The sequence below is a fragment of the Mobula hypostoma genome, unplaced genomic scaffold (genome assembly GCF_963921235.1).
Source record: "Mobula hypostoma unplaced genomic scaffold, sMobHyp1.1 scaffold_36, whole genome shotgun sequence".
Taxonomy (NCBI): Eukaryota; Metazoa; Chordata; class Chondrichthyes; order Myliobatiformes; family Myliobatidae; genus Mobula; species Mobula hypostoma.
Window position 1 is genome coordinate 2,432,235 of NW_026948187.1, and position 288,358 is coordinate 2,720,592.

Genomic DNA, 288,358 nt, shown 5'->3' on the forward strand with positions numbered 1-288,358 from the left:
GAGGCACGGTCAGTAGGATCTTTATCCTTTTTAAGAATTAAAGAAATAGAAGCCTCATAGGAAGTAGAGGGTAAATCACCTTTCAAAACAGAATCCTTAAACATTTCCAACATATATCCGGAAAAAGCAATTTTCCAATTTTTTTTATAAAATTCTACAGGACAGCCATCAAGTCCAGGGGCCTTACCAGATTGCATTGAAAAAATAGCTTTATGAATTTCGGCTTCAGTAATTTGGGCATCAAGAGTCTGTACAGACAGAGCAGTCCCTGGCTTCGTATGCTATCCTAGGTTGCTTGCCTTTTTTTTTGGGCTTTCAGGGAGGTGGGTGGGGTTAGAACTAGGAGTTTTTTCCTCTTGGGTGGTTCTGGATCATGGGTGTTTTCTATGTGGTTGTATTCTTCATCACCACCATTTTTGATCATCCCGTATTGGTACGTGCTCTGTGCAGGTATAAAGTAGAATAAAATTATAATATGGTATTTAAACGGATTAATGTAATAAGTTGGAATGTATGTATTTGGAATCATCCTATTAAACGAAAAATAGACAAAACTATTAACCGATTCCAACCTGATATAATTTTTGCTCAAGAGACACATATCAGGGCAGGAGATCTAAATAGATTTTTTTTGGATGGTGCAGAGGTTTGCAGTTCCACTCTACTTCTCAGAGTAAAACTAAAGGCATGTCCATCTTTATTAAATCTAATATATTTATTCAAGAGGATATTGAGTCAGATTCGAATGGTAGATTTTCAATTGTCAAAGGAGTGATCTGTAACAGAAAAGTTGTTTTGGTCAATCTGTCTGGTCCTTACTTAGATGATCCTTCTTTTTTAGAAAAGATATTTGCTTTACTGCCTGATTCAAATGAATATATGTGATAATGGGCCGGGATTTTAACTGTTGTTTAAATCCTATGACTGCCAAGAGCTCAACCAATCAGCGACTTCCACTCACTCTGTGTCACTTATTAACTCCTTTTTGATCGATTTTGGATTGATCGAATTATGGAGATATCTGCACCCCGATAACAGAGAATATTCTTTCTTTTCACATGTTTAAAAAAAATATTCGAGGATTGATTATATTATAATCAATCCCCGCTTCCTGCCTAGTGTTAAAAATTGTGAAAATGACGCTATTGGTATATCTGATCATGCACCTTTGAGTTTGTGTTTTGAATTTGATTATGTCATTCTTGCCCGCCCAACATAGCACATGGCACATGTCTCAGACATTATTTCAAAACTCTGACTTTGTTGGTTTTATTAAAACGCAGATAAAAGAATTCTTTCATTTTAATGATATAGTGGGTACGTCCAAATTAATTATATGGGATACATTTAAAGCATTTTTGCGTGGTCAGATCATTTCTTATTCAGCTAAGCTTAAAAAACAGACTAAAGTAGAATTAGATAAGATTGGGCTGGGGGGCTATCACCACCTATATTAAGCTGCTAGCCTTAAGCGAGAGTTACATATCTCCAGACGACTGAGTGAATTGCTTCCCACATTCAGAGCAGGTGAACAGCCTCATTCCAGCTCAATGAACTCAATGATGCACATATGGTTGATATGGCTGAGAGAATCTCTTCCCAAAGTCTGAGCAGGTGAACAGCCTCTCCCCAGTGTGAACTGACTGATGTCTCTGTAGGGAGGATGATTCAGAGAATCCCTTCCCACAGACTGAGCAGGTGAATGGCCACGGACACTCCCCGATGTGAACTGACTGGTGTCTCAGTAGGGAGGATGATTCAGTGAATCCCTTCCCACAGACTGAGCAGGTGAATGGCCACTCCCCGGTGTGAAGTGACTGGTGTTTCAGTAGATGAGAAGACAAAGTGAATCCCTTCCCACAGTCTGAGCAGGTGAATGGCCTCACTCTGTTGTGAACTCGCTCATGTACCTTCAGTTTAGATGACAAAGTGAATCCCTTCCCACAGATTGAGCAGGTGAACGGCCTCTCTCCGGTATGTACTCGCTGATGTACCTTTAGTTCGGATGACTGCATGAATCCCTTCCCACAGTCTGAGCAGGTGAACGGCCTCTCCCCAGTGTGAACTCTCTGATGCACCTTCAGTTGGGATGATGAATTGAATCCTTTCCCACAGTCTGAGCAGGTGAATGGCCTCTCCCCAGTGTGAACTCTGTGATGTACCTTCAGTTGGGATAAGCAAGTGAATCCCTTCCCACAGTCCAAGCAGGTGAACGGCCGCTCCCCAGTGTGAATTCTCTGGTGCTCTTGCAGGTTTGATGCCTGACTGAATCCCTTCCCACAGACTGAGCATGTGAACGGCCTCTCCCCAGTGTGAACTCTCTGGTGTACCTTCAGATTAATCTGTAACCTTCACCAATCTGTGACCTGGCTTAGTTTGACTCTCTCCATTGGTATTATTCCCTGTTCCCACTGAGCCACATGGGTTCCTGGCCCCACAGTAAGTGAAAGACTCTCACACAAATAGCCTATGTTGACATGCAGCTGGGATTTTCTTTTATCTACTGTCAATTTACAGTGCCACAGTTTTAACGCCATGTAAACATTTCCTGCCCAGATGAATGGTTGGTCTTCACAGCTGTTAAAAGGAATTAAATGAACATTAGTATTATTTCTTGTGATTGTCACAGAGTCATAGAAAAGTACAACACAGAAACAGGCCCTTTGGCCCATCTAGTTTGTGTTGAACTATTTAACCTATCTACACTCATTCCCCTACCATCCAGATACCAATACAAACCTCTTAAATGTTGAAATTGTGCTCACATGCACCAGTTGGGCTGTCTGCTCATTCCACACCTGGATGACTGTCTGTGTGAAGACGTTTACCTGCATGTTCCCCTTAATATTTCATCTTTCACCCTCAACCCATGGCCTCTGTTTGGAGTCCCACACCATCTCAGTGGAAAAGGCCAGCTTGCGCTTACCCCATTTATAACCCTCACAATTTTGATACACTTCCATTAAATCTTGCCTCAATCTTCTACATTCCAAGGAATAAAGTCCAGACCTGTTCAATCTCTCCTCATAACCCAGGTCCTCCAGACCTGGCAACATCCTTGCGAATTTTCTCTGAACTCTTTCAACCTCTTTTACATCTTCCTGTAGGTTTGTGACCAAACTGCACACAATACTCCAAGTTAGTCCTCACCAATGTCTTGTACAACATCAACATAACATCCATCTCCTGTACTCAGTACTTTGGTTTATGAAGGCCAATGTGCCAAAATCTTTCTTTTCATCCCTATCAAACTGTGACACCACTTTCAGTGAAATATAGACCTGTATTCCCAGACCCCTTTCTTCCACAACACTTCTCGGTGCCCTACCAGTCACTGTGCAATTCTAGGTCCTACCAAGGTGGAACACTTCACACTTGTGAGCATTAAATTCCATTTTCTGTTTCTCAACCCATTTTCCCAGCTGGTCCAGATCGCACTGCAAGCCATGATAGTCTTCCTCTCTGTCCACTACACCACCAATCTTGGTGTCAGCCACAACTTTGCTGATCCAGTTAACCACACTATCATCCAGATTACTGATATAGATGACAAACAACAACAGATCCAACACTGATCCCTGTGGCACACCACTAGTCACAGGCCTCCAGTCAGAGAGGCAACCATCTGCTACCACAGTCTGGCTTCTCCCAAAGACAGTGTCTCATCCAGTTTACTATCTCATCTTGAATGCTGAGTGACTGAACCTTCTTGACCAACCGCCCATATGAGACTCTGTCAAGTGCCTTGCTAAAGTCCATGTAGACAACATCCACTGCCTTGCCTTCATCCACTTTCCTGATAACATCCTCGAGAGTCTCTATAAGATTGGTTAGACATGACCTACCGTGCACAAAACCATGCTGCCTATCTCTAATCAGAACACATCTATCCAAATACTTATATATCCAGTTGCTGCACATATGTTCCAATAACTCTCCCACTACTGATGTCAAGCTCACTAACATAAAATTTTCTTGTTTATCTTTAGAGCCTTTCTTGAACAGCAGAACAACACTGGCTGTCCTCCAATCCTCCAGTACCTCACCTGTCACTAAGGATGATTTAAATATTTGTGCTTGGGCACCGAGAATTTTTGCACTTGTCTTCTGCAGCGTCCCAGTGAACAACTTGTCAGGCCCTGGGGATTTATCCATGGTAATTTGCCTTAAGACAACAAACACCTCCACATCTGTAATCTGTACAGGGTCCTTTCTAACTCTCACCCAGTTTCGTGTGTCCTGCACCTTGGGTGCAATGCACCTCTCTTCATGACATATCTATCACTCCCTTCAACTCCTGGATGATCTGGAATTCATCCATTTCCAGCTCCAACTCCCGAACGTGCAGGGTTACAAGCTGCAGCTGGATGCACATCTTATAGGTGAGGGTGTCAAGGACACTGGAAGTCTCTCCAGCTTCCCACCAATGTCCCGTCTAATTTGTAATGACCGGTGTGCCAAAAAATCTTGCCTGTGCAATTTTTACCCATTGACAACAACATGTGCAAACTGAACTTTAAATAGAGAGGTATTTATTTTAACAGCTAGCAAATGAGAACTCTGATGCCCTCTGGGTTTGATTGAGTTCATCTGCACTGTCACACAACCTATATAGCAGGCCTGTAGAGGGTTATGAAGGATTTTCTCGCCAGACCTTTTGCACACCGTCCATATCTGATTTGCTCGCTAAATGATGCTTTAAAAAGTCAGATTTCCAAAATCACTCCACTTCCTCGCACTTGCAAATTCTCCAGCAACTTTTGCATTGCCACAATACACACAGGTAACACCGGTTTCTGTATTGTACATAAATATTTCCCCTGAATCCTCCCCCAGGGGACTGATGACCAATGAATATGAACGGAAGGGTAGGTCTCATTGGAGAATGGCACATTTGTGATGTGAAAGCTACTTGTTGATCAGGACAAAGGCGTTTGATATCATTATGTACCCAGAGAGAATGGGTCAAAACATGTTCCCACGGGTACAAAGGTCCAGAACAAGAGGAGGTAGAACAAGCAACACACACAAAATGCTGGAGGAAATCAGCAAGCCAGGCAGCATTTATGGAAAAGAGTACTAATGCTGAGTTCCTCCAGCATTTTGTGTGACACACATCAAAGTTGCTGGTGAACGCAGCAGGGGGTCTCGGCCTGAAACGTCGACTGCGCCTCTTCCTATAGATGCTGCTTGGCCTGCTGCGTTCACCAGCAACTTTGATGTGTGTTGCTTGAATTTCCAGCATCTGCAGAATTCCTGTTGTTAGCATTTTGTGTGTGTTGCTTGGATTTTCAATATCTGCAGGTTTTCTCGTTTGTGATTGAAGGCAGAACAGAGGTGTTTTTTTTTATCAGCTGGTGATGTAAAAGATTTTGTTCCCTTTCTCCGAGTTCCCAATCCTTGCATTTAGATAGCTGGAGCTCAGCTCTGTCTGAGAGATCCATCGGTTCCCATTCCCTCATCAGCCGGAAGCTCCCCGGGGCCCGGTGTACGGGTCGTGGGGCTGAGAGAGAGGGAAGAGAACAGGACTGTCCCGGGATTGCGGGCCACGGTGTCCGGAGCTCACAGTAACTGTCCCGAATTCGGTGTTGAAAATCCCCTCCCGCAGCCGGGGAAAATCTCTTACCTGGTGCCGATTTCTCGCGGCCTTTGTGTACTGCGCGCATGCGCGATATTCGGGAACAGCCTGTATTCGATTGGTGTTTCAGCGACAGTGAACATTGTTGCGCAGAGCCTTCTGGGTAATCACAGTGCCATTAAAAGTTTCTGCAAGCATCGGTTCCATGTCCATACCTCAGGTTTGTTTGTGTGTAGAAAACTCAGCAGCTCTTTTAATGCAGAAAGCAGCTCCCATAAGCAATGCATAAACTATCAGCAAACTTTCCGCGTGTCTAATGCCAAAGTAGAACCTTGTTAGAAATGCAGATATAAAACACAAGAGATTCTACTGTTGCTGGAAATGTAAATACACACACACATAATGCTGGAAGAACTCCGCAGTTCAGGCAGCAACTAAGCAGAGGAGTACACAATCTAGGCATGCTGAAGGGACTCGGCCTAAACGTTGCCTATTTACTGCTCTCCACATTTGCGGCCTGATCTGTTGATTTCCTCCAGTATTTTGCTGAAATTAACCACCTTTTTTTTCAATCAAACAGTTTCAAAATGTTTCTGATCTTTCATTTGTTGCCATATTCTGCTGGTTGGATTCCTCTTCCTCCTCGTCCTTGTAAATTCTTAATTCCCATCTCTTCCTGGAGCCCCAACGCCCTGATTCAAGCTGGTAACTCTTTGGTTTCTGACTCTACACAATCGAAGATTCACTTGCTCATCTGCTGTCAGACTTTAGAGGCGCATTTAAGCAACCCAGCTGTCTGAGGCACAGACATTTGAAATGAGTGAAAATGACACAAAACTTTGAAAAGAGCAGGGAAGAAGGAGCTTAACCACCTTAGACCAGAGCTCTGAAGAACGTTAAAACCACAGTGAGCTCATTGTGTTATTCAGCCTGGACAGAAGCATACAGGAAATTCATGCAGGTGTATAGGATGATAGAAACATAGAAAATAGGAGCAGGCGTAGGCCATTCGGCCCTTCGAGCCTGCACCGCCATTTATTATGATCATGGCTGATCATCCAACTCAGAACCCCGCCCCAGCCTTCCCTCCATACCTCCTGATCCCCGTAGCCACAAGGGCCATATCTAACTCCCTCTTAAATATAGCCAATGAACTGGCCTCAACTGTTTGCTGTGGCAGAGAATTCCACAGATTCACCACCCTCTGTGTGAAGAAATTTTTCCTAATCTCGGTGCTAAAAGGCTTTCCCTTTATCCTCAAACGGTGACCCATTGTTCTGGACTTCCCCAACATCGGGAACAATCTTCCTGCATCTAGCCTGTCCAATCACTTTAGGATTTTATACGTTTCAATCAGATTCCCCCTCAATCTTTTAAATTCCAACGAGTACAAGCCCAGTTCATCCAGTTTTTCTTCATATGAAAGTCCTGCCATCCCAGGAATCAATCTGGTGAACCTTCTTTGTACTCCCTTTATGGCAAGGATGTCTTTCCTCAGATTAGGGGACCAAAACTGCCCACAATACTCCAGGTGTGGTCTCACCAAGGCCTTGTACAACTGCAGTAGTACCTCCCTGCTCCTGTACTCGAATCCTCTCGCTATCAATGCCAGCATACCATTCACCTTTTTCACCGCCTGCTGTACTTGCATGCCCACTTTCAATGACTGGTGTATAATGACACCCAGGTCTCGTTGCACCTCCCCTTTTCCTAATCAGCCACCATTCAGATAATAATCTGTTTTCCTATTTTTGCCACCAAAGTGGATAACTTCACATTTATCCACATTAAATTGCATCTGCCATGAATTTGCCCACTCACCCAACCTATCCAAGTCACTCTGCATACTCTTAGCATCCTCCTCAGAGCTAACACTGCCACCCAGCTTCGTGTCATCCGCAAACTTGGAGATGCTGCATTTAATTCCCTCATCCAAGTCATTAATATATATTGTAAACAACTGGGGTCCCAGCACTGAGCCTTGCGGTACTCCACTAGTCACCGCCTGCCATTCTGAAAAGGTCCCGTTTATTCCCACTCTTTGCTTCGTGTCTGCTAACCAGTTCTCCATCCACATCAATACCTTACCCCCAATACCGTGTGCTTTAAGTTTGCACACTAATCTCCTGTGTGGGACCTTGTCAAAAGCCTTTTGAAAATCCAAATATACCACATCCACTGGTTCTCCCCTATCCACTCTACTAGTTACATCCTCAAAAAATTCTATGAGATTCGTCAGACATAATTTTCCTTTCACAAATCCATGCTGACTTTGTCCGATGATTTCACCGCTTTCCAAATGTGCTGTTATCACATCTTTGGTAACTGACTTCAGCAGTTTCCCCACCACCGACGTTAGGCTAACTGGTCTATAATTCCTCGGTTTCTCTCTCCCTCCTTTTTTAAAAAGTGGGGTTACATTAGCCACCCTCCAATCCTCAGGAACTAGTCCAGAATCTAACGAGTTTTGAAAAATTATCACTAATGCATCCACTATTTCTTGGGCTACTTCCTTAAGCACTCTAGGATGCAGACCATCTGGCCCTGGGGATTTATCTGCCTTCAATCCGTTCAATTTACCTAACACCACTTCCCTACTAACATGTATTTCGCTCAGTTCCTCCATCTCACTGGAACCTCTGTCCCCTACTATTTCTGGAAGATTATTTATGTCCTCCTTCGTGAAGACAGAACCAAAGTAATTATTCAATTGGTCTGCCATGTCCTTGCTCCCCATAATCAATTCACCTGTTTCTGTCTGTAGGGAACCTACCTTTGTCTTTGCCAGTCTTTTCCATTTTACATATCTATAAAAATCTTTTACAGTCAGTTTTTATGTTCCCTGCCAGTTTTCTCTCATAATCTTTTTTTCCCCTTCCTAATTAAGCCCTTTGTCCTCCTCTGCTGAACTCTGAATTTCTCCCAGTCCTCAGGTGAGCCACTTTCTCTGACTAATTTGTATGCTTCTTCTTTGGAATTGATACTATCCCTAATTTCTCCTGTCAGCCACGGGTGCACTACCTTCCTTGATTTATTCTTTTGCCAAACTGGGATGAGAGGCATTGGTCCTGTCGATAGCCAGAGGCTTTTTCCTAGGGCTGAAACGGCTAACACGAGGGGGGCATAGGCTTAAGGTGCTTGGAGGTAGGTACAGTGGAGATGTCAGAGCTACGTTTTTTAAACAAAGTGTGATGTGTGTGTGTGTGTGTGTGTGTGTGTGTGTGAATGCACTGCCAGCGACGGTGGTAGAGGCAGATACAATAGGGTCTTTTAAGAGACTCTTAGATAGGTAGAAGGAGATTAGGAAAATAGAGGGTTATGCGGTAGGGTAATTCTCGGCGGGTTCTGGAGTAAGTTACATGGTCGGCACATCATTTTGAGCCAAAGGGTCTGTAATGTGCTGTATATTTCTATGATTCTCTGAAATTCATGGAAAATCTCCTGTCCCACGGAGTGGTGACTAGTTGCAACCTGTCATCACAGGGAGAGTGAGAGGGGGACAGCAGGGATAGATTTTGATATACTGATATGGAACAGAAACATGGGCAGGGACCAGATGGGCCGAGAGGACTCTCTAGTGTACATTGTGAGTGTGGTAGAGACAGTAAGTACCTGAGACACGGGATTTGTTACAGAACTGATTGATCTTTCACAGATCCACAATATTAAATCCCAGTCTAGTTTAAGGCTAACATCAGCAGAACAGACTCTTCCAATGCTCAGTGACCAGGGTTCAGTCCTGGGTGCGATGAGCAGCCACAAGAACTGCAGAATCTGACAGTAACAGTCCCTCATGAACCTGCAGCTGCCTTCAGTCACCATATTGGTGAAACATTTAACACAAAGCCATGCATTTGAGAATTTAGACATTTCTATTTTTCTGAGCTTCTCATAAATGTGTACAGTTTAGTTAAGCTTTGCTCCAGAATTTCCACACAATTAAAAGAGTTTATTACATTTTTTAAATTTTTAGTTTTGCACCACTTACTTGCTGGATCCTGGGCATCCTGTCAGATCGCCGGCAGGTGGTAAGAGTGGGCTCCCTCACCTCTGTCTCTCTGACCCTCAGCACTCATACCCCACAGGGTTGTCTCCTTGGCCCCCTCCTTTATTTTCTGTGCACCCATGACTGTGTCGCCATCCACAGCTCCAATCTGCTAATCAAATTTGCTGACGACACCACATTGATTGGCCTAATCTCAAATAATAAGGAGAAGTCATCACCCCGACACAGTGGTGTCAAGAAAACAATCTCTCCCTCATGGTGACAAAAAAAAAGGAGCTGGTTGTGGACTACAGGAGGAATGGAGACAGGGACCAAATTCAACATTTCCAAGTCTGTTATTGACACAAAATGCACATTTTAATATTGATCACGACACAATGTATTTTACATATTGTTAATGACATAAAACGTATTTATAGATTGTTACTGACAGAGAATCGTATAATTTGTGTTCCGTGTGTTATCTGAATGTACTTGCCTGTGATGCTGCCACAAGTCAGTGTTTCTCTGCACCTGTACCTTCCCGTACTTGTGCACTTGGGAATAAATTCAACAGCACCTGAGAAATCTCAGTGAGATTTGATTAGTGATGATCATCTTGGCAGCTCGGTAGGTCAAATGTATGAGACAGTACACTGTTAAATGTAAAACCCTGAACAGTGTTGATGATCAGAGGGATCTTAGACTCCAAGTTCAATGCTCCCTGAAAGAGACTGCACAGATTGATCGGGTGGTTAAGAAGGCAAATGGCGTGGTTGTCTTTATTAGTTGAAGCACTGAGTTGAAAAGTCGGGAAGTTGTGTTGCGGCTGTTGCGAGCCTGCGGTCGGACTGTGACTGTGTCTTTAAGAGCGCCGGAGTGAGGAGGCGGGACTATGACGTCAGTCACAGGCTGACGGCGCTGACTGTGGATTTAACCATCAGAGAGAGAGAGCGATCTGCAGACAGGCAGTCGGCAGGTGAGAGGACGTGAAAAGTCAGAGAGGAAGAGAGGGAGTGGGAGGGAGAGGTGAGGTGGAGATTTGTTCACGGGAAGGAGAAATCGATATTCTTGCCATCAGGTTGGAGGGTACTCAGACGGAATATGAGGTGCTGATCCTAGACCCCGAGGGTGGCCACATCTTGGCACAAGAGGAGGCGATGGGTTGACACGTCGGAGCGGGAATGGGAATCGGAGTGAAAATGTTTGGACACCGGGAAGTTCCGCTCTGGACGGATAGTTCAAAGGTTAATTTATTATCAAAGCAGATATCCATAAACAACTGAGTATTTTTTCTTCTCCTCCAGAGAGCCACGAAACAAAGAAAGAACATGAAAGTCGTTCAGAGAGAAAAACATCAAACTCCCACCCCAACCCCGTATAAAAATGAACGGCATCCCGATCATCAACCCCCAAAACCCACCCCTCCCACAAAAGGGAATAATAACATCGATCCCCCCGAAAAAACAACCCGACCCCGCACAACTGCGGAGGAGCCGGTGTCACCGGTGTAGAGGAGCCGCATCGGGAGCAGCGGACACAACGGGCGACCCCGGAAGATTCACAGGTGAAGGGTCGCCTCACCTGGAAGGATGTTTGGACAACGGGGAGAGTTCGGCCGTCCGGCCCTTTCACTGTGACCCCCGAACTCCACATCAAATCCGTCCAAACGAATCTGGGTGAACTTTAATGACCAATAAATATAATTCCTCTCTTTGATCACTGTCTGAATGATTCCCTGACTCTGAGAGGAAGGGGTATCTATGATCCACATTGTCAGGGTGTTGAGTTTACCAGGAGACAGAGACTGCAGGGACGGGAGGTTTTCTGTTGACTAATACACTGTGTGTGGACCCCGATGGCAATTCTGGTGTTGTGACCCGAATCGAGACAAACACCACGCTGCCCACTCCACCAATAACACGGCACAGCCGGACACATAACAGGGGACTTTACATCTCACAACACTGGATTCAGTGATGAAACCCGTGATTAATGTTGTTGTCCCACTGAAATCATAAGAAACGTCCATTCAGGTGTTTTTAAATACGAGCGGACCCGCACCCCCTGGAGCCTGACGTCACACATGGTTTCCCTTCTCGCGTATCTGACGTCAAACACGCGCTGCTCTGCTCGCGCTGGAACAGTTTAACGGCTGAGCTGCCGACCACGAGACCCCTCCACCCTGCACCTCCGCTGCGCTGTAGTCATTAGCCCGAGGCGATGTCAATCACTGTTTCCGCCCAATAGCGGAAGCGGACCAGCCGAGAGGGCGTTACCCCGCTGACATCTCTTCTCAAAGAGGAACAAATCCCAAAGTAAATGTCCGCTTTCTGATTTATTTCCATTTCCCTCCGAGGGAAGTTGGGGCGTTTGTGAAGCGTCTCCTGCGGCCGGAGTCTGATGTGTCGCTGAGAGGTAGGAGGAGACCGCTCGGCCCGTCGGTTTGATGCCGGTTCCCCGGGGAGGGAGAGGGGGATTTTATTGAAAGGATGAAGACGGTGAGAGAGGGGGCGGACAGGATGTTTGTCCCGGTGGGGACAGGAGGGGCTCATCTGTGGAAATGTCTGAGCCCACGGTGGTGGCGATTCACCACATTGGGGGGCAAACACCGGCAGACTGTTGCCCTGCGAGCGGGGACAGGAGTGGTGTTGGGAGGGTGGGTGAGGAGAGGACATTTTGTATAATGGGGGTAAGATCTCGATAACTAGGATATAATATCCCTGACGAACCTCGAAAGATCATTGCTAATGCCTCCACATCTCTTCAGCCACCTCTTTCAGATCTCTGGGGTGTTCACCATCTGGTCCAGGTGATCTATTTACCTTCAGACCATCTCTGTTTCCCAAGAACCTTCTCCCGAGTAAAGTAACTTTACACATTCTGACCACTGACATCTGGGACTTCCATATTCCTGCCAGTGTCTTCGACAGATAAGAGTGATGTACAATACTTATTCAGTTCATCTGCCATCACCTTGCACCCCCACCCCATCACTACCTCTCCAGCATCATTTTCCAGTAGTTTCCACCTCTCTTTTACACGCTATGTACCCGAAGAAAAAATTGGTATCCTCTTTAATATTACTGGTTAACTCACCTATGTATTCCATCTTTTCCTTCTTAATTACTTTAGTTGCATTCTGTTGGTTTTTAAAAGCTTCCCAATCCTCTAACTTCCTAGAAATTTTTGCACTATGGTCTGTGTTTGTTTTTTATGTTGTCTTTGGTTTCTCAAATTCCAACTATTGCTGCTCTGTTTTCATCCCTGCACATGTTCTTTTCAAATCAATATTGACCAATTTTTCTCTCATGCCTCTCCAATTGTCTTTATTCCACATCTGACTTTAGCTTCTCCTTCTCTAATGTCAGGGTGAATTTGATCATATAAAGATCACTGCCCCTAAGGGTTCTTTGAACTTCAGTGACCTAATTAATTCCGGTTCATTACAACACCCAATCCAGAATAGCTGATCCCCAAGTGGGCTCAATCACGAGCTGCTCTAAAAAAGCATCTTGTAGGAACTCTACGAATTTCTCCTCTTGAGACCAACACCATCCTAATTTTCCTAATCACCTGCATGACAATCCCCCATGACTATTGTAACATTGCCCTTTTGGCACACATTTTCTATCTCCTATTTTATTTTGTGGACCACATACTTACTACTGTTTAGGGGTCTCCATACAATTCCCATCAAGGAATTTTTTTTTTTTTTTTACATTTGCTGTTCCTTAATTCTACCCACAGATTCTGTACCTTCCAACCCTATGTCACCTCTTTCTAATGATTTTGTTTAATATTTTACCAACAGAGCCACGCAACCCCACTACCAGCTTGCTCTTTTAAGAAACATGTAAGTATCTGGGAAACAAGAGGACCTGCAGATGCTAGAAATCTAGAGAACTACACCCAAAGTGTTGGAGGAGTTCAGCATGTCAGGCAGCATCTATGGATGGGAATCAACATTTTGGGCCAAGACCCTTCACTGGGACTCTTGACACCCACGTATCTGGAATATCAACAAGCAAAGAAAATAGAAAGTAGTGCAAAATAGGGAAAACCTTTAACAAAATTTAGTTCACAGTTTTTTAAAAAAACTGCCAAACAGAGCTCAATAGTTAACAAATTCAACAAGGGCAATAAACATCTTCATCAATTGACTTTTTTTTTAAATAAAAAAAATATCTTGGTCCCATTTCAATCAGTCAAATTTACAAAGATAAATAAGAACTTTAGAAAAGTTTAGAAAAGACTATTTACACTCAGACCCACTTAGATTAACATTACCTTGGACAGGAGGAAGAGAAATAACACACATGAAAAAAGAATCACACAACAGTCAGATACAACTTCTAAGTATATACTTTCATCAAAAATGAACACGATTCAGCACTCCATGTGTGCATATGCAATCATGATAAGAAATACAGACCGGAAAACTTAAATGAGAGGCCAACTCAGAAAAAGGAATCATCACTATGGAAGAAAACATTAACCAGTGGAATAAGTACGACCCTTCATGGGAGACATCCCAACCATCTGAGCAGACAAGATAGTGACAAGGAAGCGTGGAGCACCTGACTGAGAGTTGGAGAACTCTTCCCAGTGTCACGTACATGCAACCCAGTAAAAGTATCAGCAACAACAGAACAGACCTTACGTGGTATCTTACGATGTTGTTTCACTAAGTACCGGAGACAGAGTTTAAAACAGAACTGATTTATTTGTCACAGATCCAAAATATTAAACTCCAGTCCCATTAAAGGTGAATATGCAGCAGAAGAAACTTCTCCCATGCCCAGTGACCAGGGTGCAGAACTAGGTGTGGTGAGCAGCAGCAATAATTGCAGAGTTCATAAACTTAAAACTTTTCTGACTACAGTAGTGTGTCATAAAGTTACATACGTGACTGAACACCTTCCACAGTCACAGCAGGTGAACAGCATCTCCACTGTGTGAACTTACTGGTATCCCTTAGACCAAATAGATGGGTGAATCCCTTCCTTCAGTCTGAGCAGGTGAACGGCCTCTTTCCAATGTGTACTGCCTGGTGTGCCAATAGGTCAGATGACCGAGTGAATCCCTTCCCACACTCTGAGCAGATGAATGGCCTCTCCCCAGTGTGAACTCGCTGATGTAGCTTCAGGTGGCATGATTGAGTGAATCCTTTCCCACAGTCTAAGCAGGTAAATGGCTTCTCCCCAGTGTGAACTGACTGGTGTGCTTGTAGGCTAGCTAACTGTGTGAATCCCTTCCCACACAATGAACAGGTGAATGGCCTCTCCCCAGTGTGAACTCTCTGATGTACCTTCAGTTGAAATGACCGAGTGAATCCCTTCCCACAGTCTGAGCATGTGAATGGCCATACTCCAGAGTGGACTGACTGGTGTCTCTGGAGGGTGGATGGGTGATTGAATCCTTTCCCACAGTCTGGGCAGTTGAACAGCCATTTCCCTGTGTGGGATGCCAGGTGTGTCTGCAGGCTGGATAACTGAGTGAATCTCTTCCCACAATCTGAGCAGGTGAACAGCCTCTCCCCAGTGTGAACTGACTGATGTGTCAGTAGGTGAGATGACAAAGTGAATCCCTTCCCACAGTCTGAGCAGGTGAACAGCCTCTCCCCAGTGTGAACTTGCTGATGTACCTTCAGTTGAGATGACTGAGTGAATCTCTTCCCACAGTCCGAGCAGGTAAATGGCTTCTCCCCAGAGTGAACTGACTGGTGTGCTTGTAGGCTAGCTAACTGTGTGAATCCCTTCCCACAGTCTAAGCAGGTGAATGGCCTCTCCCCAGTGTGAACTCTTCGATGAACCTTTAGTTGAAATCTCCCAATGAATCCCTTCCCACAGTCTGAGCAGGTGAACGGCCACTCCCCTGTGTGAACTGACTGGTGTCTCTGTAGGGTGGATGACTGAGTGAATCCTCTTCCACAGTCTGAGCAGGTGAATGGCTTCTTTCCAGTGTGGGCTGTCTGGTGTGTCTGTAGGCTGGAGAACTGAGTGAATGTCTTCCCACAATCCGAGCAGGTGAACGGCCTCTCCCCCGTGTGAACTGACTGGTGTCTCAGTAGGTGAGATGACGAAGTAAATCCCATCCCACAGTCTGAGCAGGTAAATGGCCTCTCCCTGGTGTGAACTGACTGGTGAGCCAGAAGGTTGGATGATTGAGAGAATCCCTTCCCACATTCTGAGCAGGTGAATGGCCACACTCCAGTGTGAACTGATTGGTGTGTTTTTAGGCCAGATGACCTAGTGAATCCTTTCCCACAGTCTGAGCAGGTGTACGGCCATTTCCCAGTGTGAACTGACTGGTGTGCCTGTAGGTGGGATGACTGAGTGAATCCTTTCCCACACTCTGAGCAGGTGAAAGGCTTCTCCCCAGTGTGAATGCGCTGATGTACCTTCAGTTGACATAACCGAGTGAATCCCTTCCCACAGTCTGAACAGGTGAATGGCCTCTCCCCAGTGTGAATTTGCCGATGTACCTTCAGTTGAGATGACAGAATGAATCCCTTCCCACAGTCTGAGCAGGTGAATGGCCTCTCCCCAGTGTGAACTCGCTGATGTACCTTCAGTTGAGATGACAGAATAAATCCTTTCCCACAGTCTGAGCAGGTAAACGGCTTCTCCCCTGTGTGAACTGCCTGGTGTGCCTGCAGATTGGATGAGCGAGCGAATCCCTTCCCACATTCTGAGCAGGTGAACGGCCTCTCCCCAGTGTGAACTGTTTGGTGTGCTAGTAGGTTTGATGAGCGAGTGAATCCCTTCCCACAGTCCAAGCAGGTGAATGGCCGTTCCCCGGTGTGAATTCGCTGGTGAGCCATTAGGTCAGATGATCGAGTGAATCCTTCCCCACAGATTCAGCAGGTGGCCAGCCTCTGCCCAGTGTGAACTGACTGATGTGTCCGCAGGTAGGATGACTGACTAATTCCCTTCCCACATACAGATCAGTGAGTGGCCTTGTCCCAGTGTGGAAATGCTGATGGACTTTCAGTTCACATGACTGAGTGAATCCATTCCAACAGTGTGAGCAGGAAGGATGACTGAGTGAATCCCTCGATCCACTTCTTAATGGACAAGAAGGGCAACACTGGCGTGTTGTCTCTGAGATTCTGGGAGACAAATTCCTTGCCGTTCTTAACCTGTGAAAAGATTTACAAAATACATCAGTGGGTGAAGGACAACATTTCAGATGAGATCACTTTAGTCACCAAGATGTGATCTGACATCACACTGTGCTTGGGCCCTGACGATTTCTGCACTTGTCTTCTGCAGGGTCCCAGGGAACAACTTGTCAAGCCCTGGGAATTTATCCACGCTAATTTGCCTTAAGACGGGAAACACCTCCACCTCTGTAATCTGTACAGGGTCCATGAAGTTGATGCTGCTTTGCCTCACTTCTATAGACTCTGTGTCCAACTCCTGAAAAATAGAGATGCAAAAAAAAAATTTTAAATCTCCCCCATCTATTTTGTCTCCTCATATAGATTCCCGTTCTGATCGTCCATAGTGGGCATGGTTCTGTATTGACATTCTCCATGTTTCTGTGGCAGAGAAGCTGGCCAAACTTGATGGAAGGGAAACTGGTAGGAATGACAACGGAGCAGCAATGGCTGGAGTTTCTGGGAGCAATTCAGGAGCTGAGTGATTGATACATCCCAAAGAAGTGGAAGCATTGTAAAGGCAGGAGGACACAACTGAGGCTAAAATGAGAAGCCTAAGCCAACATAAGAACCAAAGAGAGGCCAAACAAAAGAGCAAAAACTGTTAGGAAGCTTTTAGAAAGCAACAGAAGATGACGAAAAAAAATGTCAGATGATCTCAGGGCATGGAATTATGATTATTGTAGTCATTAATGAGTCTTTGTAGCACCCAACAGTCTGAGGCATTTAGAGGAACAAAATATCTGGGGCCTCGATATCTCTTGAAAACCAAGGTTCCCTGCACCAGTTACCTTTCAACTTTTACTTTGACAGGCACATACAAACCCTACACCCTCAAAACTTCACTTCTGAAGGCTTCCCACTTACCAAGTACTCCTTTGCCAGAAAACAGCCTGTCCCAAACCACACTTGTCAGATCCTTTCTGATACCATCAAAATCGACCTTTCTCCAATTGAAAATTGAACCCATGGTTCAGTCCTCACTTTTTCTATATTAACTTGGAATCTCATGACATTATGATCACTACATACAAAGTGTTCCAATACACTAATTTCTGTTACCAGCCCTGGATTATTTTCTGATAGCTTATTGCACACTTCTATGTCGGGAATTCTACGTGCTGACTTTGGGCACATTTGACAAACTCTACCCATCCAGTCCTTTTATATATGGGAGCCCCAGTAATCTTTGGGAATTCAAAATCACTCACTATATGAAGCATTCTTTCTTGGCATAGTCTGTGATCTCTCCACAAATTTATTTCTCTGAATTCCTCAGATTGTTGGGTGCAAACAAGTCCCTGTAATGGCTACAATATCACATTCCATGCCCTGAGGTCTCTGGTGTCAAGAAAACAAACTCTCCCTCATTGTCACAGAAACAATGGAGCTGATTGTGGACTACAGGAAGAATGGAGACAGGCTAAGACCTATTTGCACCAGTGGATCTGGGGTTGAGAGGGTGAACAGCTTTAAGTTCCTCGTCAGACACATCACAGAGGATCTCATGTGGTCTGTACAACACCGCCTCTTTCACCTCAGACGGTTGTAAGAAGTTTGAAATGCAGCCCCAAATCCGAAGAACTTTCTGCAGGAACACAACTGAGAGCATCCTGACTGGCTGCATCACTGCCTGGCATGGGAACTGTACTTCCCTCAATCACAGACTTTGCAGAGTGGTGCGTACAGCCCAGCACATCTGCAGTTGTGAACTTCCCATGATTCAGGACATTTACAAAGACAGGAGTGTAAAAAGGGCCGGAAGGATCATTGGGGACCCGAGTCACCCCAACTACAAACTGCTCCAGCTGCTACCATCTGGGAAACAGTACTGCAGCAATAAAGCCAGAACCAACAGGCTCCGGGACAGCTTCTTCCACCAGGCCATCAAACTGCTTAATTCATGCTGATACAACTGTATTTCTAAGTTATATTGACTGTCCTGTTCTACTATAAATTACACATTGCACATTCAGACCGAGATGTAACATAAGGATTTCCACTCCTCATGTATGTGAAGGATGTCAGTAATAAAGTCAATTCAATTCAATTCACCCTCTCCACTATCTGTTCTGTCATTCTGGCTCCCATTCCCACTACAACTTCAGTTTAACCCAGCCTGTCTCCACCACACTAGCACCAGCAAGCCTTACCACTGGGACATTAGTCCCCTTCTAGTTCTGGTACCCTAACTAACGAACCCACATCACCCCTTTGACTTTCCTCTGCCAGGTAATCCACCCCCCAACAGTCTCTAAAGTGGTAGAATACATAGAACACAGAAAACCTACAGCACAGTACAGGCTCTTCTGCCCACAAAGCTGTGCCGAACATGACCCTGCCTTGGAACTACCTAGGCTTACCCATAGCCCTCTATTTTTCTAAGCTCCATGTACCTATCCAGGAGTCTCTTAAAAGACCCTATTGTTTCTGCCTCCACCCCACCGCCAGCAGCCCATTCCATGCACTCACCACTCTCTGCATAAAAAAAAACTTACCCCTGACGTCTCCTCTGTACCCACTTCCAAGCACCTTAGAACTATGCCCTCTCGTGACAGCCATTTCAGCACTGGAAAAAAGCCTCTGACTATCCACATGATCAATGCCTCTCATTATCTCGTACACCTCTATCAGGTCACCTCTCATCCTCCGTCGCTCCAAGGATAAAAGGCCGAGATCACTCAACTTATTCTCATAAGGCATGCTCCCTAATCGACACAAAGTCCTTGTAAATTTCCTCTGCACCCTTTCTATGGTCTACCTGTTGCTGTGGGGGATGGCCACAAGAGTACTGTACTCTGCGATGGCTATTTAACCTCATTCCCCTTCTTGACTCTCACCCAGTTTCATGTGTCCTGCACCTTGGGTGTAACTCACCTCTCTTCATGTCATATCAATCACCACTCCGACTCCCGATTAATCCAGAATTCATTCATTTCCAGCTCCAACTCCTTAAACTGGTGACACAACATGTGTACACTGAATTTTATATATGGAGGTTCTCATTTTAACAGCAAGCAAATCACTGTCAATAATAATTTTTATCTGCTCTGGGTTTGATTGACTTCATTTGCACTCTCACACAACCTATTCAGGCCTGTAGTGGGTAATGAAGGATTTTCTCGGCAGAGCATTTGCACACCGTCCATAGGTGATTTGTTTGCTAACTGATGCTATAAAAAGTCAGATTTTCAAATATCACTCCACTTCTTCCCACTTGCAAATTCTCCAGCAACTTTTGCATCACCACAATACACACAGGTAACACCAGTTTCTGTATTGTACATAAATATTTCCCCTGAACCCTCCCCCAGGTGACTGACGGTGGTGAACTCATTGATGGCAAATGCAATTAATATGAAGGGAAGGGCAGTAGTCTGTCTCATAGGAGTCTGGCACATTTGTGATGTGAAAGCTACTTGTTGCCCAGTGCAAAGGTGTTTGATATCATTATGTACCCAGACAGAGTGGGTCAAACATGTTCTCACGGGTAGAAAAGTCCAGAACAAGAGGAGGTAGAACAAGCAACACACACAAAATGCTGGATGAACTCAGCAGGGCAGGCAGCACCTGTGGAAAACAGTACTAATGCTGAATTCCTCCAGCAATTTGTGTGTAGTTGCTTGGATTTCCAGCATTTGCAGATTTTCTCGTTTGTGATTGGAGGCAGAGCAAAGGTGATTTTCTCAACTGGTGATGTAAAATATTTTGTTCCCTTTCTCCGAGTTCCCAATCCTTGCATTTAGATAGTTGGAGCTCAGCTCTGTCTGAGAGATCCATCGGTTCCCATTCCCTCAGCAGCCGAAAGCTCCCCGGGGCCCGTGTACGGATCGTGGGGCTGAGAGATAGGGACGACAGCAGGACTGTCCCGGGATTGCGGGCCACGGTATCCGCATCTCACAACAATTGTCCCAAAGTCGGTGTTAAAATCACGATTGTCTCTCACCTCTTGCCGATCCTCCGGAGGCCTTTGTATATCGCGCGCATGCGTGATATTCAGGAAAATCTGCAACCCTGACGCCTGCGCATTTGATCGGTGCTTCAGCGACGGCTAAATTTCCAACACCGGGCTTTATGGGTAATCAGGGCACCATTAAAAGTTTCCGCAAGCACCGCTTCCATGTCCATATCTCAGTATTTTTTGGGTGTATAGAAAACTCAGCAGCTATGTTAACGCAGAAAACGGCTCCCATAAACAATATACCCAATAGCAACTGGTATTCCGTGTATCTAATACCAAAGTACAACCCTCTTACAAAAGCAGAGTGGCGGGCAACGGGAATCTCTGCCTGCGGTGGGAGACCCCACCGGTCACGTGATCCAGTTTGCCCCTCCCATTTGACCGCTGATGGGCAGCATCTGCGCGTCTGTTTCAGAGGTCCCGCCCTCCGGATGATGTAACACTGACGTCATGCATGCTCACTATATCCAGATGGGCGGTGTTTTCCTTTCCGCTCGGCGTTGAAGCCGGTTCATCTGCGGCAGCGGGATCGGGAAAGGTCGGGATCGCTGTTTGCGGGCCGAAGTTTTCACTTTCCGATCGGTGAGTACTGAGACCGATCCCGAGCGGGGAGATCTGATGTGGGCCGTGATCCCTGAATTGAGGGCCAGTTACTTATTTAGTACCCAGTTATCTGGGCTCGTCAGAAATGTGTAGACTTCACTTAATCTGCGTTGAACGATCCAAACCAGGATCCCAGGCTGTCTATTTCCGCAGAATTGAAATGGGAGTCCCGTCAGCAGGTCACGTGAGGCTGTTTACCGCAGATCTGCCCCGCCCTCCGCTTTGTGACGTAGGATCACGTGGTGTGCCAGCCGTGGGGATGGTGTGTGAGTGGCAGATTCAGCTGCGTGACTCGGTGAGGCTGGGTCCCGGGATATCACAGTTTTTGATCCAAGTAAAATGGACCCGGAGTTCGAGCTGCCCGAGTTTATGAGGCGCTGAGTTCTGGGATCAGATCTTTGTTTCTTCGGTTCCTTTGGAAACAATAACTGCTGATCTGAAGAGAGACTCGAGGAAATCTGCAGATGCTGGAATTTCAAGCAACACACATAAAAGTTGCTGGTGAACACAGCAGGTCAGGCAGCATCTCTAGAAAGAGGTACAGTTAGGACAAGGGTCTCGGCCTGAAACGTCGACTGTACCTCTTCCTAGAGATGCTGCCTGACCTGTTGCGTTCACCAGCAACTTTTATGTGTGTTGCTTGTAATCTGAGGAGAGGATGCGTTCCCATTCCATCCTCACAGGTAGTGGCTGCTCTGTGTTTGCATCAGTAGAAATAGACCAGTGTTCAAATTGTGTTTGGAAATTCCCCCTCACTGTCACCTGTCTATCAGGCAGTGGAAATAAAACATAAACCCAAGATGCAGGAGATCGGCACTAAAAACTGAAAATGTGTGAGACCATTCTGATAAAACGTTATTAACCTGAATCGTTAAATTTGTTCCTCTCCCTACAGCTGTTCCTTACCTGCTGAGTGTTTCTGGTAATTCCAGTTTTTTTTTAATGTCACTCACCCTGGTCTGGTTTATATTTCCTGAAATGAACCTGTTTTAACCTGGGAATGCAATTGGCTCATTCTGTGATAGTAGAACATGAAAGAAAGCACAACTTTTCTCTGGTACCAATTTGTCTGTTATTCCTGGAAATGTGTTCTGTACATTTGTTGCTAACAAGGTTTACAAGAATAATCTCAGGAATGATCGGCTTTATGTATTGTCACGTACCCCGTGACGGGTAAAAGAACCAGCAGAAATTGAAAACAGTTTGGAGTCCTGTATTGCTATTAACTAATATTATTTATTAGTAACTATGCAATACAGTAATATAAATGCAGATATATCAAACAGGTTAGCAATGAATATCGAAATCAAGCTTCTTCAAGTCAAGGGGTAAATAGATAGTCTTATGATGATGAGTAAAGTTCAGTTCAGTTTGTGGTATTGAGTTGAGTAGTGATGGAGAGATTTGAGTCTTCAGGTGAGCTGACGCTGTCGATCTTCCCGTTGTCCTCCGAAATCCATTAGAAGTCACCTACTGTGACCACAACCAAGGGGACCGTTCTTCTGTGGTAGAATTATCAACCCAGGCCAGGGTTGGACATACAAATAACTCCCCACAGGTCACACCCTTTTCACACTTCAAGAGCCACGAATCAATTCTCCAAAACCCACCTTTCCTGTGGGCACAACAAAGCTCATTCAGTGTCCAAAACCATTGTGTCTGTAGGTCTATCATCTGACCTTCTATTTATCTCACCGCACTGAATACCAACTGCCTATCAAGTCGCTCATCCCTTCTCTCTGTAAGAGTACAGAAGCTGAGATTATCCTTGCAAAAGTGTAAACATGCTGCCGAAAAACCATAACATCATCTCAAAGCAGTCTTCGCCTCTCTCTCTCTCCTTCTTTCTCTCTCTTTTAACAAGGTGTCTGGTGTTGAACACCTCTCTCTCTCTTTTCAAAAGCACAGTTCATAGGGGTAATTCACGACCCCTGTCACACCCCCTTCCTTCAAAAAAATTTTGACACAGGCAAAACTTTTAGTTTAAATAGAAATTACAGAGTTTAAAACAATATGTGTATAATCATCAGATAACAGAGCAAAAACGTGTACAATTTCTAACTTAACATCTGGATAAATAATCAAGTATAATATTGTCAGTACCTTCCACGTGTTTGATTTTCAGGTCATATTCTTGCAATATCAGACTCCAATTTAAGAACCATTTATTTTTATCCTTCATCTCAGTTAGAAACACCAACGGATTGTGATCCAAGTAAACCGCAAGTTGTCTCTGGGCGGGGCAAACATAGACTTCAAGATGTCGTAAAGCCAGAATAAGTGCTAGTAATCCCTTTTCAACAGTAGAATAGTTTTTCTGGTGCCCATTAAATTTCTTGGAGAAATAAGCTACTGGGTGTTCAATGTCATCCACACCCTTCTGCAACAGTACTGCATCAGCAGGTTCGTCACTAGCGTCTGTTGCTATAGAAAATGGTTTGGAAAAATCAGATGCTTTGAGCACATGGTGATAACACAGGATGGTTTTTAGTTGTTCAAATGCTTCCTGGCAAAGGTCACTCCATACAAATCTTTCACTCTTCCCTAGGAGTTTTGTTAGGGGGAGAGCAATGTCAGCAAAGTTATTACAAAACTTATGATAATACCCAACCATTCCTAAAAATCTCCTCAAAGCTTTCTTGCCGGTCGGAACAGGAACCTCAGCAATAGCTTGAACCTTGGCCTGTACAGGAGTCAGTTGGCCGTGGCCTTCTACAGAGCCTAGATATGTAACTGTGGCATAGCCAGATTCACTCTTATCCAGGTTCACAGTAAGATTGGCCTTGGAAAGTCTTTCAAACAGTTTTTCTAGACCTGCAATATGCTCTTCCCACGTGTCATTCCAGACCACTAAATCATCAATATAAGCCCCTGTGTTTTCTAAACCTCTAATCACAGAATTGATCATTCTTTGAAATATCCCTGGAGCACTGTTCATCCCGAAGAGTAAAATATTATACTCATACAGTCCAGATGATGCCAAAAATGCTGATATTTCTTTAGCCCTCTCTGTTAAAGGAACACCCCAGTATCCTTTTAACAGGTCAATTTTTGTAAGGTATTTAGCCTTTCCCACTCTATCAATATAATCATCCACTCTCTTTTCTTGTTCCTTCTTGTTTCCAGTTTCTTGTTCAACCATTTTACTTTTCTCTAAATTCATTCCGTAAGGATGCTCTTTGATCGGCTGGGCTGAATTTACAATGGTGTCATGCCCTGCAGAGGTACACTGTCTTAGAATGTCAGGAAATAAATCTTAATGCTTGCTAATTAATTCTTGCAATTGTTTTTGCAGTGTAGTTTCCAACTGATGGACCTTATCAGTAATATTTTTCAAAACAGTGGAATTCTTAAATCTTGTTGATACTAGATTCAGTAGGTTAAAATGATTTTGCATCTCTTCCCCAGCCATCATGACTCCATTTGTTACCCTATCAAACAAGTGTTTTATTTTAATTTGAACATTCTGCAAACTTTCCTTTGCAAGGTCGCAAACCTTGTTAAGTCTCTTGCGCACATTGACCCATATTTCAGACCATAGTTCTCTGAGTAGGGTCAAAGGTCCTTTTGGCCTGTGACCACACACAGGTTCAAATAGACTACACTCCAATGATTTTTTCATCGAATCTCCAACAGCAAATAAGAGTAGGGGAACCCCCTCATGCTGTTTTTTTCCCCCATTTTCCACACAATATGTTTTAATCATGGCCTTAATAGTGGAGTTGAACCATTCCAAGGCTCCCTTGGACTCTGTGTGATATGCAGATGACCCAATGTACCTAGCTCCCAATTCTCCAACTATCCCCTGGAATGTTCTCGAAGTAAAGTTACTACCCTGGTCAAATTGAATTTCTTTGGAGAGATCTACCAGTGTGAAAAACCTACTGAGTGCTTTTACCACAGTCTTGGCCTTGATGTTTCCAAGAGGCACGGCTTCAGGGAACCTAGACACAGCACACATAATTGTTAACACATACTGATGACCAGCTGCAGTCTTTGGCAATGGGCCTACACAATCCACTATGTCCCTCGATAAAGGCTCACCAAAGGCAGGTATTGGTCTAAGTGGTGCTACTTGAATAACCTGGTTAGATTTCCCCTCAATCTGACAGGTATGGCAAGTTCTGCAAAAATTCACAACATCCTTTCTTAAATTAGGCCAGTAAAATTCCTTCATAATCCTGCTTCCCCCGGCATTTTTAAAGTATGACTATTCACTGTCTTTCTCACTCCATGATGTCCACCAAAAGGCATACTGTGAGCCATGTTTAAAATTTCAGCCCTGTAAACTTTTGGAAGCACTATCTGATGCACAATAGCCCAATCCTCACTTGCAGGCACAGTGGCTTCCTCAACACCCCATCTTTAAGATAATATCCTGCTGACTCTCTCTGAACCTCCTGTTCTGTGACAGCTGTCTCCTTTAAAGCCATCATTTCAGAATCTCACTTCTGTTCCTTTATAAATTCCTCCCTCAATAAGGACAAACCTTTCCCATACACCTTACTCTCATCACCTTTACTACCCTCCAAGTCCTGCTGGAATGTGGAAGGTAGAAAAGTCTATCACACATCATCATCTTGGAGAGGTGTCAATCTCCCCCCATTGTTTACTAAACTTAGCATGATCACCAGACTTATAAAAACCATGTGTACATTGTGGAAGATCCACGTATCCAAACAATCCACTTATCTGATTTCTACAACCTCTTTTCTGACTTGTTTCCATAGCAACTCCTACAGATGGCTTTTTCTCAAAACCATAACAAACTTCCTTCTTCTCCACAACATCATCATGAACAACATCATAACCTTGGAAGTATTTACCTCCAAATGTTAAAACAAAATTCAACAGAGTGGCACATACTTCCTCAGCAGGCCTTTGTCCTGCAAGCAGGGTCAAAGGTCGCGCAACCAAACCAACCTTCAGAAGTACTTTATACAAAAGTCCAGGAACGACACTTTTCCCAATATTTTCAGTAACACTTACCTCAGGAATTTTTATCTCATCACTAACTTTTAGAACACTGTCTAACACAAGTGACTGAGAATCCTCAATTTTCCCTGGTACCAAGGTTAACCGCTTATTCACTGAACCAAAGCCATCTGACACAAAAAACTGCATTCCTTTCCAACCAAGTCAGACACCTCAGACCTTAACTGAGCTTCAACACAAGGTTCAGTACCCTGTGAATCCACAGGTACTTCAACAACCTGAACACAGGCAATTGGGACAGCTGCCTCTTCTGGGCTGTCAGCTCTCATCCCAGTTTCAAATTCAAGGTCACCCAGAACCTCCCAGCTACTCTTTGGCAAACTCTCATCTGGAGTAAACTCAACCTCATGGGTTAATCAACTTCGTCTGCTTCCTTAACAGACCCCCGCAGGGTGGCGGCATCCTCTTCATCTAGATATGCCCTTACATCATCAGAAACACAACTTGTAAATTTTTCAATCACCGCAAGCTCTTTTCAGCTGTAAAAATAATGAGGGTCCGACACTGAACCTCCCAGCTGCCACATCTCCCTTTCAAACCGTTTCTGTTTTTCTGCCTCTCTGGCCTCATGGATCCTCCGCCTTTCTGCATCATCAGCCTCAAGTTGTTTTAATTTCAATTGCAATTTCAACTGAACCTCAGCCTCAGTAGTTTCCCTTCCAATGAACATATCCCACACATCCTCTTCAAACATTCCTATGGATATCTGATGTTGTGCTATTAGCCGTCTCTACTCCCTGAGGAGACTGAGGTCCTTTAACATCTGTCGGGCAATGCTGAGGATGTTCTACGAGTCTGTGGTGGCCAGTGGTATCATGTTTGCTGTTGTGTGCTGGGGCAGCCGGCTGAGGATAGCAGACACCAAGAAAATCAACAAACTCATTCGTAAGGCCAGTGATGTTGTGGGGATGGAACTGGACTCTCTGATGGTGATGTCTGAAAAGAGGATGCTGTCCAAGTTGCATGCCATCTTGGGCAATGTCTCCCATCCACTACATAATGCACTGGGTGGGCACAGGAGTACATTCAGCCAGAGACTCATTCCACCAAGATGCAACACAGAGCGTCATAGGAAGTCATTCCTGCCTGTGGCCATTAAACTTTACAACTCCTCCCTTGGAGGGTCAGACAACCTGAGCCAATAGGCTGGTCCTGGACTTATTTCCTGGCACAATTTACATATTGCTATTTAACTATTTATGGTTTTATTACTATTTATTATTTATGGTGCAACTGTAATGAAAACCAATTTCCCCCCGGATCAATAAAGTATGACTATGACTATTAACACCTCTATTAACACCCTCCTCATTCTAGTGATCACCTTAACTTTTAACATTTGAGCAATTCCCAACAGCACACCCCTCTTAGCATCATCCAACGCTTCAGGGGTTGGCTCCAACAGAAACCTCTCAACACTAACGTCCATTTCTGCTGTTATTCCACACAAGCAAATCAAAAAGGATTTTCCCCAATCAACTCATACAAACCAAACATGCTGCCAAAAAACCATAACATCATCTCAAAGCAGTCCTCGCCCCTCTCTCTCTCTTTTAACAAGGTGTCTGGTGTTGAACACCCCTCTCTCTCTCTTTTCAAAAGCACAGTTCATAGGGGTGATTCACGACCCCCGTCACAGTATGAGGAACATTTGATGGTTCTGGACCTGTGCACAATGTAGTTCAGAGGGACGGTGGGGGTGATGGGGGGATGTATGATTAAGTAAACCTACCAAATGCTGAAAAGCCTGGAGACAGTGGACATGGAGAGGATGTTTCCATTAGACGGAGAGTCTGTGATCTGACAGCACAGTCTCAGAATAAAGAAGCTTCCCTTTAAAACTGAGATGAGAGATTTTTTTTGGCGAAAAGATGTCTGATGTGTGTGCAGGGTTCAGGTTACCAACCTTTCCCTCCTTTCCCAGGTGTGTACAATTACGTTTAATCCACCAATATTGGTAAAAACTGTGCAGGAACACAAACCTGCCCCGTTGGGCTGATCCAAAAACCTAGATCGGGGTCTTTCTGGCCCCCCATCTGGGACCACAGTTTGTGCTCCTCCTCAGAGGCGTCCCCCTGAAAAGTATGCACCAGTAGTGGAGTTGGCCCGTGGCCAAGTCTTGCCGTTCTCCTTCTGAGCTGGAGGCTTGTTTCGTCAGGGTGTAGGCAAGGAACCCTAGGCTCTTTGGCTTGAACCTAGGGCAAACCCTGACGGTGGTATGGGGAACCACCAGTCCCGTCTGTCGCCAAAGGAAATCCGGAACTTCGGCCAGTAATGCTGGCGGTGACTGTAAATGAAACCTCACACTGGCTCCCCTGGAATTCAACCTGCAGTGGCTGGGTACGTGAATATGTGCGTTCTGTGCCTTCAAACCCAGACAGATTGATTGTAGCGTCTGATAGCTGGAATCCATTTTCTGATACTATTTCCTGATAGAGTGGGGTTGTGGTTGCCCCTATATCAATCATAAACGAAATTGGAATTCCAGCAACTTGCAATATTAAATGAGGCTTTTTCTGAGGGGTGGTACTCACGGTTGGAAGCATCCTTGCTTGTCAATTTCTAAATGGGTTGTTGTCCCCATCTGTCCCTTGGTAGGTTTTTGTTCCCATTTCTGATCCCCAGATATAGCCCGCTTGCATCCTTTACCCTGCTGAAGATATTCACCTTTAATATTAGTTCCCTTCAGGATTGATTGGGATTTGAAAGTCCTGTCCCAGTAATATGTCAAAGCTCGTCGCATTCGATTTCGGTCATTGTCAGGCCAATCCATATTGTCAGTAAGGCATTAAACTGGGGGGGGGGGGGACGGATTCCCATTAAAGGCTTGGTCTCTTGCGAAAGTGCTGTAGCAGGCCACAAATCACTCCCAATAGTCTGGTCCCAATTCCCCAGGCTTAGGTTTGCATTAAAGTACCTTAGTGATGTTTACAGGTTGCCAGAGAGCCCTTTCCAATGCTTGAATTATCTGGTTTGTCTGTTCATTTTCATTATGGTTTCTCGCCTGTAAATCCTGATAGGTTTGGTATCTCAATTCTGCCTTCTATTTCCACCCCTCATCAGCTGAGAGAATCATGCAGCAGAGACCGAATAAATCTTGCGGCGTCACATTAAACATTTGTGTAGTACTGCGGACATACTGAGCAAACTGTGCTGGTTGTTCTTTTCTATCTGGGGCCTGATTCATGATCATTATCATTTCCTGAGGCTTCCAGGGTGCATACACAGGAATCACTGAGGGCTGTCCCTCCTCCTGCTCATGGATTGGGCAGCATTTGGGTGGGCAATTGTCTTTGTGCAGCCATTAACTCTGGGGTTTTATTGGATTCTTCCCTCCCTGTCTCGGAATAATCCTTGGTATTCCCTTTCTGGATCTCAGGGTATAGGGACCTCCCCTCCCCTGTCGCCGCTGTCTTACCCGAGCGGCCACTATATCTGAGTACCCCGAGGATTGGGGTTCAGGGGCACTGGGTGCACTTGGCCCCTGGTAAGGTGTGGGTGTATGATGGGTGCCCACTCCTCATCACGGTGACTGCCCTCAAACAGGGTCGGTCTGCCAGACATGGGTTCGGGATCTATTGTTTCCCTATCAGTTCAAACTTTAGACTGACATTCCTGCCCTTCTCTCCTATCTAGGCCAGCCTTGGTTTGCTTACGTTGTTTTTCCAGCTCTCGTTTTCAGCGCCCATCCACCCATTCACGCTCCGCTTTTAGCGTCTCCCAACTTTGGCGTTCCTTCTGCAGTACATTCCTCTATCCCTTTCTCACATGCAGTTTTCCTCCAACTTGCTTATAATATACTGTTCCACTTTACATCTGCCTTTTCCTTCCATTCCCTTTTCAACAATTTCCACTTCTTTCCACAGTTCTTCTTGCATATCAAATTTACTGCTTGTTCTCATGAGGTAATATCCCAGGATCCCCCCCCCCCCCCCAGTGGCCACATTTTGATCCCCAATTTCTTATTCAGCGCTGCACTCAACATTGGTAAATCTTTTTCCTTCTCTGGAAAACTCTCACACATACTGTGTAGGGCTACTCCTCACTCACTCGTATCAATCGACTGCAATTGACCCATGATCTCTAATTTATCAGGCACAAAGCCTCCTGCTCAATTAACAATCAGATAAATTTACCCGGCTGGCGCCTCCTGCTCAATTGATAAATTTACCCGGTACGTCTGCCTCCTGCCCACTTAGTAAAATTTACCTGGTACTGCCTCCTGCCTACTTAGTAAAATTTACCTGGTACCATCTCCTGCCCACTTAGTAAAATTTACCTTGTACTGCCTCCTGCCCACTTAGTAAAATTTACCTGGTACCACCTCCTGCCCACTTAGTAAAATTTTGCCTACCTTATACGAGTCTCCTGACAGATTCTGTCCCAATCCCGTCAAGGTATGCAATCAGCCTTGGGCGGGGGACCGTACCTCCAAAGGAACTAACGGAGAGCGACAAAAGGTAAAATACCTGTTGGGCGCCCGGTCGGTCTCTGCAGTTCCCAGAGTGGTCCAATCGCTTACTCAGTCCGTCTGCTTGGCACTTCCTAATTTGGGATCCTGTTCATGACGCCAAATGTTAAAGTTGAATCTGAATAAAACTCGGGAGACCAGGTTCTTATCGTCACCACAGTTTATTGTGCATTCTCCTGCAGGTGTTTGAGATCCAGTTGTCAAAGGGAAGGCACGTAAGCACTGCCACCATCTGACAAGTGGACTGACTTAGTCAGGATACAGGTATATATATATACACACACACTAACCCCAGACATTACTATTGGAAGATGTTATTTGAACTGGTACACCCATCAAGTCTGTTGGTGCAAAACTTAATTACTTAGATAAGAGAGTTCGCTAAATCAAGGTTTTAATTACAGATGGATGTACTGTCCAATCCTTATCAGTTATTCCCTTTGCAAGGCCCTGACTAAATTACAGACAGATATTCATTCCTGTGATTATTCCTATCACTTCGCTATCCAGCCCGATTAAAATTAGTTCCCAAAGATTCAACTCCTCCTATTTTTCTGGACTCCAAAGTGGCATTGGACTATGTTAGCTGTAGTTCGGTTGCAGCCGAGGTTTGAATCGTTTTAGGTCTGGTGAATTATTGTTATTTCAGAAAGAAAAGAAGCTTTCAAGATTTCTGATTTACTTCAGATGTCCTTTGATCGATGGACCATTTAAAGAAGATGTGACTGATGAATGACATTTCTGAAATCTGTTTGGTTTACTGAACGAATTAACACAGCGGACAGATTATTAACCAGTTTGATTATTTGTGTCTATCCTCTTTTTTCCATTAATTAAGTTATAGTGTTCATAGTTCATAAGGACTTTTTCTTATATATACGTAGTTGGGAGTGCTTAGCAGATAGATACTTAGTTTTCTCTTCTAAAAACAGATTTTCATTGGGTGTGTAAGTTAAATGGAAAATGGTGCTGATTTTTCTTCCTTAGAGATTACAGAGACATTCTTCTTTTTGTTTAATTTTATGGTTTTGGCATTTTTGGAGATTGTTTCTGCATTCCCCAGCTTATTTTTAAGGATTAAGTATAAACATTTTTTTTCCCCTCTGCAAGGCTTTCCTATTTTAGGGCTGTGTGTGTGTTTTTTTTCCTGTAACTAGGGGGAGGAATTAAGGAAAGATTTAAAAACACCATTATAAAATGGGCAGCTCGCGGAGTGTCTCTCTTTTTTTACTTCTATGGGAACGCATTTTGGCTTTTTTTGTCCGAATTTCGGGCTTTTCAGGGTGATGGGAGGACTGGGGTTAGTTTTGAGTTATAAGATTAATTGTAGGATTAATTTTAGTTTTCTTTATTGTATTTTTTTCCCATTACGGAGTTCCGGAGCGCGCGTGTTTTGTATATGGTTATACTTATCACCGCCAGTTTTGATTAGCTCGCACTGCTATGCATATAATTATGTGTTAAATAATTTTTTTTTGTGGTAGCTTGACAGATAAACATTGTAAGTTGGAACGTACGTGGTTGGAATCATCCTATTAAGTGAAAGAAGACTTTTAAAATCATTAATCGATTCCAACCCAATATAATTTTTGTTCAACAAACGCACATCAAAATGGGCGATCAAAATAGATTTTTTTTAAATGTGGAAGGGCCTTCAATTTCACGCTACTTGGCAAAATAAAACAAAGGGAGTATCTAATTTTATAAAATCTAATATTTTATTTATCCAAGAAGACATTGTGTCAGATATTAATGGTAGATTTTTACTTGTTAAAGGAACAATTTGTAATAGAAAAGTTGTCCTGGTTAATCTGTGTGGACTGAATGTAGATGATCCTCCTTGTTTTTAAAAATGTATTTACTTTATTGCCAGATTTAAATAAATATAGGTTGTTAATGTTTGGTGATTTCAACTGTTGTTTAAGTCCTTTGATTAACAAGAGTTCAACCAATCAGTGGCTTCCGAGTTGTTCTGCATCGCTTATTAACTCTTTTTTAATTGATTATTGCCTGGTTGAGGTTTGGAGACATTGCATCCAAATGATAGAGATTATTCTTTTGTTTCACATGTTCATAAAAAAAATTGAGAATCGATTATTTTATAGCTGATCTCTGATTTCTGTCCAAAGTCCAGAAATGTGAATATGATGCTATCGTTTTCTCGGATAATGCGCCTTTAAACTTAGCTTTTGAATTGAATTATGTCGTTATTGCATATTTGCCTTGGCGTTTTCCAGAAAATTGATTACAAAGTTTGGACTTTGTCAAATTTATTGAGACTCAGGTATTTTTTTTTTCTTTTTAATAATACGGGAGATGTGTCAAAATTGATTATATGGGATATATTTAAAGTATACAGTGTTATGCGCAGTCAGATAATCTCCTATTTAGCTAAGCTTAAGAAACAGACAAAAACAGAGTTAGATAACATTTCAAAACAAATTAAAGACTCGGGTAATAATTATGCAATCTCTCCTAACAGTGACTTATTCAAACAAAGGGTTGAACTACCATCACAATATAATTTATGATCAACTTATTCTGATGATAGAAATTTGCTTAAATTGAAAAGTCAATTTTATGTGTTTGGAGATAAAAAAATAATAGGCTTTCTTTTTAAATCTTTCTATTGGACAGAATGCAACTTGGACAGAAATTTTCAAGTTCTGTCGAAGTTGCATGCCATCTTGTACAATGTCTCCCATCCACTACATAATGTACTGGTTGGGCACAGGAGTACATTCAGCCAGAGACTCATTCCACCGAGATGCAACACAGAGCATCATAGGAAGTCATTCCTGCCTGTGGCCATCAAACTTTACAACTCCTCCCTTGGAGGATCGGACACCCTGAGCCAGTAGGCTGGTCCTGGACTTATTTCCTGGCACAATTTACATATTACTATTTAACTATTTATGGTTTTATTACTATTTATTATTTGTGGTGCAACTGTAATGAAAACCAATTTTCCCCAGGATGAATAAAGTATGACTATGACTATGACTACCAAGTTCATAAACATAATAACAACAGTGATATGAAGAGATTGGAATTACCTTATTGTTAATAAACATATGCAAAATACTACAAATAGTACAAGTGTAATATACTTCCAAACTCTCGATAATGTTAATCATGAAGAAAAAAAATAAATAAAAAGAAAAGGATATTGCAAAAAGAACCCCAAAAAACAAAAGAAAGCTAAAAAATAGAACTAATTGCTAACCCCCCAAAAAAGCAAACAGAACAAAACAAGGCTGAACCAATATATTAGATTGAATACATTCATTAATGTCGTCAGGTCAGCTCCTCTATTCATATATTCTAAGTTAGTAAAAAGGATTCGGAAAAGGTCAAACTACATCATATGAAAATGTTGAATAAATAGCTTACAAGTCTCTTCAAATTTAACCGAAGGATCAAAAATGACACTTCTGATTTTTTCTAAATTGAAACATGATATAGTTTGGGAAAACCATTGAAATGTAGTCGGGGGGTTGGTCTCTTTCCAATTCAATAAAATGGACCTTCTGGCCATTAATGTAACAAAGGCAACCATCTGACAGGCTGAAGAGGATAAAGGTCTACGTTCCGTCATTGGCCAACAAAAAATTGCTGTAATAGGATGGGGTTGTAAATAAAAATGCAAAACTTTTGAAATAATATCAAAAATAGCTTTCCAGAATTTTTCCAAGCGAGGGCAGGACCATAACATATGAGTCAAAGTAGCCACCTCAAAGTGACATCTGTCACAAATAGGATTTATATGGGAGTGAAAACGAGCTAGATTAACTTTAGAGATGTGGGCCCTATGCACTACCTTAAATTGTATCATTATATAGTTAGCCGATATAGAGGAAGATATATAGGTAAGTGAAGGTGAAGTTCCCTTTCCCATTCATTTTTAAATTTATCAGATATACCTGGCTGTATTTTCATAATTATGTCATAAATAGTTGCTATTAATCCCTTCTGATAAGGATTTAAACCGAAAATTTTGTCCGTGATATCAGTAGAGTGTGAAATCGGAAAGGTAGGCAGCATTGCTAATAATAGTAATAATGAGATGCTAATAATAAGCTATTAGCATCTCAAATAAAAGCAGCTAGAGCCAAAAGACACACTTTAAAAATTCGTAAGAGAGATGGTGGTTTATCATGTAATTATGAAGACATTAATAAAAATTTTCAAGACTTTTACATTGACGTTTATAAATCTCAGTTTTCAGTTGATCCTTCTAAAATGAGTGCCTATTTACAAAAGATCAATTTTTCTTGAATTTCTGTTGATGATCAACAAACTCTTGATGCTCCTATTACTGAAAATGAAATTCAGAAAGCTTTTTTTTCAATGCAATCTGGTAAAGCTCCTGGACTGGATGGTTATTCTGTTGGATATTATATAAAGGAATGAAAAATTGCTTTTTCCATATTTGTTGGAAATGTTTAAAGATTCTTTTTTGATAGGAGAGTTACCTCCCACATTTTATGAAGCTTCTATTTCTTTAATTCTTAAGAAAGATAAAGACCCTACACACTGTGCTTCATATAGACCTATTTCATTATTAAATAAGGATGCTAAAGTTCTTTCAAATATAATGGCTAATAGGCTGGAGAATATACCAGTTAAAATTATCTCTCAGGACCAAACAGGTTTTGTAAAGGGCCGTTATTCCTTCTCTAACACTTGGAGACTGTTAAATGTTATATATTCATCCTTTTCTAAGTCTCCCCAAATGCATTGTCTCTCTCGATGTTGAAAAGGCATTTGACAGAGTTGAATGGAAATACTTATTTAACGTTTTGGAGAAATTCGGCTTTGGTATTAATTTTAATAAGTGGATCAGAATGATATATGAAAGCCGTATTGCTACACTTATTACCAATAATTGCAGATCTCCTTTTTCTCGGCATTCGCAGGGTACGAGACAAGGATGTCTGCTAAGTCCCCTGTTATTTAATTTGGTGCTGGAACCCTTGGCTATTGCACTTTGTGAAGCTAAAGATATCCATGGGATTTTCATAAATAGGACTATTCATAAGATCTCCCTTTATGCTGACAATCTCTTAGTTTATATGTCGAATCCTGAAGAATACATTCCTAGTTTATTGAAACTATTAAACGAATTTGGAAAGTTTTCGGGATATAAACTAAACCTTCATAAAAGTGAATTATTTCCTCTAAATGATTCTGCTTCTATATCTGATGACATTCCTTTTAAAGTTTGTAGATGGAATCCACTTACACTTTTGTTAGCCAGCTGAATTCATGCAGTTAAAATGATGATTTTATGAAAATTTTTGTATGTATTTCAAAATATCCCTTTTTTTAACTAAGAAGCTTTTTGATCAGGTTAACTCTATTATTTCATCTTTTGTTTGGAATTGTCATAAGGTGGTGGCTGGGAATGGACCCAAGTGCAAGACACAGACACTGAAGTACTAGGGACTGGACTAGGATACAGGACAATGGCTAGGACATTGACACAAAAACCAGGAACCCAGAACAGGACTGGACAAGAGAGCTAGTAGCCCGTGCTTGGACTCCGAGCCAGAGACTGGACAAGGATCCAGAACCTGGGTCTCGCCTCTGGCTCAGACCCCAGAAGTAGGCAAGGACGTGACTTGGCTGGCAGGCAGGACGAGGCGGGTGTCTTCCAGCGAGGCGAGGCAAGGCTTGAGGCTGGAGTCTTGAGGCGAGGCTGGAGGCTGGAGTCTTGAGGCGAGGCTGGAGTCTTGAGGCGAGGCTGGAGGCTGGAGTCTTGAGGCGAGGCTGGAGGCTGGAGTCTTGAGGCGAGGCTGGAGGCTGGAGACTTGAGGCAAGGCTGGAGGCTGGAGACTTGAGGCGAGGCTGGAGGCTGAAGACTTGAGGTGAGGCTGGAGACTTGAGGCGAGGCTGGAGGCAGGCTTAGCTGGAGACTGGAGGCTTGGGGTCTTGAAGCTTGACTTGTGGCGTGGCTCGAGGCTTGGGGTCTTGAAGCGCCTGGGCAGGGCGCGGATCACCACCCACCAGAGGCAAGGGACAGGAAGGGACAGAACTAACCGTAGGGTAATGGCAATATGACCTGGCTTACCCGACGGAGGCAATGGACAGAAAAGGATAGAACCAACCATAGGGTAACGACAATACAGCCTGGCTTACCCAACAGAGGCAAGGGACAGGAAGGGACAGAACCAACCGCAGGGTAATGGCAAGACGGCCTGACTTACCCAGCGGAGGCAAGGGACAGTAAGGGAGCTAGGTGCAGGGTGGCTCCAAGACTACAGGCGAGGCGATGCGAGAGTTACCGGCAAGACAAGGCAGGGCTTCAGGTGTGGAAACAGAAGGCAGGGGAAAAGGTACAAGGAGTAAGGACAAGAATATCTAGCAGCCATGCCCTGGTCTCTGGAGGTATTAATGTAGCCAGCCCCAACCAGAGTTAGCTGACTCAATTAGTGCTCAACAGGAACAGAAACAGGGTAGACAGGAAAACCTGGAGCAAGGGTTGATGGACCGGACCATGAACCGGAATACAGACTTCACGGTCTGGACCATGACAGGAATAATAAAAGACTAAGAATTGGTATATATCATTTACAAAAATTAAAAGAGGGTGGAGGTCTTGCTCTGCCTAATTTAAGAATGTATTATTGGGCTGTTAATATACATTATATGTGTTTTTGGTTAAATTGGACTTATAAAAATGAATGACCACCTTGGGTTGATTTGGAATTGAAAGCTGTGAAACAGTTTCATTTAACCTCATTATTAGGACCTTCTATACCTGTACAATTGGCCAAAATTGCTGAATTAAATTTATATCCTGTGATTAAGCAGTCATTACGAATTTGGTTTCAGTTTCGTAACTTTTTTAATCTCAAAAAATTTAAACTTTTTAGTTTATTGAAATTATTTATTTAAACCTTCATTAAGTGATCCTACCTTTCTTCTTTGCAGGAATAAAGGAGCTTATTGCTTCATTCATCTGTTCCAAGATGGCCAATTGATGTCTTTTGAGAGTTTAGCAACTAAATACCCTCTCTTGTATTCACATTTCCTGCAATATCTTTAGGTCTGTCTCTTTTACAAGAATATTTAAGTAATTTTCCATATATACAGGATTCTGTCCTGTTAGATTTTATTTTAAAAATGAGCCCTTTCGTGAAAGGTTTTATTGGGAAAATTTATAATTTATTGTTACAACAGCATAATTACCCTTCACTTTAGATTAAGCAAGATTGGAAGACAGAGCTTAACATGACCTTGATAACAGAGGATTGATTGCGGATTTTGAAGTTGGTTAACTCTTCTTCGATCTGTGCCAGTCACTCTTTAATTCAATTTAAAATTGTACATCATTACTATTTGACAAAGGAGAGACTGTCAAAAATGTTTCCGAATGTTGCTAGTCAGTGTGATAGATGTAAAACTGAGACAGCTATATTGACACACATGTTTTGGTCGTGTTCTGTATTGAAACATTTTTGGAAATCTATTTTCTTGACAATTTCTAAAGTTTTAAAAATTAATTTACAACCTCATAAATTGACAGTATTGTTTGGTATAATCCCTCAATGTATTCATGGTATTTCTCTATCAGACCAACATGTAATTGCATTTGTGACATGATTGGCCAGAAGGGCTATTTTGTTGAAATGGAAAGATGCTTCTGCTCCTACTTTGATACAACGGTTCTCTCAGGTGATGCTATGCCTTAGTTTGGAGAAAATCAGAAGTCGAACTTTTGATCCTCGATCTTTAATAATAATTTTGTTGATCTTTAATAATAATTAATAAAAAAGATTTTAAAAATGAAAATCAGTTATTCCCTTTGCAAGGCCCTGACTTAATTACAGGCAGATGTTCATTCCTGTCCTTATCGGCGAGTAGTCCTCTCTGTAGTCAAACAAGGGTACAATATATAATGTTATGAACTAATGAGGGGACAATGTATAATCTATTATCAGCTCTCAGTGTGTCTCTCTGCAAGCCGCAGAGAACTGGTAATGAGCCTGTCTCAGCTAACCGCTGAAGACAGAGTTTACTTCAGTTCAAAAATTCCTATTCAGTCCCAATTATTCTTTTAACCAGAGGTCACATAGGTTCAAAATGATTTTTTATATATATCCTCAATTGCTCAGGAGGGTTCAGGAGAAATGTTTATGTCCAATATAGAAACTTGTGTTACCTGTGTGTATTGTGGCGATGCAGAAGTTGCTGGATAATTTGCAAGTGGGAAGAAGTGGAGTGATATTTGGAAATTTGACTTATAGAAGCGCAATTTAGCAAGCAGACTACATATAGAAAATGTGCAAAAGCTCTGGAGAGAAAATCCTTCATTACCCGTTACAGGCATGCTGCATAGGTTGTGTGAGAGTGCAGATGAACTCGATTGATCCCAGAGAAGATCAAAGTTCTTATCGACAGTTATTTGCTAGCTGTTAAGATTTATACCTCTCTATATAAAATTCACTGTGCACATGTTATCGCTGGGTATAAAAATGTACAGTACAAGATTTATGTGCACACTTGTCATTACAAATTAGAGGGGACATTGGTGGGAAGGTGGGGAGACCTCCAGTGTCCCTGATGCCCTCACAAGCAGGATGTGCATCCAGCTGCAGCTTGTAACCCTGCACTTTAAGGAGTTGCAACATGAAATGGATGAATTCCGGATCATCCAGGAGTTGGAGGGGTTGATAGATATGACATGAAGAGAGGTGAGTTACACCTAAGGTGCAGGACACTGGAAACTGGGTGAGAGTCAGGAAGGAGAAAGAGTTTAAATAGCCATCACAGAGCACTCTTGTTGCCATCCCGCACAACAGCAGGTGGACCACTTAGGAAACTGTTGGGGGGATTACCTGGCAGAGGGAAGTCAAAGAGATGATAGGGGATTTGTTCGTTAGGGGAACAGAACAAAAGGGGAGTAATATCCTAGTGGTAAGGATTGCTAGTGTTAGTGTGGGGGGAAGGGTGATGTGGTTAAAATAAGTTGAAGGGGGAATGGCAGAACAGATAGTGGAGAGGGTGAATTGAATTGACTTTATTACATACATCCTTCACATGCACAAGGAGTAGAAATCTTTATGTTACGTCTCCGTCTAAATGTGCATTATGTAATTTATACTACAAACCCCATTTCCAGAAAAGTTGGGATATTTTCCAAAATACAATAGAATCCCAACTTTTGTTGAGTGTTTTGCAGCCATCAAATTCTAAATTTGTGTATATTTACAAAATACAATTAAGTTGGTCAGTAAAACTATTGAAAATCTTTTCTTTATACTTTTGTCAGTTAAATAAAGGTTCACATGAATTAACATATCACAGATTTTTGTTTTTATTGCATTTTGGAAAATATCCCAACTTTTCTGGAAATGGGGTTTGTAATTTATAATAAATTGTTTGTACATAGGACAGTCAATATAACACAGAAATGCAATTGTATCAGCATGGATTAATCAGTCTGATGGCCTGGTAGAAGATGATGTCCCAGAGCCTGTTGGTCCTTTTGCTGTGGTACCGTTTCCTGGATGGTAGCAGCAGGAACAGTTCGTGGTTGTGGTGAATTGGGTCCCTAATAACCTTCAGGCCCTTTTAACACACCTGTCTCTGAAAATGTCCTGAATAGTGGGAAGTTCAAATCTACAGATGCGCTGGGCTGTCTGCACCACTCTCTGCCAGGTCCTGAGATTAAGAGAAGTACAGTTCCCATAAAAGGCAGTGATGCAGCCAGTCAGGATGCTCTCAATTGTGTTCCTGTAGAAAGTTCTTAGGATTTGGGGCACCATCCCAAACTTCAACTGTCTGAGGTGAAAGAGGTGCTGTTGTGTTTCTTTCACAACTCAGCTGGTATGTACAGACCATGTGAGATCCTTGTTGATGTTTATGCCGAGGAACTTAAAGCTGTTCATACTCTCAACCCCAGTTCCATTGATGTCAATAGGGGTTAGCCTGTCTCCAGTCCTCCGTCCACAATCAGCTTCTTTGTTTTTGTGACAATGAGGGAGATTTTGTTTTCTTGACACCAGTCAGATGTTGTTCAGACCTCAGATAGAGTCAGCAATCAAATGTTTGAGCATGGTGCGATGAATGTGCTGAGCTGTGTATATCACAATGCAAGAAGCATCGTAGAAAAGCCAGGTGAGCTCAGGACAGGGAATTATGATATTGTAGCCATTATTGGAACTTGATTGCACCCAACAATCTGAGAGATGTCGAGGAACAAATTTGTAGAGAGATCGCAGACCATGCCAAGAATAAAGGTTGATTCAGTAAGTGATTTTAACTTTCCATATATTGACTGAGACTCCCATTCTGTAAAATGACTAGATGGGGTAGAGTTTGTCAAGTGTGCCCTTAATCAATACGTAGAATTCCTGATGTAGAAGTGTGCAATAAGCTATTAGGGAATGATCCAGGACTGGTGACAGAACTTAGTGATAATAATGTCATGAGATTCAAAGTAAATAAGGAAAAAGAGAAGTTTGGTCCATGGGGTGAGATTCTAAATCGGAGAAAGGTCAATTTTGATGGTATCAGATTGTTTGGGACAGGCTGTTTTCCGCAAAGAAGCACTTGGTAAGTGGGGTGCCTTCACAAGAGAAATTTTGAGGGTGTAGAGTTTGTATGTGCCTGCCAAAATAAAAGTTGAAAGGTGACTGGTGCAGGGGACCTTGGTTTTCAAGAGATAATGAGGCCTGGGACATTTCTTTCCCAATGCCTCAGACTTTTGGGTACCCAGACTCATTAATGACTACAATATCATAATTCCACATCCTGAGCTCATATGACTTTTTTTTAGTCATCTTCTGTTGGTTTCTAAAAACTTCCCAATAGTTTTTGCTCTTTTGTTTCCCCTCTCTTTGGCTTTTATGTTGACGTTGGCTTCTCATTTCAGCCACGGTTGTGTCCTCCTGCCTTTCCAATGCTTCCATTTCTTTGGGATGTATTGATCACTCAGCCCCGAATTGCTCCTAGAAACTCCAGCCACTGCTACTCCTTTGTCACTCCTACCGTATCCCTTCCAAACAAGTTTGACCAGCTTCTCCATCATAGAAACATGGAGTAGTTCAGTACGGAAACAGCCTATTTGGCCCATCTAGTCAATGCCAAAAAACATTTAAGCTGTCTAATGCAACCACCTGCACCTGGACCATTGCCCTCCATTCACCTACCATCCAAACTTCTTCTAAATGGAGAAACCGAGCTCATATTCACCTCCTGTGCTGTCATCTCATTCCACACTCTCACGACAATTTCAGTAAAGAGCTTTTCCAAATGTTCCCGTTAAATTTTCCCCTTCCCCACTTACTCATGACTTCTGGTTGTCATCCCACCCAAACTCAGTGGAAAAAGCTGCTTGCATTTACCCTATCTATACCCTCATAATTTTGTAGACTTCTAACAAATCCACAAAATAATGTGTAATTTCCTTTTTTAGGTGTATAAGATGATGAGGGGCATTGATGGTGTGGATAGCAAGAGTTTATTTTTTTCCCCAGGGCTGAAATGGCTAACACGAGGGGGCATAGTTTTAAGGTGTTTGGAAATAGATACTGAGGGGATGTCAAGGGTAAGTTTTTTACCCAGAGAGTGTTGGGTACATGCAATATACTGCCGGCTATTTGTGTGTGTGTGTTTCAGTAACTGTGGGGCCAGGCACCCATGCAGCTCAGTGGGAACAGGGAATAATACCAATGGAGAGAGTCAAACTGAGCTTGGTCACAGATTGAAGATGGCAGAGATGCCCCATTCCTAATGAGACAGAGACACTATCAGAGAATTTGATGGTCATCCAGATACCAGCACTGTGCCCAGTTAGAAGATGATTTCTCTTTCCAACTTGGGTTGAACTTCACTGTAACAGTGTGATGTCAGATCACACCTTGGCAAATCAAATGATCTCTTCTGAAATGTCCTTCACCCATTGATGGATTTTGTAAATCTTTTTATAGGTTAAAAATGACAAAGAATGACGGTAATCTTGAGAACAACACGCCAGTTTTGCTGTCTCAGCCCAGATAATTAAGAAGTGGAGCAAGGGATTCACTCGATCATCCTTCCTGCTCAGACTGTGGGGAGGGATTCACTCGATCATCTGACCGACTGGCACGCCCATCATTTTACACAGGGGGGAACCCATTCATCTACTCAGACAGTGGGAATGGATTCACTTGGTCATCTCAACTGAACGTACATCAGCAAGTTCACACTGGGACAAGGCCATTCCTCTGTTCTGTGTGTGAGAAGGGATTCAGTCAGTCTTCCCGCCCATGGACACACCAGTCAGTTCACACTGGGCAAAGGCTGGTCATCTGCTGAATTTGTGGGGAATGATTCACTCGGTCACCTGACCTAATGGCTCACCAGCAAGTTCACACCGGGGAGCGGCCTTTCACCTGTTCAGACTGTGGTAAAGGATTCACTCGGTCATCCACCCTATTGGCACACCAGCGAGTTCACACCGGGGAGCGGCCATTCACCTGCTCAGACTGTGGGAAGGGATTCACTCGGTCATCTGACCTAATGGCACACCAGTGAGTTCACACCGGGGAGCGGCCGTTCACCTGCTCAGACTGTGGGAAGGGATTCACTCAGTCATCTACACTGAAGGAACATCAGCGAGTTCACACTGGAGAGAGGCCGTTCACTTGTTCAGACTGTGGGAAGGGATTCACCAGGTCATCTAAACTGAAGGTACATCAGAGACTTCACACTGGAGAGAGGCCGTTCACCTGCTCAGACTGCGGGAAGGGATTCACTCAGTCATCCGACGTACTGGTACACCAGTCAGTTCACACTGAGGAGAGGCCGTTCACCTGCTCAGAATGTGGGAAGGGATTCACTCGGTCATCCGACCTACTGGTACACCAGTCAGTTCACACTGGGGAGAAGCCGTTCAACTGCTCAGTTTGTGGGAAGAGATTCAGTCGGTCATCCACTCTTCAGAGACACCAGCGAGTTCACACTGGGGAGAAGCCATTCAACTGCTCAGTCTGTGGGAAGAGATTCACTCAGTCATCCCATCTACTGAGTCATCAGCGAGTTCACACTGGGGAGAAGCCATTCACCTGCTCAGAATGTGGGAAGGGGTTCACTCGGTCATCCCAACTACTGGCACACCAGTCACTTCACACGGGAGCAGCCATTCACCTGCTGTGAATGTGGGAAAGGATTCATGTGGTCATCTCATCTGCAGAGACACCAGTGAGTTCACACCAGGTAGAGGCCATTCACCTGCTCAGACACTGGGAAGAGTTTCTCTCAGCCTTCTCAATCAAACGTGCATCATTGAGTTCACACTGGGAGAGACGGTTCACCTGCTGTGAATGTGGGAAGGGATTCACTCAGTAATCTAACCTTGTGACACACCACCAGGTTCACACTGGGGAGAAAGTTTCAATAAGCTGCATGCTGGATATTTATCCATCACCGTTGCTGAATGCAATTTCGAGAGTGTCGGTGCTGAACTCTGCAATTATTGCTGCTGCTCACCACACCCAGTTCTGCACCCTGGTCACTGGGTATGGGAGGAATTTCTTCTGCTGCACATTCACCTTTAATGGGACTGGAATTTAATATTCTGGATCTGAGACAAATAAATCAGTTCTATTTTGAACTCTGTCTCCGGTACTTATTGAATTTATATCACACCTAGTGTACAGTAGAGAGTCAACTCAGGCCGGCTGGACCCTGCCAGTGATTCTGTTCCATGACAGTCCTTTTGAATCCTCCCCTGTTGTTCACCTCTCACTCTCCCTGTGGTGATGGGTTCCAAATAGTCTCCACTCTGTGGGTGAAGAGGTTTCCCTTGAATTCTCTGCAGTCTGAAGAAGTCAAGTTGACTGCAATTCTATCTGACATGCTCTTCTCCCCTCAAATCTCTGGGCTGAGGAAGAATGACATTGGTAGTTAACCTCCTCATTCATGACTGATTTCCACATTATGGGTCATGTTCCCTGCTTCTGAAGAGTTAACATAGAAGCATAGAAAACCTACAGCAGAATATAGGCCCTTCGGCCCATAAAGTTCTGCTGAACATGTCCCTACCTCAGAAATTACTCGGGTTACCCATAGCCCTCTATTTTTCTGAGCTCCATGTACCGATCCAAAAGTCTCTTAAATTATCCTGCCCCACTGTTGCCGGCAGCCAATTCCACCAGCTCACCACTCTCTGTGGAAAACACTTACCCCTGACATCTCTGCTGCACCTTCTCTTAAACCTGTGCCCTGTTGTGGCAGCCATTTCAGCCCTGGGAAAAAGCCTCTGACTATCTACGTGATCAATGCCTCTCATCATTTTATACACCTCCATCAGGTCACCTCTCATCCTCCGTCTCTCCAAGGAGAAAAGGTCAAGTTCACTCAATCTGTTTTCATAGGCATGCTCCCCAAACCAGACAACATCCTTGTAAATCTCCTCTGCAATCTTTCTATGGTTTCCACACCCTTCCTGTAGTGAGGCGATCAGAACTGAGCACAGTACTCCAAGTGGGTTCTGAATAGGGTCCTATATATCTGCAACATTCCCTCCCGGCTCCTAACTTCAATTCCACAATTGATGATGGTCAATACACCGTACGCCTTCTTAACCACAGAGTCAACCTGTGCAGCTGCTTTGAGTGTTCTATGGACTCAGACCCCAAGATCCCTCTGATCCTCCACACTGCCAGGAGTCTTACATTAATACTACATTCTGCCATCATATTTGACCTACCAAAAGGAACCACTTCACATTTATCTGGGCTGAATTCCATCTGCCACTTCTCAGCCCAGTTTTGCATCCTATCAATGTCCTGCTGTAACCTCTGACAGCCGTCCACACTATCCACAACACCCCCAACCTTTGTGTAATCAGCAAACTTACTAACCCATCCCTCTACTTCCTCATCTAGGAAATTTATTTTAAAAAATCAGAAAGAGTAGGGGTCCCAAAACAGATCCCTGTGGCCCACCACTGGTCACCAACCTCCTGGTTGTGCCCAGCTGGGAATCAGCTATTCTGGATTTGGTGTTGTGCAATGAACCCATTTAGAGCACTTAAGGTAAAAGAACTCTGAGGGGCAAGCGATCTTAATATAATTGAATTCACCCTGAAATTTGAGAAGGAGAAGCTAAAGTGAGACGTATCAGTATAACCATGGAATAAGGACAACTGCAGAGGCACGAGAGAGCAATTGGCCAAATTTGATAGGGGAAAAAAAACACTGGCAGGGATGATGGCTAAGCATCAGTGGCTGTAATTACGGGAAGCAATTCTGAAGACACGGGATATATACGTTCTGAAAAGGAAGAACTATTCTAAAGACAACATCATAAAACCTTGGCTAATGAGAAGGCAAAGCCAACATAAAAGCCAAAGAGAGGGCAGATCACAGAGCAAAAATTGATGGGAAGGTAGATGATTGGGAAACTTTTCTGAACAAATGAGGCAACTAAAAAAATAATTAAGAAAGAAAAGATGGAATATGAAGTTAGCTAATTACATTAAGGATGATACCAAATGTTTCTTCAGATACTTAAAGTGTAAAAGAGAGGCAACAGTGATATTGGACCAGAGGAAAACGATGCCTGGTGAGAGTGGGGTGGGGAGCAATGGCGAACAAGGAGATGGCGGGTGAACTGATTTAGTATTTTGTTTCAGTCTTCATTATGGAAGCAACCAACGGGATGTTGGAAGTCTAGATGTCAGTGTCAGAAGTGTGTGAGGTTGCCGATACTCGAGAGAAATTTCCTGTGAAACAGAAGGGTCTGAAGGTAAATAGATCACCTGGACCAGATGGTGTACAGCCCAGAGTTCTGGAAGAGGTGGCCGAAGAGGTTGTAGAGATATTAGTAATGATGTTTCAAGAATCAGTGAAGTCTGATATGGTTGCGGAAGACTCCAAATTTAGAAATGTCACTCTGCTATTCAAGAAGGGAGAGAAATAGAAGAACAGAAGTTTTAGGACAGTTAGTCTGACCTCATTGGTTGGGTAGGTATTAGTGTCGGTTGTTCAGGATGTGTTCTCAGGGCACTTTGAGGCACATAATAAAATCGGCCTTCAGCATGTTTGCCTCAAGGGAAAATCTTGCCTGAACAGTGTGTTGAAATTCTTTGAATTTATTGAAGTGGTAATAGCAAGATAGACAAAGGAGAATCGGTTGATGATGTGCACCTGCACTTTCAGAGGGTGTTTCACAAGGTGCCACACATGACGCTGGTTAACAAGTTATGAGCCCATGATATAACAGGTGTTACATACCTCATGGGTATCTTGTGACTGTCTTATGACTATGATGTAATTAAGCATGTGATGAGCATGATGTAATCGTCTTGTGGAGGTCACATGATGTAATTTTCCCACCGATGTGAGGTCACGTGAATATATGTTCGCACCAGGTATATAAAGGGAGACCTCTGGTGCAATGTAGTTAGTTTTTCCAGTTGAGTTTTAAGTTTAGTTTTGTTATTTAATTCGTCAGATACTCCGTTATGCTGCATATTCGTTTAGTTTCCCTCTAAAGTGGAGTTCTACTTTCTATTGTAAGTAGTATTGGAGAGTTAAGACCTTACTAAAGTACAGGAACTCGCAGAGTCAAGTAAAGCTGATGTCGTTCAGCTGTATTGGAGAGGATCGACATTTATTGAATCTTCGTTCAAGAAATAGTGACCTGCGTCTGACATATCCTCTGCTAAAGCGGGAAGGATTGTGGAGTATCTATTTTCCAGAGGAAAAGGTCAGTTCCTTTAAACCATTTTATTTCAGTTGTCGTGAATCCTGTGGACAAGGCAGGTTCCGGCTGGGATCAGCAGTAATGTCACGTCTTCGAGGAATTCATTACTTTAGGAAAGTCTCTCCTAATTGGCTGTATCAATCTCTTGGACTTTCGAATTTACCATTCTAAGAACTCTGTTCGAATTTACCACTTTAAGAAGAGTTTTCGCATTTACCCTTTTAAGAACTGTTTCAGAGTTGCCATAGAGCAGTTAACTTCCGGTTAAGTTAGTCGTTAAAATACATTTCACTACTTTTGAGTAGAGTTTAATAAATGTTTGTTTGTTTTTATAAAACTTGACTCAATTCTATATTCATTGTTACCGGTCACTTGACATGGGAAAGATTATTGCATGGATAAAACAGTGGCTGATTGGCAAGACACAAAGGATAGTAATAAAGGGGATGTTTTCTGGTTGGCTGCCGGTGACTAGCAATGTTCCACAGGACTTGGATGACAGAATTAATAGCTTTATTGCAAAGTTTGCCGATCATATCAAGAGAGCTGAAGGGCCAGGTAGTTTTGAGGAAGCAGAGAGGCTATAAAAGGACTTTGGCGATTAGAGGAAAGGGAGTAAATGAAGCAGATGGAATACCGTGTCGAGAAGTGTATAGTCATGCACATTGGGAAAAGAAATACCGAATACACTATTTTCCAAATAGTCTAAACTTGGCAGCACTTGTGCAGGATTCCTTAAAGGATAATTGTAGGTTGAGTCGGCGGTGAGGAAGACACCGAGTCCCAGCCCAGACCCTGAGTCCCAGCCTAGTCCAAGGCCTGAGTCCTTGTGTTGTCATGGTCCGGTCCGTGAAGTCCGCATTCCGGTTCAGGGTCCGGTCCGTGGACTCAGGACTCCGGGTCTTCCAGCTGGCCCTCGTTTGGTTGAGTTAATCATAGGCACCTGATTCCTATCTTTAGGCTTGGAATATAGATAGCCTTGCGGTTGAGTGTGGTCTGATGGTTTGTCTCGTCAGTCCCCCTTGGAGCAACCTGCTGATGGAAGGCAAGTGAAACCATTCATGATCTCTAGGCCTGGTTGGAGGACCACCGCTTCATGGAGCCTTGTTGCCACTGGTCAGAGCAGTCATCGTGGTATGGATTTGGCCGTTTCTGTAGCCAGCCAAGGTTGCTGGCTGCCACGAGATCAGAGCCACCCCGGATTGAGCTCCTTTCCTGACCTTGCCTCTGTTGGGTAAGCCAGGCCGTAATTGCCGTTACCCTGCAGTTTGGTCTGTCCCTCCCTGTCCTTGCCTCCGTGGGGTGATGTTCCACGTCCTGCCCAGGAGTTCCGCATCCTGCTCAGGAGAAGCTCCAAGAATCCAAGCCTCAAAGATCCCAAGCCAAGCTCCAAGAACCTAAGCCTCAAAGATCCCAACCCAAGCTCCAAGAATGCAAGCCTCGAAGATCCCAGGCCAAGCTCCAAGAACACAAGTCTTGAAGATCCCAACCCACGCTCCAAGAACCCAAGCCTCGAAGATCCCAACCCAAGCTCCAAGAACACAAGTCTCGAAGATCCCAAGCCAAGCTCCAAGAACACAAGCCTCGAAGATCCCAAGCCAAGCTCCTGGAACACAAGCCTCGAAGATCCCAAGCTAAGCTCCTAGAACACAAGCCTCGAAGATCCCAGGCCAAGCTCCAAGAACACAAGCCTCGAAGATCCCAACCCAAGCTCCAAGAACTCAAGCCTCGAAGACCCAAGACCCCAGCCTGCAGCCAAGCTCAAGACCCCAGCCTGCAGCCAAGCTCAAGACCCCAGTCTGCATCCAAGCTCAGGACCCAGGACCCCAGCCTGCATCCAAGCTCAGGACCCAGGACCCCAGCCTGCAGCCAAGCTCAAGGCCCAGGACCCCAGCCTGCAGCCAAGCTCAAGGCCCAGGACCCCAGCCTGCAGCCAAGCTCAAGGCCCAAGACCCCATCCTGCAGCCAAGCTCAAGGCCCAGGACCCCATCCTGCAGCCAAGCTCAAGGCCCAGGACCCCAGCCTGCAGCCAAGCTCAAGGCCCAGGACCCTAACCTGCAGCCACGCTCAAGGCCCAGGACCCCAGCCTGCAGCCAAGCTCAAGGCCCAGGACCCCAGGCTGTCTCCAAGCTCAGGCCTCTGGACCCCAGCTTTGTCCTGCTCTGAAGCCATGTCATGTCCTTGCCTGGTTCTGGAGTCCGAGCCCGAGGCAAGACCCAGGTTCTGAGTTTTTGTCCAGTCTCGGTCTTGGAGTCGAAGCCTTGTCCCCTGCTCCATGGTTTCTAGACCTGGTCCTGCTTTCCTTAGCCCAAGTCTGCATTCTTGTCCCTGCTTCTTGCCTGTATCCTGTAATGTCCCTACTCTAATCAAGTCCTGTTCCTTGTACTTCAGTGTCTGTGTCTTCCATTTACGTCCGTTCCCAACGGCCCCTTTGTGACATGTCCATTACGCTTATTCTTGCTTCCGTTTTGCTCTTCCTATAACGAATAATAAAATCAATTTAGTTAACCCTACAAAACGTGTTTGTGACCTGTATTTGGGTCCGCCCCAGCTCCTCCATTATGACAGAAGGCAGGCAAGTCTCCCGGACAAATGGTGTACATTCAAGGGTTTAGAAACAGTTAGCTGAAGAGTTTGTGCAGACATTTTGGTCATAGAGCACTACAGCACAGAGTAATGCCATACGGACAATCTAGTCTGTGTCAACCCGTCAATCTGCCTCATTCCAGCAACCTCCACCGTGACCATATTCCCCCATACCCCTCTCATCCATGAACCCATCCAAACTTCTCTTAAATGTTGAAATCCAACCGGTCACTTGCTCTTGCAGCCCATTCCACAATATCACCACCTCTGAGTGAAGAAGCTCCCCTTCATTTTTCTCTTAAAGAATGAGCCATGATCTTTGAAGAATCACTAGATTTGGGAATGGTTATGGCGGACTAAAAAGTTGCAAATGTCACTCCATTCTTTAAGAGGGGAGGGAGGCATAAGAAATGATATTATAGGACAGTTAGTCTGACCTCAGTAGTTGGGAAGATGCTGGAGTCCATTAACGATGAGGTTTCAGGGTACTTGGAGCGGATGATAAAGTACGGCCAAAGTCGTCATGGTTTTCCTCGGGAGAAATATTCCCAGATAAATCTGCTGGAATTCTTTGGTGAAATAAGAACGGCGGCAAATGTTGTTTGTTTGGATTTTCAGATGGTCTTTAACAAACAAGGTGCTGCACATGAGACTGATTAACAAGACCACAGTTCATGGTATTTGGTGTTTTTGTGCCTGTTCCCGCTGGAGTTTAGAAGGGGAAGTTCCCGAATACTGAAAAGCCGGGATAGAGAGGATGTGGACAGGGTGTTTCCCTTAAGGCAGAACCCAGGACCGGGGGCACACCCCCAGACTACAGGGAAATCAATTCAGAAGGGAGATGAGGAGGAAGTCTTGTGGTAATATGTTTATTCAACACGGCCGTGTCTGATCTATGCTTCTGTGCCCATTCCCTTCTATCTCCACCTCAAATGTACCCAGCCACCCGCCTTCACAACCTCGGGGCAGCGAATCTAAACAAAAAATGTACACTCAACTGACCTAGATAGATAGATAGACACTTCACTGATGCTAAAATAAATTACAAGGAAGATTTAGAATTCCAATAATTTCCATATGTCTCAATTTAAAATGAATGGCCCTTTCGATCCCTCTTCGTTTCTCTCCTACTGATCCACAGAGATATCTAATAGTCCGTCTCTTACCCTCGTTTATCTCCCACCATCTCAATCTCTAGTTTCCATCCCCGTTTAACTCCCACTGCCCATCTCTCTTCCCTCCCATATTCCCTCCAATCTCTCTCCTCTGTCATTCCCTCCAACGCCACTCTCTGCCCCCTTACTCGCTCCCGATTTATTTCTCACCCACGTCCATCTCACTTCCCGCCATTCTCTCCCCTCACTGGTTGTCGCCGCCATCTCTCTCCCCTCTGTTTCTCGCCTCGGACACTTCCCTCCCATCTCTCCTCAGTCTGTCCCGCTCACTCTCCCTCAACCAGTCTCCCTCTTCCTCTTGGTTCTCTCTCCCTCAGTGTCTGCTTCATCCGACTCCGAATGTCAGTGAGTTCCGATGTCCAGACAGAACACCAAGGCTGGTTGCCTTGTCGACAATTGTGTCTCTGTCACCATCGCACATTGTGACGTGGGACGGGGTGCTATCCTGGTGTGAACACGGGCCGAGATTCAGTGTCGGTCTGTCATGGTTGGGAGGGGTGAGGAGCGGGTGAGGACGGTGGTGGTTTGTAGACAGAAAGGGGAGAAGAGAAGTGAGAGTGACAGAAAGTTGAGGTGAGCAGAGTAAGAGAGGGAGGTGAGGGAGACGGAACGGGTGTAAAAGTGTGAGCGGAGAGGAGGAGAGGAGGAAGGGAAGAGTAAGAGAAGATGGAGGAGAGAAACAGGATGGTGTGCTGAGGAGTGTGAGGAGGGTGGAGGGTAGGGAGGAAAGGAGTGACAGATAAAGTGAGTGCACTATGGAGAGAGGAGGGAGCAAGATGTTGAGGGAGCTGCATACTCAGTGTTGAGGGAGTTCTATTCCCTCTGTCCCACTCACAGTACCTCTTCAAAGGATGTATTTTCATCAGTGAAAGCAGGATCTAACACGGTGCGAGCATGTGCTATTCTGAACTGAAATGAAAGGCCAACCTAGAAATATAAGGAAATTATCACTGTAGAGCAGTGATTCCCTCTGGGGGCAGTTACATGTCCTAAGACGGCTTTAGGAGCAAATAACACTTGCCAGGGGGGCATTCAAGATTCTTGGTGGGGCAGTAATCTACTCTAACTTGAGACACCAGACCTGACCGACCGTTAGTAGAACAGGCACTTCCAAAAAAGGATGTGGCGCTGGGACACAGGACGAAGCCTAGCACTGCAGGCCTTGAGCATTCGTCATCACAACGCGTCTGACACTCGGCAATCTCGTCCGACCATACCAACGTAACAAACGTTGTTGAGGATGCATAAATTAGCAACGAGGGTGCTCGACAGTTCGCCTTGACCCACGGCACTCCAGGTGAAATATAGAAACATAGAAATATAGAAAATAGGTGCAGGAGTAGGCCATTTGGCCCTTCGAGCCTGCACCGCCATTTATTATGATCATGGCTGATCCTCCAACTCAGAACCCCGCCCCAGCCTTCCCTCCATACCGACTGACCCCCGTAGCCACAAGGGCCATATCTAACTCCCTCTTAAATATAGCCAATGAACTGTTTTCTGTGGCAGAGAATTCCACAGATTCACCACTCTCTGTGTGAAGAAGTTTTTCCTAATCTCGGTCCTAAAAGGCTTCCCCTTTATCCTCAAACTGTGACCCCTCGTTCTGGACTTCCCCAACATCGGGAACAATCTTCCTGCATCTAGCCTGTCCAATCCCCTTAGCATCTTATACGTTTCAATCAGATCCCCCCTCAATCTCCTAAATTCCAACGAGTACAAGCCCAGTTCATCCAGTCTTTCTTCATATGAAAGTCCTGCCATCCCAGGAATCAATCTGGTGAACCTTCTTTGTATTCCCTCTATGGCAAGGATGTCTTTCCTCAGATTAGGGGACCAAAACTGCACACAATACTCCAGGTGTGGTCTCACCAAGGTCTTATACAACTGCAGTAGTACTTCCCTGCTCCTGTACTCGAATCCTCTCGCTATAAATGCCAGCATACCGTTCGCCTTTTTCACCACCTGCTGTACCTGCATGCCCACTTTCAATGACTGGTGTATAAGGTGTTACGAGAATACACATAAAATTAAGATGTTTGCTGGCCTGGGCTAGCATCAGTGGCATCAGCAGTTGGTCTGCCACCTGCCCTCAGGGGAAGGAGAGATAAGGAACAATGGAGCAGCGTCTAGGGATGTGGGAGGGAGAGCTGTCTGGAGCGGCTCCCCCCTTTGAACCCTGAACTGTTTGAAGTGATGGACAGGCGATACCCCAGCAGGGGGATAAAAAGGGACAGGTTCGCTAAGACAGGGACACACGCCACCCGAGGTAACGAGACCCTGGAAGCGGTACGCTTCTCACGAGTGGGTGAGAAGTACCAGACAACGACCAGGGTGGAAAGGTACGATCAGCGGGAACCCGGTGTGTGTCCGCCCTTGCCTGGGTGCCGGGTTCACTGCAGAGGATCGACCGCATCTGGAGGAGGGGTCACAGTCGGTGACCTCAGGTGACATCACCAAGGACCCGCCCAAATGCTGTTTGTGAGCCATCCCGCTGGTCTGTGAGTGAAGCTGTGCTGAATGATCAGTTGTTCTTATTCTGTCTCTCTTCCCCCACCTTGTCCATCGCCATGGCAACGATTACTGCGAACTGAACTACAAACTGGACTGAACTTTGAGTCATTTTGAAATTGGTCATTTACCCCTAGACAACGATAGAGCTTGATTGATGCTGTTATCTTAATTCTGTGCACATGTGTGGTTATCATTGTTGAATTGTTGCATTTATTATCCTTTCGATTACTGTGTTGCTTGTTTCTTTAATAAAACTTTCTTAGTTCTAGTACTCCAGACTCCAACTGAGTGATCCATTTCTGCTGGTTTGGCAACCCAGTTACGGGGTACGTAACATAAGTGGGGTTCTCGTCCGCGATTTTGAACGCTAAATTTGGGACGGAGTAAATTGATTGGGTTAAAATTCCCGAAAGAAAGAAAAGACAAACAGCAGAAATGGAGGTTGAGGAATTTATAAAGGCGCCGACCTTGGAGGCATTAGAGGATGCCAGGAAATCGGAATTGATAGCTGTGGCCAAACGGGTGAATCTTGCTAAGGTGAAGTCGACAATGAGGAGAGAGGAGATACACAGAGCTATTGTAGAGCACTATGTATCTAAAGGTGTGTTTCCCCAAGGTGAGCTGGGGGTGGTGTCTATTGAAAAACCTGCTGGAGACGCGGTACAGGTACAGCTTGAAAAACTGAGACTCGAGCACGAGTTCCGGGTACGGCAGTTAGAACACGAAGAGAAGCAGTTAGAAAGGCAGGAGAGAGAGTTAGAAAGGCGGGAGAAAGAGAGAGAGTTAGAAAGGCGGGAGAAAGAGAGAGAGTTAGAAAGGCGGGAGAAAGAGAGAGAGTTAGAAAGGCGAGAGAGAGAGAAAGAGGTAGAAAGGCAAGAGAGAGAAAGACAGTTGGAGAGAGAGGAGAAACAGAGGGAAAGGGAATTTGAGCTGGAGAAGTTAAAGATAAGGGCCGAGCAGGGGCTCGTGCCGAACCAAGGTGGAGGGTTCCGGGCGACCCAGGAGGTTAGGCTGGTTCCCCCATTTGACGATACCGATGTGGATCGGTACTTTCTCCACTTCGAAAAGGTGGCTATAAGTCAGGAATGGCCGAGGGATAAGTGGGTTGTTTTACTTCAGAGTGTACTGAAAGGGAAGGCCCAACAAGCTTACTCCGCTTTATCCGCGGAAGATGCCCAGAAGTATGAGGTGGTGAAGGAGGCCATCCTCAGGATTTATGAGTTGGTCCCGGAGGCATACCGGCAGAGGTTCCGGAATGCGAGGAAGCGGTGGGACCGCACGTATTTGGAGTTTGCTCGTGAGATGCAAACATATTGTGAGCGTTGGTGCGCCTCGAAAGGGGTAGAGGGGGATTATGACAGACTGCTGCAACTGATTCTGATTGAGCAGTTTAAAGGTTGTGTCCCTGAGGGTATGAGACCCTACCTCGATGAGAAAGAGGCAGCCACGTTAGCCGCAACTGCTAAGTTAGCGGATGAGTATGCGTTGACGCATAAAATGAAGGTTGCCCCGAGTAAAGGCTACCAGAAGGGTAGTCAGGACGGCGGGGAGAGTCCACCGGAAAAGTCAGAAAGTAAGCCGGGGACTAGTGAAAAGGATAAGGTAGACCGGGAGCAGTCTGGTAGGAAGTCTCCTGGGGTCGTCTGTTATAATTGTGGGAAAGTCGGACACTTTGCGTCCAGGTGCTTTGCCCCAAGGAAGGAGACGGGGAAAGGAAAAGCGGAAATTTTGAATGGCTGTATCGAGCTGTTAAGCGAACCGCTAAGGAAGGACAGGTCTGAAAAAGTCCAGGAAGGGCGCGAGAGGTTTATCTCGGCCGGACTGGTGTCAGTGAAGGAGAGGTTAAAACCAGTTCCAGTGCGGATCTGGAGAGACACGGGAGCGTGTCAGTCACTAATACTGAAGAGTGTATTAGAGTTTAGCTCAGAGACCCAGACTGGGGAGGTAGAGGTCAAAGGTGTTGGGGAAGGGACAGAGTCAGTCCCTTTGCACCAGATACACTTACAGAGCAACCTGGTCTCTGGACTAGTCACGATCGGGGTGAGGTCCGAATTACCGATGAAAGACGTGGAAGTCTTGCTCGGTAATGACATCGCCGGAGGAATCGTGTTCCCAGTCGTGAGATTGACGGGTCAGCCTGCCAGCATGGAGGCCCCGCCCGCGATGGTGAATTTGGCTGAAACATTTCTGCCAACCTTGTATGAGACAGGGTGTAGTTTTGAAAAGATAAGTGGTAGTGAGGGAGCTGGGACGGACGTAGCAGTAGCCGGGAAAGAATTTGTGCAGACGCAGGAGCGAGACGAGGGGCTGATGGTTTTTGCAGAGACAGCTCTCTCTGACACAGCCTTGACAAGGGAACTAGTAGGCTATTGTGCGGATGAGGAAGTGCTAAGGAAGAAAGGGAAATCAAGGACAGTATCCGCAGATGAGGAGTGGGGGGTGGTGCAAAAGAGTTATGGGGATGAGGTTTTTAACATGGCCCACGAGGTACCCCCCCGGTGGACATTTTGCGGTGCTGGAGGAAACAGTTGGTGGAATCATGAAAGAGATTTACCGGCTGCCCAGGGGGAAAAATGTTATTGATCATGACCGACGCGAACTGAGACGGTCACCGGCTTTTGATATGCTAACAAACCTAGTCGGTGTTAGCGTGGAAATCAATGAAGCTAGGGGCCCCCTGCTAAGAGAAAAAAAACCATTTTGAAAAGATTAGGATGGGATCGGTCAGATGGGAGAAGGCTATTGTTTTGGCCAGGTCTACTGATAAGGTCTCTCCCTTAATCCCCGAAGGAGTAATTAAACGACTCGCACCTATGTGTTTGATTGTCCCGAGGAAATGCAAAGAACTGGGACGTTGGGTTATGTCTGTTACAATAGGGCGGCCAAGTAAACAACACCCATATTTTTCGAGTAATTCAGTGACTAAAGGGCTGATGAACACAGAGGTGTGTATTGGCAATTTAATACGGCTGTCTGCAGCCAGCTTGATAGTGAACCTTGAAAAAAATGAATTCGGCCACACGAAGGTCACTTACCTGGGAATTGTGGTGACACAGGGGCAGCTGGCAGTGATGCAAGCTACAGTGCAGGCTATCGCTGACCTCCCAACCCCGACAGACAAGAGGGCCCTCAGAAGGCTCTTGGAGATGGTGGGGTACTGCAGGAAGTTTTGCAATAACTCTGCGGTCAATACCCGTCCCCCTCCTACTAAGCCCTTGCGAGAGAAAATTGAGTCGGAATGGGACGACCCTTGTTGTTGTGGTCCGGGACAAAACCAAATGAGAGGTTACATTGGTCGCAATTCATCAGTGTTTTTGGCCACTATGAAGTTTGCTGAGTTGGAGCCTGGTCTAAGGGATTATTAATAACACGTGTAAAAGGAACAGAAAATGTGATGACTGTCTGTCAAGGTGTTGACAGCTTCAAATTCTCTGTATTAGCTAAATAACTGTTAAAGATGTATATTGTGTATGTATCAGATAATGTAGTCATGTTTGTAATTTTTACCTCCCGGTAAAAATCCTTAAAGGGGGGAAGTGTTACGAGAATACACATAAAATTAAGATGTTTGCTGGCCTGGGCTAGCATCAGTGGCATCAGCAGTTGGTCTGCCACCTGCCCTCAGGGGAAGGAGAGATAAGGAACAATGGAGCAGCGTCTGGAGATGTGTAATGAAGGGATGTGGGAGGGAGAGCTGTCTGGAGCGGCTCCCCCCTTTGAACCCTGAACTGTTTGAAGTGATGGACAGGCGATACCCCAGCAGGGGGATAAAAAGGGACAGGTTCGCTAAGACAGGGACACACGCCACCCGAGGTAACGAGACCCTGGAAGCGGTACGCTTCTCACGAGTGGGTGAGAAGTACCAGACAACGACCAGGGTGGAAAAGTACGATCAGCGGGAACCCGGTGTGTGTCCGCCCTTGCCTGGGTGCCGGGTTCACTGCAGAGGATCGACCGCATCTGGAGGAGGGGTCACAGTCGGTGACCTCAGGTGACATCACCAAGGACCCGCCCAAATGCTGTTTGTGAGCCATCCCGCTGGTCTGTGAGTGAAGCTGTGCTGAATGATCAGTTGTTCCTATTCTGTCTCTCTTCCCCCACCTTGTCCATCGCCATGGCAACGATTACTGCGAACTGAACTACAAACTGGACTGAACTTTGAGTCATTTTGAAATTGGTCATTTACCCCTAGACAACGATAGAGCTTGATTGATGCTGTTATCTTAATTCTGTGCACATGTGTGGTTATCATTGTTGAATTGTTGCATTTATTATCCTTTCGATTACTGTGTTGCTTGTTTCTTTAATAAAACTTTCTTAGTTCTAGTACTCCAGACTCCAACTGAGTGATCCATTTCTGCTGGTTTGGCAACCCAGTTACGGGGTACGTAACAAAGGACACCCAGGTCTCGTTGCATCTCCCCTTTTCCTAATCGGCCACCATTCAGATAATAATCTGTTTTCCTATTTTTGCCACCAAAGTGGATAACTTCACATTTATCCACATTAAATTGTATCTGCCATGAATTTACCCACTCACCCAACCCATCCAAGTCACCCTGCATCCTCTTAGCCTCCTCCTCACAGCTAACACTGCCGCCCAGCTTCGTGTCATCCGCAAACTTGGAGGAAATAGGCTGGGAAACACTGCTATTGAAAAAAAAATAGTTCGCCAATAGATGAGTGTAATTGTCCATGGATGAGATCCCCACGGTGTGAGTAAATGAGGAAAGCGTCCAACATCAGGCTCAAAGCTGGAGAACTTTTCCCATTAACTGAGTGGTTCCTTGTGTCAATACAGGACCAGGCAGTTGACACAAAAATAACAAAAATGCACATTAACAGACTGACAAGTTCAAGACGAAGTGTGTTGTGCCTCTCTCGGGCTCCAAAGCAGAATCTGCCAATTGAAACGAGAAACATTAGAGTCTCCAACAACAAATAATTTCAATCTAGTTACTTACACAGGCGCCATCAAGTGGCAAGCATCATTCACCAAAATCTTGCTTTAAGACACTACAGATTACTATAAACACACGCCTGATCCCGTTTTAGAGTCAGTCTGACAATTATATTACGACCGATCCATTACACTGGATAACGAAGATTTTGCTTCCTGAATACCTTTAGGTGTATCTTTTGAATTCTGGGCTACTGATCAAGAAAATCACCATGAAATTTCCCTATCACACACCATTTTTTAATAAGCTTATGTCTATTATTTCAAATCATAATTCAACTCAATTAAAATGTTGCCTACAACGTAAGCTGGAAAGTTTCTTATCTTCTCCAGGCATGCTTGTGCATACTTAGGCGGCGTGGCTGCTGCATGACAGGACAGGTTTCAGTAATAATTATTGGGCTCAGGACTGTAAGGATGGATTTTGCTGTCACCAGGCACAAAAACTTCTATGAAGGATTTTGAAATTTGAGACAGATGCTTCCCAGAATAACTGATGCCAAGATTAAGGAAAGCCTTTTTGTTGGTCCACAAATCAAACAGGTCATCAATGACAGGCAATTTGAAGAACTTCGACTGGGTCCGGAGAAAATCACATGGATGTTGTTGAAATTTTTTTCGGCATCTACAGACCACCAAGCTACATGCAGCTGTTTGAAACATAGAAACATAGAAACATAGAAAATAGGTGCAGGAGTAGGCCATTCGGCCCTTCGAGCCTGCACCGCCATTTATTATGATCATGGCTGATCATCCAACTCAGAACTCAGCCTTCCCTCCATACCCCGTGACCCCTGTAGCCACAAGGGCCATATCTAACTTCCTTTTAAACATAGCTAATGAACTGGCCTCAACAGTTTGCTGTGGCAGAGAATTCCACAGATTCACCACTCTCTGTGTGAAGAAGTTTTTCCTAACCTCGGTCCTAAAAGGCTTCCCCTCTATCCTCAAACTGTGACCCCTTGTTCTAGACCTCCCCAACATCGGGAACAATCTTCCCGCATCTAGCCTGTCCAATCCCTTTAGGATCTTATACGTTTCAATCAGATCCCCCCTCAATCTTCTAAATTCCAACGAGTACAAGCCCAGTTCATCCAGTCTTTCTTCATATGAAAGACCTGCCATCCCAGGAATCAATCTGGTGAACCTTCTTTGTACTCCCTCTATGGCAAGGATGTCTTTCCTCAGATTAGGGGACCAAAACTGCACACAATACTCCAGGTGTGGTCTCACCAAGGCCTTGTACAACTGCAGTAGTACCTCCCTGCTCCTGTACTCGAATCCTCTCGCTATAAATGCCAGCATACCGTTCGCCTTTTTCACCGCCTGCTGTACCTGCATGCCCACTTTCAATGACTGGTGTATAATGACACCCAGGTCTCGTTGCACCTCCCCTTTTCCTAATCGGCCACCATTCAGATAATAATCTGTTTTCCTATTTTTGCCACCAAAGTGGATAACTTCACATTTATCCACATTAAATTGCATCTGCCATGAGTTTGCCCACTCACCCAACCTATCCAAGTCACCCTGCATCCTCTTAGCATCCTCCTCACTGCTAACACTGCCACCCAGCTTCGTGTCATCCGCAAACTTGGAGATGCTGCATTTAATTCCCTCATCCAAGTCATTAATATATATTGTAAACAACTGGGGTCCCAGCACTGAGCCTTGCGGTACCCCACTAGTCACCGCCTGCCATTCTGAAAAGGTCCCGTTTATTCCCACTCTTTGCTTCCTGTCTGCTAACCAATTCTCCACCCACACCAATACCTTACCCCCAATACCATGTGCTTTAAGTTTGCACACTAATCTCCTGTGTGGGACCTTGTCAAAAGCCTTTCGAAAATCCAAATATACCACATCCACTGGTTCTCCCCTATCCACTCTACTAGTTACATCCTCAAAAAATTCTATGAGATTCGTCAGACATGATTTTCCTTTCACAAATCCATGCTGACTTTGTCCGATCATTTCACCGCTTTCCAAATGTGCTGTTATCACATCCTTGATAACTGACTCCAGCAGTTTCCCCACCACCGACGTTAGGCTAACCGGCCTATAATTCCCCGGTTTCTCTCTCCCTCCTTTTTTAAAAAGTGGGGTTACATTAGCCACCCTCCAATCCTCAGGAACTAGTCCAGAATCTAACGAGTTTTGAAAAATTATCACTAATGCATCCACTATTTCTTGGGCCACTTCCTTAAGCACTCTGGGATGCAGACCATCTGGCCCTGGGGATTTATCTGCCTTCAATCCCTTCAATTTACCTAACACCACTTCCCTACTAACATGTATTTCGCTCAGTTCCTCCATCTCACTGGACCCTCTGTCCCTTACTATTTCTGGAAGATTATTTATGTCCTCCTTAGTGAAGACAGAACCAAAGTAATTATTCAATTGGTCTGCCATGTCCTTGCTCCCCATAATCAATTCACCTGTTTCTGTTTGCAGGGGACCTACATTTGTCTTTATCAGTCTTTTCCTTTTTACATATCTATAAAAGCTTTTACAGTCCGTTTTTATGTTCTCTGCCAGTTTTCTCTCATAATCTTTTTTCCCCTTCCTAATTAAGCCCTTTGTCCTCCTCTGCTGAACTCTGAATTTCTCCCAGTCCTCAGGTGAGCCACTTTCTCTGGCTAATTTGTATGCTACTTCTTTGGAATTGATACTATCCCTAATTTCTCTTGTCAGCCACGGGTGCACTACCTTCCTTGATTTATTCTTTTGCCAAACTGGGATGAACAATTGTTGTAGTTCATCCATGCAACCTTTAAATGCCTGCCATTGCATATCCACCGTCAATCCTTGAAGTGTCATTTGCCAGTCTATCTTAGCTAATTCATGTCTCATACCTTCAAAGTTACCCCTCTTTAAGTTCAGAACCTTTGTTTCTGAATTAACTACGTCACTCTCCATGTTAATGAAGAATTCCACCATATTATGGTCACTCTTACCCAAGGGGCCTCTCACGACAAGATCGCTAATTAACCCTTCCTCATTGCTCAAAACCCAGTCCAGAATAGCCTGCTCTCTAGTCGGTTCCTCGACATGTTGGTTCAAAAAACCATCCCGCATACATTCCAAGAAATCCTCTTCCTCAGCACCTTTACCAATTTGGTTCACCCAGTCTACATGTAGATTGAAGTCACCCATTATAACTGCTGTTCCTTTATTGCACACATTTCTAATTTCCTGTTTAATACCATCTCCGACCTCACTACTACTGTTAGGTGGCCTGTACACAACTCCCAGCAGCGTCTTCTGCCCCTTAGTGTTACGCAGCTCTACCCATATCGATTCCACATCTTCCCGGCTTATGTCCTTCCTTTCTATTGCGTTAATCACTTTTTTAACCAGCAACGCCACCCCACCTCCCCTTCCTTCGTGTCTATCCCTCCTGAATATTGAATATCCCTGAACGTTGAGCTCCCATCCCTGGTCACCCTGGAGCCATGTCTCTGTGATCCCAACTATATCATAATCATTAATAACAATCTGCACTTTCAATTCATCCACCTTATTACGAATGCTCCTTGCATTGACACATAAAGCCTTCAGGCGCTCTTTTACAACTCTCTTAGCCCTTTTTAATGCTTGCCCTGGATTTGTCGGCCTGCCACTTTTACTTTTCCCCTTTGTACTTTTTGCTTCTACGCTCACTTTACACTCCTCTGTCTCTCTGCACTGGTTCCCATCCCTCTGTTGTGAACTAACCTCCTCACACCTAGCCGCTTTAATTTGATTCCCACCCCCCAACCATTCTAGTTTAAAGTCACCTCAGTAGCCCCCGCTAATCTCCCTGCCAGGATATTGGTCCCCCTAGGATTTAAGTGTAACCCGTCCTTTTTGTACAGGTCACACCTACGCCAAAAGAGGTCCCAATGATCCAAAAACTTGAATCCCTGCCCCCTGCTCCAATCCCTCAGCCACGCATTTATCCTCCACCTCATCGCATTCCTACTCTCACTGTCGCGTGGCACAGGCAGTAATCCCGAGATTACTACCTTTGCGGTCCTTTTTCTCAACTCCCTTCCTAGCTCCCTATATTCTTCTTTCAGGACCTCATCCCTTTTCCTACCTATGTCATTGGTACCTATATGTACCAGGACCTCTGCCTCTTCACCCTCCCACTTCAGGATATCTTGGACACGATCAGAAATATCCCGGACCCTGGCACCGGTATGCTTCAAGCATATAAAACCATGAAATGCAACATGTCACTAAAGATTCATTTTCTGCATTCCGATTTAGACTTTTTCCCTGCAAGTCTTGGTGCTGTTAGTGATGAACATGGTGAAAGGTTTCACCAGGACATCACGGTCATGGAGAAAAGTTGCCAGGGCAACTGGAATCCATCAATGCTGGCGAATTATTGTGGGACACTTAAGTGAGAATCCTCAAACACTGAGTACAAATGAAAATCATAAACAAAATATGTTTATCTTAGTTGAAGCATCAGCTCCATTAAGCAATTGAACACATTATATTCAATAAAGGTTAATTTGTTGTTTCTTCAAATCCCGACGTGAGACAAGCAGTCTGAATTTATATTTCTGTTCATCTTCAAGCAGTCTATCATAAACAAAAAAAAATCTGAGGAAGCAACACTTTTGAAAAGATTTGTTGTCCAGATGGGGCGATACCTGATCCCCGTCCGGATATCACAGGGTAAACATGCAAAGACAATTTACTTGATAGGTACAGCAACTCCGACACACAACATGCAGAAATCAGTTTGAGAAAATCACCAGGAATATGCTGACTTGAAAGAGGAAAATGAAAGTCTGCGATACATGAGCAGGGTAAACATTGTCCCAATTGTAGTGTATGCATTGATCGTGTGGAAATTCAGAGGCTTTTTCCCAGGGCTGAAATGGTTGCCACAAGAGGACACAGGTTTAAGGTGCTGGGGAGAAGGTACAGAGGAGATGTCAGGGGTAGTTTTTTTTTTACGCAGAGCAGTGAGTGGGTGGAATGGGCTGCCGGCAACGGTGGTGGAGGTGGATACGATAGGGTCTTTTAAGAGACTTTTGGATAGGTACATGGAGCTTAGAAAAATAGAAGGCTATGGGTAAGCCTAGTAATTTCTAAGGCAGGGACATGTTCAGCACAACTTTGTGGGCTGAAGTGCCTGTATTGTGCTGTAGGTTTTCTATGTTTCTAGGTTTCTATGTTTCTATACGACTGATATCATCCCAAAATCACGACACAACAACATTAAACAATTGGACCTACAGGACAATAATAAGCACTGCTATAAAAGGCTGAAAATTCATGGCAATTGGGAAATGAGTTCTTTGTCTATGTCCATACCTCATGTTTTACCAGTTTTAACTGTGAAAAAAATAAAAATAACGTTAAACATGCGATTGTACTGCAGTGAATACAGGGGAGATTCAACGTGCAGTTTGCACGGATGGAAATTTATGAAAAAATCAGGAAACCAGGTGACTTTTTTCCTTGAAGCAGAGCAAGCATTTAGTTGCTCCATGGAAATTTGCCCAATTATGAACCAAATCCAGGAGTTCAGTAGTGTTAATCATTTCTCCTTGACATGTTTATCTGATATGAAGGACGAGTACTGTAAGTTCGTGCAGACTGTTGACTTTCTTTTTCTTTTTTTTTGGGGTGGGGAAGATGCAAAATCAGGGTAAGGAATGTGGGGGGGGGCAGGGGAGGAAGGAGTACAAGGTGGGAAGTCATGGGTGAAACTGAAGATGGGGAGTGGTGAAGTAAAATATCTCCTCAGGATATATTTTCCACAACAAAACCAGGATTCAGCACTCCAAGAAGAAGATAATAAGAAGTACACGCCATTAAAGTTAAATGAAAACACGATCCAGAAACATGAAGAAATGATCACCATGGAAGATCAAGTTCACCACTCATGTCCCTCCATAGGACACATCCCGGGATCTGAGCAGCCAAGTTCCTCGTAAACTGAAAAATGAGTATGCCTTGCTGGAGGTGAGAAACAATAATTATTATAGGGTGACAAACTCTCGATAGACGGACGATCACTGGGCCTGAAGTCTTGGCCTTCAGAACTGCCCGTGGCAACGAATTCCACGGATTCACCACCCTCTGTCTAATCTCATCTTCGTTCCAAAAGGACGACCCTCTGTTCTGAAACTGTTTCCTCTGGTCCTCGACTCACCCACCGTGGGACGCATCAGTTTATTGAGGTTTTCAACATTGGATAGGTTTCAATTATATCACCCTTCATTTTTTGAATTCCAGTGACACAGGCCCAGAGTCATCAAACACTCCTCATATGGCAATAATTCAATCCTGGAGTTATTTTCGTAAATTCACTCCAGTGTCAGCCCATCCTTTCTAAAGGGTCAAAAACTGCTTACAATACTCTAAGTGAGGTCTCACCAATGCTCTACAAAGCCTCAGCATTAAATTCCTGTTTTATATTCTCGTCCTCTTGAAATGAATGCTAAAATCGCATTTGTCTTCCTCACTGCTGACTCAACCTACAAATTATCCTTTAGGCAATCCTGCACAAGTGCTCCCAAATTTAGAATATTTGGAAAATAGCGTACCCTGGTATTTATTTTTCCCAATGTGCATGACTATACACTTCCCGACATGGTATTCCATCTGTTCATTTACACCTACTCCTGTAATCGTCGAAGTCCTTTTTTAGCCTCTGTGCTTCTTCAAAACTACCTGGACCTCCAGCTGTCTTGATATCATCAGCAAACTTTGCAATAAAGCTACCAATTCTGCCATCCAAGTCCTGTAGACATCACTAGTCACCGGCAGTCAACCAGAAAACGTCCCCTTTATTACTATCCTTTGCGTCCTGCCAAACAGTCACTGCTTTATCCATGCAATAATCTTTCCTGTAATATCATGGGCTCATAACTTGTTAACCAGCCTCATGTGTGGCACCTTGTCAAAGACCTTCTGAAAGTCCAGGTGCACATCATGAACCGATTCTCATTTGTCTATCTTGGTTATTACCACTTCAATAAATCCAAAGAATTTCAACACACTTTTCAGGCAAGATTTTCCCTTGAGGCAAACATGCTGAAGGCCGATTTTATCATGTGCCTCGAAGTGCCCAGCAAACACATCCCCAACAACCGTCTCTGATGTCTACCCAAACAGTGAGGTCAGACTAACTATCCTAAAATTTCTGTTCTTCTCTCTCCCTTCTTGAATAGTGCAGTGACATTTCCAAGTTTGCAGTCTTCCAGAACCATACCAGACTTCACTGATTCTTAAATCATCTTTACTAATATCTCCATAATCTCTTCAGGCACCTCTTCCAGAACTCTGGGATGTATACCGTCTGGTCCAGGTGATCTATTTACCTTCAGACTGTTCTGTTTCCCAGGAGCCTTCTCTCAAGTAATGGCAACCTCACACACTTCTGACCACAGACATCTGGACTTCCACTATCCCTCTGGTTGCTTCCACAATGAAGACTGATACAAAGTACTTATTCAGTTCACACACCAGCTCCTTGTCCCCCATTACTACACACCCCACACTCCCCACGCCTCTTTTCCCCTGGTCCGATACCCACTCTTGCCTCTGTTTTACACTTTATGTATCTGAAGAAACATTTGGTATCAGCTTTAATGTAACTAGCTTGCTTCATATTCCATCTTTTCTTTCGTAATTACTTTTTAAGTTGCCTCTTGTTGGTATAGAAAAGCTTCCCAATCATCTAACTTCCCACCAATTTTTGTTCTGTTTTCTGCCCTCCTTTTGGCTTTTATTTTGGCTTTGCCTTCTCATTAGATGAGGTTGTATGATGTTGTCTTAAGAATAGTTCTTCCTTTTTGGAATGTATATATCCTGTGTCTTCCGAATTGCTTCCAAAAATTACAGCCATTAATGGTTTGTCGTCATCCCTGCCAGTGTATTTTTTTTTTTCCGATGAAATTTGGCCAATTCTTCTCTCATGTCTCTGTAATTGTCCTTATTCCACGGTTGTACTGATACATCTCACTTTCAAATTTCAGGATGAATTCAATTATATTAAGATCGCTTTCCCCTCAGGATTCTTTTACCTTAAGTGATCTCATTCCGGTCATTGCACAACACCAAATCCAGAAATGCTGATCCCCAGCTGGGTGCAACTAGGAGTCGGTGACGAGTGGAGTGCCTCAGTTATCTGTTCGGACCCTTACTCTTCGTGATATTTAGAAGTAACCTGGATGAGGAATTGAAGGGATGGCTTAGTAAGTTTGCTGATGACACAAAGGTTGGAGATGTTGAGGATAGTGTGTAGGGCTGTCAGAGGTTACAGCGAGACATTGATAGGATGCAAAACTGGGCTGAGAAGTGGCAGATGGAGTTCAACCCAGATAAGTGTGAAGTGGTTCATTTTGGTTGGTCAAATATGATGGCAGAATGTAGCATTAATGGTAAGACTCTTGGCAGTGTGGAGGTTCAGAAGGATATTGGGGTCCAAGTCCATAGAATGCTCAAAGCTGCTACGCAGGTTGACTCTGTTACGGTGTAATGGCCTTCATCAATCGTGGGATTGAATTTAGGAGCTGGGAGGTAATGTTGCAGATATATAGGACCCAGGTCAGAACCCACTTGGAGTACTGTGCTCAGTTCCAGTTGCCTCACTGCAGGAAGGATATGGAAACCATAGAAAGGGTGCAGATGAGATTTACAAGGATGTTGCATGGATTGGGGGAGCATGCCTTATGAAAACAGGTTGATTGAACTCGGCCTTTTCTCCTAGCAGAGACGGAGGATGAGAGGTAAGCAGATAGAGGTGTAGAAGATGATGAGAGGCATTGATCATGCAGATAGTCAGAGGCTTTTTCCCAGGGCTGAAATGGTTGCCACAAGAGGACACATGTTTAAGATGCTGGGGAGTAGGTACAGAGGAGATGTCAGGGGTAAGTTTTTACTCAGAGAGTGGTGTGTGAGTGGAATGGGCTGCGAACGACAGTGGTGGAGGCGGATACGATAGGGTCTTCTGAGAGACTTTTAGATAGTTACATGGAGCTTAGAAAAATAGAGGGCTATGGGTAACCCTAGTAATTTCTAAGGTAGGAACATGTTCGGCACAACTTTGTGGGCTGAAGGGCCTGTATTGTGCTGCAGGTTTTCAATGTTTCTATGTTAACCCTTTAGAAGCAGGGAAAATCACCCATAATATGGAAATGAGCCATGAATAAGGAGGTTAATTACCAATTTTATTCACCCTCAGCCCAAAGATTTGATGGGAGAAGAACACGTCAGAGAGACTTGCAGTCAACTTGACTTCTTTAGTCTTCAGAACATTCAAGGGGAACCCACAGGTTGATGACTGTTTGGAACGCATCACCACAGGGAGAGCAAGAGGTGAACAACAGGGGAGGATTGAAGAGGACTGTCATGGAACAGAATCACTGGCAGGGTCCAGCCAGCCTGAGATGACTCTCTACTGTACACGAGTTTTGCTATAAATTCACTAAGTACCGGAGACAGAGTTTTAAATAGAACTGATTTATTTGTCTCAGATCCGGATTATTAAACTCCAGTCCCATTAAAGGTGAATATGCAGCAGAAGAAACTCTTCCCATGCCCAGTGACCAGGGTGCAGAACTGGGTGTGGTGAGCAGCAGCAATAATTGCAGAGTTCAGCACCGACAGTCACTCTCGAAATTGCATTCAGCAATGGTGATGGACAAATATCCAGCATGCAGTTAATTGAAACTTTCTCCCCAGTGTGAACCCGGTAGTATGTCACAAGGTTAGATTACTGAGTGAATCCCTTCCCAAATTCACAGCAGGTGAATGGCCTCTCCCCAGTGTGAACTCAATGATGCACATTTGATTGAGAAGGCTGAGAGAAGCTCTTGCCAATGTCTGAACTAGTGAATGGCCTCGACCCAGTGTGAACTCGCTGGTGTCTCTGTGGATGAGATGACCATATGAATCATTTTCCACATTCACAGCAGGTGAACGGCCTCTCCTGTGTAGACTGACTGGTGCGCCAGTAGTTGGGATCAGTGAGTGAATCCCTCCCCACATTCTGAGCAGGTGAATGGCTTCTCCCCAGTGTGAACTCGCTGATGACTCAGTAGGTTGGATGACTGAGTGAATCTCTTCCCACAGTCTGAGCAGGTGAATGGCCATTCTCCACTGTGAACTGACTGGTGTGCCAGTCGTTTGGATGACTAAGTGAATCCTTTCCCTCATTCTGAGCAGGTGAATGGCTTCTCCCCAGTGTGAACTCGCTGATGACTCTGTAGGTGGGATGACTGAGTGAATCTCTTCCCACAGACTGAGCAGGTGAATGGCTTCTCCCCAGTGTGAACTCGCTGGTGACTCTGTAGGTGGGATAACTGTGTGAATCCTTTCCCACATTCTAAGCAGGTGAATGGCTTCTCCCCAGTGTGAGCTCGCTGATGACTCAGTAGGTTGGATGACTGAGTGAATCCCTTCCCACAGACTGAGCAGGTGAACGGCTTCTCCCCAGTGTGAAAACGCTGGTGTCTCTGTAGGGTGGATAACTGAGTAAATCCCTTCCCACATTCTGAGCAGGTGAACGGCTTCTCCCCAGTGTGAACACGCTGGTGTCTCTGTAGGGTGGACGACTGAGTGAATCTCTTCCCGCAGTCTGAGCAGGTGAATGGCCTCTCCCCAGTGTGAACTCGCTGGTGTGCAAGTAGGTCAGATGACTGAATGAATCCCTTCCGACAGTCTGAGCAGGTGAATGGCCTCTCCCCAGTGTGAACTCGCTGATGTTCCTTCAGGTTAGATGAGCAAGTGAATCCCTTCCCACACACTGAGCAGATGAACGGCCGCTCTCCGGTGTGAAATCGCTGATGTACCTTCAGTTTAGATGAGTAAGTGAATCCCTTCCCACAGTCTGAGCAGGTGAACGGCCGCTCCCCGGTGTGAACTCGCTGGTGAGCCATTAGGTCAGATGACCGAGTGAATCCTTCCCCACAAATTCAGCAAATGACCAGCCTCCGTCTAGTGTGGACTCACTGGTGTGTCCACAGGTGGGATGTCCAACTGAATCCTTTCTCACACACAGAACGGGTGCATGGCCTTGTCCAGTGTGAACTTGCTGATGTACCTTCACTTGAGATGACCGAGTGAATCCCTCCCCACAGTCTGAGCAGGAAGGATGATCGAGTGAATCCCTTGCTCCACTTCTTAAATATCTGGACAGAGACAGCAAAACTGGCGTGTTGTTCTCAAGATTCCCATAGACAAATTCCTTGCCGTTTTTAACCTGTAAAAAGATTTACAAAATCCATCAATGGGTGAAGGACAGCATTTCAGGTGAGGTCACTTGAGTTGTCAAGGTGTGATCCGACATCACACTGTTACAGTGAAGTTCAACCCAAGTTGGAGAGAGAAATCATCTTCTAACCGGGCACAGTGCTGGTATCTGGAATGACCATCAAATTCTCTGATGCTCTTCCTGTCTCTATAAGAATGGGGCATTTCTACAGTCTCCAGTCTGTTACCTGGCTCAGTTTCTCTCTCCATTGGTATTATTCCCTGTTCCTGCTGAGCTGCATGGGTGCCTGGCCCCACAGTAACTGAAACACTCTCACGCAAATAGCTGGCAGTGTATTCCACACACCCACTACTCTCTGTGTAAAAAAAAACTTACCCCTGACATCCACTCGGTATCTATTTCCAAGCACCTTAAAACTATGCCCCCTTGTGTTACCCATTTCAGCCCTGGAGGAAAAAACTTCTGACTATTCACATGATCAATACCCCTCATCATCTTATACATCTAAAAAAGGAAATTACATATTACTTTGGGATTTGTTAGACGTACATAACAGTATGAGGGTATAGATAGGGTAAATGCAAGCAGCTTTTCCCACTGAGGTTGGGTGGGATGACAACCAGAGGTCATGGGGAAGTGGGGAAGGTGAAAATTTAATGGGAACATGTGGAAAAGCTCTTTACTGAAATGTTCATAAGAGTGTGGAATGAGATGCCAGCACAAGTGGTGAATATAAGCTCGGTTTCACCATTTAAAAAAAGTTTGGATGGGAGCCTGGATGGTGGGGGTATGGAGGGCGATGGTCCCAGTGCAGGTAGTTGCATTAGACAGCTTAAATGTTTTTTACGCATTGACCAGATCAGCTAAATAGCCTGTTTGCATACTGAACTTCTCCATGTTTCTATGACAGAGAAGCTGGACAAACTTGTTTGGAAGGGAAAGATAGGAGTGACAACGGAGCAGCAATGGCTGGAGTTTCTGGGAGCAATTCGGGAGCTGAGTGATCGATACATCCCAAAGAAGTGGAAGCATTGGAAAGGCAGGAAGACACAACCGTGGCTGAAATGAGAAGCTAAAGCCAATATAAAAGACAAAGAGAGGGCAAACAAAAGAGCAAACATTAACAGGGAAGCTTTTAGAAACTAACAGAAGACGACTAAAAAAAAGTCAGATGAGCTCAGGGTGTGGAATTATGATATTGTAGTCATTAATGAGTCTTGGAAGCACCCAACAGTCTGAGGCATTTTAGAGGAACAAAATATCCCAGGCCTGAATATCTCATGAAAACCAAGGTTCCCTGCACCAGTTACCTTTCACCTTTTATTTTGACAGGCTCATACAAACTCTACTCACTCAAAATTCCACTTCTGAAGGCCTCCCACTTACCAAGTACTTCTTTGCCAGAAAACAGCCTGCCCCAAACCACACTTGTCAGATCCTTTCTGATACCATCAAGATTGACCTTTCTCCAACTTCTACATCAGGAATTCTACGTACTGATTAAGGGCACATTTGACAAACTATCCCATCTAGTCCTTTTACAATATGGGAGTCCCAGTCAATATATGGAAAGTTAAGATCACTTACTGAATCAACTTTTGTTCTTGGCATGTTTTGTGATCTCTCTACAAATTTGTTCCTCTAAATCCCTCAGACTGTTGGGTGCAACCGAGTTCTAATAATGGCTACAATATCATAATTCCCTGTCCTGAGCTCATCTGGCTTTTCTATGATGCTTCTTGCATTGTGATATACTCAGCTCAGCACATTCATCACACCATGCTCAACCAGTTGATTACTTATTCTATCTGGGGTCTGAACAACATCTGACTGGTGTCAAGAAAACAACCTCTCCCTCATTGTCACAAAAACAAATGAGCTGATTGTGGATGACAGGAGGAATGGAGACAGGCTAACCCCTATTGACATCAATGGATCTGGGGCTGAGAGGGTGAACAGCTTTAAGTTCCTTGGCATAAACATCACCAAGGATCTCACATGGTCTGTACATACCGGCTGTGTTGTGAAAAAAAAAACAGCACCTCTTTCAACTCAGACAGTTGAAGAAGTTTTGGATGGGCCCCAAATCCTAAGAACTTTCTACAGGGACACAATTGAGAGCATCCTGACTGGCTGCATCACTGCCTGGTATGGGAACTGTACTTCCCTTAATCGCAGGAACCCGCAGAGAGTGGTGCGGACAGCCCAGATCATCTGTAGATGTGAACTTCCCACGATTCAGGACATCTACAGAGACAGGGGTGTAAAAAGGGCCCAAATGATACTGGGTACCCAATTCACCACAATGACAAACTGTTCCTGCTGCTACCATCCAGGAAATGGTACCACAGCAAAAGGACCAAGAGGCTCCAGGACATCATCTTCTACCAGGCTGCAGACTGATTAATTGATTTCTCTGTTATATAGACTGTCCTATGTACAAACTATTTATTATAAATTACTATAAATTACAAATTGCACATTTATACGGAGACATAACATAAAGATTTCTGCTGCTCATGTATTTGAAGGATGTATGTAATAAAATCAATTCATTTCAATTCACCCTCTCCACTGTCTGATCTGTCATTCTAGCTCCCATTCTCCTGCAACTTATTTTAACCACATCACTCCCCCACACTAGCTCTAGCAAGCCTTACCACTAGGATATTAGTCCTCTCTTGTTCTGTTCCCCTAATTAACGAATCCCCTATCACCCCTTTGACTTTTCTCTGCCAGGTAACCCCCCAACAGTTTCTAAAGTGGTCCACCATTGTTCTGCGGGATGAACACAAGAGAACTCTGTGATGGTTATTTCACCTCATTCCTCTTCCTGACTCTCATCCAGTTTCCTGTGTCCTGCACCTTGGGTGTAACTCACCTCTCTTCATGTCATATCTATCACCCCCTCCAACTCCTGGATGATCCGGAATTCATCCATTTCAAGTTCCAACTCCTCAAAGTGCAGGGTTACAAGCTGCAGCTGGATGCACATCTTGTAGGAGAGGGCATCAGGTACACTGGAGTTCTCCCCACCTTCCCACCAATGTCCCCTCTAATTTGTAACAACCAGCGTGCACAAAAATCTTGTACTGTGCATTTTTCCACCCAGTGACAACATGTGCACACTGAATTTTATATAGAGAGGTATTCATTTTAACAGCTAGCAAATCACTGTCGAAAGAAACTTTAATCTCCTCTTGGTTTGATCGAGTTCATCTGCACTCTCACACAACATATGTAGCAGGCCTGTAACGGGTAATGAAGTATTTTCTTACCAGAGCTTTTGCACATTGTCCATATGTGGTTTGCTTGCTAAATTACACTTAAAAAAGTCAAATTTCCAAATATCACTCCACCTCTTCCCAGCTGCAAATTCTCCAGCAACTTTTGCATCACCACAATACACACAGGTAACACCAGTTTCTGTATTGTACATAAATATTTCCCCTGAACCCTCCCCCAGGTGACTGACGGTGGTGAACTCATTGATGGCAATGCCGATGAATATAAAGGGAAACACAGTAGTCTGTCTCACTGGAGTCTGGCACATTTGTGATGTAAAAGCTATTTCTTGACCAGGGCAAAGGTGTTTGATATCATTATGTACCCAGAGTGAATGGGTCAAAACATGTTCTCAGGGGTAGAAAGGTCCAGAACAAGAGGAGATAGAACAAGCAACACACACAAAATGCTGGAGGAACTCAGCAGGCCAGGCAGCATCTATGGAAAAGTGTACAAATGCTGAATTCCGGCATTTTGTGTGTGTTGCTTGCATTTCCAGCATCCGCAGATTTTCTCTTGTCTGTGACTGGAGGTAGAACAAAGGTGATTTTCTCAACTGGTGATGTAAAAGATTTTGTTCCCTGTCTCCGAGTTCCTAATCCTTGCATTTAGATAGCTGGAGCTCAGCTCTGTCTGAGAGATCCATCGGTTCCCATTCCCTCATCAGCCGGAAGCTCCCCGGGGTCCGTGCAGGGATCGTGGGGCTGAGAGAGAGGGACGAGAGCAGGACTGTCCCGGGATTACGGGTCACAGTTTCCGGGGTCACAGCAATTGCCCCTCAGTCGGTAGTGAAAACGGTCTCACGGAGAAACACTCACCGGCAGCGATATCCGAGGCCTCATGTGTACTGCGCATGCGTGATATTCGGGACCATCCGCAACCCTGACGCCTGCGCATTCGATCGGTGCTTCAGCGACGGTGAGAATTGTAACGCAGAGCTTTCAGGTTTATCACGGTGCTACTGAAAGTTTCCGCAAGCACCGCTTCAATTACATACTTCAGTTTTTGTGTGTAGAAAACTTTTCACCACTTTTAACGCAGAAAGCAGCTCCAATAAAACAATACACTTAATATCAGCAAACGTTCCGCGTGTTTAATGCCAAAGTAGAACGTTCTTACAAATGCAGATATAAAACACAGGAGATTCTGCTGTTGCTGGAAGTGTAGACACATTCACACAAAATGCTGGAAGAACTCTGCAGTTCAGGCAGCAACTAAGCAGAGTACACAGTCTAGGCGTGCTGTAGGGGCTCGGCCTAAACGTTGTTTATTTGTTCCTCTCCACATTGGCTGCCTGATCTGTTGATTTCCACCAGTATTTTGCAGAAATTAACCATTTTTTTTATCAACCAGTTTCCAGATGTTTTTGATCTTTCATTTGTAGGCACATCCTGCTGGTCTGATTCCTCTTCTTCCTCCTTCTTGTAAACTCTAGGCCGCATCTCTTTCCGGAGCCCCAAAGCCCTGACTCAGGCTGGCAACTCTTTGGTTTCTGACTCTGCTCCATCGAAGATTCACTCGCTAGTCTGCTGTCAGACTTTAGCAGTACATTGAAACAACCCAGCTGTCGACGGCACAGTCGTTTGAAATTAGTGAAAATGACCCCAAAAAGTTGAAAAGAGCAGGGAAGAAGAAGCTTAACCAACTTAGTCCAGAGCCCTGAAGAACGTCAAAACCACAGTGAGCTCATCGTCTTATTCAGCCTGGAGAAAATCATGCAGGAAATTCATGCAGGTGTATAAGAGGATGAGAGGCATTGGCCGTGTGGATAGCCAGAGGCTTTTTCCCAGGGCTGAAAAGGCTAACACGAGGGGGAATAGGTTTAAGCTGCTTGGAAGTAGGTATAGAGGAGATGTCAGAGCTAAGTTTATTAAACAAAGTGTGGTGTGTGTGTGAAATGCACTGCCAGCAACGGTGGTAGAGGCAGATACAATAGGGTCTTTTAAGAGATTCTTAGATAGGTACATGGAGATTAGGAAAATAGAAGAGCTATGTGATAGGATAATTCTAGACAGTTTCTAGAGTAAGTTACATGGTCGGCACAACATTGTGGGCCAAAGGGTCTGTAATGTGCTGTAGGTTTCTATGATTCTATGAAATTCAAGGGGAATCTCCAATCCCACGGAATGGTGACTGGTTGCAACCTGTCATCACAGAGAGAGTGAGGGGGTACGGCAGGGATAGATATTGATATACTGATATGGAACATAAACATAGGCACGGACCAGATGGGCCGAGTGGCCTCTCTAGTGTACATCGTGAGTGTGGTAGATACAGCAAGTACCTGAGACACGGGATTTGATACAGAACTGATTTATCTTTCACAGACCCTCAATATTAAACACCAGTCTAGTTTAAGGCTAACATCAGCAGAACAGACTCCTCCAATGCTCAGTGACCAGGGTTCAGTCCTGGGTGCGATGAGCAGCCGCAAGAACTGCAGAATCTGACAGTAACAGTCCCTCATGAACCTGCAGCCTCCTTCAGTCACCGTGATGGTTAAACATTTGACACAGAGCTGATTTGAACTTCCTCCCTGATGTGAAGTTGCTGGTGTTGCAGCAGTTGGGCTGATTCAGTAAAACTCTTTGCTCACTCCGGACAGAAATGTGGCCTCTATTTATTGTGAACTCACCGGAGCATCACAAGGTGGGTTAACTGAATGAGTCTCTTCACACACACGGATCAGGTGAACGGCCGCTTCCCAGTGAGAAGCTGTTGGTGTATCTGCGATGGCGACTGGATCCCTTCCAAAATGAGAGCCAGTGAATGACATCACACTGCTACCAACGTCATGGCGATGTATCCAATCAGATCACGGACATGGACACGTGATCGGGCTCTCCTTGTAGCGAGTGGGACGCTGTCTTCTCCAGCATCTCCACCTCCACATTCAAGGATCGGCGGCATTCAAGCGCTGGTGAACTGACAGATACAGCGGAACGAACGGGCTGCTGTGTTTGTGATTCCCATACACAAATCCTTTGATTTTTCTACACTGTTAAAAGTTTACAAAGCCCGTCAGTGGGTGAAGGACAACATTTCAACTTAGAAAATTTCAGTCTCCATGGTTATTTCTGATAAAAACAATTTCACAGCTGAAAACATTTCGGAGGAACAAGAAACACACACAAAAAACGCTGGTGGAACGCAGCAGGCCAGGCAGCATCTATAGAAAGAGCTACAGTCGACGTTTCGGGCCGAGACCCTTCGTCAGGACTAACTGAAAGAAGAAATATTAAGAGATTTGAAAGTAGGAGGGAGAGAGGGAAGATCCAAAATGACAGGAGAAGACAGGAGGGGGAGGGGTGAATCAAAGAGCTGGAAAGTTGATTGGCAAAAGGGATACGAGGCTGGAGAAGGGAGAGGATCTTGGGAGGGGAAGCCTGGGGAGAGAGAAGGCGGGAGGGGATCCCGGAGGGTGGAGAGCAGGCAAGGAGTTATAGTGAGAGAGACAGAGGGAGAAAAACGAGAGGGAGAACAATGTGGGAAAATAACAAATATATTTTAAAAGATAAATAAGGGATGGGGTGTGAAGGGGAGGAGGAGTATTAACGGAAGTTAGAGAGGTCAATATTCATGCCATAGGATTGGAGGCTACCCAGACGGAATATAACGTGTTGTTCCTCCAACCTGAGTGTAACTTCATCTTGACAGTCCAGGAGGCCGTGGACAGACATATCAGAATGGGAATGGGACGTGGAATTAAAATGTGTGGCCACTGGAATAACAAGATTCTTCTTGGGCCTGCAGGATGTCCCAGTCGGTGTTGTAGGGGGCGGTGCTTGGAGCCCAGTTGTTCCCAAACTGTGTCAACAATTTGGCTGAGGGACCATGTCAACATTCCCCAGTCTGTTATTGACACAAAATGTACATTTATATCCGGAAAATGACACCAACTGTATATTAGATCCCGAGAGTTTCGGGAGTTTGGAAAAATTAAATAAGGGTGTCTGTGGGTTTTTGTTTCCCGGGGTTTGTTTCCACGCCCTGATATCGATGGAGTGAAGCGGGAGTTCAGAGCCGACACAGCCGGGTCCGATACAGGTCAGACGGGGTAAGTTACAGGCGACACTCCGCTCCGGGACCATCAGCACCGGAGCATTTAGATTAACGCCGCAGTAATTCAGAGCAGGTCAGGGAGAATATTAAATAAAACCAACAGGGGAACTTTCTGATCCGATCCCCTGACAGAGTGTGAAGGATCCGCGACGAAGACTAGTTGTGGAATTTAAAATAAGCGAGCCGAGCCGAGCCCGTGTGGGCGGAAGCCGAGGAGGAGATCGATGCCTGTGAACGGGGGAAGTAAATCTGCAACGAGCTTTGGAAACTGTCCGTGGACAAAGTCGGAGACGGCGGGGCTGAGCGGTACCGGACAGTGTGAACAAATGTGGCCGGATCGCGGGAATCACTGTCGCTGAGAAAATTGCCGAGACTTTCTCGGCTTTACATATCAGGTCAGAAACCTGATGGACAGAGATTGACACTGATTTTCCAAAGCGTTCCCGGCCTCCTTCCCGATCCCTGCTCTCCGTGCAGCGCCCCGGACCGTAACGTTTCTCCCGGCATCGGCACCTTTGAGGCTGCGGCGATCCCCGCCTTCCGCGTTTTAAACCTCCGGGAATGAGCTGCTCTCCATTTCCAGCATCTCCCTGCCCCGGGACCCACGGAGCGGACAGACTAACTCACTCGCTCTCTCTGTTGTTTTCCAGTGAATTTAGTGGCGATGGTGATCCTGTCCCGGGGAAAGTGCGGCCTCTCCACCCGCACCACTCGCTACCTGGTGGGCACGGCAGCGGCGGATCGACTGACCATCGTGTTTGCGGTGATATTGTGGCGGGTCGGTTATTATTACTTCCTCGGGACTTTCCTGGACATCACCCCCGTGTGTAGTGTGTTACGTACCCCGTAACTGGGTTGCCAATCCAGCAGAAATGGATCACTCAGTTGGAGTCTGGATTACTAGAACTAAGAAAGTTTTATTAAAGAAACAAGCAACACAGTAATCGAAAGGATAATAAATGCAACAGTTCAGCAATGATAACCACACATGTGCACAGAATTAAGATAACAGCATCAATCAAGCTCTATCGTTGTCTAGGGGTAAATGACCAAATTTCAAAGTGACTCAAAGTTCAGTCCAGTTTAGTAGTTCAGTTCGCAGTAATCGTTGCCATGGCGATGGACAACGTGGGGGAAGAGAGAGAGAGATAGAACAGGAACAACTGATCATTCAGACACGGCTTCACTCACAGACCGGCGAGGTGGCTCACGAGCAACTTTTTGGGCGGGTCCTTGGTGATGTCACCTGAGGTCACCGACTGTGACCCCTCCTCCAGATGCGGTCGATCCTCTGCAGTGAACCCGGCACCCAGGCAAGGGGGGACACACACCGGGTTCACGCTGATCGTACCTTTCCACCCTGGCCGTTGTCTGGTACCTCTCACCGACTCGTGAGAAGCGTACCGCTTCCAGGGTCTCGTTACCTCGGGTGGCGTGTGTGTGTCCTGCCTTAGCGAACCTGTCCCTTTTTATCCCCCTGCTGGGGTATCGCCTGTCCATCACTTCAAACAGTTCAGGGTTCAAAGGTGGGAGCCGCTCCAGACAGCTCTCTCTCCCTCGTCCCTTCATTACACATCTCCAGACGCTGCTCCATTGTTCCTTATCTCTCCTTCCCCTGAGGGCAGGTGGCAGACCAACTGCTGATGCCACTGATGCTAGCCCAGGCCAGCAAACATCTTAATTTTATGTGTATTCTCGTCACACTTCCCCTCTTTTAAGGATTTTTACCGGGAGGTAAAAATTACAAACATGAATACATTATTTGATACATACACAAATATACATCTTTAACAGCTATTTGGCTAACACAGCGAGTTTGAAGCTGTCAACACCTTGACAGACAGTCATCACGTTTTCTGTTCCTTTTACACGTGTTATTAATAATCCCTTAGACCAGGCTCCAACTCAGCAAACTTCATAGTGGCCAAAAACAGTGATGAATTGCGACCAATGTAACCTCTCATTTGGTTTTGTCCCGGACCACAATAACATGGGTCGTCCCATTCCGACTCAGTTTTCTCTCGCAAGGGCTTAGTAGGAGGGGGACGGGTATTGACCGCAGAGTTATTGCAAAACTTCCTGCAGTACCCCACCATCTCCAAGAGCCTTCTGAGGGCCCTCTTGTCTGTCGGGGTTGGGAGGTCAGCGATAGCCTGCACTGTAGCTTGCATCGCTGCCAGCTGCCCCTGTGTCACCACAATTCCCAGGTAAGTGACCCTCGTGTGGCCGAATTCATTTTTTTCAAGGTTCACTATCAAGCTGGCTTCAGACAGCCGTATTAAATTGCCAATACACACCTCTGTGTTCATCAGCCCTTTAGTCACTGAATTACTCATTATATATCGGTGTTGTTTACTCGGCTGCCCTATTGTAACAGACATCACCCAACGTCCCAGTTCTTTGCATTTCCTCGGGACAATCAAACACACGGGTGCGAGTCGTCTAATTACTTCTTCTAAAGATTCGCTTTGTTCGGGGATTAAGGGAGAGACCTTATCAGTAGACCTGGCCAAAACAATAGCCTTCTCCCATCTGATCGATCCCATACTAATCTGTTCAAAATGGTTTTTTCCTCTTATCAGGGGGCCCCTAGCTTCTTTGATTTCCACGCTAACACCGACTAGGTTTGTTAGCATATCAAAAGACGGTGACCGTCTCAGTTCGCGTCGGTCATGATCAATAACATCCTTCCCCCTGGGCAGCCGGTAAATCTCTTTCATGATTCCACCAACTGTTTCCTCCAGCACCGCAAAATGTCCACCGGGGGGTACCTCGTGGGCCATGTTAAAAACCTCATCCCCATAACTCTTTTGCACCACCCCCCATTCCTCATCTGCGGGTACTGTCCTTGATTTCCCTTTCTCACTACACCCTGTCTCATACAAGGTTGGCAGAAATGTTTCAGCTAAATTCACCATCGCGGTCCTGTGATGAACCTGTGAGTCCATGGGCGGGGCCTCAATGCTGGCAGGCTGACCCGTCAATCTCACGACTGGGAACACGATTCCTCCGGCGATGTCATTACCGAGCAAGACTTCCACGTCTTTCATCGGTAATTCGGACCTCACCCCGATCGTGACTAGTCCAGAGACCAGGTTGCTCTGTAAGTGTATCTGGTGCAAAGGGACTGACTCTGTCCCTTCCCCAACACCTTTGACCTCTACCTCCCCAGTCTGGGTCTCTGAGCTAAACTCTAATACACTCTTCAGTATTAGTGACTGACACGCTCCCGTGTCTCTCGAGATCCGCACTGGAACTGGTTTTAACCTCTCCTTCACTGACACCAATCCAGCCGAGATAAACCTCTCGCGCCCTTCCTGAACTTTGGCAGACCTGTCCTTCCCTAGCGGTTCGCTTACCAGCTCGATATAGCCAGTCAAAATCGCTGTCTTCCCTTTTCCCGTCTCCTTCTTTGGGGCAAAGCACCTGGACGCAAAGTGTCCGACTTTCCCGCAATTATAACAGACGACCCCAGAAGACTTCCTGCCAGACTGCTCCCGGTCTACCTTATCCTTCTCACTAGACCCCGGCTTACTTTCTGACTTTTCCGGCGGACTCTCCCCGCCGTCCTGACAACCCTTCTGGTAGCCTTTACTCGGGGCAAACTTCATTTTATGCGTCAGCGCATACTCATCCGCTAACTTAGCAGTTGCGGCTAACGTGGCTGCCTCTTTCTCATCTAGGTAGGGTCTCATACCCTCAGGGACACAACCTTTAAACTGCTCAATCAGGATCAGCTGTAGCAGTCTGTCATAATCCCCCTCTACCCCCTTTGAGGCGCACCAACGCTCACAATATGTCTGCATCTCACAGGCAAACTCCAAATACGTGCGGTCCCACTGTTTCCTCGCATTCCGGAACCTCTGCCGGTATGCCTCCGGGACCAACTCATAAATCCTGAGGATGGCCTCTTTCTCCACCTCATACCTCTGGGCATCTTCCGCGGACAAAGCTGAGTAAGCTTCTTGGGGTTTCCCTTTCAGTACACTCTGAAGTAAAACAGCCCACTTATCCCTCGGCCAGTCCTGACTTATAGCCACTTTTTCGAAATGGAGGAAGTACCGATCCACGTCGGTATCATCAAATGGGGGAACTAGCCTATCCTCCTGGGTCGCCCGGACCCCTCCACCTTGGTTCGGCACGAGCCCCTGCTCTGCCCTTAACCTTAACTTCTCCAGCTCAAATTTCCTTTCCCTCTGTTTCTCCAACTGCCTCTCTTCTCGCTCCAACTGCCTCTCTCTCTCTTTCCTTTCTAACTCTCTCTCCTTCTCTTCTCGCTGCAACAGCCTCTCTCTCACCTGCTATTCTCGCTGTAACTGTCTGTCCCTCTCTTTCTCTTCTCGCCCCAACTGCCGTACCCGGAACTCGTGCTCAAGTCTCAGTTTTTCAAGCTGCACCTGTACCGCGTCTCCAGCAGGTTTTTCAATAGACACCACCCCCAGCTCGCCTTGGGGAAACACACCTTTAGATACATAGTGCTCTACGATAGCTCTGTGTATCTCCTCTCTCCTCATTGTCGACTTCCCCTTAGCAAGATTCAACCGTTTGGCCACAGCTACCAATTCCGATTTCATGGCATCCTCTAATGCCTCCAAGGTCGGCGCCTTTATAAGTTCCTCAGCCTCCATTTCTGCTGTTTGTCTTTTCTTTCTTTCGGGAATTTTAACCCAATCAATTTACTCCGTCCCAAATTTAGCGTTCAAAATCCCGGACGAGCCCCCACTTATGTTACGTACCCCGTAACTGGGTTGCCAAACCAGCAGAAATGGATCACTCAGTTGGAGTCTGGATTACTAGAACTAAAAAAGTTTTATTAAAGAAACAAGCAACACAGTAATCGAAAGGATAATAAATGCAACAGTTCAGCAATGATAAATACACATGTGCACAGATTAAGATAACAGGATCAATCAAGCTCTATCGTTGTCAAGGGGTAAATGACCAATTTCAAAGTGACACCAAGTCCAGTTCAATTTAGTTCAGTTCGCAGTAATCGTTGCCATGGCGATGGACAACGTGGGGGGAGGAGAGAGAGAACGGGAACGACTGATCATTCAGACACGGCTCCACTCACAGACCGGCGATATGGCTCACAAGCAGCTTTCGGGCGGGTCCTTTGTGATGTCACCTGAGGTCACCGACTGTGACCCCTCCTCCAGATGCGGTCGATCCTCTGCAGTGAACCCGGCACCCAAGCGAGGGTGGACACACACCGGGTTCCCGCTGATCGTATCTTTCCACCCTGTGCGTTTAAGGCTTGGTTCCGCCACCAGCCTTCCAAAACGACTCCCGCTGACTTGCGGGGGGGGGGGGGGGGCGGGGGCACCGCTTCTAGGGCCTCGTTACCTCGTGGTGTCGTGTGTGTCCTGCCTTAGCGAACCTGTCCCTTTTTATCCCCCTGCTCGGGTATCGCCTGTCCATCACTTGAAACAGTTCAGGGTTCAAAGGCGGAGCCGCTCTAAACAGCTCTCTCTCCCGTCCCTTCATTACACATCTCCAGATCGCCTGTCCATCACTTCAAACAGTTCAGGGTTCAAAGGGGGAGCCGATCTTGACAATACCCAGACGGATGGTTCCTTCATTAACATCTCCAAATGCTGCTTCATTGTGTTCCTTATCTCTCCCTCCCCTGAGGATAGGTGGCAGACCAACTGCTGATGCCACTGGTGCAAGCCCAGGCCAGCAAACATCTTAATTTATGTGTATTCTCTTCACAGAAGAAATACCAATGTACATCACTTTTAAATGACCACACAACTTGTTACCATATCCTCCTTATTTGAGTCATACCCACTCCTGGAAACTTCTCAGCATCTACACTATTATCTCCCTCTGGACCTTCCAAATCTCAATAAGATCATCCCTCATTACTCTAAATTCCAAACTGTACAGGTCTAAAGATTTTGGCTCCTCAGGGAAGGACAACCTTCTTATACCAGGAATCAGCTGAGTGAATCTCTTCTCATCTACCTTCAATGCTAGTCTCTACTTTTGTTTAAATAAGGGTACCTTATTTAATAAGGGACATAATATTCCAGGTGACGTCACACGCCCTCCTTTGTGTAACAGTAGTCCTCTAAACTCTAACCCCTCACAATGATGACAAAATGTCCTTTACCTTCATGATTGTTTGCTTCAGCTTCATGTTCACTTGATATTATTTCATTCGCAATAACAGTTCAATCTCTCTGTAATATGTTCATCTCAAATTTTCTCCATTTAGATCTTTTTCTAAAATTTGACATGCAAAATTTATTCACAAAAATATACAGTACATTGTATTCCTCACATTTGTAATGTTGTTCAAACAATATGCTCGTAGTGTCCTGTTTTTTCACATATTCATTTGCCACTTTATTAGGTAGACCTGTACATCCGCTTGTTAATGCAAATATTTAAACAGCAAATTTTGTGTCAGCAACTCAATGCAAAAGTGCCTGGAAGCATGGTCAAAAGGTTCAGACCGAACATCAGAATGGGGAAGAAAGTGATCAAAGAGTATGACGGTGAAATAATTGTTGGTGCCACATGGGGCAGTCTGAGCATCTCCGAAACTGCTGACGTGCTGGGATTTTCATGCACGACAATCGCTTGAGTTGAGAGAGAATGGTCCAAAAATAAAGTTGTACAAGGCAGTATGAATGTTCAGGAATGTAAGGAGCTGTGGAGAGTGGATGACTCAGACCAATACACTACAGACACACCCCTCCCCACTGTTACTAGTTTCTACATGAGGTGCTACTCAAGAAGGCAACGTCTATCATCAAACATCAAGACCATGCCATCTTCTCACAGATACTATCAGGCAGAAGGTATGTAACCCTGAAGTCCTCACAAGGGTAGGTTTCACACAGTGAACAATAGGGCACTAGAGATTGTGGTAGAACAAAGCAATCTGGGAATACAACGGCAGATGGGCCTTCATAATTCAAAGTATTGTTATGTTGAATTTGTGTAAGCCTGGCTTATAGTATTGTGTGCAACTTAGATCTACTGACCTGTAGGAGAGATGTAAGTACGGGTGAAAGTGTACAGAGACAATCTACAGGGTTGTTGCTGGATCTGGGGGATCTAAATTAGAAAGAAAGATTGACTAGGTTAGGACTTTATTCTTTGGAACGTAGAAGATTTGGAGGAGATCTGATACAGGTATACAACATTATGAGAAGTATAGATAGCATAAATACTGGCAGGCTTTTTTCACTGAGGCTGGGTGAGATTACAATTGAGGTCTTAGGTTAATGGTGAGTGGTGAAAATGTTCAGGGGAACATGAGGGAAACCTTCTTCACTCAGAGGGTTGTGTGCGTGTGGAATAAGCTGCCAGCACAAGTGGTGCATATGAACCCGATTCAACGTTTAAGAGAAGTTCGAATCAATACACGGATGGTATGTGTATGGAGGGCTATGGTCCCAGTACAGGTTGATGGCAGTGGGCACTTTAAGTGGTTCAGCATGGACTCAATGGGGGGAACAGCCTGTTTCTGTGTTATACTTGTTTGTGACTATGTCCTATCTATCGCCTCCTCAGCCTCCTGGAAGTCCTATTCTCAATTATTGACAAAATGAAATAACATGTACTAATCTGAATTATACTCCATCTGCCATTCGCTTGATCACATCAAGAGATGATCAAGATCTCTCTGCAAATCCCGATACCACGTTCAGTGTTTTCCACATCACCTATTTTCGTGATGCGTACATCTCAGCCAGTTCTTTCCCATTTCACTCCATTCCAACAGTGCTTTTGGCCTGGAGATTTCTCAATACATTTTGAGATATTTAGCACCTCCTCTGCTATAATGTAGACTATCACAAAACCATTTGCATTGACTATTTTAAGTTTTGCATTATGCTCTACAATGAAAAAAAAAGCAGGATAAATATTGATTTACAATCTTGCCCATCTGCTGAGGCTCAATATAAAGAAGTTTACTTCCAGAAGTGATCAATTTTTGATCTCTTTTTGATAGATCACGTGGATGCTCTTCAACACTCGTTGTGCATTAAAGTTTAATTTGTCAGAGCCCAGAGCCTTACTAATGTCCGGTGTGTTAGAGGAAGCTGATAGACTGTGATTGATCGACTCCCTGTATCAGAGACAGAGACAACATCAGGTGAGAAGCCACGCGAGAGCTTTGAGTAATAGTGACAAACAAGACTGAGGTGACAGAGGGAGTTGGGACTCGGGCGAGTGTATGTATTTCCTGTGCCCTTAGCCCCCACAGAGATAACAATGACTATAGCAGCCGTATTTGTCACATGTGCATTGACACATATAGAGAAATACGTTGTTTGCGTTGGAGAGGTGCCGTGACAGTTCGCAAGTGTTGCCATGCGTTCGGCGCCAACACAGCATATCCACAACTCAGTAACCCTACCTGTGTGTCTTTGGAATGTGGGAGGAAACCGGGGCAGCCAGAGGAAGCTCCCACAGGGAAAGCGTGCAGGCTCCTTTCGGACAGTGTCCGAAATTGAAACACAATCTTAAAGCTTATCCTAACCACTATTCCACCATGTCATTCTGTTGTCCTTAACTTAAATACTCCAACACTGGCCACTAATATCTCCCACTCGTGAATGACCTCCAAAGCCCTCTCCAGTTATTTACACTCTAACTGCTGTGCTCAGTGATTCTAACCAGACATTGAGAGCGTCCGTGAGAGTTTGAGGGAACAGGCATGGTGTTTGCCAAGTTACACTGTTTCATTTACTGATTCACGAAAATGATTTCGGAATGGAAAGGCTTGTCATAGGAGGAGGTTTTGATGCTTTGGGAAGCTAATCACTGGAATTTAAAAGAATGATTGGGATCCTCATTGAAACCTATCGAATGTTGAACTGCTTTGATAGAGTGGATGCAGAGAGGATGTTTCTCATGATATGGAGGTGGATAGAAACATAGAAACATAGAAAATAGGTGCAGGAGTAGGCCATTCGGCCCTTCGAGCCTGCACCGCCATTTATTATGATCATGGCTGATCATCCAACTCAGAACCCAGCCTTCCCTCCATACCCCCTGACCCCTGTAGCCACAAGGGCCATATCTAACTTCCTTTTAAACATAGCTAATGAACTGGCCTCAACAGTTTGCTGTGGCAGAGAATTCCACAGATTCACCACTCTCTGTGTGAAGAAGTTTTTCCTAACCTCGGTCCTAAAAGGCTTCCCCTCTATCCTCAAACTGTGACCCCTCGTTCTAGACCTCCCCAACATCGGGAACAATCTTCCCGCATCTAGTCTGTCCAATCCCTTTAGGATCTTATACGTTTCAATCAGATCCCCCCTCAATCTTCTAAATTCCAACGAGTACAAGCCCAGTTCATCCAGTCTTTCTTCATATGAAAGACCTGCCATCCCAGGAATCAATCTGGTGAACCTTCTTTGTACTCCCTCTATGGCAAGGATGTCTTTCCTCAGATTAGGGGACCAAAACTGCACACAATACTCCAGGTGTGGTCTCACCAAGGCCCTGTACAACTGCAGTAGTACCTCCCTGCTCCTGTACTCGAATCCTCTCGCTATAAATGCCAGCATACCGTTCGCCTTTTTCACCGCCTGCTGTACCTGCATGCCCACTTTCAATGACTGGTGTATAATGACACCCAGGTCTCGTTGCACCTCCCCTTTTCCTAATCGGCCACCATTCAGATAATAATCTGTTTTCCTATTTTTGCCACCAAAGTGGATAACTTCACATTTATCCACATTAAATTGCATCTGCCATGAGTTTGCCCACTCACCCAACCTATCCAAGTCACCCTGCATCCTCTTAGCATCCTCCTCACTGCTAACACTGCCACCCAGCTTCGTGTCATCCGCAAACTTGGAGATGCTGCATTTAATTCCCTCATCCAAGTCATTAATATATATTGTAAACAACTGGGGTCCCAGCACTGAGCCTTGCGGTACCCCACTAGTCACCGCCTGCCATTCTGAAAAGGTCCCGTTTATTCCCACTCTTTGCTTCCTGTCTGCTAACCAATTCTCCACCCACACCAATACCTTACCCCCAATACCGTGTGCTTTTGGAAGAGGTCTGAGACCAGAAAACACAGCCTCCTAATAGAGGGGGCTGGGATAGAGTGGATGCAGACAGGATGTTTCTCATGATAGGGAGGTGGGGATGGAAGAGGTCTGAGACCAGAAAACACAGCCTCCTAATAGAGGGGGCTGGGATAGAGTGGATGCAGAGAGGATGTTTCTCATGATATGGAGGTGGATGGAAGAGGTCTGAGACCAGAAAACACAGCCTCCTAATAGAGGGGGCTGGGATAGAGTGGATGCAGAGAGGATGTTTCTCATGATATGGAGGTGAATGGAAGAGGTCTGAGAGCAGAAAACACAGCCTCCTAATAGAGGGGGCTGGAGGAAGTCAACCTAGAACGATGAGGAGGAATGTATTTACTCAGAGCGTGGAGAATATGTGAAATACTTTGCCACAGATGGCTAAGGAGGACAGGTTATCCGTTATATTTAAGGCAGAGGTTGATAGAATCTTGATTAGTCAGAGCATGAAAGGATACGGAGATAAGACAGGAGATTGTGGTTGGGAGGGAAATCTCTCTTTCCTGATGCAGTTTTTGAGGAAATAACAGCAAATACAGACAAAGGAGAGTTAGTGGTTATTGTTTATTTGGATTTTCAGACATTTGATAAGGTGCGGCACATAAGGCTGCTTAATAAGGTAAGTGCTCATGGTATTACAAGAAAGGTGGAGAGCTTAACAAAGTGTGGTCGCACCCGGAGTAATGCATTTACTCTGGTGGCCCCACTAGAGGAAGGATGTCGAGTCTTTGTAGAGGATACTGAAAACATTAACCAGGATGCTACCTGGATTAGAGGGCATGCGCGATGACGGGAGTTTAGACAAACTGCGACTGTTTTTTCTAGAGCGGAGGAGGCTGAGAGTAGATCTGACTGATGTTTCTGAGTTTATGAGCGGCACAGATATACAAGACAGACAGTATCTTTTCTTCAGGGTTGAAATTTCAAGTAGAACGGGCCATGAATTTAAGATCAGATGGGGATAATTCTAAAGGACATGTGAGGTACGGTTTGTTTTTCAATTTGAGGTTGCGGGTATTTGTCAATTTAACATTATTATTTCGGCCACACTGCGGAATGTACCGTCCTCAGCAAAGTGAGCAAAAGGATTCACTCCCCGGATTACCCCATCCCGGGACTGGTGTCCCATGAGCACTGCCTCCGGGCTCTTACTGTCTGTGTAATTACCCAGGGCATCGCTTGGGGGAGCTCTCCGAACTGAACATACATCGGAGGCTGTTCCGCTGATCCGGAGGTGGAATTACGTCCTCTGGAACTGACTCTGACGTCACAGAGCGCGCTGCTGGAGACGGGATCCGTTAGAAACTGGGAATTAAATCTGTCACGCGGCCATTAAAGGCGCGGGGGAGGGGGTGGGCGGAGAGTCTGTCAAACTGTGGGTGGGGATGTGCACACATTCAGATGTTCACAGTATCAGACTCAGTCCGGATCTGAGCTCCTGCAGAGACTTCAGTTCCTCTTCCCCGGTCCAACTGATCCGATTGTTCCACAGCCTGAAACAGATGGAAGAATGAAGAGGAAATAACAGATTACACAACAGTGTCAGCAACAGAGGACTAGGGTTAATGTTTCAACAACATTCACAGACAAACACAAGCGGACACCCGGCGGATCCGCGGATATTTTATGACATTGAATATGAACGCAATCACTCACCAGATCCGCTCCAGACTCGGGAGGGCCAGTATGAGGCGGCGAAGAGCGGGGACAGATTGATCTGTGAGCGAGTTTGATCCTAGATCCAGCTCTGCCAGTGAATGGGTTGCACTGAGAGCGGAGACGAGATCATCGACACCAGCATCAGTGAGACCGACCTTGTACAACCTGGAGATGAGAGAGAGTGAGGGTGAAGGACACCGAGAGACAGTGGACGCTATGAATCTCGAATGTTTACCAATAAAGAATTACTGATCACATTAATCTTCAGCGTCAGACACCCAGTGACTGTAAACACAATCTCCCACAGTCTTACACTTACCACAGTTTCTGCATTTTACACTCCGAGTTCGTCAGAGCCTCAGACACCAGTTTCACTCCTGAATCTCCTAGTTCATTTTCATTCAGGTTCAGCTCCGTCAGTGAAGGGTTTGTACTGAGAGCGGAGGCAAGATGCTCGGCACCAGAATCTGTGAGACCGACATTGCTCAGCCTGTGGATGAAAGGGAGAGTGTGGGTAAAGGCCACAGAGAGACAGGAGACGGTAGAAATTCCCAGTGTTTATCAGTAATACAATTACTGATCACCTTAATGTTCAGTGTCAGATACCCAGTGACTATAACCGCAATATCCCAGTCTTGCACTTACCATAGTGTCTGTATTTTACACTCTCGATTCCTCAGAGCTGCAGACAGCAGTTTCACTCCTGAATCTCCCAGTTTATTCATCCCAAGTCTAAACACAAATAGACAAATTGATGAACAAATTGATTCAGACAGTGGTTCTGAGGGAATTCCTCTCACCCGGTATTTCAGGAAACATTAAACCCTTCAGAAAATCACTGACCAATTCACATGACTGTCAATGTCCCTCACTGCCCAGCTCCGAATGTTAGTAATTTGGCCTGTCGGTGTGACTCTGTAGACTTTCTATATTCTGTCTCATTCCCCGACGTTTGGAAAAAAGAATCCTGACTAGATGGTAGAAAACTGCAGCGTTGAAGGGCTGGAAAAAGTCCCACAGGGAGGAAGAGTTGTGGATGAGAACGTGTCCATGGGAGATGGCGGAAGAAAAGCCCGCCAGGGGAAAAGGGATAGGCAGAGTAATCCCACAGGAGGAAGGGAGATGGGGAATAGAGATACCACGGGAGGGAAGGGGAATAGAGAAGAAAGATGCCACAGAAGGAAGGGAGATGGCAAAGAGATATCCCCACAGGACAACGGGGGTGGAGAAGAGGGATTCCATGGGAGGACGGGGAATGGAGAAAAGAAATCCCACAGGAGGAAGGGGGATGTGGAATAGAGATACCACGGGAGGGAAGAGGAATAGAGAAGAAAGATGCCACAGAAGGAAGGGAGATGGGAAAGAGATATCCCCGCAGGACGACGGGGGTGGAGAAGAGGGATTCCATGGGAGGACGGGGAATGGAGAAAAGAAATCCCACAGGAGGAAGGGGGATGTGGAAGACAGATGCCACAGGAGGAAGGCGGATGGAGTGGATAATTACCACAGGAGGAAGGAGAATGGAGAAGAAAGATCCCACAGGAGGAAAAATGTATGCAGAGGATAGATCCCAGAGGAGGAAGTGGGATAGGGAAGCGAGATCCCACAATGAAGGAAGATAGGTAAAGAGCCATCCCACAAGATGAAGAGGATATGGCAAAGACAGATCCCATAGGAGGAAAGGGAATGGGGAAGAGAAATCCCATAGGAGGAAAGGGGGATGAAGAAGAGAGATCCCATAGGAGGAAGACAGATGGGGAAGCGAGATTCCACAAGGGGATGTGATGCAGACGTAGATCGCACGGGGAGGGTTGGTCAGAATTGAACCCCACAATTGGAAGAGGTGATAGCCACATGAGTGTTGGGTATCTAGCAGTGAACAAAGTCACACTGTTGGAGTGATCATGATAGTCATACGCGGGGAGAGGGGTTGGGAAGGATAATCTCAGGGGTATTTCTCTCCCTCTCACTGGGACATTCCTCTGACCCTCTCTTGTACTTCATCGGGAAGAGGGTGCGCAGATCCGTCACACCTGCTGCAGTCAGTGTCGGTGTCGATGTCAGTGAGAAGGAACATTGTCAATGGACCTGTCACAGGGAGCGAGAAACACGGCCATTCGTGTGATTTACTACCATTAAACCAACGGCCATTGTTCGCTCATCTGAAGTCTCCAACATCTCTATACATGAAACCACAGGGCACTCCCGTTCTTGATTTACTGACCGATCGCCTATTAATTTGTCACAAAAACTCAATCTGCTTTACCTTTACGTTAAAACAAAATAATGAAATACTTTCACAGATCAGACTGAGAAATAAGTGAAGTTACCCCAACTCCTGGCATTTGTGCAGCCCAGGTACCAGCCGCTGGATTCCTTCACACTGAATGTGGCAGCCAATTAGGTCGATATGTTTTATTGTATCACAGAGTCCGATGACATGAGACAGGACCGCGCAGTCAATCGGGGTCAGTGTCATTCTACTGAATGAAAGTGTTTCCACAGATTCCAGTGCGGCCTGAGCCAGCCCACGATTCTGAGACTCAAACAGGTAGTGCAGTGTGTTCAGGAGGCTCCTTTTACCAGCTTCACTCCTCGTGTTTCCACTCTGGTGTTTAACCTCCTCCCTCACCCAGTCAATCACCCAGCAGGTTGTTTGACGGGGAAATGGTCCCAGAAACTCCTCCAGGCCCCGAGCTGTCATTGGAGAGGAGAGGCCAGCAAAAAACGGAGAAACACCTCAAATCGGCCATCTGTAGTGTTGTGGGCTTCAGTGAGGAATTTCAGGATATCCCCGGGATGCGGATTCAGGAACTGTGCGACTGCCGCTACAAACTCCTGGATGGTGAGGTGTGGGAATGTGTACACCACACATCGGGGAGCATCCTCTCTCTCCAAAAGCTCCATCAAGAACCCAGACAAGAATTGGGAAGGCTTCAGATTGTAGTTGATTAAATCTCCATTTGTAAATACAATCTTCTTGTCAAACACACCTCTGAAGGCCATCTGACCAACCCTGAGTAACACGGCACGGGGGTTCTCGATCTCACGGCCGTGGTTTTTCAGGATGTTGTAAATATAGTAGGAATAGAGTTGGGTTATGGTCTTGGGAACTCGCTGTGGGTCCCTGTCACTTTTTGCGAAGAAGGGTCCCAGTGCCAGAGCGAGGATCCAGCAGTAGGAGGGGTTGTAGCTCATGGTGTACAGGATCTTGTTCTCCTCCACGTGCTTGAAAACAGCTTCTGCTACCGTCTTATCTTCAAAATGCCTGATGAAATATCCCTTCCGTTCTTCATCGACAAATCCCAGGATTTCAGCCCAGACATTGATTTCTGCCTTTTCTAATAAATGTAATGCTGTGGGGCGGGTGGTCACCAGCACTGAACACCCTGGGAGCAGCTTGTGCTGGATTAAACTGTACACAATATCCGACACTTCACACCACCACTCGGGATCTGGGCACTTGTGCTGAGGTTCTGTATCTCTCCGACTGTCAGCAAAATCGATTTTATGTTTGAATTCATCCAAGCCATCGAATATAAACAGCAATCCCTTTGGGTTTTTCCAAACCTCTCTCAGGAAATTCCCAAAGTAAGGATACTGATCCAAAATAAGTTCCCTCAGGTTTATTCTGCAGTTAATGGAGTTTAAATCCCTGAATTTGAAACTGAAGACAAACTGGAATTGTTGGTATATTTTCCCCGTGGCCCAGTCATAAACAATCTTTTGCACCATTGTTGTTTTCCCGATCCCCGGGACTCCAGCCAATGCTGCCGAACTCCCAGATTTGCATTTACTTTGGGAAAAGCTGCTCTGGAACAACTGATCAGTCCGGAGTTTTTCCAGCTCTCTGTGGAGATGTTGTTTTCTCCACTCCTCGTGGTCTCTGCCTCTCGCCAGCAGCTCGTGTTCCACCAGTCTCCGATCACGAATAGTAGAAATGACCGTGAGCTCAGCGTATCGATCAACCAGCTGGAAAACATTCACCTTCTCCGTCATCAGGATCGTGTTCACTCTCAGTGTTTCAGTTTGTAACCGCAGAGTCTCCTTGTGTTTCTGTTGAACATCTTCCATGGGAACAAAGAAAGAGTCAAAATGTTAGACGCCTGAACTCAGAACTTAGTAAACAACAAATAGTGCAGCACAAAGCTCTTGTATCAATTTAATTTATCAGAATATGTTCATACACTAACGTAAATTTGGTTGCAGTGAATCAGAATTGTGACGAAAAACCAAGTTATCAGAAGATTGATGCTGATGAGAGAGATAAGGGGAACAATGGAGAAACATTCAAAATGCTAATAAGAGAGAAGAGCGAGATTAACGAGAAAGAAACACATTTCAGATATTGACAGACCGATTGCTTTGAACCTGAACTGTTTGAAGTTTGATGGACAGGCGATATCCCAGCAGGGGGATAAAAAGAACAGGTTCGCTAAGGCACGACCCACACCACGAGATCACGAGATAACGAGACTCTGGAAGAGTGGTGTGCCTCCACAAGTTGGTTAAAGTTGGAGGTCTGGTTCGAGGGAACCGACCATAGACTGACAGGGTGAAAAGGAACGATCGGCGGGAACCTGGTGCGTGTGTCCGCCCTTGCCTGGGTGCCCGGTTCACCGCGGAAGAACAGTCGTATCCGGAACGGAGGGATCACAGTCGGTGACCACAGAAGACATAAAAGGGTTCGCCCGAAAGCTAACTGCGAAGAACATCAAAGGTCTGTTTGAATCAAAATTTGCATTCTCTCTCTCTCTCCAACGGCACAACAGCGATTACTGCAAACTGTACTCAGCTGAACTGAACTCTGCGTCACTTGAGACTGATCATTTTACCCCTAGACTGCGATAGAGCTTGGCTGATTCCTGTTACCCTAGTTCTGTGTACACGTGTGTATTATCATTGCTAACCTGTTTCATTTGCATCCTTACGATTAGAGTACTGTGTTAGTTATTTCTTTAATAAAACTTTATTAATTTCTGTTAAACCAGACTCCAACTAAGTGGTCCATTTCTGCTGGTTTGGCAGGTTACGGGGTACGTAACAGAATAAAACAAAAGAAACCTACTGCATGTCGATCAGCAACGTTGTAGGGGTGGTGGGGGTCAGTTATCAAGGTCTCGCAAAGCTGACTCAGACAATCAGAGTTTCTAATCAAACATAAATAATTTATTCACCCTACTATACCACGGATGCTGGACAACTCACTGAGATCATCCAGAAGAATGTCTGGGCCTGCAGATCTGCAGTCTCATGTCCACTAAACAGTATACATGGGAAATACTCAGCAGGACAGGGAGAATAAAAACATAGAAACATAGAAACATAGAAAACCTAGAGAACAATACAGACTCTTCAGGAAACAATGCTGTGCCGAACATGTCACTACCTTAGAATTACCTAGGCTTTATCCATAGCCCTCTACTTTTCTCAGCTCCATGTAGCCATCCAGGAGTGTCTTAGAAGACCCTACCGTTTCTGCTTCCACTAACGTCGCCGGCAGTCCACTCCACGCACTCACCACTCTCTGCGAAAGAAAACTTACCCCTGACATCTCCTCTGTACCTACTTCCAAGCACCTTAAAACTATGTGCTCTCGTGCTAGCCATTTCAGCCCTGGGGAAAAGCCTTTGACTATCCACTCGATCAATGCCTCTCATTATCTTGTACACCTCTATCAGGTCACTTCTCATCCTCCGTCGCTCCAAGGAAACAAGTCCGAGCACACTCATACTGTAAGTCATTCTACCCAATCTAGGAAACATCTTTGTAAATCTCCTCTGCACCTTTTCTATGGTTTCCACGTCCTTCCTGTACTGAGGCGACCAGAATTGAGTACAGTACTCCAAGTGGGCTCTTACCACTGTCCTGTATAGCTGTAATATTACATCTTGGTTCTTAAACTCAATCCCACAACTGATGAAGGCCAACGCACCATATGCCTTCTTAACCACAGAGTCAACTTGCGTTGCAGCTTTGAGTGTCCTATGAACTCGGACCCCAAGATCCCTCTGATCCTCCACACTTCCAAGAATCTTACCATTAATGCTATATTCTGCCATCATATTTGCCCTAAGAAAATAAACCATCTCACACTTATCTGGGTTAAACTCCATTTGCCACTTCTCAGCCCAGCTTTGCATCCCATCAATGTCTCGTTGTAACCTCTGACAGCCCTTCACACTATTCACTACACCCTCAAGCTTCGTGTCGTCAGCAAATTTCCTAACCCATCCCTCCACTTCCTCATCCAGATCATTTATAAAAATCACGAACAGTAGGGATCCCACAACAGATCCCCAAGGCACACCACTGCTCTGGAGAAAGGGAGAGAGTGGATGCTACAGATCTATTATTCAAATCAAACTAAAATTTTGAAAAGCAGGATTATTTCCAATCCCGGTAGCATCTGGTAAAACTCTCCTGCGCCCTCTCCGAGTTCTCCAGATTCTTCCTGTAATGGACTGACAGAATTGAACCAATTCTCCAAGTGCAGCCAAACCAAAGTTTCATACATCTGTAACCTAAAGCTTCGATAGACTTAGTGCTCCGTACAATGAAGTGAACAATGTGATGGTATCTTCTTCATGTACCTGTGTTGTCACACCCAGCGAGCTACAGACATTGACAACAAACTCCCTCTGCACCTCAATGATGTTAGCGTCTGCCAGCTACTTTAAACATCCCCCATACCCTCACACTTTTCTGGATTAAACTCCATCTGCTATTTGCCCACCCGCCCCTGCAACTGATCTATACCCCACTCAACAGGTGTGAAGGCGGATGAAGGCTGAAACAAATCCACCAGCTCCAATCGTCGTGGTTTCCACGCCATTGGAATCAGTTGTTTGATTTGTGAAGTATCGTGTGCTTCTTGGAGTGCAACATCAAGTATTCGTTAAACAAATTCACACACAAGCGTCTTCGCTCTGGGGGCCACTTCTTCAGAATGAAGACCATCATCCTCGACCTCGAGGGATAGCCACGACGATACCCCACTGGACTCTTTGAGACTCTTTTTCGCTCTCCATTACTCATTGTCACACCTCAGCTTCAGAAACCATATATTTCATTTGCAGACTAAATTTACAACATTTCCCGTCACGGTCACGGGACGGTGACAAACTCGGTTCTAATCCTCTTTGGAACATGCCGGTTCGAAATTCTGATCAGCTGATATATATCGACTCTCACCAGATGGAGATTTGCCCTGTAACAGTTGCTCCTCACCTGACTTCTACCATTTAATCTGCCTTCCCCAATTTAACATCCCCACCCTGTGTATCACCTAAATTGCAGACCTCTCCTTATTCATAACCATCTCAGAACTTGAGTTGTCTTCATTGATCCCGAAACCTCTCCCACTGAATCCCGAGCCCGTCCTGAAATAAGAGATAGCCGATGTCAATGTAGGACCGGGTCTGGATGAGGTGTGGGAAAGTTACTTGCAGTGAAAGTACACCTGAAGAATGTGAAACCTGACGGTACGTCAGGATCCTGACAGGTGTGTGCCAGAGCCTTGTAAAGTAGGTAAAGGGTTTCACATTGTGTGACGGCTCTGGCAGGAGTGTATGGCATCTCGCAGCGTGTAGGTAGACGGCAAGAGGCTTGTGGAGTCTCGCAGCGTGTCAGCCCCTGCCAGGGGTGTGTGGTGTCCAGCGGTGTGTCAGTACCCTGCCAGAGATGTGCAGGGTTTCACAGCGCATTAGGATCCTGCCAGGGGTGTGTGGGGTTTCCAAATAACAGGTATACTGTACATAGGGGTTTATTGTGTAAAGGATCTTGAAAATGACATTTTAGTCTTCACCATGTATCCGGGGCCAGCAAATACCGCTTATATCATCTTCTTAGAGAGTTGAGAGTTCTGAGGAAAACAGCGGTGATCTGGCGCTAAACGATGCAGGCATGTTTTCTCAGTAGTCATTCATTCAACGTATTCGAGTGAGACAGGGAACGTAGGAAAGCATGGATTGTATAAACAGTTAGATTACAGAATGGCAAACTAGTAGAGAAGTTGTTCTTCAAAGATCCAGGGGAGTATCTATTGCATGACATCTATTACAGTCACTGAAAGTGGGCATGCAGGTACAGCAGGCGGTGAAAAAGGCGAATGGTATGCTGGCATTTATAGCGAGAGGATTCGAGTACAGGAGCAGGGAGGTACTACTGCAATTGTACAAGGCCTTGGTGAGACCACACCTGGAGTATTGTGTTCAGTTTTGGTCCCCTAATCTGAGGAAAGACATCCTTGCCATAGAGGGAGTACAAAGAAGGTTCACCAGATTGATTCCTGGGATGGCAGGACTTTCATATGAAGAAAGACTGGATGAACTGGGCTTGTACTCGTTGGAATTTAGAAGATTGAGGGGGGATCTGATTGAAACGTATAAAATCCTAAAGGGATTGGACAGGCTAAATGCAGGAAGATTGTTCCTGATGTTGCGGAAGTCCAGAACAAGGGGTCACAGTTTGAGGATAAAGGGGAAGCCTTTTAGGACTGAGATTAGGAAAAACTTCTTCACACAGAGAGTGGTGAATCTGTGGAATTCTCTGCCACAGGAAACTGTTGAGGCCAGTTCATTGGCTATATTTAAGAGGGAGCCAGGTATGGCCCTTGTGGCTACGGGGCAGGGGGTATGGAGGGAAGGCTGGGGCGGGGTTCTGAGTTGGATGATCAGCCATGATCATAATAAATGGCGGTGCAGGCTCGAAGAGCCGAATGGCCTACTCCTGCACCTATCTTCTATGTTCAAAAGTGGTTACCTAGAGTGCCAGGATTTAGGTGTTTCAGAAAGAACAGGGAGGAAGACAAAAGGGGTGGGCGTGGCACTGCTGATCAAAGGTAATGTCACGGTTGCAGGAAAGGAGGAAGTTATGCAGGGATTGCCTACTGATTCTCTGTGGGTGGAAGTTATAAACAGGAAGAGGTCAATAACTCTACTGGGCGTTTTTTTTTTATCGACCACCCAATAGTAATATGGACATCGAGCAGCAGATGGGGAAACAGATTCTGGAAAGATGCAAGAATAACCGGGTTGGCGTGGCGGGAGATTTTAATTTCCAAAATATTGATTGGAATCACCCTGGAGCAAGGGCTTCAGATGAGGTGGAGTTTGCTAGGTGTATTCAGGAAGGTTTCCTGATATAATATGTAGATAAGCCTACAAGAGGAGAAGCTGTACTTGATCTGGTATTGGGAAATGAACCTGGTCAAGTGTCAGATCTCTCAGTGGAATAGCATTTTGGAGATAGTTATCACAATTCTGTCTCCTTTACTATAGCATTAGAGCGGGGTAGGAACAGACACGTTAGGAGTGAGGAGAAATATGAAGTAATTGGGCAGGAACTTGGAATCATAAATTGGGAACAGATGTTCTCAGGGAAATGTATGGCAGAAATATGGCAAACGTTCAGGGGATATTTGCGTGGCATTCTGCATAGGTGCGCAGGGTACAGGAACCGTGGTGTACAAAAGCTGTTGAAAATCTTGTCAAGAGGAAAAGAAAAGCTTACGGAAGGTTCAAACATCTAGGCAATGATAGAGACCTAGAAGATTATAAGGCTACCAGGAAGGCGCTTAAGGATGAAATTAGGAGAGCCAGAAGGGGCCATGAGAAGGCCTTGGCAGGCAAGATTAAGGAAACCACCCAAGGCATTCTACAAGTATGTGAAGAGCAAGATGATAAGAGAGCATAGGACCAATCAAGTGTGACAGTGGAAAAGTGAGTATGGAACCGGAAGAGATAGCAGAGGTTCCTAGTAAATACTTTGCTTCAGTATTCACTACGGAAAAAGATCTTGGCGAGCATACAGACATGAAGAAAGAGGATGTGCTGGAGCTTTTGGAAAGCATCAATTTGGATAAGTCTCCGGGACCAGACGAGATGCACCCCAGGTTACTACGGGAGGCGACGGAGGAGATTGATGAGCCTCTGGCAACTATCAATGCATCATCAATGGTGACAGGAGAGGTTCCAGTGGATTGTAGGTTTGTAGATGTTGTTCCCTTATTCAAGAAAGGGAGTAGAGATTGCACCGGAAATTATAGACCAGTGAATCTTACTTCAGGAATTGGTAGGCTGATGGAAAAGACACTGAGAGACAGGATTTATGAACATTCGGAGAGGCATAATATGATTACGAATAGTGAGCATTGTTTTATCAAAGGCATGTCGTGCCTTACGAGCCTGATTGATTTTTTTTTGAGGATGTGACTAAACACATTGATGAAGGTAGAGCAGCAGATGTACAGTATAATGGATTTTAGCAAGGCTTTTGACATGGTACCCTATGCAAGGCTTATTGAGAAAGTGTGAAGTTATACGACCCAAGGGGACATTGCTTTGTGAATCTAGAACTGGCTTGCCCACAGAAGGCAAATTGTGGTTGTAGGTGGTTCATATTCTGCATGGAGGTCGATGACTCAGGGATCTGTTCGGGGTTCCCTTCAGTTCATGAATTTTATAATTGACATGGACGAGGAAGTGGAGTAATGGATTAATAAATTTGCTGATGACACAAAGCTTGGGAGAGTTGTGGATAGTGTGGAGGGCTGTCAGAGATTACAGCGGGACATCGATAGGATGCAAAATTGGGCGGAGGGTGACAGATGGAGTTTAATCCAGATAAGCGTGAGGTGGTTTATATTGGTAGGTCAAATATGATGGCAAAATATAATATCAATGGTAAGACTTTTGGCAGTGTGGAGGATCGGAAGGATTATGGGAACCGAGTCCATAGTACACTCAAAGCTGCTGCGCAGGTTGACTCTGTAATTAAGAAGGTAAACGGTGCATTGGCCTTCATCAACCGTGGGACTGAGTTTAAGAATCGAGATGTAATGTTACGGCTACATAGGACTCTGGTCAGACCCCACCTAGAATACTGTGCTCAGTTCTGGTCACCTCAGTACAGGAAGGATATGGAAAATATAGAAAGGGTGCAGAGGGGATTTACAAGGATGTTGCCTGGATTAGGGAGCATGCATTTTGAGAACAGGTTGAGTGAACTCGGCCTTTTCTCCCTGGAGGATGAGAGGTGACCTGATAGAGGTGTAAAATAATGAGAGGCACTGATCCTGTGGATAGTCAGAGGCTTTTTCCCAGGGTTGAAATGGATAGCATGACAGGGCACAGTTTTAAGGTGCTTGGAAGTAGGTAAAAAGGAGATGTCAGGGGTAAGTTTTTTACGCAGAGAGTGGTGAGTGCTTGGAATGATCTGCCGGTGGTGGAGACGGATACGATAGCGTCTTTTAACAGACTCCTGAATAGAGCTTCGAAAAATAGAGGGCTATGCGTAAACATAGGTAATTTCTGAAGTAACTGACATTACTCAATGTTAGGCGCAGCATTGAGGGCCGATGGGCCTGCATTGTGCTGCAGGTTTTCTATGTATCTATGTTTCTAAGTCGGTGTGAGAATTCTACAGCTGTATCTGTTCCCTTGGCAAGCAGCATGAAGAACATTGAAGAATAATTTTGCAGGCAATTTGTAGAGATATACTAAGTCAGTGGTGCAAGGAAACTGAAGGGTTTTGGTGGCAGAATATGGACCAAAACAATAATTACGGAAGTGTGAGGTCTTTCTAAAATTCCTAATTAGCCTATCTCAGGTCCTATAAGAACAATAACATATTTGGAATTTGTTCTTGGACATGAGAGATGCTGAACCAGGACACTGGCGGGGATTCCATATGTTTCTGATGAAGACTTTCGAATACTGAGATACAACATTGGCTACTGTAAGATTAACAACTGTTGCAATATCTGTCTTTCCTTCGCCCTCTCCTCTGTTAGATGTGCAGTTGGGTGATACAACACTGTCTGTGAATATGAACCTTTTCGGACTCAGAGCACTTGCACTGCCCAAGGCTCCATTTTCACAGATGCAATGTGCTTATGGATGAAGTGAGCTTCTCATCACTCTGGTACAATTTAATTTATCTCATTTTTTTTAATCGATTTCCTCAGTTCCTCTCACCTTTCTCGTCGCATTAACACAACACTGGGTTTCTCTGACCTAATTGACAGCTCTTAGCCGTCCACAGTTTCCATTGCACACCACAGGCAGACATGAATTTCAGTTCTGTGGATTTTGCAACCCCCACTGCCCCCCGCCCCACACTCCCCTCACCTCCACTGTCTCCTGATGGACTTCCCATTGTTTCGGGGGCGGGATTGGACAGGTTAGTTGGAGTATGACCTGTTTTTTTATTTAAAGGGAAGCTGTTACTGGTATTCTGTGGCTAGAACTTCAATCGATGTCCAACTCGAAGAACTGATGATCTGTGGGGACTGACGGAGTTTAGAGAAATGATTTAGGATGAGGGATGTTCGGCAGTGGGGAAGGGGGAGAGAGGCAGGTAGGGTGAGGTTTTGACCTTTTGGGGTGCCGAGGTTTCCCAGATTTCCCCTCCACCGGATTGCTCCTTTGCCTGCTCTGACCCCGGTGGAAGCAGCTGTAGTTCCAGGCACCAGAGAGGAGCCACCCCTTTCCTCAAGTCCCGACTCTCAGCCTCGTTCCTCATTATGTCCTTTGAAAACTCTTCCTCCAGGAGACAATGTCTCTATGTGCCTTAATTTGTACTGTGTCACAGTGACAACATTTACCTGGTCAAACTTCCGTGGCTCATCAACATAACCGTTCTGCACAAGTATCAGCGGTTGGTGGAAACAGCATTTTCTTCACCTACCTTTCAGCTCACTGGGGATCTCCCGTAAACCTTGAGCGGGATCTGATCGCTCGTACGGTGCACAACCTGTTTAATTTTAAACAATTTGGTGAAATCAGATGTGTTGAATTATAAAGTGTGCATTGTTTGAATCCGAATTGAGATTAATCTCTACCATTTCTTACCATATTCCTGTATTTCTTTAAGTATTTTGTCCAACTTTGGGACGCCATTCCGCATTTTCACAAACGATTCCCACATCACCCTCCGGGCGCGGGAGCCTCTCTCAATCACCAGGCTCAAGAGGAGTTTAGAACCATCCGCCAACTCTCCCTTATCAGCGAGATCAGAGAATTTCTGTGAGGTGTAGAAATGAACATATTGGGGACTGCCAGATTCACAGAGAATGCGAAGTAAACGATGTGCCCTTTATTGGGATCACACGGCCGGATGCCGATCCTCTCTGGAGATGGGCTGTACATTCAGAGCAGAGCACAGAGAGGGGACTGGCCCACCAGTCAATGAGATCCTGGTTGGTCTGTGACAGCTTTGTTACAATGATTCCAACACATAAATAATTCCTCATCAGATTTGACAAGAAGAAATCATAAAATATGATTTATCATAAAGCAGATGAACAAAGAAGTCAAGAAGCTTTTTTTTATAACACGTGTTCAGTCTCAGAGAAGTTACAGAAAAGATGATGCAATTAATCTTCTAAGTCTGCCAGTGTCCAGAATGACGGCGGCTGGCACCTACTGTATTTCCATTGCCTTTTTTGGTGGCGTTTTTTCAGTGCTTACATCACAACATCGCAACATGGTAGTATACCGCGAATGACACAGTTTGCAGTTACAAATTATAACACAAGCACCTCCACCCAAAAGAGAACACTGTCGAGCTCCTGTGACACCCACAGATGATGCCCAGGTTTTCACTGAAATCCTACGGTCACGCTCTGCGATCATCCTAAACCGAAATATCGTATCATATTTCTATTTAATGTCCATTATGTTAAGCCTATACAACAGTTACCCGCTTCCCTCGCTGTGAAAATGAGCAATCACCCACCAGTCCGGGGGATATTTTCACCCCTCTTCTGTCATTGGTGCAGGTTCATAATTTTGTGATTGTACAGGGCATGCAAAATTTGGGCACCCCTGTTCAAAATTTCTGTTATTGTGAATCGTTAAGTGAGTACAAAATGAGATGATCTCCAAAAGACATGAAGTAAAGATGAAAACAACAGGAATTCTGCAGATGCTGGAAATTCAAGCAACATACATCAAAGTTGCTGGTGAACGCAGCAGGCCAAGCAGCATCTATAGGAAGAGGCGCAGTCGACGTTTCAGGCCGAGACCCTTCGTCAGGACTAACTGAAGGAAGAGTGAGTAAGGGATTTGAAAGCTGGAGGTGGAGGGGGAGATGCAAAATGATAGGAGAAGACAGGAGGGGGAGGGATAGAGCCGAGAGCTGGACAGGTGATAGGTAAAAGGGGATACGAGAGGATCATGGGACAGGAGGCCTAGGGAGAAAGACAAGGGGGGGGTGACCCAGAGGATGGGCAAGAGGTATATTCAGAGGGACAGAGGGAGAAAAAGGAGAGTGAGAGAAAGAATGTGTGCATAAAAATGAGTAACAGATGGGGTACAAGGGGGAGGTGGGGCCTTAGCGGAAGTTAGAGAAGTCGATGTTCATGCCATCAGGTTGGAGGCTACCCAGACGGAATATAAGGTGTTGTTCCTCCAACCTGAGTGTGGCTTCATCTTTACCGTAGAGGAGGCCGTGGATAGACATGTCAGAATGGGAATGGGATGTGGAATTAAATGTGTGGCCACTGGGAGATCCTGCTTTCTCTGGCGGACAGAGCGTAGATGTTCAGCAAAGCGGTCTCCCAGTCTGCGTCGGGTCTCACCAATATATAAAAGGCCACATCGGGAGCACCGGACGCAGTATATCACCCCAGTCGACTCACAGGTGAAGTGATGCCTCACCTGGAAGGACTGTTTGGGGCCCTGAATGGTGAATAGAAAAGATGAAACATTCTTTTCAACATTTTAAACAAGATTAGTGTATTATTTTTGTTTTGTACAATTTTAGTGTGAAAAAAAAAGGAAGGGAGCATCATGTAAAAATTTGGGCACTCCAAGAGATTTGAGCTCTCAGATAACGTCTCAGACCTTAATTAGCTTGCTAGGGCTATGGATTGTTCACAATCATCGTTGGGAAAGGCCAGGTGATGCAAATTTCAAAGCTTTATAAATACCCGGAATCTTCAAACCTTGTCCCAACAATCAGCAGACATGGGCTCCTCAAAGCAGCTGCCTAGCGCTCTGAAAATTAAAATAAATGATGCACACAAAGCAGGAGAAGGCTATAAGAAGATAGCAAAGAGTTTTCAGGTAGCCGTTTCCTCAGTTCATAATGTAATTAAGAAATGGCAGTTAACAGGAACGGTGGAGGTCAAGTTGAGGTCTGGAAGACGAAGAAAGCTTTCGAGAGAACTGCTCGTAGGATTGTTAGAAAGGCAAATCAAAACCCAGTTTGACTGGAAAAGACCTTGAGAAAAGTTTTGCAGACTCTGGAGTGGTGGTGTACTGTTTTACTGTGCAGCGACACCTGCACAAATATGACCTTCATGGAAGAGTCATCAGAACAAAACCTTTTCTGCGTCGACAAAATTCAGCGTCAGAAGTTTGCAAAGGAACACCTAAACAAGCCTAGTGTATTTTGGAAACATGAAGTTGAAATAGAACTTTTTGGCCGCAATGAGCAAAGGTATGTTTGGAGAAAAAAGGGTGCAGAGTTTCATGAAAAGAACACCTCTCCAACTGTTAAGCACAGGGGTGGATCGATCATGCTTTGGGCTTGTGTTGCAGCCAGTGGCACGGGAAACGTTTCACTGGTACAGGGAAGAATGAATTCAATTAAATACCGGCAAAATTCTGGAAGCAAACATCACACCGTCTGTCTTCTACAACAGGATAATGATCCTGGAAAACATCCTCAAAAATACAAAATGGACTACCTGAAGAGGCGCAAGCTGAAGGTTTTGTCATGGCCCTCTCAGTCCCCCGACCTGATTGTCATCGAAAATCTGTCAATAGAATTCAGAAGAGCAGGGCACGCAAGGCGGACCAAGAATATCAGAAAACTAGAAGCCTTTTGCAAGGACGAATGGGCGAAAATCCCCCAAACAAGAGTTAAAAGACCCTTAGCTGGCTACAGAAAGCGTTTACATTATGTGATATTTGCCAAAAGGGGTGTTACTGAGTACTGACCATGCAGGGTGCCCAAACATTTGCTTCGGGCCCTTTTCCTTTTTTGTCATTTTAAAACTGTAAAAGATGGAAATTAAAAAAAAAGACTTGCTTAAAATATTAAAGAAATGTGTTATCTTTAACTTTATGCCTTTTGGAAATCAGGTCACCTTTTACTCGTTTAACTATTCACAGTAACAGAAATTTTGACCAAGGGTGCACAAACTTTTGCATGCCACTGAATATTCAGTATTTATTTCCCAGTTGTACATTTATCTACTTTAATATCTGATGAGTCAGATTTCGGACACCTATGATGTGTGAACATTCAAACCCGTTCTCTCGCTCACTTACCCGATGTTCCTCTTCAGTTAACTGATTCTCGAACGTTAACGCCAGGCTCATTCCGTGCACCACTCCTTCCATCGCCTGCTCCAGCCTGTCCCGGTAGAAGTCAATCATCTGCAGAAGCTTGAAATCGCTCCAGGTTGCCAGGAGCTCGGTGATTACTGAGCTCGGACCTGTGAATCGAAGCGAAGGAAGCTAAAGACATTATCGAACCTTTATTGCTCAACACATTTCTATCTAGAACCTAAGGTCGGTGCACCATGTTACCAAACAAAATCAGAAATAGACACACACAGGTGTGACCATTTTGAAGCACAAATCAGGGAAGGACTTACACAGCGAAAGACATGGCACTGAGAAATATAGATCCAACTCCAAGGAATTTAATTAATTGATAGTGGCGTCACGCGGAGACAGGGTATTAAAGAGAGCCCTGGAACATTGAATTTTATTAACCTAGCTACTGAGTAGAGAGATTGGAGCTGTATGAGTCGTTCGTGAGGTCTTGTTTGGAGTATTGCGTGCAGTTACACCTTAGATCGGCTTCAAAATATTTCAATTCTCATTAACCCCACCTGCATTTCCCACTTCTTGAGCTGAATGGTTTGAGGTAGTTAACATTAAACAGGTTTGTGAAAGTAAAAGTTAAAACGAAGATTAGGAACAGTATTCTGCTTAGTCTGACATCAGTGATGTGAACAATTCTCGGCCATTGTAGAAGCTGTATCAGGGGAAAATTCAAAAGACCTAACAAATTCAACAATGCTTTGTGAAACATAAGTCACACTGGCTGAAACCCTTGGAATACTTTTGCTGATGCAACTAGCAGAATATATAAGGCGAGACCAGCGAATGTAGAATATTAGGATTTTCAGTAAAATCACACATTACAGATTATCAGGCAAGCGTAAACCACGAGGGGTTGCGGATAAAGTAATGATACGGACACGAATTTGTTGGTCGAATTACATAGACTAGGCATAAATTGATTGTTTTCCGAATGGCAATGAGTGAGGAGTGGTACCACCGGAATCAATGCCAGGACCCGAGCTATTCAGAACGGCTATTTCCACGAGGGAAATAAATGAAACATCTCCATGTTTCTGTATGACGTAAATCTGGATGGAAGGCGAGAATCGAAGAGACAGGCTGCGACAGATTTAAATTTGTCTGGGAAGTTGAGAAATACCTAGCAGATACAGTACGAATAACAAATATACGATTGGCCACTTTGGTGGAAATGACAGGACGGCTGCGTACCCGGGTGTTTTTCTGATGTTGACGCCACTGAGTCTCGTCCCTCGTCGGCTCCATCAGCCATTGTGAAGACGGATGTTAACAGATTCCGGTTCTCTGCAAGAAACAAAATCAAGAGTAGGGTCAGGTATTAATTTAGGTATAAAGGAAATAGCTGATATTTGTATAGAACAACATACTGCCAAAAATATAGTCCTTCCCAATGAAATCATGATATGGCTTGATCCTGCACACACCCAGACAACTCCTGGAATATACTTTATGGCCGGATTACTGGATGAGATGCCCGTGCTTTTCCAGGCAATCCCGTGGCATGGAGCAAGAGTGAGATGTCACACCGGCTTGTCAAGTCAACTGAACGTCAATGCGGGTTGGAGGTCCTGAGCAGGGAGCACATACAGCTTGTGCCCTCCGACCACTAGTGGCGCTATGGTGATCAATGGACATCTAGTACAACAGCGAGTGCTCAAACACCTCTGCTGACCTTGGCACATCTATTCCTCACTTCGCCAAATTGTACACGTTTCTCCATCGCACCTGATTCTCAGAGTCTCCTTCCATTTTTTTTTAAATTACGAAGTATTGACGTCACTGGCAAGACTACATATCTTGTTTCAGGCAATATGGAAAGGCCCAGTCCCGTGTACAGCATCGCGACGTCTTGCCTTAAACCACTATATTTTCACCGGCAGGGGTCAGCGCCTAAATTGCTGTCAGCATTTATTGGAGCATATCATCTGGTGACCACTGGATCGTTACATCCAATACAGCAAGTTTTACAAAAAATCTTCAAAATAATTTTAAATGCGGCAATTATTCAACAAGACAGGCATTGTATATATTGTTTTCAGGTCGAGGGACCATAATCAGAATTGAGCCTGTCCACAGCTGTTCCCCAATCTGCTGAACATTTCCAGTATACTCTGTTTACGTTTCACATTTCCCTCATCGAAGATTTATTTTAATTATTTAATGGATAAGAATTTCGTCAATTGACTGTAAAAAAAATCCTGCAAAATTAAGCAAGACTATTGGAATACCATTCTATTTCCCTAATGCGACAATTTTCAATGTTTTATTAGATAGAGTACGAAAATAACAGCATGGAGCATAACCTCGATGCGTCCCTTATCTCGTTTCATTGGGTCTGCACCCGAGATGACACTTTGACTGCCGAGTGGCAGTCACCAGACCTTGATAAAATCACAGACCTGGGGATCAGGACGACACGCGGTCTGGGGATAGGGGTGCCGTGCGGACTTGGTATGGTTGTGGTGGTGTTGCTTACTGTGAATAACTCTCCTTGTAGCTCGCAGACAATGAAACCGAACAGAGAAATAATACATTTAAGGCCACGTGTTTCTTAGTTATCCGGACAACAATTGGGCAATATCTGAAGCTTATTGAACAGTTGCGTGCATCTGTGAAATGACTGTATTTCATAGGAATACCTTCACCGAAAGTAAGAGAGCAGCACACACAAACTTCTGGAAGAATTGAGCAGATAAGGCAGCTTCTATGGAGAGGAATATTACGGTCGACGTTTCAGATCCGAGACGTTTGATCCGGACGTCGATTACTTATTCTTCTCCCGAGGTGCTGCTTGACCTGCTCAGTTTTGTGTGTGTTGCGCTGGATTTCCAACATTCTCAGATCGCTTGTTTTGTGACTGAAATATATATTTCTCAGTAACCTACCTTGTACTGGTTCTCCCGATTCGGATCTCTTTGAGTTCGTTATTGTTTTAGTGGGTAAATGTGCTCTGCGGAGTAAATATTACTTCCACTTGATAATCAGAAACAATAAGACGGCTTTATCAGTCGACACGCTTCTCCGCCCACCATCCCGCCCCCACCCTGTACCCCAAGCATTTACTGTATTCGGTTATGATCGGATTAATGCGCTCAGATTAATTCACCGGGACGTCAGCAGTACACCGGACATTCAAGAGTGTCAGGGAAGTGAGGTTTGTGCAGTGAAATTTACGACTGAGACGGTACTCAGGAGACTTAATGGTCTGAGGGTGGATAAATCTCCTGGACCCGATGGAGTGCACCCACGGGTTCTGAAGAAAGTAGCTCCAGCGATTGTGGTGGCGTTTACGATGATCTTTCAAGAATCGATAGATTCTGGCATTGTACCGGATGACTGGAAAATTGCAAATGTTACTCCGCTAACTAACAAGGGTGAGAGGCAGCAGAAAAGAAAAAAATGGACCTGTTAGCCTGATATCAGTGGTTGGGCAGTTGTTGGAATCGATTGTTAGTGATGAGATTACGGCGTACCTGGAGCCACATGACAAGATAGGCCAACGCCAGCATCGTTTCCTGAAAGGAATATCCTGCCTGACAAACGTACTGCAATTCTTTGAAGAATTTATAAGCAGTGTATACAAAGGAGATGCAGTAGAAATGGTGTACTTGGATTTTCAGCAGGCCTTTGATAAGGTGCCGCACATGAGGCTGCTTAGCAAGATAAAAGCCCATGGGATTACAGGGAAATTACTAGTATGGATGGAGCACTGGCTGGTCGGCAGAAAGCAAAGAGTGGGAATAAAGGGAACCATTTCTGGCTGGCTGCTGGTTACCGATGGAGTTCACAGGGTCGGTTTTGGGACCGTTACTTTATACGATGTATGTCAATGATTTAGACGATGGTATTAAGAGATTTAGATTAGATTAGATTATGAGGACACGCAGTCCTCTTTTATTGTCATTTGTGGCTAAATTTGCCGATGGTACAAAGATAGATGGAGGAGTGGGTTATGTTGAGGAAACAGAGAGCATGCAGAGAGACTTAGATAGTTTAGGGGAATAGGCAAAGAATTGGCAAATGAAATACAATGTTGGAAGGTGTATGATCATGCACTTTGGTGGAAGAAATAAACGGGCAGACTGTTATTTAGATGGGGAAAGCATTAAAATGCAGAGATGCCAAGAACTTGGGAGTCCTTGTGCTGCAAGATGCCAGAAAGGTTAACCTGAAGGTTGAGTCGGTTGTGAAGAAGGCGAATGCAATGCTGGCATTCATTTCTAGAGGTATAGAATATAAGAGCCGGGATGTGATGTTGAGGCTCTATAAGGCAATCGTAAGACCACACTTGGAGTATTGTGCAATTCTGGGCTTCTTATTATAGAGAGGATATACTGACATTGAACAGGGTTCAGAAAAGATTCACTAGAATGATTCGAGGAATGAGAGGGTTACTGTAGGAGGAACGTCTGACATCTCTTGGGCTGTATTCCCTGGAGTTCAGGAGAATGAGGAGGGATCTCATAGAAACATTCCAAATGTTAAAAGGACTGAAAAGATTAGATATGACAAAGTTATTTCCCATTGTGGGGGATGCTAGGACAAGAGGGCACGACTTCAGGATTAAAGGACGTCCTTTTAGAACTGAAATGCAGAGACATTACTTTAATCAGAGGGTGGTAAATCTGTGGAAATCCACAAGCGGCTGTGGAGGCCAAGTCACTGGGTGTATTTAAGGCAGAGATAGACAGGTTCCTGATTAGCCAGGGCATTAAAGGGTTTGGGGTGAAAGCGGGGGAGTGGGCGTGAGTGGATGAAGTGGAGAAGCGCACGATTGAATGGCGGAGCAGAATCGAGGGGCCGAATGACCTACTTCTTCTCCTATATCTTATGGTTTAATGCCGCGACGCCTCGCACAGAATTGGACCGTTAACTGGCTATGTTTTTGAAAACAGGGGCATCGGGAATAATTAGGTCCAGATCTCATAAATGTTCATATTCGGGATAGGGGAGGGCTGTCTGAATAGGAAATACAACCATTAGCCACTCTGTTCGGTGGATATGTATACCAGCTTGTCAATGCGATCCATGTGGCAGCAGCTCAAAACATAAAAACATGCAGGCATGGTCAATACGTAAGAAGGGTGTTCAGGGGAAACTTCAAGATGGGGAACAAAAGTGATCCAAGCGTCTTTGACCGTGGGAGGATTGTTGGTGCCAATATCTCAGAAACTATTCAGCTCCTGGGACATTCACGCACAAATTGTTCCGTTTACAGAGAATCGTGCAAAAAACAAAAGCCAAAAAAAAACAACGTGAGAGAACATCGCCCTAATGAGAGAGATCAGGGAGACCGGCCAGGCGGAAACCGGCAGTTCTGTGGGCGAGAACCCGCTCTAATGAGAGAGATCAAGGGAACTGCCCTGACTGATTCAGTCTGATAGGAAACCGGCAGTTATCTGGGCGAGAACCCACTCTAATGAGAGAGATCAAGGGGATTGGCCAGACTGATTCAGTCTGATAGGAAACCGGCAGTTATCTGGGCGAGAACATGGCTCTAATGAGAGAGATCAAGGGGATTGGCCAGACTGATTCAGTCTGATAGGAAAGCAGCAGTTATCTGGGCGAGAACCCACTCTAATGAGAGAGATCAAGGGGATTGGCCAGACTGATTCAGTCTGATAGGAAACCGGCAGTTATCTGGGCGAGAACCCGCTCTAATGAGAGAGATCGAGCGGATTGGCCAGACTGGTTCCGTCTGATAGGAAAGCAGCAGCAAATCAAATATGCACACGTTATAAAAGTAGTGTGCAGTGCAGCATCACTGAACGGGTAACATACCGAGCATTGAACTGGACGAGCAACAGTAGCAGAAGGTCCCGAACATACACTCAGTTTCCACTTCATTAGGTACAGAACGAACATAATAAAGCGCCCACTGTGTCTGCACTTCGGTATGTTTTTATCAACAGCCAGTGAATTCACTTGGAGAAAATTTATATTAACCATTACCTGCTGTATCCTGTCATTGCTAAAAAAAAATTACGCATACAAAAAAAAACAGATCCATAAAGCCATGCAATTTTAGAGACCGTATTGATCTGGTAGTAACACTAGACGGATTGCCGTGACGAGTGGGCGCATTGAAACACCGTGATTTTTCCTCGTATAGTCTCTGTTCTTACCTTGTACTCAACTCCCGAGTCTGGTCCCAGCGTATCGAAGCAGCTGAATTTTATTTTGGAACTTTTTGGATCTCCCCCTCCCCCTCCCACTTTCAAATCTCTTACTAGCTCCTTCTTCAGTTAGTCCTGACGAAGGGTCCCGGCCTGAAACGTCGACTGTACCTCTTCCTAGAGATGCTGCTTGGCTGCTGCGTTCAGCAGAAACTTCGATGTGTGTTGCTTGAATTTTCAGCATCTGCAGATTTCCTCGTGTTTGAGCTGAATTTTATGTGCTCTAAGTGTAAGGGAACACACCCTGAGCAAGGATCAGTTGATAACACGCTCATAAACCTAAACAGCACACTTTTCAGCACGTAACGCCACATACGGTTTCACAACGCTTATGTTAAAGCATTTTTATCGCTTGAATGCGTATTTCTAACATATGGTTCCAACCCGAGCTACAACGACAGTGCACAATTTCAATGAGTACCTTTCACTGGAAAATTTGATCTGCTCCAGAGAGGAATCACAACCCACATCCCGGTTCCATTCGGTTGGTGTCGGCGCTCTGATTTATTATTCACCCTGGACCCAGTTTATTGCCAGACTATAAACTCCAGTGACAGCTCAGGGCAAAGACCGCTGCGTGTTTACTGCACAGGCACCGCAGAAGGAAGAACTCTGTTCGGTGTGATCATATATTTTGCCTTTGGAATATATATATTTTTATGAAAACTGGATCCTTCCTTTCTCCAGTCTTAACTGCTCTCCCATCGCGTAGACTTGCGCTGATCTTAAAGTTAGCCCGTTTATAAAGCCAGCTTTAGCAGTTGTCTGATGGTGGTCTATTGGAATAATGGGCCAGTTGGGGAGAAACATGCCGAGATTACCATCTCTCCCAGATAGCTACGGGTCAAAGTCGACAGCAGATTAAGAAACCCCTTCTCCTTCACTTTACTACTCACACACTGGAAACACGTTACCATATCACAGCAGCAATCATATCAAATTACGACCATTCTCGCCTGTGAATTTGCCTGATGTCTAATTTATATTATGCATACACTTACCGTTCTGCGTCAGTGGTCGATAGAAAACTCTTGAACATAAAATTAGCTGGATCTTTCATCTGTCAATGTGTTCTGTGGTATCAGCGGCCTTAGACCTGCTTCTGCGAATAAACTCGTTAAAATTTTATGGACCCTAACAGTAGGTAAACACACCTTCAGATAATAACACACTCATAACCTGAACTTCACCCTTTACGATACACCCTGTTTCATCACGCTTTTCTGCAAACACGGAAATACTCATTTTACATCAATGAGTGTTTGTAACATGTGTTCCGAGTCAAAAATTATTAATTCAGAGCACCATAGCAGTGGCCACGTTTTCTCTAGAAAAATTGGTCTACTGCAGAGAGGAATCGCAACCTGCAGTTGGTTCGATTCGGTTGGTGTCGGCGCTTCGAATTATTCTTCAGCTTGGGACCAGTTTGTTGTCACTCTATAAACTCCAGTCACAGCTCAGGGCGAAGTCCGCTGTGGAGGTATTACACAGAGGCAGCAGAAGGAAGGACGCTGTGAAATATCATGAACTATTATACATTTTTCATTTTTTCCCCTTTTGAACACGAGACATTTTCCCTCTCCTGGTTTTAACTTTGGCCCAGTTGCCTGGAGCCGCACTGGTCTCAGAGTCAGCCCGATAATAAAACTGTCTTCAACAGTTGCACCCAGTTGTACCATTACAGTAATCGGCAAAGTAGCACCTGTGCCGAGATTACACTTCCCAGAGATAACTACCGGTCAAAGGCGACAGCAACATAGGCGCGCCCTTCCCCTTCAGATGACCGTTCTTACTGGAAACAGTAGGTAACCAAATCACAGCACCAATCATATGACATCACGGCCATTTCCCGCGGATGAATTTGCATCCATCATATTTAACTGATAGATACATCTCTTCAGTAAGTGATGGAAAGACTAGGGACATTAAATTCACTGGGTCACTTATTTCTCAGGTCTGGCTGCTGTTTTATTGAATTCAGAGCAGGGCGTTTGACTCTCAGTCACTTTCCGCAGCTGAACTATGACCTCAGCGCGCCCTCTCCTGTGCCTGCCTGCAGCGGTTCCTTCCCTTGTCCATCGAGGGTCTGTGGAGTGCGGAACGAAACATATTGAGAGATAAATTGGAGCAGAATAAACAAAGGGGAGTCACTGAATGTTGTTTACTTGGATTTTCAGAAGGTCATTGACAAAGTGATGCACATCAGTCTGCTAAAAAAGATAAACGTTCCTCATAATACAGTAAAGATACCGCCATAGATAGACGAATGGCTGACTGGGTGGAGGCAGACAGTGAGAATAAAGGGGAATTTTTTTTCTGGTCGGCTGCCAGTGACTAGTCGGAATTAGGGCATCATATGTCAATGAATCCGGTTGATGAAACTGGTGCTTTTGCGTCCAAATTTGCAGACAATCCAAACGTAGATTTTAAAAACGCAAACAACAGGAATTCTGCTGATGCTGGAAATTCAAGCAACACACATAAAAGTTGCTGGTGAACGCAGCAGGCCAGGCAGCATCTCTAGGAAGATGTGCAGTCGATGTTTCAGGCCGAGACCCTTCGTCAGGACTAACTGAAGGAAGAGTGAGTAAGGGATTTGAAAGTCAGAGGGGGAGGGGGAGATCCAAAATGATGGGAGAAGACAGGAGGGGGAGGGATGGAGCCAAGAGCTGGACAGGTGATAGGCAAAAGGGATACAACCCCGCCCCCCTTGTCTTTCTTCCCGGACATCCTGTCCCATGATCCTCTCGTATCCCTTTTTTTCTGATTATGACTATTTTCTGATCGGGACAAATCAGAAAAGAAGAGGTGTAACAGGAGTTCAGAGGCCTAGTGCGGGATTCTCTAGAGGTTAATTGCCAGTTTGAGACAGATATAAGAAAGGTAAATGCAGTGTCAGCATTTATTTTGAGAGAACTAGAAAATAAAAACGGATATGTAATGCTGAGCCTTTATAAGGTTTCGGTGGGGCCGCAGTTGGAATATGGTGAACGGTTCGGGTCCTTATCTAAAACGGATGTGCCGGCATTGGACAGAGTCCAGAGGGCGGTCACGATAATGATGCCCGGAATAAAAGAGTTATGTACGAGGAATATTTTAGGACCGTGGGCTTTGGTCGCTGGAATTTGGAAGAATGAGTCGGGGATCTCATTGAAATCTATCGAATATTGACAGGTCGAGTTAGAATGGACCTGGAGAGGCTTTTGATGTAGTGCTAGAGTCGAGGGCCAGAAGGCACAACCTCAGATAAGGACGTCCCTTTAGAGAAGCAGATTCTGTAGCTTAAAGTTATGGGTTTGTGGAATTTATTGCCACGGGTAGCCGTGAATGACAAGTAATTGGGCATACTTAAAGCCGCAGTTGAGGAGGTGGACAGGTAATAAGGTTGTCAAATGTGACGAGGAGAAGGCAAGGGAAACGGGTTGAGACTGATAATATGTATGACCACAGGACTATAAGACATAGAAGCAGAATTAGGCCATCTGGCCCATCGACTCTGCTCCGCCATTCAATCATGGCTGATCCTTTTTTTTCCTCTCCTCATGAACTCCAGTCCCCATCCTTCTCCCCGTATCCTTTGATGCCATGTCCAGTCAGAAACCTACCAACCTCTGCCTTAAGTACACCCATCGACCTGGCCTCCACAGCTGGATGTGGCAATAAATTCCACAAATTCACCACCCTTTGGCTGAAGAAATCTCTACGCATCTCTGTTTTGAAAGGGCGCTCCTCTATCCTGACGCTGTGCCCTCTTGTCCTAGACTCCCCCACCATGGGAATCATCTTTTCCACATCTACTCTGTCTAGGCCTTTCAACATTCGAATAGTTTCAATTAGATCTCCCTCCCATCCTTCTAAATTCTAGCGAGTACAGTCCTGGAGCCATCAAATGTTTCTCGTATGATAACCCTTTCATTCCTGGAATCATCCTCGTGAATTTCCTCTTGATTCTCTCCAAAGCTAGTACATATTTTCTGAGATGGGGGACCAAAAACTGTTCACAATACTCATGGTGAGGCCTCAGCCGTGATGCAATAGCGGAGAAACATCGATGAGATGAATAGCCTAATCCTGCTCCTACAGTATATCTTGTGGCATTGAGGCCAAATTTGGCGGTAAACTAATGATGAATATTGTTTTTCATGACTTATATAACAAACCGTCTGGCGTCCCTGTGACAGAAGTTGAAGCTTGGATGTTTTAAAGTGACAGATTCAACAAAGAGTCTCCCAGATAAACATGTCGCGACGAGGATGGGATTCGAGCCCACGCGTGCAGAGCACAACGGATTAGCAGTCCATCGCCTTAACCTCTCGGCCACCTCGTCTGCTCTACTATCTCTTGTTTCTAAGTTCTGAATTTCTTCAGAGCACTTACAGACTCTACTTATCGTCAAAACATTTGTGTTCAGATTCTATGTCAATTAACTTTGCTCGCCGTGCTTACCAGAATTCATGGACGTGGATAAGAAAAGTTTAGAGAAATTTGTGCCAAGCACGGGAAACATGGAAATAACTAATGCAGGCACCTTAAACGCTATTGACTTGCTGTGGCATAAGTATGGAATCCGTGCTCTGTAACTCGGAGAAACTGTGAATGATTTGAGTTGTAAAATGAGATAAATTTATGTTGTATTAAATAAAATTTCAATAGCTTTGTTATCATATTGCTCGATTTCGTAAACAGATATTATAAGAATTTGCCATCTGGTTCGAGAATGACGATTTTCCGTGTTTTGGGCAAATGCAATAACGCGATAGCTACCACATTATGACGCGCTGAAGGGCACGCCCGCTTGTGCGCAGCCGCAGATCCGAACATCCTAACGCTTACCCGACACATTCACATGGCAAACAACAGGAATTCTGCAGATGCTGGAAATTCAAGCAACACGCATAAAAGTTGCTGGTGAACGCAGCAGGCCAGGCAGCATCTCTAGGAAGAGGTGCAGTCGACGTTTCAGGCCGAGACCCTTTGTCAGGTCCTATAGAGCTGCAAAATGATCCGATAGCGCTAAATGTCAGTCAGCGAAGAATCCCCATTAAAAATACAACAACTTGAGCAAAAGATCTGTCAGTGGTAATGGAGACCCACTCAATAGTTTTATCCGCAGGGGTAGTATTTGGAATTAGGGAGTGTTAGTGTGCTGCCAATACATGTAAACCAATTCCATTATACAGTTTTCGCAGATTAAAACGGACAGAAGTTGAGCAAACCTGGAGAATGTATAACAGTCATTATTACCAATGGAACTCCTGCGGCACTGAAGACAGATGAAACGAATTAAATCCAGATTTTCCGGAGTCGGTCGCTCTCCTGCAGTCATGTTTCCGGTGCCTTGTTCTACAATCGCCATTGTTCAACCTCTCAATCCGTTTCCTCCTTTTACTTGGTGCGGATCGCCGACACGGGCGGCAACGATATCAAATCCCAATGATAAATGAAGTGAACGGTTCACTTGTAAACATCAGTTGGCAGTGAAAGCCGTTATGTTGTTGTTGGACCGGAGCAGACCGGCCTATAGGTTTGCACAGCTGAGATTTCCCAAAGTCCAAAATGAAATGTACCTGTCAATAGACAATAGACAATAGGTGCAGGAGTAGGCCATTCGGCCCCTCGAGCCAGCACCGCCATTCACTGTGATCATGGCTGATCATCCACTATCAGTACCCAGTTCCTGCCCTATCCCCTGTCGTCGTGGAACTAACTTTCCAGACCAAGTGGGCGGGAGATATTGTTTCATTGGATTCATATTTCCAGAACCTTTGTTTGGTTGTTCATGTGTGCTAAATAAATGACGTAAAAAAGCATTTCCACCTTATTTCCTGAATAGGACGATATGAAAGTTTCAGAAGGAAGTTCGTGCAGCTGATCCACTTCTGGTACAATTGCAGTCTTGGCCGGTCTGAGGACTGATATGAAAAGAAATGAGAGAGACCTGTCAGCTCATTGAACGAATAGAACAAGCGGCAATCTAACTATTCCGGAAGGCGGTAGTCATCTGTCACTTATTGATATAAAGGTGATTGTTTTCCGTATTGGTCATTGTCTTTAGTACAGCTACGTGTCCCTTTTAACTTCATTTTTGCAAACTAAATCAATGTTAAGCTTTAATATTAATGCTAATATTTTTTTCTTGCCAATGAAAGGAGAAACATCAAAATTGAATGCTCAGAGATTCTACGGAAAAGAGTACAGCCGAGGTTTAGGTCCTGCCGAAACGTCGACTGTACTTTTTTTCCAGAGATGCTGCCTGGCCTGCTGAGTTCCGTCAGCATTTTGTGTGTGTTGCTCAGATTTCCAGCATCTGCACATTTTCGCTTGTTTGTGATTGAATGCCAAGAACATTACATTTCGGTGATATGGAAAGATTGGACCGAGGGTTAGATTATCCCTGGAAGATGAAAAACTGTGAAGGAATTTGCCAGGGTTTTATGAAAATTTGAGGGGCAGAGACAAAGTAGATGGAGCGGGAAAAGTTTGGAGGAACATAACTGTGATATTTAGGAAGGTTATCGGACTAACGGAGAATATGACAGATGAAATTGTGACTAGTAGTGTCCCCATTGTGACTAGTGGTCTCCCACAAGGATCTGTTCTGGGACCTCTACTTTTCATGATTTGTATTAACGACCTGGATGTGGGGGTAGAAGGGTGGGTTGGCAAGTTTGCAGACGACACAAAGGTTGGTTGTGTTGTAGATAGTGTAGAGGATTGCCAAAGATTGCAGAGAGACATTGATAGGATGCAGAAGTGGGCTGAGAAGTGGCAGATGGAGTTCAACCCGGAGAAGTGTGAGGTGGTACACTTTGGAAGGACAAACTCCAAGACAGAGTACAAAGTAAATGGCAGGATACTTGGTAGTGTGGAGGAGCAGAGGGATCTGGGGGTACATGTCCACAGATCCCTGAAAGTTGCCTCACAGGTGGATAGGGTAGTTAAGAAAGCTTATGGGGTGTTAGCTTTCATAAGTCGAGGGATAGAGTTTAAGAGCCGTGATCTAATGATGCAGCTCTATAAAACTCTGGTCAGGCCACACTTGGAGTACTGTGTCCAGTTCTGGTGACCTCACTATAGGAAGGATGTGGAAGCATTGGAAAGGGTACAGAGGAGATTTACCAGGATGCTGCCTGGTTTAGAAAGTATGCATTATGATCAGAGATTAGGGGAGCTAGGGCTTTACTCTTTGTAGAGAAGGAGAATGAGAGGAGACATGATAGAGGTGTACAAGATAATAAGAGGAATAGATGGAGTGGATAACCAGCGCCTCTTCCCCAGGGCACTACTGCTCAATACCAGAGGACATAGCTTTAAGGTAAGGGGTGGGAAGTTCAAGGGGGATATTAGAGGAAGGTTTTTCACTCAGAGCGTGGTTGGTGCGTGGAATGCACTGCCTGAGTCAGTGGTGGAGGCAGATACACTAGTGAAGTTTAAGAGACTACTAGACAGGTATATGGAGGAATCTAATGTGGGGGCTTATATGGGAGGCAGGGTTTGAGGGTCGACACAATATTGTGGGCCGAAGGGCCTGTACTGTGCTGAACTATTCTATGTTCTATGTTAAATTCAGCGCTGATGATAGCTCCCTGTTATATTTTGACTCCTCATAATAAAACAGACCTCGTGCACCACACTGTCCAACTGACTTCGCATGGTTCCAAGTGGCCATACTGACTGACCGCGCCTTCGGCATCATATAGGCCTCCAGAGACAGATTAGCTCCTCCATTAGCCTCATCAATTTACCTACCGATTTAGCACTAGCTGTACCCATTGAAAAGGGTCTCTTCACAAATCTCCACCGCTGACTATACCCCCTCACCATGCTCTATAATTGAACCCACCCTTTCTCATTACCTCGCGTCTTCCCAACAGCCCATCCTGCTGTGCCGAAATCTCCCACACAAATCCTAGTGAGCTCATTCCATCATGACAGCGCCTTCGCATTGAAATCAGGGATATCCCACACGTTTTACACATACCCAAAGATCACACACTACATCACTGAACCCTGCTCCTAAATCCACTTCTTCCCGATCAACGTATGATAATGAAGCTGATCATTTCTATCAGCTTTCCCCAGTGTTCTCATCAGATCCAGCAGCATGCACCCCTGCAGCCACGGCCCCCCATTAACCCTGATTGCGCAGTCCCTCCATTGACCAGCTCTCTCAGCAGTTCGTCTGCTAAACACACACATCAGGATACATTTCCCACTGACCCCAACGTGCGCCTACCGGTTCCCACTAAATCCACCTCCCCACCGGCCTCCACGGATTCACTTACCCACCTTGCCTCCACGACCTCCACTTTCGACCAGCCTCCACCTCCCACCAGCCTCCACGGCCGCCACCTCCCTGCCAGCTTCCTCTGGCCCAAAACAATTGGAACAGCTCCATTGTAACCACTCCTCCCCAGCGGAACACAGTCCCAACACTTCCCTATTAATGCCCACTCATAACCACAATTCCCAATGACCCCACAATTCTACACCAACCTCGAGTGGTCACACAACTTCCCATATGTTATCTCTGACAACATAATTCCTCCACCTTCTAACACCCCACTAGTTCCTGCTGACGCCACACTTTTCCCACATTACAACTAGCGCCACACCACATCCTCGAACCCCCCCAATGACGTCACATATTTCCACGTCCTCAGTAATCACACACCATCACTGCAGTTTATACAGAGTAATGGCCACACAACCTGTCGATTATTTCTCACTGACCCCCAGCTCTCCACTTTCCCAATAACGACACACCTCGCATATTCTCTCTGAGTACCCTCTTCCACATCAGTTCACACTGTGCCCATACCACCCCAACAGACTCCACAGTTCCTGGGCCTCTGACATTGACCACACACCACTCTCGTACACCACATTCGCCCACACACTCAGCCCGGATCTCACCCGCCAGACCTGAAACGGTTCCCATACCTCTCCACCAACACCACACCAGCACCTCCAGCGAAACAGGGCCTATCGATTCTCTGGCCCCATAACTCCACATAAGCCGCTCCCTCAGACCCCATCAGATCCCTGTAAACCCCGTCGTTCAGCAACCCAGACCCACTCTCCCACTAGCACCTTTTATACATGCAGCAACGCAGATTACTAACAACACCCCCCCCACCACACACACACACACACACACACACACACACACACACACACACACACACACACACACACACACACACACACACACACACACAGTTATCTAACTGACCGCACACCCCCTCCGGACTGGATAAATGTCAATGCTTGAGACGCTGCCTCTCGTGCGACATTTCACGGGTCTCCTGTCGGCAGTAGAACTCTACAATAAACTAAACCCGCTATTACCAAGACGATAAAGTGAAATTGTCCTGATTTGAATGGAGAAACGAGTCTAAAAAGAGAAAGGGTCAGGTTTTGGGAAGTGACTAATCACTGATCGCGACTGAATTATGGTCACTTGCCCTACCTTCTATGCGCTGACAACTCTATGAGCAGACTGGATATCCCGGCCACGGCCAAGTTTTCCACAGCAGCACACAATCACGTCGAGGACTCGGATAGAGCAGCATCCGTAGAGGGAAAAAGGAACGTCGGCGTTTCAGATCGAAACTCGGTTTCAGGACTGGCGATTCATCGGGATTTCCGTGTTTCGCATGTGTTCACTAATCCTATTCCTTTGTGAAGTATCACAGTTTCTTGCATTCTGTGTCAGGCGGATACGGAAGGAACTGAGATAGACCGAGTTTCTGTTCACTATATTTATCGGTTACCACCCATTTCTCTGGAAGCCTGATTGTTGCGCCTCAGGAAGGAAAGTTTAAAATTTGATGTTTACACGCAATAGATTATATGGCCTATTGACGAGGATGAAACAAGGCCTGTGGAGTGGATCAACCACGGCCGCGAGAGGATGGGGAGACACGCAGACGGGGAGGCAAGGACCTAGCAATCCACACTCGGCATAAATCGCGGATTAAATTACAGTTCATAACTTACTGTTATACATTTTCTTCCATGAAGAAGCATCGAAAATCACAAAGAGCTATCTATAGAAACTGAGCGGACAAACTGAGTGATCGTTTCCCTATCAGCAATAGGTAGCTCACGGGTCGCCCGACTGATCAATGTTTGGCGTCTGATCTTGCCAATCAATATCGAAAATTCTGCTCTGCGTTCAATCTCAGATTTTTAATTAACATAATAAATTGCAAATTCACGAATGGACTCCATTCTGAAACTCAGTGGAGTATTGCATAGAATTCCCCCTGGATATGTTGTAAATTTGGAGCACTAGCAGATGGAATTTAATTCGAACAAATTAGCGGTAATGAATTTTGGAGCTTCCAGTAACGTAAGCAGTAAATACACAGAGTAAATTGTTTGCACCGAGGAATGCCAATACTGTAGTTCCACGAAGGTTGCCCTTTCTATGAGAGATGATTAACTGCGCGATGAAGAAGATTGGCGACATGATTGTGTCTGTAATTCTGGGCCTAGAACTGAAATGTTGAGTCGTTATATTGCAACGTCACGGTGCAATGCTAAACGGTACTGCAATCTAGCTCACCGCATTATGGTGATGACAGAATCATTTCAAGTGAGTGCAGATGATATCTTCTAGGATTTTTTCTTACATTGCATAAATCAATACATTGATTTATGAAACCGAATTTGCAAAACAAAACTGTATTTACGATCCTAACTACTTTGCCTTCACTTTCAACGAATTATAGATCTGTATACCCAGATCACTTTGTCCTACCACACTCCTCAGTACTGGACCGTTCACTTTAAAAGACCTTCCTTGGATGGTGCTACCAAAGTGCAATACTTCGCACATGTCTGCATTACATTCCATCTGCCATTTTCAGCCATTTTTTCCCAGATCTGTATACCCAGATCACTTTGTGAGCTATGATAACCTTCCTCGCTGTGGCCACACTATCATCCAGATCATTGATATAGATGACAAATAAGAACGGACCTAGCACTGATCCCTAGTCAGAACTTGGACAGACATGGACTGATTATACATGGTTATACCTTACCTACCACGAACGAAGTCCATGCCTATTCAAATACTTATATATCCAGTCCCTCAGAATACCTTCCAATAACTTTCCGACAACTGATAACAGACCTAGAACGTTCTGGTTTATGTTTAGATTATTTCTTAGATTGTGGAACAATATTGGTTATCCTCCAATCCGCGGGCATCTCTCTTGTCGCTAAGGATGATTTAAATATCTCTGCAAGGGCCCCCAGCAACTTCTGCAATGAACTTGCCCTTAATAGTGTATCGTCTCCTTGCACTTTCTAAAGAAGGTGCAACATTTCACACTCAGCACACACTGAATGCTGGAGACACCCACTATTGGTTTCCACAGATGGTACTATAGATGCTCCAGCATTCAGTGTGTGCTGAGGCCCTTCGGCAGGACGGAATTTAATCAGTTCAATTATGACCATTTGCACCTTCCGACACAAAATACAAAGAGGCAGCATAATGTTCGTGTCGAGACATTGAACAATGTTTACACGAAGACCCATATTGGTATCGAAGTTCATACTGCCATGAAAATGTCTACACATGTAGACAGGGTAGTAAAGAAGGCATGTGGGATATTTGTCATTGTTAGTGAAAGAATTGACTTTGACAAAGATTGGGAGTTTATGATGTGTCTTTATAAAGTTCCAGTGAGGTGGCAGTTGAGTATTGCATTTAGGTCTGGTCGCTCCATCTCAGTAAGTATGTGGAGGCTCTCATAATGAAGCAGATGATGCCTGAATTAGAAGGCATGTGCTATCGAGGAGTTTGGATAAAATCAGTTGCTATGTTTGGTACTGCGAAAACTGAGTGGATATTTGAGAAAGATTCATGAGATTATGAGAGGCATAGGTAGAACTGTGAGTCAGTATTAATTTGGCAGCGTTGAACTGCGTATCATCAGAGATCATGTATTTTAGAGGAGGTAATTTCAAAGGTCTATTAAGAGATACTGGTTATTACCGAGTATGGCTGGTGATGGCAGAGGCGAATGCGAAGTAGGCGTTCAAGAAGTTCTTGAGCACATTGTTGGGCAGGGTTGCGACTCTGCTATGACCTCAGAATAAGCGAGAGACGTGTTCCCTGAAGCAGAAGGACAGTGTTCAAATCAACAGAGCAGACCAGGAAACAGCCGTAGGGTGATCGATATTGTATTCAGGTAGAAAAGTATGTGGTCATTAACTTTGGCAGAGATTTACAGAGATCAACTGAAAGCAGAGAAGGACAACACATCTGCGGCGCAGGGGACGAAGAAGTGTGTGATCATCATGGGATGGAAATAGGATCGGCAACCAGAACAGAGAACCCATGGGAACCTTCCCCTTAATAACAAGTGTATCACATCGGATACTGTGAGGAGTGACGTCCTAGCAAAACAAAGCCGCCGGGTCTGACTCACCGACACAGAACAGAATGGAAACAGACAGATAGTAAAGACAGGGGATTCAATGTTTATAGGGACAGACGGGTTCTGTGAACGAGAACGATATTCGAAGATCATAAACCTCCAGACTTACCAGTGTGGGAGAAATCTTGGATAATGTCCATAGCATTCTTAAGTGGGAACGGGAGTGGGCGAGCAGCATGAGGTCGTGGTCCCTGGGGGTATCAATGCTACGGGCAGAGAGTGTGACCATGTCCTGCAAAGTGAGTTTAGGTTGTTAGGTGATATATTGGGGGACCAGACCTCAAGGTTGATTATCTCGGGATCTGTAACCATGCCAAATGCCCCAGACGCTCGGAATATGAACATAACACAGTTTAGCACGTGGCTCGAGAGATAGTGCAGGAGAGAGAACTACAGAGGTTTGGATCATTGGAGTCTCCTCCAATGAAGCTAGGACATTTCCAACGGAGACAGATTGCACATCCACTGCATTGGGACCATTATCCTTGCAGTAAAGGTTTCCGGTCCTACTCATGGACATTTGAACGAAAGCTGCAGAAATATGGAAACCCGTGTGCCAGGATAGCTGGTGAATTAGTTGTGGGGAAAGTAGGGTTTAGGCCTACATGCAAAGACATGACCGAAGATTTGCGCATTGTGGGACAAATATTCTGAGTTGCCTCTATTTCAGTACAATGAGTACTGTTGATAAGGCAGTGATATTATATGTTGGATCAGCACGTGGATTCTGATGTGCGATCATTAGTGACAATTACATGCAAGAGGGCAGAGCTCGAAGTTCACTGTTCCGAGGTTCTATTGTTTCATAACGAATGGAGGTGGATATTTATGAGGGAAATGGTGCCGTTACTCGTCATGGAATATGCCATAACAGTGCTCATGCAGGACCACTTCGAGGGCTTCTATAACGAGTCTATATGAGAAGGACAGAATACAAACTAACTCATGATCATGTTTTTTTCAGATTGTATCAAAGATCAGCGGGATTTAGAGGAAAAAAAATTGCAGAAATTTCCGATAGTTGAAAGGGAAATAAGGTTGTGATTGAAGATAATTTTAATTTTCCACGTGATGAATGCGTCTCGGATACTGTAAATTGTTGGAAGGGGTAAACTTTGCATAATATGTTCAAGTAAGTTTTCTAAAAAAATATATAGCAGTCCCAACTAGAGAGAGCGAGATACCGGCCCCCCTCTTAGGGAATGAGACAGGGCAGGTGGCAGAAGTGTGTGTACGAGAAAACATGTGCCCGATGATCTTACTGTCATTAGCTTGAAGAACGACTGGATTGGTGCTCAGTTCGAGATCCGAAAATTGGAGAACGACCAGGTTCCATTGCATCGTAAAGGATCTGTAGCAGGTGTGATGTCGATTAGGATGGGTTCCTTATATCAAAGGGATGCTTGGTGTCACGAACCCCGTGACGGGAATAAAGAACCAGCAGAGATGGAAAACACTTTGGAGTCTAGTATTGCTATAAACTAGTAATATTTATTAGTAACTATTCAATACAGTAATATAAATGTAGATAAATCAAACAGGTTAGCAATGATTCTATATGTAAGTATATCAGTAGGTGTGGAAATATATGTATGAAAAAACAAACTTCTTTAAGTTAAAAAAGATACAGTCTTACGATGATGGGTAAAGTTCAGCTCAGTGCAGTTCAGTTCGTGGTATTGAGTTGAATAGCGATGGAGAGAGAGAGGGAGAGATCTGAGTCTTCAGGTGAGCTGATGCCGTCGATCTTCTTGCTGTGCTTCGAAATCCTTTAAAAGTCACCGACTGTGACTTCAACAAAGGGGATCAGTTTTCTGTGGTGGAGCTATCCCCCAGGTGACGGTGGGCACATGGACAACTCCCCACCAGTCAACCCTTTTCCTCCTTCCATTGCAAGACCGATGGATGGATCCGCCTGATCGATCCTCCAAAACCCACTTTTCTTGCGGGCACAACAATGCTCATTCAATGTCCAGAACATGTGTCTGAGGTCTATCATCTGACCTCCTATTTTATGTTCCCGGGCTGAGCATCAACTGTCATTCAAATAACTCCTCCTTCCTATGTCTGTGAAGAAATGCACAAGCAGGCGAACTGTCCTTGAGAAGTGCCAACAACCTGCCGAAAATCGTAACATCGAGTGTCCATTAAATAACGCGGCCTTTGGTCACCATAGCAACTTACTAACTGCTCGGCGCTGTCTCCGACTCAGCAGAAATCCAAAAGTTAACCAGTTCTTAAAGTGGCAGTCCAACAGTTAGTCATCGTCTCTCTCTCTCTTTCTCTCTCTTTCCAAAGCAACATGTCGGTGTTAAATAACTGTCTCGCTCTCTTTTCAAAAGCACAGTTCATAGGGATGCTTCAGGATTCCGTCACGCTCCCCTTCCTCGGAGAAAAAGATGACGAAGACGATTTTTTGACTAAATGTAAATTACAGAGTTTGCAACAATACAGGTTAAATTATCAGATAACACAGCAAAAATGTGCATAATTTGCAACTTAATATCTGGATAACTAATCAGTTATAATATTGTCAGTACCTTTCACATGTTTGATTTTTAAGTCACCTTCCTACAATATCAGTCTCCAATTTAACAACCCTCTATTCTTATCTTTCATCTTAATTAGAAACACCCACAGATTATAACCCATGTAAACAACAAGTGGTCTCTGGGCAACAGATAGATTTCAAGGCCTCTGCACATAGACCGCAAAATGTTGTCAGATCAGAATAAGTGCTAATAATTCATTTTCAAGAGTTGAATAATTTTTCTGCTGTACATTAAGTGTCTTTGTGAAATAAACTACTGGATGTTCAATGTCATCCACACCCTTCTGTAACAGTACTGCCCCAGCAGCTTCATCACTAGCGTCCGTTGCTATAGAAAATTGCTTTGAGAAAACAGGTGTTTTGAGCACAGGATGATTACACAGGATGGTGTTCAGACGTTCAAATGTCTCCTGGCAAAGGTCATTCTATACAAATCTTTCACTCTTCCCTAAGGGTTTTGTTAGGGGGAGGACGATGTCAGCAAAGTTCTTACATAACTTACAATAATACCTAACCATTCCTAAAAACCTTCTCAAAGCCAGAACAGGAACTTCAGCAATAGCTTGCCCTTGGCCTGTACAGGAGCCAGTTGGCCTTGGCCTACTACGTAGCCAAGATAAATAACAGTAGCATGACTAACCTCACTCTCATCAAGGTTCATGGTAAGATTGGTTTTGGAAAGTCTCTCAAACAGTTTCTCTACAGCTGCAATATGCTTTTCCCATGTGTCATTCCAGACCATTAAATCATTGATATAAACCCCTATGCTTTCTAACCCCCCAATCACAGAATTGATCATTCTTTGAAATGTCCTTGGAGCATTTTTCATCCCGAAGTGTAAAAGATTGTATTCATACAGTGTAGATAGTGTCACAAATGCTGATATCTCTTTAGCCTTCTCTGTTAAAGGAACACCCCAGCATCCTTTTAACAAGTCAATCATTATAAGGTATTTAGCCTTCCCCTCTCTATCAATACAGTCATCCATTCTCTTTCCTTCTTCTTTCCTGTTTCTAATTTCTTCTTCAACCATTTTACTTTTCTCAAAGTTCTCACTGTGAAGATGCCGTTTCAAAGGCTGGGCTGAATTTATAATGATGTGATGCACTGCACCTGCGCATCATTTCAAAATACCAATCAGTGCTTTTACTTGTTTTTGCGGTTTTGGGTCCAACTGATGGACCTTATCAGTAATATTTTCCAAAACAATGGAATTCTGACATTTTGGTGAGACTAGATTTAGTGGATAAACATGTTTTTCCACTCCATTATCAGATTCCATGACTGCATTTTGTTCCATAACAATTCTCCCAGCTGCAATTCTAGCAAACAGATGTCTTATTTTGTTTCGACCATTTTGTAAACTTTCCTTTGCAAGGACACAAAGCTTACTAAATCTCTTCCAGAGTTTGAAAACATACTTGAACACACTGACACATTTTTCTAAATCAGACCATAGTTCTCTGAGTAGGGTCAAAGGTCTTAAGGGTTGAGTTGAGTCGTTCCAAGGCTCCCTTGGACACTGTGTGATATGTAAATGACACCATGTGCTTAGCTTCCAATTCTCTAACTATCCCCTGGAATGTTCTCAAAGTAAAGTCACTGCCCTGGTCAAGTTGAATTTCTTTGGGCAAACCTACCAGTGTGTAAAACTTACTGAATGCTTTTACCACAGACTTGGCCTCCGTGTTTTCAAAAGGCACTGCTACAGGGGACCTAGACACAGCACACACAATTGTTAACCCATATTGATAACCAGCTGCAGTCTTTGACAATGGGCCTACACAATCCACTATGACCCTAGGAAAAAGTTCACTAAAAGCAGATATCAGTTTAAGTAGTGTTACCTGAATAACCTGATTAGATTTCTCCTCAACTTGACAGCTATGGTCAGTCCTGTTAAAATTCACAACATCCTTTATTAAACTAGACCAGTAAAGTTCCTTCATAATCCTGTTCACTTTCTCTCTCACTCCACGAGGTCCACCTAAAGGCATACTGTAAGCCATGTTTAAAATTTCAGCCCTATAAACTTTCAAAACCACCACGTGACTTGCAGGCACTGTGGCTGGTCTCCACCTCCTCATCAACACCCCATCTTTAAGGTAATATCCTATTGACTTTCTCTGAACCTCCTCTCCTGTGAGAGCTATCTCCCTTAAAGCCAATATTCCAGAATCTCGCTTCTGTTCCTCTGTAAATTCCTTCCTCAATAAAGACAAACCTTTCTCATACACCTTACTCTTCTCAGCCTTACTACCCTCTAAGTCCTGCTGAAATATGGATGGTAGAAAAGTCTGTGTCACATTATCATACTTTAAACCTGTGGTTTTGCTATCATAGGCTCCAACAGCAGCTCTGCTCGTCAGCTGAACAGCCATATCAACCTTACCTTGGAGAGGTGCCAACATGCCTCCATTGTTTACTAAACTCAGCACCATCATCAGGCTTATGAGAACCATGTATACATTACGGAAGAGACCAAACAATCCACCCATCTGATTACGACCTTCCCTTCGACTTGATTACATTACATCACCCTGAATAACAGCATGACCTAGCAGGTGTTCAAATGTTCAAACAAAATTCAACAGAGTAGCACATCCTTTCTCAGCAGGCCTTTGACCTGCAAACAGGGTCAAAGGTCGCGCAACTAATCCAACATTTTCCAGCACTTTATCCAGAAGTCCAGGAACAGCACTTTTGCCATTATTCCCAGTAACACTGACCTCATCAATTTCTACCTCTTCACCAACTTTTAAAACACGGTCTGATACAAGTGACTGAAAATCCTCACATTCCACTGGTATCAAGGTTAACCCCTTATTCACTGAACCAAGATCATCTGACACACAGAAACTGCATTCCTTTCCAACCAAGTCAGACACCTCCGACTTCAACTGAGCTTTAACACAAGTTTAAGACTCCTGTGAACTCACAGGTACCTCCACAATCTGAACACATTCAATCAGAACAGCTGCCTCTTCTGGGCTGTCACCACTTGTCCCAGTTTCAAATTCAAGGTCACCCGAACCTCACAGCTGTTCTCTGGCAATCACTTTCCTGAAGTAAACTCAACCTCGTGGGTTAAAACTTCCTTGTCTGCTCTCTTATCAAACCCCTGCAGGGTAGCAGGGTAATCAAGGAACGACCCACCCAGCCAACACACTTTTCATCCCTAGTCCCTCCTGGAGAAGGCTCAGGAGCTTTAAGACTGGTACGGCCAGATTTGGGAACAGCTTCTTTCCAACTGTGATAAGACTGCTGAACGGATCCTTACACAGATCTGGGCCGTACCCTCCAAATATCCGGACCTGCACCTCGGTTTTTTTGCACTACCTTACATTTCATTTTTATATTTTCTATTTATTATTTATAATTTGAATTTTTAATATTAACTATCGATTTGTAATCCAGGGAGCGGGAAGCGCAGAATCAAATATCGCTCTGATGATCGTACGTTCAGGTATCAATTGTTTGGAGATAATAAAGTATAAAGTAAAAGTAGCGGCATCCTCTGCATCTGGGTATGCCCTCACACAAAACAAGCCCTTCCGAGCTGTAAAAATTATCAGGGTCCGACACTAAACCTCTTTGCTGCAACCTCTCTATCCTTTCCAGCTCGAACCGCTTCTGCATCTGGGTATGCCCTCACACAAAACAAGCCCTTCCGAGCTGTAAAAATTATCAGGGTCCGACACTAAACCTCTTTGCTGCAACCTCTCTATCCTTTCCAGCTCGAACCTCTTCTGCATCTGGGTATGCCCTCACACAAAACAAGCCCTTCCGAGCTGTAAAAATTATCAGGGTCCGACACTAAACCTCTTTGCTGCCACCTCTCTATCCTTTCCAGCTCGAACCGCTTCTGCATCTGGGTATGCCCTCACACAAAACAAGCCCTTCCGAGCTGTAAAAAATATCAGGGTCCGACACTGAACCTCTTTGCTGCAACCTCTCTATCCCTTCCAGCTGGAACCGCCTCTGCTTGTCTGCCACGTGATCTTCTTGTTGCCATTTCTCCCTCTCGAGCTGTCTCTGTCTTTCTGCCTCTCTCTTGAACTGTTTTAATTTCAATTCATGCTCCATTCTTAATATTTCCAACAGAAGCTGAAGCTCATCCTCAGCAGATTCACCTTCCACGAACAACTCTAACGCCACCTCATCAAACGTTCCCTTATCTATATAATGCTGGGCTATTACCGTCCGCATCTGAGGTCTCCTCATCTTAGTGGTCAGCTTTAGTTTTAACTTTAGAGCAATTCCCAACAGCACGGCCCTCGTAGCATCATCCAACCCTTCCGGGATTGGTTCCAACAGAAACTTCTCAACACTAACATCCATTTCTGCTGCTTTTCCACACAGCAAAATCAAAAGGGATTTCCCCCAATCAATTCAAACCAGCCTCTCGACCAATTTGTTCATATCGCGGATGCAGGCGCCAATTTCTGTCACGTACTCTGTGATGGGATAAACAACCAGCAGAGGTGGAAAACACTGAGGAGTCCAGTATTGCTATTAATGAATACTATTTATTGCTAACTACGCAACACAGTAATATAAAGGTAAATAAATCAAACACGTTTGCAATGATTATATATTATATAAGTAAGTAAATCAGTAAGTATGGAAATATAGAGACATAAAAACATAGAAAATAGGTGCAGAAGTAGGCCATTCGGCCCCTCGAGCCTGCACTGCCATCCACTATGATCATGGCTGATCATCCAACTCAGAACCCTGTACCTGCCTTTCCTCCATACCCCCTGATCCCTTTAGCCACAAGGGCCATATCTAACTCCCACTTAAATATAGCCAATGAACTGTCCTCAACTGTTTCCTATGGCAGAGAATTCCACAGATTCACCACTCTCTGTGTGAAGAAGTTTTTCCTCATTTCGGTCCTAAATGGCTTCCCCTTTAACCTCAAACTGTGACCCCTCGTTCTGGACTTCCCCTAAATCGGGAACAATCTTCCTATATCTAGCCTGTCCAATCCCTTTCGGATTTTGTAGGTTTCAATAAGATCCCCCCTCAATCTTCTAAATTGCAACGAGTATAAGCCTAGTCGATACAGTCTTTCATCATATGAAAGTCCTGCCATCCCAAGAATCAATCTGGTCAACCTTCCTTGTACTCCCTCTATGGCAAGAATGCCTTTCCTCAGATTAGGGGACCAAAACTGCACACAATACTCCAGGTGTGGTCTCACCAAGGCCTTGTACAACTGCAGTAGTACCTCCCTGCTCCTGTACTCGAATCCTCTTGCTATGAATGCCAGCATACCATTCGCCTTTTTCACTGCCTGCTGTACCTGCATGCCCACTTTCAATGACTGGTGTACAATGACACCCAGGTCTCGTTGCACCTCCCCTTTTCCTAATCGGCCACCATTCAGATAATAATCTGTTTTCCTATGCTTGCCACCAAAGTGGATAACCTCACATTTATCCACATTAAATTGAATCTGCCATGAATTTTCCCATTCACCTAACCTATCCAAGTCACCCTGTATGAAAAACGCAGCTTCTTTAAGTCTAGGGTTAAAAGATGCAGCCTTACAATGATGAGTAAAGTTCAGTTCAATTCAGTTTCAGTTTGTGGTATTGAGTTGAGTAATGACAGAGAGAGTGGGAGAGATTTGAGTCTTCAAGTGAGCTGACGCCGTCGATCTTCTAGCTTTCCTTTGAAATCCTTTAAAAGTCACCGACTGTGAATTTAACAAAGGGGACCTGTTTTCTGTGGTGGAGCTATCCCCCAGGTGAGGGTGGACACATGGATAACTCCCCACCAGTCATCCCCTTTCCTCTTTTCACTGCAAGAACGAAAGATCAATCCTCCAAAATCTACTTTTCATGCGGGCACAACAATGCTCATTCAGTGTCCAGAACCTGTGTCTCAAGTCTATCATCTGACATCTATTTTATCTTCCCGTGCTGAGCATCAACTGTCATTCAAATAATCCCTCCTTCCTCTCTCTGTGAAAGAAATGAAAACAGGCAAAAATCCTTGAAGAAAGTATCAGCAACCTGCCTAAAATCATAACATCGGGTGTCCATTAAATAGCGCTGCCTTCGGTCACAATGGCAACTTACGAGCTGCTTGATGCTGTCTCCAACTCCAACTCAGTAGAAATCCAAAGTTACTTTCATTGCCTTAAGGTGACAGTCCAACCGTTCGTCTTCGTTTCTCTCTCTTTTACAAACAAGCTGTTGGTGTTAAATAACTCTCTCTCTCTCTCTCTCTCTCTTTTCGAAATACAGTTCATAGGGGTAATTCAGGAACCTGTCACATTGGAAACTGGTTGATCGAAAAAAAAGTGGTTAATTTCTTCAAACTACTGGTGGAAATCAACAGATCAGGCAGCAAATGTGGAGAGGAGACAACATTTAGGCCGAGCCCCTTCAGCATATCTAGACTGTGCACTCCTCTGCTTACTTGCTGCCTGATCTGCCGAGTTCCTGCAGCATTTTGTGTGAATGTGTCTACATTTCCAGCAACAGCAGAATCTCTTGTGTTTTATATCTGCATTTTTAAGAAGGTTCTACTGTGGCATTAAACACACGGAAAGTTTGCTGTTATTAATTGCATTATTTTATGGGAGCTGCTTTCTGCGTTAAAAGAGCTGCTGAGTTTGCTACACATAAAAGAAAACGTGTATGGACATGGAATAGGTGCTTGCAGAAACTTTAAATGGCACCGTGATTACCCAAAAAGCGCTGCGTAACAATTCTCGCTGTCGCTGAAACATCGATCGAATGCGCAGGCGTCAGGGCTGCGGACGGTCCCGAATATCACGCATGCGCACAGTATTCAAAAGGCCTCGGCGAAATTGGACGGAGGTAAGAGAGAATCTCGGGGCGAGCCTTTTTAACACCGACTGAGGGGCATTTGTTTTGAGATACGAACACCGTGCCCGCAATCTCGGGACAGTCCTACTCTTTTCCCTCTCTCTCAGCCCCACGATCCGTACACGGGCCCCGGGGAGCTTCTGGCTGATGAGGGAATGGGAACCGGTGAATCTCTCAGACAGAGCTGAGCTCCAGCTGTCTAAATGCAAAGATTGGGAACTCGGAGAAAGGGAACAAAATCTTTTACATCAGCTGTTGAGAAAATCACCTTTGTTCTGCCTCCAATCACAAACAAGAAAAAATCTGCAGATGCTGGAAATGCAAGCAACACACACAAAATGCCGGAATTCAGCATTAGTACTCTTTTCCATAGATGCTGCCTGGCCTGCTGAGTTCCTCCAGCATCTACCTCCTCTTCTTCTCAACCTTTCTACCCGTGGGAACATGTTTTGACCCATTCACTCTGTGAAGATAATGATATCAAACACCTTTGCCCTGGGCAACAAATAGCTTTCACATCACAAATGTACCAGACTCCAATGGGACAGACTACTGCGCTTCCCTTTATATTCATTGGCATTACCATCAATGAGTTTCTCACTGTCAGTCATCTGGGGAAGGGTTCAGGGGAAATATTTATGTACAATACAGAAACTGGTATTACCTGTGTGTATTGCGGTGATGCAAAAGTTGCTGGAGAATTTGCAAGTGGGAAGAAGTGGAGTGATATTTTGAAATCTGACTTTTTAAAGCGTAATTTAGCAAGCAAACCACATATGGACAATATGCAAAAGCTCTGGTGAGAAAGTCATTCATTACCTGTTACAAGCCTGCTACGTAGGTTGTGTGAGAGTGCAGATGAACTCAATCATACCCAGACAAGATTACAGTTCCTATCAACAGTGATTTACTAGCTGCTCAAGTGAATACCTCTCTATATAAAATTAACTGTGTGCATGTTGTCACTGGGTGAAAAATGCACAGTACAAGATTTATGTGCACACTGGTCATTGCAAATTAGAAAGGACATTGGTGGGAAGGTGGGGAGACCTCCAGTATCCCTGATGCCCTCACCTACAAGATGTGCATCCAGCTGCAGCTTGTAACCCTGCACTTTAAGGAGTTGAACATGAAATGGATGAATTCCGGATCACCCAGGAGTTGGAGGGGGTGACAGATATGAACATGAAAAGGGGTGAGTTACACCCAAGGTGCAGGACACAGGAAACTGGGTGAGAGTCAGGAAGGGGAATGAGGTTAAATAGCCATCGCAGAGTACTCTTGTGGCCACCCCCAACAACAAGAGGTGGACCACTTTAGAAACAGTTGCAGTGGGGGGGGGGATTACCTGGCAGAGGAAAGTCAAAGGGCTGATAGGGGATTTGTTAGTTAGGGTTACAGAACAAGAGGGGACTAATATCCCAGTGGTAAGGCTTGCTAGTGCTCGTGTGGGGAGTGGGGGTGAGGTGGTTAATATAAATTGTAGAGGGAAAGGGAGCCAGAATGAGAGAACAGATAGAGGAGAGGGTGAATTGAATTGAATTGACTTTATTACATACATCCTTCATATACATGAGGAGTAGAAATCTTTACGTTATGTCTCCGTCTAAATGTGCAATGTGTAATTTATTATAAATAGTTTATACATAGGACAGTCAATATAACACAGAAATGCAATTGTATCAGCATGAATTAATCAGTCTGATGGCCTGGTAGAAGATGATGTCCTGGAGCCTGTTGGTCCTTTTGCTGTGATACCATTTCCTGGATGGTAGCAGCAGGAACAGTTTGTGGTTGTGGTGATTCGGGTCCACAATATCCTTTGGGCCCTTTCGACACACCTGTCCCTGTAAATGTCCTGAATAGTGGGAAGTTCACATCTACAGATGCGCTGGGCTGTCCGCACCACTCTCTGCAGGGTCCTGCGATTAAGGGAAGTACAGTTCCCATACCAGGCAGTGATACACCCAGTCAGGATGCTCTCAATTGTGTCCCTGTACAAAGTTCTTAGGATTTGGGGCTCCATCCCAAACTTTTTTAACCGTCTGAAGTGAAAGAGTTGCTATTGTGCTTTTTTTCACAACACAGCCGGTATGGACAGACCATGTGAGATCCTTGGTGATGTTTCTGCCAAGGAACTTAAGCTGTTCACCCTCTCAACCCCAAATCCCTTGATGTCAATAGAGGTTAGCCTGTCTCTATTCCTCCTGTTGTCCAGAATCAGCTCCTTTGTTTTTGTGACAATGAGGGAGAGGTTGTTTTCTTGACACCAGTCAGATGTTGTTCAGACCTCAGATAGAGTCAGCAATCAAATGATTGAGCATGGTGCGATGAATGTGCTGAGCTGTATATATCACAAGGCAAGAAGCATCGTAGGAAAGCCAAATGAGCTCAGGACAGGGAATTATGATACTGTAGCAATTATTGGGACTTCGTTGCACCCAACAGTCTGAGGGATGTAGAGGAACAAATTTGTAGGGAGATCGCAGACCATGCCAAGAATCAAAGGTTGATTCAGCAACTGATTTTAACATTCAATATATTGACTGGGACTTCCATAATGTAAAAGGACTAGATGGGGTAAAGATTGTCAAATGTGCCCTTAATCAGTACGTAGAATTCCCGATGTAGAAGTGTGCAATAAGCTTTTAGGAAATGGTCCAGGGCTGGTGACAGAAGTTAGTGATCATAATGCCATGAAATTCGATGTAAAAATGGAAAAGAGAGGTCTGGACCACGGATTGAGATTCTAAATTGGAGAATGGTCAATTTTGATGGTATCAGAAAGGATCTGACAAGTGTGGCTTGGGACAGGCTGTTTTCTGGCAAAGGAGTACTTAGTACGTGGGAGGCCTTCAGAAGTGAAATTTTGAGTGTGTGGAGTTTGTATGTGCCTGCCAAAATAAAAGTTGAAAGGTAACTGGGGCAGGGAACCTTGGTTTTCAAGCGATCTTGAGACCCCAGATATTTTGTTCCTCTAAATGCCTCAGACTGTTGGGTGCTACCAAGACTCATTAATGAATACAATATCATAATTCCACCCCCTGAGCTCATCTGACGTTTTTTTTAGTCATCTGCTGTTGGTTTCTGAAAGCTTCTCAATAGTTTTTGCTCTTATTTTTTGCCCTCTCTTTGGCTTTTATGTTGGCTTTGGCTTCTAATTTCAGCCACGGTTGTGTCCTCCTGCCTTTCTAATGCTTTCACTTCTTTGGGATGTATCGATCACTCACCTCCTGAATTGCTCCCAGAAACTCCAGCCATTGCTGCTCCGTTGTCACTCCTACCTTTTCCCTTCCAAACAAGTTTGGCCAGCTTCTCTGTCATAGAAACATGGAGAAGTTCAGTATGGAAACAGGCCATTTGGCCCATCTAGTCAATGCCAAAAAAACATTTAAGTTGTCTAGTGCACTTACCTGCACCAGGACCATCGCCCTCCATACCCCTACCATCCAGGCTCCCATCCAAACGTCTTTGAAATGGTGAAATCGAGCTCATATTCGCCACTTGTGCGGACATCTCATTCCACACTCTCACGACCATTTCAGTAAAGAGCTTTTCCAAATGTTCCCATTAAAGTTTCACCTTCCCCACTTACCCATGACCTCTGGTTGTCATCCCACCCAACTTCAGTGGAAAAAGCTGTTTGCATTTACCCTATCTATACCCTCATAATTTTGTATACTTCTAACAAATCCTCAAAGCAATGTATAATTTCCTTGTTTATGGTTAGAACCCTTTTTAGATGTATAAGATGATGAGGGACATTGATCGTTTGGATAGCCAGAGGTTTCTATCCCAGGGCTGAAATGGTTAACATGAGGGGGCATAACTTTAAGGTGCTTGGAAATAGATGTCAGGGGTAAGTTTTTTGACGCAGAGAGTGGTGGGTGCGTGGAATGCCTGCTGGCTATTTTGCATTTGAGTGTTTCAGCTACTGTGGGGCCAGGAACCCATGCAGCTCAGTGGGAACAGGGAATAATACCAATGGAGAGAGCCAAACTGAGCCAGGTCACAGATTGAAGATGGCAGAAATGCCCCATTCTTATGGAGACAGGAAGAGCATCAGAGAGTTTGATGGTCATTCCAGATACCAGCACTGTGCCCAGTTAGAAGATGATTTCTCTCTCCAACTGGGGTTGACCCTCACTGTAACAGTTTGATGTCAGATCACACCTGGACAACTCAAGTGATCTCATCTGAAATGTTGCCCTTCACGCACTGATGGATTTTGTAAATCTTTTTTACAGGTTAAACACAACAAGGAATTTGTCTACAGCAATCTCGAGCACAACGCGCCAGTTTTGCTGTCTCTGTCCAGATATTTAAGAAGTGGAGCAAAGGATTCACTCGATCATCTGACTGACTGGCATGCTCGTCATTTTACACATTGCTCAGACAGAGGGAATGGATTCAGTTGGTCATTTCAACTGAAGGTACATCAGCGAGTTCACACTGGAGAGACGCCGTTCACCTGCTCAGACTATGGGAAGGGATTCACTCAGTCATCCACCCTAATGGCACACAAGTCAGTTCACCCTGGGGAGAGGCCGTTCACCTGCTCAGACTGTGGGAAAGGATTCCCTCAGTCATCTAAACTGAAGTTACATCAGCGAGTTCACACTGGGGAGAGGCCAATCACCTGCTCAGACTGTGGGAAGGCATTCACTCAGTCATCTAAACTGAAGGTACATCAGAGAGTTCACACTGGGGAGAGGCCATTCATCTGTTCAGAGTGCGGGAAGGGATTCACTGAGTCATCTCAGCTACTGAGACACTAGTCAGACCACACTGGGAAATGGCCGTTCACCTGCTCAGTCTGTGGGAAGGGATTCACTTTCTCGTCTCATCTGAAGGTACATCAGCGAGTTCACACTGGGGAGAGGCCATTCACCTGTTCAGACTGTGGGAAAGGATTCTATCAGTCATCCCACCTTCAAGAACACCAGTTACTTCACACTGGGGGGCGGTCGTTCATCTGCTCAGTGTGTGGGAAGGGATTCCCTCGGTTTTCTCAACTACTGAGCCACCAGCGAGTTCACACAAGGGAGAGGCCATTCACCTGCTCCGTGTGTGGGAAGGCATTCACTTGGTCATCCCAACTACAGGGACATCAGCGAGTTCACACTGGGTAGAGGCCGATCACCTGCTCAGTCTTTGGGGAGGGATTCTGTCAGCCAAATCAATCAAATGTACATCATTGAGTTCACACTGGGGAGAGGCTGTTCAGCTGCTGTGAATGTGGGAAGCGATTCACTCAGTCATCTAACCTTATGTAACTCTGGCTTCGGCTAGCTGCTTAATAAAGGGGGTGATAGCCTCCCAGCCCAGACAAGTTAAGAAATTTCATTTGGGTGAATGCTGCGTGATGTGTCCCCTGTTACAAATCAGTACCCCAAAATAACAAACAGTACACAATATGTGATTAAAGGAATGAGATTTAAAATTCTTACTTTGACTGTAGGGTTAGTAAAGAAAACAAAAAAAAGGAAAATGGGTCCACTCTCTCCATTCACATCTTCTCATCCCTCCCCAGCAAAAGACCATGAAATCTCTCTTCCAGACTCACAAGGAAGAACATTTCTCTCATTGGATAGCCCCGCACTCCAAAACCCTGTTATCTCTAGTCGTAACCTAAACATTGCTGCTACAGAGAAACCATTACCTCAGCAATGAAACATTGCCGAGAGGCCGTTGCATGAGCAGTGAAACCTTACAGTGTGTTACACTTGTGACACACTACCGGGTTCACACTGGGGAGAAAGTTTCAATAAGCTGCATGCTGGATATTTGTCCATCACCATTGCTGAATGCAATTTTGAGAGTGACTGTCGGTGCTGAACTCCGCAATTATTGCTGGTGCTCACCACACCCAGTTCTGCACCCTGGTCACTGGGCATGGGAGGAGTTTCTTCTGCTACATATTCACCTTTATGGAACTAGAGTTTAATATTCTGGATCTGAGACAAATAAATCAGTTCTATTTTAAACTCTGTCTCCGATACTTGGTGAATTTATAACACACGAAGCGTACAGTAAAGAGTCAACTCAGGCCGGCTGGACCCTGCCAGTGATGCTGTTTCACGACAGTCCTTTAAATCCTCCCCTGTTGTTCATCTCTCACTCCCCCTGTGGTGATGGTTTTCAAACAGTCACCACTCTGTGGGTGAAGAGGTTTCCCTTGAACTCTCTGCAGACTGAAGAAGTCGAGCTGACTGCAGTTCTGTCTGAGATGTTCTTCGCCCCTCTAATCTCTGGACTGAGGAAGAATAACATTGGTAGTTAACCTCCTTAATCACTACTCATTTCCACATTATGGGTCATTTTCCCTGCTTCTAAAGGGTTTTTTAGAAAACACCACTGTCCTCTAAAGACTGAAAGCAGAATGGGAAACCATTAGTTGGATGTTCAATGGAGCAGGGTCAGAAACCAGAGGCGGGTCTGCACAGGGCAGAGTTTGGGGCTCTGGACGATGGTCGGGGTAAGAATGTATGATGAGGAGAAGAGAATCAGCAGCGGGGTGTGGCAATCAGTGACAGAGTAACAACATTTGGAAGCTGATTGACAGAGAAAATCTTTGGGTTCTCTGACTGATGACACAAACAATACCTGTGGTGAGGTGCTCCACTGGTCGAGGAACATGTGTGTGTGGGGAATGGTTTCATCTATTGAGGGAGTTGTACCTGCTTGTTTGTCCTATAATATTATATCCAGATGGTTATTATGGATTGTCCTATCTGAAATAATGTATTGATTATCATATAATTTGTAAGATTTTGACTCTAAAACTGGATCTGGCTTGAATTTATGGTGGCTTTACGAAGTGATGGAGGGAATTCATAAGTTTGTATTTTAAAGCGTGATTTTGGTGAATGATATTTGCCACTTGATTGCACCTTTGTAAGTGATCAAATTGAATTAAAATGCTGCAGGATCCTGGAATGTGTTGGATTGTGTCTGGTTTCTCTTGGCATTTTCTGCACTTACTGCCTTGTTTATTTATATTTCCTGTATTTTTGATTTTTTTTTTCCTTTTGTTAACCACCTTGTCCTGTATTTCTGCTGGGACCCCCTCTGTTTCTGGGAAGAGGTCTCCAACTCTCAGTCAGGTGCTCGATGCTTCCTTGTCACCATCTCGTCTTTCAGATCATTGGGATGTCTCCCATGGAGGGTCATACTCATTCCACTGGTTAATGTTTTCTTCCATAGTGGTGATTCATTTTTCTGAGTTGGCCTCTCACTTAAGTTTTCTGGTCTGTATTTCTTATCACGATTGAGAATGGAGTGCTGAATTCTGTTCATTTTTGATGAAAATATATACTTTCTGTTGTGTGATTTTTTTTTCAAGTGTGTTATTTCTCTACCTTAGTCTGTCCAAGGTAGTGTTAATCTAAGTGTGTTTGAGTGTAAATAGTCTTTTCTAAAGTTTTCTAAAGTTATTTATCTTTGTAAATTTTACTGATTGAAATGGGACAAAGATATTTTTATATAAAAAAGTCAGTGTTGGTATTGATGCAAGTGTTTATTGCCTTTGTTGTATTTGTTAACTTTGAACTCTGTTTGGCAGGTTTTTTAAAGCCTTTAATGAAATTTTGTCAAAGGTTTTCCCTATTTTGCACTACTTTCTATTTTCCTTGCTTGTGGATATTCCAGGTATGTGGGTATCAAGAGTCCCAATGAAGGGTCTTGGCCCGAACTGTTGATCCCCATCCATAGATGCTGCCTGACATGCTGAGCTCCTCCAGCACTTTGTGTGTAGTTCTCTAGATTTCTAGCATCTGCAGGTCCTCTTGTTTCCCAGATACTTGTATGTTTCTTGAAAGAACAAGCCGGTAGTGGCATTCTGTGGCTGTGTTTGTAAAATATTAAATAAAATCATTAGAAAGAGGTGGCATAGGGTTGGAAGGTGTAGAACCTGTGGGTAGAATTAAGGAACAGCAAACGTAAAAAAAAAAATCCCTGATGGGAATTGTATAGAGACCTCCAATCTGTAGTAAGTATGTGGTCCACAAATTACAATGGGAGATAGAAAATGTGTGCCAAAAGGGCAATGTTACAATAGTCATGGGGGATTGTCATGCAGGTGATTAGGAAAATTAGGATGGTGTTGGTCTCAAGAGGAGGAATTCCTAGAATGCCTACAAGATGCTTTTTTAGTGCAGCTCGTGGTTGAGCCCACTTGGGGATCAGCTATTCTGGATTGGGTGTTGTAATGATCCAGAATTAATTAGGTCACTTAAGTTCAAAGAACCCTTAGGGGAAGTGATCTTAATTTGATCAAATTCACCCTGACATTGGAGAAGCAGAAGCTAAAGTCAGATGTGAAATAAAGAGAATTAGAGAGGTATGAAAGAAAAATTGGTCAAAATTGATTTGAAAAGAACATTGTCAGGATGAAAACAGAGCAGCAATGGCAGGAATTTCTGGAAGCAATTCGGAAGGCACAGGATATATACAGTGGCATGCAAATGTTTGGGCACCCCTGGTCAAAATTTCTGTTACTGTGAATAGCTAAGCGAGTAAAAGATGACCTGATTTCCAAAAGTCATAAAGTTAAACATGGCACATTTATTTAATATGTTAAGCAAGGTTACATTTTTATTTCCACCTTTTACAGTTTCAAAATAATGAAAAAGGAAAAGGGCCCGAAGCAAAAGTTTGGGCAACCTGCATGGGAAGTACTTAGGAACACCCCCTTTGGCAAGTATCACAGCTTGGAAACGCTTTCTGTAGCCAGCTAAGAGTCTTTCAATTCTTGCTTGGGTAAATTTCTGAGTTCAGTCGTTAGCAGCAAAGCACTGACTGTGGAAATTACAGATCAGAATATTATTCGAGTCACAGAACCCAGCAGCACTGAAACAGGCCCTTCGGCCCTTCTAGTCAATGCTGACCTGTTTATGTTTTTACTGCCTATTTCCATCTACCTGCACCATAGCCTCCATACACCTCCCATCCATGTCATCACCCAAATGTCTCTTTAGCGTCTAAATCAAACCCACGTCCACCTCTTCCGCTGGCAGCTCATTCCACAGGCAGCTCATTCCACGCTTCCACCAACCTCTGAGTGAAGAATTCCCCTTCAGACTCCCCTAAAAGAATTCACTTTCACCCTGAACTTATGTCCAATGTGGGGGTGAGAGGGAAGACTGTAAGGGGAGGGGGTGGTCGAGTGTGGAGAGGGAAACAGAGCGGAGAGTTTATACTTAATATCTTTCAGAAAAAGTACTTGTTTAAACTTACTTGCTGCAAACCTACCATCCATACCCTGTAAATTCACAACCAAATTATTGATCGAGATGATAAGTAGCAATGTTCAAAGTTCAAAGTAAATTTTATTATCAGAGTACATATGTCACCGCATACAACCCTGAGATACTTTTTCCTGCAGGAACACTTAGCAAATCTGTAGAATAGTAACAGGATCAATGAAAGATCAAGTAGAGCATAGAATTCAACAAACTGTGTAAATGCAAATATAAGTAAATATCAATGAATAATGATAGTAATGGGGTTTAACCCTGGGGAACCCCACTGGGCCGGGCCTTGAGTCCAATAAACAGCCTCCCACCATCACCCTCTGCTTCCTACTATCAAGACAACTGTGCATCCAGTTAGCCAGCTCTCCCTGGATCCCATGTGATCTAACTTTCCACAGCAACTTACCATGCTGAACCTTGTCAAAGGCCTCACTGATGCCCATGTCGGCCACGATCCTGGGACAGAGGTGTCACTGATCAGAGGGCACAGATTTAAAGAGGACGAAGAGGTTTAGAGGGATCTGAGGGAGAGATTTTTCACTCAGAGGGTAGCTGAAATCTGGAACACACTGCCCCAGGCGGTGGTGGAGGTAGGTCCCTTCACAACATATACGAAGTGCGTGAGCATTGAAACTGCCGAGATACAGTCAGCTATGAACCGAGTGCTGATAAATGGGACCAGTGTAGACAGTGAGTGGATGGTCAGAACAGGTATGGCCGGCCAAAGGCCTGTTTCCGTGCTGTGTGATCCACCACTCTGGACATGACACATTAACGATGGTGACACCGCACGGCATTGATTTCAAAACTCCACACCCCTCTCCAACCTGAAATAAACCAGACTGAACCCCTTCGTCACCACTGTGAATATGTTTCTGTCGAGGTAACATACAAATTGGTTGCTTTTGCTTACTTTGATGTACCCGTGTTATTTTTGAATAATATAATAATAATAAAAAGATTTGAAAAGAATGAAACTGCCGAGATACAGTCAGCTATGAACCAAGTGCTGATAAATGGGACCAGTGCAGAATTGATGAAGTTCCTGTCTCTTCTTCCATTAATGTTGCCTCCTTATGGCAAAACTAACCCTCTCACTGTGTCAGAATCAGTGATTAAATCTGGCCCCAAACACTATGCTTTCATCCCTGCACATTGTAACTTGAACCATCTCACTGATGGAGACACAACCACTGCCCTCTGCACATGTGATCACATCTCCCCTGCTTCTGCCATTTCAAATACCCTCAGAATGGTTTTCTGATTCAGTCTGAAGGTTATGGTACATTCAGCTCATCGTCAGACCTGACAAACCATGTCTTCTCACAGCTGGTTCCACCTGTTGGTGTGTCCTCTTTCCTCCACCTCCAGGGAAGCTGCATCTCCACACAAACTCCTCACTTGAGACGACTGTCTGTACCCGTGACACAGGAAATCACATCACTGTCACTCTCCTGATACCATCCGGGAAGTGGTACGGCAACATAAAAGCCAGGACCAACAGGCTCTGGGACAGCTTCTTCCACCAGGCCGTCAGACTGATGAACTCACGCTGATTTGAGTGTACTCTATATTACATTGTCTGTTTTATTTATTATAAACTAGTATAAATTACTATGATTGCACGCTGCACATTTAGATGGAGACGTAAGGTAAAGATTTTTACACCTGATGGATGTAAGAAATAAAGTCAATTCAATTCCTGATTCCGTGTCTGAGCTGCTCGCCTCCGGGTATCCTCCGTCAACAAGCTTCTTCCTCAGTCACCATCTGTCAGATTATAAAAAACAATGAAAACGATCTATCAGACAGCTCCTGTACCCCTCCACCCCCGAACAGGTTCCCCTGTTAAAACTCTCTGCTCAGCCCCTTCCCTATTCCCTTTCCCTTTCAGACTCCCGATGTGCCAGCAGATCCGAATTCACCGTGTGGACATTTCTACCCCACAGGAGGCTGTACAAACCCGTGTCCTTCTCTGATGCACAGCTCAGTGACCCCAATCCCTGTCTGCACTCGCAGCCCATGACGGTGACAGCTGTCCTAGACTCTGTAACTCACAATCTTGTAACACAGAATCTTGTTCACAGCAAGTTTAGACAGTCATTAATATGAAGAGAGAATTGTTGTTTCCTGAAAGGACAGGCGAGCGAAGCTGTCTGATCCAATTCACCAGATGGTCCGGTGTTTGCAAGTTAATTTGTCCCGGGACCCACACCCACACCCACTCATAACCCCGACCCACACAGACAGACAGACTGTCCCTTCGCCCCAAACCCCCTGCACAACCACAAGGAATTGATCCACGGCCCGGGCTCGGTCGCAAAGTGAAAACCGGGGCTGAGGAGAGCCCGGAGACAAACACCCCGCTGCCCACTCCACCAACAACACGGCACAGCCGGACACATCTCACAACACCGGATCCGGTCCCGATGAAACCCGAATTTAATTTTGTTGTTCCAGATCGGACCCAACAAAAGGTGTTTTAAAACTGAAGCGCTCCCCCTCACGTGACGTCACACAGCACCCCCCCACACGCCTGACGTCACCCATGGTCTCCCCGTATCTGCTTCTGCTGTCACGAGCACGGTGCCTTACGTCACACACGCGCTGCTGTGATCGAGCTTTTTCGGTTTAACGGCTGAGCTACCGAGCACGAGCCGCGCCCCCCCCCCCCGCACAGTCAACAGAGGAATTGAACTGATTGCAAAGCTGCGCTATTCCCATTGGTGCGAGGCGATGTCAATCACTGGTCACACCCAATAGTGGAGGCGGACCAGCCGAGAGGGCGTTACCCCGTCTCCTGCCGCATGGCGACCGCAAAGCGGAGCAAGACCCGAAGTAAATGTCCGCTTTCTGATTAATTTCCATTTCCCTCCGAGGGAAGTTGGGGCGTTTGTGAAGCGTCTCCTGCGGCCGGAGTCTGATGTATCGCTGAGAGGTAGGAGGAGACCGCTCGGCCCGTCGGTTTGATGCCGGTTCCCCGGGGAGGGAGAGGGGGATTTTATTGAAAGGATGAAGACGGTGAGAGAGGGGGCGGACAGGATGTTTGTCCCGGTGGGGACAGGAGGGGCTCATCTGTGGAAATGTCTGAGCCCACGGTGGTGGCGATTCACCACATTGGGGGGCAAACACCGGCAGACTGTTGCCCTGCAAGCGGGACCAATGGTCCGGGCAAAGTGACAATTATTTGTGTTTTGTTGAGATTGTACCGGGAATATGGTGTAAAATCCCGCTCCCCACACTAACACGGGTTATACAGACCAAAGAACAAGCTGCCGGGGGAACTCAGTGGGTCGGGCAGCATCTGTGGAGGGAAATGGACCGTCAACACATCGGGCCGAGACCCTCCCTCTGGACTGAGAGTGGACGGGAAATAGTCAGAGAAAAGAGGTGAGGGGTGGGGATGGGGCAAGAGCTGGGGAGTGAGAGGTGGATCCAGGTGAGGGGGAGGTGGGAAGGTGGAAATAGTGACAGGGGTGGGAGGTGAGTGGTTGGGGCAACACGGGGCTGCAGAAGATGGAAATTAATTCAATAGAGGGTTAACAAAGAGGATAGAAAGTGTTTGTTATAGAGAGTGCAATGAAGATTCACCAGACTGATCCCTGGAGTGGTGGGGTCATCATATGAAGAAAGATCAAATGTGATAACCCTTTCATTTAGAGAATCGAGGACTGAGAGGTGAACACATTGAAATGCACAACACCATTACCGGTTGAACCAGGGATCCCAGTCTCTGAAAAAGGGGGTGGACTGTCCGGGACTGAGATGAGGGGAAATGTCTCCACTCCAAGAGTGGTGAATGTCTGTAAATCCCCACCATAGAGGGTGGTGAAGACTCCGTGATCGTTCTCACATAAAACAGAGGCCAGCAGATGTGTGGAGACCGGAGGGATCGAGGAAATGAGGATCAGGCAGAAACACGTGACTGAGATGGGAGAGCAGCCGCCATCTTGTTGATGGTTAGAGGGGCTGAATGGCCATCATCTGCTGTTTCTCCCTTGGTGTTTAAGTGTTACTGTCCAGTGAGGCTGGATGAATGTGAATAGAAATTAGTGTTTATGAACAATAGACTGATTTAAATGAAACCTGCACATTTCCAGTTTGCATCTGAATTGTGTGTCGGACTGGGATGGGAATTGAGCCCGTGACTCTGTGACCTGGAGGTGGAGGGAAAGGGACAGGGAAGATATGGAGCGAAAAACTAAATACGTATCTCGTGTAAATATGGAATAATATGCGAAATGCGGCAGATGGGTTGGGCAGCGTGTGAGGGGCGAGGACCAGACTCACTGGTTCAGGTGGGAGACCCTCCAACCGTCACCTGATCCCATTTCCTGTTCACGTTTTCCCGCAGATCTGCAGCATCTGCCGGTCACTGCTCTACGTGTCCGTGTAGCTTAATCTTTCGCCCGTTCAGACAAGGCAGTGAGATCTGGATCTGTCACGTCCTCTCGTTGTGGGTAGACAATATGTTTTTATCTGCAATATTTTCAGCATGTTTCATTCCACTGTTTTTACCTGCTGAAGTGCAGCCAATGTTTCTGGGTGTATGACCCATTTATGTGAGAATTTAGCCTTTTCTATTTATCTGAGCTTCTCATAAATGTGTGCAGTTTAGTTAAGCTTCACTCCAGAATTTCCAAAGCAACAAGCCAGTCAGTCAAATACTTCCACACAATTAAAATAGTTTATTACATTTTTTTTAATGTTGTACTACTTACATAATTTAACTATTTAATATATATGTATTCTTATTTCAAATCGCAATTGTTAAAATCTATTGCTATAAATTCTGTTCTATTGCTGCTGCAGAGACAACGAATTTCATGACATATGCCGGTGCTGTTAAACCTGATTCTGATAATTGGTATGGGAGAGCAACCACTGGTCACCTGATCCCAGTTACCGCAGATCATAATGCGAGATTGAAGCCTTTTCCATTTATTTGCATTCTTCAGAAATGACAACAGTTAAGTTTCCTTCTGTGGTTCCAAAGCAGCTCAGTCTGTCTAATATTTCCACACAATTGAAATGGGGAATTTGTTTATTATCATCACGTACTGAGCTACAGTGAAACTCTTGCCTGACATACCATCCACACAGATCGATACATTACGACAGTACATTGAGCTGATATATGACAAAACAATAAATGTAACAAAGCATTATGGCTGTAGAGAAAGTGCAGTGCAGATAGACGTATGATGCAGGGTCAGGTTGAGTTACACTGTGAGGTCGAGTCCATGTTATTATTCATTTGTTTTATAACCGCAGACAGGAAGCCGTCCTTAAGCCTGGTGTTATGCGGTTTAAGGCTTTTGTATCTCTTCCCCGATGGGGGAGCGGGTTTGCAGCAAGAATGTCCGGGTTGTGAGGATCTTTGAGTACATGGCCTGCTTTTCCGACGCAGGGGAAGTGTAGGAAGAGTCCATGGAGGGGACGCTTGTTTCTCTGATGTTCTCTGCTCTCCAAAGTTCTCTGCAGTTCCTTGCAGTCATGGGCAGAGCAGTAGCCATACGAAGGCGTGAAGTATCGACAAGAAGCTCAGAAACCTCGGCCTTCACCCTGCCTTGTGTAGCTGGATGATGGACTTCCTGTCAGATCACCGGCAGGTGGTAAGAGTGGGCTCCTTCACCTCTGTCTCTCTGACCCTCAGCACACAAACCCCGCAGGGTTGTCTCCTTGGCCGCCTCCTTTACTCTCTGTATACCCATGACTTGTGTCGCCACCAACAGCGTCAATCTGCTAATTACATTTGATGACGACACTACATTGATTGGCCTAATCTCAAATAATAACTTACAATTGATCAAATGCCTCCTGACAAGACTCGGTCTAGACAAACTTTTCACCCTTCTTCAGGAGATTAGTCAGAGGAAGAGCGATATCTGCAAAGTTCTTACAGAACATATGATAATATCCAACCATTCCTAGAAACCTTCTAAGAGGCTTCTTACCAGTTGGAATAGGAACTTCAGAAATTGCCTGAACAGGTGCCAACTTGCCTTGACCTACTACATAGCCAAGATAGGTCACAGTGGCATGGCCAAATTCACTGTTAGCTAAGTTAACTGTAAGGTTGGCCTGGGAAAGCCCGTCAAACAGCTTTTCGACTGCAGAGGTATGCTCTTCCCAAATGTCACTCCCTGTGACTAAGTCACCAATATAGGCAACTGCGTGTTCTAACCCTCAAATTACAGAATCAATCATTCTCTGGAATGTTCCTGGAGCATTGTTCATTCCAAATGGCAAAACATTGTATTCGTACAACCCAGAAGCTGTCACAAATGCAGAAATTTCTCTACCTCTGTCTGTCAATGGAACATACCAATACCCTTTCAACAGATCAATCTTTGTAAGAAATTTAGCTTTTCCAACCTTATCGATGCAATCATCTACCCTAGGGATAGAATAGGCATCCGTTTTACAGCAGTTATAATGGGTGACTTCAATCTACATGTAGACTGGGTGAACCAAATTGGTAAAGGTGCTGAGGAAGAGGATTTCTTGGAATGTATGCGGGATGGTTTTTTGAACCAACATGTCGAGGAACCGACTAGAGAGCAGGCTATTCTGGACTGGGTTTTGAGCAATGAGGAAGGGTTAATTAGCGATCTTGTCGTGAGAGGCCCCTTGGGTAAGAGTGACCATAATATGGTGGAATTCTTCATTAACATGGAGAGTGACGTAGTTAATTCAGAAACAAAGGTTCTGAACTTAAAGAGGGGTAACTTTGAAGGTATGAGACATGAATTAGCTAAGATAGACTGGCAAATGACACTTCAAGGATTGACGGTGGATATGCAATGGCAGGCATTTAAAGGTTGCATGGATGAACTACAACAATTGTTCATCCCAGTTTGGCAAAAGAATAAATCAAGGAAGGTAGTGCACCCGTGGCTGACAAGAGAAATTAGGGATAGTATCAATTCCAAAGAAGTAGCATACAAATTAGCCAGAGAAAGTGGCTCACCTGAGGACTGGGAGAAATTCAGAGTTCAGCAGAGGAGGACAAAGGGCTTAATTAGGAAGGGGAAAAAAGATTATGAGAGAAAACTGGCAGAGAACATAAAAACGGACTGTAAAAGCTTTTATAGATATGTAAAAAGGAAAAGACTGATAAAGACAAATGTAGGTCCCCTGCAAACAGAAACAGGTGAATTGATTATGGGGAGCAAGGACATGGCAGACCAATTGAATAATTACTTTGGTTCTGTCTTCACTAAGGAGGACATAAATAATCTTCCAGAAATAGTAAGGGACAGAGGGTCCAGTGAGATGGAGGAACTGAGCGAAATACATGTTAGTAGGGAAGTGGTGTTAGGTAAATTGAAGGGATTGAAGGCAGATAAATCCCCAGGGCCAGATGGTCTGCATCCCAGAGTGCTTAAGGAAGTGGCCCAAGAAATAGTGGATGCATTAGTGATAATTTTTCAAAACTCGTTAGATTCTGGACTAGTTCCTGAGGATTGGAGGGTGGCTAATGTAACCCCACTTTTTAAAAAAGGAGGGAGAGAGAAACCGGGGAATTATAGGCCGGTTAGCCTAACGTCGGTGGTGGGGAAACTGCTGGAGTCAGTTATCAAGGATGTGATAACAGCACATTTGGAAAGCGGTGAAATGATCGGACAAAGTCAGCATGGATTTGTGAAAGGAAAATCATGTCTGACGAATCTCATAGAATTTTTTGAGGATGTAACTAGTAGAGTGGATAGGGGAGAACCAGTGGATGTGGTATATTTGGATTTTCAAAAGGCTTTTGACAAGGTCCCACATAGGAGATTAGTGTGCAAACTTAAAGCACACGGTATTGGGGGTAAGGTATTGGTGTGGGTGGAGAATTGGTTAGCAGACAGGAAAGCAAAGAGTGGGAATAAACGGGACCTTTTCAGAATGGCAGGCGGTGACTAGTGGGGTACCGCAAGGCTCAGTGCTGGGACCCCAGTTGTTTACAATATATATTAATGACTTGGATGAGGGAATTAAATGCAGCATCTCCAAGTTTGCGGATGACACGAAGCTGGGTGGCAGTGTTAGCAGTGAGGAGGATGCTAAGAGGATGCAGGGTGACTTGGATAGGTTGGGTGAGTGGGCAAACTCATGGCAGATGCAATTTAATGTGGATAAATGTGAAGTTATCCACTTTGGTGGCAAAAATAGGAAAACAGATTATTATCTGAATGGTGGCCGATTAGGAAAAGGGGAGGTGCAACGAGACCTGGGTGTCATTATACACCAGTCATTGAAAGTGGGCATGCAGGTACAGCAGGCGGTGAAAAAGGCGAACGGTAATCTGAGGACTGGGCTTGTACTCGTTGGAATTTAGAAGATTGAGGGGGGATCTGATTGAAACGTATAAGATCCTAAAGGGATTGGACAGGCTAGATGCAGGAAGATTGTTCCCGATGTTGGGGAGGTCTAGAACGAGGGGTCACAGTTTGAGGATAGAGGGGAAGCCTTTTAGGACCGAGGTTAGGAAAAACTTCTTCACACAGAGAGTGGTGAATCTGTGGAATTCTCTGCCACAGCAAACTGTTGAGGCCAGTTCATTAGCTATGTTTAAAAGGAAGTTAGATATGGCCCTTGTGGCTACAGGGGTCAGGGGGTATGGAGGGAAGGCTGGGTTCTGAGTTGGATGATCAGCCATGATCATAATAAATGGCGGTGCAGGCTCGAAGGGCCGAATGGCCTACTCCTGCACCTATTTTCTATGTTTCTATGTTTCTATGTTTTTGTTACTGCATTTACCTTCCTATAATCAGTGGAAAATCTAACACTACCATCAGGTTTGGGCACTATAACACAGGGTGAGCGCCAATCTGATTTTGAAGGCCTAAAAATACCATTTTTCAGCATATATTCAATTTGTTGCTCAGCCAATTTACACTTTTCTACGTTCATGTGATATGGGTGTTGTTTAGTCGGTTTGGCTTGACCAATATCTATGTCATGTACTGCGACCGTGGTTTGCTTGGGAACATCGTGAAATAAATCTATAAACTTCAGAATTAATTCCTTCAGCTGTTGTTCTTGCTTTGGCTGCAGATGAGCCAACTTGTTATCAATGTTTTCTAGAACAACTGAGTTCATTAGCCTAACTGAGACCATGTTTGGCTTGTAAAAAGTCTCAGGCTACGTCCACACTAGACTGGATAATTTTGAAAACGTCGGTTTGGCATAAAAACAATAGACGTCCACACCAGGCGATTTTCAAAATACCTCTGTCCACATTAGAATGGATATTTGGGTGAATCTCCTCCTTCTGGGCATGCGCAAGACACACAAAAACAAGCGAAGAGGAAAAGGTGTACTTGGTGCACATTTGTCCAGAAACATTTTCTGCAGCCATAGTCTCTTCACCGATGTAAGGGACAACAGCTACAACTAAATGCAATAAGGCTTGTTACTGGGCAAAAGTGAAATTTGCTGTTACCTCACTTGTTTGCCTTTACCTTGGCCATGTCTTTGTGTATTATTTTTCTGTATTTAACATGTGCAATAGAACGAGTTACTGGGCAAAGGTGACCATTGCATCTATTGAATGTTTGCACAAGCAATACTTAATCATGTAACATGAGCATGGTGGTGGACGAACCCAAGTGCAGAACACGGGCGCGGGGGCAGAGTCAGAAGGCATTATCGCCATAGCGAGCATGGAATCGGTTTCCAGGAGAGTCTTTAGCTGAAGTCTTGGGTTTGGAGAGAATCCAGGAGCGATGCTAGACTTAGAACTAATGGCCCTAAGAACCATGAAATGAGGTTACTCACACCAGAGTCGACCAATGAACTGGCAGCTCCTTGTTGTGATCACAGGGTCTTTAGAACATAGAACATTTTAATAGTACAGCACAGTACAGGCCCTTCAGCCCACAATATTGTGCCGACCCTCAAACCCTGCCTCCCATATAAGCCCCCACCTTAAATTCCTCCATATACCTGTCTAGTACTCCCTTAAACTTCACTAGTGTATCTGCCTCCATCACTGACTCAGGCAGTGCATTCCACGCACCAACCACTCTCTGAGTAAAAATCCTTCCTCTAATATCCCCCTTCAACTTCCCATCCCTTACCTTAAAGCCATGTCCTCTTGTATTTTGAGCAGTGGTGCCCTGGGGAAGAGGAGCTGGCTATCAACTCTATCTATTCCTCTTATTATCTTGTACACCTCTAACATGTCTCCTCTCATCCTCCTTCTCTCCAAAGAGTAAAGCCCTTGCTCCCTTAATCTCTGACCATAATGCATACTTTCTAAACCAGGCAGCATCCTGGTAAATCTCCTCTGTACTCTTTCCAATGCTTCCACATCCTTCCTTTATCCTGCATTTTCTGATAGAAAGCAGGTATGTGTAGGTAGTGGAACCTGAGAATGATTAGAAATTAAACGAGGGGATTGAAGCCCAATTCCTGAGATAAATAGTAAGGTGGGGGATTGCCAGAAGGGTCCATGACAAATAAAGCGCCTTGTTAAATGTATAAAACATATCTGCATCAGTGTTATCTTGTATTTCCATACAACGTTACATTGGGCCATTACACATCTATTGTCAAAGAAGTACTTGCATAAATAGCTAAACTACCTTCACACAAGCAAGGACAGAAAACAGGGCAAAGTTAGTATACTTATTTATTCAGTAAGCAATAGGTCAAAGTATTTGGTAAGTACATTTCTAACTCTTCTGGCTTCAGTATTGTTTCTGTCTGTTCTGAAATTGTTAGGTTGTGTGGGGGGTTGCGTTCAAGAAAACAATGAAATGCCGTGCTGCCGCCATCTGTTCCGGCACGTCATGACAGCGTTTTTAAAAATATCTGTTTAGCCCGTCCACACTGCACTGCACAATCGGCGTTTTCAACTTTACATGCTCAGGAGGGCGTTATACAAAATCTCTGTTTTTGAGGGAGGAAAACACTGTTTCAGTGTGGACAGAGGGTCAAAACGAAGAGAAAATGCTTTGGTTACGGATTTAACCGGTCTAGTGTGGACGTAGCCTTAGACGAGTCAATTGTTTCATTATCAGGGTTGCCAGATTCATATATTTTGACAACACTCACAGATGGTGCCTGCTTGTCCAATAAGGCTTTATCATATTTATGTGTACTACCTGTGTTAGTTTACATTGGTTGGGTGTCTTAATAACATAATCCACATCATTACTTTGAAAAACTATTCCATACGGTCCATTGAATATCGCCTGAAGTGGATTTGTCAACATTGGAAATAAGGCAAGCACCTTATCCCCCACCTGGTATTTTCTTTCGCAAGCCCACTTATCAAATCAACACTTCATTTTGTTTTGAGAAATCTTTAAATTTTGTCTCACTAGACTACAGGCTTGGTGTACTTTATTTTTGAACTTCAAAACATAGTCTAACAGGTTAACAAGTACATCCCCATCAATCCACTGTTCCTTTAACAAGGCCAAAGTTCCCCTCACTCTATGACCAAATACAAGTCCAAAAGGGCTAAAGCCCAGTAATTCCTGTACCGACTCTCTTACTGCAAACAAAAGCAAATGTATTCCTTCATCCCAGTCTTTTCCATTTTCAACACAGTATGTCTTAATCATTGTTTAGAGGGTAGAATGAAATCTTTCTAAAGCCCCTTGCAATTCCAGATGGTACTCAGACGATGTAATTTGTTTAGCTCCCAGTACATAAACTACCTGCTGGAACAATCCAGATGTAAAATTACTTCCTTGATCAGACTGGATTTCTTTAGGTAAACCAAATAAAGTAAAAAACTTGGTAAGCACCTTCGCCACAGTTTTAGCTTTAATATTTCTGAGAGGTATTGCCTCCAGGAATCTGGATGCAGTACACATAATAGTTAGCAAACACTGATGGCCAGATTCAGTCTTTGGCAATGGGCTAACACAATCCACTATAACTTTGGAAAAGGGTTCACCGAACGTAGGTATGGGCCGGAGTGGGGGCACTGGGGTGACCTGATTAGGTTTACATCCAACTTGACCAGTGTGACAGGTTCTGCAAAAGGTCACAACATCTTTCCTCAAATTAGGTCAGTAAAATTCTTTCATAATCCTGTTTACAGTTTTATTCACTCCGAAATGACCACCTCAGGGCATACCGTGGGCCAAAGTTAAAATTTTGGTCCTATAGACTTTAGGGACTACAACTTGGTGAACAACTGCCCATTCCTCACTCACAGGTATAGCAGGTGGCCTCCACTTCCTCATTAACACTCCATCCTTGAGATAATAGCCAACTGGTACTTTCTCAATCTCATTATCTGACAGAGCTGTTTCTTTTAAAGCTTCAATATCAGGGTCTCGGTTCTATTCTGCTATAAACTCCTTCCTAGACTGAGATAAAATGTTCTCATCAGACTTACCACCTGAATCCTGTTGAAACAATGAAGGCAGAAAAGTGCCTGACAGGTCATCATAAACTGAATCCCAATTTTTGGCTGACATGGGTATCGGAATCGTGCTGCACAGAACTGTCTGCATTGGCAGACTTCTTAGCCATACTTCAAGTTACTGCGCAGGAAGGATAAATGTTAAAGTCCATCTGTGGATCGTCAGTGGTTGGCTTAGTTGTCAACTGCACTGCAGGAACAACTTTACCATCTGCCAGGTCATTCCCTAACAGCAATGTAACATCTTCCACCAGTAAACTGGAGCATAATCTGATCTTAACAGGTCCCGAAACCAACCCTGACTGTAAAGTTACCCCGTGCAATGGCACAGAAACCATGCCACCCCCAATGCCTTTAATAAGATTTACCTCACCAATGTTAGTCTCAGCACCAAACTTTAGAACACTGTCTAATATAAGTGATTGAGAAGCCCCAGTATCTTGAAGAATTTTCACTGGTACCGTGGTTGATCCTTCCTTTACTAATACAAACCCATCTGACACAAAATGATCAAATCCCTTCTTAACTCAGTCAGACCTCTCAGTCCTTAACTGAGCCTCAACAGAATGTTCAGTACCCTGTGGGTTTATCGGTGCTTCAACATATTGATCACAGGCATTTGGGACTGTCTCCTTTTCCTTTTTCTTCTTCAGGATGGAACAATTAGCCATAACATGACCAGTTTTCTTGCAATAGTAACAAGTAAGAACAAAATATTTCTACTTCAACTGCTTCCCTCCATCCTTACTCTTGTCACTCATCCCAGCTTAAATTTCTGGTTTACCCTGGTTATCCCTGATACTCTTTTGGAAGCTCTTATTAGGGGTAAACTTGTGAGTTAAAACAAACTCAACTGCTAATCGAGCAGACTCCTGCAAACTGGCAGAATCCTTTTCATCTAAATGCATCTTTATGTCATCAGGGACGCACCTTTCAAATTCTTCAGTTAAAACCAACTCTTTCAAGCTGTTAAAATGATCATTTACATTCTTAGATGTGTACCAGTGGTCAAAACACACAAACTTCTCATGAGCAAATTCCATATAATTCTGATTCACAGATTTCCTCAAATTTCTAAACTTTTGCCTGTATGCTTCTGGGACCAACTTGTAAGCCTTCAGCACAGCCTGTTTCACTGTGTCATAATCAGCTGCTTCATCAACTGTCAAAGCAGAATAGGCTTGCTGAGCCTTCCGCTGAATTACACTTTGTCAGAGAATAGGCCAACCCTCTTTTGGCCACTTTACACTCTGAGCAAACTTCTCAAATGCAAAGTATTTATCAACTTCTGCCTCGTCAAATGGAGGTACCAATTTAACTTCCTGACTGGCTTCAAACTTATCACCACAGTCTAAGGCTAGACCCCTTTTCTGTGATTTCTCTATCTTTTCTAACTCGAACAGCCTCTGTCTTTCTGCTTCTTCTCTCGGCTTCTCTGCCTCTTCAGCCTGAAACTGCCTTCGTCTATCCTCATCCTGCCTTTGTCTTTCCACATTCTCCATCTTTAATTTTTCTAACTTGTACTGGAGCTCAAGCTCACTCGGTTTACCTTCAGCAAACAGCTCCAACCCTTCCACTTTAAACACATCCTCAGATACAAAATACTCAGCTACTATCCTCTGCATCTGTGACCTCCTCACTGTCGATTTCACCTTAGGAAGTTTTAACTTTTTAGCAATTCTCGGCAACTCAATCCTTCTGGCGTCCTCTAACGCCTCAGAGGTTGGCGCTTGCAGAAATCTATCAACATCCGTTGCTGCTGATTTTCCACACACAAGTAAATCAAAAAGGATTTCCCCAATGAAATCGATAATTAATCAATACACTCCCAATTTTGTTCATATCCTGGACGCAGACCCCAATTTTGTTACGAACAGTAATATTTTAGAAATGAACCAGCACCAGTAGACTACACCTGGAATTTGGTTTTGATGTTAAATCCACTATCTTTATTAGTATCTACTTATAATATAGTAACTTCAGAAAAATAAACAAAAGTTAACAGTGTTATGTGTATATATGTGTGTAAATATAACTCCCAGACTATTGAGCTTGGGGGAAACAAGGCTTAGAGTCTTGTGATGGTAAAGTACGAAAGTTCAGTTCATCCATGGAATAGGTGATGAGAGAGAGATATTTGTAATCCCGGGTAAATGTCGAGAGAAGGCAATTATGTCTAATTCCACAGGTTCCACGGTGGTAAAATGAGATAACAGTCGCTGTAGATTTTATCCGTCTTTGTTCCAAATCCACTTACGAATTATCCTAAAGTGACTTGTCACAAGGGATGTCGTCTTCCGGTGAATTACCAGACCACACCCAGGCAAGGGTTAACATGTAAGTGGTCTTCACAGGGTACCCCAAATCCGATCCACTCCTATGGATCAAACGAGGTGATAAACACACATTCGATGTTCGCTGAATCGATAATTAACCCACCCTTGTGGGCATAGAAGAGTTCTAAACAGTGACCCTTGGCCACTAGTTCCCTTTTTTCAATCCTTCCATTTTTCCTCCGTCTCCATCTGACTTTGAGTGTCTGCGTCCTTGGTTAAAACTAAACAAGCTGCAAGTCAGACTGATTCACCTTCTTAATCTCGCTCTCTCTCTTAAAATGACAGTCCACAGCAAATGAAACCTCGGGATTCATAACAATGGCCACTTCCCATTGTGAACAGACTGGTGTGCCAGTAGTTGGGATGATTCAGTGAATCCCTTCCCACATTCTAAGCAGGTGAACAGTTTCTCCCCAGTGTGAACTTGCTGATGTCTCTGTAGGTTGGATGACTGAGTGAATCTCTTCCCACATTCTGAGCAGGTGAATGGCTTCTCCCCATTGTGAACTCGCTGGTGTTTCAGGAGACCAGATGACCAAGTAAATCCCTTCCCACATTCTGAGCAGGTGAACGACCACTCTCCAGTGTGAACTGACTGGTGTGCCAGTAGGTGGGATGACCGAGTGAATCCTTTCCCACAGTCTGAGCAGGTGAACAGCCTCTCCCTTGTGTGAACTTGCTGATGACTCTGTAGGGTGGATGACAGTATAAATCCCTTCCCACAGACTGAGCAGGTGAATGGCTTCTCTCCAGTGTGAACTCGCTGGTGACTCTGTAGGGTGGATGACCGAGTGAATCCCTTCCCACAGAATGAGCAGGTAAATGGCTTCTCCCCAGTGTGAACTCATTGATGATTCTGTAGGTCGGATGACCGAGTGAATCCCTTCCCACAGACTGAGCAGGTGAACGGCTTCTCCCCAGTGTGAACTCGCTGATGACTCTGTAGGGTAGATGACCGAGTGAATCCCTTCCCACATTCTGAGCAGGTGAATGGCTTCTCCCCAGTGTGAACTCGCTGATGACTCTGTAGGATGGATGACAGTGTAAATCCCTTCCCACACACTGAGCAGGTGAACGGCTTCTTCCCAGTGTGAATTTGCTGGTGACTCTGTAGGGTGGATGACCAAGTGAATCCCTTCCCACAGACTGAGCAGGTGAACGGCTTCTCCCCAGTGTGACCTCGCTGATGAATATGTAGATGGGATGACTGAGTGAATCCCTTCCCACATTCTGAGCAGGCGAACAACCTCTCCCCAGTGTGAACTCGCTGATGACTCTGTAGGGTGGATGACAGTGTAAATCCCTTCCCACAGACTGAGCAGGCGAACGGCTTCTCCCCAGTGTGAATTTGCTGGTGACTCTGTAGGTTGGATGACCGAGCGAATCCCTTCCCACAGACTGAGCAGGTGAACGGCTTCTCCCCAGTGTGAACTCGCTGATGACTCTGTAGGATGGATGAACGAGTGAATCCCTTCCCACATTCTGAGCAGGTGAATGGCTTCTCCCCAGTGTGACCTCGCTGATGAATCTGTAGGTGGGATAACCGAGTGAATCCCTTCCCACATTCTGGACAGGTGAATGGCCACTCCCCGGTGTGAACTGACTGGTGTGCCAGTAGGTGGGATGACTGAGTGAATCCTCTCCCACAGACAGAGCAGGTGAACGGCTTCTCCTCAGTGTGAACTCGCTGATGTACCAGTAGGTCAGATGACTCAGTGAATCTCTTCCCACAGACTGAGCAGGTGAACAGCTTCTCCCCAGTGTGAACTCGCTGGTGTTTCAGTAAGTGAGATGACAAAGCAAATCCCCTCCCATAGTCCGAGCAGGTGAACGGCCGCTCCCTGGTATGAACTCGCTGGTGTGCCATTAGGTAGACGAGCAAGTGAATTCCTTCCCACAATCTGAGCAGGTGAATGGCCGCTCCCCAGTGTGAACTGACTGGTGTGTCCACAGGTGGGATGACCAAATGAATCCTTTCTCACACACAGTACAGATGAATGGCCTTGCCCAGTGTGAACTTGCTGATGGACCTTCAATTGAGATGACCGAGTGAATCCATTCCCACTGTCTGAGCAGGAAGGATGGTCGACTGAATCCCTTGCTCCACTTAAACAGCTAGACAGAGACAGCAAAACTGGTGTTCCATGTTTCAGATCCCTGGAGACAAATTCCTTCTTGTTTTTAACCTGTAAAAAGATTTCAAAAATCCATCAATGGATGTAGGACAATGTTTCAGATGAGGGTACTTGAGTTGCCAAGGTTTGATCTGGTCTCACACTGTTACAGTGAGGTTGAACCCAAGTTGGAAAGAGAAATCATCTTCTAAATGGGCACTGTGCTGGTATCTGGAATGATCATCAATTCCCTGATGCTCTTCCTGTCTCACTGGATTTCAGTGCTTTAAAAGCAATAGAGAGGGGGGAGAAAGGGGAGGAGGGGTGGCATTACAGGTCTGGGATACTATAACAGCTACAGAAAGGGTAGGTAATGTAGCAGGATCCTCTTTTGAGTCAGTATGGGTTCAAGTCAGGAACAGGAAGAGAGCAGTTACTTTGTTGGGGGTATTCTATAGGCCCCCTGGTAGCAGCAGAGATACAGAGGAACAGATTGGGAGGCAGATTTTGGAAAGGTGCAAAAATAACAGGGTTGTTATCATGGGTGACTTTAACTTCCCTAATATTGATTGACAGCTGATTAGTTCCAAGGGTTTAGATGGGGCAGAGTTTGATAAGTGTGTCCAGGATGGATTCCTGTCACAGTATGTGGACAGGCCGACTAAGGGGAATGCCATACTAGATCTAGTACTAGGTAATGAACTGGGTCAGATCACAAATCTCTCAGTGGGTGAGCATCTGGGGGACAGTGACCATCGCTCCCTGGCATTTAGCATTATTATGGAAAAGGATAGAATCAGAGGGGACAGGAAAATTTTTAATAGGGGATGGGCAAATTATGAGACTATAAGGCTAGAACTTGCGGGTGTGAATTGGGATGATGTTTTTGCAGGAAAATATACTATGGACATGTGGTCAACGTTTAGAGATCTCTTGAAGGATGTTAAGGATAAATTTGTCCCAGTGAGGAAGATAAAGAATGGTAGGATGAAGGAACCATGGCTGACAAGTGAGGTGGAAAATCTAGTCAGGTGGAAGAAGGCAGCATACATGAGGTTTAGGAAGCAAGGATCAGATGGGTCTATTGAGGAATATAGGGAAGCAAGAAAGGAGCTTAAGAAGGGGCTGAGAAGAGTAAGAAGGGGGCATAAGAAGGCTTTGGCGAGCAGGGTAAAGGAAAACCCCAAGGCATTCTTCAATTATGTGAAGAACAAAAGGATGACAGGAGTAAAGGTAGGACCGATTAAGGTAAAGGTGGGAAGATGTGCCTGGAGGCTGTGGAAGTGAGCAAGGTCCTCAATGAATACTTCTCTTTGGTATTCACCAATGAGAGGGAACTTCATGATGGTGAGGACAATATGAGTGAGGTTGATGTTCTGGAGCATGTTGATATTAAGGGAGAGGAGGTGTTGGAGTTGTTAAAATACTTTAGGATGGATAAGACCGCGGGGCCTCACGGAATATTCCCCAGGCTGCGCCATGAGGTGAGGGAAGAGATTGCTGAGCCTCCGGCTAGCATCTTTATGTTTTCGTTGTCCATGGGAATGGTACCAGAGGATTGGAGGGAGGCGAATGTTGTCCCTTGTTCAAAAGAGGTAGTAGGGGTACTCCGGGTAATTATTGACCAATGAGACTTACATTTGTGGTGGGAAAGCTGTTGGAAAAGATTCTTAGAGATAGGATCTATGGGCATTTAGAGAATCATGGTCTGATCAGGGACAGTCAGCATGGCTTTGTGAAGGGCAGATCATGTCTAACAAGCCTGATAGAGTTCTTTGAGGAGGTGACCAGGCATATAGCTGAGGCTATTGCAGTGGACGTGATCTATATGGATTTTAGTAAGGCATTTGACAAGGTTCCATATGGCAGGCTTATTCAGAAAGTCAGAAGGCATGGGATCCAGGGAAGTTTGGCCAGATGGATTTAGAATTGGCTCACCTGCAGAAGGCAGAGGGTGGTGGTGGAGGGAGTACATTCAGATTGGAGGATTGTGACTAGTGGTGTCCCACAACGATCTGTTCTGGAACCTCTACTTTTCATGATTTTTATTAACGACCTGGATGTGGGGGTAGAGGGGTGGATTAGCAAGTTTGCAGACGACACAAAGGTTGGTGGTGTTAATAGGTAGTGTAGAGGATTGTCAAAGATTGCAGAGAGACATTGATAGGATGCAGAAGTGGGCTGAGAAGTGGCAGATGGACTTCAACCCGGAGAAGTGTGAGGTGGTACACTTTGGAAGGAGAAACTCCAAGGCAGAATACAAAGTAAATGGCAGGATACTTGGTAGTGTGGAGGAGCAGAGGGATCTAGGGGTACATGTCCACAGATCCGTGAAAGTTGCTTCACAGGTAGATAGGTCAGTTAAGAAAAGTTATGGGGTGTTAGCTTTCATAAGTCGAGGGATAGAGTTTAAGAGTCGCGGTGTAATGATGCAGCTCTATAAAACTCTGGTTAGGCCACACTTGGAGTATTGTGTCCAGTTCTGGTTCTTTAGGAAGGATGTGGAAGCATTGGAAAGGGTATAGAGGAGATTTACCAGGATGCTGCCTGGTTTAGAGAGTATGCATCATGATTAGAGATTAAGGGAGCTAGGGCTTTACTCTTTGGAGCTAAGGAGGATGAGAGGAGACATGATAGATGCATACAAGATAATAGGAATAGATAGGGTGGATAGCCAGCACCTCTTCCCCAGGGCACCACTGCTCAATACAAGAGGACATGGCTTTAAGGTAAGGGGTGGGAAGTTCACGGGGGATATTAGAGGAAGGTTTTTTACTCAGAGAGTGGTTGGTGTGTGGAATGCACTGCCTGAGTCAGTGGTGGAGGCAGATACACTCGTGAAGTTTAAGAGATGACTAGACAGATATATGGAGGAATTTAAGGTGGGGGGTGTTATATGGGAGGCTGGGTTTGAGGGTTGGCACAACATTGTGGGCCAAAGGGCCTGTAATGTGCTGTACTATTCTATGTCGATATCTATGTCTCTATAAGAATGGAGCATTTCTGCCATCTCCAATTTGTGACCTGGCTCAGTTTGACTCTCTCCATTGGTATTATTCCCTCTTCCCACTGAGCTGCATGGGTGCCTGGCCCCACAGTAAGTGAAACACTCTCACACAAATAGCCTTTGTTGACGTGCAGCTGGGATTTTCTTTTATGTACTGTTAATTTAAAGTGCCACAGTTTTAACATCATGTAAAGAATTCCTGCTGAGATGATTGGTTAGTCCACACAGCTGTTAAAAGGACTTAATGTGAATTTTTGTATTATTTCAGGTTCTTCTCACAGTCATGGAAAATTAAAACACAAAAACAGGCCCTTTGGGGCATCAAGTTTGTGCTGAACTATTTAAACCAGCGGTCCCCAAACACCGGGCCGCAGAGCATGTTGTACCGGGCCGCGAGGAAACAATATGATTTGGCGATATGAGTCAGCTGCACCTTTCCTCATTCCCTGTCACGCCCACTGTTGAGCCATTAAGCATGTGTCATCCATGTCAGCGCGGGAAGGAGATCAACTCCTTGAGCTTGCAAATGACGGCGGGCTGAAAAGTATGTTTGACATAACATCTCTGCCGGCATTCTGGATCAAAGTCAAGGCTGAGTATCCTGATGTAGCCATGAAAGCACTGAAAACGTTGCTTCCATTTCCAACGTATCTCTGCAATGAATGCAACGAAAACTAAATTGCGGAATATACTGGACATTAGGAACCCCGTTTGAGTATCGCTGTCTCTCGTCACCCTTCGATAGGACCGTCTTGTTGCAGGAAAACAATCCCAGGGCTCCCACTGATTCAGCGATATTGGTGTGTTGCAATCATTTTATATGTTCATACGCGGAAATTATGTGCTGCGTGTTTAATATCCAAACGATACTTAAAATGTTATGATGCTATTGACTTATATAACTATATAACAATTACAGCATGGAAACAGGCCATCTCTGCCCTTCTAGTCCATGCCGAATGCTACTCTGACCTCGTCCCACCGACCTGCACTCAGCCCATAACCCTCCACTCCTTTCCTGTCCATATACCTATCCAATTTTTTCTTTAAATGATAATATCGAACCTGCCTCTACCACTTCTACTGGAAGTTCGTTCAAAATTCACTTCAAGCTGCCCTGTCCTCCCGATAATTGACATGTCTATATTCATGCGAGGAAAATATGCGCCTTGTGTTTAAAATTAAATTTGTTAGATAAACCCGTTTAGAAACGAAATTGAGTGTATTAGCTAATTATCATCTATATTCTGGTCGTGATTAACACCCCCCCACCACCGAGCAGAATCGCCAAAAACGATTTGTAGAAAGAAATCGTACACGTGTGCGGAAGTTACGCATGCGCACTGGTGCCTGTGCAAGGCTTCATGGTCATTGTAGTCTTTTCAGGGAAAACCCAGCGTATTTGACTGCTACTCTTGTCTGTTGACAACCCTACCCACACGCCCCCCCCCACCCCGCCCACCGGTCAGCCGGTCCGCAATAATATTGTCAATATGAAACCAGTCCGCAGTGCAAAAAAGGTTGGGGACCCCTGATTTAAGCTTTCTACTCCCTTATCCATACCATCCAGGTACCTACACAAACCTCTTAAATGTTGAAAACAAGCTTGCATGCACCACTTGTGCTGGCTGCTCACTCCACACCCAGATGACCATCTGTGTGAAGAAGTTTCCCCTCATGTTCCCGTTAACATTTAACCTTTCACACTTAACCCATGGCCTCTGGTTGTAGTCCCACCCAATCTCAGTGGAGAAAGCCAGGTTGCATTTACCCAATCTATAACCCACCATCACAATCAAATCTCCCCTCAATCTTTTGCATTCCAAGGAATAAAGTCCTGACCTGTTCAATGTTTCCTTGTAACCCAAGTCCTCCAGACCTGGCAACATCCTTGTGAATTTTCTCTGAACTCTCTGAATCTCTTTTACATCTTTCCTGCAGGTTGGTGACCAAAACTGCAAAGAATACTCCAAATTAGGCCTCAACAATGTCTTATACAAGTCAACATAACATCCATCTATTGTTGTCAGTACTTTGGTTCATTAAGGCCAATGGGCTGAAATCTTTCTTTTCGCCTCTATCTAACTGTGATACTAGTTTCTGTCAATTAAGGACTTGTACTCCCAGGTCCCTTCCTTCTACAACACTGCTCTGTACCTGACCAGTCACTGTGAATGTCCTCCCTTGGTCGGTCATACCACAGTGCAACTATTCACACTTGTCTGCTTTAAATTCCATTTTCCATTTCTCAACCCATTTTCCCAGCTGGTCCACTGCAAGCCATGATAGTCTTCCTCACTGTCCACTACACCACCAATCTTGGTGTCATCCACAAAATTGTTTATTCCAGCTAACCATGTTATCTTCCAGATATCTGACATAGATGACAAACAGCAACAGATCCAGCACTGATCCCTGTGACACACCACTAGTCACAGGTCTCCAGTCAGAGAGGCAACCATCTGCTACCACAGTCTGGCTTCTCCCAAAGACAGTGTCACATCCAGTTTACTATCTCATCTCGAATGCTGAGTGACTGAACCTTTTTGACCAACCTCCCACATTAGACTTTGTCAAGTGCTTTGCTAAAGTCCATGTAGACAAAATCCACTGCATTGCCTTCATCCACTTTACTGATAACTTCCTCCAGAGACTCTATAAGATTGGTTAGACATGACTTACCATGCACAAAGCCATGCTGTCTATCCTTAATCAGTCCACATCTATCCAAGTACTTATATATCTGGTTCCTGCACATACGTTCCAATAACTTTCCCCCTACTGATGTCAAGCTCACCGACATACAATATCTTACTTTATTTTTAGAGCCTTTCTTGAAAAGCAGAAAAACATTGGCTGTCTTCCAATCCTCCAGCACCTCCCCTGTCACTTGGAATGATTTAAATATCTGTGCTTGTGCCCCGACAATTTCTGCACTTGTCTTCCGCAGAGTCCCAGAGAACAACTTGTCAGGCCCTGGGGATTTATCCACGGTAATTTTCCTTAAGACAGCAAACACCTCCACCTCTGTAATCTGTACAGGGTCCATGAAGTTGATGCTGCTTTGCTTCACTTCTATAGACTGTGTCCGTCTCCCATGTAAATATGGATGCAAACAAAAATCTCCCCCATCTATTTTGTCTCCTCATATGGATTACCATTCTGATCTTCCAGAGGATTAACTTTTTCCCTTGCAATCTTTTCACTCTTAACAAATCTGCAGAATCCCTGAGGATTCTCCTTCACCTTGTCTGCTGTGACAACCTCATGCCTTCTTTTATTTCTTTCATAAGTGTTCACTTGAATTTCCTGTATTTCATAACCACACCTGGAGTACCGTGTGCAGTTTTGGTCTCCAAATTTGAGAAAGGACGTTCTTGCTATTGAGGGAGTGCAGCATAGGTTCACAAGGTTAATTCCCGGGATGACGGGACTGTCATATGTCGAAAGATTGGAGCAACTGGACTTGTATACTCTGGAATTTAGAGGATCTTATTGAAACATATAAGATTATTAAGGGATTAGACACGCTGGAGGCAGGAGGCATGTTCCCACTGATGGGTGAGTCGAGAACTAGAGGCCACAGTTTAAGTATAAGGGGTAGGCCATTTAGAATGGAGTTCAGAAAAAACTTTTTCACCCAGATAGTGGTGGATATATGGAATGCTCTGCCCCAGAAGGCTGTGGAGGCCAAGTCTCTGGATGCCTTCAAGAAAGAGATGGATAGAGCTCTGAAAGATAGTGGAATCAAAGGTTATGGGGACAAGGCAGGAACTGGATACTGATTGTGGATGATCAGCCATGATCACAGTGAATGGTGGTGCTGGCTCAAAGGGCTGAATGGCCTACTCCTGCACCTATTGTCTATTGTCTATAAATACCTCATTTGTTCCTGTCTGCCTGTACCTGGTATGCACTTCATTTTTATTGATCTGGGAGACGAAAGTCAAAGGGGTGATGGAGCTGCATGGTGGGAGGTTGGGGGCGAATGGGAGCCTGAATAACAGAACAGAGAGTGGAGGGGTTTTGAGACAGATGTTGTTCAGACCTCAGGAAACATTTGGAAAATTTGGACCATTTGGAAAAGCTCTTTACTGAAATGGTCGTGAGAGTGTAGAATTAGACGTCAGCACAAGTGGTGAATATGAGCTCAATTTCACAATTAAGAGAAGTTTGATAGGTACCTGGATGGTAGGGGTATGGAGGATGATGGTCCCGGTGCAGGTAGTTGCATTAGACAGCTTAAATGTTTTTTCAGCATTGACTAGATGGGCCAAATAGCCTGTTTCCGTACTGAACTTTTCCATGTTTCTATGACAGAGAAGCCGGCCAGACTTGTTTGGAAGGGAAAGGTAAGAGTGATGACAGAGCAGCAATGGCTGGAGATTCTGGGAGCAATTCGGAAGCTGAGTGATCGATACTTCCGAATGAAATGGAAGCATTGGAAAGGCAGGAGGACACAACAGTGGCTAAGCTGCGAAGCCAAAGCTGACATAAAAGTCAAAGAGAGGGCAAACAAAAGAGCAAAAACTGTTTGGAAGTTTTTAGAATCCAACAGAAGACGACTAAAAATAAAGTCAGATGAGCTCACTGTGTGGAATTTTGATATTGCAGTCATTAATGTGTTTTGGTAGCACCCAAAAGTAGCATTTGCAGGTACAAAATATCTGGGGCCTCAATATCTCTTCAAAACCAAGGTTCCCTGCACCAGTTACCTTTCAACTTTTATTCTGGCAGGCACATACAAACCCTACATCCTCAAAATTTCACTTCTGTAGCCTCCCACCTACAAGTACTACTTTGCCAGAAAACAGCCTGTCCCAAGTTACATTTGTCAGATCCTTTCTGATACCATCAGAATTGACCATTCTCCAATTTAGAATCTCAACCCATGGTCCAGACCTCTCTTTTTCCATATTTACTTTGAATCTCACAGCATTATGATCACTAATTTCTATCACCAGCCCTGGATCATTTCCTCACAGCACACTGCTACGTTGGAAATTCTATATACTGATTAAGGGCACATTTGACAAACTCTACCCCATCTAGTCCTTTTACAGTATGGAAGTCCCAGTCAATATATGGAAAGTTAAAATCACTTACTGAATCAAGCTTTGTTTCTGGCATAGTCTGCGATCTCTCTACAAATTTGGTTTCTCTAAATCCCTCAGACTGTTGGGTGCAACCGAGTCCCGATAATAGCTACAATATGATAATTCCCTGTCCTGAGCTCATCTGGTTTCCTACGATGCTTCTTGCATTGTGATATACACAGCTCAGCACATTCATCGCACCATGCTCAAACATTTGATTGCTGACTCTATCTGAGGTCTGAAAAACATCTGACTGGTGTCAAGAAAATAAACTCTCCCTCATTGTCACAAAAAAACAAAGGAGCTGATTGTGGACGACAGGAGGAATGGGGACAGGCTAACCCCTATTGATATCAATGGGTCTAGGGTTGAGAGGGTGAACAGCTAGAAGTTCCTCAGCATAAACATCACCAAGGATCTCACATGGTCTGTACATACCGTCTGTGTTGTGAAAGGAGCATAGCAGCACCTCTTTCACCTCAGACGGTTGAAGAAGTTTGGGATGGGGCCCGAAATTCTAAGGACTTTCTACAGGGACACAATTGAGAACATCCTGACGGGCTGCATCACTGCCTGGTATGGGAACTGTACTTCCCTTAATCGCAGGAACCTGCAGAGAGTGGTGCGGACAGCCCAGCGCATCTGTAGATGTGAACTTCCCACTATTCAGGACATTTACAGATACAGGTGTGTAAAAAGGGCCCAAAGGATATTGGGGACACAATTCATCACGACCACAAACTGTTCCTGCTGCTAGCAGCCAGGAAATGGTACCACAGCAAAAGGACCAACAGGCTCTGAGACATCATCTTCCACCAGGCCATCAGACTGATTAATTCATGCTGATACAATTGCATTTCTATGTTATATTGACTGCCCTATGTCAAATTATTTATTATAAATTACTATAAATTACACATTGAACATTTAGATGGAGACGTAAAGATTTCTACTCCTCATATATATGAAGGATGTATGTAATAAAGTCAATTCAATTCAATTCACCCTCTCCACTATCTGTTCTGTCATGCTGGCTCCCATTTCCCCTTCAACTTATTTTAACTTCATCACCCTCTCCCCACACACTAGCACTAGCGAGCCTTACCACTAGGATATTAGTCCCTTCTTGTTCTGTTCCCCGAACTAATGAATCCCCTATCACCCCTTTCACCTTTCTCTGCCAGGGAATTCCTCCCCCAGCATTTTCTAAAGTGGTCCACCTGTTGTTGTGCGGGATAGCATCAAGAGTACTCTGCGATGGCTATTGAACTTCATTCCCCTTCCTGACTCTCACCCAGTTTCCTGTGTCCTGCACCTTGCGTGTAACTCACCTCTCTTCATGTCATACCTATCACACCCTCCAACTCCTCGATGATCCGGAATTCATCCATTTCAAGTTCCAACTCCTTAAAGTGCAGGGTTACAAGCTGCAGCTGGATGCACATCTTGAGGGTGAGGGCATCAGGGACACTGGAGGTCTCCCCACCTTCCCACCAATGTCCCCTCTAATTTGTAATGACCAGTATGCACATAAATCTTGTACTGTGCATTTTTTAACCCAGTGACAACATGTACACAGTGAATTTAATATAGAGAGGTGTTCAAGCCAAAGAGCCTAGGGAAGAGCCTGGGTTCCTTGCCTACACCTTGATGAAACAAGCATCCAGCACCAAGGGAGACTGGCAAGACTTGGCCGTGGGCCAACTGCGATACTGGAAGGAGTCTGAGTTGAAGACGTGACATCTGGTAAGGCACACTTTTAATATTGACCGAACCCAAGACGTTGTACCCCATCTCTGGGCAATTTCACCCTCCCCCCATCCAGATCACCTTGAGAGAAGGATAGACTCTCCCACCCATTCCGCAATAGCCCCTCAATCCCGAGGCAATATTTTATGAGGATGCAAGTTGTTTGTGAATCCAGCAGGATATCCTGGCTATGCGATAGTGACGGACAGTGAGATGGTTGTGCAGGCCTCTTTTGAAGCAGCTGTCTCCGCCCAGAAGGCTGAGCTGTTTGCTCTGACTCGTGCCTGTATCCCAGCAACAGACTAAAGTGCGAACGTTTGCACAGATTCCCGTTATGCATTTGGAGTTGTACATGACTATGGGCCAACTAACCAAAAATCTCCAAGCATTACATTCACAGGTATGGCAGGCTTACAAGGAAGAGAACTACCCTACAGAGAGGAGGGACTATCCCATCATAGAATCTGGGAATTTTGTCCTGATCAAGAACTGGGATTGAGGGAAACTCGGACCTCGGTGGAGAGGACCATATCTGGAGTTACTGACCACTCCCATGGCTGTGAAATGGAAGGGGCAATTTCAGTGGATAGATCGAAGAGACTGCAAACGTGTTACTGAAGGAACTGAGTTGAAGGACTCTCTCCGACTAAAGGAAAATGTATTGGTTGATAGTGGTGTTCGTGTTTATGTCTTTGAGAGGGCTCACCCCAGCATCCAGGGGCTCCCATGTTAATAACTTTCTGTCTCTCTGTCACACCTATGCCAAACAGATAGAACTGGGGGCCCTGCTAGGTTTGTGCCGAAATTCCCCAGCATGGTAAAACTATGATTCCAATGTTAGTAATCCCGCTCAACCAGAGTGAGGAACTCTCAGCCTGGGCTTTCTCAAATAACACCCGGGGAAGTGAGGTGAGGAACTGTGTCCAGTCAGAGATGACTGTGGCAATCAGTGTTTTGAGGGATGGTATCTCAGGCCCCCACCAAACAGAACTTCCTATACTGGGAAACATGCATCCTGGCCATACTTGCAGGTGCCCAGCAGCAGAGAGGAATAACTGAGACTGAGCGATTTTGGATGATCGCTTTTCTCTCCCATGGAGTAGCCAGGAATTCATGAGAGATAATCAATTTGGCTACAGCACTTGAGAAGCTGGCCACAATACTGCAGGGGCCCTGACAGAAACACAGGCCCAAGTAACAGAAATATCCACTGAAATGATTGCAATCCGGCAAACAGTTCTACAGAATTGTATGGCTTTAGATTTTATCCTGGCTGAGAAAGGGGGAACCTGTGCTATTATTGACACAGAATGCTGCACCTATATCCCTGATGACTCTACTAACATTACATCCCTCTCCGAGCACACTGCCAAGGAGATTGACAGTATCAAGAAAGTAGGGCAGGATTTACACGGGTTCACCGAAGGGTCGAAATGGTGGTCTTCGAAGGCCTTTTCGGTAATATGTGGGGCATGATATTGCATTATGGCTTAATAGTTGTACATATCATCGTTATAGTTACTGTTGTACACTGTTTTTACCCACTGATAAGTCAATGCTGTACTCAGTTGCTTTCTCTGTAAAAAATTACTGCTTTGTTGAGCATGTAATGATCGAAATGAGGGAATGATAAACTATGTAAAAGGGTTAACACTTTGTTAAACAATAGCAGCCTGTTTTCATGAAAGAAACTGCTGATGATCAACAGATGTGCTAAGCCACGCTGAGTCATATTTCTTCTTGAGGGTCGCTAGCTGGGGTTTCAGAATGCTTATCTCCTTGTGCACTCATGCATAGAGACAGGACAGCTTCAGTCTGTTCTGTGTGTGAAAGCCATTATGACAATTTGTAATTTGCCTTTAGGGGCTGTCTTGTAGTAAATAACTTTCACTCCAGCCTGTCTTGTGTTTGGGGTGTCTGGACAGATATTCCTGTGGTGTAAGGGGAATTGTTATTCAGTTAGTGGATAGGGCAAGAAAAGTCATACACTGTTCCTGTTTGAGCGAATAACTGAGTAAGCCCTGGGTGCTTGGAATAAAGAGTTTGTACTTATACGGTCTCTGAGTGACTTTATCCGGATTCCACTTCCACAGAATGGGAGTGGTTTTAAAGGGCTGGGCTGCTGGAAGCACATTACCAGACCTGGAGTGATTACAACTGGGTCCGACAGAGGCATAACTGGTTGTTCTGGGCACATTCAGTCTCACTCCAACTATTTCCTACCATCCTTTGTACAAATATGTAATGTCTAAAGGACCAGTATTTGAGCAAATGAGACTCACCAAACTTTCTCCTGACCGAATCACTGGATTCTCCGAGTCAGAAGGGTTCTCTCCAGTTGATGCTCTCAATCCTCGGCCTGGTTCACTTGTTGCTGTTCCCTCATCTTCAGTCGTGGTTTGCTTCCAGTTGGGGTTTTTTTTTCCAACGAATCTCTCACTGCAGGTCTAACTTTAACATGAAAGATAATGAAGCACATTAACAATAAAAAGAAGCAAACATTTCTGCCTAATGTTACTAAGAACAAAACTCACTGAAAATGAAACATTGAAGGCAGATATAATGATCTCAGTGAACAATCTTCTATTGTCCCTCACACGTCACAAAACGACATGGGATAAGAAGGAGCCATCATTCAGTCATGGTAAGACATAAGACACAGGAACAGAATTAGGTGATTCGATCCATCTGGTCTGCCCCACCACTCAACCATGGCTGATTTTTATTCCAACACTATATTCATGCCTTCCACCTGTAACCCTGAAGCTACTTCGTAATCATGAATACATTAATCTCTGTCATAAATATACACAAATGGCAGCCTCAACCAACCTCTGCGGCAACAAATTCCACAGATCAGACATCTTTTGGTCAAATTTTGTTCTCATCTCCGTTTTAAAGGGAAGCATCTTTATTCTGAGACTGCTGTCAGACCACAGATGCTCCATCTAATGGAAATATCCTCTCCATGTCCACTGTATCCAGGCTTTTCAACATTCAGTAGGTTTAATTAACCATATGTTCCTCCACCACCCCCACCATCCCTCTGAACTCCACTGAGCACAGGTCCGGAACCATCAAATGCTCCTCATACATAAAGCTGATCATTCCTGAGATTATTCTTGTAAACCTCGTTAGCAACAACTGTACTGAACACATTACCAGGAATAACAGACAAATTGGTACCAGGATAATTTACAGGGAAAAGTTGTGCTTTCTTTACTGTTCTACTATCACAGAATGAGCCATTTCCATTCCCAGCTTAAAACAGGTCCATTTCAGGAAATATAAACCAGTTCAGGGTGAATGTAATAAAAATAAATTGGAATTACCAGAAATGCTCAGGAGGCAAGGAACAACTGTGGGGAGAGGAACAAACTTTACAATTCAGGTTAATAACGTTTTGTCAGAATGACTGCAAACATTTTCAGCTTTTAGTGCAGATCTTCAGCAACTTGAGATTCTGCTTGATTTCCACCGAGTCACAGAGAGGTGACAGTGAGTTGTGGGGGCGGGGGGGGGGGGAGTTGCAAACACAGTTTGAACACCAAACTCATGGGTCTATTTCTACTGTTGTAAACATCGAATAGCCCATTTACTCATGGACTCTCCCTTTGAGGATGGAATGGGAACTCATCCTCTTCTCAGATTAGCTGTCATTGCTTCCAAAGGATCTCCAGAAACAAGCATCAGATCCCAGACCAGAAATACTCGCTCAACACCTCATAAGCCCAAGCAGCTCGATCCCCAGTCCATTTTACCTGGAACAAAAACTGTGATATCCCAGGACCCAACCTCACAGAGTCACACAGCTGAACCTGCCACTCAGTGACCCTGAAAGTCTCACACATCGTCCCTGCATCTCACACTGGGTAGCGCAATCTCGGATTTCCCTACAACCAATGTCCAGCTGCTCGAAATTTCTGCTCCACTGCAGAAAGAGGACCATCCAGCCCCATCTGTAGAAGCACTAACCAAAGTCAAAACCAAAACACCGACAGTTCCATATGCCTGGAAAGCTGATCACAGGATTATAGCCCAAGCACCAACTCTCCCAGTACTCCTTGCTGCCAGTAAAATTCTGCAGTGTGTCAGCCAGTCACAGTTCAAACACTAGCACCTCCACACCAATGCACAACAGAACTGGTACCTGATGACCCTCTGGCATTCCAGCTAACAAAAACTGATTCTGGAAGTAACTCATCAAGCCCAAATGTGCAAAGGAACACTTCACAATCAAGACAAAGGTTAGAAGAAAGATTGCTGATATATAACACTGAGGAGGTGGGACACAGGGTGGACTGAGGTTGATCCAGATGGTTGATGCATATCACTGAACCGGGGCAGGTGGGGTTAGCAGACTGGACAGAGGTTGAACAAGATGGGCAGGAATGTGCAGATGGAACCAGGTGGGAGAAGGGATCAAGGACAATCAATGATGGTCCTCCAGCAATACACAGATACTGAATGAATAGCACAAGAGATTCTAAAATAACAAAGCTGGAACAAACAACAGGAACTTTGCCATATATACTTTGACCCTCATCAAATTTTTATCAACACACCATAGAAAATTTCCCATCCGGACACTTCTCCCTTTTGCATGGTAACTACTCTGCCCGTGTCTGCGAGGAACTGCAGAGATCTTTGGATACAGATCTTGTCTTGTGCATACTGCACCAACCACCGTCGCTGGGCTCCTAACGTGCAGGAGCAATGTGTGGTTAAGTGCCTTGTTCACGGACACAACACGCTGCCTGAACTGAGACTCGAACTCACGACCTTCAGATTGCTAGTTCAACAGCTTAACCACTTGGCCATGTGCACATCACAGAAACCATTTTCCCCCCTGGACTTCCCAGTCCCTTGGTAAACCAGGCAGTGAAATCAAAGATCCCCATAACCTGGGACATACTCCTTTCTCACCCACCCCATTCGGAGAGAAGACACAACAGCCAGAAAGCTCAGGAACAAATGCGAGGAGCCTCAGGAAGTGAGGCGAGTTGGGGGAAGTTAACGGGACTCAGTGGCCAACATCATATTTCCCAACACAATATGGAGGAAGCATCACCACCCATCTGGGGATTCTATGATAGACAGATAGATAGATATACTTTATTGATCCCGAGGGAAATTGGGTTTCGTTACAGCCGCACCAACCAAGAATAGACTATAGGTATAGCAATACAAAAACCACAAACAATCAAACAACAAAATGCAAACTATGCCAGATGGAAAATAAGTCCAGGACCAGCCTATCGGCTCAGGGTGTCTGAGTACACACCACGTGATCTTGCGTCACAAAGCGGAGGGCGGGGCAGATCTGCGGCACACAGTCTCACGTGACCTGCTGGCGGGACTTCCATTTCAATTCTGCGGAAACAGACAGCCTGGGCTCCTGGTTTGGATCGTTCAATGAAGATTAAGTGAAGTCTACGCATTTCTGACGAGCCCAGATAACTCGAAAATAAACGAGTAATTGGCCCTCAGTTCGGGACTCACGGACAACATCAGATCTCCCCGCTCGGGATCGGTCTCAATACTCACTGATAGGAAAGTGATACCTTCGGCCCGCAGAAGTGATCCCCACTCAGGATGCGAGGACACCCTACCCGATCCCGCAGACGATCGGCTTCAGCACTGAGCGGAATGGAAAACACCGCCCACCCAGACACTGTGAGCATGCGCGAAGTGAGTGTTACATCATCCGGAGGGCGGGGCCTTGGAAAAGACGCGCAGATGCTGCCCAGCTGTGGTTGGGGGTGGGGGTGGGGGTGGGGGTGGGGGTGGGGGGGGCAAACGCGATCACGTGACAATGGGGTCTACCACCCAGGCAGGGACTCCAGCTACCAACTACTCACCTTAAATGTATTCGACACTTTAACCCCAGGGAAAATATATCATCTGTCAACTCTGCCTATTCCTCTCGTAATCTTATAAACGTCTACAGGAGGAATTCTGCAGATGCTGAAATTCAAGCAACACACATCAAAGTTGCAGGCCAGGCAGCATCTCTAGGAAAAGGTACAGTCGAAGTTTCAGGCCGAGACCCTTCGTCAGGACAAACTGAAGGAAGAGTTAGTAAGAGATTTGAAAGTTGGCGGGGGGGGGGGGGTGTTCCAAAATGATAGGAGAAGACAGGAGGGGGAGGGATGGAGCCAAGAGCTGGACAGGTGATTGGCAAAAGGCATATGACAGGATCATGATGGGACAGGTCACACCAGCCTGCGCCGCTCTGGAGAAGACAACCTCTCGTTATGGCTCATACCCTCTAATCCAGGCAGTGTCCTGGTAAACCTCCTCTGCGCCCTCTCCAAAGCCCCGACATCCTTCCGAGAGTGGGGGCGACCAGAAATGTGTGAAACACTCCAGATGTGGTCTAACTAGTTTTATAAAGCTGTGTTACAAACTGTAACGTTTTAGAAACGAACCAGCAGCTGGAGTCTGGTTTTGATGTTAAAACCACTATCTTTATTAGTATCTACTTATTATATAGTAACTTAACGATCTAAAGGAAAGTTAACAGTGTTATGTGTGTATATATGTGTAAATATAACAGCCAAACTTGCCGCTCACATCTCCTCTCACCTTAACTGTATGAGACATTTCAACCCCCAGTAAAATATATATCGTCTATCCACTCTATCTATACCTCTCGTAATCTTATAAACGGCAAGTTTATTTCTTTGCACAGAGTGGTGGTTAGCTGGAGTCCCTGCCTCGGGTGGGAGACTGAGGGAACAAAGCTTTGAGTCTTGAGATAATAAAGTAGGAAAATTCAGTAATCCACGGAATAAATGATGGGGGAGAGATATTTGTAATCCAGAGTGAAACGTAAAGAAAAGGCCGTTACATCAAAATAACTGTCGTCGAAGTTCTTATCCGTTGAATCCGTCCACATACGAGTTATCAGCGAAAGTGACGAGTCACAGGAATACCGTCTTCCAGGGGTTACTATACAACACACCCAGGCAAGGGTTAACACAAGCGGTCCCCCAAGATATTCCAAAATTCACTCCTATGGATTATACAAAGTGATAGCCACATACATTCGTTGTGGTTCCGTGTACCGATGATCAACCCACTCTTGTGGGCATAGGAGAGTTCCAAGCCTCAGCTGCGACAAACTGAAGCTATCAGCTTTTCCAGTCTCTCTCAGTCTCTCAGTCTCTCTCTCTCTCTCTCTCTCTCAGTCTCTCTCTCTCTCTCTCTCTCTCAGTCTCTCTCTCTCTCTCTCTCTCTCTCTCTCTCTCTCTCTCTCTCTCTCTCTCTCTCTCTCTCTCTCTCTCTCTCTCTCTCTCTCTCTCTCTCTCTCTCTCTCTCTCTCTCTCTCTCTCTCTCTCTCTATATATATATATATATAGATATATAGATAGATAGATAGATAGATAGACTGTCCGACTGCCTGTCTGCAGATCGCTCTCTCTCTCTTATGGTTAAATCCACAGTCAGCGCCGTCAGCCTGTGACTGACGTCATAGTCCCGCCTCCTCACTCCGGCGCTCTTAAAGACACAGTCACAGTCCGACCGCAGGCTCGCAACAGCCGCAACACAACTTCCCGACTTTTCAACTCAGTGCTTCAACTAATAAACACAACCACGCCATTTGCCTTCTTAACCATCCGATCAATCTGTGCAGTCTCTTTCAGGGAGTGATGGATTTGGAGTCAAAGATCCCTCTGATCATCAACACTGTTCAGGGTTTTACATTTAACAGTGTACTGTCTCATACATTCGACCTACCGAGCTGCCAAGATGATCATCACTAATCAAATCTCACTGAGATTTCTCAGGTCCTGTTGAATTTATTGCCAAGTGCACAAGTACGGGAAGGTGCAGGTACAGAGAAACACTGACTTGTGGCAGCATCACAGGCAAGTACATTCAGATAACACACGGAACACAAATTATACGATTCTCTGTCAGTCACAATCTATAAATATGTTTTATGTCATTAACAATATATAAAATACATTGTCCTGATCAATATTAAAATATGCATTTTGTGTCAATAACTGACTTGGAAATGTTGAATTTGGTCCCTGTCTCCATTCCTCCTGTAGTCCCCAACCAGCTCCTTTTTTTTTTTGTCACCATGAGGGAGAGATTGTTTTCTTGACACCACTGTGTCGGGGTGATGACTTCTCCTTATTATTTGAGATTAGGCCAATCAATGTGGTGTCGTCAGCAAATTTGATTAGCAGATTGGAGCTGTGGATGGCGACACAGTCATGGGTGCACAGAAAATAAAGGAGGGGGCCAAGGAGACAACCCTGTGGGGTATGAGTGCTGAGGGTCAGAGAGACAGAGGTGAGGGAGCCCACTCTTACCACCTGCCGGCGATCTGACAGGATGCCCAGGATCCAGCTACACAAGGCAGGGTGAAAGCAGAGGTCTCTGTGCTTCTTGTCGATACTTCACGCCTTCATATGGCTACTGCTCTGCCCATGACTGCAAGGAACTGCAGAGAACTTTGGAGAGCAGAGAACATCAGAAAAACAATCCTCCCCTCCGTTGACTCTTCCTACACTTCCCTTGCATTGGAAAAGCAGGCCATGCACTCAAAGATCCTCACAACCTGGACATTATTGCTGCAAACCCGCTCCCCCATCGGGGAAGAGATACAAAAGTCTTAAAGCCCGTACCACCAGGCTTAAGGACGGCCTCCTGTCTGCGGTTGTAAGCCAAATGAATGACAAAATGGACTCGACCTCACAATGTAACCCGACGTGACCCCGCACCATATGTCTATCTGCGCTGCACTTTCTCTGCAGTGATAATGCTTTGTTACAGTTATCGTTTTGTTGTATATCAGCTCAATGTACTGTCGTAATGTATTGATCTGTGTGGATGGTACGTCAGGCAAGATTTTCACTGTAGCTCAGTACGTGATAAAAATAAAGAAATTCTCCATTTTAATAGTGTGGAAATATTAAACAGACTGAGCTTCTGCTCTGGAACCTCAGAAGGAAAGTTAACTGAACGATTGTCATTTCTGAGGAATGCAGATAAATAGAAAAGGCTTCAATCTCGCATTACGATCTGCGGTAACTGGGATCAGGTGACCGGTGGTGGGTCTCCCATACCAATTATCAGAATCAGGTTTAATAGCACCGGCATATGTCATGAAATTTGTAGTTTCTGCGGCAGCAGTAGAACCTAATTCATAACAATAGAGTTTAACAACTACGAATTACAATAATGTACATATTGAATAGTTAAATTATATAAGTAGTGCAAAACTAAAAATTTAAAAATGTAATAAACTCTTTTAATTGTGTGGAAATTCTGGAACAAAGCTTAACTAAACTCAACATATTTATAAGAAGATCAGAAAAATAGAGAAGGCTAAATTCTCAAATGAATGCCTCTGTGTTCTCCGTGGGATAGGAGATTTCCCTTGAATTTCATGGAATCATAGAAATCTACGGCACATTACAGACCCTTTGGCCCAAAATGATGTGACGACCATGTAACTTACTCAAGAAACTGTCTAGAATTACCCTACCGCATAGCCCTCTATTTTCCTAATCTCCATGTACCTATCTAAGAGTCTCTTAAAATACCCTATTGTATCCGCCTCTACCACCGTCACTGGCAGTGCATTCCGCACACACACCACACTTTGTTTATAAAACTTAGCTCTTACTTCTCCTCTGTACCTACTTCCAAGCAACTTAAACCTATGCCCCCTCGTGTTAAACGTTTCAGTCCTGGGAAAAAGCCTCTGCCAATCCACACGGCCAATGCCTCTCATCATCCTATACACCTGCATGAATTTCCTGCATGCTTCTCTCCAGGCTGAATAAGACGATGAGCACACTGTGGTTTTAACGTTCTTCAGGGCTCTGGACTATGATGGTTAAGCTCCTTCTTCCCTGCTCTTTTGAACGTTTTGTGTCATTTTCACTCATTTCAAAGGACTGTGCCTCAGACAGCTGGGTTGTTGCAATGCGCCTCTAAAGTCTGACAGCAGACTAGCGAGTGAATCTTCGATGGCGCAGAGTCTGAAACTAAGGAGTTGCCAGCCTGAATCAGGGCTTTGGGGCTCCAGAAAGAGATGGGAAATAGAGTTTACAAGGAGGAGGAGGGAGAGGAATCAGACCAGCAGGATGTGGCCACAAATTAATGATCAGAAACATTTTGAAACTGTTTGATTGAAAAAAAAAGGTGGTTAATTTGTGCAAAATACTGGAGGAAAACAGATCAGGACACACATGTGGAGAGGAATAAATAGACAACGTTTAGGCCGAGTCCCTTCAGCATGCCTATACTTTGTACTCCTCTGCTTAGTTGCAGCCTGAACTGCAGAGTTCCTCCAGCATTTTGTGTGCATGTGTCTACATTTCCACCAACAGCAGAATCCCTTGTGTTTTATATCTGCATTTGTAAGAAGGTTCTACTTCGGCATTAAACACGCGGAAAGTTTGCTGATATTAAGTGCATTGTTTATGAAAGCTGCTTTCTACATTGAAAGAGCTGCTGAATTCCCCCCCCGTCCCAAAAAAAAACTGAGGTGTGGACATGGAACCGGTGCTTGCAGAAATGTTTAATGGCACCGTGATTACCCAGAAAGCTCTGCGTAAGATTTTTCGCTGTCGCTGAAGCGCCGATCGAATGCGCATGCGTCAGGGTTGCGGATTGTCCCGAATAACGCGCATGCGCGCAGTACATAAAGGCCTCGGAAAATCGGCTCCAGGTAGGAGATATTCCCCGGTTGCGGGATTGGGGACAATCGCTGTGAGCTCCGGACACCGTGGCCCGCAATCCCGGGACGCTCCTGCTCTCTTCCCTGTCTCTCAGACCCACGATCCGTCCACGGGCCCCGGGGAGCTTCCGGCTGATGAGGGAATGGGAACCGATGGATCTCTCAGACAGAGCTGAGCTCCAGCTGTCTAAATGCAAGGATTGGGAACTCGGAGAAAGGGAACAAAATCTTTTACATCAGCTGTTGGAGAAAATTACCTTTGTTCTGCCTCCAGTCACAAACAAGAGATAATCTGCAGATGTTGAAAATCCAAGCAACACACACAAAATGCTGGAGGAACTCAGCATTAGTACTCTTTTCCATAGATGCTGCCTGGCCTGCTGATTATCCTCCAGCATTTTGTGTGTGTTGCTTGTTCTACCTCCTCTTGTTCTGGACCTTTCTCCCCGTGGGAACATGTTTTGACCCATTCTTTCTGAGTACATACTGATATCAAACACCTTTGTCCTGAGCAACAAGTGCCAGACTGCAATGAGACAGACCACTGCCCTTCCCTTCATATTCATTGGCCGTCAGTCACCTGGGGGAGGGTTCAGGGGAAATATTTATGTACAATACAGAAACTGGTGTTACCTGTGTGTATTGTGACGATGCACAAATCGTTGGAGAATTTGTAAGTGGGAGGAAGTGGAGTGATATTTGGAAATCTGACTTTTTAAAGCATCATTTAGCAAGCAAATCAGATATGGACGGTGTGCAAAAGCTGGAGTGAGAAAATCCTTCATAACCCTCTACAAGCCTGCTACGTAGATTGTGTGAGAGTGCAGATGAACTTGATCAAACCCAGACGATATCAAAGTTCTTATTAACAGTGTTCTGCTAGCTGTTAAAATAAATACCTCTCTATTTAAAATTCAGTGTGCACATGTTGTTGTTACTGGGTAAAAATTGCACAGCACAAGATTTTTCAGCACACTGGTCATTACAAATTAGAGAGGACATTGGTGGGAAGGTGGGGAGACCTCCAGTGGCCCTGATGCCCTCACCTGCAAGATGTGCATCCAGCTGCAGCTTGTAACCCCGCACTTTAAGGAGCTGGATCTGGAAATGGATGAATTCCATATCATCCAGGAGTTGGATGGGGTGATAGATATGACATAAAGACAGGTGATTTAAACCAAAATGCAGGACAGAAGAAACTGGGTGACAGTCAGGTAGGGGAATGAGGTTAAATAGTCATCGCAGAGTACTCCTGTGGTCATTCCACACAACAACAGGTAGACCACTTCAGACACAGTTATGGAGGATTACCTAGCAGAGGAATGTCAAAAGGTTGATAGGGGATTTGTTAGTTAGGGAATTAAAACTATCAGAGATCTAATATCCTAGTGGTAAGGCTTGCTAATGCTAGTGTGTGGTGCGGGAGGGTGGAGGTTAAACTCAAGTTGCAGGGGGAATTGCAGTCAGAATGCCAGAACAGATAGGAAGGAGGTCCCAGTGCAGGAAGTTACATTAGACAGCCTGAATGTTTTTTCACCATTGACTAGCTGGGCCCCTGTTTCTGTACTGAACTTCTCCAAGTTTGGATACTGTTGGTGTGGACGACCTACCAGAGACAAGTTGTAGTGGTTGAGTGTCTGACACTGAGACTGGACACTCAGCTCAGAAAGGAAGGAGTGAAAAGAGGAGAGCAGTAGTGATAGGGGATTTGATGCTATGGCATGAGTTGGTGAGGAAGGACAGGCAGGGGACAAAACATTAATGTAGCCAGTTAAAGGGGTTGAAGTCTGTCTATTTCAATGCTAGGAGTGTTAGGCATAAAGGGGATGAACTTGGAGCATGGATCAGTACATGGAACGATGACGTTGTGGCCGTTACTGAAACTTGGCTGGAGGAAGGGCAGGATCGGCTGATGCAGGTACCGGGGTTTAGGTGTTTTATAAGGAATAGGATGGGAGGTAGAAAAGGCAGGGGAGTAGCATTACTGGTCAGGGATAGTATCGCATCTATAGAGAGGGAGGATGCTGCAGAGGGAGTGCCCACTGAGTCGGTGTGGGTGGAAGTCAGAAATAGGAGGGGATCAATCACTGTGCTGGGAGTAGTCTATAGGCCCCCAAATAGCCCTTGGGACACCGAGGAGCAGATAAGCAGACAGAGTTTAGAATGGTGCAGATTTGTAGTTATGGGTGATTTCAACTTCCCTCGTATTGACTGGCACCTCCTGACTGCAAGGGGGAGAGGTGGGGCTGAATTTGTCAGGTGCATTCAAGAAGGATTCCTGACACAGTATGTGGACCGGCCGATGAGAGGAGAGGCCATACTAGATCTAGTTCTGGGTAATGAACCTGGTCAGGTGGCAGACCTCTTGGTGAGGGAGCATTTTGGTGAGTGACCACAACTCCCTTAGCTTCAGCATAGCTATGGAAAAGGATAAAAACAGACAAAATGGGAAAGTGCTTAACTGGGGAAGGACTAACTATGAAGGGATGAGGCAGGAACTAGCGAGAGTAAATTGGAAACAGATGTTCAAGGGTGAAAGCACAGCAGTAATGTGGAGGAAGTGTAGGGACCACTTGTGCTGGGTTCAGGATAGGTTTTGTCCCACTGAGACAAGGAAAAAATGGGAGGAAAAGGGAACCGTGGCTGACGAAACACATGAGGCAACTCATCAAGAGGAGGAAGGAAGCATATGTTAGATATAAGAAGCAGGAAGCAGGAGGGGCTCGTGAGAAATATAGGGTAGCCAGGAAGGAGCTTAAGGACTTAGGAGAGCTCGAAGGGGGCATGAGAAGGCCTTGGCATGTGGGATTAAGGAGAACCCCAAGGCGTTTCATGCGAATGTGAAGAACAGAAGGATGGCAAGAATGAAGGTGGGGCTGCTAAAGGATAAAGAAGACAACATGTGCCTGGAGATGGGGGAGGTTGGGGAGGTCCTAAATGAATACTTTGCTTCAGTATTTACAATTGAAAAGGATCTTGATCAGAGTGAGTTCTAGATAGAACAGGCCTGTGTGCTGGGCAAGGTGGAGATTAAGGAAGAAGAAGTGTTGGATCTTCTTAAAAGCATCAGTAAAGAGCTTTACCAAATGTTCCCTTTAAATTTTCACTTCCCCACTTACCCATGACCTCTGGTTGTCTGTCATCCCACCCAACCTCAGTGGAAAAAGCTGCTTGCATTTACTCTATCTATACCCTCATAATTTTGTATACTTCTAACAAATCCTCAAAGCAATGTATAATTTCCTTGTTTATGTTTAGAATCTTTTTTAGATGTATGAGATGATGAGGGGCATTGGTAGTGTAGATAGCCAGAGGTCTTTTTTTTCCCCAGGGCTGAAGTGGCTAACACAAGGGGGCATAGTTTTAAGGTGCTTTGAAATACTTTATTGTTGCCAAACAATTGGAACTAGAACGTACAATCATCACAGCGATATTTGATTCTGCGCTTCACTCTCCCTGGATTACAAATATTAAATATTAAATATAGTTAAAATTAGTAAATATTAAAACTTTAAATTATAAATCATAAATAGAAAATAGAAAAATGGAAAGTAACGTAGTGCAAAAAAACCGAGAGGCAGGTCCAGATAATTGGAGGGTACGGCCCAGATCCAGGTCAGGATCTGTTCGGCAGTCTTATCATAATTGGAAAGAAGCTGCTCCCAAACCTGGCCATAGAAGTCTTCAAACTCCTGAATCTTCTTCTGGAGGGAAGAGAGACAAAAAGTCTACCGAGGGGATGTCAAGGGTAAGTTTTTTACACAGAGAGTGGTGGGTGTGTGGAATACACTGCCGGCTATTTGTGTGAGAGTGTTTCAGTTACTGTGGGGCCAGGAACCCATGCAGCTCAGTGGGAACAGGGAATAATACCAATGGAGAGAGTCAAACTGAGCCAGGTCACAGACTGGAGATGGCAGAAATGTCCCATTCTTATAGAGACAGGAAGAGCATCAGAGAGTTTGATGGTCATTCCAGATACCAGCACTGTGCCCAGTTAGAAGATGATTTCTCTCTCCAACTTGGGTTGAACTTCACTGTAACAGTGTGATGTCAGATCACACCTTGACAACTCAAGTGATCTCATCTGAAATGTTGTCCTACACCCATTGATGGATTTTGTAACTCTTTTTACAGGTTAAAAATGACAAGGAATTTGTCTACGGAAGTCTAGAATACAACACACCAGTTTTGCTGTCTCTGTCCAGATATTTAAGAAGTGGAGCAAAGGATTCACTCAATCATCCTTCCTGCTCAGACAGTGGGAATGGATTCAGTCGGTCGTTTCAACTGAAGGTACATCAGCAAGTTCACACTGGAAAGGCCATTCATCTGTTCTGTATGTGAGAAGGGATTCAGTCAGTCTTCCCACCAGTGGACACACCAGTCAGTTCTCACTGGGCAGAGGCTGGTCATCTGCTGAATTTGTGGGGTAGGATTCACTCGGTCATCTGACCTAATGGCTCACCAGCGAGTTCACACCAGGAAGCAGCCATTCACCTGCTCAGACTGTGGGAAGGGATTCACTTACCCATCTAAACTGAAGGTACATCAGCAAATTCACACTGGGGAGAGGCCGTTCACCTGCTCAGACTGTGGGAAGGGATTCACTCGGTCATCTTACCTAATGGTACACCAGCGAATTCACACAGGACAGTGGCCGTTCTCCTGCTCAGATTGTGGGAAGGGATTCACTTGGTCATCTCAACTGAAGGTACATCATCGACTTCACACTGGTGAGAGGCCGTTCACCTGCTCAGACTGTGGGAAGGGATTCACTTCGTCATCTCAACTGAAGGTTCATCAGCGAGTTCACACTGGAGAGAGGCCATTCACCTGCTCAGCCTGTGGGATGGGATTCACTCAGTCATCTGAACTAATGGCTCACCAGCGAGTTCACACTGGGGAGCGGCCATTCACCTGCTTGGACTGTGGGAAGGGATTCACTTGCTCATCTCACCTGAAGGTACATCAACGAGTTCACACCGGGGAACGGCCATTCACCTGCTCAGACTGTGGGAAGAGATTCACTATGTCATCTGATCTACTGAAACACCAGTCAGTTCACACCAGAGAGAGGCCATTCACCTGCTCAGACTGTGGGAAGGGGTTCACTCGGTCATCTTACCTAATGGTACACCAGCGAATTCACACTGGACAGTGGCCGTTCTCCTGCTCAGATTGTGGGAAGGGATTCACTTGGTCATCTCAACTGAAGGTACATCAGCGACTTCACACTGGTGAGAGGCCATTCACCTGCTCAGACTGTGGGAAGGGATTCACTCTATCATCTCATCTGAAGGAACATCAGCGAGTTCATACTGGAGAGAGGCCATTCACCTGCTCAGACTGCGGGAAGGGATTCGCTTCGTCATCTCCACTGAAGGTACATCAGCGACTTCACACTGGCGAGAGGCCATTCACCTGCTCAGTGTGTGGGAAGAGATTCACTTTGTCAACTGATCTACTGAGACACCAGTCAGTTCACACCAGAGAGTGGCCATTCACCTGCTCAGACTGTGGGAAGGGATTCACTTCGTCATCTAATCTGAAGGTACACCAGCGAGTTCACACTGGGGAGAGGCATTTTTCTGCTCAGACTGTGAGAAGGGATTCACATCGACATCTAAAGTGAAGGTACATCAGTGAGGTCACACACGGGAGAGGCCTTTCGTCTGCTCAGTGTGTGGGAAGGGATTCACTCGGTCATCCAACCTACAGAAACACCAGCGAGTTCACACCGGGTAGAGACCGATCACCTGCTCAGACTTTGATAAGAGATTCTCTCAGCCAAATCAACCAAATGAGCATCACTGAGTTCACACTGGGGAGAGGCCGTTCACCTGCTCTGAATGTGGGAAGTGAGTCACTCAGTAATCTAACCTTATGTAACTCTCGCTTCGGCTAGCAGCTTAATATAGGGGGTGATAGCCCCCCCAGCCCGGGAAAACTTAAGATATCGCATTTGGATGGATGCTGCGTGATGTGTCCCCTGTTAAAAATCAGCACCCCAAAATAACAAACAGTACACAATATGTGATTAAACGATTCAACTTTATAATTCTTACTTTGACTATATTGTTAGTGAAGAAAACAAAGAAAAAGAAAAGGGGCCCACTCTCTCCATTCACGTCTTCTCATCTCTCCCCAGCAAAAGACCATGAAATCTCTCTTCCAGACTCACGAGGAAGAACATTTCTGTCATTCGATAGCCCCGCACTCCAAAACCCTGTTATCTCTCATCATTACCTAAACATTGCTGCTACAGAGAAATCGTTACCTCAGCTGTGAAACATTAGAGAAAGGCCATTACATGAGCAGTGAAACCTACAGCGTGTTACACTTGTGACACATTACTGGGTTCACACTGGGGAGAAAGTTTCAACAAGCTGCATGCTCGATATTTGTCCATCATTGTTTCGAAAGCAATTTTGAGAGTGACTGTCAGTGCTGAACTCTGCAATTATTGCTGCTGCTCACCACACCCAGTCCTGCACCCTGATCACTGGGCATGGGAGGAGTTTCTTCTGCTGCATATTCACCTTTAATGGGACTGGAGTTTAATATTCTGGATCTGAGACAAATAAATCAGTTCTATTTTAAACTCTGTCTCTAGTACTTAATTAATTTATAACATACCTCGTGTACAGTAGAGAGTCAACTCAGGCCGGTTGGACCCTGCCAGCGATTCAGTTCCACAACAGTCCATTTAAATCCTCCCCTGTTGTTCCCCTCTCGCTCTCCCTGTGGTGATGGGTTCCAAACAGTCACCACTCTGTGAGTTAAGAGGTTTCCCTTGAATTTTCTGCAGACTGAAGAAGTCAAGCTGACTGCAGTTCTGTCTGAGATATTCTTCGCCCCTCTAATCTCTGGGCTGAGGAAGAATGACATTGGTAGTTAACCTCCTTAATCATGACTCATTTCCACATTATCGGTCATTTTCCCTGCTTGTAAAGGGTTGTTAGAAAACACCACTGTCCTTTAAAGACATGGGAACAGAATGGGAAACCATCAGTTGGATGTTCAACGAAGCAGGGTCAGAAACCGGAGGCGGGTCTGCACAGGGCAGAGTTTGAGGCTGTGGACGATGGTCAGGGTAAGAACGTATGATGAGGAGAAGGGAATCAGCAGCGGGGCTTGGCAATGTATGTCAGAGTAACAACATTTGGAAGCTGATTGACAGGGAAAATAATTTGTTTGTCTGACTGATGACACAAACAATGATTATGGTGAGGTGCTCCACTAGTTGAGGAACATGAGTGTGTTGGGAATGATTGTATCTACTGAGGGAGTTGGTCCTGCTTGTTTATCCTGTAATATTATATCCGGATGGTTATTATGGATTGTCCTATTAGTAGTTATGTATTGATTATCATACAATTTGTAAGATTTTGACTCTAAAACTGGATCAGGCTTGAATTTATTGTGCCTTTATGATGTTACAGTGGTCATTCATGAGTTTGTATTTTAAAGCAAGATTTTGGTGAATGATATTTGTCACTTGATTGTACCTACTTAAGTAATCAGATTGAGTTAAATTGCTGCAGGACTGTGTCTGATTTCTCTTGGCATTTTCTGCATTTATTGCCCTTTTTGTTTGCCTTTAATGTAGTTTTTATATTTTAAAATGTTAACTACCTTGTCCTGTATTTCCCCAAGGAACCCCTGTTTCTGGGAAGAGGTCTCCAACTCTGAGTCAGGCTCGCAATGCTTCCCTGTTACCAGCTAGTGCTCAGATCATTGGGATGTCTCCCATGGAGGGTCACACTCATTCCACTGGTCAATATTTTCTTCCATAGTGATGATTCATTTTTCTGAGTTGGTCTCTCATTTAAGTTTTCTGGTCTGTATTTCTTATCAGAATTGTATATACTCGCATGGACTGCTAAATCCTGTTTATTTTTGATGAAAATATATACTTTAGAAATCTTATCAGACTGTTGAGTGATTTTTTTTTAATGTCTGTTATAGCTCTTCCTCCTTCTGTCCTCAGTAGTGTTAATCTAAGTGTGTTTGAGTGTAATTAGTCTTTTCTGAATTTGTCATTTCAGTTCTTATTTTTCTTTGTAAAGTTTCCAGATCAGAATGGAACCAAGATATTTTGCCAAGGGAATATGTTAATATGGGAATAATGGGACAGTTTATTGCCTTTGTTGTATTTGCTATACCACGGAAATATGTTAGGCAAATGTTCTTAAGCCTTGAAGTAAATTTTGAAACATGTTTTTGCTTTTTCACACTACTTTCTATTTTCTCTGCTTGTTAATATTCCAGATACCTCTGTATCAAGTGATCTGATGAAGGGTCTTGGCCCAAAATTTTGATTCCCAACCTTAGATGCTGCCTGACCTGCTGATCTCCTCCAGCACATTGTGTGTATTGCTCTAGATTCCCAGCACCTGCAGGGTCTCATGTGTCCCATATACTTGTATGTTTCTTGAATAGGACACACAGGTAGGCAGAGAAGGTTGTATGGTTCTGTTGGTAAAAAATAAAATCAAATCATTAGAAAGAGTCGGAATGTGTTGAGTCATTGTGGGTAGAACAGAGGAATCGCAAGAGTGAAAAGACACTGATGGGATTTTTATAGAGACCCCCCCCCTGCCCCCATCAGTAGTATGTATATGTTCCACAAATTACAGCGGGAGAGGGAAAATGCATGTCAAAACAGCAATATTGCAGTATTCATGGGAGATAGTCATGCAGATATATTGGGAAAATCAGGGAGGTGCTGTATCCCAAGAGCGTGATTTCCTAGAATTCCCACAAGATGGCTTTTTAGAACAGCTCCTGGTGGAGCCCAGCTGGGGATCAGCCATTCTTGATTGGGTGTTGTGCAATGAACAGGAATTAATTACAGAACTTAAGGCAAAAGAACCCAGAGGGGGTAGTGGTCTTAATATAATAGAATTCACCCTGAAATGTGAGAAGGAGAAGCTAACGTGAAATATATCAGTATAACTGTAAAATAAAGATAATTACAGAGGCATGAGAGAAGAATTGGCCTAAATTAGTAAGTAAGGAACACTGGAATGGATGACGACAGAATGGCTGGAATTTCTGTAAGTAATTCGGAAGACACAGGATTTATAAGAACCAAAGAGGAAGAAGTATTTCAAAGACAAGATGATACAACTGTGGTGAATAGGAAGGCAAAGCCAACATAGACACCAAAGAGAAGGCATATATTGGAGCAAAAATGGTGGGAAGTCAGAGGATTGGGAAGCTTTTAAAAACCAACAGGAGGCAACTAAAAAAATAATTAAGGAAAATATGGAATACAACGGTAAGCTAGCCAATAAAGAGGATACTAAATGTTTTTTCAGTTGCATAAATTGTAAAGGAGAGGTGAGAGTGCATATTAGGCCAATGGAAAATGATGCTGGAGGGGTGGTAATAGAGGCAAGGAGCTCGCGGATGAACTGAGAAAGTATTTTGCATCATTCTTCACTATGGAAGACACCAGCAGGATGGTGGAATCCAGATGTCAGTGGTCAGAAATGTTTATAGTACTTTGCTCAGGAGCAGGGTTCTTGGGAAACAGAAATGTCTGAAGGTAAGCAGGCCACCCAGAGTTCTCAAAGAGGTGACTGAAGAGATTGTGAAGGGATTAGTAATGATGTTTCAATAATCAATTGAATCTGGCATGGTTCCGTACGACTGAAAATTTGGAAGTATCACTCCACTCTTCAAGAAGGGAGGGATGCAGATGACTGGAAATTATAGGCCAGTTAGTCTCATTTCACTCTTTGGGAAGGTATTGGAGTGGGATGTTAAGGATGTGTTTTCAGGGTATTTGGGGCACATGAAAAAATCAACCGTTTTCAGCAAGGGAAAAGCTTGCCTGACAAGTATGTTGTAAGTATTTGAATTCATTGAAGAAGTGACAAGCAAGATAGACAAAGGAGATTCGGCTGATGATGTGTACCTGGAGTTTCAGAAAGTCCTTGACAAGATGCCACACATGAGGCTGCTTATCAAGTTATGAGCCCATGTTGCAGGAAAGATTCTCGTATGGATAAAGCAGTGGCTGATTGACAGGAGGCAAAGAATAGTAATAAAGGGAACCTTTTCTGATTGGCTGCTGGTGATCAGTGGTGTTCCACAGGGATCTGTGTTGGGACTGATTCTTTTATGTTATATGGCAGTGACTTGGATGACAGAATTGATGAGTTTGTTGCAAAGATGCAGATGATACTAAGTCATTTGGAGGGACAGAAGTTTTGAGGAAATTGAGAAGCTACAAGAGGACAGACAGATTAGGGAAACTTACTTTAGTCAAAGGATGGTAAATGTGTGGAATTTTTTGCCATGAGTGGCTGTGGAGGCCAAGTCATTGGCTGTGTTTAAGGCAGAGATGGATAGTTTCTTGATTAGTCAGAGCATCAATGGGTATGGGGTGAAAATAGGTGAGTGGGGATGACTGGAAGAATTGGAGCAGCCCATCGTTGAATGGCGGAGCAGACTTGATGGGCCGAATGGCCCACTTCTGTCCCTATATCTTATGGTCTTATGATTTGAAGGCGGTGAAGCCTGGAATTCTAATCCTGCTAAGAAATAGATACTGCAGAAATTGCGTCTTTAAAATGTTACATACCTGGAGTATTGTTTTATTCCACTTCCATCAGATCAGCGACGCCCAACATGTCTTATTTGTATTACTGAATTGTCTAATAAAACAACGAAACCATCAAGATTGCAGCAACACTTTCATAAAAGACACACTGAAAAAGCTACTTATGGTTTTACTCAGTTCCGGGAGACAAAACAAGCATTTGAAAAGCGTTGCACACTCGAGTCATTTGGAAAGAAAGCTACAAATGACTTTGATCGTGCTCTCACTGCTTCTCATAACATTTCCAAAATGATAGCAAAAGTCTGCAAGATCTCGTACAATTACTGAAAGATTAATAAGGCCTGCCGTATCATTCCTCTGAGTATCAACTCTTTAGCTCGTCATATTGATGAAACGAGTAAAGACATTGAGTATCACTATGCACAGAGCTACAAGAAAAACAAAATTTGGGAGTCAACTGTGCGAGACAGCAAGGCATTGATAATGGCATATGAACAGTTCATCAAAACTGGAAAAATTGATCAAAAGATTCTCAATTGTAATAAGTTGAAAATGGATGTCAACGGAGAATCAGTCCACGACGAGCTCAAAGTGAAATTGATAACACAATTATTCTGACTAGGAACATGATTTCTTACGCAACGGACAGAGCACCATATATGACAGGACGCCATGCTGGTTTAGTGGAATTTATGAAAATAAAATTGCAAGTTTATTGTGTCATTTATCGTCAACATCCCGCAGCTACTGTGCAGCAGGCAGGTGCTGTGAAATCTAGATTTAAAGGTAAGTAAGAAGTTAAAGCAGAATATTTTTCTCATGTTAGCATATGGTAGCCATGTTTTTACACTATGGGGGCGACGCAAAGTATATTGGGCCTAAGAGGGGCGTCGCAAAGTATGAAGGTGCTTCGGGAGAGTATGTGGGTGTTGGGTTAAAAAGGTTGGCAAACACTGCTGTAGAAGAAAGAGTTAGCCAACAGATGAGCCTAACCGTGCATGGTGAAATCCCTGCGATCTGAGCAGACGAGGTGTCAACGAGAAAGCGTCCAAAGACTGGCTCAAAGTTGGAGACGTCTTCCCAGAAACAGAATGTTTCCTTGTCGCAATGCAGGACCAGGTGCTTAAGACAAAGACATCAAAAAATTGGCAGTAAAAAACTAACAAATTCAAGACGGTAAAAGTAGAATATATCATGTGAAACCAGAAAATATCCCACACATTACAGTATCCTGCAACAGTTTAATTCAATCTTACACAGGTACAATCAAGTGACAAACATCTTTCACCAAAATATTGCTTTAACATACAAAATCATGAAACATTCTATGGGTTATTATAAATACAATCCTAATCCAGTTTTGGAGTCTATTACGACCAATCCATGATTAGAGATGTGGCAACACCTGGAACCCGTCCGGAATTAATATTACAGGATAATAGGTCTGGCCATTCCGAACACACACAACACATGAAAATCAATAAATGAGAAACAGCAGAAATATGCTAACCTTAAAGAGGAAAATGAACGACTATGGTACACGAGCAGGGTATACATTGTCCCATTTGTAATATACACGACTGGCATCATTCCAAAGTCACCACACAACAGCATTAAACAATTCGACCCGCACGACAATATTTATATAAATCTCCAGACAGCCACAATACGCAACACCATCAGAATCGGCCGAGAGTTCCAAGCGATTGAGAAATCAGTGGGCTTGTCCGTGTCCATACCGCGATTTTTATCAGTTTGAGCTGAGATAAAAAATAAAAATAAACACGCGATTCCACTGGAGTGAATGCAGAGGAGAGTCAACACGCAATTTGATCGGATGGAATTTTATTAGAAATCAGGAAGTGAGATGACATTATTTTCCTTGAAGCAGAGTAGGCACCGGAGGTTTCCGGAACAATTTGCACAATTATGCGTGGGTTCTGTGGTGTTAAACTTTCCTTCGTAACATCGTTGTCTAATGCGATGGACAAGTACAAGCTTTACTGTAAATTCGTGCAGACCGTTGACTTTTTTTTTTCCATTTCATTCTTATGCAAAAGACGAAAGTAACTAATGAGTTGCATTTTTGCCGATTTGGTCCTGAATGTCCCCAGAACCTGTCTCGCTTTCTCAGACCGAGAAGGGTCTGGCGGTGACGAGTGCGGGAATATAGTGAAAAACTGAAAATAAAAGGTAGGATGAGTTTAATAATCGGTGGGAGTGGAGGTCGCGGGATGCGGGTGTCGGAGAGTCTGTTCCTGGGCTGTGTTTCTCTTCGACTCTAAACCAGATTTACTCTCCCCTCTGCCACTTTCTCCGATGATCATTGGTTCTGTAGAGTCAAGATCGAAAACATTGCAACCGCCGCCGAGAAGAGCTCAGATATTTTGTTTATTAATTTGTTGAATAATTGACGTGAGCGGATATTTCGCTGCGCTGATGAACTGCTCTCTGAACTTGGACTGAGTTACCCCATAAATAAACGTGTGTGTGCAACAACTGAATATCATCAGCATGTCTCTGGTGTGTTGAAAACTGTATTCAGAATCGTTGTAATTATTCTGATCCAGTCCGGCGATGGTGTTATAAAGGAATTCGGCAACACTCACCGACCACAGGATGATGGAAGCTTCCGGAGATGGTGAGAAGTAAGATCACAGACCTCCTCCTGCTCTCCATCTCCGGGTCACTGCGGTTCTCCGCCTTGCTCTGACCCCTCAGCCCCTTACGGACGCGACTAGTCACTAAAATGTGTCTGACTGTCAGAGCGTTGAACAGCAGTATTAACACGAACGGGAGTGATGGCGTTAGGACGGGAGAAAGCCGGTCATATCCCACCCACCCGGGATCCGTATAGTAACCCCGTGTTGCAATACAGTCCCGGGGTATATTGTCAACCACATTCACAGGATGATATATAATAAATTCGGGCACATTAATAAAACAGAGCAGAACGCCGGTTGTTGTCAGAACCACAGCCGCAGTTTTCCCGGTGCAATATTTTATTTTCCGCTTCTGACAACAAAAGGCGACAAACCGATCAAATGTAAAAGTGACGGTGAACCAGACAGAACAGTCTGTGGCTGCCTCTCCCAGGACAGAGATCACACTGCACACGGGGGTGATGTCCAGGAAAGTCCCGGGGAAGTAATAATAACCGACCCGCCACAATATCACCGCAAACACGATGGTCAGTAGATCCGCCGCTGCCGTGGCCACCAGGTAGCGAGTGGTGTGGGTGGAGAGGCCGCACTTTCCCCGGGACAGGATCACCGTCGCCACTAAATTCACTGGGAAACAACAGAGAGAGCGAGTAAGTTGCTGTCTGTCCGCTCCGTGGGTCTCGGGGCAGGGAGATGCTGGAAATGGAGAGCAGCTCATTCCCGGAAGTTTAAAACGCGGAAGGCGGCGATCGCCGGTGCCTCAAAGGTGCAGATGCCGAGAGAAACGTTCCGGTCCGGGGCGCTGCACGGAGAGCAGGGTTCGGGAAGGAGGCCGGGAACACTTTGGAAAATCAGTGTAACTCTCTGTCCTTTTTGGATCTCCCCCTCCCCCTCTAACTTTCAAATCCCTTACTCACTCTTCCTTCAGTTAGTCCTGACGAAGGGTCTCGGCCAGGAACGTCAACTGCACCTCTTCCTACAGATGCTGCTTGGCCTGCTGCGTTCACCAGCAACTTTGATGTATGTAACTCTCTGTCCATCGGGTTTCTGACTGATATGCAAAGCCAGGAAAGCCTCGGCAACTTTCTCAGCGACAATGATTCCCGCGATCCGGTCACATCTGTTCACACTGTCCGGTCCCGCTCAGCCCCGCTGTCTCCGACTTTGTCCACGGACAGTTTCCAAAGCTCGTTGCAGATTTACTTCTCCCGTTCGCAGGCATCGATCTCCTCCTCGGCTTCCGCCCACACGGGCCCGGCTCGGCTCGCTTATTTGAAATTCTGCAACTACTCTTCGCCGCGGTTCCTTCACACTCTGTCAGGGGATCGGATCAGAAAGTTCCCGTGTTGGTTTTATTTAATATTCTCCCTGACCTGCTCCGAATTACTGCGGCGTTACTCTAAATGCTCCGGTGTTGATGGTCCCGGAGCGGAGTGTCGCCTGTAACTTACCCCGTCTGACCTGTATCGGACCCCGCTGTGTCGGCTCCGAACTCCCGCTTCACTCCATCGATATCAGGGCGTGGAAACAAACCCCGGGAAACAAAAACCCACAGACACCCTTATTTAATTTTTCCAAACTCCCGAAACCCTCGGGATCTAATATACAGTTGGTGTCATTTACAGGATATAAATATACATTTTTTTTGTGAATAGTAGACTGAGGAATATTTATTTGGTCCCTCAGCCAAATTGTTGACACAGTTTGGGAACAACTGGGCTCCAAGCACCGGCCCCTACAACACCGACTGGGACATCCTGCAGGCCCAAGAAGGGTCGTGTTATTCCAGTGGCCACACATTTTAATTCCACCTCCCATTCCCATTCTGATATGTCTATCCACGGCCTTCTCTACTGTCAAGATGAAGCCACACTCAGGTTGCAGGAACAACACCTTATATTCCGTCTGGGTAGCCTCCAACCCTATGGCATGTATATTGACCACTCTAACTTCCGTTCATGCTCCTCTTCCCCTTCACACCCCATCCGTTATTTATGTTTTTAAAATATATTTGTTATTTTCCCCCTTTTTTCTCTCTCTCGTTTTTCTCCCTCTCACTATAACTCCTTACCTGCTCTCCACCCTCCGGGCTCCCCTCCCGCCTTCTCTCTCCCCAGGCTTCCCCTCCCAAGATCCTCTCCCTCCTCCAGCCTCGTATCCCTTTTGCCAATCAACTTTCCAGCTCTTTGATTCACCCCTCCCCTCCTGTCTTCTCCTGTCATTTTGGATCTTCCCTCTCTCCCTCCTACTTTCAAATCTCTTACTATCTCTTCTTTCAGTTTCTCCTGACGAAGGTCTCGGCCCGAAACGTCGACTGTACCTCTTCCTATAGATTCTGCCTGGCCTGCTGCGTTCCACCAGCGTTTTTTGTGTGTGTTTCTTGTTCCTCCGAAATGTTTTCAGCTGTGAAATTGTTTTTATCAGAAATAACCATGGAGACTGAAATTTTCTAAGTTGAAATGTTGTCCTACACCCACTGACGTGCTTTGTAAACTTTTAACTGTGTAGTAAAGACAAAGGATTTGTGTATGGGAATCACAAACACAACATCACGTTCGTTCCGCTGTATCTGTCAGTTCACCAGCGCTTGAATGCCGCCGATCCTTGAATGTGGAGGTGGAGATGCTGGAGAAGTCAGCGTCCCACTCGCTACAAGGAGAGCCCGATCACGTGTCCATGTCCGTGATCTGATTGGATACATCGCCATGACGTTGATAGCAGTGTGACGTCATTCACTGGCTCTCATTTTGGAAGGGATTCAGTCGCCATCGCAGATACACCAACAGCTTCGCACTGGGAAGCGGCCGTTCACCTGCTCCGTGTGTGTGAAGAGACTCATTCAGTTAACCCACCTTGTGATGCTCCGGTGAGTTCACAATAAATAGAGGCCACATTTCTGTCCGGAGTGAGCAAAGAGTTTTACTCAATCATCCAAGCTGCTGCAACACCAGCAACTTCACATCAGGGAGGAAAATCAGTCCTGGGAAAAGCCTCTAGCTATCCACACGACCAATGCCTCTCATCATCTTGTACACCTGTATAAATTTCCTGCATGATTTTCTCCAGACGGAATTAGACGATGAGCTCACTGTGGTTTTCACGTTCTTCAGGCCTCCGGACTAAAGTGGTTAAACACTTCCTTCCCTGCTCTTTTCAACTTTTGGTGTCATTTTCACTAATTTCAAAGGACTGTGCCTCAGACAGCTGAGTTGTTGTAATGCATCTCTAAAGTTTGACAGCAGACAAGTGAGTGAATCTTCGATGGAGCAGAGTCAGAAACCAAAGAGTTACCAGCCTGAGTCAGGGGTTTGGGGCTCCGGAAAGAGCTGGGAACTAGAGTTTACAAGGAGGAGGAGGAAGAGGAATCAGATCAGCAGGATGCGGCTAAAAATGAAAGATCAAAAACATTTGGAAACTGGTTGATCGAAAAATGTGGTTAATTTCTGCAAAATACCGGTGGAAATCAACAGATCAGGCGGTCAATGTGGAGAAGAATAAATAGACAACGTGTAGGCCGAGCCCCTTCAGCATGCATTGGCTGTGTGATCCTCTGCTTAGTTGCTGCCTGAACTGCAGAGTTCCTCCAGCAGTTTATGTGTATGTGTCTACATCTCCAGCAAAAGCAGAATCTCTTGTGTTTTATATCTGCATTTGTAAGAATGTTCTACTTTGGCATTAAACACGCGGAAAGTTTGCTGATATTAAGTGTATTGTTTTATGGGAGCTGCTTTCTGCGTTAAAAGAGGTGCTGAGTTTTCTACACAAAAAGAAAATGAGGTATGTACTTGAACCGGTGCTTGCAGAAACTTTCAATGGCACCGGGATTAACTTGAAAGCTCTTTAACAATTCTCGCTGTCGCTCAAGCACCGACCGAATGCGCAGGCGTCAGGGTTGCGGCTGGTCCGAATATCACGCATGCGCAGTACACAAAGGGCCTCGGATATCGCTGCCGGTGAGTGTTTCTCCGTGAGACCGTTTTCACTACCGACTGAGGGGCAATTGCTGTGACTCCGGAAACTGTGACCCGCAATCCCGGGATAGTCCTGTTTTCTTCCCTCTCTCTTAGCCCCACGATCCCTGCACGGACCCCGGGGAGCTTCCGGCTGATGAGGGAATGGGAACCGATGGATCTCTCAGACAGAGCTGAGCTCCAGCTGTCTAAATGCAAGGATTGGGAACTCGGAGAAAGGGAACAAAATATTTTACATCAGCTGTTGAGAAAATCACCTCCAATCACAAACGAGAAAATCTGCAGATGATGGAAATCCAAGCAACACACACAAAATGCCGGAATTCAGCATTAGTTCACTTTTCCATAGATGCTGCCTGGCCTGCTGAGCTCCTGAAGCATTTTGTGTGTGTTGCTTGTTCTACCTCCTCTTGCTCTGCACCTTTCTACCCGTGAGGACATGTTTTGACCCATTCACTCTGTGAAGATAATGATATCAAACACCTTTGCCCTGGGCAACAAATAGCTTTCACATCACAAATGTGCCAGACTCCAGTGGGACAGAATACTGCGTTTCCCTTTATATTCATTGGCATTGCCATCAATGAGTTCACCACAGTCAGTCACCTGGGGGAGGGTTCAGGGGAAATACTTATGTACATTACAGAAACTGGTGTTACCTGTGTGTATTGCGGTGATGCAAAAGTTGCTGGAGAATTTGCAAGTGGGAAGAAGTGGAGTGATATTTTGAAATCTGACTTTTTAAAGAATAATTTAGCAAGCAAACCACATATGGACAATGTGCAAAAGCTCTGGTGAGAAAATCCTTCATTACCTGTTACAAGCCTGCTACATAGGTTGTGTGAGAGTGTAGATGAACTTGATCATACCCAGATGAGATTACAGTTCCTATGGACAGTGATTTGCTAGTTGTTAAAATGAATACCTCTCCTATATAAATTTACTGTGAACATCTTGTCACTGGGTAAAAAATGCACAGTACAAGATTAATGTGCACACTGGTCATTACAAGTTAGAGGGGACATTGGTGGGAAGGTGGGGAGACCTCCAGTGTCCCTGATGCCCTCACCTACAAGATGTGCATCCAGCTGCAGCTTGTAATCCTGCACTCAAGGAGTTGAACTTGAAATGGATGAATTCCCGATCATCCAGGAGTTGGAGGGGTGATAGATATGACATGAAGAGAGGTGAGTTACACCCAAGGTGCAGGACACCGGAAACTGGGTGAGAGTCAGGAAGGGGAATGAGGTTAAATAGCCATCGCAGAGAACTCTTGTTGCTATCCCGCACAACAGGTGGACCACTTTAGAAAATGGTGGCGGGGGGATTACCTGGCAGAGGAAAGTCAAAGGGGTGACAGGGGATTCATTAGTTAGGGGAACAGAACAAGAGGGGACTAATATCCTAGTGCAGGGGTAAGACTTGCTCGTGCTATTTTGGGGGGAGAGGTGATGTGGTTGAAATAAGTTGTAGGGGGAATGGGAGCCCAAATGACAGAACAGATACTGGAGAAGGTGATTTGAATTGAATTGACTTTATTACATACATCCTTCATATACATGAGGAGTAGAAATCTTTACGTTACGTCTCTGTCTAAATGTGCAATGTGTAATTTATAGTAATTTATAATAAATAATTTGTACATAGGGCAGTCAATATAACACAGAAGTGCAATTGTATCAGCATGAGTTAATCAGTCTGATGGCCTGGTGGAAGATGATGAAGATGATGTCCCGGAGCCTGTTGGTCCTTTTGCTGTGGTACTGTTTCCTGGATGGTAGCAGGAGGAACAGTTTGTGGTTGTGGTGAATGGGGTCCCCAGTATCCTTTGGGCCCATTTTACACACCTGTCTCTGTAAATGTCCTGAATAGTGGGAAGTTCACATCTACAGATGTGCTGGGCTGTCCGCACCACTCTCTGCAGGGTCCTGCGATTGAGGGAAGTACAGTTCCCATACCAGGCAGTGATGCAGCCAGTCAGGATGCCCTCAATTGTGTCCCTATGGAAAGTCCTTAGGATTTGGGTCCCTATCCCAAACCTCTTCAACCGTCTGAGGTGAAAGAGGAGCTGTTGTGCTCTTTTCACAACACAGCCGGTATGTACAGACCATGTGAGATCCTCGGTGATGTTTATGCCGAGGAATTTAAAGCTGTTCACCCTCTCAACCCCAGATCGATTGATGTCAATAGGGGTCAGCCCGTCTCCATTCCTCCTGTCGTCCACAATCAGCTCCTTTGTTTTTGTGACAATGAGGGAGAGTTTGTTTCCTTGACACCAGTCAGATGTTGTTCAGACCTCAGATAGAGTCAGCAATCAAATGATTGAGCATGGTGCGATGAATGTGCTGAGCTGTGTATATCACAATGCAAGAAGCATCGTAGGAATGCCGGATGAGCTCAGGATAGGGAATTATGATGTTGTAGCCATTATTGGGACTTGGTTGTACACAACAGTCTGAGGGATTTAGAGGAACAAATTTGTAGAGAGATCGCAGAGCATGCCAATAAACAAAGGTTGATTCAGTAACTGATTTTAATTTTCCATATATTGACTGGGACTCCCATACTGTAAAAGGACTAAATGGGGTAGAGTTTGTCAAATGTGCCCTTAATCAGTACGTAGAATTCCCGACGTAGAAGTGTGCAATAAACTGTTAGGAAATGATCCAGGGCTGGAGACAGAAATCAGTGACTTTGGACCACGGGTTGAGATTCTAAATTGGGGAAAGGTCAATTTTGATGGTATCAGAAAGGATCTGACAAGTGTGGTTTTGGGCAGGCTGTTTTCTGGCAAAGGAGTACTTGGTAAGTGGGAGGCCTTCAGAAGTGAAAGTTTGAGGGTGTAGAGTTTGTATGAGCCTGCAAAAATAAAAGTTGAAAGGTAACTGGTGCAGGGAACCTTGGTTTTCAAGAGATATTGAGACCCCGGATATTTTGTTCCTCTAAATGCCTCAGACTGTTGGGTGCTACCAAGACTCATTAATGACTACAATATCATCATTTCATGCCCTGAGCTCATCCGACTTTTTTTTTTAGTGGTCTTCAGTAGGTTTCTAAAAGTTTCCCAATAGATTTTGCTCTTTTGTTTGCCCTCTCTTTGGCTTTGATGTTGGCTTTGGTTTCTCATTTCAGCCACGGTTGTGTCCTCCTGCCTTTCCACTGCTTCCACTTCTTTGGGATGTATCGATCACTCAGCTCCCGAATTGCTCCCAGAAACTCCAGACATTGCTGCTCCATTGTCACTCCTATCTTTCCCTTCCAAACAAGTTTGGCCAGCTTCTCTGTCATAGAAACATGGAGAAGTTCAGTAAGGAAACAGGCTATTTGGCCCATCTAGTCAATGCCAAAAAAAACATTTAAGCTGTCTAATGCACCAATCTGCACTGGGACTATCACCCTCCATACCCCTGCCATCCAGACCCCCATCTGAACTTCTTTGAAATGGTGAAACTGAGCTCATATTCACCACTTGTGCTGGCATCTCATTCCACACTCTCACGGCCATTTCAGTAAACAGCTTTTCCACATGTTCCTGTTAAATTTTCACCTTCCCCACTTACCCATGACCTCTGGTTGTCATCCCACCCAATCTCCGTGGAAAAAGCTGCTTGCATTTACCCTATCTATACCCTCATAATTTTGTATACTTCGAACAAATCCTCAAAGCAATGTATAACTTCCTTGATTATGTTTGGAGCCTTTTTTAGGTGTATAAGATGATGAGGGGCATTGATCGTGTGGATAGCCAGAGTTTTTTTTTCCCCAGGGCTGAAATGGGTAACACAAGGGGGCATGGTTTTGAGGTATTTGGAAATAGATACCGAGGGGATGTCAAGGGTAAGTTTTTTACACAGAGAGTGGTGGGTGTGTGGAATGCACTGCCGACTATTTGTGTGAGAGTGTTTCAGATACTGTGGGGCCAGGAACCCCCCATGCAGCTCAGTGGGAACAGGGAATAATACCAGTGGAGAGAGTCAGACTGAGCCAGGTCACAGATTGGCTATGGCAGAAATGCCCCATTCATTCAGGAAGAGCATCAGAATTTGATGGTCATTCCAGATACCAGCACTGTGCCCATTTAGAAGATGATTTCTCTCTCTAACTTGGGTTGAACCTCACAGTAACAGTGTGATATCAGTTCACACCTTGACAAATCAAGTGATCTCATCTGAAATGTTGTCCTATACCCATTGATCGGTTTTGTAAATCTTTTTTGCAGGTTAAAAATGACGAGGAATTTGTTTCCGGGAATCTCGAACACAACACACCAGTTTTGCTGTCTCTATCCAGACATTTAATAAGTGGAGCAAGAGATTCACTCGATCATCTGACCTGCTGGCATGCCTGTCATTTTACACAGGGGGGAACCCATTCATTTGCTCAGACAGTAGGAATGGATCAGTCGGTCATCTCCACTGAAGGTACATCAGCAAGTTCACACTGGGACAAGGACATTCACCTGTTTTGTGTGTGAGAAGGGATTCAGTCGGTCTTCCCACCTGTGGACACACCAGTCAGTTCACACTGGGCAGACGCTGGTTATATGCTGAATTTTTGGGGAAGGATTCACTCAGTCATGTGACCTAATGGCACACCAGCGAGTTCACACTGGGGAGAGGCCGTTCACCTGCTCGGACTGTGGGAAGGGATTCACTCAGTCATCCCACCTGCTGAGACACCGGTCAGTTCACACAGGGGAGAGGATGTTCACTTGCTCTGACTGCGGGAAGGGATTCACGGAATCATCTCAACTGAAGGTACATCAGCGAGCTCATACTGGGGAGAGGCCATTCACTTGCTCAGACTGTGGGAAGACCTTCACTCGGTCATCCCAACTGAAGATACATCAGCATGTTCACACCGGAGAGAGGCCGTTTACCTGCTCAGACTGTGGGAAGGGATTCTCTTTGTCATCTCAGTTACTGAGACACCAGTCAGTTCACACCGGAGAGTGGCCATTCACCTGCTCGGACTGTGGGAAGGGATTCACTAAATCTTCTCACCTACTGAGACACTGGTCAGTTCACACTGGGGAGAGGCCATTCACCTGCTCAGACTGTGGGAAGGGATTCACTGAATTATCTCAACTGAAGGTACATCAGCGAGTTCACACTGGGGAGAGGCCATTCACCTGCTCAGACTGTGGGAAGGGATTCACTGAATTATCTCAACTGAAGGTACATCAGCGAGTTCACACTGGGGAGAGGCCATTCACCTGCTCAACCTGTGGGAAAGGATTCACTTCGTCATCTCATCTGAAGGTACATCAGCGAGTTCACACTGGGGAGAGGCCATTCACCTGCTCAGAGTGTGGGAAGGGGTTCACACAGTTAGCTAGCCTACAAGCACACCAGTCAGTTCACACCAGGGAGAGGCCGTTCACCTGCTCAGACTGTGGGAAGGGATTCACTCGGTCATCTCGCCTACTGACACACCTGTCAGTTCACATTAGGGAGAGGCCATTCACCTGCTCAGTGTGTGGGAAGGGATTCACTCGGTCATCTCGCCTACAGAGACACCAGCAAGTTCACACTGGGTAGAGGCCGATCACCTGCTGTGAATGTGGGAAGCGATTCACTCAGTAATGTAGCCTTATGTAACTCTCACTTCGGCTAACAGCGCAATATAGGGGCTGATAGCCCACCAGCCAGGCGAAATGTATGAAATCTCATTTTGGTGGATGCTGTGTGATGTGTCCTCTGTTACAAATCAGTACCCCGAAATAACAAACAGTACACAATATGTGATTAAATGAATGAGATTTAAAATTCTTACTTTGACTGTAGAGTTAGTAAAGAAAACAAAAAAAAAAATTCTTCTCATTTCTCCCCAGCAAAAGATCACGAAAATCCCTCTTCCAGACTCACAAGGAAGAATATTTCTGTCATTGGATAGCCCCGCACAACAAAACCCTGTTATCTCTAGTCATAACCTAAACATTGCTGCTACAGAGAAACCATTACCTCAGCAGTGAAACACTGCACAGAGGACGTTACATGAGCAGTGAACCTTACAGCGTGTTACACTTATGACACACTACTCGGTTCACACTGGGGAGAAAGTTTGATTAAGCTGCTTGCTGGATATTTGTCCATCACCGTGCTGAATGCAATTCCGAGAGTGACTGCCGGTGCTGAAATCTGCAATAATTGCTGCTGCTCACCACACCCAGTTCTGCACCCTGGTCACTGGGCATGGGAGGAGTTTCTTCTGCCGCATATTCACCTTTAATGGGACTGGAGTTCAATATTTTGGATCTGAGACAAATAAATCATTTCTATTTTAAACTCTGTCTCCGGTACTTGGTGAATTTATAATACACCTAGTGTACAGTAGAGAGTCAACTCAGGCCGGCTGGACCCTGCCAGTGATTCAGTTCCACGACGGTCCTTTGAAATCCTGCCCTGTTGTTCATCTCTCGCTCTCCCTGTGCTTATGGGTTCCAAACAGTCACCACTCTGTGGGTGAAGAGGTTTCCCTTGAATTTTCTGCAGACTGAAGAAGTTGAGCTGACTGCAGTTCTGTTTGAGATGTACTTCGCCCCTCTTATCTCTGGGCTGAGGAAGAATGACATTGGTAGTTAACCTCCTTATTGGTGGCTCATTTCCACATTATGGGTCATTTTCCCTGCTTATAAAGGGTTGTAAGGAAACACCACTGTCCTCTAAAGACTGAAATCAGAATGGGAAACCATCAGTTGGATGTTCAATGGAGCAGGGTCAGAAACCAGATGCAGGTCTGCACAGGGCAGAGTTTGGGGCTCTGGACGATGGTCGGGGTGAGAACGTATGATGAGGAGAAGGGAATCAGCAGCGGGGCCTGGCAACGAATGACAGAGTAACAACACTTGGAAGCTGATTGACAGGGAAAATCTTTGGGTTCTCTGACTGATGACACAATACCCGTGCTGAGGGTGTGTTGGGAATGGTTTCATCTATTGAGGGAGTTGTTCCTGCTTGTTTATCCTGTAATATTATATCTGGATGGTTATTATGGATTGTCCTATCTGAAATAATGTATTGATTATCATATAATTTGTCAGATTTTCTGGATCTGGCTTGAATTTATGGTACCTTCACGAATTGATGGAGGGCGTTCATGAGTTTGTATTTTAAAGCAAGATTTTGCTGAATGATATTTACCACTTGATTGTACCTTTGTAAGTAATTAGATTGAGTTAAACTGCTGCAGAATCCTGAAATGTGTTGGATTGTGTCTGGTTTCTCTTGGCATTTTCTGCACTTGCTGCCTTGTTTGTTTATATTTCATGTGTTTTTGATTTTTTTTTTTTCCGTTTTGGAACCACCTTGTCCTGTATTTCTGGAAGGAACCCCTCTGTTTCTGGGAAGAGGTCTCCAGTTCTCAGTCAGGTGCTCAATGCTTCCTTGTCACCATCTCGTCTGCTCAGATCGTTGGGATGTCTCCCATGGAGGGTCATACTTCCATAGTGATGATTCATTTTTCTGATTTGACCTCTCATTTAAGTTTTCTGGTCTGTATTTCTTACACGATTGCATATACACACAGGGAGTGCTGAATCCTGTTCATTTTTGATGAAAATATATATGAGGGGTGATTGATATGTTCGTGGCCCCGGGTAGGAGTCAATTTTAGAAAACCAAGCACATTTATTTTTCAACATAGTCCCCTCCTACACGCTTAGTCCAGCTTTAATGGAGCATACGGATCTTGGACCTCCAGAAAGTGTCCACAGATGGGTGATTAATGAGTTCATGGCCCAAGTTAGAAGGAGATGAGTTATAAAGCTCTCGTTACATGCACATGCAGGTCAGCTCTTTGAGTGATTATGCGGAAAGTTTGAAGTTAATAACTCATTTCCTTCTACCTTGGGCACAAACCTATCAATTACCCCTGATGAGTTCTTAACTTCAAACTTTCTGCATAATCACTCAAAAGAGTTGAACTGCATGTGCATGTAACGAGGGCTGTATAACTCATCTCCTTCTACCTTAGGCCATGAATTTATCAATCACCCTCGTACTTAGAAGTTTTATCTGACTGTTGTGTGATTTTGTTTTAATGTGTGTTATTTCACTTCCTTCTTCTGTCCAAGGTAGTGTTAATCTAAGTGGGTTTGAGTGTAAATAGTCTTTTCTAAAGTTTTCCAAAGTTCTTATTTATCTTTATAAATTTTACTGATTGAAATGGGACGAAGATATTTTCACTTGAAAAAAGCCAATGTTGGTATTGATGAAAGTGTTTATTGCCTTCGTTGTATTTGTTAACTATTGAGCTCTGTTTGGCAGGTTTTTTTAAGCCTTGAACTAAACTTTGTTAAAGGTTTTCCCTATTTCACACTACTTTCTATTTTCTTTCCTTATTGTTATTCCAGATACGTGGGCATCAAGAGTCCCAGTGAAGGGTCTTGGCCCAAAATGTTGATTCCCATCCATAAATGCTGCCTGACATGCTGAGCTCCTCCAGCACTTTGTGTGTAGTTCTCTAGATTTCTAGCATCTGCAGATCCTCTTGTTTCCCAGATACTTATATGTTTCTTGAAAGAACAAGCCAAGAACAAGCTGGTAGTGGGGTTGTGTGGATCTGTTGGTAAAATATTAAATAAAATCATTAGAAAGAGGTGGCATAGGGTTGGAAGGTGTAGAATCTGTGAGTCGAATTAAGGAACAGCAAATGTCAAAAAAAATCCCTAAGGGGAATTGTATAGAGACCCCCAAACAGTAGTAAGTATCTGGTCCACAAATTACAATGGGAGATAGAAAATGTGTGTGAAAAGGGCAATGTTACAATAGTCATGGGGGATTGTCATGCGGGTGATTAGGAAAATTAGGACAGTGTTGGTCTCAAGAGAAGGAATTCCTGGAATGCCAACAAGATGCTTTTTTAGAGCAGCTCGTGGTTGAGACCACTTGGGGATCAGTTATTCTGGATTGGGTGTTGTGATGAAGCAGAATTAATTAGGTCACTTAAATTCAAAGAACCCTTCGGGGCAAGGGATCTTTAGATGATCATATTCACCCTGACATTGGAGAAGGAGAAGCTAAAGTCAGATGAGGAATAAAGAGAATTAGAGAGGCATAAGAGATAAACTGGTCAAAATTGATTTTCAAAGAACGCGGGCAGGGATAAAAACAGAGCAGCAATGGCAGGAATTTCTGGAAGCAATTCGGAAGGCACAGGATATATACAGTGGCATGTAAATGTCTGGGCACCCCGGTCAAAGTTTCTGTTACTGTGAATAGCTAAGCGAGTAAAAGATGACCTGATTTCCAAAAGGCACAAAGTTAAATATGGCACATTTCTTTAATATTTTAAGCAGGATTACATTTTTATTTCCATCTTTTACAGTTTCAAAATAGCAAAAAGGAAAAGGGCCCATAGTAAAAGTTTGGGCAAGCTGCATGGTCAGTGCTTAGTAACACCCCCCTTGACAAGTATCACAGCTTGTAAATGCTTTCTGTAGCCAGCTAAGAGCCTTTCAGTTCTTGTTTGGGTACATTTCTGGGTTCAGTCATTAGCAGCAAAGCACTGACTGTGGAAATTACAGATCAGAATATTATTAGAGTCACAGAGCGCAGCAACACTGAAACAGGCCGTTCGGCCCTTCTAGTCATTGCTGACCTGTTTGTTTTTACTGCCCAGTTCCAACTACGTGCACCATAGCCTCCATACACCTGCCATCCATCTCATCACCCAAATTTCTCTTTAGTGTCTCAATTGAACACATCCACCACTTTCACTGGCAGATCATTCCACACTCCCACCAACCTCTGAGTGAAGAATTCCCCTTCAGACTCCCGTCAAAGAATTCACTTTCACCCTGAACTTATGTCCAATGTGGGGGTGAGAGGGAGGACGGGGTGGAGAGGGATGACAGTAAGGGGACAGTAATGTTGCCTCCTTACAACAAAACTAACCCTCTCACTGTGTCAGAATCAATGATTAAATCCAGCCCCAACCACTGTGTTTTCATTCCTGCACATTGTAACTTGAACCATCGCACTGAGGGTCTGATGGAGACACAACCCCTGCCCTCTGCACATATGATTACAAACCCCTTGCTTCTGACATTTCAAATACCCTCAGAATGGTTTTCTGATTCAGTCTGAAGGTTATGGTACATTCAGCTCATCGTCAGACCTGACAAGCCATGTCTTCCCACAGCTGATTCCACCTGTTGGTGTGTCCTCTTTCCTCCACCTCCAGGGAAGCTGCATCTCCACACAAACCCCTCACTTGAGACGACTGTCTGTACCCGTGACACAGGAAATCACATCACTGTCACTCTCCTGATACCATCCGGGAAGCGGTACCGCAACATAAAAGCCAGGACCAACAGGCTCCGGGACAGCTTCTTCCACCAGGCTGTCAGACTGATGAACTCACGCTGATCTGAGTGTACTCTATATTACATTGTCTGTTTTATTTATTATAAACTATTATAAATTACTATGATTGCACATTGCATATTTAGATGGAGACGTAATGTGAAGATTTTTACTCCTGATGGATGTAAGAAATAAAGTCAATTCAATTCAATTCCTGATTCCGTGTCTGAGCTGTTCGCCTCCGGGTATCCTCCGTCAACAAGCTTCTTCCTCAGTCACCATCTGTCAGATTATAAAAAACAATTAAAACGATCTATCAGACAGCTCCTGTACCCCTCCACCCCTGAACAGGTTCCCCTGTTAAAACTCTCTGCTCAGCCCCTTCCCTATTCCCTTTCCCTTTCAGACTCCCGATGTGCCAGCAGATCCGAATTCACCGTGTGGACATTTCTACCCCACAGGAGGCTGTACAAACCCGTGTCCTCTGATGCACAGCTCAGTGACCCCAATCCCTGTCTGCACTCGCAGCCCATGACGGTGACAGCTGTCCTAGACTCTGTAACTCACAATCTTGTAACACAGAATCTTGTTCACAGCAAGTTTAGACAGTCATTAATATGAAGAGAGAATTGTTGTTTCCTGAAAGGACAGGCGAGCGAAGCTGTCTGATCCAATTCACCAGATGGTCCGGTGTTTACAAGTTAATTTGTCCCGGGACCCACACCCACACCCACTCATAACCCCGACCCACACAGACAGACAGACTGTCCCTTCGCCCCAAACCCCCTGCACAACCACAAGGAATTGATCCACGGCCCGGGCTCGGTGGCAAAGTGAAAACCGGGGGTGAGGAGAGCCCGGAGACAAACACCCCGCTGCCCACTCCACCAACAACACGGCACAGCCGGACACATCTCACAACACCGGATCCGGTCCCGATGAAACCCGAATTTAATTTTGTTGTTCCAGATCGGACCCAACAAAAGGTGTTTTAAATTGAAGCGCTCCCCCTCACGTGACGTCACACAGCAGACCCCCCCCTCGCCTGACGTCACCCATGGTCTCCCCGTATCTGCTTCTGCTGTCACGAGCACGGTGCCTTACGTCACACACGCGCTGCTGTGCTCGAGCTTTTTCGGTTTAACGGCTGAGCTACTGAGCAAGAGCCACGCCCTCCGCCCCCCGGACAGTCAGCAGAGGAATTGCATTGATTGCAGAGCTGCGCTATTTCCATTGGTGCGAAGCGATGTCAATCACAGGTTACAACCAATAGTGGAGACGGACCAGCCGAGAGGGCGTTACCCCGTCTCCTGCTGCAAATCCGAAAGTAAATGTCCGCTTTCTGATTTATTTCCATTTCCCTCCGAGGGAAGTTGGGGCGTTTGTGAAGCGTCTCCTGCGGCCGGAGTCTGATGTATCGCTGAGAGGTAGGAGGAGACCGCTCGGCCCGTCGGTTTGATGCCGGTTCCCCGGGGAGGGAGAGGGGGATTTTATTGAAAGGATGAAGACGGTGAGAGAGGGGGCGGACAGGATGTTTGTCCCGGTGGGGACAGGAGGGGCTCATCTGTGGAAATGTCTGAGCCCACGGTGGTGGCGATTCACCACATTGGGGGGCAAACACCGGCAGACTGTTGCCCTGCAAGCGGGGCCAATGGTCCGGGAAAAGTGACAATTATTTGTGCTTTGTTGAGATTGTACCGGGAATATGGTGTAAAATCCCGCTCCCCACACTAACACGGGTTATACAGACCAAAGAACAAACTGCCGGAGGAACTCAGTGGGTCGGGCAGCATCTGTGGAGGGAAATGGACCGTCAACATTTCGGGCCGAGACCCTCCCTCTGGACTGAGAGTGGACGGGAATTAGTCAGAGAAAAGAGGTGAGGGGTGGGGATGGGGCAAGAGCTGGGGAGTGAGAGGTGGATCCAGGTGAGGGGGAGGTGGGAAGGTGGAAATAGTGACAGGGGTGGGAGGTGAGTGGTTGGGGCAACACGGGGCTGCAGAAGATGGAAATTAATTCCATAGAGGATTAATAAAGAGATTAGAGAGTATTTGTTATACAGAGTGCAATGAAGATTCACCAGACTGATCCCTGGAGTGGTGGGGTCATCATATGAAGGAAGATCAAATGTGATAACCCTTTCATTTCGAGAATGCGGATCGGGCAGAAACATGTGGCTGAGATGGGAGAGCAGCCGTCATCTTGTTGATGGTTAGAGGGGCTGAATGGCCACCTCCTGCTGTTTTTCACTTGATGTTTCAGTGTTCCTGTCCAGTGAGGCTGGAGGAATGTGAATGTGAATGAGTGTTTATAAACATGGACTGATTTAAATGAAACCTGCACATTTCCGGTTTGGGTCTGAATTGTGTGTTGGACCGGGATGGGAATCGAGTCCGTGACTCTGTGACCTGGAGGTGGAGGGAAAGGGACAGAGAAGGTATGGCGAGAAAAGGTGACTATGTATTTGTTGTAAATATGTAATAATGTGGGAAATTCAGTGGATGGGTCGGGCAGCGTGTGAGGGGCGAGGAGCAGAGTCACCGGTTCGGGTGGGAGACCGTCCACCCATCACCTGATCCCGTTTCCTGTTCACGTTTTCCCGCAGAACTGCGGCGTCTGCCGGTCACTGCTCTACGTGTCCGTGTAGCTTCATCTTTCGCCCATTCAGACAAGGCAGTGAGATCCGGATCTGTCACATCCTCTCGTTGTGGGTGAACAATATGTTTTTATCTGCAATATTTTCATCATGTTTCATTCCACTGGTTTTACCTGCGGAAATGCAGCCAATGTTTCTGGATGTATGACCCATTTATGTGAGAATTTTGCCTTTTCTATTTATCTGAGCTTCTCATAAATGTGTACAGTTTAGTTAAGCTTCACTCCAGAATTTCCAAGGCAACAACCCAGTCAGTCAAATAGTTCCACACAATTAAAATAGTTTATTACGTCTTTTATTTTTTAAAATTTTGTATTACAAAGTTTGTACTTACGTAATTTAACTATTTAATATGTATATTCTTATTTTATATCACAAATGTTAAAATCTATTGTTATGAATTAGGTTCTACTGCTGCCGCAGAGACAACAAATTTCATGACATATGCCGGTGCTATTAAACCTGATTCTGATAATCGGTGTGGGGGACCCACTACTGGTCACCTGATCCCAGTTACTGCAGATCGTAAAGCGAGATTGAAGCCTTTTCTATTTGTTTGCATTCTTCAGAAATGACAATAGTTCAGTTAAGTTTCCTTCCGAGGTTCAAAAGCAGAAGCTCAGTCTGACTAATATTTGCACACAATTAAAATGGAGAATTTGTTTGTTATCATCACGTACTGAGCTACAATGAAAATCTTGCCTGACGTACCATCCACACAGATCTACACGTTACAACAGTACATTGAGCTGATATACGACAAAACAATAACTGTAACAAAGCATTACGGCTGCAGAGAAAGTGCAGTGCAGATAGACATATGGTGCAGGGTCACGTCGGGTTACATTGTGAGGTCGAGTCCATTTTATTGGACTGGAGACCATTCATTTGGTTTATAGCCACAGACAGGAAGCCGTCCTTAAGCCCGGTGTTACGCGCTCTAAGGCTTTTGTATCTCTTCCCTGATGGGGGAGCGGGTTTGCAGCAAGAATGTCCGGGTTGTGAGGATCTTTGAGTACATGGCCTGCTTTTCCGACGCAGGGGGAGTGTAGGAAGAGTCCATGGAGGGGAGGCTCGTTTCTCTGATGTTCTCTGCTCTCCAAAGCTCTCTGTTGTTCCTTGCAGTCATGGGCAGAGCAGTAGCCATACGAAGGCATGAAGTATCGACAAGAAGCTCAGAGACCTCGGCCTTCACCCTGCCGTGTGTAGCTGGATCCTGGACTTCCTGTCAGATCGCCGGCAGGTGGTAAGAGTGGGCTCCCTCACCTCTGTCTCTCTGACCCTCAGCACACATACTCCACAGGGTTGTCTCCTTGGCCCCCTCCTTTACTCTCTTTATACCCATGACTTGTGTCATCACCCATAGCTCCAATCTACTAATTAAATTTGCTAACGACATTACATTGATTGGCCTAATCTCAAATAACAACTTTCAATCGATCAAATGCCTCCTGACAAGGCTCGGTCCAAACAAACTTTTCACCCTTCTTCAGGAGATTAGTCAGAGGAAGAGCAATTTCAGCAAAGTTCTTACAGAACTTACGATAATATCCAGCCATTCCCAGAAACCTTCTCAGAGCCTTCTTACCAGTCAGAATAGGAACTTCAGAAATTGCCTGGACTTTCGCCTGAACAAGAGCCAACTTGCCTTGACCTACAACACAGCCAAGGTAGATCACAGTGGTATGGCCAAGTTCACTCTTAGCCAAGGCTATATCCACACTAGACCGGATAAATCCGTAACAGAAGCCTTTTCTCTTTGTTTTGACCCTCCGTCCACATTGAAACGGCACTTTTCTCCCCCGGAAATGCAGCTTTTCAGAAACGCACTCCAGAGTGAATAAATCTGAAAACACCTAATATCCACTGTACTGTGTACGGGGTAACCGGCTATTTTGAAAACCTCTGTCATGACATGCCCGAACAAATGGTGGCATCAGTGCTGTATTTCATTGTTTTCTTGAACGCAACCTCCAACTCCACCACAATATCTGACAATAGATGTGTAACAGCCTAATGTAACATTGTATGGAAAAACAAGGTAACACTGATGCAGACATGTTTTACACATTTAACAAGGTGCTTTATTAACGTATTGCTTGTGCAAACATTCAATAGGTGCACTTGTCACTTGTGCCCAGTAACTTGTTTTATTGCACATGTTAAACACAGCAAAATAATACACAAAGACATGGCAAAAGTAAAGGCAAACAAATGAGGTAACAGCAAATTTCACTTTTGCCCAGTAACAAGCCTTATTGCATTTAGTTGTAGCTGTCGTCCCTTTCAGTGGTGAAGAAACTATGGCTGTAGGAGATATTGCTGGACAAACTTGCACCAAGTCTTTCATTTGGCAACTTCCTTTTAAGTTTTTCTGGTCTGTAACTGGACAAATGCACACCAAGTATACCATTTCCTCTTCGCTTGTTTTCTGTACATGTGTCCTGCGCATGCCCAGTAGGAAGAGATTTGCCCAAATATCTGTTTTAATGTGGACTGAGATAGTTTCAAAAACGCCTGGTGTGGATGCCTATCGTTTTTACGCAAAACCGGTGTTTTCAAAATTATCCGGTTTAGTGTGGACGTAGCCCAAGTTAACTGTAAGGTTGGCCTGGGAAAGCCTGTCAAACAGCTTTTCTACTGCAGAGATATGCTCTTCCCAAATGTCACTCCCTGTGACTAAGTCATCAATATAGGCATCTGTGTGTTCTAACCCTCGAATTACAGAATCAATCATTCTCTGGAATGTTCCTGGAGCATTTTTCATTCCAAACAGCAAGACATTGTATTCATACAACCCAGAAGGTGTCACAAATGCAGAAAATTCTCTACCTCTGTCCGTCAATGGAACACACCAATACCCTTTCAACAGATCAATCTTTGTCAGAAATTTAGCTTTTCCAACCTTATCGATGCAATCATCCACCCTAGGGATAAGATAGGCATCTGTTTTTGTTACTGCATTCACCTTCCTATAATCAGTGCAAAATTTAACACTACCATCAGGTTTGAGCACAATAATGCAGGGTGAGCTCCAATCTGATGTTGAAGGCCTAATAATACCATTTTCAGCATATATCCAATTTCTTGCTCAGCCAATTTACACTTTTCTATGTTCATGCAATATGGGTGTTGTTTAATCAGTTTGGCTTGAGCAATATCTACGTCATGTACTGTGACCGTGGTTTGCTTGGGAACATCGGGAAATAAATCTTTAAATTTCAGAATTAATTCCTCAGCTGTTGCTGTTGTTTTGGCTGCAGATGAGCCAACTTGTTATCAATGTTTTCTAAAACAACCGAGTTCATTACCCTAACTGGGACCATGTTTGCCTTGTGAAAAGTCTCAGCTGAGTCAATTGTTTCATTCTCAGGGTTGTCAGATTCATATGTTTGACAACAACACTCACAGATGGTGTCAGCTTGTCAAAATAAGGCTTTATCATATTTATGTGTGCCACCTGTGTTGGTTTATGTCGGTCGGGTGTTTTAATAACATAATTCACATCATTAATTTGAGAGACTATTTCATATGGTCCATTGAATTTCGCCTGAAGTGGATTCGTCAACATTGGAAATAAGGCAAGTACCTTATCCCCCACCTGGTATTTTCTTTCGCAAGCCAGCTTATCAAATTAACACTTCATTTTGTTTTGAGAAATCTTTAAGCTTTGTCTCGCTAGGCTACAGGCCTGGTATAGTTTATTTTTGAACTTCAAAACATAGTCTAACAAGTTAACATGTACATCCCCATCAATCCACTGTTCCTTTAACAAGGGCAAAGATCCCCTCACTCTATGACCAAATACAAGTTCAAAAGGACTAAAGCCCAGTGATTCCTGTACCGACTCTTACTGCCACTCTTCCTTCATCCCAGTCTTTTCCATTTTCAACACAGTATGTCTTAATCATTGTTTCGAGAGTAGAATGAAATCTTTCTAAAGCCCCTTGTGATTCCGGATGGTACTCAGACAATGTAATTTGTTTAGCTCCCAGTTCATGAACTACCTGCTGGAATAATCCGGATGTAAAATTACTTCCTTGTTCAGACTGGATTTCTTTAGGCAAACCAAATAAAGTAAAAAAAAAAAAGAAACTTGGTAAAGGCCTTCACCACAGTTTTAGCTTTAACATTTCTGAGAGGTATTGCCTCTGGAAATCTGAATACAGTACACATAATAGTTAGCAAATACTGATGGCCAGCTTTAGTCTTTGGCAATGGGCCAACACAATCCACTATAACTTTGGAAAAAGGTCACCAAATGCAGGTATACGCCGGAGTGAGGCCACTGGGGTGACCTGATTAGGTTTACGAACAAATTGATAAGTGTGACAGGTTCTGTGAAAGGTCACAATATCTGTCCTCAAATTAGGACAGTAACATTCTTTCATAATCCTGTTTACGGTTTTATTCACTCCAGAATGGCCACCTAAGGCATACTGTGGGCCAAAGTTAAAATTTCAGTCCTATAAACTTTAGGGACTACAACTTGGTGAACAATTGCCCATTCCTCACTCACAGGTATAGCAGGTGGCCTCCACTTCCTCATTAACACTCCATCCTTGAGATAATACCCTACTGGCACTTTCTTATTCTCATTGTCTGAGAGAGCTGTTTCTTTTAAAGCTTCAATCTCAGGGTCTCTGTTCTGTTCTGCTATAAACTCCTTCCTAGACAGGGATAAATCTTTCTCACCAGACTTACTACCTGAATCCTGTTGAAACAATGAAGGTAGAACAGTCCCTGACAAGTCATCACAACCTGAATCCTGATTTTGGCCATCATGGGTATCAGAATCATGCTGCACAGAACTGTCTGCGTTGGCAGACTTTTTAGCCATACTTCGAGTTACTGCGCAGGAAGGATAAATGTTAAAATCCATCTGTGGGTCGTCGGTGGTTGGCTTAGTTGTCAACTGCACTGCAGGAACAACTTTACCACCTGCCAGGTCATTCCCTAATAGCAAAGTAACATCTTTCACTGGTAAACTGGAGCATAATCCAATCTTAACAGGTCCCGAAACCAAACCTGAATGTAAAGTTACCTTGTGCAATGGCACAGAAACCATGCTGCCCCCAATGCCTTTAATAAGATTTACCTCACTAGTGTTAAGTCTCATCACCAAACTTTAGAACACTGTCTAATATAAGTGACTGAGAAGCCTCAGTATCTCGATGAATTTTCACTGGTAATGGGGTTGACCTTCTTTTACTAATACAAGCCCATCTGACATAAAATGGTCGAATCCCTTCTTCACTCGGTCAGACCTCTCAGTCCTTAACTGAGCCTCAACAGAATGTTCAGAACCCTGTGGGTTTATCGGTGCTTCATCATACCGATCACAGGCACTTGGGACTGCCTCCTTTTTCTTTTTCTTCTTCAGGATGGAACAATTAGCCATCATATGACCAGCTTTCTTACAACAGTAACAAGTAATACCAGAATATTTCTCCTTCAACTGCTTCCCTTCATCTTTACTTTTGTTATTAGTTCCAGCATTAACTTCTGGTTTACCCTGGTTATCCCTGCTACTCTCTTGGAAGCTCTTATTGGGGGTAAACTCACGAGTTATGAGTTAAAGCAAACTCATCTGCGAATCGAGCAGACTCCTGCAAACTGGCAGAATCCTTTTCATCTAAATATATCTTTATGTCATCAGGGACGCACCTTTTGAATTCTTCAATTAAAACCAACTCTTTCAAGCTGTGAAAATCATCATTTACATTTTTATACGTGCACCAGCGGTCAAAACACACAAACATCTCATAAGCAAATTCCATACAAGTCTGGTTCAGAGATCTCCTCAAATTTCTAAACTTTTGCCTGTATGCTTCTGGGACCAACTCGTAAGCTTTGAGCACAGCCTGTTTCACAATGTCAAAATCAGCTCCTTTATCAACTGTCAAAGCAGAATAGGCTTGCTGAGTCTCCCCTTTAATTACAGTTTGTCAGAGAATTGGCCAACCCTCTTTTGGCCACTTTAAACTCTGAGCAAACTTCTCAAATGCAAAGTAATTATCAACCTCTGCTTAATCAAATGATGGTACCAATTTAACTTCCTGACTGGCCTCAAACATCACCAAAGTCTAAGGCTAGACTCCTTTTCTGTGATCGCTCTATCATTTCTAACTCGAACAGCCTCTGTCTTTCTGTTTCATCCCTCTGTCTTTCTGCTTCCGCCTCTTCAGCCTCAAACTGCCTTTGTCTTTCCGCAGCCTCCATCTTTAATTTTTCTAACTTGTACGGGAGCTCAAGCTCACTCACCTCCAACTCTTCCACTTTAAACACATCCTCAGATACATAATGCTCAGCTGTTATCCTCTGCATCTGTGACCTCCTTAGTGTCGATTTCACCTTAGTAAGTTTTAACGTTTTAGCAATACTCAACAACCCAATCCTTCTGGCGTCCTCTCATGCCTCAGAGGTTGGCGCTTGCAAAAATCTATCAACGTCCATTGCAGCTGATTTTCCACACACAAATAAATCAAAAGGGATTTCCTCAATCAAATCAACAAGTAATCAATCAATAAGCCCCCAAATTTGTTCATATCCCAGATGCAGGCCCCAAATCTGTTACGAACTGTAACACTTTCGAAAAGAGCCAGCACCAAAGACTACACCTGGAGTCTGGTTTTGACGTTAAAACACTATCTCCATTAGTATCTACTTATAATACAGTAACTTAAGCAAGATAAATGAAAGTTAAAAGTATTATGTGTATATATCTATGTAAATATAACTCCCAAACTATTGAGCTTGGGGAAATCAAGGCTTAGGGTCTTGAGATGGTGAAGTATGAAAGTTCAGTTCATCCATGGAATAGGTGATGAGAGAGAGATATTTGTAATCCAGGGTAAATGTCGAGAGAAGGTAATACGTTGAATACCACAGGTTTCATGATGGTAAAACGAGAGAACAGTCGCTGTAGATTTTATCCATAGTTGCTCCAAATCCACATACGAATTATAACCGAAAGTGACTTGTCACAAGGGGTATCATCTTCAAGTGAATAACCACACCCACACCCAGGCAAGGGTTAACACATAAGTGGTCTTCACAGGATACCCCAAATCCGATCCACTCCTATGGATCAAACGAGGTGACAACCACACATTCGATGTTCACTGAATCGATAATCAACCCATCCTTGTGGAGTTCCAAACAGTGACCCTTGGCCACTAGCTTCCTTGCCTCAGTCCTTTCGTTCTCCTTGTTTGTCGCCTTCTGAGTGTGAGTGTCTGTATCCTCGCTTAAAGCTAAACAAGCTGTGAGCAAAACAGACAGATCTGTCTCCTTAATCTCTCTCTCTCTCTCTTAAAATGACAGTCCACAGCAAACAAAACCTAGGGATTCATAACACCACGTTCTGAGCAGGAGAATGGCTTCTTCCCAGTGTGAATTCGCTGATGACTCTGTAGGTTGGATAACTGAGTGAATCCCTTCCCACAGACTGAGCAGGTGAAAGGCCTCTCTCCAGTGTGAACTCGCTGATGTACCTTCAGTTGGGATGACTGAGTGAATCCCTTCCCACAGTCTGAGCAAGTGAATGGCCTCTCCCCAGTGTGAACTCGCTGATGTACCTTCAGTTTAGAGGAGCAAGTGAATCTCTTCCCACAGTCTGAGCAGGTGAATAACTTCACCGCAGTGTGAACTCGCTGATGACCCTGTAGGTTGGATGACAAAGTGAATCCCTTCCCACAGTCTGGGCAGGTGAATGGGTTCTCCCCAGTGTGAGCTCGCTGATGACTTAGTAGGTTGGATAACTGAGTGAATTTCTTCACACAGACTGAGCAGGTGAACGGCCTCTCCCCGGTGTGAATTCGCTGATGACTCTGTAGGTTGGATGACTGAGTGAATCTCTTCCCACAAACTGAGCAGCTGAACGGCTTCTCCCCAGTGTGAACTCGATGGTGTCTCTGTAGGGTGGAAGAGTGAGTGAATCTCTTCTCACAGACTGAGCAGGTGAATGGCCACTCCCCTGTGTGAACTGACATGTGTACCAGTAGGTCAGATGACCGAGTGAATCTCTTCCCGCATTCTGAGCAGGTGAACCCCTTCTCCCTAGTGTGAACTTGCTGGTGTCTCTGTAGGGTAGATGACTGAGTGAATCCCTTCCCACAGACTGAGCAGGTGAATGGCTTCTCCCCGGTGTGAACTCGCTGATGACTCTGTAGGGTGGATGACTGAGTGAATCTCTTCCCACAGACTGAGCAGGTGAACGGCCTCTCCCCAGTGTGAACTCGCTGGTGTACCTCCAGTTTAGATGAGCAAGTAAATCCCTTACCGCAGTATGAACAGGTGAATGACTGCTCCCCAGTGTGAACTCGCTGGTGAGCCATTAGGCCTGATGACCGAGTGAATCCTTCCCCAAAAATTCAGCAGATAACCAGCCTCTGCCCAGTGTGAACACACTGGTGTGTCCACAGCTAAGAAGACCGACTGAATCCCCTCTCACACACAGAACAGGTGAATGGCCTTGTCCCAGTGTGAACTTACTGATGTAACTTCAGGTGAGATGACCGACTGAATCCATTCCCACTGTCTGAGCAGGTGAACGGCCTCTCTCCAGTGTGAACTTGCTGGTGTCTCTGTAGGGTAGATGACTGAGTGAATCCCTTCCCACAGACTGAGCAGGTGAATGGCTTCTCCCCGGTGTGAACTCGCTGATGACTCTGTAGGGTGGATGACTGAGTGAATCTCTTCCCACAGACTGAGCAGGTGAACGGCCTCTCCCCAGTGTGAACTCGCTGGTGTACCTCCAGTTTAGATGAGCAAGTAAATCCCTTACCGCAGTATGAACAGGTGAATGACTGCTCCCCAGTGTGAACTCGCTGGTGAGCCATTAGGCCTGATGACCGAGTGAATCCTTCCCCAAAAATTCAGCAGATAACCAGCCTCTGCCCAGTGTGAACACACTGGTGTGTCCACAGCTAAGAAGACTGACTGAATCCCCTCTCACACACAGAACAGGTGAATGGCCTTGTCCCAGTGTGAACTTACTGATGTAACTTCAGGTGAGATGACCGACTGAATCCATTCCCACTGTCTGAGCAGGTGATTGGCCCCTCCCCATGTGTAAAATGACAGGCGTGCCAGTCGGTCAGATGACTGGGTGAATCCCTCCCCACAGTCTGAGCTGGAAGGATGATCGATTGAATCATTTGCTCCACTTCTTAAATGTCTGGACAGAGACAGAAAAACTGGCGTGTTGTGTTCAAGATTCCTGTAGACAAATTCCTTGTCATTTTTAACCTGTAAAGAGATTTATAAAATTCATCAATGGGCGAAGGACAACAGTTCAGTTTAGTCACCAAGGTGTGATCTGAAATCACACTGTTACAGTGAGGGTCAACCTAAATTGGAGACGGAAATCATCTTCTAACTGGGCACAGTGCTGGTATCTGGAATTAAATGATATCTGGTATCTGGAATCAAACTCTCTGATGCTCTTCCTGTCGCTATATGAATGGGGCATCTCTGCCGTCTCCAATCTGTGACCTGGCTCAGTTTGACTCTCTCCATTGGTATTATTCCCTGTTCCCACTGAGCTGCATGGGTCATTGGCTCCACAGTAACTGAAACACACTCACACAAATAGCCTTTGTTGACCCGCTGCTGGGATTTTCTTGTATGTGGTGTGACGTAGCGCGCCAAGGTTTAAAAAGAGAAATTTTCAACGGTTCTTGTTTCAGTCGAAGCAAGCAGCTAAGGAGTGGAAGAAATCAGGTAGAAAAAGTAATTTTTTTTCTAAACACTGCTCGGGGAGAAGGGTCTGCACTAAGCAGACCACCTTAGACAGCGGCCATCGTCGGAGTGGACTGAGTCAGAGTGGGACGGCTTTGGCTCAACAGGCAAAGGCCAGGGTAGGTTCCGGTAAGTTTTCTGTTCAGGTTCTTTAGAGTAGAGAGAATGCAAGGCAGGATGTTGGAATGCTCCTCTTGCAGGATGTGGGAAGTCAGGGAGCCCTCTGGTGTCCCTGACAACGACACCTGCAGGAAGTGCATCCAGCTGCAGCTCCTGACAAACTGCGTTAGGGAACTGGAGCAGGAGCTGGATGACCTGCGGATCATTCGGGAGAATGAGGAGATTATAGATAGCAGCTGCAGGGAGGTAGTTACGCCAAAGGAGCAGAGGACAGGAAATTTGGTCACTGTCAGGCGAGGGAAGAGGAAAGGGCAGGCAGAGCAGGGTTCCCCTGTGGCCATTCCCCTCAACAACAAGTATACCACATTGGATACTGTTGGGGGGGATGACTTACCTGGGACAAGCTGCAGTAGCCGGATCTCTGGCACTGGGTGTGGCTCTGCAGTGCAGAAGGGAGGATGGAAGAAGATGAGAGCAGAAGTGATAGGGGATTCGATAGTTAGAGGTGCAGATAGGAGGTTCTGTGGTCATGACAGAGAATCCAGGATGGTTTGTTGCCTCCCAGGTGCCAGGGTCAAGGATGTCTCTGATCGATTGCATGACATTCTGAAGTGGGAGGGTGACCAGCCAGATGTCGTGGTGCACATCAGTACCAATGACATAGCAAGGAAGAGTGAGGAGGTCCTGGACCGTGGGTATAGAGAGCTTGGTAGGAAGTTGAAAAGCAGGACGTCAAGGGTGGTAATCTCAGGATTGCTACCTGTGCTAGGTGCCAGTGAGGAGGATGCTCTGGAGGAGGAACAAGTGGCTGAGGACCTGGTGTAGGGGGGCAGGGTTTCAGATTTCAGGATCATTGGGACCTCTTCTGGGGCAGGTGGGACCTGTCCATGAGGGACGGGTTACACTTGAACTACAGGGGGACCAATATCCTTTCAGGGAGGTTTGTTAGTGCTATTGGGGAGGCTTTAAACTAGATTTTCAGGGGGATGGGAACCTGAGTGCCAGAGCTGACAGTGCGGCTGGGGTGAAAATAAATGATGTTGAAAGTGGAAGCAAATCCGCTGATAGAAAGGTTGTGAGTGGTGGCAAAAATCTTCTGAGGTGTATATATTTCAATGCTAGGAGTATTGCGGGGAAGGCGGATGAGTTGAGGGTGTGGATTGACACGTGGAATTATGACGTTATAGCAATTAGTGAAACTTGGCTACAGGAGGGGCAGGACTGGCAGCTTAATATTCCGGGGTTCCGATGTTTCAGATGTGATCGAGGCAGAGGAATGAAAGGTGGGAGAGTAGCATTGCTTTTTAGGGAAAATATTACAGCAGTGCTCAGGCAGGACAGATTAGAGGGCTTGTCTACTGAGTCCTTGTGGGTGGAGATGAGAAACAGGAAAGGTATGGCCACAGTAGTGGGATTGTATTACAGACCACCCAATAGTCAACGAGACTTGGAAGAGCAAATCTGCAGAAAGATAGCAGGCAACTGCAGGAAACATAAAGTTGTGGTGGTAGGGGATTTTAATTTTCCATACATTGATTGGACTCCCATACTGTTAGGGGTCTAGATGGTTTAGAGTTTGTAAAATGTGTTCAGGAAAGTTTTCTAAATCAATATATAGAGGGACCAACTGGAGGGGATGCAATATTGGATCTCCTGTTAGGTAACGAATTAGGGCAAGTGACAGAAGTCTGTGTAGGGGAGCACTTTGGTTCCAGTGATCATAATACCATTAGTTTCAATTTGATCATGGACAAGGATAGATCTGGTCCTAGGGTTGAGGTTCTGAACTGGAAGAAGGCCAAATTTGAAGAAATGAGAAAGGATCTAAAATGCGTGGATTGGGACAGGTTGTTCTCTGGCAAAGATGTGTTTGGTAGGTGGGAAGCCTTCAACGGGGAAATTTTGAGAGTGCAGAGTTTGTATGTTCCTGTCAGGATTAAAGTCAAATTGAATAGGAATAAGGAACCTTGGTTGTCAAGGGATATTGCAACTCTGATAAAGAAGAAGAGGGAGTTGTATGAAATGTATAGGAAACAGGGAGTAAATCAGGTGCTTGAGGAGTATAAGAAGTGCAAGAAAATACTTAAGAAAGAAATCAAGAGGGCTAAAAGAAGACATGAGGTTGCCTTGGCAGTCAAAGTGAAGGATAATCCAAAGAGCTTTTACAAGTATATTAAGAGCAAAAAGATTGTAAGGGATAAAATTGGTCCTCTTGAAGATCAGAGTGGTCGGCTATGTGTGGAACCGAAGGAAATGGGGGAGATCTTAAATAGGTTTTTTGCATCTGTATTTACTAAGGAAACTGGCATGAAGTCTATGGAATTGAGGGAATCCAGTAGTGAGATCATGGAAACTGTATAGATTGAAAAGGAGAAGGTGCTTGCTGTCTTGAGGAAAATTAAAGAGAATAAATTCCCGGGACCTGACAGCGTGTTCCCTCGGACCTTAAAGGAGAGTAGTGTTGAAATTGCGGGGGCCCTGGCAGAAATATTTAAAATGTCGCTGTCTACGGGTGAAGTGCCGGAGGATGGGAGAATGGCTCATGTTGTTCCGTTGTTTAAAAAAGGATGGAAAAGTAATCCAGGAAATTATTGGCCGGTGAGTTTAATGTCGGTAGTAGGTAAGTTATTGGAGGGAGTACTAAGAGACAGAATCTACAAGCATTTGGATAGACAGGAACTTATTAGGGAGCATGAACATGGCTTTGTGCGTGGTAGGTCATGTTTGACCAATCTATTGGAGTTTTTCGAGGAGGTTACCAGGAAAGTGGATGAAGGGAAGGCAGTGGATATTGTCTACATGGACTTCAGTAAGGCCTTTGACAAGGTCCCGCATGGGAGGTTAGTTAGGAAAATTCAGTCGCTAGGTATACATGGACAGGTGGTAAATTGGATTAGACATTGGCTCGATGGAAGAAGCCAGAGAGTGCTGGTAGAGATTGCTTCTCCGAGTGGAGGCCTGTGACTAGTGGTGTGCCACAGGGATCAGTGCTAGGTCCATTGTTATTTGTCATCTATATCAATGATCTGGATGATAATGTGGTAAATTGGATCAGCAAGTTTGCTGATGATATAAAGATTGGAGGTGTAGTAGACAGTGAGGAAGGTTTTCAGAGCCTGCAGAGGGACTTGGACCAGCTGGAAAAATGGGCTGAAAAATGGCAGATGGAGTTTAATACTGACAAGTGTGAGGTATTGCACGTTGGATGGACAAACCAATGTAGAACATACAGGGTTAATGGTAAGGCACTGAGGGGTGCAGTGGAACAGAAGGATCTGGGAATACAGATACAAAATTCCCTAAAAGTGTCGTCACAGGTAGATAGGCTCGTAAAGAGAGCTTTTGGTACATTGGCCTTTATTAATCAAAGTATTAAGTATAAGAGCTGGAATGTTATGATGAGGTTGTATAAGGCATTGGTGAGGCCGAATGTGGAGTATCGTGTTCAGTTTTGGTCACCAAATTACAGGAAGGATATAAATAAGGTTGAAAGAGTGCAGAGAAGGTTTACAAGGATGTTGCCGGGACTTGAGAAACTCAGTTACAGAGAAAGGTTGAATAGGTTAGGACTTTATTCCCTGGAGCGTAGAAGAATGAGGGGAGATCTCATAGAGGTATATAAAATTATGATGGGTATAGATAGAGTGAATGCAAGCAGGCTTTTTCCACTAAGGCAAGGGGAGAAAAAAACCAGAGGACATGGGTTAAGGGTGAGGGGGGAAAAGTTTAAAGGGAACATTAGGGGGGGCTTCTTCACACAGAGTGGTGGGAGTATGGAATGAGCTGCCAGACGAGGTGGTAAATGCAGGTTCTTTTTTGACATTTAAGAATAAATTGGACAGATACATGGATGGGAGGTGTATGGAGGGATATGGTCTGTGTGCAGGTCAGTGGGACTAGGCAGAAGATGGTTTGGCACAGCCAAGAAGGGCCAAAAGGCCTGTTTCTGTGCTATAGTTTCTATGGTTTCTATGTACTGTTAATTTAAAGTGCCACAGTTTAAACGCCGTATAAAAATTTGCTGCTGAGATGAATGGTTGGTCTGTTAAAAGGAATTAGAGTGAATATTAGTATTATTTCAGGTTCTTGTCACAGTCATAGAAAAGTACAACACAGAAAGAGACCCTTCTGCCTATCTAGTTTGTGCTGAAACTATTTAAACTTTCTACTCCCATATCCCTACCATCCAGGTACCTACTCATACCTATTAAGTGTTGAAATTGAGCTCACATTCACCATTTGTGCTAGCTGCTCATTCCACACCTGAATGACCATCTGTGTGAAGAAGTTTCCCCTCATGTTCCCCTTAACATTTCACCTTTCACCCTTGACGCATGGCCTCTGGTTGTAGTCCCATCCAATCTCAGTGGTAAAAGCCACCCCTCATAATTTTGGTGCACCTCCATCAAATCTCCCCCCAATCTTCTACGTTCCAACAAATAAAGGCCTGATCTGTTCAATCTTTCCTTATAATCAAAGTCTCCAGACGTGGCAACATCCTTGCAAATTTTCTCTGAACTCTTTCAACCTCTTTTACATCTTTCCTGTAGGTAGGTGACCAAAACGGTATACAATAGTGCAAATTAGGCCTCACCGATTTCTTATACAACGTCAACATAACATCCATCTCCTGTACTCAGTACTTTGGTTTATGAAGGCCAATGTGCCACAATCTTTCTTTCCGTCCCTATCCCACTGGGGCACCACTGTCAGTGAACTATGGACCTGCGTTCCCAGATCCCTTCCTTCTACATCATTCCTCAGAGCCCTACCAGTCACTGTGTAAGAGCTTGGTCCTACCAACATTCAACACTTCACACTTGTCTGCATTAAATTCCTTTTTCCGTTTTTCAACGCGTTTTTCCAGCTGGTCCAGATCACACTGCAAGCTATGATAGTCTTCCTCACTGTCCACTACACCCCCAGCTTTGGCGTCTGTCGCAAATTTCCTGATACAGCTGACCATGTTATCATCCAGATATCTGACATAGTTGACAAACAGCAACAGATCCAGTACTGATCCCTATTGCACACCACTAGTCACAGGCTTCCAGTCAGAGAGGCAACCATCTGCTACCACAGTCTGGCTTCTCCCAAAGACAGTGTCTCATCCAGTTTACTATCTCATCTTGAATGCTGAGTGACTGAACCTTCTTGACCAACCTCCCATATGAGACTTTGTCAAGTGCCTTGCTAAAGTCCATGTAGACAACATCCACTACCTTGCCTTCATCCACTTTCCTGATAACTTCCTCGAGAGACTCTATAAGATTGGTTAGACATGACCTAATGTGCACAAAGCCATGCTCTCTATCCTTAATCAGTCCACATCTATCTAAGTACTTATATATCTGGTTCCTGCACATACTCACCAATGTCCTCTGCAAAGTCAACATAACATCCATCTCCAGTACTCAGTACTTCGGTTTATGAAGACCAATGTGCCAAAATCTTTCTTTCCGTCCCTATCGAACCGTGTCACCATTTTCAGTGAAATATAACCCTGTATACCTGATAGAGGTATACAAGATATTAAGAGGAATAGATGGAGTGGACAGCCAACGCCTCTTCCCCAGGGCACCACTGCTCAATACAAGAGGACATGGCTTTAAGGTAAGGAGTGGGAAGTTCAAGGGGGTATTAGCAGAAGGTTTTTTTACTCAAAGAGTGGTTGGTGTGTGGCATGCACTGCCTGAGTCAGTGGTGGATGCAGATACACTAGTGAAATTTAAGGGACTACTAGACAGGTATATGGAAGAATTTAAGATGGGGGGTTATATTGGAAGAAGGGTTTAAGGGTCGGCACAACATTGTGGGTCGAAGGGCTTGTACTGTGCTGTACTATTCTATGTTCTATGTATTCCCAGATTCATTTCTTCTCCAACACATCTCAGTGCCCTATCAGTCCCTGTGTAAGACCTACCCTAGTAGGTTCTACCAATGCACAACACCTCGCACTTGTCTGCATTAACTTCCATTTTCCATTCCTCAACACATTTTTCCAGCGGGTCCAGATCGCATTCCAAGCCATGTAGTCTTCCTCGCTGTCCACTACACCACCAATCTTGGTGCCATCCACAACTTTGCTGATCCAGTTAACCACACTATCATCCAGATTACTGATATAGATGACAAACAACAACAGGTCCAACACTGATCCCTATTGCACACCACTAGTCACAGGCTTCCAGTCAGAGAGGCAACCATCTGCTACCACAGTCTGGCTTCTCCCAAAGACAGTGTCTCATTCAATTTACTATCTCATCTTGAATGCTGAATGACTGAACCTTCTTGACCAACCTCCCATATGAGACTCTGTCAAGTGCCTTGATAAAGTCCATGTAGACAACATCCACTGCCTTGCCTTCATCCACTTTCCTGATAACTTCCTCGAGAGGCTCTCGTTGGTTAGACATTTGTTAGACATGAACTACCATGCACAAAGCCATGTTGCCTATCCTTCATCAGTCAACATCTATCCAAATACTTACATATCCGGTTCCTGCACATAAACTTCCAATAAGCTTTCCCCTACTGATGTCAAGCTCACCAACGTACAATTTCTTAGTTTACTTTCAGAGCCTTTCTTGAACAGCAGAGCAACATTGGCTGTCCTACAATCCTCCAGTAGCTCACCTGTCACTGAGGATGATTTAAATATCTGTGCTTGCACCCTTACGATTTCTGCATTTTTCTTCCACAGGGTCCCAGGGAACAACTTGCCAGGCCCTGGTGATTTTTCCATGGTAATTTGCCTTAAGACAACAAACACCTCCACCTCTGTAATCTGTACAGGGTCCACGGAGTTGATGCTGCTTTGCCTCACTTCTATAGACCCTGTGACCATCTCCTGTGTATATACAGATACAAAAATACTATCTAAAGTCTTCCCCCATCTATTTTGTCTCCTCATGTAGATTACCATTCTGATCATCCAGAGTGGGCATGTTTCTGTACTGACCATCTCCATGTTTCTATGACAGAGAAGCTGGCCAAAGTTGATTGGAAGGGGAAATTGGTAGGAATGACGACACAGCAGCAATGGCTGGAGTTTCTGGGAGCAATTTCAGGAGCTGAGTGATAGATACATCCCAAAGAAGTGGAAGCATTGGAAAGGCAGGAGGACACAACCGTGGCTGAAATGAGAAGCCAAAGCCAACGTAAAAACCAAAGAGAGGGCAAACAAAAGAGCACAAACCATTGGGAAGCTTTTAGAAACCAACAGAAGACAACTAAAAAAAATGTCAGATGAGCTCAGAGTGTGGAATTATGATATTATAGTCACTCATGTGTGGGCACGTGGCCAAATGGTTAAGGCATTGGACTAGCAACCTGAAGGTCGTGAGTTTAACCCCAGCCAAGGCAACGTGTTGTGTCCTTGAGCAAGGCACTTAATCACACATTGCTCTGTGACGACACTGGTGCCAAGCTGTATGGGTCCTAATGCCCTTCCCTTGGACAACATTGGTGTCGTGGAGAGGGGAGACTTGCAGCATGAGCAACTGCTGGTCTTCCATACAACCTTGCCCAGGCCTGCGCCCTGGAGAGTGAAGACTTTCCAGGCGTAGATCCATGGTCTCGCAAGACTAACGGATGCCTTATTTAGTCACTCATGAGACTTGGTAGCACCCAACAGCCTGAGACATATAGAGAAACAAAATCTCTGGGGCCTTAATATCTCTGGAAAATCAAGGTTCCCTGCACCAGTTACCATTTAACTTTTATTATTTTGGCAGGCACATACAAACTCTGCACATTTAAAATTTCACTTCTGAAGAACTCTCACTCACCAAGTACTCCTTTGCCGGAAATATCCTGTCCCAATTCACACTTGTCAGACCATCAAAATTGACCTTTCTCCAAGTTAGAGTCTCAACCTGTGGTCCAGACCTCTCTTTGTCCATATTTACTTGGATTCTCATGGTATTATGATCACTAGGTGCAAAATGTTCTCATACACAAATTTCTGTCACTATCCCTGGATCATTTCTTAATAGCGTATTGCACACTTCTACTTTGGGAATTTTACTGATTGAGGGCACATTTGACAAACTCTACCCCACCTAGTCCTTTTACAGTCAATATATGGGAAGTTAAAAACACTTACTTTATCAATCTTTGTTTCTTGGCATAGTCTGTGATCTCTCTGTAAATTTGTTCCTCTCAATCTCTCAGACCGTTAGGTGCAATGAACTCCCAGTAATGGTAACAATACCATAATTCAATGCACTGAGATCATCTGGCTTTCCTATGATGCTTCCTGCATTTGATAAACACAGCTCAGCATATTCATCGCATCATGCACAACCTTTTGATTGCTGACTTTGTCTGAAGTCTGAACAACATCTGACTGGTGTCAAGAAAACAAATATTTCCTCAATGTCACAGTGATCTCCTCTGGGTTTGATGAAGTTCATCTGCACTCTCACACAACCTATGTAGCAGGCCTGTACCAAGTAACACAGGATTTTCTCACCAGAGCATTTGCACACCGTCCATGTGATATACTTGCTAAGTGACACTTTAAAAAGTCAGATTTCCAAATACCACTTCACTTCTTCCCACTTGCAAATTCTCCAGCAACTTTTGCATCACCACAATACACACAGGTAACACCAGTTTCTGTATTGTACATAAATATTTCTCCTGAACTCTTCCCCCAAATGACTGACGGCGGTGAACTCAGTGATGGCAATTCCAATGAATATGAAAGGAAGGGCAATAGTCTGTCTCGTTGGAGTCTGGCACATTTGTGTTGTGAATGCTACTTGTTGCCCAGGACAAAGGTGTTTGATATCATTATGTACCCAGAGAGAATTAGTCAAAACATGTTCTCATGGGTAGAAATGTTTAGAACAGGAGGAGGTGGAACAAGTAACACACGCAAAATGCTGGCGGAACTCAGCAGGCCTGGCAGCATCTATGGAAAAGAGTACTAATGCTGAGTTCCTCCAGGATTCTGTGTGTGTTGCTTGGGTTTCCAGCATCTGCGGATTTTCTAGTTTGTGATTAAAGGTGATTTTCTCAACGGGTGATGTAAAAGATTTTGTTCCCTTTCTCCGAGTTCCCAATCCTTGCATTTAGACAGCTGGAGCTCAGCTCTGTCTGAGAGATCCATCGGTTCCCATTCCCTCATCAGCCGGAAGCTCCCCGGGGCCCGTGTACGGAACCTGGGGCTGAGAGAGAGGGAAGAGAGCAGGACTGTACCGGGATTGCGGGCCACGGTGTCCGGAGCTCTCTGCAATTGTCCTGAATTCGGTGTTGAAATAAATCGCCCGGAGAGTTTTTCTTCCCTCCTGCCATTCCTCTGAAGTCTTTTGTGTACTGCGCGCATGCGTGATATTCGAAACGTCATCAATATTGACGCCTGCGCATATAATCGGTGCTTCAGAGACAGCGATAATTTTAACACAAGGATTTATGGGTAAGCCCGGTGCCATTACATCTTTCTGCAAGCACCGGTTCCATGTCCATACCTCAGTTTTTTTGTGAGTATAGAACATTTAGCAGATGTTTTAACGCAGAAAACGGCTGCCATAAATCTCCTATCTTACGGAGTGGCGACTAGTTGCAACCTGTCATCGCAGGGAGAGTGAGGGGGGAACGGCAGGGAAAGATTTTTATATACTGATATGGAACAGAAACATGGGCAGGGATCAGATAGTCTGAGTGGCCTCTTTAGTGTACATTGTGAGTGTGGTAGAGACAGTGTGTACCTGAGACACGGGATTTGATTCAGAACTGATTTATCTTTCACAGATCCACAATATTAAACATCAATCTAGTTTAAGGCTAACATCAGCAGAACGGACTCCCCCAATGCTCAGTGACCAGGGTTCAGTCCTGGGTGCGATGAGCAGCCGCAAGAACGGCAGAATCTGACAGTAACAGTCCCTCATGAACCTGCAGCTTCCTTCAGTCACCGTGATGGTTAAACATTTAACACAGAGCTGATTTGAACTTCCTCCCCGATGTGAAGTTGCTGGTGTTGCAGCAGTTGGGATGGTTTAGTAAAACTCTTTGCTCACTCCGGACAGAAATGTGGCCTCTATTTATTGTGAACTCACCGGAGCATCACAAGGTGGGTTAACTGAATGAGTCTCTTCGCACACACGGATCAGGTGAACGGCCGCTTCCCAGTGCGAAGCTGTTGGTGTATCTGCGATGGCGACTGAATTCCTTCCAAAATGAGAGCCAGTGAATGACATCACACTGCTATCAACGTCATGGCGATGTATCCAATCAGATCACGGACATGGACACGTGATCGGGCTCTCCTTGTAGCGAGTGGGGCGCTGTCTTCTCCAGCATCTCCACCTCCACATTCAAGGATCGGCGGCATTCAAGCGCTGGTGAACTGACAGATACAGCGGAACTAACGTGCTTGAGATTCGCGTACACAAATCTTTTACCTTTCCACCCTGTTAAAAGTTTGCAAAGCATGGCCAGTTGGTGAAGGACAACATTTCAGATGAGATAATTTTGGTTTCCATGGTGATGTCTGATACAAACTCTGTCACAGCTTCAAATAATTTGGAGGAACAACACCTCATCTTCTAACTGGCCATAGTTCAGGCATTCGGGCACAATATCAAACTCTCTGCAAAGCAAAGAAAAAAAAGACAACCGTACACCAAATTTGCAGAGAGAAAACTATCGTGCAAACAAATACAGTGTACGAGCGTCCACAGCCACAAGGCAGTCATCACTGTTGTCTTAGTTCAGCGCAGAAACGAGGAAACTGGAGAGGGGTTCAGGGGAGCGAGAGAGTGACGAACGGGCTAAGGCGTGCCAGGAGGGGAGGGGATAACGGAGAGTGGAAACTGTTTAGGGGAAGTAGGGAGTTCTCGGAGACGGTGTGGCGTAGGAGAGGATGAGGGTGACGGAGATGGAGAGGTTTGTGGAGGCGGGTAGAGGATGTGGGAAGTCGAGAAGGGGTGGTAGAAATGGTGAGGACCGACCAAGGAATGTCCATCTCTCACCGACTCTCCTCCCCTCTCTGCTCTAGAGGTCGATATCACACACTGACACAAGTACTTCCAACTTGAAATGTTTGTTCCGTTTTGTGGAGACTCGCTGTTGATCGCATTGAAAGGAAACTACATGGGGAACGATTGTCTGGTTCCCCTCGTCTGGAGAGAGTGAGGACTCACCACACACTCCCCAACACTTCCGCCTCGCTCTGCTTCCACCCACCCAATTCCCAACGAACCTTTGAACCTTTTTTTAACATTTGAACCGGTTTCCCACGTACCTCGATTATTTAAAGGTGTCTCTGCGTTGACTATTTGCGCTGCAGCGGGATCCTTGTGTTTGGGAGAAATCCTTTCCTCGCGCTGCCGCATAGTCCTGCCTCCGCTGTCTGCTTGTATTCCTTTGTCTGACCTCTGGTTTCTGTCTCTACGGAGGAATCTGCCATTTCCCCGCTTCTGCGTTGAGTCGGTGTCCCCGCTCGCCGTGACAAAGTCTGTCATTTCTCCAATGTCCCGCCAGCGACCACAGTGACGCTACCTGCCTTTCACCCTGCACTCTTCAATTCCCCGCTATGCAGAAATTTGCCCGTGTCTAAAACACACGCAGCCTTTGGTACACCTGTATACCGGTTCGTTAATGCAAATATCGAATCAGTCAATCATGCGGCAGCACCTTAAGACATTACAGTTATGCAGACATGATCAAGGTGTTCCTGTTAGGACCAAACGTCAGACAAGGGAAGAAATGTGATTGAACTGACGTTGAGCATGGGATAGTTATTGCTGTCAGACGGAATTATTTGAGAATTTCTCAAGCGACTAATCTTCTGGGATTTTCACTCACATCAGTGAATCAAATAAACGCTCGTTGCCACAGCGGCGGCCGGAAGAGCATCTCTGAACGCACCGCACGTCGAACCTTGTAGTGGCTGGGCTGCAGCAGAGAAAGGCCGCACCGGCTTCCACTCCTGTACCTGACAACCCGGCCACTGACTGCGTATTTACTGAAGTAGCCTCAACTACAGAGGAGTCAACAGGTTCATTTGATACATTTCCGACCGAACCCCTCTCTTTCTTCTGGATTACGGTCAGTTTACTCCCAGGAGATTCATGGGGTTAACCCCGTCATCTCCACAATCAATTCCCCGGCACTATCTCCAGAGCCAGTCCATTTCCCGTGACGTAACGCTGCAGGTCTACAAACCAATTGTGATAGAGCACACTTAGAGTACTGTGCTCAGTCCTGAACGTAGCACACTGAACATACAACACTGCAGCAAAGCAACCGGCCACTCCAATGGGGGCGAATTCACAGAGAATAATGATTATCAGGAATTTGATAGCAATCTCTATCCTCATTATTATAAAATTAATTCTTAAAAAGCACATTTTAATGACGACGGGCAATGAATCGTAGAATTAGAGAATAAGACATATCGTGTTGCAACTGCGGGCGTTAATGTTACCAGCATTGAAAACTCTTATTCATAAGCAACCCCGTGACTAATGTCGTTAGAGTGGCAAAGTTACAGCAATAAAACAATTTATTCCATTTGGTTAGAATGTTTTTTTCTCTTCAATACTGCGAATTCTCTCAATATACATTACTAGATTTATGGAATGCTAACGAAATTAATGAAGGCTTTGGGATATTTATTTGCAATTTCCACCATGTTCTAGTCGGATATTATTTATGTTATTTACATAGCAACCCATTTAATGTCAACACATATTTCACGCCATTGCTCAGCTCCTCTCTGAACTTCCTCTGCGTCAGCCCATAGATGCAAGTGTTGGTGCAGGTACTGAGAGACGTCAGCATAATAGCACATGTTTGAAAGATGAAAATTGGAGTATTCAGATATTTGTCTGTGAAGGAGTAATTCACCGCTTGCCAGTTCATAAGTGTATTATGTAGGGCATCCACAGTAAAATGAAATTACCTGACAGAGCAAACAACAAAATAATAGACTTTCTCCGGTTCTCCACTTCTGGGTCTTTTTGATATTCACTGTTACTCCGGAGTCCCTTGTGGACTCTATTTGCTGCTATAATGTGTCTCGCTGTTAAACCGTTACACAGAAGGATTAAACAAATTGGTAGTATCGGTGTGGTGATGCTGTCAATCAATTCGTAGGCCTTCCACACTGGAGAAGTGGAGTATTCAGGTATGAAGACACAACGCCACGGTACTTTGTTAATTATTACATGAGGCTCCACTACAAAGTAAAACGGGATGCACCTCACAAAACCCACAACCCCCACTATTACTGTGACGACGGTCGCTACTCTCTCTGTACAGTATCGTTTCCGAAGGTTTTGACAGCAGATCGCAACGAAGCGATCGAATGTGACAGCCACTGTGAGCCAAACGGAGAAATCCAAGCTTGCAACTGTAAGCACAAGCGTTAGAGCGCAAACCGGAGTGACGAGCAAGAAGTTCACGTACATGTAGAGATTAGTGATATCCTTCACAATAAATACAATGACAACGACAGTGAGATCTGCCGCAGCCATTCCCACCAGGAAGCGTGTGACACATCTAGAGAGTCCACATTTTCCACGGGACAGGATCACAACCGCAATTAAATTCACTGCGATATAAAGAGAAAGCAGAGGTTAATTGAGCGAATTTCAGACGAACCATTTCCCCCTGATTAACAAATAAGAAAGATGCTGATTGCACTGAGCACACGCCAGTACCCGTATCGTCATCTGCTTTATCGGCGAACTTGTGCTCAAGAATTCAGGATGCAAATATCAGACTTGACTAATGCTTCGTAAGGTGGAGATGTAATGCACGTGGAGGAATATGCTGGGGTGCATCGGACACGAAAATATTGCAGATGTCCAATACGAAATATTGAAAACAGAAGCAAATGTTTAACTGGTCACGGGAAAGATGTGGAAATAAACGGTTGATGATGCAAGTCGATAAATCCTTCAGTAAAACTAGAAATGAAGGAAAACGTATTGTTGTGTTTCAGCGGGACTGGGGTGAGATAAAGACAAGAAATGGATCGTGTTCGACACCGGGACTCTTACGCTGCAGTAGCGCTAAGCAGCTTTATCTGGTGCATTCAATGGACTGTCAATTTAATCCTAAGAACAAGTTGCTTTTATACCAATGTGTTAAAACGCTGTGAATGCTAAATTTTGAAAATGCAGACTGCCAGAGCTTCACGGCATAGATCTGACAAATCGCCTGTTGCCGACTTTGCGCTGATAGATAAAGAAAAGAAAAACGGTTTCACTGTCGTAGGACGGGGTGGTGAGGTACAGTCGGAAGGGCGGAATACCGGAAATTGGAGACTGGATATTCATGACTGAAGTCTGCAGTGTGTCTCGTGTGGAGGAGTTGGTGTGGTTCAGGTTTGCGCTGAGCTTCGCTCAGAAGGGCCATGGCACCACAGACGGAGATTTTCAAAAATGGAATGAGACTGAACATAATACCGAAAAGGTTATTACTATCCAGATTCTTCTCGAAACGCTCATCCAATTTTCTTTGGTTACTACTCTGCAGCGAGTTGTTTCATTCTCCATCTGATCGCACTGACCAGTCATCTACCTGTGACCCTGACCCAGTCATCCGCTCCGGTCTGACAGGGGCATATGATGCAGCTCTGCATCTCACAATCTTTACATTCATCTAACAGTGCTCTCACTCTCGAACTGTACAATATGCTTGATGTTATGTAATTAAATCAAAGTTACCCGCTCTCTCGAAGACTCGGTGAACACAGTATCACGTACAGTCGCCCCGGTGTCTTTCTAGTGCGGATATACAGTTTCATATATCTTCATCTCCGGGAAACAAATTTCTCGCTTGACCAGTGCCCATGACGAGTTTACGATCCCAAACGCTATGTCTGCTTTTCTTTTCACAGAAGTGGTTTACCCTGCTTTCTCCTTCCTAAATCATTTGTTTCCTCAATTGTTCTCGCTCTTCCTTGTGTTTGCATTCGCACTGTTCTGACTGTCATTTATAAAGCAACGGAGTGACTCTCATCACTCTGATCACCCAAAATGAGAACCAAGTCAGATTGGTCGGTTTGGTCACCTTCATGCCTGTGGAAGATTGACACTTCGTGCAGGTCAAATCAATCTTTTACTGCGGCTTTTCAGGGAAGAGTAACATACTGATTTGTGTCCAGAGCAGTCCACATCTCAGTTGTTTCATCACGAACAGAGCAGAGAGCTCGGAATGTGTCTGATGGATGGGCACATGGACCATGGACCATTCTGAACCCACAATGGGGTAGCTTGGAAGAAAAGTGTCAACCTAACAGAAATTTAATTCGCTCTTACGTAGTTTTGTGATGGCGATGAAATTCGTTGTGTTGTGGATGATATATCCAGACCTCCGCAATTCACGGCAAATCAGTTTGGAAGAGCTGCTGCAGCTCCAAATGAAGGCTTTGCCCCGATAAGAACATTTGTTTCGATGTAAATATACGAACTCAGGCAGAAGAAATGCATTCCAAAGATTCTTCGATTTTCAAGTAGTGTTAGCAGTCGGAAAAAAAAAAACAGCATTACCACCAACTAAAATGGTAAAATTGGAGACTAGACAGGACCCAGGTCAGTTTGCTGTAATTGCCACAAGCATTAGGAAGACGAAGCCACTCAAATAACAACCGATGTGTGCCCTACCCGGAATTCCGGCCGCTGCCAGGATCGGATAACAGATGCGGGCTACGTGGTAAATAGTTACATATCCCATCTTCAGTAACGCGCTGCGAGCAGTTGTTCAAAGTAGTTTCAAATGCCCCACGTACTGGCAAAATGCTTATGCAGCTTTTTATATAGTAGAAGGGAGATCCACTGGGACAATCCGGGGAGCGACTCGTCACTTCAATCAGACACAACCCACTGAACAAACACAATTAACTTTGTTTTTTCTCATTGTGCCATTGTGAAATGTATCCTATTGCTCAATAAGTATGGACATTTCTTTATGAAACTTGTTCAGTATCCGGGTTGCAGTGTTTGTCCTAGACATGAGGTTTCTGTTGCTTGAATAAAGTTCTTCTGCATATCAATGTTACTTTAAAATCGCCCCAGGTGACCATTATCATTTAGCAGAGCAGCACGTGGACCTGTAAAATGAGGGAACGGGTTTAATTTAGAATCTGATTGACTCACGCCACCGATTCGCTTCACGGGCTACTTCAGTCCTGAATGTCATCACCGCGGATGTTATGTAAAATGGAAACATTTCTCGGGAACTTAACTGTCTCTTCTGGCATAAATTCATCATAATCGTTAATTTCAGAAATATCACTACTCCTCACCCACAAGTGAAGGAAACTACACCAGAGCCTAAATGTAGCGTAATGCAGACGGGGTAGGATTAGTGTTAGAGGATACAGGGGAATTTGTCACTTTGGTACCGGGGTACCAGCATGTGCAGGTAATCTTTAATCTAACTGAAATAACAGCGGCTGAATGGTGCTCACCTACAACAAAACAATTATTTACTCACCTTCTAGGAAGACAATTAAGCAGGAGTGAGTTTAAACCAATAAAAAAAGAAGGAAAAGAGGACTATTGGAATTAGTGGGAGCAGGTTATGCATCAGGCGTAGCAGCGACTATCACCCGAGATGGAACGGAATTAGAAACCCAGATACAGTGTCTCCGGCAGAAAATACGGGATATTACTGGAGAAAATTACCACGATCAGGCACAAACTTATCAGATTGGAGAAGATGCATCCCAGGTATATCTCAATGCAGTTAAATTTCTGAAGCCCCTTCAAAATACAACAAGTCTGATTATTGACCGCATGAATCTCATGTCTAAGGAAATACATGAAGCTGCGATCAGTGCTACATATGCTAATTAGTTGCTTACCATGATTGGCACTAATTTATTAAACTTGATGCACATCAGGTGCCAAATTGGGTCTCAGATGAGCAGCTAAAAGAATGGGTTGGAGAAAGGGTGTCATTCTGACATATTAGAAACCTCACAATAACCAACAGAGTACTGGGTACCTGTCATGATGGTAAAGGAAGGTTTTATGCTGGAGCAGTATTCCACATTCCCCAACATGGAAATAATTCAACCTACACTTTGAAAAGGGATCACAACGTTGGCAAATATCATGAGGATACATGGATATCCTTAAGTAACTCAACAACACGTGCTATTGTTATGAATAGTACTGGGAAAGGGGTAGATTTATCACGATGCCGTCAAGGGGGAGACCACTGGTCTTGTCCAGAAGAAATGACAAATCAGAAACTGTTCTTTGTCTATTTTGCCTGTGAATAATCAGTCCTTCTTACAACATGCATTGGTGGGACAGACATATTATATAGCAACAGGAACTACAAGTTATACAAAGGGATAGAAGTAATGCCCTTTGGAAAGTCACAATGTCGCCATAGGGAATGTGATTTTAGAACTGACCATTGGAGGACGAACCTTGCCTCAGCCAGCTGAGACACAGTAATGAAGGAATACTGCAAGATTCAACGTACTGATGCAGATGACACTATCTGTGGGACTATGTTGTTAGTGAATTGCCACCAGTTATTCACTTGACTGCAGACTGGACACGAGTTGTGGAGCAGGCAAGGGAGATAATCTATTAATCGACTAAACACGCTAAACCAATTAAAACACACGCTGGTAAGGCAAACGAACTATTGAGTGACACAGGCTTTTGGAGTAAATTTTGAAATTGGGGGACAAATGTTCAATTACATCCATGGGTAGGAATAGTATGAAAATGCTGCTGTAATACTAATTTTATGTACCCTGATAATTGTATTGCTCAATGTATATCAACTGAGAAGATGGAAGGCTGAAATAATGGGAAAAATCGAGGACAATGCTTTCATGAAACAACAGAGACGACTGTGAATTAGTTAGTAAATGTTAATATTTTATAGAATACAAGTGTTGCACACCTGCTGCGTTCCATGGCAGTCCTACGCGCAGTCAACTGAATGAGAGGAGGACAATGATCCTAAGATAAATACCTTTGGATCAAGAGGAGAGAGATGTTGGCCAGAAGAAACTGCAGCCTGATCAAGGTCAGGGGAAGCAGACAAGTTGCTTTGTTTCCCCCATTTTGTGGACTCTGAATAGTTTCTTTCTCTTGGAAATGTGGATTCAGGCGCTCCAGGTAATGATCTGCTAAATCAGAGACTATTCTGAAACAAATATCCATTTGTTATGTAAAGGGAATGGACTCGGAACTGATCCTTGGACAATCTAATCATAGAAATATACCTGAGACCATTCTCAGAGGAGCAGCTACTAGTTTTGTAGAATGCCAGACCTGCAATAGGTAATCTCGTTAGAATGTGTCTGGGTTGCCTCGTTTAACTGGTTTGGCCCAGTCAGAAGGTAAAGACACAAATACGTAAGGCTGGTGTGGGCGGAACCATGAAACAATATTGGCTATATCCCTGTAACTTTGAGCCAATGGGATGGATATCCAATGGTTCAATTGATGAGGAACAGTATAAGACTCAGGAGCTCCAAATACGCAGGGGCGATAACTCTCCAGCAGCCAGAGACCAAACATCGCTGATAAGGAGGACTCCACGGACAGGTGGAGATCGGAACAACACTCACAACACGCTGGAGGAACTCAGCAGGTTGGGCAGCATCCGTGGAAAAGATCAGTCGACGTTTCAGGCCGGAATCCTTCGTCAAGACACGTGGAGATCGGTACCACGAGGAACGCCTGGCCAGCGTAGATCCCTTTCCCGGGTAATATCCTTTTCTGTTCATTGACTGTTCATGGACTGTCAGGGAATTCTAGTATGGTTCACACAGGTAGATAGCGTGTGAACCTACGAGCTTTTAGTTGAAACAATAAAAGTTACTTGCCGGTAAGTACAGATTCTCTGTGTCTCACTGATCCGTGTTATAAGGGGTGAATCTTGTAACATAGGTAAGGCCCAAACCATCACGTGTAAAGCCTTCCACAACACTGAGGCCATCTACACGTAGCGTTGTCACAGGAAAGCAGCATATCATCTGGGACCTCCCACTTCTCAGGTCATGATCTCCTCTCGCTGCTGCCCTGAGGAAGAAGGTACAGCAGCCTTATGACGCACAGCACAGGTTCAGGAACAGGAATTACCCATCAGCGATCAGGATCTTGAACCAAAGGAGACAACTTTACCCATCTTTGCTTGCCTTTTCATTGACAACTTCCCACAAACTATGGACTCTTTTTCAAGGACTCTTCAACTTATATGCTCTAAATTTATTGATTATTCAGTATTGCTATTATTTTATGTATATGTACCATCTGTAGTTTTTTTTTACACACTGTTTGGTGCGGTCTTTCATTGATTTAATTGTGCTTATTATTCTATTATGGTTTGTTGATTATGCGCACAAGAAAATATATCTAAGGATTGTATATGATGATATATGCACTTTGATAATAAAGTTATTTGTTCTGTGAAATTCTCTGGGATTAATGGGGTAGCACGAGATACCCAATTGATGTCATCACCTGGAATGCAATGATGGGATTGGCTTTACCCGCCTATTCTTACGCCATAGTTTACCCCCGGAATATAAAACGTGGTGGCAGAAACCTTGAGCAGATTACTAGTAGCGAAAGACACCGCATCCGTCATATCAGAATTCGAAGTAGTTCACGTGTTACAACGGCTAGAGAAAACACGTATCTAAAGTCACATCATTAGGCAGTGGCCCACACGGTATTCACTCCTGTCACAGAAAAAGAGAACACTCCATGTTTGCTGGTTACAGGTCTGTCCCCTGAATTTAAACTATTCACAAATCAACACTATGAACTGAGGTTACAGGAGGACTGCATATTATGGTGCAGTCTCACCACCTGCCGCGCGATCTGCTCAATACCGTATGTGTGTGTTCAACGGTCTGCAAATACCTACCCAGCTGTAGTTAGAATTAACAAGATGCTGTCCGTGGTTGGCTAAAATGGACACGGATATTAAACCTTACGTACTATTCGGTTCAACTTTGACCATTTTGACATTTGACCGCCGTGAAAACTCCCTGAATGACGTTTTCTTCCAGCCGAAATTTTATGACTTTTCCTAAAATGACCCAAAATGCGCAAAAAATGAAAAGATTTTTTTAAAAATTACACATTTGTACAGGAGCTACAATTTTTTGCCACACTGAAGCTGTTCCGGGTCACATTTTACCCGTACCCAATGCAACGGCTATTGCTGGTCTAATATTACGCGGAGCTCCTGAAAAGGTCATAGATGCCTTGACTCTTCAAGGGCTTCAATGAGAAGCACATGTGTAATTTGGGAAATGATTATTTTCTCAGTCTTACTGGACCGATGTACAAAGGCAGACGGAATGGCATGATCCATTAGCCAGCGGGTCGGTAGCTAGCGTCTCTCACTTGGTGGCCCAGATTTAACGGCACTGATGATATCTTATTGAACGGACCCAGAGTGCGAAAGCTAAGTGAAGGTTTACATGATCTGGCTGAGAAAAATGAAGCACTGCGAGCGGATAATCAATTAAATGAGAATTCAAGTTCTCAGCCCGAATGAGGAGTCTGGACATTCAAAGTAACAACGTACAAAGAACGATTCAAGAAAGGATGAAGATTAACATCAAGTACCCTGCAGTTCCCAACCAGGGAAGAGCTCCAGCGTCAACTTTCCAACATAACAAAGGCTGCTATCCAAGTCTCGGCAATATATTTCGCCAGAGAATGGTTGGATGCCGCTGTTCCTTTAAGATTCAGACTGTAATTATCGTTCATGGACAGTCTGTACTTAAAGTTCGCCGACTGAGTTCTCAGTGCTCACTTTTTATCCAACATCCATAGCTCTTTGCTTACATCCGCATTAAATTAAGGCTCCCCATCTCCACATCTCCCATTCTCCCGTTCTCCCCATCTGTCCATCTCCACATCAGGTATAGTAGCCACTGATATGTACACCTAGGGTGCACATTTTCTGTAGGCTGTCACTTTAAACAGTCGGGAGTATTGAGACTGACTTTTGGACACGGAAGTGCTCCAGAGAGAGAGAGACATGGATAGCTGGTGTTCAGCATGTTTGGATAAATGCCAGGTCGCTGGTAGTTAGCCAAGCACACATGCATTTGGACACTAGATGAGCTTTTTGTGCTCAGAGAAGGGTGGGTCTTGGAGGATCTATCGGGACAATCGATCAATTGCTCTCGCATTGTGGATAAGGGGTGACCGTTGGGAGGTTACTAACGTGCGCACCCTTGCCTGGGTTGAATGCTTTACCACAGAAGACGGTATCCTTTTTGCGATCACATTCGGTGACTTTAAAGGAAGAGAAGAGGGGAGTGGAAGGTTTGAAACAGAAGAAACCTAGTGACAAAGAGGTCACTGTTTGGACTTTCTCTCCTAAGTAGCCCGTAAGGGTGAGTTTGAGTTCCATTCGAATAGGAAGGTGTGACTGTCACGTAGTTAATCCACAGGAGAGGGCTCTCTAGTGAGGGGAGTACCTTTGAGAAGACCACTTGTGTGTTACCCTTGTTTGGGTGTGGTAGCTCACTGAAGAAAGGTACCCCTGTGGCAAATCAATGTTGGAGTTATTTCGTATATCGTAGAACTGGATAAGTTACTACCACGTTGTGTGTTTGAGCTTAGTTCAGTTGAAGAGGGTCCCCTCAGTGATAAACCACTGTTGGTGATAATCCATATGTGAAATCTGTTTGAGTATCCCGTGGCCACCACTTTGGGGTGACCCGTAGCTGAATCCGGGTGTGGTACCATTTGTGTTGAAAGGATATTTGCTGAAGATCACTGTCGATGATACTTCGTGTGTGCTGTGGAACAACTTCGGAGATAAAAACTACTACTACTATTGTTATTTTGTATTGCTGTCGTGGAATCTGTGGAATATCGACGGAATTGCCTTCTCACAGCATTCGCCATTTGGATTACAAATCTCTCTCTCTCTTTCTCTCTCATCACCTATTCCGTGGATGAACTGAACTTTCATACTTTACCATCTCAAGACTCTAGGCCTTGTTTTCCCCAAACTCAATAGTTTGGGAGTTATATTTACACACATAACACTGTTAACTTTTGTTTATCTTGCTTAAGTTACTACATTATAAGTAGATACTAATAAAGAGTGGTTTTAACAGTAATACTAGACAAGAGGTGTGTTTCTGCTGGTTCTTTAAACCCGTTACGGGGTACGTAACACAACTAACACAAACCCCACCCCTCCCCCCGCCCCATACCAGACAGTGATGCAACCTGTCAGAATGTTCTCCAGAAGTGTTTTTTTTTTGTGAGTTTATTCGTTAAACTCCTAATGAAATATGGCCGGTGACTTGCCTTCTTTATAACTGCATCGATATGTTGGGACCAGGTTAAGTCCTCAGAGATCTTGATACCCAAGAACTTGAAACTGCTCACTCTGTCCACTTCTAATCCCTCTATGAGGATTGGTATCTCTCTCCTTCCTGTAGTTCAGAATAAGTTCTTTCGTCTTACTGACGTTGAGTGCCAGGTAGTTGCTGAGACTCCACTCAATTAGTTAGCAATCTCGCCCCTGTACGCCCTCTCGTCTCCATCTGAGATTCGGCCAACAATGTTTGCATCATCAGCAAGTTTATAGGTGGCATTTGATGACTCGATATGCACATGGATGTAAGGAAAATCGAGTGATATGGACATGTAAGGAAGGAGGGATTAGAGTTTGAGAGTCTTTCATTTGCTCTTTAACTGGTATGGCAATACATTGTGGACCGAACGGCCTTTTCACGTGCTGTATAATTTTATGTTTTATGCTCTATGATATCTTTAACTTTCTTCTAATTTTTCTTTTCAGATATGTATAACCACCTGTTTGCAGCACTGGGCTCTAGTGGCGCAATCGGTTAGCGCGCGGTACTTATATGGCAGTACACGGCGGAGAAATGCCGAGGCTGTGAGTTCGAGCCTCACCTAGAGCACTTGTGATTTTAGTGGGCCAGGTGACTGGGCATCTCTCAAGCTAAGCATTCAGCTGAAATGTAATAGTTAATTTTGTACTTGTGAGACGCCCTGCTTATTATTTGCATTTAACTTCGAATCGATGTACCTTTGATTTTGATCTGAGCAAGGGAAAGTGAGCTTACAAGCGTTGCAGGAGATCACCTTTATTCACTAAAAGGCATATGCCCGCGGCGCTGCAAACATTCTCCCTGTTTGGTTCTTTCGTTCAACACGCGTAGCCTCACTTCCCGTTGCTGAACGTGTCTGAGGTGGTTTCTTTGTTGAATCAGGACATCACGTGTCTCCACATTCCTGTTTTCTCAATTCAATTAACCAAATAGTGAAGCAACGAACCCGACCTTTCCTGAAGCCATGTTTCGGAAACGCTCTGATAGCACCTCACCTTGGTTCATTGTGCTGTCGATTCAGCTCAATGTTTCCTTGCACCGGCGAATTGTTTCAGGCCCACGCGAACAAAAGAGATATTAATCGTGGCCTCAATGGCCGGAAATGGTATCGAGATGCTGATATCTCCATCCTTCTCTCCCAACATGAAGCTCCACTATTTCAGGACAGAATTATAAAATAATTCTCACATGTCCCGTGTTCACCAAGCCTCTGTGAAAGAGAGGACACCTCCCCCGATTCTACTGACGTGCTGAGCTTCCGTTTCCAATGGTCAGATCCCTCTCGCTGCAATGCGATCCCTCCACTGCGACCTTTGATGTGATCTACTTGCCTGAAGGTTATTGTTCCCAATGTAATTTTCCTTCACAATCGGTCGTTTAATTGGCCGTTCATGTCTTTGTCTGGTTGCGATCCGACGGATCAGATTGGAACATGATCATCAGTGAGATATCAGTGTGGTGGTGTGTCTGGTGTTAGTGTGGATTCGGTGTGACGATTGGCCGTGATTCATTACGGCATCTCACAAGTAATTCCGGCTTGTAACGCGTCCTGTTGTCCATAAGTGTATCGGCACATTGTTCAGTCACTTTCAATTAACTTGTAATCTGAGGCGATGAGAACGGACGAGAGAGACAAGGTGAGAAATCTTAAAGGCGCCGTTGAATTTAGCTCGTGAGCTGGAGCGCCAGCCCGTGGAGACTGATGAAAGCTAGGGTACCGAAGCTGTTTTAATTCCTTGCCGTATATAAGCAACGTATTCAGTTACCTGTTACATGTCGCGACCTGACCAGCACCCCACAGGAAATTGTGCAAGGTGCCTGGAGGTTCATAGCAGGGAGTTTCTCCCTTTTGCCGCCTGCTATCGGGGATTCGGGAGTCGATCGACTCGGGAACTTTGAGACTTTTTTTCAACTGTGCCCCTGGTGTGTTCTTCATCAAATTATGGTATTGCTTTGCACTGCTGTAACTATATGTTATAATTATGTGGTTCTGTCAATGTTAATCTTTGGTCTGTCCTGTTTTCTGAGATATCACTCCGGAGAAACATTGTATCATTTCTTAATGCATGTATGCGTTTCTAAATGACAATAAAAGAGGACTGAGTGTTCTGATAATCTAAAACATTGTTAATGTATGTAATTATATATGTCGCAGAAATTTAATACTTGTTGCTGAAAGCGGAGAGGAACGGTGGACAATGTTTTGTTCTTATAGCTGTACCTTGGAGCAGGGTGGGGAGGGGGTGCCTCGGGTCATTGCTCAATAACGCAGAGCAATGAGAGCTTTGCACTGTTTCTGTGGTGTAGTGGTTATCACGTTCGCTTTACACGCGAAAGGTCCCCAGTTCAATCCTGGACAGAAACATTGTTTAGGCTGCAGTGTTTGGGGCGAACTTGAAACTCAATGTTCAGTTATGATCAAATTTATTGTCATGGGCATCCAGGTTAAATGTCATGAACATTCGCATTTCTAGCAGCAGCGCATGGTATTTCAAACCTGACAAAGGTAACGTAAAGAAAGAATAATTAATAGAAATGATATATAATTGACAGGAAAACATAAACGGATTTAAACATAAGGAGGTTCTTGGATGACGTAGACTGCGCAATGGGAGAATTAGCGGTTCGAAGCTATTGTCGCAGAACGGAGGATGTGTTGTGGTTTCATCTCAAATGTTCCCATCCAGACAAACATCCGGAGCAAATGCCGTGTGCTGCAAAATTTCAAACCTACTTTAAAATGTTCAATCGCTCTCTTGGCCTTTCCCCGTGTTTTCTCTCCTTCCTAGTCTCTTATTACAGACTCTCTGTTCAAATCCTCCTCCATAATATTCTCGTTCACCCTCTCACTCTATCTCTCCCCAACTCTCTTTCTCTCTCACACATGCACTCACACTCACACAATGTTTGTGATTCTCTTTCTTTTCCCTCTCGCTAGCAGCACCACAGCTACCCCACCTCCCCGTCAGTGTTGCAAACGTTTGTGCTTCGCATAGTTTGTGACGCGGTGGAAACAAGTGGGGACATCGACACCTAAAAATTTCAGGACTTGATTCTGCGATCTTCCGGTGATATTGCATCGCAGACACAAGTTAATATCTCACCATTGGTATCGCACATTCCATTGCTGTTAACGGAACAAGGAGAAGGACTGATCAAAATGCCAACATCTTGATTCTGCGAGAATGTAGAAAAGAATGATTAAAACCTTCCTGTACAATGACGGTGATGTAGAGCAGGAAAACTGGGTACCGTTTGCTCTGGAGACGAGATGACGGTGGTTATCGTATATCGGTATAGAGTCGGGACCACCGTCCTTTTCGATATATGGAAGTTGCTGTGATTCCATGCAAATGTTAGAGGCCGATTTTTCACACTGAGTGGTGAGTGCGTGGAATTCACTGATGGAGGCGGATACAAGAGGGTCTTTTAAGAAACTCTTGGATAGATGCCTGTACATAATACTGTAGCGCAATTCTAAACAATTTCTAATGTAGGTTGAAAGGTCAGCACAATATTGTGACCGAATGGATTTGAATGAATATCGAGCAGTAAAGTGTCGTCCCTTTTATCTACCATGCGAGTTATCTCGGGTCATTCTTTTTGTGATTTACATTACACCTCAGGCCAACGTCAAGCAGGATTTAGCAATGAGATCAATAGAACATAGAACATAGAACATAGAATAGTACAGCACAGTACAGTACAGGCCCTTCGGCCCACAATGTTGTGCCGACTCTCAAACCCTGCCTCCCATATAACCCCCACCTTAGATTCCTCCATATACCTGTCTAGTAGTCTCTTAAACTTCACTAGTGTATCTGCCTCCACCACTGACTCAGGCAGTGGATTCCACGCACCAACCACACTCTGAGTGAAAAACCTTCCTCTAATATCCCCCTTGAACTTCCCACCCCTTACCTTAAAGCCATGTCCTCTTGTATTGAGCAGTGATGCCCTGGGGAAGAGGCGCTGGCTATCCACTCTATTTATTCCTCTTATTATCTTGTACACCTCTATAATGTTTCCTCTCATCCCCCTTCTCTCCAAAGAGTAAAGCCCTAGCTCCCTTAATCTCTGATCATAATGCATACTCTCTAAACCAGGCAGCATCCTGGTAAATCTCCTCTGTACCCTTTCCAATGCTTCGACATCCTTCCTATAGTGAGGCAACCAGAACTGGACACAGTACTCCAAGTGTGGCCTAACCAGAGTTTTATAGAGCTGCATCATTACATCGCGACACTTAAACTCTATCCCTCGACTTATGAAATCTAACAACCCATAAGCTTTCTTAACTACCCTATCCACCTGTGAGGAAACTTTCAGGGATCTGTGGACATGTAGCCCCAGATCCTTCTGTTCCTCCACACTACACAGTATTCAGCCATTTACTTTGTACTCTGCCTTGGAGTTTGTCCTTCCAAAGTGTACCACCTCACACTTCTCCGGGTTGAACTCCATCTGCCACTTCTCAGCCCACTTCTGCATCCTATCAATGTCTCTCTGCAATCTTTGACAATCCTCTATACTATCTACAACACCACCAGATTTTGTGTCGTCTGCAAACTTGCCAACCCACCCTTCTACCCCCACATCCAGGTCGTTAATAAAAATCACGAAAAGTAGAGGTCCCAGAACACATCCTTGTGGGACACCACTAGTCACAATCCTCCAATTTGAATGTACTCCCTCCACCACGACCCTCAGCCTTCTGCAGGAAAGCCAATTCTGAATCCACCTGGCCAAACTCCCATGGATCCCATGCCTTCTGACTTTCTGAATAAGCCTACAGTGTGGAACCTTGTCAAATGCCTTACTAAAATCCCTATTGATCACATCCACTGCACAACCCTCATCTATATGCCTGCACACCTCCTCAAAGAACTCTATCAGGCTTGTTAGACACGATCTGCCCTTCACAAAGCCATGCTGACTGTCCCTGGTCAGACCATGATTCTCTAAATGCCCAGAGATCCTATCTCTAAGAATCTTTCCCAACAGCTTTCCCACCACAGACGTAAGGCTCACTGGTCTATAATTACACGGACTATCCCTACTACCTTTTTTGAACAAGTGGACAACATCCGCCTCCCTCCACTCCTCCGGTACCATTCCTGTGAACAACGAGGACGTGATGATCCTAGCTAAAGGCTCAGCAATCTCTTTGCTCGCCTCATGGAGCAGCCTGGGGAATATTCCGTCACGCACCAGCGACTTAACCGTCATAATGTATTTTAACAGCTCCAAAACCTCCTCTCCCATGATATCAACATGCTCCAGAACATCAGCCTCACTCATATTGTCCTCAACATCATCAAGTTCCCTCTCATTGGTGAATACCGAAGAGACGTATTCATTGAGGACCTCGCTCACTTCCACAGCCTCCAGGCACATCTTCCCACCTTTATCTCTAGTCGGTCCTACCTTCACTCCTGTCATCCTCTTTTTCTTCACATAATTGAAGAATGCGTTGGGGTTTTCCTTTACCCTACTCGCCGAGGCCTTCTCATGCCCCCTTCTTGCTCTTCTCAGCCCCTTCTTAAGCTGCTTTCTTGCTTCCCTATATTCCTCAATAGACCCATCTGATCCTTGCTTCCTAAACCTCATGTATGCTACCTTTTTCCACCTGACTAGATTTTCCATCTCACTTGTCACCCATGGTTCCTTCACCCTACCATTCTTTATCTTCCTCACCGGGACAAATTTATCCCTAACATCCTGCAAGAGATCCCTAAACATGGACCTCATGTCCACAGTACATTTCCCTGCAAAAACATCATCCCAATTCACACCCGCAAATTCTAGCCTTATAGCCTCATAATTTACCCTTCCCCAAGTAAAAAAATCTCCTGTCCTCTCTGATTCTATCTTTTTCCATGATCATGCTAAAGGTCAGGGAGCGGTGGTCAATGTCCCCAGATGCTCAGGCACTGAGAGATCTGTGACCTGACCCTGTTCATTACCTAATACTAGATCTAGTATGGCATTCCCCCTCGTCCGCCTGTCCACATACTGTGACAGGAATCCGTCCTGGACACACTTAACAAACTCCGTCCCACCTTAACCCTTGGAAATAATCAAGTGCCAATCAATATTAGGGAAGTTAAAGCCACCCATGATAACAACCGTGTTATTTTTGCACCTTTCCAAATTCTGTTTCCCAATCTGCTCATCTGTATCTCTGCTTCTACCAGGGGGCCTATAGAATACCCCTAGTAGAGTAATTGCTCCCTTCCTGTTCCTGACTTCCACCCATACTGACTCAAAAGACGATCCTGCTACACTACCCACCCTTTCTGTAGCTGTAATAGTGTCCCTGACCAGTAATGCCACCCCCTCCCCTTTTTCCGCCCTCTCTATCCCTTTTAAAGCACTGAAATCCAGGAATATTGAGAATCCACATTCACGAAACCACGCAACCTAACGCCTTCACTATCGTTTTGGGAGATTTTAACAAGGCAAGTCTGAATAAAAAAAGTTACTAAGGAACTACCATCAACAGATCACTTGCAAAACCAGAGCAAATAACACACTGTACCATTGCTACACGATCATCAAGAATGTCTACCGTGCTATTCCACTCCCTCACTTCGTGAGGTTTGACAACATAGAGCTGTACTTCTACTCCCTGAGTATAGGCAGAGACTGAAGACTGCAGCACCATCAATGAGGACAAAGAAGGTTTGGACAAGGGAAGCACAGGAACGCCTACACATCTGCTTTGAATCGGTGGACTGGGCTGTATTCAGAGATTCATCTTTGGATCTGGATGTGTATACTGCAGTTGTTACCGACTTCATTAAAACCTGTGTGGATGAGTGTGTGCCTACAAAGACTTACTGTACATTCCCAAACCAAAAGCCGTGGATGAACCAGGAGGTACATCGTCTGCTGAAGGCTACATCTGTGGTATTTAAATCTGGCGGCCCAGGCCTGTACCAGAAAACCAGGTATGATTTCCGGAGGGCTACTTCAAGGGCGAAGAGACAATTTCGAACGAGAGACAACAGATGCGTAGCAACTCTGGCAGGGATTGCAAGACATTACTTCCTAGAAAACGATATCCAACAGCATGAATGGCAGCGGTGCTTCACTACCAGATGAACTCAACGCTTTCCATGTCCGCTTTGAAAGGGAGAACACAGCTACAGCTGCGAAGATCCCTGCTGCAACTGATTACACTGTGGTCTCTGTCTCAGTGGCCGATGTTAGACTGTCTTTAAAGAGTGAACCCTGGCAACGCAGAAGGTCGCGATGGAGTACCTGGTAAGGCTCTGAAATCACTGTTACGGGCAGAAGTTCCGACTTGCTTCAAAAAGGCAACAATTATACCAGTGCCTAAGAAGAATAATGTGGACTACATTAATGACTATCGCCCGGTAGCACTCACATTAACAGTGATGAAATACTTTGAGAGGTTGGTTATGACTAGACTGAACTCCTTCTTCAGCAAAGACGTGAACCTATTGCAATTTGCATATGGCCACAATAGGTCATCGGCAGACGTAATGTCCATGGCTCTCCACATGGCTTTAGACCATCGAGACAACACAAACACCTACGGCATGATCCGGTTCATCGACTATAGCTCAACATTTAATACCATTATTCCCACAATTCTGATTGAGAAGTTGCAGAACCAGGGCAACTGTACCTCCCTGTGCAATTGGATCTTCGACTTCCTAACCAGAAGACCATAGTCTGTGCGGAATAGTGATAACATATCCTCCTCGCTGACAATCAACATTGGCGCACCTCAGGGGTGTGTGCTTAGCCCACTGCTCTACCCTCTGTATACACATGACAGTGTGGCTAGGCATAGCTCAAATACCATCTACGTATCTGCTGACAATACAACCCATCGTTGGGAGAATCTCAGAAGGTGACGAGATGGCGTGCAGGAGTGAGATATGCCAACTAGTGAGATGGTGCCGCAGCAACAACCTGGCACTCAACGTCAGTCAGACGAAAGAGCTGGTCAGGAACATACATAGAAACATAGAAAACCTACAGCACAATACAGACCCTTCGGCCCACAAAGTTCTGCCGAGCATGTCCCTACCTTAGAAATTACTAGGCTTACCCATATCCCGCTATTTTTCTAAGTTCCATGTACCTATCCAAAAGTCTCTTAAAAGACCCTAATATATCCGCCTCCACCACCTTGCCGGCAGCCCATTCCAAGCACTCACCACTCTACGTAAAAATCATACGCTTGGCATCTCTTCTGTACCTACACCCCAGCACTTTAAACCTGTGTCCTCTTGTGACAGCCATTTCAGCCCTGGGAAAAAGCCTCTGGTTATCCAGACGATCAATGCCTCTCATCATCTTCTACACCTCTATCAAGTCACCTCTCATCCTCCGTCTCTCCAAGAAGAAAAGGCCGAGTTCACTGAACCTGTTTTCATAAGGCATGCTCCCCAATCCAGGCAACATCCTTGTAGATCCCCTCTGCACCCTTTCTATGGCTTCCACATCCTTCCTGTAGTGAGGCGACCAGAACTTAGCACAGTATTCCAAGTGGGTTCTGACCGGCGTCCTATAAAAGACTATCCCTATTACATTTCCTGAACAAAAAAATAACATTTGCCATTCCCTCATCCTCCCGTACCACTTCTGTGGCCAGTGATGCCGCAAATGTCATGTCCAAAATCGCAGCAATATCTTCGCTCGCTTTCTCTAATTACCTGGATTGCATACCTTCTAGCACCGGGAAATGGTTTATATTCGTGTACTCTCAGTTTCCAGCTCGTAATTCGAAGTTCTGAATGCCTCAGCACACCGGCCTTTTTTCGCTGTATCCACGTTCATCAAGGTCTCACTCGTGAATACCGAAGCAAAATTTCAAAGTATCACTGCCTTCTTGCACTATAAACACATGTTCCTCTTTTATCTCTGATCTCTCCCACTCTCGTTCTCGTCATCCTCATGTTTATCACCTACCTAATGCGGCTCTCCCATGTCCTCTCATGTCCCCTTTTAATTCTTCTAAGTTCATTGCTAAATCCCTCCTGGATACATTGTGACTTTCCATAGCCCTGCCTATTCTTTTCTTCCAAAACCTTAAATATATTTCTTTCTTCTTCTTGAAGAGGTGTTCCATATCTCTTATCAACCAGGGTTACTTTATGGAGCCATCCGATCCCCGCCTCAATGAAACAAACCCATGCTGAACCCCAATCAAGGTGCTCCATTAATAATTCCATATTTCTCTTGTGCATTTGAAGGAACAAATCGCTCCCCTAATTCGGCTCCCACGTTCCTACCCAATAGTATCAATTAAGTATATTCCATATTGTCTGCTGCTATCCCGGTGTAAGGTATGTCGAATAGCTGTGCTCTGTAGTTCTGAAATGCTGACACGCGGAGAGATCAGTTACCTGACCCATTTCACTTTCTAGTATTAGCACAGGATCGACTGTTCACTAGTCCGCCTGCCCGCTACTTGTGCCAGGTCTCCTTCCTGTACACAACTGAGAAATTCTGTCACATCTAAACCTTTTAAACTGAGGAATTGCCGATGAATATCAGTGAGGTTTAAGTTGCCTGTGACAACAGCCGTGTTAATATAAGCACCTGTGCAAAATCTATCTCCCGATCTGTCAGTGTCCCTGTGTGTTGCTTTCGTTTTGGTGATGGGAGCTCGGTACAGAATACTCTCAAATGAGTGTTTCTTCCCTTCTTACTTCAGAATACTGTCCAACTCACAGTCTATTAACACTGTTACGTACCTCAAGGAGAACTGTGATTTCCTTTTGTGAGAATGATATAATGGTTTTTTGGAGGTTACCTGATGTAATTTTCCCGCCGATGTGAGGTCACGTGATGACATGTTAACCACGGGTAGATAAGGGAAGAACTCAGATGAAGTAGTTAATTTTTTAGTTTTTAGTTTTTAGCTTTCCAGCTGGAAAGTGCGGCTGTGTTTCCGTTTCTGTTGCGTATTTATTTTATGACGCAGTTTCATTTTTAAAACGGAGTTTTACGTTCTGTTGTACGGTACAACAGTGCTGGACTGGCAATTTTTGCCAGATGTGATGATGTACCTTTCTGCAGCAGTACTGGAGAATGAAGACTTTATCGAAGTACAGAACCCGAAGGATTAAGAGAAGTTGGTATCATCCTGCAGTTTAACAAAGGATCGACCTTATTGAGTCTTCGTTGAAGAAGTAGCGACCTGCATCGTAGATAACTCTTGCCAAAAGAAAAGGAAGTTCATGCGGGATTTGCTCTCTAGAAACTAAGGTCAGTTGTTTTAAGCCATTTATTTCTTCCATCGTGAATCTTTTGGACAGAACCAACAGGACAGTAGTGTCTATGAAGAAATCCTTCTTCAGAGAAATCTCTCCCAATTGAACGTTTAAATCTGTTGTACTATCGAATTTACCATTTTCAGAACTGTATTTGACTTTACCGCTTTAAGAACTGTTTTCGCATTTCACGCTTTAAGAACCAGTGCCGAGTGACGATTTGTTGAACGGCTGCATAGCGGTTCACTTCCGGTTAAGGTTTTCGTTTGTTTTTTTAATTGTTTATCCGTGTTTAATAAATGTTCGGTTGTTTTTATATAGTTTGTCTCGATTGATATTCATTGTTACCGGTTACGTAACATAATTTGTGAGGGCTCGGCCAGAAGATGTTCCGATTTTGAGTTTAAGTGCTGGTAATTGCCATTCTGATTTACTGTGATTGGTGTGTGAGTGGTATTTGGCAACAATGAATATTGACGAGTTTATGGACACGCTTGACCGGGGTCTTCAGTGAATGCGAGAAATCCTGAGGATTTGGAGATTGCTAGGAGGTTAGATATCAAAGGAATTACGAAGAATACCACAAATACAAAGAAAAATCACTGAGTATTATATTACTTTGAAAACGTTTGATTATGAGGCGTTAAATAGGTTTCCAATGAGTAATCTGGTAATGCAGTTACATCTTGAACAAATAAAGTTAAAGCAATTAGAAGCTGATTTGGAAAGAAGTCGGTTAGAAGCTGAAAATAAACAGAAGGAATTCGAGGCTAGAGATGTCCATAAATAATGGAATTTAAAGAAAGAGAAGTTGAAAACCAGAGGAAATTTGAGCTAGAGATGGAGAAATTAAAGTCTGCGAATCAGTCTTCTGGCTCTAAGAAACAGGTTATTGCAAGTCGTGAGGTTATTTTGGCTCCTCCATTTAATGAAGCTGAAGTGGACAAATATTTCCAGCATTTCGAAACTATTGTTCTGAGTTTAGGGTGGCCGAAGGAGCAATGGCCAGTGATGTTACAAAGTGTAATTAAAGGGAAGGCACAACAAGTTTATACAGCTTTAAATGCTGAGCAAGCACTGGATTATGCTATTGTTAAACTGCATATATTAAAGGCATATGAGTTGGTTCCGGAAGCGTATAGAGAAAGATTAAGAATTTTGAAGAAATCAGTGAAATTTGCATTTGAGAAATCTGTGTGTTTTGAGAGATGGGTTTTATCTAAATATGTGAATGGGGAGTATAAAAAATTAAGAGTTGATTTTGCAGGAGGAATTTAAAAGAAGCATTCCTGTTGAAGTGAGAGCATATTTAGATCAAAGCGGCACTGCTACATTGCAGGAGACTGCTAAATTAGCTGATGAGTATGCTTTAATTCATGAGAATGCATTTTCTCCAGGTAGAAGTTTAATAAGAAAAATAGCACAGAGAGTCAAGATGAAGCAGAAATTGAACCTGAAGTTAGTGAGAAAGGTAAGGATGAAGGGAGACGTGAAGGAAAAACATTTTGGTATTATTTGTAATTATTGCAAGAAACCTGAACATGTAGTAGCTAATTGCTTTCGATTGAAAAAGAAATAGAAAGAAGTAGTCCCAGATGCTTGTGTGCAGCATATTGAAGCACCTGTAAATTCACAGGGTTTATAAAATACGAATGAACATGTGTCAGAGCCTGACCAAGTTAAGAGGGGATATGAACATTTGATAACAGAAGGATTTGTATCCTTGAAAGAAGGATCCAATTCAGTACCAATAAGAATACTTAGAGAAACTGGAGCTTCTCAATCACTAATGTTAGACATTGGGCTAAAGTTTAGTGATGAGTCCGACACTGCTGAGGTAAATTATATAAGAGGAGTAGGGAGTGCCCCTATGCCAGTACATACATAGAGTAAACTTAAAGTCAGTATTAGTTACAGGGGTTGTTAAAGTGGGACTGCAATCCAGTTTACCTGCGAATGATGTTTCTCTTTTGTTAAGAAATCATTTAGCAGGTGGACAAGTTTTTCCTGAAGTGCATTTGACAATAAATTCAAATCCTGAGGAAACACAGAGGGATACTAACACAGATTCTTCCTGTGTTGTAACAAGAGCTATGGCTAAGAAGACTGATGTAGAGGATGAGTTTTTTACCCAAGACTATTCAAATGAAGATTCGAATTTTAAGGATGTATCAGAAACTTTCTTACCTACATTATTTGATCAGGATTTTGGTGGTAAGTCTGACCAGGAAGATTTGTCTTTATCTCGGAAGGAGATGATAGCAGAGCAGGGTAGAGATCCCGAGAGTTAAATTAAAAGAACAAGCTCTTCCAGATAGTGAAATTGAAAAAGTACCAGTAGGATATTATTTTGAAAAGGGAGTATTAATGAGAAAGTGGAGATCGCCTACAATTCCTGCTTGTGAGGAATGGGAGGTTAATCATTAGGTAGTAGTTCCTAAAATTTATCGAAATGAGATTTTAACTATGGCTCATAGTATTCCTTTGGGTGGTCATTTAGGTGTAAAGAAAATTAGGAACAAAGTTACTGAACATTCTTATTGACCTAGTTTAAGACAAGATGTGGCGACATTTTGTAGAACGTGTCATACGTGTCAAATTGTAGGTAAACCTAATCAGGTTACTCCAGTGGCCCCACTGCAACCAATTCCAGTAGTTGGTGAGCCGTTCTCAAAAATCATTGTAGACTGTGTAGGTCCTTTGCCAAAAACTAAAACTGGACATCAAGATTTATTAACTATTATGTGCACAGCGTCTAGGTTTCCAGAGGCAATACCTCTTAGGAATATAACAGCCACAACTGTGACAAAGGCTCTTATATATTTTTTTAAACTTATTTTGGGTTGCCTAAGGAAATACAATCGGATCAAGGTAGTAATTTTATGTCCGAATTGTTTCAATGGATAGTTAATAAACTGGGAGCAAAACAGATTATTTCATCTGGAATCACAAGGAGCCTTGGAGAGATTTCATTCTACATTAAAAACTATGATTAGGATATATTGTGTGGAAAATGAAAAGGACTAGGATGAAGGTATACAACTGCTACTTTTTGCAGTACGAGTGGGAGTACAGGAATCATTAGGTTTTAGTCCTTTTGAACTTGTGTTTGGGCATAGATTTCGATGACCTTTAGCTTTGTTGAAGGAACAGTGATTAATAAAGAGGTACACACTAATTTGCTACATTGTGTTTTAAAATTTAAAGAAAGATTATTTAATCTTGTAGCTTGGTCAAGGAAAATTTAAAATTAGCTTAAGAGAAAATGAAGACTTGGTATGATAATGAAGCTAGGATGAGGTCATTTAAGCCTGGAGATAAGGTGTTGGTTCTTTTCCCGGTGCAAACAAACCCATGACAAGCTAAATGTCATGGTCCTTATGAGATTAAATCTAAGATAAATGATGTGGATTACGTGGTAAAAAACCCAGATCGAAGAAAGACAACACAGCTGTGTCATATAAATATGATAAAACCATATTATGAGAGAGAGACTGCTGCTATGACTGTTGTGGTAAATAACGAGTCTGATCTTGATAAAAACTTAATGGATGATTCATCTGAAACTCATTTTAAACCCGATATCATTTTAGCCAGGTTACCAAATTCAAATATTCTAGAAAATATTGATGAAAAGTAGCTAATTTACAGCCAGAGCAGAGAGAGCAGATGAAATAGTTAATTTTAAAATATAGAGATTTATTTCCAGTCGTTCCAAGAAGAACCACCGTAGCTACACATGATGTAGACGTTAGAGATGAAAAACCCATAAAACAACATCCGTATCGAGTGAACAGGGAAAAATGTGAACTTGCTGAACAAGAAATTAAGCATATGTTAGAGAATGATTCGGACAGAGGTGGCGATCAGTACTCCGTGTCGGAGAGCTGATCAGAGCTCGAATTTTTCGGATGACTCAGAGTCCGACTGTGGTCGGCATGGCAGGGAGAGTTCTTCCTTCTCCCGTCTGCGTGAGGTGTGGGATATTTGAGAGACTTTGAACTTTGACTGTGCTCATGGACTCCATCAAGTTATGGTATTGTTGCACTGTTGTAACTATATGTTATAACGATGTGGTTTTGTCAGTTTTTTTTCAGTCTTGGTCTGTCCTGTGTTTTGTGATATCACACCGGAGGAAATATTGTATCATAGTTTAATGCATGCATTACTAAATGACAATAAAAGGGGACTGCGTGTCTTCATAATCTAAATAATCTAAATATTAGACATTCTGATTCGACTTGGAGTTCACCGTGTGTTATGGTGCCTAAGCCAGACAATAGTATTAGGTTTTGTACAGATATAGGAAGCTGAATGCAGTGATAAAAACTGATGCATATCCAATCCCTAGTGTATATGATTGTGTGGATAAAGTTGGACAGGCCAAATTCCTTCCAAAATTGATTTGTTAAAAGGTTATTGGTGTGTTCCATTGACCGATAGAGGTGGAGAGATATCTGCATTTGTAACGCCATCTGGGTTATATGAATAAAATGTTCTTCCATTTGGGATGAAGAATGCACCAGGTTCTTTTCAGAGGATGATTAATAGCGTGATTCAGGGATGAGAAGATGCAGATGTCTATATTGGTGATTTAGTTAAAGGTAATACTACGTGGAAAGCACATATTACTGCGGTGGAGAAACTATTTGAGACACTTTCAAAAGCTAACTTAACTGTTAACTTAGCTAAAAGTGAATTTGGTCATTCCACTGTGACCGTTAAGGAAGAGGGTTAAGGAAATTACACTCCAATTTAGTAACACAGTTTAATGTTACAGGAGTAAAATATTTTGATCACTCATATTAAGGGTAAAGATAATGTGATCGCTGATTGTCTATCTAGATGTTAAATGTACAATGAAAAATTGTTTTATGGAGTGATATTTTAAGGTTTGTAACTCTCTTACTGTATATTAGTTTGTAAAGTGCTTTAAGTTAAGACTGTATGTATTGTGTATGTTGTAAATTTTATACTTTTTTATTTTTTTGTGTAAATTGTCAATTGTTAAAATTTTGTTCCCTGAGACTAATTTTTTTGGAGGGAGGTGTTACGTACCTCAAGGAGATATTTTTTGCATACCTCAAGGTGACTTTTTTTGTGAGAATGATGTAATGTTTTTTTGGAGGTCACCTGAGGTAATTTTTCCGCTGATGTGAGGTTACGTGATGACATGTTAACCACGGGTAGATAAGGGAAGAACTCAGATGACACAGTTACTTGTTTAGCTTTAGTTTTTAGTTTTTAGTTTTCCAACTAGAAAGTGTGGCTGTGTCTCCGTTTCTGTTGCGTATTTATTTTATGACGCAGTTTCATTTTTAAAACGGAGTGTTACATTCTGTTGCAAGGTACAATAGTGCTGGACTGGCAATTTTTGCTAAATGTGTTGATGTACCTTTTTCCAGCACTACTGGAGAGTGAAGACTTTATCGAAGTACAGGACCCGAAGGCTTAAGAAGTTCGTATCGTTCGGCAGTTTAACAAAGGATCGACCTTCTTCGTTGAAGAAGTAGCGACCTGAATCGTAGATAACTCTTGCTAAAAGACTAAGGAAGTTCATGCGGGATTTGCTTTCTAGAAACTAAGGTCAGTTGCTTTAAACCGTCTATTTCCTGCATCGTGAATCCTTTGGACAGAACCAACAAGAAAGTCGCGTCTATGAAGAAATCCTTCTCCAGAGAAGTCTCTCCCAATTGAACGTATAAATCTGTTGGACTTTCGAATTTACCATTTTAGGAACTGTATTTGACTTTACCGCTTTAAGAACTGTTTTCTCATTTAACGCTTTAAGAACCAGTACCGAATGACGATTTGTTGAACGGCTGCATTGCGGTTAACTTCCGGTCAAGGTTTTCGTTTGCATTTTTTTTTATTGTTTATCCGTGTTTAATAAATGTTTGGTTGGTTTTATATAACCTGTCTCGATTGATATTCATTGTTGCCGGTTATGTAACAACATACAATGCTAACACAGTGTCCCCCATTTCTGCAGCTGTGATACCACCACAAGCTCCCTGTGTTTAAACAGCTTTCCCTTTACTCTCTTTTACCCGACTATGAGCATTTTGAAACATCTGAAGCCCGAAAAGTCCGAAGTCATTCCTCCTCTTGTGATTGAATTGACTTTATTTCTTACATCCTTCACATACATGAGAAATAAAAATCGTTAGGTTACGTCTCCGTCTAAATATGCAATGTGCAATCCTAGTAATTTATAATAACTTATAATAAATAGAACAGGCAATGTAACATAGAAAAAACACTCAAATCAACTTGAATTATCAGTTTGACGGCCTGGTGGATGAAGCTGTCCCGGGGCCTGTTGGTCCTGGCTTTTATGCTGCATAAAGTTTCCCGGATTATTATCAAATCTCTGCCATCGTTTGGAATTTATTCATTTCAGGATGACCAGGCACATCATTGTTTGAATTTATGACATATTTGCCAAGTCTACTGATGTTTTATTCTAAAACTCCACTTAATTGCAATTGGAGAAGACGTTATCTACACAGACTGCCATTTAACGTAAAAACATACTTCATTCCATCCTTCAGCTCTCGTCTGAATTTCCTCTGTGTCAGTGTATAGATACAAGTATTGGTACACACACTGAGAGATTGCAACATGTACCCAAATTGCTGTAGTATATATACCGGGGAACTTAAATATTTGTTCAGGTAATAGTAATTTTCCGTTTGCCATTTCAGGGAATGAGCTGCATAGGACATCCAAAATAATATGAAATTAGCTGAAATTGCAAACAATAAAATCATCGATTTTCTGCGGTTTTCCACCACGTTAACTTTCCGTTTATCGCCGCTCTTCCGAAGCCCTCTGCGGACTCTGTTTGCCGCAATTATATGTCTTACTGTTAATCCATTGAAGATAAGAATTAAGCCGATTGGTAGCAATGGTGTTAAAATGCTATCTAGTATTTCAAGTCCTTTCCACACGGGTAAAGTAGCGTATTCATGTGTGAGGACGCAACGCCACGGGATGTTGTCAATGATGACGTAAGGTTCAACAGTAAAGTAAAACGGGACATTTCTCCCGCAGCTCACTATAACCATGGTCACCATAACCACCGTTGCTGTTCTCTCAGTGCAGTATCGTTCCCGCAGCTTTCGACAACATATTGCGATGAAACGATCAAAGGTAAAACTGACCGTAAACCAAACAGAACAGTCCCTCGTCACAACCATAAGAACAAGTGTCAGAGCGCATACTGGAGTGATGAGCAGGGATCTAGCGTAAATGTAGATATTGTTGGTCTGTTCCACTAAAGCAAAAACTATAATCGCCATCAGATCCGCTGTTGCCATTCCAACCAGATAACGGGTGATGCATTTGGAGAGTCCGCATTTTCCCCGAGATAAGATCACAATCGCCGTTAAATTAACTGCAAGGAATTCGGAGAGTAAAAAAAAAATCAACACAGAGTTATCGTTAGCTGCAAATGTCTGAATGACCACCATTATTCGAATGCTACGCAGTATATGATTTCTTTTTTTGGAAGTGAAAAGGAGAAATTAAATTTGTGCACACTCTGTCCGTACACTCCGGCTGGACAATAATGGACAGAATTAGCAGGGGGTTGGCGACTTTCCAACAGATTAGAACCGAGCATCTGATTTCCACGACTCATGTACTGGTGAAGGTCGATCGCTCCATAAACAACACCATTTCCATTATTTGAGGGGAAATAGCTGAAGGGATTATTTGTAGTAAAATCATGAGATTTATTGCCTAAGATATAATTTAGTAGTTTATGAAAGAATAAACCTGAGTATCGATATTCGACTGCCCGGGCGGTTGAAACAGCTGCCGATCTGGGAAAAAAAAACAATTGCAGTCGGCTCAGAAAGCCGAGCAAGGTGAAACTATGGGACTATGCCAATATCGGCACCAACGTAATTGACAAAAGAAATATAAAAATGCATCACATAGGAAAAAGATATATAAACTGAGTAAAGAAGCAATCAGATGCTTGAATCCTCAATTCTGGAAACACATTTTAGATGAAGGTAGCATCTGTGCTCAGTAAAAGTACGAACAGCGCAATTAAACGAAAGCAAGATGACGACGGCACCGTACACAGAGTGAGCAGCTCCAGTATCTTACCAGGGATACCGATCGCTACAATTGCAGGATAGAAAACACCCGCGATGTAGTAAATCACTGGATATCCCATATTCCGTCAGGGGCAGCGTTCAGTTGCACGGAAGGATCCAACTGCTCACATGCACTGGTGGCAGGTTTTACAGAGTGATATGCAATTCAGAGTAATTCCACTGAGGCAATTAGTGTGTTTATCACATCAGTCGCATTAGGGACAACCGGTTACACAAACACTTACATTAAAGTGTTTTTCTTACTCTGTCACCGTGCCATTAATTCGTATCCCCAAGGGATGTTTCAAGTTAATAACTTAAAAAAATATTATGAACGTTGCCACTGTACTTTCCAAGACATCTGACGACTGCTGCTGAAATGGGACATTTTCTGATCAGTGTTGTTTCTAACGTAGACAATTATCCTGAACAATCAACATGGACAATCAACTTCAAACAGATTTATTTTGTCCCGTTCATCGGAGCACATTCGCTTCTGATATTGCGGGCGGGACATCAGCTCGGCAGGTGAAATGGAGTACACTTTATTGAAGGAGAGGATAGGATCATTTTTTTTCTGTCGCTTTTTCTAGTCATTTTTAGTCATTTGAACGACGAAAGTCGCAGTATCACCTGATGCCATGTATCAAAACAAAAAACACGTTGTACCTATGTTATTCTAAGCATATAAAATTATCGAAAGCAATATTCCAGGCACCTGTGATAATAAAAAGTTACGCACGCACACGAATTTATCTGCGGCTTGTAGACGGATTGGTAAACGTTCATTTCTGGATTAGCAGAGAGTGGAGTTGTCTCTGACAAGTGTACGGCAGGGATTGGTGTTAGGCCCGTTGTTATTTATCATGTAGGTTAATGACTCAGAGGTCGCTGTAGTTAACGGAATCAGAAGAATTACGGACGACTCTTAGGTCGGGGGCGTTTGTCCAACCAGGAACTCTATCCAAGTTTGTAGCTTGATGTTGACTGGCTGGGAAATGGGTTGAAAAATGGCAGATAACATTTAATACAGATAAGTATAGGGTGTTCTGTTACGAGAGGAATGATACAGCAGGTTAGGACACACATATTGAATATGTGGACTTTAGTGTGCAGTACTTAGAATGAGACCTGGCAATACAGATCGACAATTCCAGGAAAGTGGCGTCACGGGCAGATCGGCTCATATTGAGCTCTGATCACATTGACATTCACAATCAGATCACTGAGTACACGAGTTAGAGACGTTATGTTCAAGCTGTACAACACGTTCCTGAGGCTGTAGATAGAATATTGGGGGGCTGTTCTGGTCATCTACTTACAGTTTTGAAATATCAATAAGCTTCAAAGAGTGCAGCGATAAATTGAAAGACAGAGTTCTGGAAATGAACAGGGTGAATTCACGCAGATTTTCCCCACACAAGGTCTATCATATAGATTCAATAGAGAGGCTGCGTGGATACTACTGAGGGAATGCAGAGGAGATTTACAATGAAGTTTCCTGGATTGGAGAGCGTACCTGAGGAGAACAGGTTGAGTGTACTTGGCCTTTTCTCCCTGCAGTGATGGAGAATGAGAGGTGACATGATAGAGGTGTATAAGATAATGAGAGGTATTGATCGTGTCGATAGTCAATGGTTCTTTTTTACCACCAGGGCTGAAATGGCTAACACGAGGAAGTATAGTTTAAAGGTGCTTGGAACTAGGTACAGAGAGGATGCCAGGGGTAAGTTTTTCACACAGAGAGTGGTGTGTGCATGGAATGCAGTGCCGGCGGCAGTGGTAAAAGCGGATACAATAGGGTATTTAAGAGCTTTTTAGACAGGTACATGGAGCTCAGAAAAATAGAAGGCAATACGCTGGGGAAAGTCTGGGGAGTGTCTAGAATAGGTTACATATTTGGCACAGCATTGTGGAACGAAGATCCTGTAATATGCTGCAATTTTTTATGTTTTATGTTCTATCCCTTGAATGAATCTACAACTAGACTTCATAGGCTTGGGGAGAAAGTTGACATATGCAGGAAGTGTATGTAGTAGACGTTACTCCCTTTGAGGGTAGAGCGAGTGTGGAAGGAACTGCAAGCGTAACTGGTAGATGCGGATTCGATTGTATCACTTCAGTGGAGGTTGTGTAGGTACGTAGAGGGACGGAGGGTGCAGATAAATATGGCGAGGCAGAACCACAGAGCAATGATCTAGATGGACGGAAAAGCCTATTTCTCTATAGTAATAATCTGTGACTTCATGACTATCCCTGTCCTATTTCCGCATTCAGTGTCTTCGCATTTTCCACTTCATCAACAAACTAAGTATGTGCAGAATAAAGAACAGAGGGCGTGTTCAAGCTCACCTTTCAATCTCATTTCCTTCTGCTTTTGTAGTACAAACCACTCTGTGCCTATTGTGGAACTCGTACCGATGATCGGTCCTCGGCTCTTTAGGAGAAAAAAGTCTCACCTTTCTCTGCGGCCCTCGGTTGCTTGGAGAAAGTCTCACGTCTGTAACAATGGTGGAACTGGTATCGATGTGCAGCCCACGGCTAACTGGAGGATGACTCGGCTCTCAGCATCCATCGTGGAACTGGTATCGATGTGTGGAGCTGGTAGCATAGAACATAGAACATAGAATAGTACAGCACAGTACAGGCCCTTCGGCCCACAATGTTGTGCCGACCCTCAAACCCTGCCTCCCATATAAACCCCCACCTTAGATTCCTCCATGTACCTGACAAGTAGTCTCTTAAACTTCACTAGTGTATCTGCCTCCACCACTGACTCAGGCAGTGCATTCCACGCACCCACCACTCTCTGAGTAAAAAACCTTCCTCTACTATCCCCCTTGAACTTCCCACCCCTTACCTTAAAGCCATGTCCTCTTGTATTGAGCAGTGGTGCCCTGGGGAAGAGGCGCTGGCTATCCACTCTATCTATTCCTCTTATTATCGTGTACACCTCTATCATGTCTCCTCTCATCCCCCTTCTCTCCAAAGAGTAAAACTCTAGCTCCCTTAATCTCTGATCATAATGCATACTTTCTAAACCAGGCAGCATCCTGGTAAATCTCCTCTGTACCCTTTCCAATGCTTCCATATCCTTCCTATAGTGAGGTGACCAGAATTGGACACAATACTCCAAATGTGGCCTAAGCAGAGTTTTATAGAGCTGCATCATTACATCGCGACTCTTAAACTCTATCCCTCGACTTATGGAAACTAACACCCCATAAGCTTTCTTAACTACCCTATCCACCTGTGAGGCAACTTTCAGGGATCTGTGGACATATTCCCCGAGATCCCTCTGCTCCTCCACACTACCAAGTATCCTGCCATTTACTTTGTACTCTGCCTTGGAGTTTGTCCTTCCAAAGTGTACCACCTCACACTTCTCCGGGTTGAACTCCATCTGCCACTTCTCAGCCCACTTCTGCATCCTATGAATGTCTCTCTGCAATCTTAGACAATCCTCTACACTATCTACAGCACCACCAACCTTTGTGTCGTCTGGAAACTTGCCAACCCACCCTTCTACCCCCACATCCATGTCGTTAATAAAAATCACGAAAAGTAGAGGTCCCAGAACAGATCCTTGTGGGACACCACTAGTCACAATCCTCCAATCTGAATGTACTCCCTCCACCACCACCCTCTGCCTTCTGCAGGCAAGCCATTCTGAATCCACTGGAGGATGACTCGGCTCTCAGTATCCACCGTGGAACTGGTATCGATGCGTGATGTGCGGAACTTGGATTATCACTGTAGGCTGACTCACCACTCTGTATCCATTGTGGAACTCGTCCTCATGCGTGGCCCTCGGCTCTTTGAGAAGACACTTTTCCTTTTCACACTTCCAACACTATTTGTGAGTCTGACTGCGCTAGTCTCACCGTGTGATTCACCTTTACTTGTAAATTGCTTTCTATCAGTAACTTGTAAACAGTTGCCATTTGTCCCAACAGCAATTGATTTCTATACCTAGTCCGCCATTACATTGCCAACTGCGCTATTAATCAATACATCCGTTCATTGATCGACACATCAACGTTCATACTAGCTTTGTTGACTTTTGTTATATTTGTGTTGCTACCAAGGTATCATTTATTTTCTGTCTCCAATTGCTCCTCCGATGGCAAAGATTTTTAGGATTGCGGCCTTTCAAGTAGCGAATAGGAAGAGGTAGAGATTACAGTGACGGAAGGAGATATATTTCTCGGCATAGCAGGTTTCTGATTAAAACGGAGACTCTGAGATGGCGAGTTTCCCTGCAACTTTGGTCAATGCTCAGACGCTGGAGGAGCTGCCTGGACGAGTACTGTACACAGTACACACTGCAGAATGAATTGTGATGAAGCGGGGTCCTTTGCTGGGTGGCACCAACATTCCTCACCTCTGGACCAAAAGTAGGACATTTTAAGAGGGGAGTCACAGAGCAAGTCTCCAACGTGAATCTATGCATCCTGTTGCAAGGCAGTTTGAAACTCATTTTGCCAATCTACCTGCAATTCATTGGTGTAGAAGAATTATTGCACATCACTAGTCAAATTAATTACAGTCAAGGTGAGATATGCAGAAATAAGAGATACGCTCAGTTATATGTTTGTGTACAATAAAATTGAGATAGTTTTAAAAAGAGATTTTGATATAGTTTGTAAGGAGCAGAAAGAGGTCTCTGCAGGATGAGCATGTCATAAATGGGGGGGGGGGGGCGGCGAAAGCGGACCCGAATGCAAGACACAGACACTGAAGTACTAGGAGCAGGACTTGACTAGAGAGCTGGGACAAGAACACAGACTTCGGCTAGCACATTGACTAGGCAAGTGGGACCAGGACAAGGAACTGGGAACTAGGAGCCTGGGCTGGGACTCCGAACCAGAGATTGGACAAGGATCCAGAACCTGGGTCTTGATTCGGGCTCGGACCCCGGAACTAGACGAGGACATGACGTGGCTACAGGACTGGACATGGATTGGTATCTTCATGGCTTGGATTCGTCGAGGGGAGGACATGACGCGACTTGGGTTCGGACTCCGAGCCAGGGACTGGACAAGGAAACAGAACCTGGGTCTTGACTCGGGCTCGGACTCCGAAAGTAGGCGAGGACAAGACTTGGCTACAGAACATGACATGGAACTCCTGCACAGGATGAGGCACATGGACAGGACGAGAACACAAACCTTGGCTTGGAAAGGACCAGGTTCTTGGAAGTGGCTTGGACAGGACGAGTTTCTTGGACGTGGCTTGGACAGGACGAAGTTCTTAGATGTGGCTTGGACAGGACGAGGTTCTTCGACGTGGTTTGGAAAGGACGAGGTTAAAGGGCAGTACGAGAGCCTCCAGCACAGGACGAGGGAACTTCAGCACCGGGCTGGAAGAGGTACTCCTGGGCTGGGCAAGAACATGAAGTCTTGTTGGTCGAGGGAGAGAGAGGAACGCACAGCCTTGGTCGAGGGTGAGATAGGAACACAGAGCCTAGAGCCTTGGTAATCTTGAGAGACAAGAACATGGAACACAGAGCCGGGACCCCTGCTTAGAAAGAGGACTTAGGGCTGGGACTCATACACAGAACACTGAGAGACAGATCTACACTCAAGGTAGCGGCAAACGACCGGACCTACATAGCGAAGGAGACAGCACAAAGATACGGTTGTAAACACAAGGTAGCGGCAAACGGCCGGACCTACCTAGCGAATCCGGACTTCACGGACCGGACCATAACAGAGCGGTAATCTGAAACACAAATGGATGAATATGGGCGCGTTCTAGAATGTTAGAGATGAAAACAGGTGGGAGAGATATCCTTCTTGTTCAGGTCTTTGTCTTTTCCTCCTGCCATTTCCCAGATTCCGACACATATTTTCATTTGTAAGACTGGACGGAATTTGGTACACTTACTATGAAATCCTCTTACAAACATAGTATTGACCAATCCGTTCAAATTTCAATCTGGACTCGTATGCGGATCCATGGAAACAGAATCAGTGGTTGCATAAACATATGCCGCTTGTATTCTGTGGCTAGAAGTAATGGTCTGGGAATCGAGAAGTGTTTTCATTGAATCAATGGCTGTGCAATGATAGTAGAGCTTAATATTTTACAACAGAACTTTACTGCGGTTTCCTGTCATGAAGAATATTTCAATTGCTGCTTTTTTCAGAACAATTACTGCAGACACACTGCAATGTCATTGCTGACCATGATGATGACGACATTGGTAACCAGGCCCATCACTGACCAGACTAATAATACTGTTGTCTCTGCAGACTTACCAGAGAGAAACAGTTGTGAGAGAATCATTTACAAATTGACGTTGATTTAAGGTGACAAGAGAGATTTAATAGGAAGTGGCGGGACCACTTTGACCAAGTAACTGGGTAAGTGTTTGAAGAGGTACCCGAGGATGATTCTGAGGTACACACTTTAAGAATATTCAAAATGTAATTGGACAGTCCATTGATAGGAATGACTTAACGGGGTAAGGTCGAAAGCGTGACAAATGAGGATAGCTTAGATGGTACAAACCGCTTGGGCCGCCGTTTTCACACCCGTTTACTAATACTATTTACTTTAAGAACAGGAACATTAATAGTTTCTGAGATTCTGTACCTGAATTGTGCTTCATTTCCGAAATCGGGCACTTGCGGCAGTTAGATTTAAAACCATAGAAACTACAGCACAGAAACAGGCCTTTTGGCCCTTCTTGGCTGTGCCGAACCATTTTCTGCCTAGTCCCACTGACCTGCACACGGACCATATCCCTCCATACACCTCCCATCCATGTATCTGTCCAATTTATTCTTAAATGTTAAAAAAGAACCCGCATTTATCACCTCGTCTGGCAGCTAATTCCATACTCCCACCACTCTCTGTGTGAAGAGGCCCCCCCCCACTAATGTTCCCTTTAAACTTTTCCCCCCTCACCCTTAACCCATGTCCTCTGGTTTTTTTTCTGCCCTTGCCTCAGTGGAAAAAGCCTGCTTGCATTCACTCTATCTATACCCATCATAATTTTATATACCCCTATCAAATCTCCCCTCATTCTTCTACGCTCCAAGGAATAAAGTCCTAACCTATTCAACCTTTCTCTGTAACTGAGTTTCTCAAGTCCCAGCAACATTCTTATAAACCTTATCTGCACTCTTTCAACCTTATTTATATCCTTCCTGTAATTTGGTGACCAAAACTGAACACAATACTCCAGATTCGGCCTCACCAATGCCTTATACAACCTCATCATAACATTCCAGCTCTTATACTCAATACTTCGATTAATAAAGGCCAATGTACCAAAAGCTCTCTTTACAACACTATCTACCTGTGACGACACTTTTAGGGAATTTTGTATCTGTATTTCCAGATCCCTCTGTTCCACTGCACTCCTCAGTGTCTTACCATTAACCCTGTATGGTCTACCTTGGTTTGTCCTTCCAACGTGCAATACCTCACACTTGTCAGTATTAAACTCCATCTGCCATTTTTCAACCCATTTTTCCAGATGGTCCAAGTCCCTCTGCAGGCTGTGAAAACCATCCTCACTGTCTACTACACCTCCAATCTTCGTATCATCAGCAAACTTGCTGATCCAATTTAACACATTATCATCCAGATCATTGATATAGATGACAAATAACAATGGACCCAGCACTGATCCCTGTGGCACACCACTAGTCACAGGCCTCCACTCAGAGAAGCAATTCTCTACCACCATTCTCTGGCTTCTTCCATCGAGCCAATGTCTAATCCAATTTACCACCTCTCCATGTATACCTAGCGACTGAATTTTCCTAACTAACCTCCCATGCGGGACTTTGTGAAAGGCCTTACTGAAGTCCATGTAGACAATATCCACTGCCTTCCCTTCATCCACTTTCCTGGTAACCTCCTCGAAAAACTCCAACAGATTGGTCAAACATGATCTACCACGCACAAAGCCATGTTGACTCTCCCTAATAAGCCCCTGTCTATCCAAATGCTTGTAGATTCTGTCTCTTAGTACTCCCTCCAATAACTTACCTACTACTGACGTTAAACTCACCGGCCTATAATTTCCCGGATTACTTTTCGATCCTTTTTTAAACAATGGAACAACATGAGCCACTCTCCAATCCTCCGGCACTTCACCCGTAGACAGCGACATTTTAAATATTTCTGCCAGGGCCCCCGCAATTTCAACACTAGTCTCCTTCAACGTCCAAGGGAACACCCTGTCAGGTCCCGGGGATTTAACCACTTTAATTTTCCTCAAGACAGCAAGCACCTCCTCCTTTTCAATCTGTACAGTTTCCATGGTCTCACTACTTGATTCCCTCAATTCCATAGATTTCATGCCAGCTTCCTTAGTAAATACAGACGCAAAAAAAAACTATTCAAGATCTCCCCCATTTCCTTTGGTTCCGCACAAAGCCGATCACTCTGATCTTCAAGAGGACCAATTTTATCCCTTACAATCCTTTTGCTCTTAATATACTTGTAAAAGCTCTTTGGATTATCCTTCACTTTGACTGCCAAGGCAACCTCATGTCTTCTTTTAGCCCTCCTGATTTCTTTTTTAAGTATTTTCTTGCACTTCTTATGCTCCTCAAGCACCTGATTTACCCCCTGTTTCGTATACATTTCGTACGACTCCTTCTTCTTCTTTATCAGAGTTGCAATATCCCTTGAGAACCCAAGGTTCCTTATTCCTATTCAATTTGCCTTTAATCCTGACAAGAATATACAAACTCTGCACTCTGTTATCTTTCATGGAGGGCAAATGATGCAACATCACAACGTTTATAAATGAGGTTATTTTGCTTGTCAGTATATGCAAGGTCAGTTGGAAGCACGGGACTGATGCGTCTGGATAAAACCTGTCCTCTCACCTTACTTCTTTGCACCCTGGGGAGTAGAATCAGGCGCCATACTCCGGAACCTTTTTTACCACTGTTGTGTAGGATCTGGTACGAGTTCTGTTGTAAAGAAAATATTCTTAATCCATTTAATTCTGCTTTCTGATTCAACAGCTGCATGCAATTACAATGAAATAATGCACCGTGGAAGTGTTGACGTCCGTAAAAGTACAAATTAATCAGGATGACGTGTAATCTACTCATAAGCCACTTGAAGGAAATCAAGGAAAGATAGATTGCAAATAATAGCTATCGGACATTCAGTGATATGACCCATTGAATACTGGAGGGAAATCACTTGCCGGCAGCTAAACTCGCAAAAGCACATTGATTCTTATGCTACTATGTGTTCCTCCCACCAGTTTTCGTTACCAACTTTCAGACATAACAGGCGAACAAAAATCAGATTTTTGACAGATTTGCTATTTCCATGCTGACGAAGAGTCTCGGCCCAAAACCTTGACTGTTCGCTTCCACGGATGCTGCCCGACCTGCTGAGTTCCTCCAGCGTGTTGTGCATGTTGCTTTGACCCCAGCATCTGCAGAGTATTTTGTGTTTGCTCTTTCCTTTAAAACTCGTAACAGAAAACACGACATATTGCGTTCTTCATTTTATGTCAAATGTGAGCATATCTGCCATGATACGCTTTCATACATGCTCTGATACGTTTTGTGGGTAAATCAAAAATATCTCGAGAGAAACCACTTGCCGACAGATAAACCCACCGAAGCACATTTATGCGAAAGACACTCTATCTTCCTGCCACTAGTTTTCGTTACCCATTTTTAGACGTAACAGGTAAACACAAATGTAATTGTTGACATTTTTTCTATTTCCTTTAAAGGTCGGAATAGTAAAACAACGACTACATCGTATTGCATTCTTTCTCTTATTGCAATTTTCTTCTACGTTAAATATCTGCCATGTTACGTTTTCATACATGTTCTGAAACGAAGGGGTTGACAGATATGACATGAAGAGAGGTAGGTTATACCCAAGGTGCAGGACACAGGAAACTGGGTGAGAGTCAGGCAGGGGAATGAGGTTAAATAGCCAACGCAGAGTACTCTTGTTGCTATCCCACACAACAACAGGCGGATCTCGATAGAAACTGTTGCGGGGGCGGCGGGGTGGGGGGAGATTACCTGGCAGAGGAAAGTCAAAGAGCTGACAGGGGATTCATTGGTTAGGGGAACAGAACAAGAGGGGACTAATATCGTCGTAGTAAGGCTTGCTTGTGATAGTGCAGTGGGAGCGGGTGGTGTGGTTACAATAAGTTGTAGGGGGAATGGGAGCCAGAATGATAGAACAAATAGTGGAGAGGGTGAATTGAATTGAATTGACTTTATTACATACATCCTTCATATACATGAGGAGTAGAAATCTTTATGTTACGTCTCCATCTAAATGTACAATGTGTAATTCATAACAAATAGTTCGTACATAGGACAGTCCATGTAACATAAAAATGCAATTGTATCAGGATGAATTAATCAGTCTGATGGCCGGGTGGAAGATGATATCCTGGAGCCTGTTTGTCCTTTTGCTGTGGTACCATTTCCTGGATGCTGGCAGCAGGAACAGTTTTTGGTTGTGTTGAATTGGGTCTCTCAATATCCTTTGGCCCTTTTTATACACCTGTCTCTGTAAATGTCCTGAATAGTGGGAAGTTCACATCTACAGATGCGCTGGACTGTCCGCACCATGCTCTGAAAAAAAAAATGATCAGAGATGACTTTTTGAAGGTGGGAGGAGTTATGACTGAGGAGCCTGACTGAATTTTGTGACGATATGACAAAGATTATTGATAATGGGAGATACGTTAAAACGGAGTACATGGATTTTAGTAACCGATTCCATACGGGTTACCATGGTAGACTCTCTCAGAAAGTCATAATGCCTGTTATCCAGGAAGTGTTGGCTGGTGGATTCAGAACGGGCTTGTCCATCGAAGGCAAATTATGCATGGAGTGTGTTCTTTCTCGAGATCGATGACTAGTGGGGTTCGGCAGGGATCCGCTCTGGGAGCATTTGCTTTTTCTGAACATTACAGTATAGATAATTTGGCTGAGGAAGGGGAAGGGTGGGTTAGTGTGTTTATAATGATATGAAGGTTTTTGGAATTCTGGGTGTGGAGAAGTTTGCCGTAGGTGACATTGGGACTCTCTGCCTGAGGTGGTGGTGGAGGTAGGTCCCTTCACAACATTTACGAAGTGGATGAGCATTGAAACTGCCGAGATACAATCAGCTACGAACCGAGTGCTGATAAATGGGACCAGTGCAGACAGTGAGTGGATGGTCAGAACAGGTATGGCCGGCCAAAGGCCTGTTTCCGTGCTGTGTGATCCAGCACTCCGGACATGACAAATTAACGATGGTGGCACTCGCAAGGCATTGATTTCAAAACTCCACAGCCCTCTCCAACCTGAAATAAACCAGACTGAACCCCTTTGTCACCATTGTGAATATCTGTTTCTGTCAAGGTAACATACAAATTGGTCACTTCTGCTAAACAACTGGCAATTGATGAAGTTCCTGTGTCGTCTTTCATTAACGTTGCTTCCTTACAACAAAACTAACCCTCTCACTGTGTCAGAATCAGTGATTAAATCCGGAACCAAACACTGTGTTTTCATCCCTGTACATTGTAACTTGAACCATCTCACTGAGGGTCTGATGGAGACACAACCCCTGCCCTCTGCACATGTGATCACATCTCCCCTGCTTCTGGCATTTCAAATACCCTCAGAATGGTTTTCTGATTCAGTCTGAAGGTTATGGTACATTCAGCTCATCTTCAGACCTGACAAACCATGTCTTCCCACAGCTGGTTGCACCTGTTGGTGTGTCCTCTTTCCTCCACCTCCAGCGAAGCTGCATCTCCACACAAACTCCTCACTAGAGATGATTGTCTGTACCCGGGATACAGAAAATCACATCACTGTCACTCTCCTGATTCCGTGTCTGAGCTGCTCACCTCCGGGTATCCTCCCTCAACAAGCCTCTTCCTCAGTCACCATCTGTGAGATTATTAGAAATACAATTAAGACGATCTATCGGACAGCTCCTGTACCCCTCCACACCTGAATATGCTTTGCTGGTTAAATCTATCTCTCTCCCTTTGCGAACTGCTGATATGTCACCAGATCCGAACCAGCTGTACAAATACGTGTCCTTCTCTGATGCAAAGGACACCGACCCCCCCCCCCTCCCCACTCCCCACACGCCCCTTCTCAATCTGCACTCGCAGCCCATGAACAAGACAGATGTTCCCAAACTCTGGGGCTCCGTAACAAACACAATATTAACAGCAAGATTTGGCAACAGCTAATATGATGATAGAATTGTTGCTTCCTGAAAGGACACGCGAGCTGTCTGATCCATTGGGCCATATCCTACTTTGTTTACAACTTAATTGGTCCCGGGACCCATCTTCCCCGGGTCACTGATCGTCCGATCTCCTCACTGGCCCCAGCATCCCCCCAAACACCCTTCTTCCGTACCACACTACCGACCACTCACACCACACCCTCACATCCACCCATAACCTCTACCCACACACACAGACAGATCCCCTTCACCCCAAACCCCCTTGGAGAACCACAACTAACCAATTCCACAGCCCGGGCTCCGGCACAAAGCTAAAACCGGGGCTGCAGGACCGCAGAGCCAGAAGCCTCCAGCCATCTGGCAGAGCTCGGTCCGCGCCCTGTTTCACTGCAACCGGCCCACGATTTACTCAAACCCGGGATTATCCCCATCCTCCTCGCCGCCGGAGCAGGAGAACCACCTGCAACAGGTTCGGTCGGCATTGTGCCTACGTTTACAGGAAGGTCGTCGCAGCAACACCGGTGGCTGGAGTTCTGCACATCGTCGCCGGTGTCTAAAGGTCCATGCAGCGCCACCAATGGCCGGAGGCTGGAGGGACAACGGAGAGGTAATTCGCAAACACCGCAATGTCCGCAGATGCTGGAGTTCCAAAGCAACATACAGAAAATTCTGCCGGATCATAGCAGGTCAGGCAGCATCTGTCGAAAAGAGTAAACAGTCGACGTTTTGGGTTTACACGCTTCTTCAAGAATGAAAAGGAAAGGGGAAAATATCTGAATAAAACGGGCGGGTGAGGAAAGGGCTAGCTGGAAGGTGATAAGTGAAGCTAGGTAGGTGGGAAAGCTCAAGAGCAGAAGAAAATAGAATCTGATAGGAGAGGAGAGTGGAGAATAGGAGAAAGGGATAGAGCAGTGAACCCAGGGAGAAGTGACAACCAGGTGAGAGGAAGTGAAAGGTCAGAGAGGAAGAGAGGGCGTGGGAGGGAGAGGTGAGAAGGAGATTTGTTCACCCGAAGGAGAAATCGATATTCATCCCGTCAGGTTGGAAGGTACCCAGACGGAATATGAGGTGCTGATCCTGGATCCTGAGGGTTGCCTCCTGTTGGCACAAGAGGAGGCGATGGAGTGACATGTCAGAGGGTAATGGGAATCGGAGGTCTGCACATTGCCACCAGTGGCTGGAAGTCCTTGCAGCGCCACCAGTGGCTGGAGGTCCATGCAGCGCCACCGGTGGCCAGAGGTCCATGCAGCGCCACCAGTGGTCGGAGGTTAATGCGGCGCCACCGGTGGCCAGAGGCGGGAGGTTCAACGGAGAGGTAAATCACAAACACGACAAAGTTTGCAGATGACGGAAATCCAGAGCAACAGACACAAAATGCTGGCGGAACTCAGCGGGCCGGACAGCATCTATGAACAGTCGACGTTTCCAGTTGAACTCTCCTTCAGGACGGAGAGGGAATGCGGGAAAATATCTGAATAAAATCGGGGCGGGCGAGGAAATCCCGAGCTGGAAGGTGATAAGTGAAGCCAGGTAGGTGGGAAAGCTCTAGAGCTGGAGAAAATAGAATCTAATAGGAGAGGAGAATGGAGAATAGGAGAAAGGGATGGAGCAGTGAACCCAGGGAGAAGTGATAACCAGGTGATTGGAAGTGAAAGGTCAGAGAGGAAGACAGGGAGTGGGAGGGAGAGATGAGCGGGTGATTTGTTCACCGAAAGGAGAAATCGATATTGATCCCGTCAGGTTGGATGGTACCCAGACGGAATATGAGGTGATGATCCTGGATCCTCAGGGTGGCCACATCTTGGCACAAGACGAGGCGATGAGGTGACATGTCAGAAGGGGAATGGGAAGCGGAATAAAAATGTTTAGACATCGAGATGTCCCGCTCGGAGCGGATAATTCAAAGGTTAATTTCTTATCAAAGCATGTATAGATGTACAAGCCAGATTTTTTTTCTTCTCCAGAGAGCCACGGAAGAAAGAAATAACATGAAAGTCGTTCGGAAAGAAACATCAAGCTCCCCCACTACCTCACTTTAAAAAAAGAACGGTATCCGGATCATCAACGTCCAAAAAAAAAAAATCGTCTCCCCGCACAGAACGGAAAAAGAACATCCTTACCCCCTCTCCCAGAAATAAAACCCTACCCCGCACAACTGCGGAGGAGCTGGTGTCACCAGTGTAGCGGAGCCGCACCGGGAGCAGCGGGCACAATAAGTGACCCCAGAAGATTCACAGGTGCATTGTCGCCTCATCTGGAAGTAGAGATTGGACAACGGAGACAGTTAGCGCTTTCACTGTGTCACCCCCGAACTCCACATGAAATTCCTCCAAACGAATCTGGGTAAACTTTAATGAGCAATAAATATAATTCCTCTCTTTGATCAGCTGTCTGAATGATCCCCTGACTCAGAGAGGAAGGGGTATCTATGATCCACATTGTCAGGGTGTTGAGTTTACCAGGAGACAGAGACTGCAGGGACGGGAGGTTTTCTGTTGACTAATACACTGTGTGTGGACCCCGCTGGCAATTCTGGTGTTGTGACCCGAATCGAGACAAACACCACGCTGCCCACTCCACCAACAACACGGCACAGCCGGACACATAACAGGGGACTTTACATCTCACAACATTGGATTCAGTGATGAAACCCGTGATTAATGTTGTTGTCCCACTGAAATCATAAGAAAAGTCCATTCATGTGTTTTTAAGTGCGAGCGCTCTCCCACAGGTGACGTCACACAGGCGCACCCACAAGCTTGACGTCACACATGAGTTCACCACACCGGGATCTGTCACCCACGCGCTGCGGTGCTCGAGCTTGATGGGTTTAACAGCTGAACTACTGATCAGGTGACCAGGCGCACCCCTCCTTCCCGCCCCACCCCCCAACCCCACGCGCCGCACTGCTATCAACAGAGGATTCAGGAGCTGCACTATTTCCATTTGTGCGAAGCGATGTCAATCACTGGTTACACCCAATAGCGGAGGGAGAGCAGCCGAGAGGGCGTGATCCCATCTCCCGCACCGGTCAGAACTCGCCATCAAGGCGGAGCAAAACACAAAGTAAATGTCCCGCTTTTTGATTTATTTCCATTTCTCTCCGAGGAAAGCTGGAGGCGTTTGTGAAGCGACTCCTGCGGCCAGACACTGTCCAGCCTGTATCCCACCACCTCAATGATATATATACATATATATATATATTTATATATCAACATTTCTATATTGTTAATGACACCAGAATTGTATAATTTATGTTCCGTGTGTTATCTGAATGTACTTGTCTGTGATGCTGCTGCAAGTCAGTGTTTCTCTGTACCTGTACCTTCCCGTACTTGTGCACTTGGAAATAAATTCAACAGGACCTGTGAAAATTCAGTGAGATTTCAGTAGTGATGATCATCTTGGCAACTAGGTAGGTAAAATGTGAAGAGACAGTACACTGTTAAGTACAAGAAACTGAACAGTGTCGATGATCAGAGGGATCTTGGAGTCCAAGTTCACAGATCCCTGAAAGAGACTACACGGCTGAACAGGGTGTCTCAGAAGGCAAAGAGCACGCTTACCTTTATTGTTGAGGCGCTGAGTTCAAATGTCGGGAGGTCTGTTCAGGCTCGAGATCGGCCACATCTGGAGTATTTCATACATTTCTGGTAGCCTCATTCTAGGAAGGATGTCCAGACTCTGGAGAGAGTGCAGACGAAGTTTACCAAGAAATTTCCTGGATTACAGGGTATGAATAATTTCAAAAGACATATGCCAAAGTTCACATTTGTTTCTCCTAGTTTTTACGGTTTAGGATCGTTTATATCAAAGTATATACTATAAATTCAGTATGTGTATTCCTGGGGGACCAGTAGTGATCGTCCTTAATATGTCCTCCGACCTTGCTGTATCTGCACATTCCGTGCCATCTTGTTCAAAATTTGTGCAGTCTGTATCCCACCAGCTCAGTGATATAAATAAACCATTTTGTTCAATCTCTGACCAGCCTGTATCTCACCTAAAATTATATATCAATAACCTTTCTCCCACAGTTGCTTTCATGCTGAAGCATTTTCCCTCACTGAGTTATTTCTGTAATCCTTTTTTGTAACCTGGAACTATTGGAATTTTTATTGAATGCAGCGTGTGGAAGAGCAAAGACAGTCACTAAAATTTTAGATTCAACGTAACAAAATGGCCACTGTGTTGCTCTTGTCATGAGGAGACTCACAGCATTTAAAATGGATTCCGTTGTTTACATTTTCGGTCATTTTCTGCATTGACAGGATAACAGTCAATGTGACCTGCGTGGAGTGGTGCACATATTTTTTCGCTTTCTGGTCACTGCCCCTCAGTGGGAGTTAGTTGCGTCAGGAGCAGATGTAACAGATTGATAAAAGGGTGTGGAGGATGTTGTGAGCATTTACTTTATGCACTGTATTATCCCTGTTTTGGATTAAACAGAACATTAATGATGATCCATTTTCCCATCTGGTTCCATTTGCTCATACCCCACACATCTTTTTCAAACTTTCTCCACCCTGTATCCCGCCAGCACAATTACTTATACCAATCATCTTGCTGAACCACTGCTCAGGCTGTATCCCACCATCTCAAAGATATGTACCGAACATCTTGTTCAACCTGTGTCCAGCCTGTATCCCACCACCTCAGTTATATATATATATCAAACATTTTATTCAAGCTCCGTCCAACCTGTATCCCAACAACTCAATGATATATATCAACCATCTTGTTCAACATCTATCCAGTCTGAATCCCACCACTTCAATGATATATATATCAACCATCTTGTTCAACCTCCGTCCAGCCTGTATCCCACCAACTCAATGATATATATCAACCATCTTGTTCAACATCTATACAGCCTGTATCCCACCACCTCAATGATACACATCAACCATCTTAATCAAGTTCTGTCCAGCCTGTATCCCACCACCTCAATGATATATAACAACCATCGTGTTCAACATCTGTCCTGTATGTATCCCACCAGCTCAGTGATATATATCAACCATCTTGTTCAACCTCCGTCCAGCCTGTATCCCACCACCTCAATGATATATAACAACCATCGTGTTCAACATCTGTCCTGTATGTATCCCACCAGCTCAGTGATATATATCAACCATCTTGTTCAACCTCCGTCCAGCCTGTATCCCACCACCTCAATGATACACATCAACCATCTTGTACAAACTGTGTCCAGCCTGTATCCCAACACCTTAATGATATATATCAACCATCTTGTTCAACCTCTGTCCAGCCTGTATCCCACCACTTCAATGATATATATCAACCATCTTGTTCAACCTCCGTCCAGCCTGTATCCCACCACCTCAATGATATATATCAACCATCTTGTTCAACCTCCGTCCAGCCTGTATCCCACCACCTCAATGATACATATCAAACATCTTATTCAAACTCTGTCCAGCCTGTATCCCAACACCTTAATGATATATAACAACCATCGTGTTCAACATCTGTCCAGTCTGTATCCCACCAGCTCAATAATATAAATAAACCATTTTTTTCAATCTCTTACCAGACTGTATCTTACCTATAATTATATATACTATTGAGGCCAGTTCATTGGCTATATTTAAGAGGGAGTTAGATGTGGCCCTTGTGGCTACGGGGGTCAGGGGGTATGGAGGGACGGCTCTGGCGGGGTTCTGAGTTGGATGATCAGCCATTATCATAATAAATGGCGGTGCAGGCTCGAAGGGCCGAATGGCCTACTCCTGCACCTATTTTCTATGTTTCTATGTTTCTATGTTTCTATATCAATAATCTTTCTCCCGCTGTTGTTTTCATGGTGAAGTATTGTCCCTCACTGAGTTATTTCTGTATTCCTTTTTTTGTTACCTGGAACTATTAGAAGTTTAATTGAATGCAGCGTGTGGAAGAGCGAAGACAGTCACTAAAAGTTTAGTTTCAACGTTACAAAATGGCCGCTGTGTTGATCTTGTCATAAAGACACTCACAGCATTTAAAATTGACTCGGTTGTTTACTTTTTCGTCATTTTTATCGGTCACTTTCTGCATTGACAGGATAACAGCCCGTGTTACCTGCGGGGAGTGGTGCACATTTTTTTTCGCTTTCTGGTCACTGCCCCTCAGTGGGAGTTAGTTGCGTCAGGAGCAAATGTAACACATTGATAGAAGGGTGTGGAGGTTGTTGTGAGCATTTACTCGAAGTACTGTATTATCCCTGTTTTGGATTAAACAGAAAATTAATGATGATTCATTTTCTCATCAGATCCCATTTGCTCATACCCCGCGCATTTTTTCAAACTTTCTCCAGCCTGTATCCCGCCAGCAAAATTACTTAAACCAACAGTCTTGCTGAACCTCTGCTGAGCCTGTATCCCAACAACTCAATGATATATATCAACCATCTTGTTCAACATCTGTCAAGCCTGTATCCCACCACTTCAATAATATGTATCAAATATTTTTTTCAACATATGTCCAGCCTGTATCCCACCACTTCAATGATATATATCAAACATCTTGTTCAACATCTGACAAGCCTGTATCCCACCACCTCAATGATATATATCAACCATCCTGCTCAGCATCTGTCCAGACTGCATCCCACCACTTCAATGATATATATCAACCATCCTGTTCAACCTCTGTCCAGCCTGTATCCCAGCACCTCAATGATACATATCAACCATCTCATTCAAACTCTGCCCAGACTGTAAGTCACCTATAATTATATATCAATATCCCACCAGCTCAGTGTTATAAATAAACCATTTTGTTCAATCTCTGACCAGTCTGTATCTCACCTATGGTTATATATCAATAATCTTTCTCCCACTGTTGTTTTCATGGTGAAGTATTTTCCCTCACTGAGGTATTTCTGTAATCCTTTTTTTGTTACCTGGAACTATTGGAAGTTTTATTGAATGCAGCGTGTGGAAGAGCGAAGACAGTCACTAAAAGTTTAGTTTCAACGTTACAAAATGGCCGCTGTGTTGATCTTGTCATTAAGAGATGCACAGCATTTAAAGTGGACTCCGTTGTTCACATTTTAGGTCATTTTTATCGGTCACTTTCTGCATTGACAGGATAACAGCCCATGTGACCTGCGGGGAGTGGTGCACATTTTTTTTCGCTTTCTGGTCACTGCCCCTCAGTGGGAGTTAGTTGCGTCAGGAGCAGATGTAGCAGATTGATAGAAGGGTGTGGAGGATGTTGTGAGCATTTACTTTATGTACTGTATTATCCCTGTTTTGGATTAAACAGAAAATTAATGATGATCCATTTTCCCATCTGGTTCCAGTTGCTCATACCCCGCGCATCTTTTTCAAACTTTCTCCTGCCTGTATCCCGCCAGCACAATTACTTATACCAACCATCTTGCTGAACCACTGCTCAGGCTGTATCCCACCATCTCAAAGATATGTACCGAAGATCTTGTTCAACCAGTATCCAGCCTATATCCCACCACCTCAGTTATGTATATCAAACTTTTTATTCAAGCTCCGTCCAGCCTGTATTCCAACAACTCAATGATATATATCAACCATCTTTTTCAACATCTGTCCAGTCTGTATCCCACCACTTCAATGATATATATCAACTTACTTGTTCAACCTCCGTCCAGCCTGTATCCCACCACTTCAATAATATATATCAACCATCTTGTTCGACATCTGTCCAGCCTGTATCTCACCACCTCAATGATACACATCAACCATCTTAATCAAATTCTGTCCAGCCTGTATCCCACCACCTCAATAATGTATAACAACCATCGTGTTCAACATCTGTCCTGTCTGTATCCCACCAGCTCAGTGTTATAAATAAACCATTTTGTTCAATCTCTGACCAGTCTGTATCTCACCTATGGTTATATATCAATAATCTTTCTCCCACTGTTGTTTTCATGGTGAAGTATTTTCCCTCACTGAGGTATTTCTGTAATCCTTTTTTTGTTACCTGGAACTATTGGAAGTTTTATTGAATGCAGCGTGTGGAAGAGCGAAGACAGTCACTAAAAGTTTAGTTTCAACGTTACAAAATGGCCGCTGTGTTGATCTTGTCATTAAGAGATGCACAGCATTTAAAGTGGACTCCGTTGTTTACATTTTCGGTCATTTTTATCGGTCACATCTGCATTGACAGGATAACAGCCCATGTGACCTGCGTGGAGTGGTGCACATTTTTTTTCGCTTTCTGGTCACTGCCCCTCAGTGGGAGCTACTGGCGTCAGGAGCAGATTTAACAGATTGATAGAAGGGTGTGGAGGATGATGTGAGCAGTTACTTTATGTACTGTATTATCCCTGTTTTGGATTAAATAGAAAATTGATGATGATCCATTTTCCAGTCTGGTTCCATTTGCTCATAAGCCGCGCATCTTTTTCAAACTTTCTCCAGCCTGTATCCCGCCAGCACAATTACTTATACCAACCATCCTGCTGAACCTCTGCTCAGGCTGTATACCACCATCTCAAAGATATGTACCGAAAATCTTGTTCAACCTGTGTCCAGCCTGCATCCCACCACCTCAGTTATATATATCAACCATTTTATTCAAGCCCCGTCCAGCCTGTATCCCAACAACTCAATGATATATATCAACCACCTTTTTCAACATCTGTCCAGTCTGTATCGCACCACCTCAATGATAGATATATATATCAATCACCTTGTTCAACCTCAGTCCAGCCTGTATCCCACCACCTCAATGATATATATCAACCATCTTGTTCAACCTCTGTCCAGCCTGTATCCCACCATTTCAATAATATATATCAACCATCATGTTCAACATACGTCCAGCCTGTATCCCACCACCTCAATGATATATATCAACCATCCTGTTCAACATCTGTCTAGTCTCTATCCCACCACTTCAATGATACATATCAACCATCTTATTCAAACTCTGTCCAGCCTGTATGCTAAAACCTCAATGATATATAACAACCATCGTGTTCAACATCTGTCCTGCCTGTATCCCACCACTTCAATGATATATATCAACCAACTTCAATCTCCGTCCAGACTGTATCCCACAACGTCAATGATATATATCAGCCATATTGTTGAACCTCTGTCCAGTCTGTATCCCACCACCTTAATGATATGTATCAACCACCTTGTTCAACGTCTGCCCATCAATGACTATATATCAACAATATTTCTTCTACCTTTGTCTTCGTTGTGACGTATTTTGCCTCACTGAGTTACTTCTGCAATCCGTGTTTTTTATCTGGAACTACCAGAGGATTTAATGAATACAGCTCGTGGTAGGGTGAAGACAGCGATTACAGTTTTATTTTCAACGTTACCAAATGTCCACCGTGTTAATCTTTGTTAGCAGGAGACTTGGGAGCAGAGATAACAGACTTATAGTTGTGTGGGGAGCACGTTGTGACCATTGACTCTATCGACTGTTTTACCCTTGTTTTGGAATGAAGAGAAGATTGATGATTGTTGGCATTACCACTGTGCAACTTTGTTCAGGCCGACACAAACATTTTGTATTTAGTCAATAGTTGTGCATCATTTAAAGTAAAAAGAGAAAATACTGGAAAAGTTCAGCAGATCGGGCAGCATCTTGGAGAACCCTAGTTCTAATACTGGATCTTCCACACTTTGCCTTCCTATAGATCCAATCCGATGTATCTAGTTTCCAGCATTTTATTTTCAATTTTATATTAAAAGCATTTTATTCCTGTTAGCCTGCAGGAAACGTGACAGCCAATTAAGACAAACAGTGTACGATTTAACTGCTGGAGATTATATGAAACGTACCCCTGTATCTAGAAATCCACGGCCATGTTTTCCAGCCCGATCTCTGGCCCTGTCAGAGGATCATCAGGTTCCTGTTCTGACACAGGCTGACGCCGGAGTGTTACTTTTTGAACTCTGAATGTCTGAGACACTGTAGCATATTACCGGAAACAAGGAGTCCTTGGAAAATTAGTGCTTGGTCTGTACTCTTCGGAAGCACCGGGCAGATGGAGCTCAGTATTTGGGATTTGGCCCAGGTCAGTACTTCTACAGATGGTGCTGGATGTTCCACAGACAGGAAACCGTCATTGAGCCTGGCGGTATACGCTTTAAGGCTTCAGTTTGCAGCACTGATGTTCCAGGTTTTGGGGATCTTTGAGTATATGGCCTGCTTTTCAGGTGCAGGGGGAGTGTAGGAAGGGTCCACGGAGGGGAGGCTTGCTTGTATGATGTTCCCAGAAAAGAGCAAAGTTCTCTGCGGTTCATTGCAGTCATGGGCAGAGCAGTATCCAGACGAAGGCGTGAAGTATCGACAAGAAGCTCAGAGACCTCGGCCTTCACCCTGCGTTGTGTAGCTGGATCCTGGACTTCCTGTCAGATCGCCGGCAGGTGGTAAGAGTGGGCTCCCTCACCTCTGTCTCTCTGACCCTCAGCACACATACCCCACAGGGTTGTCTCCTTGGCCCCCATGTTTTACTCGCTGTATTCCCATGACTTGTGTCGCCACCCACAGCTCCAATCTGCTAATTAAATTTGCTGACGATGTTATGCTAATCTCAAGTAATAACGAGGCAACCTACAGAGAAGAAGTCATCACCCCGACACAAGGGTATCAAGAAAACAACCTCTCCTTCAAAGTCACAAAAAGAAAGGAGCTGGTTGTAGACTATCGGAGTCTAACCCCTATTTACGTTAATGGATCTGGGGGTTGATAGGGTGAATAGCATTAAGTTCCTGGGCATAAATATCACCGAGGGTCTCACGTGGTCTGTACCTACCTGCTGCATGGCGAAAAACGCACCACAGCATCTCATTGAAGAAGAAGTTTTATATGGGCCCCCAAATCCAAAGGCCTTCATACAGGGGCACAATTGAGAGCATCTGACATGTTGCATCACTGCCTGGTGTGAGAGCTGTACTTCCCTCAATCGCAGGAGCCTTCAGAGAGCGGTGCGGACAGCCCAGTGCATCTGTAGATGTGAACAACCCACTATTCAGGACATTTACAAAGACAGTTGTGCAAAAAGGGCCGGAAGGGTCACTGGGGACCGGAGTCATGCAAACCACAAACTTTTCCAGGTGCTACCATCCAGGAAACGTTACTGCAGCATAAAAGCCAGGACAAACAGTATCTGGGACAACTTATTTCATCGGGTCTTCAGACTGATTAATTCAAGGACAAGACTGTATTTCTATGTTATATTGTTATACATACTATAGAGTATAAATTACTGTAATCACTGCACATTTAGAGGGATACGTAATATTGTAGCGGTGTGCTACACACAGCGCTAGAATAACGACACGTAGTCAGTGAGTTGTAGTTGCGATTTATTCAGACTTCGCGGCCTCCTTTAAAGCCTTCCCGTTCTCGTCCTCCGCGGGCGGGACAGCAGTGGGGGATGCATATTCGCAGACCCTTCCCGCGCGCGGGTTTTTCCCCATGCTGGTGAAGATGGCCTGGCGCCCTCTTTGGGGCCGACCTCTCTGCTGGCGCGCGCCGTTTTGTGAGCCGTTTCCAGTGTGCTGGAAAGTAGGTCGCCACAATATAAAGAGTTTTTACTCCTCATGTAAATACAGGATGTAAGTAATAAAGTCAATTCAATTCATTACCCTGCCCATCTGGGTCAAACTCTTTCCAGCCTGTATCCCACCACCTCAATGATATAGAAACCATAGAAAAGCATAGAAACTACAGCACAGAAACAGGCCTTTTGGCCCTTATTGGCTGTGCCGAACCATTTTCTGCCTAGTCCCACTGCCCTGCACACGGACCATATCCCTCCATACACCTCCCATCCATGTATCTGTCCAATTTATTCTTAAATGTTAAAAAAGAACCCGCATTTACCACCTCATCTGGCAGCTCGTTCCATACTCCCACCACTCTCTGTGTGAAGAAGCCCCTCCTAATGTTCCCTTTAAACTTTTCCCCCCTCACCCTTAACCTATGTCCTCTTTTTTTCTCTCCCCTTGCCTGAGTGGAAAAAGCCTGCTTGCATTCACTCTATCTATACCCATCATAATTTCATATACCTCTATCAAATCTCCCCTCATTCTTCTACGCTCCAGGGAATAAATGCCTAACCTATTCAACCTTTCTCTGTAACTGAGTTTCTCAAGTCCTGGCAACACCCTTGTAAACGTTCTCTGCACTCTTTCAACCTTACTTATATCCTTCCTGTAATTTGATCACCAAAACTGAACGCAATACTCCAGATTCGGCCTCACCAATGCCTTATACAACCTCATCATAACATTCCAGCTCTTATACTCAATACTTTGATTAGTAAAGGCCAATGTACCAAAAGCTCTCTTTACAACCCTATCTACCTGTGACGCCAACCATATGTCAACCATCTTGTTCACACTCTGTCCAGTCTGCATCCCAACACCTCAATGATACATATCAACCATCTTGTTCAATCTCTGCCCAATCTGTATCCCACCAATATATCAACAGTCTTTCTCCAACATTGTCTTCATTGTGAAGTATTTTGCCTCACTGAGTTATTTGCATAATCGGTTTTTGTTAGCTGGATCTAACAGAGTATTTATTGAATGCGGCATGAGGTAGGTTAAAGACAGCCATTACAATTTCAGTTTCAACGTTACAAAATGGCTACTGTGTTAATCTTTGTCACCAGGAAATTTGTTTCATTTAAAGTTGAGTCCGTTATTTCCTTTCTCTGGCCCATTCAGAGGATCGCCAGGTTGCCGTTCTGCCACAGATTGATACAGGTTGTTACTTTCTGAACGCCAGTTTAAACCCGTATTACCCGTAACAGGAAGTCCTGGACGAGTTGCTGTTTGGGCTGTAATCCTGGGAAACACCGAGCATATGGATCTCTGAGTATCTAGGATTTGGCCCACGTCAGTCCTTCTGCAGAATGGGCTGGATGACCCTCCTTCCACAATGAATCAGAAGTCTCGGGCAGCTGTACATTGCTTGTGGGACAATCCCTAATTACACCACTCACTGTGAGATGTGGGGACGATGTGCGGGGATTCCGGTGTCGGTGAGTGACAGATTCAGCTGTGTGACTCTGTGAGGCTGGGCCCTGGGATATCACAGTTTTAGATCCAAGTACAATAGAGTCGGGGTTCAAGGTGCCCAGGTTTGTGAGTGGTTGAGTGAGTCTTTCTGTTCTGAGCTCTTATGTTTTGTTTCTGGAGCTCCTTTGGAAACAATGACTGCTAATCCGAGGAGAGGATGAGTTATCATTCCAACATTCACAGTGGGAGTTTGTGAGTAAATGGGCTGCTCCTTGTTTGCAGCTGTAGAAATAGACCCGTGAGTTTGGTGTTCAAACTGTGTTTGGAAAGCACAACAGCCTGGATACAGTGGACATGGGGAGGATGTTTCCATCAGATAAAGAGTTTCGGGTCTGAGAGGGCAGCCTTGGAATAAAGGAGCTTCCCTATAAAAATGAGATGAGAGACACTTCATCAACCAAAGAATGTTCGATCTGTGGAGTTTGTTACAACAGGCGATGGTTGAGGCTGTCACTGGAGGATTAATTGAATACAGCACGAGGCATGGTTAAAAGCAGACTTTATAATTTTAGATTAATCATTTTAAAACGGCTGCAGTGCTAATATTTGTCACCACGGAACTCATAGCATATGATGTAGCGTTTGTTATTTCCCTTTTCAGTTATTTTTGGTATGGCACTTTCTCCGTTTCTAGGGTAACAGCCCACCAGAGCTACACAACTGTTGCACATATTTATCGCTCTGTGGTCACCTCAGAGCAAGTGCAACAGAATGATAGTGGGAGGAAAGGATGTTGTGAGCATTGACTGTATGGAATGTATTATACCAGGGTCAGAATGAACTCAGAACGAACAAGCCGGTGGGATGGGGTGGGATTTGCACAGCTTGGGGTGTTGTTGACATTTTGCAATCAGTTACAATCTGCGTATTAAATTGAAGAGGGAAAAAATCTACAGTTGCAGGAAATCTAAAACAAAGAGGAGAAAATACAGGAAACGCTCAGCAGATCCACGGACCCCGCGGTTAATGGTCGGGCTCTATGCCATAAAAAAGTTTGGGAACCCTGCTAGCAGCTCCCCTCATTCTCCTCTGCTTCAGGAAATCAATTGCTAACCTGTTCAACCTACCCCTATAACTCAGTTCCTTAAAAACCAGGAACATGGTTGCGAAGAAAAAAAGTCAGGATGTAAATTATACATATTTCTCTGACATTAAATGTAATTTTGAAAACTTTGCCAGGGCTCTTTCAATCTCTACATTAGCCTGCCACAAGGTCCGAGGGACATCTTGTCAGGCGCTGGGTACTAATCCATCCTAATTCATGTCAACACACCAAAAACGTGTTGTGCAATCTGTATACAGTCCATGACTTGACTAATTCCCGCGTTTCCAGGTCAATATAGACACAGAGAAATCACTGAAGGTCTTTCCATCTCTTTCAGCTCCATGCACGGATCAGCATACTAATCATCAGGACGTATTTTGTGACAGTTATTGTGGAGTAAGGAAACCACAGGTTTTCCAAATAAATTATCCGGCCACTAAATTGTCTGTTTCCGATGGAAATGTGCTCATTACAGTTGTTGTTTACAAAGTTCACAAGAGTTATTCTGGAATGAAAAGTTTGATGTAAGAGGGCCATTTGGTATCTCCGGGCCTGTTCTCAATGGAGGGGTGCTGACTCTGGGAACAGGGAACTGAATGAAATCCTGAGGTCTGGATAGATTGGATGGGGACAAGATGTTTTCAACAGCAGGAGAGTCTGGGATCTGAGGTCACCATCTCAACACATTCAGTTGTATCTGGGGGCATTCCCTTCCATCATTCTATCCGGTATCAGGATCTGAATTGCACCTGTATTAATGCCGGGAGTTGATCGCAGTTACAAGTTAAGTGCAGACAGAAGAATATAACGGAATTTTTAACCACTTAATTGAACAAAGAATGAAATTTCATGATTATCACCACAATGTGTTGTGTGATGTCTATTGTAAATATCCCATAGTGGACATTTGGAGCAGACAGGCCGCATTGAACAACCTATTTTTATTTTGGACCAACTTCTGCACTGCTGGAAGTTCTGTTGAGATGGAACGACTGACAGATTTACTGGATGCACCTCGAGCAGGATTAAAACAGCCACTGGAATTTTAGCTTCCCCATTACAAAATGGCTGAGAGCTCAGTATTCATCTTTGTCATATATTATAATATATTATCACTCGCTGGTGAAACAGAGAGCATGTGAGGTTGTTACTTATTTCAGATTTTCAGTTAGTACAGCTGAGCCACTCCCTCCATCACTAGGGTAACAGCACACCAGAGCTGCAAGGAGTGTTGAACATTTATATCGCTCTCTGGTCACTGCCCGTCAGTGGCCTCTGGAGCTGGTGTGGATGCCAGGATGGAA

At 44.5% G+C, this 288,358-nt stretch overlaps 6 protein-coding genes, 2 long non-coding RNA genes, 3 other non-coding genes and 3 pseudogenes across 19 annotated transcripts in view; 7 read left to right on the forward strand and 7 right to left on the reverse strand.

Moving 5' to 3' along the window:
* The window catches only part of LOC134341629 (zinc finger protein 850-like), a 24,018-nt gene extending 3,224 nt beyond the window's left edge, over positions 1-20,794 (reverse strand). The window contains exons 1-3 of the mRNA XM_063039529.1: positions 20,675-20,794; positions 14,614-16,987; positions 1,911-2,321 (exon numbers count right to left, since the gene is read on the reverse strand). Coding sequence (XP_062895599.1) covers positions 1,911-2,321; positions 14,614-16,389 — 2,187 coding nt within the window. The 5' untranslated portion in view covers positions 16,390-16,987; positions 20,675-20,794. The remainder of the gene's footprint in view (positions 1-1,910; positions 2,322-14,613; positions 16,988-20,674) is intronic.
* LOC134341632 (uncharacterized) lies at positions 11,881-18,461 on the forward strand. The gene is made up of 3 exons (XR_010016817.1): positions 11,881-11,981; positions 13,378-13,419; positions 17,053-18,461. It is a non-coding gene; the product is annotated as an uncharacterized LOC134341632 (long non-coding RNA).
* A 330-nt stretch (positions 20,795-21,124) lies between the features above and the next one.
* LOC134341619 (zinc finger protein 239-like) lies at positions 21,125-48,949 on the forward strand (annotated as a pseudogene).
* Positions 48,950-66,683: 17,734 nt separating this feature from the next.
* Positions 66,684-174,988, reverse strand: LOC134341628 (zinc finger protein 850-like; annotated as a pseudogene).
* Positions 86,675-112,452, reverse strand: LOC134341603 (NACHT, LRR and PYD domains-containing protein 3-like). The gene is given in 11 exon segments (XM_063039476.1): positions 86,675-88,828; positions 88,992-89,159; positions 89,314-89,484; positions 89,640-89,726; positions 91,325-91,718; positions 91,721-93,061; positions 101,685-101,750; positions 101,849-102,020; positions 105,278-105,444; positions 106,532-106,624; positions 111,938-112,452. Coding segments are annotated over 11 exon segments (2,796 nt in total). The 5' UTR covers positions 111,987-112,452; the 3' UTR covers positions 86,675-88,740.
* On the reverse strand, positions 115,762-115,843 carry trnas-gcu (transfer RNA serine (anticodon GCU)). Its single transcript has one exon. It is a non-coding gene; the product is annotated as a tRNA-Ser (tRNA).
* LOC134341614 (zinc finger protein 239-like) lies at positions 133,292-140,948 on the forward strand (annotated as a pseudogene).
* Positions 174,862-188,586, forward strand: LOC134341609 (gastrula zinc finger protein xLCGF3.1-like). 3 transcript variants are annotated; one of them, XR_010016791.1, is made up of 2 exons: positions 174,862-174,999; positions 176,948-178,546. XR_010016791.1 is itself a non-coding variant. In XM_063039494.1 (2 exons), exon 2 carries the CDS (start codon positions 184,473-184,475, stop codon positions 185,646-185,648), a length of 1,176 nt encoding a protein of 391 aa, XP_062895564.1. In that variant the 5' UTR covers positions 174,873-174,999; positions 184,151-184,472; the 3' UTR covers positions 185,649-188,586. The 3 variants fall into 3 exon arrangements, 2 of the variants coding, with proteins under 2 accessions (XP_062895564.1, XP_062895565.1); XM_063039494.1 differs by lacking the exon at positions 176,948-178,546 and adding an exon at positions 184,151-188,586 and having other exon boundaries at positions 174,873-174,999; XM_063039495.1 differs by lacking the exons at positions 174,862-174,999; positions 176,948-178,546 and adding exons at positions 179,944-180,007; positions 184,151-188,586.
* A 7,340-nt stretch (positions 188,587-195,926) lies between these two features.
* LOC134341612 (zinc finger protein 239-like) lies at positions 195,927-208,264 on the forward strand. Of its 4 annotated transcripts, XM_063039505.1 has the most exons (3): positions 195,927-197,205; positions 201,443-202,484; positions 203,057-208,264. In XM_063039505.1, exons 2-3 carry the CDS (start codon positions 201,810-201,812, stop codon positions 203,195-203,197), a joined length of 816 nt encoding a protein of 271 aa, XP_062895575.1. In that variant the 5' UTR covers positions 195,927-197,205; positions 201,443-201,809; the 3' UTR covers positions 203,198-208,264. The 4 variants fall into 4 exon arrangements, with proteins under 4 accessions (XP_062895575.1, XP_062895572.1, XP_062895573.1 ...); XM_063039502.1 differs by having other exon boundaries at positions 195,944-197,205; positions 201,443-203,199; XM_063039503.1 differs by having other exon boundaries at positions 195,944-196,118; positions 201,443-203,199.
* A 9,182-nt stretch (positions 208,265-217,446) lies between these two features.
* On the reverse strand, positions 217,447-218,719 carry LOC134341540 (zinc finger protein 235-like). Its single transcript, XM_063039407.1, has 2 exons — positions 218,711-218,719; positions 217,447-218,513 (listed from the first exon to the last, which is right to left on the reverse strand). The coding sequence occupies exons 1-2, from the start codon at positions 218,717-218,719 to the stop codon at positions 217,530-217,532; spliced, it is 993 nt and encodes a 330-aa protein (XP_062895477.1). The 3' UTR covers positions 217,447-217,529.
* Positions 218,720-218,735: 16 nt separating this feature from the next.
* On the reverse strand, positions 218,736-230,258 carry LOC134341541 (zinc finger protein 239-like; the record flags this gene model as incomplete). Its single annotated transcript, XM_063039408.1, has 2 exons — positions 230,118-230,258; positions 218,736-219,017 (listed from the first exon to the last, which is right to left on the reverse strand). Coding segments are annotated over exons 1-2 (423 nt in total), but the record flags the coding sequence as incomplete, so codon positions are not given.
* A 12,604-nt stretch (positions 230,259-242,862) lies between these two features.
* trnai-uau (transfer RNA isoleucine (anticodon UAU)) lies at positions 242,863-242,956 on the forward strand. Its single transcript has 2 exons — positions 242,863-242,900; positions 242,921-242,956. It is a non-coding gene; the product is annotated as a tRNA-Ile (tRNA).
* Positions 242,957-244,678: 1,722 nt separating this feature from the next.
* trnav-uac (transfer RNA valine (anticodon UAC)) lies at positions 244,679-244,751 on the forward strand. The gene has a single exon. It is a non-coding gene; the product is annotated as a tRNA-Val (tRNA).
* A 26,232-nt stretch (positions 244,752-270,983) lies between these two features.
* LOC134341676 (uncharacterized) lies at positions 270,984-282,250 on the reverse strand. 4 transcript variants are annotated; one of them, XR_010016838.1, is made up of 4 exons: positions 279,871-280,378; positions 279,048-279,189; positions 276,533-276,650; positions 270,984-271,345 (listed from the first exon to the last, which is right to left on the reverse strand). It is a non-coding gene; the product is annotated as an uncharacterized LOC134341676 (long non-coding RNA). The 4 variants fall into 4 exon arrangements; XR_010016837.1 differs by having other exon boundaries at positions 279,776-280,378; XR_010016839.1 differs by lacking the exons at positions 279,048-279,189; positions 279,871-280,378 and adding an exon at positions 282,148-282,250.
* Between the last annotated feature and the right edge of the window lie 6,108 nt (positions 282,251-288,358).

Coding starts and splice junctions, on each gene's coding strand:
- LOC134341609 (XM_063039494.1), top strand. CDS start 184,473: ATGGCTCACCAGCGAGTTCACACCAGGAAGCAGCCATTCACCTGCTCA.
- LOC134341612 (XM_063039502.1), top strand. CDS start 201,810: ATGGCACACCAGCGAGTTCACACTGGGGAGAGGCCGTTCACCTGCTCG.